The sequence below is a fragment of the Lissotriton vulgaris genome, chromosome 8 (genome assembly GCF_964263255.1).
Source record: "Lissotriton vulgaris chromosome 8, aLisVul1.2, whole genome shotgun sequence".
Taxonomy (NCBI): Eukaryota; Metazoa; Chordata; class Amphibia; order Caudata; family Salamandridae; genus Lissotriton; species Lissotriton vulgaris.
This window is the reverse complement of record NC_141696.1, coordinates 1,553,630,125-1,553,843,832: the sequence shown is the minus strand read 5'-3', so window position 1 is coordinate 1,553,843,832 and position 213,708 is coordinate 1,553,630,125. Positions and strand designations below refer to the sequence as shown.

General features: G+C 46.7%; 1 protein-coding gene across 1 annotated transcript; it reads left to right on the top strand.

The window, feature by feature from the left end:
* Positions 1 to 74,815: 74,815 nt before the first annotated feature.
* Positions 74,816 to 201,365, top strand: LOC147700373 (uncharacterized). Its single transcript, XM_086935728.1, has 3 exons — positions 74,816 to 74,979; positions 87,457 to 87,525; positions 194,983 to 201,365. The coding sequence occupies exon 3, from the start codon at positions 196,063 to 196,065 to the stop codon at positions 198,001 to 198,003; it is 1,941 nt and encodes a 646-aa protein (XP_086791854.1). The 5' UTR covers positions 74,816 to 74,979; positions 87,457 to 87,525; positions 194,983 to 196,062; the 3' UTR covers positions 198,004 to 201,365.
* The last annotated feature ends 12,343 nt before the right edge of the window (positions 201,366 to 213,708 follow it).

The window sequence follows — 213,708 nt, the reverse complement described above, 5'->3', positions numbered from 1 at the left end:
CTATTTCTGATAAATATCAGGAGAAGCAGTGTTGCATCCCAGGTTCAAAATATTAGACTGTAGCATACACACGTGGGATGGGGGAAGTAAATAAAGCTTATTTTTAGAAAAGCAGAACATACTACGGAAAGGTGTTGATAAATTATACCACTTCCTAAGGGGAAACATCCTTTACAACGCAGCTTTTACCACGCAGTGCCTTTACGACGCAACTTTTACAACGCAAACCATTACAACGCATTGCGCTGGGGGGCGCTCAAGGATAGGGAATAGGTTTAATTTACTATCCAACACCTTCCCTACTATCCATGGGGACTGGAGTTGGAATAGTAAATTAAACTATTTACTATCCAGCGCCCCAAAGCACTATGCGTTGTAAAGGCATGCGTTGTAAAAATCGCGTTGTAAAGGCATGCGTGGTAAAAGCATGCGTTGTAACGTCATACATCCCTTCCTAAGCATTCTCCTTTGTTTGAAAAACGCTAAACTAAATATGAAGTATCCATCATTCGCACCATGAACTTCCATGCTAACTTGATACAGTCTACTCTCAGTTGACATTGACTTGTATGCCCTAAATGATGGTCCAGTATGGAGATCTTGCTAACTGTCTGCCTCAATGGCGAGCTTTACTCTCTCTGGAAGGTGGCTCTGTGGAAGGCCCAAAATAATGTACAAATACTTTCTTTTTGTTTCATTGAATTTGTTTGACTAAAAAGAGGATTATATGGCTAATATTTCATGGTGAGGAGGCTTTTCATTTACTAAATTATGGCTTTTGACTAATGCTAAAAGTTAAATAGTCCTAGTATTGTAATTAATAAAACCGAATGTATGTTGATGCACAGACTGTAACTTGTGTATGTTGGAAGGGGTGTGAAATTCGAGTTGGGAAATCTTTAGTTAGTCATCTATTAGCAAAGTTCATAAGCAGCAATTTACACTCAGCAGCTTTGCATTGTATGATTTGTCATGCTGTATTCTTGTGGATTAGTTATTGGCAAAACTATTTAGCCATAACCAAAGCACAAGGGGTTGCAGTGGGGGTTGCAGGGAGCTGCTGCCCACTCTGCAATAAGCTTCTATGGCTAGTGTCTTAAATCCACCTCGATCCTACAGCTGATATGCTGAAAAATGCCAAAAATTGCATAACTAAATAGCGTGAGGCCAGGAAGGGTACTTGGTGTGACCGTGGAGCTGAGCAGAATATGTGATGCTTGTAGCCAGTCCTGCTGCGGTCGCTCATTCCAGCTGTGAGGTCTAAAGGTGTGAAGAGGACCTTTCACTAACTCCATTTGGCAGCAATACACCTCCATGTGGGTTTCAGCAGAGGAGGGGCCATTATCGAGTGGCCCGGCAGAAGAGAACTGTGCTGGTGACAGCCTAATTCGCACTGTAAGAGCTCATGGATGGACTGCACTGGCCTCCTGGGCAGTGGCAAGGCCACCACCATCATCTGGCCTGCATTAATGTGCCCAGTTGATGATGGGAGGCAAAACGCATAAGAACACAGCTATAAAAAGACAACGAGGGAGGACTATGTTATCGCTCGGGCCAACTGTGTCCAAGTAAGGTGTGGTGTAACCCATTTATAAAGGCATGATTACGCACTAGTTAGAATCATGAGTGAAAAGCTATGTAACATATCCGATAATTATCAGATGTGTTGAATACCTCCAAGCTTCATTAAATTTCAGCAGGTCAAACCTGCTGAAATTTAACCGTGGAAATATACATGTTATTTACCGCACTATGTGGATTTTGGTGTTTTAAACACCAAAAGCTGCATATTATTCTACAAAAACTCTTAATATGTGTATTTATTGCACTCAATAGATAACGTACCCTATGGTATCTTTATTTATCATGTGTGCTAAATAGCACCTACACTCGTAATCAGGGCCTATGAATATTAACACAGATCTACACATTCACCATCATAATGGCGTGGGTCTCCATGATCACCATGATCACGAATGGGCACCGGCTTAGTTGAACAGTACAACCAGAATCTGAGGACCTGGGAGCCCTACTACTCAAACCTGCTAGTCACACGAAAATGTCTACCACACCCCTCGAAGATGGGGGATAGCAGAGTTTCATTTGATCTGACGCTGAAGCCAGTGGATACTCTTGAGACTAAACATGGGTCACTGGCAATCCAAACTGTCCTACAAGCAAAAGGGTGTGATGAAAGAGGAAAACACAGATGTGGGGGTTACAGCCCTCAATGGCAAGCTGGACTCAGTCGGTAACAAATTTCGTCTACTAGACCTGAAAAATGTCCTGTCCATAATAGATGGAAAAAAATTACTAATTGACTGTGCACTTAGACCCACTAAAGGAGAGAATGGCCAAAGAGGCAGAGAAAATTGATATGGTGGAATGAGGGATAACTGACTGGGAGGGCCAAGTCGTGGTACATGACATCCAACAAACCAACCGTAGTAAAGAACTGGCTGAAATCAAAACAAAAAACGAAGATTTGGAAGTCTGCACAAGAAGAAACAACCTACTGGCACTGTGCATCCCCAAAATCATGACTACGGGCAAAATTGAAAATTTCATGGAGATGATACTTGCAGAATTATTAATCAAATCTTTTTTTAAGAGGTGGAACATACGCATTGATCGCTTATGCAGCGCCCCCCCCCCCCCCGGCACTCCATGTGTCATTATTGTGCGCTTTTTAAACTATAGTGGCAGGGACACTGCACTTCATATGGCTCAAGTAGGAAGGATCTGCTATGCCAGAACTACCCAGAATTGTTGTTTATTGATTTCACTCTTTCCACAGGTCCTAATATGCAAGATTGCAGCTGTGTGTATGATCACATGTGGCAGAGGCAATGGGATAGTTTTGATATAATGATGAGCTGCAATTATTTGTTAGCTGTTGTTGGAAGCTGGAGTTCCCGTCCCGCACCACTGTCACCAAATGCGAGACCCGGGACTCCTCACTCAACGTTAGGCCAAGGACACCGGTTGAGATAGCCCTGCTCACTCTAGTAGCTTGGCACCAGCAGCCGGACCTATATCCAAGGCACGAGTGTACAGTCTGTGCAACTTCGCTCACAGCAACGCTCTTGTGACACCACAAATAAACTCCACACGAGTTTTATAAAACGAGTATAAACTTTACTTAAAAAGATATATGATCAGACCACACAATACAAAAGCCAAAATATAATAACGGGTAATATTTGTTCCGGCTGGCTGGTAGGTTCAAATCCCAAACACCGCTTTCCAAACGCTATGCTGGTCATAATGCTAGAATCACACACGTTGCAATGCACAAACAATAGTGCTCTGCGTAACGATACAATCCTGTGCTGAGCAAAGGAGAAATAATACAATGCTTAACGATACATCCTGGTACCTTGCAATAGGAGAAATAATGCAATGCGTACCGCTACAATCATGTACTGAGCAATGAAGGAATAAGGCAATGCGTCCCACCCCAATCACGTACTTTGCAATGAAGAAATAATGCAATGCACACTGCTGCAATCATGTACTTTGCAAATAAGGAATAATGCAATGCAAAGCTACAATCGTACTTTGCAATGAAGGAATAATGCAATGCGGGCCGCTACAATTCTGTACTTGGCAATGGAGATATAATGCCATGTGTAGCCCTACAATTGTGTACTTCGTTATGCAGAAATAATGTCAGGCATCATAAGACAGTCTGGGAGTTCGTTAGCAGCAATATTGGCAATGTGTATTACGGCAATCAGTCCCTTTGATAACAGTTGCCCCCCCACACGTATCAACAATGACAGAAAGTACAACTTCTCAATCCGGGCCCCAGTACTGCCCCTCCTTTGGTCAATCTGAGCCGAAGCCAAGGCTCACGTCACCAGCAAGAATGAGAGGCCGAGAGGTTGTCCTTCCGAGCCGGCACCCCGCCCTGGTAGTGATCCACGTTACCTGGGGGCGCTACCCCACTCCTCTCCTCCGTCAGCGAACTGGGCCTTCCATGTAGAACTTTCTCAATGGGCCTCAGCGGCTCGGCAGCTCAGCTCCTCCGGGGCTGCCGGTTCGGGCCGCGACTGTTAGGAAGGTCTCAACGCCACAGGGTACACGTACCTTACGTCTCTGAGTTTATGTTACTCCAGGTACACGTTCACCACAGCACCCTTTGGGTCTCCTCTGGCACGAAGCCACACACACAAAGCTGATGGGACTTAACGTCGACTCTGAGTGCATGTTCACCAGGCACTCCATCCTGCGGTCTCAGTTGGCACCAAGACACGCACACTGCGCTGCAGAGACTCACTTTTTTCCGGTGCACACGATGATCAGCTGATCACCTCCAAAGTCCCAGGATGCACCAAAGCACACCCACTGCTTCACTGAGATTTACTTCAACTCTGGAGCCCCGATATCCAGGCGCTTTTCACCAACACCTTCGGCTACACCCTGACACGCTCGGTGTCCGAGCCTCAGTTTTCCTCCGATGCCCTCGATGACAAGGCGCTCTTCACCATTGCCTCTGTTGCACGCCCACAAACACCCTGCGCGTCCGAGACACTCTCCACTTCCGATGCACACGCTGACCAGGCAATCTTCACCAGCGCCTGCAGTGCACCACAGCACACACCCTGCGAGTCAGAGTCTCACTTCACCTCCGATGCGCACACCGACCAGGCGCTCTTCACCAACACGCCCTGTGCACCACGACACGCGCCCAGCGCGCCCGAGACTTGATTCACCTCCGATGCACACGTTGACCAAGTGCTCTTCACCAACACCTCCTGTGCACCCCGACATGCATCCAGCGCATCCAAGTCTCACTCCTCTTCCGTGTTTCCAAGATCACATGGCAACCCTTCCAAGGGTCTCAAGCTGCCACAACACGCGCCCACTGCGTTGCTTGAAACTTCTCCGTAAACTTTTATGTTTCTGTGTTTCCAAACAGGGAGCCAGCTCACCAAAGTCCTTCCCCTCTCCTTGGCAGCAAAGCAACAGGAGGGCAGTGCAGCAGAGCAGCAGCAAGACACAGAACAAAGCACAGTCTTCTTCAAGCAGGGGAACCCAGCGCACACAGCACAGTCCCAACTGCCTCTTGCTTGGTTAAAACAGCAAACTGCAGACCAGACCCAGATCACGAAGCAAGGGTTGGTCCTTCCCAGCAGTCTCTTCAGTTGTTCCTTCCTTAGCAGAGTTTCCTCTAGGCAGCGAAATGGGTCTAAGCATTTTCAGACTCAATCCATCTCTATTCCAACGTTCAGGGGCCCCAGCTCTCATAGGTATACTCCTAAATGTCTTTGAAGTTCGATGTGCTCAGGGGTCCCCAACCCCTGCCTAATCAGTTCTGGGCATCTCCCACCCAGTGTCACCTTTCTCCCTTTGATAATGTGGGTCTGGATCCTTAATCACTCAGCAGGAGGGGGGTCAATTGTTTCATAGCAGCAACCCAGGCCTCTTCACCTCCCGGGGCTTCTCCAGCGCCTACTCTGCAGATGCCGGTTGTTAGAACTGGGGGTCTCTAGTTGGCAGAGGTAGGCACCACTGTCCAAATAGGGACCCTTGCTTCTAGTCAGGGTAAGGAGGAAACCCTCTGAGATAACCCCTGCTCACCCCCTTGGTAGCTTGGCACGAGCAGTCAAGGCTTATCAAAGGCAATGTGTAAAGTATTTGTACCAACACTCACAGCTACACAGTGAAAACACCACAAACTTGGCGCTTAAACTTAGTGCGCCATGGGTGTTGGGAGGGGGGTGGTAGCAATTGGCACACCGCCCTGAATGCTAGGCACCCGCTTGATACCTGCAAAGCCCTAGATTGCCCGACCCCGAAGAACTATTTGCAGGTACCAAGCAGGTGCCTAGCATTCAGGGCGGTGTGTCAATTGCTACCACCCCCCTCCCGAGACCCATGGCGCTCTTAGTTTAAGCGCCCCCCAATAAACTCAGTTCCACTCTAACTTTTTGGAATCCTATACAAAATTGTATGTATTTTTCACATATTTGACCTCAGGCTAGGGTGGGCCTTAACGCGCCCATACCACCGGGGTCTTGATACACAAACAAGCACATCCTTATTTTAAATTCACTGGTCCTGACGAATGCCTGATATAACATTTCACATAGGCAGAAACATGTTGACCGACCTCACGCTATGATAACAATGGAATTTGATCCGTTATCCTGCATAATTATTTTTTATCCCTGACAAATTGGAGAAACTAATAAAATCCCTTTTTTTTACTCAATTGTCCATTTTATCTTTCACTTCACAATCACAAAAACCAGCTTCGCAGTAATCTGGCGTTGCAGCACACCAGGGTGGCACTCGGCCACTCACGGTGGAGCCTGATGATGAAGCATGTCACCGACCCGGTCGGTGAGTGAGGGCTTTCAAACAAACCAACTGAGTTTTTTTCGCAAGCAATTAAGACTATATGCCAGACTACTAGTTTGCTTCATTTTGTAGTCATTTCTCAGTAGTGATGCTCCTACATTGTTATTTTGGAGCTTATAAGTTACCCCACACTCCTCCTACAGAGACTTCATGTACCTTGAGATGAAGTTGGTACCCTGGTCGGAGACCACCTCTCTGGGGAACCCCACACAGGAAAAGATCCCCATCAATGCACAGCCCACCAATGGTGCTGTGATTGTCCTCAGAGGGACTGCTTCCGGGTACAGGGTGGCATGGTCCACCAAGACCAGGATGAGCCTGATGCCTAAGGCTGTATTGGGGTCCAGGGGTCCCACGATGTTGATGCCCACCTGCTCGTAAGGGGTGCTCACCACAGGAAAGAGTTGGAGGGGTGCCTTGCACTTCCCTCCGCTCTTGCCACTGGCCTGACTTGTTTGGCAAGATCTACAAAAGGTACCAATGTGCTTCTTCATCTGGGGCCAGTAGATGTGGGTGACAAGCCTTTGGAAGGTCTTGTCTTGCCCCATATGTCCTGCAAGAGGCACGTCATGAGCCAGGCCCATTAGGAAGTTACTTAAGTGCTCGGGTACCACCAGCACACAGGCTGCACCGGGCTCAGCAAACTTAGGCTCACTATACAACAACTCATCCTCCCAGTAAATGAGATGATCTTTGGACGCTCCACCTGCTGCCTGGTCTGCAGCCTGTTGCCGCACACCAATGAGGGAAGGGCACTCTTTCTGCGCCTTGCAGAATTCCACCTTCTTGCTGCCAAAGGGTCAGCTCACGTAGGTCGCCCAGTTTGGCCACCTGTTCCCCTGTAGGTTCCAGGGCATCCACCTCAGGTCTGCTCCTTCCTGGACCGTGGGAATGGCTGGGGCTGGTTTCCCACACACCCTGCCTCTTCCTCTCCTGGCTTGTCTCTGGGTCACTGTTTCAGGCTCCAGTTCTGCTGAATCACCCTTACTGGCTGCCATAGCACGCGTGGTAACACAGATCCACGCAGGCAAACCCAACATCTCCAGATGAGCTTGGTGCTCCACATCCTTCCATGGAGAACTCTTCAGGTCATTACCTAGCAGACAGTCTCCAAGCAAGGCTTCACTGACAACAACTTCCAAGAGACCAGAGACCCCCCTCCACTCAAAGGGAACACGCGCCACTTTGCAGAGGCGCACTGAGCTGTCAGCTGCAACTACTGGGCGGAGCACATTGGGAATGACACCCACTGACACCTCACAGATGTCACGCTGGCTTCTGTGTCTCTCTGAACCTCTATCTCTCTCCTATTGATGGTTACCTTCTGCCCGTATTTCTTAGTGTTAGGGGGCAATAAGGTTTCCTGGACCATCTCTTGGTCTCCTAAAGAGACAAGGGTTATAACTGCTAGTCCCTCCTCCTCTCCACTAGAAATCAAAACCCCTCCCAAAGCTACACTTGCTAACCCTGGGGCTGGAGCACCAGTGGATGCTGGAGGTTTCTTGGGACATTTAGGAGCAAAGTGGCCCACCTCATTACAGTGATAGCAGGTAGGGGGACCCCTGTGGTTCCTGTTGTCCCGCCTGCCCCTAGGGGGCCATGGCTGTCTAGGTCCGGGGGGTCGGATTCCTTTCCCTGGGAACTATTTTGGGGCCCTTGAGAGAACTCCTTTTGGTTACCCATGTCCCCATCCACTCTTCTGCTGGGGACCCTGGCCACCTTTGGCTGTGGTACCCACAATTCCTCTGTGGACCCTGGTACTGGTCCAGCGGTCTGCCTCCATTGCAAGCTCAATGGGGTCTGTCAGCTTGCTGTCTAAAAGATGCTGGCACAGCTCTGGAACACAAAGACTACTCAAGTGCTCCCAACTAATTAAATGCAACAACCCCTTGTAATCAGTTACTTTACTGCCCTTCATCCTACCTTCCTGTGCACACGAGTATAAATTCACACACACCATCCAAGTCTCAGACTCTCTCCTCTTAGAGTTTCTAAACTGCAGTCTGTACTGCTCTGGAGTAAGTCCATACCTGAGACATAAGGCCTCCTTCATATTGGGGTAGGTCATGGTACCTGCTAACTCTAAGGGCTCTAGAGCACTCCTCCCAGAAGCCTCAAAATGTTTCCACAGGCCCGCCTCCTAATGTTGCTCAGGCACACCATTCATTCTTAATGCAATTTCATAAGTAAACCAGGCATAGATATCCTCACTCCTATGGTAATTCTGTACCAGATCCTTGGGAATATATACTTTACCCCCCTGCACTGGCTGTGCGCTGCCACCATTTGAACTGGAGTCCACCTGCTTAGCCTTTAGATCCAGTTCTCTCATGCCCAGTCGTGAGCCAGAAGCAATTTCTCTTCCTCCGGGCATTTTTGCTCTCCTCCGCCGCCCTTTCTCTCTCCTTCGCCGCCCTTTCTTTCTCCTGTTCCATTTCCAATTGCTTCATTTTCATCCTCATGACTTCCAAGTCATATTCTCTCGCTCTCTGATTCTCCTCTAACTCTTCTGGAGTGAAACCGCTACTGGAATGGTTGCTGCCAGGCCTTGAGCCTGGTCTGCTCACAGGCAGATCTGCGGGTTGAAAAGCATTCCTTCATTTGCATCATTTCCCTCTTGGGCCTCCCACCAGGCCTTCAAGATGCTCTGCAGGTCCTCCTTCCTGAGGCTGCTCTTTATGGGGCACTCAGACTTGTTGCAGAATTCTTTAAGCTGTGTAACTTTGTAGGAATTCAAATCCTCAATAACAAACTCCAATTCTGCCTCCACACTGGGTGCCTTTCGATTCACAGACATGATGCTTTGAAGAGTTCCTCAACAATAGAACCAACCAAAAAAAACAGTAGTATGCGGTGGCGTAGTGGTATGCACTCACTAGTGATGTACACCAATCACTGTGGGTCTAGTACAAATACAAGTTCAAATCTCATTGTTGCCACCAATGTTAGAACTGGGGGTCTCTAGTTGGCAGAGGTAGGCACCACTGTCCAAATAGGGATCCTTGCTTCTAGTCAGAGTAAGGAGGAAACCCTCTGAGATAACCCCTGCTCACCCCCTTGGTATCTTGGCACGAGCAGTCAAGGCTTATCAAAGGCAGTGTGTAAAGTATTTGTACCAACGTGAAAACACCACCAACTGACTCCTCAACAGTTTAGAAAAATAAAGGTATTTAATCTAAACTACACAAGACCAAAACAACAAAAATCCAACATACACAGTTCAAGAATATGGTTGCAAAAGAGTTCTTAATGTTAGTGTTGAAATAATCTACAGTTGAGTAGAAATAGTTCACAGTTGCGTCACGTTTAGCCAACAGTCCTTTAGTTGCGACAAAGTTGGTGCGGTGGAAAACAAGCGATGTGTCACTCCTGAGACCTTGGGGAGGCGATGCGACGCGACAACCCCGCTGGATGTAGCAGGCGCGTTGCAACAAATCCAGTCTGTATGGGGAGGGAGGCTATACCTTGTATGGATTCTGGTGCAGAGGTTCCGTAGGAAAATGCTCGCAAAGGCACGATGCGAGGATCTTTATAGACTGCAATGATCTCCGGGGCGACGATGTGCGGCTCAGCGGCGATCTTTCTCTCACAGACCCTCAATGGGATGGCTCTGCCACGATTCTCGCAGCGACGTGATGCAGTGATCTCACCCAGCGGCGACAGGCTCTGCGATGATGTTCGCAGCGATGGAAATCTTCCCACAAACGAAGGATGCAACGTCTTCAGGCAGCGACGACAGGCGCTGCGACGTTCTCCGTCTTCGTATTGGCAGGAATTTTCTCGCTTTGCCGGATGCGATAAAACTTGCAGAAAGTTCTTTAAAAGCTTGGGGTCCAGCTCCCCAACACAGGTACAACTTGCACCATAACTGGCCCAAGCGCTCTAGGAAGGACAGAACTCTCTCAGCAGAGTTCAGGGAAGCTGGGGGTGAAGTCCTTTAGTTCCTGGGACTTCTTAACAGGGAGCCAGCTTTCAGGCCCTTGGAGATCTCTTCAAGCAAGGGGACACAGCACAAAGCAAAGTCCTTCCCCTCTCCTTGGCAGCAATGCAACAGCAGGTCAGTCCAGCAGAGCAGCAGCAGGACAGTCTTCCTTCTTCAGTTTGAGCTTTCTCCTTGGCAGAGGTTCCTTCTTGGTTCCAGGATGATCTAATTTTCTGTAGTCAGGGGTCCTGTACTTATACCCCTAAAAGTCTTTGTTCCCTTTGTGCAGGAGGGCTCTGAGCCCGATCTGAACCAGTTCTGAGTGTTCCTTGAGCACTTTGTTTTCCTGGCTTCTCCTTTCCTTTCAGAGTGAGGGGCAGGGTCGTCAGCCGCCCAGCAGGATGTGGAGCCAGCATTGTGGAAGGCAGGCACAGCCCTATTCAGGACATCAACTCATAGGAGTCTTAGGGGGAATAGAGGAACAGGCCGCCCCCCATTCAAAATGTATCAAAACAAAGAAGGCCTGTCCCCCAAGACACTTCTATTGGTTAGGCTGTAGTTACTCCACGGGTGTGCTAATAACCTTATCACCACCCCTTCCCTTCTAAATCAAGGCTCTTTGGTTCCTGCGCAAGTGTCACTCTTTGATGCAGTGCAAACAAGGTAAGGTCAAAAATTGACAAGATACCATGCCGCTCACATACCTGACTACTGCCAACAAAGGAGCTCTCTGCTGCTTCTGAACGAAGGGCGTCTTCTGTGCGAACTTTGCCCAGCTGTGTCCAGACTCCATCGAGGTCGCGCCGCTGGTGGGAGCTCTTCCGTGGTCGACGGAGTGCCTACCAGCTCCCAGCGAGCGCTTGACCCCATCACCATTGGCTGCCTGCACCGGGGGACTGCGAGGACCAGAAGCCTTTGCTTCTTCCACCTGGTGCCTCTTCCCCCGGCGGTAACGCCCCCGTGCATAAACCTCCCCTTAAATTGAACCGCATCACACGCAACGCGGGACGCGCGCGAGGAGAAGCGCGAGGCGAAGCCCGGGCCAAGGGCGGGCCCGTTTCAGCCCGTTCCAGACTGTGAGAGACTGGACTGGGCCACGGTATTTGTGTTTTTTCTACTCATTTGTAGACTTGTTCTGATAAAAACTGTGGGGTCTTACATCCTAGTCAACAGTCAACAGTGAGACCTGTCTGTTTTTGCCCTATCGTTTTTATCCTATCATTTTTGTGTAGTCTGAGACGCATAGCGTCCGATCATGACTAGAGCCACTAGAAGTAAAAAGACAGATAAAACTACTGATATAACTGGACCCATTGACTTATTTTTAAACAAGGCCAATGCAGTTATCGATAATACCATCCAATTGATAGATCGACGGGTCTCACATGAACTGGAGATTGCCAGAAAAAGATCGTCAATGGGCCCCTTGGCTTTAGCACAAACTCCAAATCACAAGGGTCCGATCATTCCCCTGTTGAATCAAGCAAGTGCACTAGTTCACACAGTCCCAAATACTGTGGACCTGTCAGCAACACAATTGTCATTAGGATCTGATTCTGTGGAGGATCTTGAAAAAACACCGGACTTACAACTCCTACATAATCAAGACATGGCATTAGAACCTAACTCCACGGGGGAAAGGGAGGGTGCCATACCTAAGAGGTTAAGCAAGGGGTTGATTACACAGGAGATCACATCGGCTCCACCTAACTGTGTGAACCCTTGCAACCTGAATAAGAATAGTAATAATATTGTAGTGCTGCAAACCCCACCACCCACCAATAGAGTGGTCCCTAACATGCCCCCACAGAACACTGCGTCACTGGGGAACTTAGATGCACTAGGTGCAGTAGGTGGTATACACAAACCATGCACCACATGTGTGACACTACATGACTTTCTTACAAATAGCATGGGGGAATTGTTAAAATACCATCTGAAACCCTTGGAAAAAAGTATAAGGATAATTGAAAAACAACTTGCTAAATTAAATACTCCTGCATTTACTCAGAAGTCATTGAGCACCCTAGATACGGGGGAGGGGAAAACCAAACAGCCAAGTAAACCGGCTAAACCGGCTCAACCACTTACCTTACCAGCTGCGTGTCCAAAGCCCCGTGCACAAGATAAAGAAGTAAACACCCAGACTACTAAAAGTGTCAAACCAAACTCACAAAATACCCCTAAACCCCTAATTGTAGAGGGGAAGGGCCAATCCGATATCACCAGCGATAATGCGCAACCCACCCCAGCCCTTGTGGCTTTAAACACTCAGCTAGCCAATCTAAAGGAGACTTCACACAAATCACAAAAAACCCAGTCCCTCCAATCTCAGGGAAAACAGAGGACGGGCACTAGGTTCAGGCGGCCGTTTCATCTCCCACCTGAGGCTACCCCTAACCCCGTACACTGTCGTCCTAACAGGGGTGTCAGAACTGCCAGATGGCTCGGATGAGCCCCCGTGGTCACTAAGGAACAAAGTTCTGCAATGGCTAAGTCAAAACAGACCTATACAGCCATCGCATCTTAGCAGAATAAATTCAGTCAGAAGAGTGTTTTGGATCGGGGACACGAAAAAAAGCTTACAGGGTGACTGTGTGATAGTCAATTGTGACGATCCTGCCATGGTTGACTATATCTCTTCTTGGCCAGCGCTCGAAAAAAGGGGGGGGGGTGGACGTACAGCGTCTTTCCTTCTTTTATCCACCGTTAAATATTCCCAATTATGGGAATACAACCGGTTGGGATGAAGTCCAAGACTGGCCTTGGACACAGGTGGGGTACACCAATAGAAGTAGAAACAGGAACAGCAATAATTACTGGAACAGAGGCTGGGATTCTCGCCCCTGGTACCACAGCAGAGGTAACCCAAATCCTGATTATTGGGGGGGGGGTTCCCACAAGGAATAGATACAACTGCTTAGACTTGGTCGATTGACCAATAAAGGTCACTACAGGGGTATCAGAAGTCCCAGCCCCCCAACTAAAGATCCATGATGTCTCTCCCCAGGTAGAAAACACTAATCCCGTGATGACAGAGATTACATCAGAGCATGACACGGGTGGTGGAAATTTGTTAGGCCAGCATCTAATAGAAAAACCTAGTAAGCCATTGAAGGAGAGCGGACTTGAGTCCACAACCGAAACCACCAGCATGCATTTACATCTGAGCACAGTAGACAAGATTAAGACTCAAATCAATAATGAGATTGGAGCCCTGCCCGTGGGCATTGTCCCACTAACTAGTCAGGAAGAATCCAGTCCAACCAATGAGGGGAAATGTTCGTTAAAAATAACATCATGGAATATTGCTGGGCTGGCTAAAAAAGTGCGGGACCAGTTATTCCTAACTTTTATGGAAAGGCAGGACATAATCTGCCTACAGGAGTGCTGGGACTTAGATGAGACCCACATCGAGGGTTTCAGCACTTTTTATGTTCCCTCGATCCAGGGCAACCGAGGCAGAGGCTCTGGGGGACTGTGTATTTTCACTTCTAACCTCTGTGATATAGAACAGAGTATGCATGAGGCAAGCGGACCAAAAGCAGGTGCAGGGAGCTTATTACAAGGCCTGTTTATTAAATCAAATGGGCGCTCCTTTTTCCTGATCAACCTTTATAATAACGCGCCAAAAGTTGAGGTTAAAACCTTAATAGCGGAATTGGACTCACTGTTATAGAGAGGTGGGCAGGCGGCAGACTGCTTACTTATAGCAGGGGATTTTAATTGTCACCTATGCCCCTATAGTCAAACAAAAAACTGTGGCATTTTTGACTTAAAAGGGGATCCTACTACGCACTTCGAACACTCCATAGGGGGCAACCTATTAAATCAACTCATGCATGAGTGGGATTTGGCCTTTGCAAATGAACTTTGTCAGCCACCCGTAGCGTTTCAGACAACTTTTTTTGGCCATGGGGCAGGCACTGTAATTGACTTTATTTTAGTCTCTAACAGGAATCAAGGCTGGGTGGGGGGTTTTGATACGGAGGATCTAGCAATAAGCGACCATTTTCCTATCAGCACCTCCCTTAGTCTAGGGAAATCGGGGACCCAAAAAATAAGTACTATGAATATACTGCATGGTCGTTCAGTGGCGCTGGCCAGAAAAAATGGCTACGCCATTAAATGGGCAAAAATTGAACCCACAAACTTTCTGAAAGACCTGGTACAGAAAGAATCTAGACAATTTGCCACCTGTTTGGAACCAAGTACCAACCCCGAGCTAATAATACAGGCGTATGAAGGGATTAAAGCCACAATAAACGCCAAGTTAACTAAAAAATTAAAGGTGGGGGAAGACACAAGATTACATGGCTGGTTCAATCGAGCCTGTACTAAAGCACACAAAGTCCTTTTACAGGCCTTAAAGACCGTCCCTAGGGATAGCGGCCGAGTTAAGGAGGCTAGACAAGCTTACAAGCAGACCCTCCTAACCAGAAAGAAAGAACTCAAAAACGCAGCCTGGGAAGCCCTGATAAAGGCAAGCGCCCTAAGGGACAACACGTCGTTCTGGAAAGAAATTAATGCCCCCTTCTTTCTGGATAGGAAGGCAGACTCCCTGGAAATAGGCATATCAGAAGATGTCTGGGTCAATTATTTTACCTCCCTCTATAAGAAAGAATCACTTGCTTTGATCCCACAAGATGAGATGGATGCGGGGCGAGGGGTTCTTTCACCGTTTCAGGGAAATTTCCCACTAAAAGTAATGTTTACCCCTGCAGACGTGGAACAAGCGATTTGCCAGAGCGCTAGTTTAAAGGCCCCGGGACCTGATGGAGTCCCCATTGATTTGTTTAAAGGGAACGTAGATCTTTGGGCCCCCTTACTAGCAAATGTACTGAACGCTTACACTAAACTAGGTTTTCCCAATACATGGAATGAAGCAATAGTCATCCCAATATTTAAAAAAGGGGACAGACAAGACCCAAAATGTTACCGCCCCATCTCCCTGTTAGATAACCTAATGAAAGTAGCAGGCAGGGTGTTGCTAACCAAATTACAAACCTGGTCCAAGAGCAATGGGATACTTTCAAAATTCCAATATGGTTTTAAGTCGGGTTTGGGAACCATAGAGCAGGGTCTAAACCTGTCCCTCATAATGAACAAATACATTGGAACAAAAAAAGGGAACCTGTTCCTAACATTCGTTGATTTAACCTCGGCGTTTGATTGTTTGGATCATGGAATGCTGTGGAAAACCCTGACCACAATGGGGATAGATAAAAACATCTTAAGTTTTATCCAGGAGTTGTATAGAGATGCAGGCGCCACGGTGAGATTTGGCAAAAATGGCGAGCAAACTAGAAAATTTCCCATAGCAAAGGGTGTTCGCCAAGGCTGCATACTTGCGCCATTTTTATTCAACCTGTATATCAACGAGGTAGCAGCTTTCTTGAATGATCTGGAGGTGGACTACCCCAAGATAAATGGTCTCGCAGTCCCACTATTGTTATACGCTGATGATGCGGTGATCATGGCCCGCACCCAGCGGGGACTCCAAAAGGCACTAATGGGCTTTGCAACCTTCATGAGCTCTAGAGGCCTAAAAATAAACGTGGGGAAAACTTTCACGATGTCATGTACCACCAGTAAAAAAGTTCCTGACTGCAAAACCTTTGTTAATGATTCAAAGATAGCAATGTCTAAAACTTTTTCTTATTTGGGTATTATTTTTAACAATAGGGGGACATGGTCCACAGCGATTACCTCCCGGAACTTGGCCTTTGCCCGCTCAATAGGGGCGGTCAAGCAATTTGCTAAAAAACTCGGCGGGAAACCGGTAGACACACTACTTAAGATTTATGCAGCAAAATGTGTGTCTACAGCTGTCTATGGGGCGGGGATCTGGGGACTTGCAGATAGCTCTGAAATCCAAAGGGTGGAGAATGCTTTCCTGAGGTATCTTTTAGGAGTCCCGCGTTCCACATCTACTACCATATGCCACAATGAACTTGACAGATCCCATATTAGTGATCTGATAAAGATAGCGCCAGTCATGCTGTGGTACAAGATCTGGACATGCGAGGACACGACCTTCAATAGGGAAGTAATTTATGATTGCCTGAAGCAAGCAAAAGGCGCTAAACAGACATGGCTGGCCTATGTTAAAAAAAATTTGAATTCCATCGGCCAACCAGAATTCTTTTCAAACCCAACCTCATGTGCCCAAATGTCAAAAAAAGTATTAAAAGAGACATGCCTTGGTCTACTGGAGGAGAGGAGATATTATCTAGATGGGAATAAGTCTACCATCATAGCCCATCGCCAGATCCTCCATGATCATGGCCTTCATCCTTATTTGGCGCCACATTTTTCATGTTATCACAGAATGCTTTTAGCACGATTGAGGACGGATTCTTTTTTCAGGCTAATAACGTTCCCTGTTCCAAATGATTGGTCTGGGAAATTGATAAAATGCCCGTGTGATGGAGTAGCCACCCAGTCTAATATACATTGTATCCTTTTCTGCAAGTATTATCAGTGGGGGAGGAAAAAACACCTGTTACCACTATTAAAGCTGTGGGGTTTGAGAAGTTGTAAAACTGCCCTCCATAGATTGTATTTGCTCCAAGATGAGCTTACTATTGTAGTGGTGATAACATTTTTGTCGTTCATTATAAAATGTAGAGGAACCATGAGAAGCGATTAGAAGGCTGAGGGTTTGCAGGAGTATTATTCTGTGCCTAATAACACCACATAATACATAAATATGTTATATTTACCTCAACCGTTTTATCAACCCAATGAATTCATTTTTGTACCAAACGTATTTTATGAAAAGATTTTATGGCTTTTAAGACTAGATTAATTGATTGACAAGTGTAACGAAGTGTATTTGTTGCAGTGATTTCTTTTTAATACCCAAGTGTCTAATGTTGTGTTTTTGATTGTATTTTGTAGTGTTTGCTTATATGGTGTTTGCTAAATACCGAATAAAGCTATCTTTGAATTGAATTGAATTGAATTGACAAGATACCATCACCACCACACAAACAAAAAAAATTGTGAAATTGTGGAGAAAGAGAGTGAGCACCTCACGGTAGAACCACCAATGGGGTTATCTGGCTAGCAAATGCCAGTGTACCCGCTTATCATCATTGGTTGCTCACTCTCGTGTAAGTGGAAAGAAAAAGAAGGACACATGGAAGGAAAGGACACACAACATATACTCGTCCTATTCCTCCTAGACAAATAAATCAAGATCGATTCCGTGCCCCAGCGAATAAAGAATCGCAATCGCTGTATTAAGTGTACCTAATCACCATTACCCCTGGGAGACAAAGAAAAAGTGCATCCCACACATTAAAATTGCAGAACTCACTGACCACTCCTGTATTTATTCTGGGTTGTGAGCGCTTCAAATTAAAACGCCCCACATTGAACCAACTTTCATGTGAGACTATATCCTCACCACCGCCTGCAGTGCACCACGGCACACGCCCTGCGAGTCCGAGTCTCACTTCACCTCCGATGCACACACCGACCAGGCGCTCTTCACCAACGCCTCCTGTGCACCACGACATACATCCAGCGCGTCCAAGTCTCACTCCTCTTCCGTGTTTCCAAGATCACATGACAACCCTTCCGAGGGTTTTAAGCTGCCACAACACGTGCCCACCGCGTCGCTTGAAACTTCTCCGGAAACATTTATGTTCCTGTATTTCCAAACAGGAAGCCAGCTCACCTTGGGGTAGCAAGACAAAGCACAGTCTTCTTCAAGCAGGGGGACCCAGCACACACAGCACAGTTCCAACTGCCTCTTCCTTGGTTAAAACAGCAAATTGCAGACCAGCCCCAGATCACGTAGCAAGGGTTGGTCCTTCCCAGCAGTCTCTTCAGTTGTTCCTTCCTTAGCAGAGGTTCCTCTTGACTGCGAAATGGGTCTAAGCCTTTTCAGTCTCAATCCATTTCTATCCCAACGATCAGGGGTCCCAGCTCTCATAGTTATACCCCTAAATGTCTTTGAAGTTCGATGTGCTCAGAGGTCCCTAACCCCTGCCTAAATCAGTTCTGGGTATCTCCCACCCAGTGTCACCTTTCTCCCTTTGATACTGTGGGTCTGGATCCTTAATCACTCAGCAGGTAGAGGGCTCACTTGTTTCATAGCAGCATCCCAGGCCTCTTCACCTCCCGGGGCTTCCCCAGCACCTACTCTCCAGATGCCGGTCAGCCTGGTGCCATCTCTGCCGCTCCCTGGGTCAAAACCTCCCCCAGCTCCTCTCACCTCTCAGATCCAGACAGTCAATCCACATATTCAGCAGAGACACACAGAAATGCTTAAAGCACAAAACTCAGCTACTTTCTAAAAGAGTGGTTTCTGAACGCACAGTGACAAAACCACTTTCTTAGAAAAATGTGTTATGACACTGTGAGTTCATACATACTAAACTTCACCTCTCTATTTTAAACCTATGGGAAGCTAGGCTACCAAACACAATACCCAGCCTCCCCCATTCTGTTCTACGGGCAGGATGGCCTTTCACCAGTGAAAATGATATGGGGTGCTTTTCACTGCACTGTCAGGACATAGCACACACCTATGTATATGTACTACCTGAAAGTTCTAGCTAACCGCGATGAAGCGTGGATCAGATACAGAAGCCATGCCAGTCCTGCTGAAAATAGTACCATTCCGGAGGATTCGTCGTCTGCAAAACCACAATACGTCTATTCGGATTCCGCATTGTCGCCGAGTCCCTTAGTGATGAATGCAATGCTTCGATGTCAAGCCTCACAGTTGAAACTCGTGTTGTCTTCGAACCCCTTACAATGAAGGCAATGAGTCATTAAACCTCACAGCCGGGTCCCGCTTCAATGTCGAGTTGCGCAGGTATGTCCATGAAGCGGTGCTGTGTTGACGTTAAAGGAAATGTGTCTGTTCGGATCAATGCAAAGTTGACGATGGACTCTTAGTTGGCAGAGTTCATCAGTTCAAAGAAGTCTTTGATGGTCTTGAGGCTTCAAAACAGGAGTCAAACCCTTGGATCACTTAAGTTCTCCCAGCCAAAACCTTCACAACAGGAAGTTCTTAAACCCCCTTGATCCCCCAATGGTTCCTACTTTCTTTTATAACTTATTAATATTCAGATTACATGTATATTACTTTTTATCTTTTATACTGTTGAGTCTGATTTGTTTAATTGCAAATATGTTTATTCTGGATTTTTTGATATGAGGCTCTTAATATGTACTCTTTTCTGCCACCCTTATATTTATCAATAACATTTCTGGAGACTGTAGGGAATCCGGTCCAGTCCTTATCACTCCCAGGCAAGAAGCAGCAGGCCAACAAAGCAAAGCAGTTACAGCAAGTGGCTATCCCTCGTGGCAGCACAGCAGTCCTTCTTCTTGGTAGAATGTCTTCCATTCCAGAAGTGGTCTGAAGTCATAATGCCATAGGTCCATTACTTGTATTCATTTTGTCCTTTGAAGTAGGGAGACATCAAAGAGATGCTCTGAAGTGCACAAGACCCTGCCTTTCCTGCCAAGGTTGTGTATTAGCCCCACTTCTTTTTAATTTGTTCATATCCTTCCTTTCCCCAATACTCAACAGCTTAAACTGCCATCCCCCTCAACTAGATGGGACCCGCATTACCAACCTGTTGTATGCCAATGACCTGGTGCTGTAAAGCCACACAAAGTGGGTCTCCAGCGGCTATTGGATTAACTGCTACCATACACAACAAGAAATTGCCTCAAACTGAACCTGTCGAAAACCAAAACAATATCTTTTGAGAAGCAAAAAAAGTCAACAGAAAGGTGGCACTACAACGACACAAAGCTCGCATCAACCCCCAGTTACAAATACTTGGGCATCTTTTTTGAACCAAGAGGCACTTTTACCAAGCACATAGAAACATTGAAAACCAAAGCCTTGTTGTTAGAAGCGGCCGCTGCAAAATTGGAAAAACAGTTACTAGGTCCCAGCCTAACCCCCATGCTGCAAGTGATGAAGGATAAGGTAATTAATTTCTTGACGTATGGGCATGAAGTTACTAAGGGCACAACCAGCGTGTTAATTACCAAACTAATAAGCAAAATTTTGAAAAGAGCTTTTTGGTTGTCAAGATCTGCCTCGCCAGCCCAAGTGAGACTTTAACTGGGATTACAAGACCACCATGGAGTGGAGGCAGGCGCATTTATTAAACTATGTCATAGACTGCGCCGTGCCCGGGAGGGTTCCTTGGAGGCCCGACTATGGCAGGAAATATGGAAAAACCAGACCAGCCAAAAGCATTGGCAATGCTTGGACCACAGTTTACAGTTACTAGGAGCAAAGGACCTCTGGGAAGCAAACCCCTTCCATCTGGTGCTAAAGACCGCCATTAAAAAAACTGTAAGATTGTGGTCCTTTCACTCGGACAGAGCAACGCTGTCAAAGAGGAAACATTCCTGGCAGTGATCTCCAATTTCAAAGTGGGTGCTCAGCCACTCTATCTTTCAAACACATACGCACTTTATTGGAAAAATAAGTTTTTAGCACTGAGGATGGGCGACTGGCCCTTTTTGAAGAACCTCCCCGAATGGCACCGGCCAAGTAGCAGTACTGAATGCAGGCTGTGTGGTTCCCATTCAGAAAGAATGGAACACATCGTCTGTGCATGCCCTGCACTGATCATGATTCAGAAAAGGGGGTGGTGATGGACAGAGTATCTGAATTAAACAGAACACTCATACCCAGTCAACAGATCAGGGCTTGATCCATCACCGTTTTTTAGCTCACTGCACCATCCCAGCTCAGAACCTGGCTATATGCAAATTAGTCTGTCCCTGGCCCAGTGTATCATGGGAACAGGGCAGACCAAACTACCAAGCCAATTCTTTTACTGGGAAGGAAACAAGCTTCCGGGGACCGGTTTCTGGCATTACAGCCGTCTTCGGCCCGGCTTGCTTGAATCCTGATGGTGCAATGAGCAAGGGACTCACATTTGAGTATACCCTTCAACGCTTATGGTGGACAAAACGATTCAGAAAAGGGGGTGGTGATGGACAGAGTATCTGAATTAAACAGAACACTCATACCCAGTCAACAGATCAGGGCTTGATCCGTCACAGTTTTTTAGCTCACTGCACCATCCCAGCTCAGAACCTGGCTATATGCAAATTAGTCTGTCCCTGGCCCAGTGCATCATGGGAACAGGACAGACCAAACTACCAAGCCAATTCTTTTACTGGGAAGGAAACAAGCTTCCAGGGACCGGTTTCTGGTATTACAGCCGTCTTCGGCCCGGCTTGCTTGAATCCTGATGGTGCAATGAGCAAGGGACTCACATCTGAGTATACCCTTCCACGCTTATGGTAGACAAAACGATTCAGAAAAGGGGGTGGTGATGGACAGAGTATCTGAATTAAACAGAACACTCATACCCAGTCAACAGATCAGGGCTTGATCCATCACCGTTTTTTAGCTCACTGCACCATCCCAGCTCAGAACCTGGCTATATACAAATTAGTCTGTCCCTGGCCCAGTGCATCATGGGAACAGGGCAGACCAAACTACCAAGCCAATTCTTTTACTGGGAAGGAAACAAGCTTCCGGGGACCGGTTTCTGGCATTACAGCAGTCTTCGGCCCGGCTTGCTTGAATCCTGATGGTGCAATGAGCAAGGGACTCACATCTGAGTATACCCTTCCACGCTTATTGTAGACAAAACGATTCAGAAAAGGGGGTGGTGATGGACAGAGTATCTGAATTAAACAGAACACTCATACCCAGTCAACTGATCAGGGCTTGATCCATCACCGTTTTTTAGCTCACTGCACCATCCCAGCTCAGAACCTGGCTATATGCAAATTAGTCTGTCCCTGGCCCAGTGCATCATGGGAACAAGGCAGACCAAACTACCAAGCCAATTATTTTACTGGGAAGGAAACAAGCTTCCGGGGACCGGTTTCTGGCATTACAGCCGTCTTCGGCCCGGCTTGCTTGAATCCTGATGGTGCAATGAGCAAGGGACTCACATCTGAGTATACCCTTCCACGCTTATGGTGGACAAAACGATTCAGAAAAGGGGGTGGTGATGGACAGAGTATCTGAATTAAACAGAACACTCATACCCAGTCAACAGATCAGGGCTTGATCCATCACCGATTTTTAGCTCACTGCACCATCCCAGCTCAGAACCTGGCTATATGCAAATTAGTCTGTCCCTGGCCCAGTGCATCATGGGAACAGGGCAGACCAAACTACCAAGCCAATTCTTTTACTGGGAAGGAAACAAGCTTCCGGGGACCGGTTTCTGGCAGTACAGCCGTCTTCAGCCCGGCTTGCTTGAATCCTGATGGTGCAATGAGCAAGGGACTCACATCTGAGTATACCCTTCCACGCTTATGGTGGACAAAACGATTCAGAAAAGGGGGTGGTGATGGACAGAGTATCTGAATAAAACAGAACATTCATACCCAGTCAACAGATCAGGGCTTGATCCATCACCGTTTTTTAGCTCACTGCACCATCCCAGCTCAGAACCTGGCTATATGCAAAACCAGACCAGCCAAAAGCATTGGCAATGCTTGAACCACAGTTTGCAGTTACTAGGAGCAAAGGACCTCTGGGAATTAAACCCCTTCCATCTGGTGCTAAAGACCGCCATTAAAAAAACTGTAAGTTTGTGGTCCTTTCACTCGGACAGAGCAACGCTGTCAAAGAGGAAACATGCCTGGCAGTGATCTCCAATTTCAAAGTGGGTGCTCAGCCACTCTATCTTTCAAACACATGCGCACTTTATTGGAAAAATACGTTTTTAGCACTGAGGATGGGCGACTGGTCCTTTTTGAAGAACCTCCCCGATTGGCACCGGCCAAGTAGAAGTACTGAATGCAGGCTGTGTGGTTCCCATTCAGAAACAATGGAACACATCGTCTGTGCATGCCCTGCACTGATCATGGCCAGACAGTCACAGCTGGTAGGACAATGTATCATGTTGGGAGTTCGATCTTGCCGCCAAGCAATAATGACAGCTCTTAGCCCTGACAACACTAAGCTATATATTGGGCTTATAAAATTCGTCCATAAAGCGTCAAAACAAATGGAAGCCATATCCACATCTAAACCCTCCCCATCTTAGTACAGCAGTCGAGTTAACAGACTCATTAATCAAATTGGAGTCTAGACCATCGGAAAGCTAGAGCGACGTCTTCCAGCAGAACATAATTATCCAAATTTTTAGTAATTTTAAATTCACAGTTTTTAACATTTACTACTGTCATTTGATTGTTCGATTTAGCCATGTTTTACATTGTAAATGGTTTGCTAAACCAATCAATAAAGAGTTAATAACAGTTACATTCCCCTCAAACAGATCCTTCTTAGCACGGTATATGTGCACAGCTAGGTATCTAAAGGGGTTATCACACCACGTCACCACATCATACGCACGCCTTCCATGAAATACCCAGGGAGAGCGGGATGTCGTGGAAGTCTTGTACGTACAGCAGTAAGGTTTCTGCATATAGCGAAATAGCGTGCGACCCGTCCCCCAGTGTAAATCCCATGTCCATGTGCGCGCGGATGTGCGGATCCACTGACAGCACAAAAAGGAGGGGGGGCATGGGCATTCCTGTCTGGTTCCGACGCCGTATGTGGATAGGATTTGATAAGTAGCGGTCCTTCGAATCCCGACGGATGGACGCCTATGCAGCAGCTGAACCATACTGAGGAAATAAGGCCCTATACCGTATCGGGCTTGGGAGGCGAAAAGGAAATTCCAGTCAAGCGAATCAAATGCCTTCTCAAAGTCTAACACCAGGCAGCCCGATCGAGGCCATTTGAGGGGAGCGTACTCGGCTACCCAAAAGTACGGCCAAATCTTTAGAGCCGTGTTTCGTTGGGGCACGAACCCGTTCTAATCAGGGTGGACCAAGGCAGGAACAAGGGGCACTAGGCGATTGGATAAAACTTTGGCCAAACTTTTATAGTCGACGTTTAGTATCGGTTTCGGTCTATATGATCCGGGAAAGTTTGGATCTTTACCCGGCTTCAAAAGGGAAACCACATTAACCGTGCACGTGGAGGGTGGTAAAGCCTGGTGATTAATTGCAGAGGCATACAAGGAGTGCAGATGAGGCACCAGAGTCTCCGCGTATGTTTTAAAAAATTCAGTGTGAAGTCCGTTAGGCCCCGGCGTCTTTCCAGATGCCAGGGACTGCAGTGCTTACTGAATTTCGTCTTCTGTCAGGGGGGACTTCAGAGCGAGGAAGCGGTCTAGCGTCAGTGTCGGCAGTTCCACAGTGGAGAGGAATAACTCAATGTGAGGGCTATTCCCAGTCAGTTGAGCCGAATATAACCCAGTTTAGTTACTGCATGAATGTCTCTCTGTGTACATCTCCTATGGCCCAATTCGTTCACTAAGAGCTGTATGGGGCATTGGGGGTGTTCTTGTCTGATTAGGTAAGCCAGCAGCATGCCCACCCAATCCCCTGTAACCTGAGACCGAGCGCGCCATGAAATTGTGACAACGTAGTTTTTCTAATAGCTCTTCCTGCTCAGCATGGGCGTCATCAAGTTGCTTTTGCCTATCCGGCCGATCGATGGCCTGCGCTTCTGACTGGAGTAATTGACCCCTTGTCACTATTTTAAATGCCTTTATTCCGTCAATACTGAGTCCACAGAGTCTGCGTTGAGATCAAAGTATCCAATCACTGCAGACTCCAGAGAGCTCCGGAACTGCGGGTCCTCCATCGCGGCCAACTGTAGACGCCAAGCTGGAACCAGGGGTGCCTCGGCCTCCCACCCCATATGCATTGTATGTGGATTGTGATCGGAGTGCGTCCAACCCAAATACTCTATGGACTGAATTAGGGGGGCCAGGGCCGCCGAGACCATAATGCAGTCCAGCCGGACGTGCAGCTTGTGAATAAGCGAGAAAAAGAAATACACCCATTTGCGCAAGTACATAGGGACTGGGCGTTCGAAGAGGATGTGGTTCTATTCAAAGGTGGAGAGAAACGTACAGCACAGAGTTAAAATCCCCTCCAAGCAACAACGGAACCTCCCTCCATCTAGGGAGTAATGTTGTTAGGGTGCAGAGGAATGCTCCCTGGTCAGTGTTATGGGCGTAGATGGAACCCAACAAAATAGGTTGGCCAGTTAACCTACCCTTAAGGAACACATATCGTCCAGCTGGATCCACCACCATCTCCTCCTCCTCCCATGAGACCCCGGCCTTTACCCAGATATGTGTCCCTCTGGCCATTGCTGAGTAGTTGGTGCTATAGATCTGACCCCACCAGCAACAGCGCAGTCGAACGGCCTCTGGCTGTCTTAGGTGTGTCTCTTGTAAGAGAGTGATGCTAACCACCATATCCTGTAGGCAAGTATATATGGAGTACCGCCTGGCAGGTGTATGAATACCTCTAACATTCCATTTAATATTATTTAGGTTAGTCATGGAGATTCTGTAAATCTGTTGGTTTGCCTTCTTTGAGTGAACACCCTCGGGAAGGGTATGCGTGACGGCAGCAGGTCTCGAGGTAGGGCGACTCTTCTAGGGGAAAAATAAAATGTATGCATCCAAGGATACATGAAACATTATGAGAGCGGACCCTCAACAGGGAAGTTGACCCAAACTTTTACGTCTTTTTTTATGACAACTAATTAAACGCTGTTGTTTGACTTCGGGGTTAAACACAGTTTTAAAGAAGGAAAGGAAAGATTACTTGCATGATGTTCAATCCCCCTTACTTGCCCCTCTGTAGAAGGAAGTAGAGTACTGGGGTATGTGAGATAATATGAATAGACCCAGAATTACAGCTTAGAACAGTGAGGACATGTGTGCGTGCGAGCGCTCCTAGTAGTGTCTGTTTCTTGTGAAGTTGAGGCGTCCGGGGGCTGGGCGATCTGGCTGGTCGAAGGGCAGCCGCATCCTGCAGAGCTTCTTGATGCTCCAATCTGATCTGCTCTGGATCCATTGCTGCGACAGGTAACCATCCGTCTTTGTCTTTCTCCCAGCGGCGACCACGGCGGGGTCTCTTGTGCAGCTGGGGGTCGTCAGTAGGTCTAGGAGCCGTTGTCAGTCCGTTTTCCTCAAGCCAGTCCCATGCATCTGCAGGAGAATCAAAATATTGAGTGTTGCCACCTAGGAAAACTCGGAGGTGAGCGGGACATCGCTATATTGTATTGTATTGTACGGTGGAATTATGTAGTGCGAAACTTTAACCCAAGGGGTATCCTGGTGCTGCAACTTGCCAAGTTGTCCATAGGCAGAACAGATATCCTATTCGCTGATTTGGGGAGCTCATGTTACTGAACCCGAGGGAAGAGCCATGTCTTTAAGCTCTTTCTAAATGGGAGCAGTGATTTAATCTGTCTAATATGCAGGGGGAGGGTATTCCAAATTCGTGAGGCTACTATATTGTATTGTATGGTGACATATCCTCTGTCGGTGAAGTACAAATTTCCTCCCTAAAGACATTCCACCGCCCCATTTCCTGTCCTACTTCTTGGGGCAGCCCCTTAGTTGTAGACCTACTTCTCCACTATCATGCATCTATCCATCTCCGCCACCCATCCAACCATCAAAGGCTGTTTATTGGATCCCCAGAGCATCGCTATAGCCCTTTTCACCAGTAGGTATCCCAGTGCCACCCATTGTTGCTCTATTTCCGTCAGGTGTGGGGTCTCTCATATATTTAGAATCCCCAACCGCGGTGACAATTGGAGCTGCTTACCCAACGTGTCCCTCATTTTTTTGTTGCATTGCTCCGCAGAGGACGTATCTCAGGACAGTGCCACAAAATATGATCAAAGGTGCTGTCTTGGCTGCAGCCTCTAAGGCACAATGCAGCTCTACGGCTGCGTATTTGGGCCAGGAGCACCCCGGTAAGATAGGACCTGTGTAGAACTTTTAGTTGTGTGAGGCGAAAGCAATGGTTTATCGCCGTTTCCCTGGGGGACATTAGTGCTGCCTGCGAGTCTTCGTCATATTGTGGCCCTATGTCCGTCGGCCTGCGGTTCCGAAGAGTCCGAATGGAGTAAGGTAAGTTGTTACAGAGTTTACGATAGGTGCAGGAGATAGCCTTAGTCAAGAGCAGTTCAAGCAGGCAGGCCTCTAAAGGGGAGGAGTCTGGTAAGGAGGGTAGGTCTGGAATATTTGTGAGAAGAGCGTGTCTGATCTGCAAATATCAAAAAACCTCCCCTTGTGCAAGAGCATATTTGATTTGCAGCTCTTTGAATGTGAGAAGTCTGCAGATTAGATCTCCTATGTTTGTTATGCCAATGGTGTCCCATTTATCGAACCCTGTGCCTGAGTGGTGGCAGAGCAGTCCCAGCTGGTGAGAGGACCACAGTGATGTAGCTTTTGTAAGTTTATCACCCCATCCCAGGCGCTTGGTGGCCTTATGCCAAATGGCCACAGTTTGTGACATTGTAGTGTAGTTCCTATATTCCCAATAGGCTCTGAGCATTGGAATAGTGTATCCTGTAGTTTAGACGTAGGACTGAAGTCGACTAGGTCTCTACCGAATATACTAGACTTAATTATGGGTGTGTCAGCTAGCTCAGAGGTCACTAGAAACTTTCTCGAATGAACAAGAAGGAATTAGTTTCTGACAAACGCTTTAAACATGACAACTTTGTTTCCCAAGAATAAGAAATCAATATCTAGAGTCGCGGAAACAATAGATAGTTATTTCTCTCAGTCAATCTTGCATGCTTCGTTTCATCAGAGGTGCAGAGAAATAGAGAGACGGGCGTTTTCAATAAAAGGTTTTTACTGAACAGTCTTCTTTCTCAAGCATAAGAAATGAACTGCTGCAATCGTAATACTTGTGGTAAAGTTCAAAGCGTACAGTACGAAGAGTAGTATAAAATAATATTGTAAAAGCATGATATGGTTTCTAAGCCATAAAATACCTAAGATGCATAAAATACATACAGTGATAAATAATGACTAAAAATGCTCAACTGGTGCTTTTAAAATACACCTACCCCGGTGTACCTAACCTAGGTCTAGTACAAGGGAAGAAGTGGAATGGAATGGAATGGAATGGAAATAGATTTATTGAGCGCGATTGCTGCCCAGGGGCGTCCAAGCGCTAGGGTAAGAATCGGAGGGACAAGCGACGTGACACATTAGAGCTCCGAGGCTTGGGTAAATAATAAGGTCTTCAGCTTTTTACGGAATGACAGCAGGTCCGGGTTGGAACGGAGTGAGAGGGGGAGGGTGTTCCAAAGTTTGGCGGTATTCAATGAGAACAGCCTACCCCCGGATCTGGCTCTCTTCACTCTCGGAACCACTGCCAGGAAGGCCTCAGAGGAGCGGAGATTCCTATTTGGGTAGTAGGGAGTGACAAGCTTGCTGTTAATAGCGGGTCCTGTTTTCCAAAATGCCCGGTGTGCGATGCACAACGCCTTGAATGACACTCTGTGTTTTACTGGCAGCCAGTGAAGACTTTTCAGTGCAGGTCTGGCTGACTGGGCTCATGGAATCTGTAACAGGGTGCGTGCTGCGCAGTTTTGCACTACCTGGAGTTTCCGGAGAGTCATCTCGGGAGCCCCCACATATAGAGATGTAAGTGAGGTGTAGCTTAAGTTTAGTATTCTGTTATGTTATGTTAAAAAATTTGTACCGCGCGCGTACACCGAGACGGTTTCTTGGCGCTCATAACAGACATGGCGAGCTGAGGCAGGGAGCATTACTCAAAGGCCAACTTAAAAAGGTGAGTTTTCAGGGTTTTTCGGAACAATTCGTAGGTGGGGCAGTGACGAAAGGAAGCAGGGAGGGAATTCCAAAAAGTGGGGCCTAGAAAAGAGAACCGGAGGCCACCGTGTTTTTTTCGGCGGATCAGTGGAATGCATAGGAGATTGTCGGCAGAAGATCGAAGGTTGCGGGATGGAAGGTATCGCTTGAGTTTGGAAGAAATGAACTCAGGGGCGTGGTTGTGAAGGGATTTGAATAAGGTGCAACCGAGTTTAAAAGAGCACCGTTTGGCCACAGGGAGCCAATGAAGGCTCTTCAGAAGAGGGGAAACATGCTGATGTTTGGGTTGACGAAACACCAGGCGAGCAGCCTGGTTCTGAAATAGCTGGAGTTTTTGAAGCTGGTAGGCGGGAATCCCCGCATACAGGATGTTAGAGAAGTCAACCCTGGAGATGACCAAAGCCAAGATGGTTAGAATAAGTGCCTCTCTGGTTAAGAATCTGCAGATCTTGCGAATCCTGCGCAGCTGGAAAAAGCAGGATGATGTGACTGCAGAGATCTGAGGTTTCATAGATAAATCCTCCGAGATGATCACTCCTAGACTTTTCACGGTACTGACTGGGCGAGGGGGGGTGCCAAGGGAAGATGGCCAGAAGTTATCATCCCAAGGGTTGGAGGGGCCGCCCACCAGGACGAGTTCCGTTTTGGACGGATTCAACTTGAGTTGGCTATGAGCCATCCAGTCAGAAATAAGTAGCATTGTGGTTTGGATGTTAAGACGGGAGGTGGGGGAAGTGTCCAGGGGAAAAATCAGTTGCAGATCATCTGCATAGTTGTATATGGTGGCTGGGGAGTGACGAAGGGATGCCAGGAGTGGTTGCATATATAAATTGAAAAGAAGCGGGGAAAGGGCTGAGCCTTGGGGAACACCACAGGTGAGGGGGGAGAAAGGGGCGGAGAAAGTGGAGAGGTGGACAGCCTGAGAGCGGCCTTGTAAGAAGGATCGAACCCAATCAAGGGCGACCCCACGGATCCCGGCGTTGTTGACACGGTCGATCAAGATGGTATGGTCGACCGTGTCAAAAGCCGCCGACAAATCTAACAAGACAAGAGCCTGAGGGATGTTATTGTCGGCGCCGGTTCTGAGAGTGTCCATTACTGCCGCAATCACCGTTTCTGTGGAATGTAGTGGGCGGAAGCCAGCCTGATGAGGGTCCAGGAAAGAGGAAGTTTCCATAAAGGAGCTAAGGCACTTGGTTACATAAGTCTCCAAGATCTTTCCCAGAAAGGGGAGGAGAGAGATGGGTCTATAATTACTCATCACAAGAGGGTCTGCGCTAGGCTTCTTCAAAATGGGTAACACAATGGCCTGCTTAAAAGCCTCAGGAACAACCCCTGATGTCAACGAGGAGTTGAGAAGGGCCAGGGCAGGATCGGGGCAGAGCCTAAAGATTTCTTTAAAGATGTGAGGAGGGCAGCAGTCCCTAGGGGAGCCAGAGCTAACTTTATGGAGAAGACTGTGAAACTCAGTAATAGAAATAGGAGGGAAGGTGTGGAAGTTCTGGGCATTTTCAGGAGGGAGGGGGAAGGAATTAGAGGAAGAGGGTGGGGAGATATTGTTTTTGATTGTGGAGATCTTGTCTTGGAAAAAGGAGTTGAGCTCGTCACACAGAGCCTGCCAAGAATCTATTCCAAGAATTCTCTTAGGGTCTAATCAGCTCCGTACCTTGGTTTAGAATGAAGGAGGTCTTGTATCTCTCTCTCAGGACTCGATTTCCCAGCAACCCGCAACGGTAGCCTGGAAACACTGGAGCTGGATTTCTTGGCTGGAGAAAGTACAGCGTCTCTCAGTGCGTCAGCTGGAGGGTCGGCTTCCTTCGGCATTTGCTGCAGCAGGGCGTCGGGCAAGTAGATAGTGGAACTGCTCCAAACCACAGTGTGTTTGTTTGGACAAGTGTGGGCATATTTATACCTTGAAGGTGCCGAGTTTGACGTAAGATTGGACATAATAACGTCATTAGAGACTTGATTCTCTGAAAACTCCATGAGTTCTTGGATAAATTAATATTCATGCAGGGAGAAGTCCCTGACTGCTGAAGGTGGGTTTTTCCAAGAAATCGTTGTAGATTTTTGGAACTAGTGGAAGTAGCCAAGCCATATTAGGACTACTTGAGCTATGTCTTAATATGGTTATGCCTATATTAGGATATGATATTTTATACCTATATAAGGGCATGAATCTGGAAAATTACACTAGGGTCCGAAAAAGCTATACAAAACCCACTCCACATATTATGTCTAATATTACTCAATCAATAAGCATAAAAACATAACTAAAGCATGTGTTCATAGTCCCACCCAAAATACATGAAATGCATTAAACATGGTTCATACACATACATGAGTATCTGTCCTGCACAAATTTTACAAGCAATAGCTGTTATTAAAAACGCTATCTAAACAAAACATAAAATGATAGTTATGAAATGGCTCTAAATTTACAGAACAAAAAGGTCGAAACCATTCCATAGCATGATATATAAAATGTTATAGTTTTCATGAGATAATGCCAAATATTTGTCTATAGGAAGTGTCAAATGAATTTCTTGTTCTCTAAGAATAGTTCTACTTTAAGCAGATTACTTCGTGCCAAGGGGAAAAGGTACTATTCTGAAAAAGGAAAAAAGAGAAAAAATTCAAATGTAGATTGCCAAAACATACAGTTCCCAAATTAGAGGGTTTGTTTTGAAAAACCGAAGGCTGAATTTCAGAGTTCATGGAAAGTTGTGTGCACTTTCAAAAGTTATTCTCGGTGTCAGGAGAAAACATCAAATCATCTAAGCTGGCAAAGAAGCCGTCTACCACAGTTGGTGAAAGTGGAACTACTTCTTCAAGTAGATCAAATGTGCATAGATGTGAAGCATCGCAGTCAGCGTCATTCGCATTAGCAATGTTCGATGTTGATGGTACCTGTGTGCCTGTTGTTCAACGTACCTCACCAATAGCTGGATTCGCTAGTGAGAGCTCAGGATTGGCAGCCGTTGGAGGCAACACGATGTGTGAGTCATTACAGGACCCAGCAAGGTGTCAACATCCGTTGGCAGTGCTGATGGAAGTGTAAGACAGATGTCCAACATGCATTCTTCTCCGCAAAGCATGCATCGCAGAACAGGTAAGATGCAATCTTGCCAGATTGGTCTGAATGAAAGGAACCAAGTGGTGTTCATATCTATTAAACGAGCCAAGCCAAGAATCTATGTAATTCTTTCACGATACCGCATGGCTAGGAGGGCTTGTTCCATGGTAGTTTGGGTATCGTTGGTGATTGGACTTGCCAAATCAGAGCAGAAGGAACAAAAATAGAATTCCTGCTACGAGTCCCAAAATGAGAGGCAATAAAATAGCAATGCTCTCGCACACACCATGCACGGTATATCACTAATAGTTATGTAACAGTTCAAAGTTATAGACATATAGCCAATGAATTGACAGATGCGAAATCTTGTGTATAATCCAAACGAAGGGTAGATTAATGAGTCCACAACCAGCCGACACTTGTTTCATCGTGTGGGAACAACTCACAACGACTCTTCAGGGCTGGCAAAAAAACACATAAAGGAATGCGTATAGAATATTACTTTGTATACAGCGCATATTAAGAAAGACAGATTGTCTAATCAATAACATGCACTGGTGACTCAAGGTGGAGTAATACATACACCACTGGTGTAACTCCTGACCCCACTTAAAATAAGAAAAATTCATGTGATTGTGTGAGAATAAAGTGATGGTTTAGGAGAAAAGAGTTTCTCTCAGATAGGGCGCCTCCACGTTAATCCCCACTATCTTAACCAATCCAATTGCATTACACACAAACTCCTGTTTCAATTGACCCATGGATAGAGCCAAGGCAGCTGCAGATCTTTTTGAGAACCTAGCTAAAGGTATGCCTACTCACCAGGCATCAGCAAATACAGGTCCACCACGTATAGAAGGTCTTAGAGATAAATTTATTAAGCTTGAGAAACTGAAGAAACAAGAAAACTCCCGATGGTGGGATGGGACCACCTTAAAACAATATATACAGCTCAAACTGATACCTAGGGGACTGCGTTCCCAAATCTTCCCTACATACGATGACCTTGATCTGGATCTTATGACTAAATGGGAGGATTCTCTTAACCACAATTCCCTGGTACTAATGTATATTCTCATTGAAAGTGCGGACCGAAAGACAGGCAAATTACAAACTGAGATTTCCATCTTAAAACAGGAGATAAAAGATCTCAATTTACGCGAGGCCACTGTGAAGAATTACATCTTACTTGACCAGATCCTGTTAAAACATCAAGCAGAGATTAAAAATAGAAAAGCACGCCAAATCAAAAGGGACGAGGCTGATTACAGGGACGGTAGGGTCTTCACCTATGCTCGCAAATACGATTCCATGATCCCTGGTAACAAACAAGGATCACAGACGGGCAGATCCACCACCAATAGCTCCACTACATCCAGCAAATAAACGTAGGGAGGGTCAAATAGGGCTATATTTAACGACCAGAACCACTCATGCCCTAAGAGAAACTATCAACAAACAAAAGAGAGGCCTGGTCAGAAACCTGTATGTGTGCCGCAACTGAACTAGTGTCCCAAAACCATTAGTAGCACTAGAAGTGATAGCCCGGGCCTGTTAGAAAAATTCCCATCAGCCCACCCATGTGGTGGAATGTCGTCATGTGGGAGAAGTCACCAATCCAATTCGCAAACAGTGCACCTAATCATGGCGCCGAGATGGATGGATTAACATGGTGTAAATACAGACAACTGGACTTCACTGGTGATGCTAATGGGGTGCAGTGCAAAAAATAAAAGTGATAAACGTGAAGGTAAAATTGACTCCAAGGGCCAAAATCAATTTTAATCAGTATGGCGCTCGGGTCAAGATTAAAATTCTGCCAAAATAGTTTGAAATAATAACTATATGTGGGCAGAGTAGGTGAAGGTCGACATGTTTCAGCTGTACTGACTATTGGTCTTAGCTTTCTTCAGGACCATTAGGGAAACTGCGACTGCCAATCAAAAATTAAAAGATCAGTGATGCACGCTAATGTACATTGGATAAGTCCTACCAGTTCCTCTGAGCCCAGATGAATACTGTAGGAAGTCCAGAACTTTATGTATCTCCTAAAGAAGAGACATAAGCGTGAATCAGAAACCATATAGTGCACAACAGATTTCAGGAAAACAAGCACAAGATACTGAGCACACAAACAGGGCGATGGAGACAGTCTCTCCCCGCTAGACTATGTTTCAATCAGTGTATAAAAAATCACATCAATGAGAATATGTGTGGTAACTTACCCAGCATTATGTGGGAGTACGCCTCACCTCACCCGGAACCCTCTCGGGAAAAAGGGAGGCCCCGCTCTAGTTAAGGAGGGAAATGGACAGGAAAGTACCTTTGAAAAATAGCAGAGGGACTAACAACAATAATAGCTGCCATTTCAAAATTGAACTTAACAAAACCTAGCTTTAACCAAAAAAGAGACTCAACCAAGTATAAGAAAATCTACTATGGGACTCTACAGGAAGTTAGTCAACCACAATTGGAGGGCTGTGTCTAGCGATAGAATGACTACAAGAGGCTGCCAGTAACCTTGGAGAACTGTGTCTAGCGAAAAAATAACTACAAAAGGCTATCAGTGGCCAAGTACTGGGCAAATGACTGAAGACTTAAGGCGGATAGAGCCACTCCTTAAGGGAACTCTCACTAGTATTCAAGTGGCTCGCCCTATTGAGATAGCAAGGGGAAGGTCTGGTACCCTACCTGTCCGTCGGTACCTCGATGCCGGCGTCCGAGAAGGAACGGAGGTACCGACGCACAGCGCGCATGTGTATATATACCCTCGTTGATTGGGTACCTGGCTGCAGCTGTTACTGCTTGTTAACGCGTCCGCTTAGTTAATCGGATGCCCGCGCTCAAATACGCATGCGCTAGGCATCCCGATAGTGCGGCGCGTGAGTAGCGAACCTCGGACGCGCATGCGCACGGCGCATAGGCCGCAAAACGCATGCGCGGGCTCTGAGCCATGCGCTTTGAACAGCGCATGTGCCAGAGTATACCGCGCATGCGCTGGTGTTTAGACACATCCAATGGCGATCATTCTGCCGATGTGTGCCACCGCAAGGGAAAACAGAGCATTACTAGCGTCTACAAGACAGGCTGCCATCTCAAAGGCACTGAGATAGAATCAATTAAGAGATGTGCTTATTTACAATCCCTAATACCAATCTGGGAAAAAGTAGGTATATATGCATAGAATGGGCCATAGCATATATGTATATACAGTACATGGATTGAGCCATGGTGGAAGTAGCTGTACATATACTCCTGATGACAATAAGTATTGACAATGTGTACTGAGAATAAGCAATTGCATATATGGAATAGTGTATCAGGCTCAAATTGGCTAGATATGGTCTGGGATGGAGTCTTGAATGACCTCAGGATGAGTAAACTTAGAAAACAGATGCCAAAGACTCTGGACTAGTTGAATTTACAGCGATGTCCACGGTATGTCATCATTCAAACCTTGCATGTGGCTTTTCAAAAGAAAAATCAATTTCTGCTCCTTCCTGAAAAGAAATTTGGCTATATCACTGATGTGTGACGGAATGAATGGCCTTTCTAAAATGACCCATTTCATTTCTTCAGCAGTGTGTCCTTGAAATTTTGAAATGGCAGCTATTATTGTTGTTAGTCCCTCTGCTATTTTTCAAAGGTACTTTCCTGTCCATTTCCCTCCTTAACTAGAGCGGGGCCTCCCTTTTTCCCGAGAGGGTTCCGGGTGAGGTGAGGCGTACTCCCACATAATGCTGGGTAAGTTACCACACATATTCTCATTGATGTGATTTTTTATACACTGATTGAAACATAGTCTAGCGGGGAGAGACTGTCTCCATCGCCCTGTTTGTGTGCTCAGTATCTTGTGCTTGTTTTCCTGAAATCTGTTGTGCACTATATGGTTTCTGATTCACGCTTATGTCTCTTCTTTAGGAGATACATAAAGTTCTGGACTTCCTACAGTATTCATCTGGGCTCAGAGGAACTGGTAGGACTTATCCAATGTACATTAGCGTGCATCACTGATCTTTTAATTTTTGATTGGCAGTCGCAGTTTCCCTAATGGTCCTGAAGAAAGCTAAGACCAATAGTCAGTACAGCTGAAACATGTCGACCTTCACCTACTCTGCCCACATATAGTTATTATTTCAAACTATTTTGGCAGAATTTTAATCTTGACCCGAGCGCCATACTGATTAAAATTGATTTTGGCCCTTGGAGTCAATTTTACCTTCACGTTTATCACTTTTATTTTTTGCACTGCACCCCATTAGCATCACCAGTGAAGTCCAGTGGTCTGTATTTACACCATGTTAATCCATCCATCTCGGCGCCATGATTAGGTGCACTGTTTGCGAATTGGATTGGTGACATCTCCCACATGACGACATTCCACCACATGGGTGGGCTGATGGGAATTTTTCTAACAGGCCCGGGCTATCACTTCTAGTGCTACTAATGGTTTTGGGACACTAGTTCAGTTGCGGCACACATACAGGTTTCTGACCAGGCCTCTCTTTTGTTTGTTGATACCACTACATCCAGCACCACATCGCTTAGCACGTCAGGACTTAGTGAACCAGAGACCGAAACAACAGAGAACATTGCCACCACACGCTAAGCTTTTTTATTAGAAATTCAGCGCATAAGGAAAGGCAACAGAGTATTACCTCCAAGGGGCGCACAAGACCCAAAACCCACAGGGGCCGGCGCAGGAACAAACGAAGATTATCACAAGAAATTGAGATCAGGAACGGTGAGGAATTAACTACCGCTAGCCAAGATGTACAGGTTATCAATCTTTCCTCTTATCCATTAACCTCCGATATGATTTCCCTCCTCAGTAAGGGTCTTAGTTTCAACCCCCATGCAACAGGTGACATGTGCCAAACAAAAATAGATGTTTTTAAATTTGTGCGCAATTTAAAACTAAAAAAACATTTTGCTGGGCAAAAAGACACCATGAGACAATCAAAGAATATTCCTAATGCTTATGACGATGAATTACTGACAATAAAAGATGTACAAGCAACACACTTGCTTCTTTCTTTAACAGATTTAGAAGAGAGTCCCTATGACATGGAAAGACTTTTGGAAGAGCTTGATGTGGAAATTGACTATGGGCAGACCAGTGGTTTAAAATGTAAATCAAAATGGACCCCTACACTACCAGGGGGCAACGCAATAGATAACTTTCATAGACATGTTCTTGAAGGTCTTAACAGAACAAACACTAAAACTCTAGACATGACATTTAAATACAAAGACAACTTGAACAAAGGTGAATGGTTAGCACTTTCAACTTTGAGCAATAACCCCAACATCATCATTAGAGAAGCAGACAAAGGGGGCAACATAGTGGTGATGAATCTTGTCGATTACAATGATGAGATTTTGAACCAATTGAGAGATGACTCATGCTATGAGCAATTAGCTCAGAACCCTATGGGTCCTTTGACATTGTTAATCAATGATAAGTTACTAAATTGGAAACAATCTGGTCTTTTGAATAATGACGAGTATCTTTATCTTAAGGTATCCAGACCTACGTTCCCCTGGTTATACACATTACCAAAGATACACAAAGATCTCCCCTTCCCCCCGGGCAGACCAATAGTGTCAGGAATAGGGGGTCCTACGGAAAGGCTGGCTGAATATGTGGACCTTTTCCTGGGACCACTTGTAAGAAATGTACCCTCACACATACAAGATTCTAAACACATATTGAGCATCATGACAGATATGGAGTGGTAACAAGGCACCACATTGGTGACAATGGATGTGGTGTCTCTGTACACCAGCATCAATCCTAAATTAGGTATGGAAGCAATGAACAAGATATTATCTAACAGACCTGCCTCATTGTGGGCCCACACCAATATGCTACTAGCCATGATGGACTTAATCCTTGGCAAAACTTTTTCTTGTTCGATCGTAAATGGTATCGACAAAAGAAGGGAGTAGCGATGGGGTCGAAATTTTCCCCCTCTTTTGCTAATCTCTTTATGGCAGCACTAGAGTCTGATCTAATCTGGGGCACGAAGGAATAACAATATATCGACTCCATCATATATTGGGGTCGGTATAGTGATGACTGTTTTTTACTTTGGTCTGGCTCTGACGAATCACTGCATTCCTTTTTTGAATATCTTAACAATAACACATGGGAGATCAGTTTCACGATGCAACACAGCAAAAGTATTATGGAATTCCTAGACCTGGAATTCTATGTTAAACACGGCACACTACACACAGCAAACTCTACAGGAAACCAACTTCTTGTAACTCTATACTCCACGCATCTAGTTCACACCCTCAGCACCAAATACGGTCAATACCATATGGAGAATATCTCAGGGCCAGGCGCAATTGCAGTGAACAAACAGAATTCGATACCTGTATCATTAACATGAATGACACATTTTTGAGAAGAGGATACCCTAAGGAAGTCATAAAGAAGGCAGAAAAAAGAGCAAGACAGACTACAAGATCGGATTGTCTCAAGAAACGCATGGAGCCTAAGTCCTCCAACAATCAAGTGAGACTAATCACAGAATACAACGCACTACACCAGACTGTTAGGAAGAGCTTCAACAAGCATTGGAGCCTCCTTACAGCAGATTCCACTCTTAAAGAATGGATACCTAACAAACCGCAAATTACCTACAAAAAAAGGACAAACACTTAGGAATAAACTCAGTCCCACTGTTCCCCTCAACACTACAGCCCTCAACTGGTTGCCCAAACGTAGCACAGGCTTCTACAAATGTGGTTTCTGTTCTATGTGCAGATGGGGGAAACATGGGACCAGAACCTTTAAAGGAGTTGACAAAACTGTGTATAATATCAAACAGAATATCACATGTCTGACCAAGTTTGTTGTCTACATTATAGAATGCCAATGTGGCAAATATTATATAGGCAGGACCATCAGGGCTCTGAAAGATAGATTGGCAGAACATATGAGAGTGATACAAAGAAGGGATCCCAAATATCCAGTGGTTTACACATTGCGGAATGCCAACCGATGGAGGACGACATCAAAGTGCGCTTCTATGGCATTGAGGTGATTCCACTGAATATCAGAGGTGGCAACCGGGAACTCACACTGAGACGGAAGGAATCCATGTGGATCAAGCGCTTACAGTGCGTGGAACACGGGCTTAATTTCGACTCAGAACTACAATTCTTCTTGGGTGATTAAATCTAATCACCCAAGAACCAAAAGGGGCCACACAACAACCTTACAGATTGAGAATAACTGAAGTTAAGCAGTGCAACAAATTGTAATATGTGTGATTTTTATTTCAAGATCAATATATGTAATTATACTGTTGTAATTGATGTAACAATACCAAGGAAATCGCATTTTGTATTTTATCAAGACCAGATAGGTCCTTTGAGGATAACAGTTTGATGAAGACTTGTACCTTTCATGGAATTATATTACGTTGTAAATATTTATAATGTATCAAGTCACTAAACCCACTAGGGGGTGGGTTTAAATTTCACTTCGCCGAATACTACATTGAACAACTTTAAGAAACGTCCAATCACTCACTCACACGCGGTCACCATGGAGTGCACTCCCACTATTCGAACCCTACTATGCCGATATTTTCACAAACAACAAACGTATACAAAAATAATATAATTCACGGAACTGTGAATTTAATCTGACGTTAAATTACATCCTTCTTCAATTTTTGTACATCCGTGTTTCTGTGTATACTCCGCATAGTATCTCTTTTATTGAAAACAATACACTGTTTATCAACAAGAAACCCACACTTATAATTTAACGAAAGCTTGTATCATTTTGCCACTATAGTTGTTAAAGAGAATTAGGATCTCCAATATGGCTGCAAACATATTGTTATGTACGTTCTAGTTCTCCTGAGGCGCACTCCTTAAATTCTTCTCTTCCTTCCGGTCACGTGTCCATCACTAGAAAACGGCGACCGGGAAATTAAGGAGGAGGGATGCCACGAAGTTGGTAAGTACCGCGCATAATAACGCTTTTTGTTCACCACACAAGAAATACGATCATTTAGACTATGATCTACGAAGTACAAGGACAGCACTAACCGCGGCTGCCATCGTTCTTGCCCCTTTCTGTTATTTACTAGATATTTTCTCAAGTACAGCCATACCCGCGGGACCTGGAATAAGACTGTGGATCCCCTCCCGGTGATGTGCTTAATATATACACATATTAGGGTACCATTTCAAAGTTCTTTTAAGAGAGAGAGATACTTACGCAGCATTATTATTTAACTTTCTTGGCGAATTCAAAAACACCATAACACTCAGTTTTCTTTACTCCAGTGTGAATAAACAGCACTCATTGACCTAATGTGCTTATGAATATCAGGACAGAGATATATAAACTTACACGGCAACTCGACTACATAGACAGACAACCAAACCAGTGTCACTTTGATTAAGGGTAAGTCGTGACTTCAAGTATAGGTGTACTAATAGGTATACTCGCCCTATAGTCATCAGGTATATACACTATTATAATGATGGGCACTAATATAGATATCGTAAATGTTTCAATTAAGAACCTCAGTAATTTTAACGTAATCACTGAAGTGTGCGGGTACTGTATATCCTCTCTCTGCCGCAATGGCTTTGTCAAACTAATATTGCCCCTTTATATGTTTCTCTTCCCCCATCCCAGATTCAAAGCAGGTCGTGCCACAAGGTAGGCACTCTCCTTCAGACACCTATATAATTTTCTCTCTTTGATAAACACGCACTCGAGGCCTGCATGATATCACTTATTGAATGAGCTTGTATAATCAAATACCCTACAAAAAAACACGTGCTCAAATGAGACCTTTGGTGATGGATTTGTTTTCAAACACAGCACGTAAATTATGTTCTGAAGACATTGTTTCTCCTTTGTTCCCACATTAAAATAGACTGACCATCATATCATACAGGAGAAATTGTATAACTCTTTCAAGTATCTTCGTCTTGCAACCGGTTCTCTTTTCTCCTAAACCATCACTTTATTGTCACACAATCACATGAATTTTTCTTATGGTTAGTGGGGTCAGGCGTTACACCAGTGGTGTATGTATTACTCCACCTTGAGTCACCAGTGCATGTTATTGATTAGACAATCTGTCTTTCTTAATATGCGCTGTATACAAAGTAATATTCTATACGCATTCCTTTATGTGTTTTTTTGCCAGCCCTGAAGAGTCGTTGTGATTTGTTCCCACACAACGAAACAGGTGTCGGATGGTTGTGGACTCATTTAACTTCCCTTCGTTTGGATTATACACAAGATTTCACATCTGTCAATTCATTGGCTATATGTCTATAATTTTGAACTGTTACATAACTATTAGTGATATACCGTGCATGGTGTGTGCGAGAGCATTGCTGTTTTATTGCTGTGAAGGTCTATTCAGATTTTCTGTTGAGCGGTTAAGGGGTCCTTCCGTCCGCTCTTACGCACCACCCCAATATTAGTCATCATTAAATACTGAACGTTCACACTAGGTAAAGCGCCTTCCTCACTGAGTACTCAAAAAAAAACATCAGCTTATGTTACCAAAATGAGAGGCTGGCCGCCGTACACAGAGTGCACGAAATTTGGAAAAATGCAGAGGAGCGTTTCAAATGGTGTTAACAGTCCTGAAAAGATCGTCTTATAAACATGTGCGATGCCACTGGTATCAGACATGTTTAAGATTTGATCTAACATTTCTGCGAAATGTACTGGGCAGTTTGTTGATAATAATGCATGTATCTCTGCAGAAGTCCTTGCAACTTGCAGATCATACGTTTCTCTAGACGAGGTCAGTGACACAGTTTTTTGCAAAAGAATGGCTTTCATTCTGCTTAAAGTATCAATTCATATAGAAGAGATATTTAGTGAAGGCCATAACGTTGACTCCTTGTCTGTATTACTTTTTGGATACAATACTTGCATACAACAATTGACCCTGGCCGACACACTAACCAGATAGGGTTTTCCTGGCAACATGCCACAACAGCTGTGATCAGTGAGCATAACGTAGCTCCCATTGGAAAGCTGCCTGAAAATCGGGTCTATCACGGCCGCTGGAGTACTGTGCATGTGGCAATAAAGGTTATGTAAAGAACCTTCGCAGGCTCCATGTAAATTAATACCTTCACATAAATGTGTACCTCTTAGTGAGTTTTTATATTTTTTTGTACTAAGAAATTCCTCCTTTCCCCCACTCCACTTTACCACTGTGTATGGTAAAGTCCAGGTTGACTTAATGTATCCTTTACCCAACCTTTCATACAGGACTGCTGGTATATGGTGTAGACAATACTGAAATTGGAAAATCGTCACTGGTATCGCGATGGTGCCATGTATTATCCATTCAATGACAGGCTTCTCAGAAACAGTTTATAGTAATCTTTCCAGTTTTTCAATGCTCAGCACCGTATTGTCAAGGTTAGCGGCAGATAAACAACACAAGAGAAGAAAACACAGGCCACTAACCTTTAGGGGTCTAGCCAGCAGGGACCACGGAGAGAAGATAGTCTTCCCTATACCCGATAACACTGACCCTCTCCGGTGGAGGTACACACCGGAGACAGGTAGTCCTCCAGGTAAAGGGAAGGGTAGTTGCGCCGGGAAGGTTGTTGTGAAGGCACCCCTCAAGATCTGGTCTATGGCAACGGAGGACTTCAAGGCACAACAATGTGTGGAAATGCAAGAACACGGGTTAGTAGTGCTCTGAGGATAAGGGATACAAGCAAACATATACAATAATAAACAAGGGATTCACTTACGGTTGATAACCGCTTGATTTGTCCCCAAAGTCGGGAAATGACGAAGACTCAGATTCAAGCGGTAAACGGGTTCTGTTTGAGTCACAGTTAGCTACACAAATGGTGTAGACAGGTGATTTCCCCGACCCCGACCCAGACGCTATGTGATTCTCTTAACGTCTATTTCATCGATAAAATACAGGACATTAAAGCCAGCATCCCTCGACCAGTGTGTCTTCTCACCTCTGGCATGTCAATTAAACCCAGCCACCATATTCTGAGCAGTTTCCCACCCATCACCCAGGACCAATTTCAAGAATTTTTATCCAGAGTAAAATCTGGCGCTCCTTCAGATAGCTGCCCGCCCCACATTTTAAAAGAGTGCTTCCTGGCCCACCCAACTCCTGCCCTTACAATTTTGAATAACTCCTTGACTCTTGGCTTAGTTCCGACAGCCTTCAAAGAAGCCATAGTCATTCCTCTTCTAAAAAAACCGGGGGCTGACCCAGCCTGCAAGGCCAACTTTCGCCCGATCTCACTGTTGCCCTACCTGGCAAAAGTCCTTGAGGCACATGTGGCCAAATGTCTGTCCAATTTCCTCGAGGAATCCTCCTGCTTCAACCCCCATCAGGCAGGCTTTCGGCCGGCCCACTCAACCGAAGCAGTAGTCACGACAGTCCTGGACACCTTACGCGACTGTACGGACAGACGCTCTCCACAAGCCCTGGTGCTACTAGACCTCTCGGCCGCCTTCGACACGGTCGACCACAACATCTTGGTCGACCGTGTCGAACAAGCCGGCGTCAGGGATCTTGCAGCCGGTTGGCTGAGATCCTTCTTGACTGGCCGCAACCAAACTCTACGCCTTGGCGACTTAATGGGCACCAAACAGGATATCACCTGCGGAGTGCCACAGGGCTCCTCCCTATCTCCTCACCTATTCAACCTGTATATACTCCCTCTGATCCAGACCTTGAGAGACAATCAGGTGAGAGTCTTCAACTACGCAGACGACTTACAGCTGCTGTTTACCATCGATAACACCGAAGACTCTATACGGCACTTCCAGTCCACAATGAATTTCATTAAAACCTGGATGGACCAAAACCAGCTTAAATTAAATCCGGGCAAAACGGAATTAGTCCTGACCGGCGAGAGCAGTAAGTTCTGGGGCCCGCATTACTGGCCTCCCGAACTAGGCCAAGCCCCAACACCCTCTCTGTCAGCCAAAACACTAGGAGTCACTGTGGACCGTGACCTATCCCTCAAAACCCAAGTTGGTCAAGTGGTCTCCAAGTGTTTCTTCCAACTGAAGAAAATTCGGAAAGTACGCCGCCTGCTTACATCTGAGGCACTCACCCAAGTGGTGATCGCTACTGTATTGTCCCACCTGGATTACGCTAACTCCATCTACCTAGGTCTTCCCAACTACCTAGTGAAGCGACTCCAGATGGCACAGAATCATGCAGCAAGGTTAATTTTGAATCAACCTAGGCGCCAGGCAGCCACTCCCCTCCTTAAGAAACTACATTGGCTCCCTGTGGCCCAGCGATGTGCCTTCAAAACCGGCTGTATAATCTTCAAGTCCTTATACCACAAAAGTCCACTATTCATCAACAACCTGATTTCCAAATACACCCCATCCCGCAACCTTCGCTCACTCCACCAGAACCTCCTGCAGCCACCTTCTTTCAACTTAAAACGCGCAGGAGGCCGCAGGTTTGCCACCCTTGCCCCCCGTCTGTGGAACTCTCTCCCGTCGGAGACCCGGAACTGTCAGGATCTTCTCTCCTTCCGGAAAGCCTTGAAGACCTGGCTGTTCAGACAAGCATTCCAATAATCCTCTTTCCTCCATGTTCATGTTATCACTGATCATAGCGCCAAGCAACCAATTGGTGATAGTGCGCTCTAGAAATATTTTTATAACATAACATAACATTTCCTCTTCGAGTAGTTATAGTCACTATCGAAAAGGATATCGTTCGGAAGAGTGAGTTGTTGTGAGATGCACCAGAAAATACTCGTTGGCATCAAATACCTACTCTCAGAAAGCACGGCCGTGCTAAATAATAAGGAGACCAGATCTCTACTTACTAGAATATCCAAAAGTATCTCGGCGTCCAAAGCGGGAAGGCAAGCGTCCGCGCACCCGTTGCTCTCGGCGTCCAAAAGCGGGAAGGCAAGCGTCCGCGCATTCACAGTTCTCAGAAGGCTAGGTCCATACACGATCAGGTAACCGGAAGGATTGACAAGCAACTTGGAATTGTGACGGAAGTGTTTTTATACTCTCTCAGGGGGCGGAGACTGTTTCGTCTCGCCCCGGAGCTTTCTGGGAGATGTAGTGCTGCAGCGGTATTTCTTTACTCGAGCTTTCCAGCTCGTCACAATCACGACAGAACCCCCTCTCGAGGATCGCCGCCCCGGCGGTCGACCCGGCTTCCCTGGATACAGCTGATGAAATTGAGAGACTAAGTCGGGGCAGTGCAAATTCTGCTCTGGTTCCCATGTTCTCTCCTCTACCCCAAATCCTTTCCAGCCCACCAGATACTGCACCCTACCCCTATGGATCCGGGAATCCAACAACTCATCCACCTCATACTCCTCCAGTCCTTCTACCAATACTGGTGCAGGATGGACGGGCAATCTAGTGTCTAGATGACAGGGTAGGAGTAGAGAGACGTGAAATACCGGATGAATTCTCCAGTTCTGGGGAATGGATAGTTTTAAGGCCACAGGGTTGATGACCTCCTCAACACTATAGGGACCTATATATCTAGGTTTGAGTTTGTTAATTCCCCGGAGATGAATGTTTTTTGTGGAAAGCCATACCTTATCCCCCACCTGGTAGACCGGTTCAGGAGTGCGTTTCTTGTCGGCATAACGCTTCTGTGTCGCTTGAGCTTCAGCCAAGTGATGTTTTGCGTCTATTTGAATGGCCTGGAGATGAGCATGATGTTCCTGGATACTGGGTAGATTGGTCGTCACAGGCCATTCGAAGGGGAGAATGTTCGGATGGTACCCAAGCAGACAAAAGAAGGGAGAACATCCCAGTGTAGTGTGGTCAGAGTTATTGTAGGTGAATTCTGCTAACCACAAGAGGGTGACCCAATCCGTCGAGTTCTGCAATGTAAAGCAACGTAGATATTGTTCGAGGGTGTGGTTGAGCCTCTCTGTTTTGCCATCTGTCTGAGGGTGGTAACTCGTGGAGAGCCTTGCATCTATGGCCAAGGAATCGCAAAGGGCCTTCCAAAAACGTGAAGTAAACTGTGACCCTCTGTCGGTGATGAATACTCTGGGGATGCCATGGGCTCTGATGAGGTGCTGCAATATAATCATGGCCAGTTCGGCGGAAGTAGGCAGACCCTCCAGCGGTACAAAGTGTCCCATTTTAGTCAAGTGATCGACTATCACCAGTACAGTAGTTTTTCCCTGACATAAAGGCATCTCGACTATAAAATCCATTGAGACCGTATGCCAGGGTGCAGGAGGAATGGGAATGGAGCGTAACAGCCCCGAAGGTTTGTTGTGTTTTGCTTTTCCTTGAGTGCATACTGAACAGTTCCGTATGTATTTTTTAACATCGTCTCGTAAGGTCGGCCACCAAAATGAACGTTCTATGGTAGCTATAGTTTTATACACTCCCCAATGTCCCCCCAACACAGAGTCATGTGCCCAATTGAGTACCTGCATTTGCAACCCAGGGTCCGGCACATATAAGGCATGTCGGTAGTACAGGAGGTCGTCTTTTTGTGTTCTCATTTGAGGATCTTCTTTTAACCAAGCCTGGACATCGATCTCTGTTACTGCCACTCTGGTATCCTCGAGGAAATCACTGGATGTGAGCAAGGCGATGGTGTTTTCTGGGAAAGATTTCTCAGGAAGGATGGTTGTCGGTTCCACAGGAATGTCTGAAAGGGGTTCTTGCGTGTCTTGATTCCTGGAGAGGGCATCGGCTTTTCCGTTTTGTGGGCCTGGCCGATATTTGATAATGAAATCATAATCTGAGAAGAATAGAGTCCATCTCAACTGCCTGGGGGTCAGCGCTTTTGCAGTCTTTAAGAACAGTAAGTTCCGATGGTCCGTGTAGATCTCAATGGTATGTCGTGCCCCCAGTAGGTAATGTCTCCATTCCTCACACCCTCTCTTAATGGCCAGCAACTCTTTGTCAGTGATCGAATAGTTGATTTCGCTTGGACTAAGTTTTTTGGAGTAGAATGCCACTGGATGGATTTGTCCAGTTTCCGGGTGGCGTTGCGAAAGTACCCCTCCCAATGCGTACTGTGAAGCGTCTGTTTCTAAGATGAAAGGAAGTTGTGCATCTGGATGTCTCAAGATAGGGGCCTTGGTAAAGCTGTCCTTTAGAATGCAGAAGGAGTGTTCTGCCTCCTCTCCCCACTTGAAGGGAACGTTTTTCTTTAACAGATGGGAAATGGGGTGGCTGATTTTAGAAAAGTCTTTGATAAAACGCCGGTAATAATTTGCAAAACCAAGGAAGCTTTGCACCGATTTCACGTCTTGAGGAGTTTTCCAGCTTGTGATGGCTTCCACCTTTCCACTCTCCATCTGAAACCCATTGGCGTTTATCACATACCCCAAAAATGAGACTTCTGTGGCATGGAAGAGGCATTTTTCTAGTTTTGCAAACAACTGGTGTTGGTGTAGACGACTCAACACTTCTTTGACATGGTGTTCGTGTTCCTGGAGAGTACTGGAATATACCAGGATATCGTCTATGTATACCATACATATGGTATCCAGTAGACCCCTGAGTACCTCGTCCATAAAGAATTGGAAGGCCGCAGGAGCGTTGCATAACCCGAAGGGCATTACATTATACTCGAATAGGCCGAACTTCGTACGGAACGCGGTCTTCCATTCATCCCCCTTTTTCACTCTCACCAGATGGTAGGCCCCTCTCAGATCTAATTTGGTGAAGTAACGAGCTCCCTTTATTTGGTCCATCATGACAGGAATCAGAGGAAGGGGATATCTATTTTTCACTGTGATGTTGTTCAAGGCTCTGTAGTCGATGCAGGGACGTAATTCTGCGCAGTCTTTCTTCGGGATAAAGAAGAGGGGAGACGAAGCAGGTGAAGTGGAATGACTGATGAATCCCGTAGCAAGATTCTCCTCAATGTAGTTCTGTAAATAGAGGTTCTCATGTTCCGTCAGGGCATACACCCTGCTACAAGGAACAGAGGCACCGGGGAGGAGTTCGATGCAACAATCATATACCCTGTGCGGGGGCAACCCGGTGGCCTTTTGTTTGTCGAACAGAGAACGATATTCGTTATATATTTCTGGTAGTTTTGACGTACTACAGAGAGGTGTTTCTGAGCAAGCCACAGCCAAGTGTCTAAGACTGGGTCGTTCTTCATGGTCTTCTTCTTCGACAGGGTTATAGCAATGTTCCAAGCAATAGGGGGAGTTTAAGGTGACTGTACGAGCTGACCAACACACTACTGGATCATGTAACGTAAGCCAGGGCATGCCTAGGATCATACGAAACTGAGGAGCGGCTATCAAATCGAATTGTATAAACTCCATATGTTCTCCGTGCTGCATTCTCAAAGGGAGCGTATGTTTAACCACCGGCCCGGAAGACAAAATGGATCCATCCACGGCTTTTACTTGTTCAGGTTCTGTCTTCTCTTCCCATGGTATCCCCAAGGAATCGGCGTAGTCAATATCCATGTAGTTTCCTGTGGCCCCCGAATCCAACAATGCATCCATCCGAGTGTAGTTATCTCGGGTAGTCCACAGAGAGATAGGCAAATTCATGTGTGCCACAGCAGGCATCATCGTATTGGCGAGTAAGTTGGAGATCCTTGTTGGTTGTTGGTCCATCCCTGAGATCTCAGTCGGGGTTGGACGTTCTAGTTTTCCGCCGTCTCACGGGATCCAAGGGCTGCAGTAGTCTTTGGTCCCGGGGTTTTGTCCGTAAGTGGGGTCCGGGCTCGACATTCGCGTACGAAATGGCCCCCTTTCCCACAATACATACAGAGTTTCATCTTTCTCCGTCGCTCTCTTTCCTCAGACGTCAGAGGACCTCGAATACCCCCAATCTGCATGGGTTCCACGTTATCGGAGCTTTTGGTGTGATCTTCGGATGGGAGCTTGAATCTCGGATACCATCCGCGTCCATCACCTCTGTTTCGATCTCCTTTCCTCTCCAGGAGCCGATGGTCCAATTGTACAGTGAGGTCGATGAGTTCCTCGCATGTAGCGGGTAATTGGACTACCTGTGACAGGACATCTTTCAGTTCGCTCCGAAGGCCCTGGTAGAACAACGAGGTCCTTTTTTCTTGTGGCCAGTCAGTTTCGGCTAAGAGTCGATTAAATGAGGTGATGTAAGCAAGTAAATCTTGTGACCCTTGTCGCAACGTCAGGAGTTCCTTGTCTAATGACAACATATGTGTCTTGCGATCGAAGAGTTTCCTTAAGGCTGTACAAAAGTCTGGGAATCGATGTAGAACGGGATCGTTCTTTTCCATCAACGGAATAGTCCAGCTCGCCGCATTCCCTCCCATATAAGACATCATAAATGCGGTCTTTGCGGCATCATCTTGAAACACTGCAGGTTTGCATAAGAAGTGGAGACGACACTGGTTTAAAAAGGTCTCAAACTTCTTAGGATCTCCGTAAAACCTCTCTGGGGCAGCCAAAGGTATTCCTGTATTCTGGATGACGTGCACTGTAGGAGTGTGGTCTGTGGAGGATGAAGGTACGGCATTGGGGTTAAAGAACCCCCCCCCTGAAGCTATTGGGGTTGATGGCTGGGATAGGGTTTGTCCAGGAGGAGGAAGCGTAGCTTCTCTAATATAGGACCCACCCCCGGGATTTCTGCGGGACATACCAGCGACTTCTCTACGCATGGTATTCATGTCTTTTCTGAGCTCTTGATTTTCCACTCGAGAAGCATGTACTTCTTGTTGGAGTACACTAAATCCCTCAAGCAACGAGGTCAAGGCAGCATTAGTATCCATGGCCCAGGCTGGTCTTTTTCCTTGGGCTTGTCAATCTGTCAAGGTTAGCGGCAGATAAACAACACAACAGAAGAAAACACAGGCCACTAACCTTTAGGGGTCTAGCCAGCAGGGACCACGGAGAGAAGATAGTCTTCCCTATACCCGATAACACTGACCCTCTCCGGTGGAGGTACACACCGGAGACAGGTAGTCCTCCAGGTAAAGGGAAGGGTAGTTGCGCCGGGAAGGTTGTTGTGAAGGCACCCCTCAAGATCTGGTCTATGGCAACGGAGGACTTCAAGGCACAACAATGTCTGGAAATACAAGAACACGGGTTAGTAGTGCTCTGAGGATAAGGGATACAAGCAAACATATACAATAATAAACAAGGGATTCACTTACGGTTGATAACCGCTTGATTTGTCCCCAAAGTCGGGAAATGACGAAGACTCGGATTCAAGCGGTAAACGGGTTCTGTTTGAGTCACAGTTAGCTACACAAACGGTGTAGACAGGTGATTTCCTCTTCGAGTAGTTATAGTCACTATCGAAAAGGATATCGTTCGGAAGAGTGAGGTGTTGTGAGATGTACCAGAAAATACTCGTTGGCATCAAATACCTACTCTCAGAAAGCACGGCCGTGCTAAATAATAAGGAGACCAGATCTCTACTTACTAGAATATCCAAAAGTATCTCGGCGTCCAAAGCGGGAAAGAAAGCGTCCGCGCACCGGTTGCTCTCGGCGTCCAAAGCGGGAAGGCAAGCGTCCGCGCACCCGTTGCTCTTGGCGTCCAAAGCGGGAAGGCAAGCGTCCGCGCAACCGTTGCTCTCGGGGTCCAAAAGCGGGAAGGCAAGCATCCGCGCATTCACAGTTCTCAGAAGGCTAGGTCCATACACGATCAGGTAACCGGAAGGATTGACAAGCAACTTGGAATTGTGACGGAAGTGTTTTTATACTCTCTCAGGGGGCGGAGACTGTTTCGTCTCGCCCCGGAGCTTTCTGGGAGATGTAGTGCTGCAGCGGTATTTCTTTACTCGAGCTTTCCAGCTCGTCACAATCACGACACGTATAGTCTGGTCCTCTTTGTGATAAAGAGATTTGTTTATCTGTAAGGTTAAAGACAGTAAACATTGACGTGGTATTGATTAGACGTCATGGCACGTAGCCTGAACGGAGATTTTGTAACGTCCAGCCTAGCAGCATTATAGAAAGTAATTGAGACTGGCCATGTTGTAACATGAGCAAGTCCTGCTCTATTATGTCAATGGCAGATGATACAATGCTGTCCAAAGAATAAATTCTGGAGGACAGAGTCGTTAACGCATTGTCAACTACCGAGAGTGCTTTCTCTGAATTAATACGATCAATTTCTCGTATTTTTTCAGCAGTTTCTATATGCGTTATTTTCCAAGCTTCGTTGTACGCAGCGTATATACTGGCGTATATGAAACATTTTTGACATTGTTTACAAGGCCCAAGTAAGAAGTCTAGTAAGTCAACGCCTTCTTTAAGTAAAGATAAGTGTTGTTTAATTTCTAGAAATGTGGATTTCTGTAGTCAATCAAAGCATATTTTTCCTACACTGTATGTGGTGACTATCCCTGGATGTTGTCTCTGGGAGTATCTTGGATCTGGCCTATTCATTTTGAACCCTTCTGTTTTGTTCATGAATCTAGCTTGACAGTTATTCGTGTCTATGGGCCAGATTAACCATTGTTTCCAAATAGGATCGATTCTGTTGTGTTTTAAAATCTGATTTACGTCTACCTCCTCATCCGAAGTGTTATTACTGTCAGGCGTGGGCTTAGGTATGGACGGTTTGTTTAAATCTTTTATCTTAGCTAAGCTAAGACAGGATGTTTGTTGAACTGCGTCATTCAGAAACATAATTTGTTCTGGTACAATGCAGGCTCTGAACAAGGCTTCTAAACCCTGCACCTGCCATTCTTTTGTGCCCCAGACAGTTTTTGTCTCAATGTTGTCTTTCCAAAAGTTATACCCTAATGTAGACAGTTGAGCATAACATTTTGCAGAATAAATTTGTTTAGTGTTGGTCAACATTGTTTTCATTCCTGTCTCATTCACATTTTTTAAATAAAACGTTTCTGGGTTTGATATATTAAAACCTGTAAAGTATGGAAATTTGTCATAAAATGTCTTAGAGCTCCCTTTTGGCGGCGTTGGACAATGTTCCAATTGATTGTAAGAAAAAACATTTCTAGGATTTACAGATTTGTACAAATAATGGTGACCAAAATGATTATAACAATACAGTTCTTCATAACTTGTTGAACCTTCTAGGGCTTCATGTTTTTGAAATTTTGCTGACATTTCTAAGTCGGACATCATATTATTAACAGTTTCAAAGTCCCAATCATCAGAAAATGTGCTGGGCAAGACAAAGTCACTCAAAGAAACCTTAAACTGGTGTGGAATCTTTAACAGTTCCACTGGGCCATAAATGTCATATTCAGTTGTGTCCTATGCTATACCACCAGGTAAAGTAACGGCTGTGATGTTCACTGATGACAAGTCTCTTCGTTCACGATGAGATGATTTGTAAGGTTGCAGGAGTAAATTGATGTTCTGACTTGCTGTGTCCATTGTACAGTATTTTCCATCTATCATTCTTCCCAAACTTAAAACAAGAATGAGCCAGATGAGGAGAAAAAGTACACCTAACACAATCCAAAATTCAACCCATGGTGAAACCAGATACGTTTTTTCAAGTTGATGAAAGAGTTCTGTTATTTTTTCTTTCAAAGTTGTATTTACTGGCGTAGTCTCAGGTTCACTGGGATCCTCAAAACAGTTATTGAAGTTGATAAAATAGCTAGAGGCAGTTCTGCTAATAGTTGGTATTGCATGTGGATTTTTTTAGATCACTGTAGTAGCTTCCTCCTTTGACGTGTTTGTATAGTCAGATTCTACATCTTTGTAGACAGGAGTTTGTTGAAGAACTGATATTTGGGTATCAAGAGGGACGAGTTCCATGGCTGTGTTGCAAAGTCCTTCTTTTCTTACTGCAGGTTTATCAAAGGTGATAAGTCTTTCAGTTTGAACCTCTTGAATAGTAGCTAGATGTGGTCGTCTGCTACTTCTTGGGAGTCCACTGGGCCTACTACTTATTATCGGCTACATGATGTGGTTTTACCAGCTCAATAGATACTGTTCTGTTCTCCCTTTTTCCAGCAAGCGGCGGTATTAATAATGATCTTGTTCCAAGAACCGCTAAGACAGGTACAGCTTTTCCATAAGAAGGCCCAAATTCCTTCTTTACCGCGATCTTTTCCCTGACTAGATCCCCAATTTTTGGAATCCAGACAGGTCTTGCTGGGACAGGTGGTTTTTCTTCAGTGGTCGTTGGGCTTTGTGTTGTGTTACTCAGACTTCTTCTTGTTTCATTTAAGTCCTGTAAAACAGCCAAATGGTCTTTGCTATCAAAGGATTTCTGTTCCACCACTGAAGTTTGACAATCAAGGTCCTGGATAAGCATTCCAGTACCAAATAATAGTTCATATGGAGTGATTCCCCCAGAGAATTTCTTGGCAGATTGTTAAGACTACGTTGAATACTATTTAGATGTCTGACCCATCCGTCACCCGAACCTAATACCTTTGCTGTTATAGATTGCTTTATGTCATATTTTTTTCTTTCCACTACCGCATTTCCCTCAGGATGGAAGGGACTCGAAAACCGCAATGCAATGCCCAAGCTAGCCATGGCCTCCTTTGAAGCTTTGGAGCTAAACGCAGGACCCTGGTCAGAATGTAGCGTGCCAATTGCGTATGTGCTGATAAAGACTCGCAAATCTTTTATAACAGTTCTGGCGTCAGCCAAACGCTGGGGCCACATCCAAATGAATCTTGTGCAGGAATCCACTGCGACCATGATATATTTATAGTTACCATCCCTCTGTAAGGGACTACAGTGGTCCAGGTAAACACATGCTAATTGTTTGCATCAGTTATATATGAGTACTTGTTGGAACTGGCCCTTTTTGCAGGGTTATCCCCAAACTTTTTGCTTCTTTCTCCCTTATTTTTCCTGACCTGTGGCTGTTGGCAATAGGACTCTGCCCACTTTACCACTGCTGATCAGTGCTAAAGTGCATATGCTCTCTGTGTAAATTGTTATTGTGATTGGATATACATGATTGTCATATTTGTATCACCACAAAGTCACTAATAAAGTGCACTGGGTGTGCCAGGGCTGATGATGACAAATGCTACTAGTGGGCCTGCAGCACTGATTATGCCACCCACATGTCTAGCCCTAAAATGGTGTCTCAGGCCTGCCACCGCAGTGCCTGTATGCAGTCTGTGAACTGCCATGTCCTCCTGGTCCGTGTACCCACTGACCAGGCCTAACCCTTCCCTTTTTGTGCGCATGGGTCACCCCTATGGAAGGCCCAAGGTACCCCCTGGGCAGGGTGCAGTGTATGTGAAAGGTAGGGCATGTACTGGTGCTGGTGACATGCTCTGGTAGTGAATTACAGCCATTTTCGTTGTTCACTATTGTAAGGCTATCTTGCTCCAATAGGTTAACATGGGGGATGCTGGCTACAGTGGCTACCAGCATTTCTTCCCATAGGAACAAGATAGGACATAAGAGTCTAGTATCCCTGAACTCAGAATTTAATACCACATCTTTTGGGAAAGGTTGTTTTTAAATCCTGTGTTTGAGAACAGCACTTTTATAAAGTTGCTTTTCTCTTGTCTGACCCTTCTGGGTGCTTTGGCCTGTTTGTGTATTGACTGTCTGGTTTGAGAGTGACAGGGGCTGGAGATTCCCCGGGAGGCTGGCTGAGTCAGCCCTAGGCTGAATGACTGCATTTGCAACTTGAGTGGTGGGAGGAGATAGCACCTGGGCCTGAATAGGGCTGCGCCTGCCTTCCACAATGTTGGCTCCACCTTCTGCTGGGCGGCTGACGACCCTGCCCCTCACTCTGAAAGGAAAGGAGAAGCCAGGAAAACAAAGTGCTCAAGGAACACCCAGAACTGGTTCAGTCCGGGCTCAGAGCCCTCCTGCACAAAGGGATCAAAGACTTTTTGGGGTATAACTACAGGACCCCTGACAACAGGAAATCAGCTCATCCTGGAATCAAAAAGGAACCTCTGCCAAGGAGAAAGCTGAAACTGAAGAAGGAAGATTGTCCAGCTGTTGCTCTGCTGGATTGCCCTGCTGTTGCTTTGCTGTCCAGGAGAGGGGAAGGACTTTGCTGTGTGCTGTGTCCCCTTGCTTGAAGGAATCTCCAAGAGCCTGAGAAGAGCTGGCTCCCTGTTCTGAAGTCCCAGGAACAAAAGGACCTCACCCCCAGCTTCCCCTGAGCTCTACTGAGAGAGTTCTGTCCTTCCTGGAGTGCTTGGCCCATGTGTGGTGCCTCTGGAAGTTGTACCTGTGTTGGGAAGCTGGAAACTAAGCTTGAGAGACTTTGCTAAAGAAAGGTTATCGCACCGCTTGCTGCGGAGCGCATCCCCAACAGTGCGAGAACATTCCCGCCGCTACGAAGGTCGAGATCCTCGCAGAGTCTGTCAGAGCCGTTGCATCCTTTGTTTGCGGGACGCACCCGATCAGTGTGGGAAATCTAGCATCGCTGCGAGTGTCGTCGCAGAGCCTGTCGTCGCTGGGTGTGATGGCTGCACCGCCTGCTTGCGTACTGCATCACATCGCTGCGAGAGCCATCGCCGAAGCCAACGCATCGAGGAGCTGCGAGAGAGAAGGTCACCGCTGGTCCGCGCATCGTCGCCCCGGAGATCGTCGCACCTCCAAAGATCGTTGCATCATGCCTTTGCGAGAACAAACTTCCTACGGAACCTGCGCACCGGAATCCATACAAGTGGCCTTCCTCCCCATACAGACCGGATTCGTCGCAACACGCCCACTGCTGCAGCGGGGCTGTCGCAAACGCCTCCCCAGGGTCTCAGGAGCAACGCATCGCTTGTTTTCCACCGCACCAGCTTCTGCTTTTGGAACTTTTGTCGCAACTAAAGGTACTTTGAGCTAAACGTGACGCAACTGTGAACTTTTCACGTAACTGTGGATTATTTTATCGCAACCTAAAGAATTTTATCGCAACCTAAAGAATTTTATGGCAACCTTAAAAACTCTTTTGAAACCATATTCTTGAACTGTGTATGTTGGATTTTTGTCGTTTTGGCCTTGTGTAGTTTAGATTAAATACCTTTATTTTTCTAAACTGTTGTGGAGTCAGTTTGTGGTGTTTTCACTGTGTTACTGTGAGTGTTGGTACAAATACTTTACACATTGCCTCTGGTTAGCCTAGACTGCTCGTGCCAAGCTACCTGGAGGGTGAGCAGGGGTTATCTCAGAGGGTTTCCTCCTTACCCTGACTAGAAGCAAGTGTCCCTATTTGGACAGTGGTACCTAACCCTGCCAACTAGAGACCCCCAGATTTAACAGTACTTTACTGGAAAGCCTTTCGGGAGTGTCTTACCGCTGTCTTTTACTGAAGCAGTGACAGCTTGCATTATTTTGCTGTCTATTTTCATTTTTGAACGAGTGATTGCAGCTACGGCAGCCGTTTGCACAGCTGCCTTTGCGGCTTCATCAGCCAATGAATTCCCTTCAACGTGAACGCCATCACGCTGATGACTCAGTGTATGAATCACGTAAGTCTTTTGTAGTTCTTTTTGCAAAAGAACTACTTGTTCCCATAGCAGTTTATGCTTAATTGTGCCCCCTTTAGCGTCTTTGAAGCCACTCTGAACCCAGTTCTGCAAGTATTCGTTGTAAGACTGGACGCAGTAATACGAATCGCACACTATAAGTGTGGGGAATTCGCGATCACTATTTTGAAGCGCCATCTTGAAAGCCTGTAGTTCAGCTCTCTGAGCTGTACAGTCTCCGAGTGATTGAGTTTTAGTGACTATAGGTCTGAATTTACCTTCATGCCAGCGAACTTTAACAATCACGCACGAAGCACTATACGCTTGTTTACCCCCAATTGCTGGTTGTGCAGATTCGTCTGTATATATTATATAATACAGCTGTAATGTTCAAGTGGCAGAATTTCAGTCGGCAGAGGACATTCTAATTCGTATTGTAGGAATTCTTGTAATTTTAATTACGGGTCAAAAACGTATTCAACACCTGTTGCAGCAAGAGAATTGACCCATTGTATCCATCTTGGATGTAGCGCTTTTGCATTTGGAATGCTTGCTTTTGTCACTGTCTCTAAGGCAGGTACAGGTGTAAAAATTTTAATGGGTTTACCCTGTGCAAGGGCTCCTTCTTTTGCTGCTGCAGTCTGAACCGCTGTCAGTATTTTTTCTGTTGAAGTGAATTTCATTTCAGCTTGTTTGTACAAGTGTGATTTGAATGCTATAGGTACCGTTTCTCCTTTATTAAAGGTTAGGTATGTGAATCCGCATCTTCCTGGAATGATTCGGATTACGAGATTGAGCACGTTGTCTCGTGTTTGTAACTGTGTTTTTGCTAACATGTCTGTTTGCACTGAACGCAAAATTTCTGTGTGTTTTTGTGTCCAATTAGTAGGTTTAAAATCAGGTTTGATTAGTTCGTAGAGCGGTTTAATCCTTTCTGCCTAGTTTAGAACATAAGTTCTTCCAAAATTCAGGAAACCTAGAATTGACTGTAAGTTTTTCAGCGTTTTTGGAGGTTGGAGCAGCATACATTTCTCCAAGAAGTTTGCTGCCAGGCTTTTGCCTTCACTTGATAACTCATATCTCAAAAATAGGACATTGAGGTGGGCAATTCGGGATTTCTTCAAATTGAATTTGTACCCTTCAGAGGCGAACCCAAGTATTATGGTGTTCACTCTTTTCAAGTGCACGTCCAAATCATCATCAGTAAGATGGATGTCATCGACATAGGATAATGCCTCATCATCGTACATTTGTAGTAACTCCATTACTCTGGCTGAAAATAACCCTGGACTATTCTTGAATCCCTGGGGGAGGCGGCAAAATTGTCGCTGTGCCCCCATTATGGAAAAAGCGGTCAAATACCTGCTTTCTGGTGCAATGTTTTGACAAAAGAAACCATTTGAGATATTTAATGTAGTTTTAAATTTTTTGCGCACTTTGTTATTCATCAGTGCTGCACTATGTGCATTTTGTACTGCAAATGTTTTGCAACAAGAGATTAGATGTCTGTAATCCAAAACTAGACTATATGAATTGTCTGGTTTGGAGACAGGTAACAAAGGATTGTTCATTCATGAGGTGCATGTTTCAATTAACCCTTGGTATTCAAGTTGATTTAAAATCTCACTGACCTGTTTTTTAGCTTCCTGTTTTACAGGATATTGCCTTTGCATTGTTGGTTGAGTTTTCAACTGGATTTTTTGGTGAGGGGAATCCTCATCGTATCCTACATGATTTTTGTATAATGCTGGGGCCTTGGCCACAGCCCATTTCCTGGCATATGTGTATTTTTTATGCATTGGAATGTGATTTGAGAAGGCTGGCATAATTATATCTTCTCCAATCGAAAACCTTACGCAGTGTAAAGTTAAGATCCCGAATTCTCCCTGTGTGATAAAAGATCGCAGTGTCAATGGTAATCAAGTAGTCAAAAGTTGTGGGTCGATGAAAAAACAATTTATTTTAAGCTCGTTTCCATATCAAATTCCATCATATGTTGGGTCAATCACAATATTTTAATTTTAATTCGAACAATAATTGTATCAAAAGATAGTGAAAAGTAATTCCAAACGAATTATGAAATCCGGTAACTTAGTAACAGATGCATCCCCAATGCATTTCGAGTGGCTGCTCTTCTTCAGGGGAAATTTCTGTAAGGGAAAACAAAATGGTGGCTGTAGTTTCAATCGCTAAGGTAGGAGCTGTGAAATATCTACGAAGTAAAATGTGACTGTGAGTAACTATACACAGTAAAAAGTGAAAAATAAATGGATAGGAAAACCCTGTACCTGAATGTGCGAACATCTGATATGTGAAATTGTGGAAAAAACAACGAAAAAACGTGTGGAAAGATAAAAAAGGAAACCAACGATAGTGTAGGATAAACGTGGTGCAACTAGGCATGCAAGTGGTCAGAGCATGAAGGGGTACACCAAACGAAAATGGGGCCAGTGGAGCTGGGTAATACGTACTCAAAGAACGCGTGGTAAACAACCCCGGGAAGCAGAAATAAAGGGCACTGTCAGAGACGGCAGATCTCAAACAAAAATCTTACTGCAACTGTTAGCATAAGTGAAACAATCTCCGTGCAAGAAATGCGCGAGTGATGTGAGTGAACGCCTTCGGCTGGGCGGCGTTATATGAGATAAAAAGAAACGGTAGTGAAAAGAGGACTGGTGTTGATGCGAGCAACGGAACGTCAATAAAGCTATATTGAGTTTTGAGTCACTTCAAAAGGATGAGGGGGCAAAATACAATATACAATTATAGTGTTTGAACAAACCTAAAACCAGAAAGTAACAAAGTGAACATAAACGAAACAGAAGAAAGTAGGCAAGTAAGTGAAAAGAAAGGAAAAAATGTAAGGAGCGCGGTAGTGGTAACCGAATGTGAAGAATACCAGACAAAGTGTAATGCGGAAGGAACAAACATATGGAGAAAGATAAATACTGAGAAATAAAAAGCTCATATGAAGAAATGGAAATTGAAAAATGAAAGGGAACGTGAAGAAAGTGTAACATGGGGGTAGAACAGATAGGAACCTAAGGACAAAGCACACGGAATCAAAAAGAAACAAAAAACTGGTTACAGAACAACAACAGTAAAAGACATCTGTAAGTGGTGAAAGCAGGAAAGATTAAACACATAAGGGTGTAGAAAAAAGGGGTTGAATGGAGAAAGAGAGAATAAAAGGAAAAAAGAACGAGTGAATGAATGTGAAAAAAAAGTACCAGAGAAAACGATAGAAAGTGACAAATAGAATGAGGAAAGAAATAGGCAACCAAGGGGTCACAACTGGTAACGGTGAATAGCAGAGCACAAAAGGTATTTCATAAGTGACAACTGTATTCCAGTCTCTCATTGAGCCCTTTCGGGTGTATTGAGTTTAATTTGTGCATCCAATAAAGTTCTCGTTGTAGTAGAAATTTTCTGTTCTCTCTTCCCACTTCTTTGTGCACTACTTCCAAAATCAAGAACCTTAATTGGCTGACATTGTGCGAGTGGGTATTAAAATGTGCTGCAACACAAGATTTTAAGTTCTTAGTACGAAAATTGCTACGATGTTCCGTGAGTCGTGTTTTTATCTTTCTTTCAGTCTTTCCCACATAGGGAAAACCACAGGGGCATTTCAACAAGTAAACCACATTGGTGTTGTCACATGTGGCATTGACCTTAAGATTGATGGGCGTAACTTGGGTCGGATGCTGTATAACTGAACCCTTGATTATGCTGTTGCAATTGCCACAGTTGTGGCAAAGTATTGTCCCCTTATATGTGGTATCTGCAGGATGTTGTCAAGGTTTAAGCATTTGCTGGATGTTTTTCGATTGCTGATAGGCAAAGGTCAGAGGGCTTTGAAAAATGTTATTGAAATCCAATTCCAATTGGAGGAGTGACCAATGTCTTTTAATGGATGCTTTGATCTTGGCACTGGCGGTAGAGTACTTAGAAACAAAGAGATTGAACGGGTATCCAAAGGTTTTGTGGGAGCTTTCGCTTTCAGTAGTTGTGAACGATCTATTGTTTGTACACGATTCTCTCACAATTGGGTAATACTGGTGGAGTAACCTCTTTTGTGGAATTTATCAAAGATCGTGATCTTGTCGTTATCAAACAGTTGTGGGGTGATGCAATGCGTTTAGCCCTCAGCAGTTGTTGCAGTAAGGAAGATGTTGTTTGAGACTCAATTGATGAAAACTTCTGAAGTGTAGATAGTTGTTACAATCTGTAGGCTTGGTGTAAATAGAAGTTTCCAATTGATTGTTCCTGATTCTAATACATCCAAAAATTATATATGAGTTTGGCTTGTGGTGTGTGTGAATTGAATCCTGGTGTCTACTGAGTTAAGATGGTTAATAGCTGTCAAAAGTTCTGTTTCTATAATTATATCTTCGCCATGTGGGCACTCCCTGACAAATTCAGGTGGCCAGTCTTTTTCAGCTAGAAGGATGTCATAACCCTTAGAGAGCTTCTCCCAAAAGCGTGCTCTAATTTTTCTTGGTTTGTCCTCCTCCATCCGGAGTGTTACTTCATATAACTTATGTGGTACACTAAAACTGGCATCTGCAGTTTCAACTTGGGTACTTTCATTCAAGTCCACTGTCTCCAGATGATCCTTCAGGATCTTGCAAGCTATGGTTACCTCTGCTGTGCTGTCTAGCATTGTTTGGGCCCAAGATCCTCGGCATATCTGATTTTTAGACTTGCTACCTTCTTTTTGGTGAATTGAGTTTTCTTATTTTTTGGAACGTGTTGTTCGTCTTTGGACTTTACTCGTTCTTCTTTTTGTTCTGAACGTCCTCTTCTTTCGGATTTCTGCGAGGAAGTCTGAAAGGTACGAGAGGAACGTATATCAATATCTTGATATCTATTAAGTTTTCTCAAATTATCCCTATTAAGGTTGTATCTTTTTTCAGAGGGCTTCTGTTGAGGAGACCTTCCTCTTGACTCGGAATGCTTCTCTCTAGGAAGTGTCTGTTTGCTGTTTTCCCACTTTTTCTTTGTAGTAGTGAGATTATTTTTTGATAAGAGATTCGGTTAGTTGGGGTTTTACTGGTTTCCCACCCAAACTATCTCTACCTAGTTCTTCATAAACATTTTCAATAATTCTGGCAAGCTCATACGGTTGCTCAGTAATATCTGTTTCTTTTAGTTTTTGGCGGATTGCCACTGATGCTGCTTCACCTTTGATGTTTGCTAATAATATAGCTGGGACCTGTTTGAAATCTTTCAATAATTTCATACCCAGATTTAAGGCCGGTTCTGGACCGTATTCATTTTGAATCCGTTTTTGTGTAGATTGAAGCAAAGACTGTACCCCAAGTGTCACAATCCTCTACGTGTGGTGCAATCCCCATTGGTAAACAGATTGTTAGAATCCTGTGCTTCTCATGAGGTGTACTATCAGGAAATACTGCCTCTATTTGAGTAATTTTTTGTGCTAACAGAACGGAATTTGTTCTCGTTTTGCTGGTAATTTACCAATGACTGACTGTATAGTCTGTTGTGTAATTTTGTTTCTGTTCCCTTGGTGTGGAATGTGCTGTGGAATTCTTACAGCTGGTTGGACCGCTAAAGTCCTCATGACATATTGAACCAACTGTGTATGTGTTTTAATCAGCTGTTTTAGCAGAGCTAACAGTTCAGGACCTGTCATTGTTTCAATGTCCGGATGTGGTGTATAGCTGGCTAATACCGGCCATGTTGCTCCTGGTCTACCTAGTGGATACCTACGGGTTTTAGTCGCGCATTATAAATTTTATTTCATTCATTCATTCAGTGGACCAAGCCTGGTAATGTGATTTTGATGTTGTAGGGCGCCATTAAACCAGCGCTGATGCTCTTGGTAAGTTAGTGGAATTTCAACAACCTCGAAAGGAACGTATTCCGCTGGTGGTTCCTCTAATTTATAGTAGTGGAACTTGTGTGTTGCTGCATTTGCTGCAGGAAACAGAAGCCATGAATAGAATACCTCTGTCTGCCGATATTCATGTGCCTCTATAACAAATATTACTTTACCACCTCTTGGTGATACTCCATTTTCTATAATAATAATAATAATAAATTCTTTATTCAGATTTTTGAAATTTGAAATCCATAAAAGTAATGTTGATACATAGTAAAAAATTTTAACATGAAAATTTTAAAAATGCGATATAGTTTCACATACAATAATGGGTTTCGCATCTGACTTACATAACTATGAGTTTAAGGAAGTTACTTTACAGGTTTTTTCTGTGTCTGTATATGCATTTCAGAAAATTAAGAACGTGATAGCAGGTAGTTTCAGTGTCCAAAAGCTGTAGGCACAACATGGCAGGACGACACTGCCTGAGTCCCCAAGATTTTAACAGAGTCAGTAACCAGACTTTGCGATGTTCATGATAAAATTTGCAAAACAAGACTGTATGTAAAGTGGTTTGTACTGACTTTTCGTCACAGGGGCACAGGGGTAGGATCGGATCCCAAACGTTTGCTACTGGGAAAGCTACTAGCCTGTGAAACAAGTTTAGTCTGAATCTTATCAGAAGAAAACGGTCGAAAATACCAATTTTAAGATTTAGATAGGGCTGAATTGAGAGAGTGGATTGAACCATTACAGCATGTTGAACAGACGGTTTGCCTGCTTCAGATTGTAATCTCAAGTTTTCCAAATGTCCCTGGGCTAGTGTTTTTAATTGTTTTTTTGAGAGTTCACTGATTTTTTCAGGAGTTGAATAGTATTGTTCTGCCCCAAGGTCAATAAAAAAGTTCCTGATGTAGGCTAGCCATTTTATTTTTAGGGCGTGGTCTAGTGTCATAGCATCTGCCACTATCATCTTGGTAAAGGCGTTTTTTTCTGAGGTCCAGATACGGCGCCATAAAAGTAAGGGTTGTATTTTTGCCAGGTCCTCAATGTATGGGATGCCTAGTTCAACATCACATGCTTACGTTGAGGATCGCTTTGGGGCCATCAGAAGGAACCTCAAAAAATTGTTTTCTGCAATTTGCAGAGAAGAAACATCCATATGACCCCATAGACTAGCTCCATATAGTGCTGTTGATTGGCATTTGGCTCTGTAGATGGCTAGCAGTTCCACGGGCGGTCGTTTTCCCAATTTTTGTGAAAAAGACACCAAAGCCGCTATCGCTCTCTTAAAGCAATGTTTCCTTGCTTCCACTGCCATTTTCCAGGACAATTTGTCATCTATTGTGATGCCCAAGTAGCAGTATTCAGTTGCAAAGTCTATTTTTTGATTATTGAGGGTAATGTCTTTCAGATGTTTTCTCCCAGCACCTGCTGTCATCACAAAGGTCTTTTTCACGTTTATGTGGAGGTCTAAAGTGCCCATAAACTGGGAGTATCTGTTAAGTGTCTTTTGAAGTGCGCAGGGGGTCCGTGCCAGGAGGACACGGTCGTCCGCATAGAGTAGAGCGGGAATTGGGCGTTGTTTTGCCTGTGGGAGGTCCCGGGCGCCTTTTAGAAGCTCAACCTCCAAGTTGTTGGTATAGAGGGAGAAAAGGAAAGGCGCCAGGACACATCCTTGTCTGACTCCACGTTCCACTCTGAAGGACGTTGTCAGCTCTCCCTTTGTGCCAAAGCGGACTCTAGCAGAGGGTTTGGAGTACATTTCCCTTAAAAAGTTCAGAAGTGGCAGATCTACCCCCATTTGTGTCAAGAGGGACCATAATTTGGCGTGAGAAACACAGTCAGACGCGGCGGACAAGTCCACGTAGATCATATAGAGTTTGTCCTTTTTTGCGTGTATGTATTTTCCGATGATAATGGAAAGGTTTAGGGCTTGTTCGACGGTTCCAAAACCCTCCCGGAAACCTAATTGTAGCTCAGACAGGATGCCTCTCTCCTCCACCTAATTCTGTAGTCGCTCCAGGATCACCCTGCCTGCTATCTTTACCAGTGAGTCCAACAAAGATATTGGGCGGTAGCAGGCGGGGTCCTGGCGATTGCCCTTCTTAAAAATTGGAACCATCACGGACCTTGTCCAGGACTCCCGAATTCCTTTCTTTGCCGCTGCCGTGCATACCCTGGTGATGATAGGGGCCCAGAGATCTGTATTGTGCTTGAAAAAGTCTACCGGGACTCCGTCCGGTCCTGGAGCTTTTCCGTTTTTGCTTGATTTCAGGGCCAGAAGATCCTCGGAGATTTCAAAATCTATTTGGATCGGGTAGGATGGAACTACTACATTTCTATCTTCAGTTTCTTGTTCTGTTGGTTGTTTTTGGAAGATTTTTGAGAAATGTAATACCCATTCTGATTCATCTATAGCAACTTCGATTTTTGGATTTGTATCGTCAGCCAAAAAGTTTCGTGTTTTTGGTCCGTCAGCTCTGGAACACCGGTCAGTATAGCAACAAAAGGGCTCGCTTCTGGTGGAAGGGTTACTGGTCGTGTTTCGCCCTGTTGTTGTCTTTCCCTCTCTCGATATATTTGCGGTTGTTTGGTTTGAGGTTGTTTATTTTTCATGGCTGTAGTAGTGGTGTTGCAGGGGGTACTATTTTTTTCAGGTAAGATATTTGAGGGTAGAGTATCTGCTACTTTTTTCTTAGACGCTATCGTGGTTGTGGGCTTTGGCGCTACTGTGGGTACAGAGGTCGAGCTTTTAGCTTGGGCCACGGGGATTGAATTTATCGGCTTAGCCGCTCCGGGCTTTTGTACTTTTTGTGACTCTTGTATACGGTTAGGGTTATGATTAGCTTTCACCAGAGCTGAAAGTTCGACTACGGCTTTTTCTAAGTTTGTCAATGTATCTTGTATGGGTGTAAAAGTTTTCTGTAGGAGGTTTCCAATTTTTACTAGTAAGTCTGCATTGTAATTATGGTCAGGTTCATTTGTTGGGGAATCCTCAGATGCTATCACTAGATTTGTGGAAAGTGAGGCATCATGTGTATGATGTATCATCGTGGTGTGCCTACTCTGGTTTTCCAGCAGAGGGGAACTAAGTGTATTTCCTATTTCTTCTGTTGTAGGTGGAGTTTGCTTACTCATTGGTGCTTTGCTTGTCACTACGTGATTCTTCTTCTTCTTTATGGCTCCCTCTCTCCTCCCTCTTGCCTGTCTTACCTCTTCAGGGGTGGGGTGTGGGACTAAGTCTGGAGTTTTTTCTAGGTCAAAATCAGTTGTTAATTGGGATTCTGAGAGTTGTGATAGTTGTGATACCGATAGGTCAACTGTGTCTGGGAGGCTCTGTCTCATGTTGTTCCCACCCTCGCTCTGTCTTTGATCCTTGCTGTGGACCGGCGTTCTGGCAGTTGCCAGGTGACCCATGGAGGATCGTCTGGCCTCTAAGAGGTCTTGGGATACTCTCCGTTCTATGAGTGAGATACTCTGATCTATGAAGGTATTAGCCTTTGTTATGAAACTGTCTATTGGGCCAGTTAGTTGTCCTTTCTTTTCCGCGGTCTTACTCCTGGTTCCCCTGGGAGACATGTTTTTACCAATGGGGGTATTGTATGTTTTTGAGCTAGGAGTTAGGGGGGTGGCCCAGCCCGGCTCTATCCGGCCTCTAATGGCCTAAAACGACCCGCTCTTTGCCCGGTCTTCGCCCCGGGATACGACCCGTGCGCGTCCCGCGATGCGCGTTGCTGGGCTTACTTAAATTAGCTTTGGCAGAGAGGAGGCGTGGCTCTGGGAGGGGGGGGCGCGGCTCAGGCGGGAAGAGGACCCAGCTGTTGGTGGTGAATGCTGGTCCTCGCAGTCCCGGGGGCCGCGACTCTCACCTCCTCTGCGGCCACGCAGTTGTTCTTCTCCTCACTCTCGGGTCAGTGGCAGATGAACTGGGTAGAAAGCTACTCCTGTAGCAACGGGCAATAGGCAGTGGTTCAGAATCCTCAACACGAGCGGCTCCCACGAAGCGGGGGCCGCGAGAGGTTATCAGCAGACCAAGGGGAGGCGTGGCACTGGGAGGGGGCGCGGCTCAGGCGGGAAGAGGACCCAGCTGTTGGTGGTGAATGATGGTCCTCGCAGTCCCGGGGGCCGCTCCTCTCACCTCCTCTGCGGCCACGCAGTTGTTCTTCTCCTCACTCTCGGGTCAGTGGCAGATGAACTGGGTAGAAAGCTACTCCTGTAGCAACGGGCAATAGGCAGTGGTTCAGAATACTCATCACGAGCGGCACCCATTTTCTATAAGTTTTATAGATATGGTTATGTTATGTTAAAAAATTTGCACCGCGCACGTACACCGAGACGGTTTCTTGGCGCTCATAACAGACATAACGAACCGGGGCAGATAGTATTACTCAAAGGCTGACTTAAAGAGGTGAGTTTTCAAGGTTTTTCGGAACAGTTCGTAGGTGGGACAGTGGCGAAAGGAAGAAGGGAGGGAATTCCAGAAGGTGGGGCCTAAAAAAGAAAAACGAAGGCCGCCGTGTTTTTTGCGGCGGTTCAATGGAATGCATAAAAGATTATCGGCAGAGGATCGAAGGTTGCGGGATGGGAGGTATCGCTTGAGTTTAGAGGAAATGAACTCGGGGGCGTGATTGTGAAGGGATTTGAATAAGGTGCAACCAAGTTTGAAGGAGCACCGTTTAGCCACCGGGAGCCAATGAAGGCTCCTCAGGAGGGGGGAAACATGCTGGTGTTTGGGTTGATGAAACACCAGGCGGGCAGCCTGGTTCTGAATTAGCTGAAGTTTTTGTAGCTGGTAGGCAGGGATCCCCGCATACAAGATGTTAGAGAAGTCAACCCTGGAGATGACCAAAGCCAATATGGCTAGTATGAGTGCCTCTCTGGTTAGAAATCTACAGATCTTGCGGATCCTGCGCAGCTGGAAAAAGCAGGATGATGTTACTGCAGAGATCTGAGGTTTCATAGATAGGTCCTCAGAGATGATCACTCCTCGGCTTTTCACAGTGCTGACCGGGCGAGGGGGGGAGCCAAGGGAAGGGGGCCAAAAGTTGTCATCCCAAGGGTTGGTAGGGCCGCCCACCAGAACAAGTTCCGTTTTAGACGGATTCAACTTGAGTTGGCTGTGAGCCATCCAATTGGAGATGAGTAGCATTGTGGTTTGGATGTTGAGACGAGAGGAGGGTGAGGTGTCCAGAGGGAAAATCAATTGCAAATCGTCTGCATAATTGTATATAGTAGCTGGGGAGTGACGAAGGGATGCCATGAGTGGTTGCATATATAAGTTGAAGAGGAGGGGGGAAAGAGCTGAACCCTGGGGAACACCACAAGTGAGGGGGGTAAAAGTGGCAGAGAAGGTGGAGAGGTGGACTGCCTGGGAACGGCCTTGCAAGAAGGATCGAACCCAATCAAGGGCGACGCCGCGGATGCCGGCGTTGCTGACACGGTCGATCAAGATGGTATGATCGACCGTGTCAAAAGCCGCCGACAGATCTAACAGTACAAGGGCTTGGGGAATATTATTGTCGGCACCAGTTCTGAGTGTGTCCATTACTGCCGCAATCACCATCTCTGTGGAATGAAGTGGGCAAAAGCCAGCCTGATGAGGGCCAAGGAAAGAGGAAGTTTCCATAAAGGAACTCAGACACTTGGCTACATATGTCTCCAAGATCTTTCCTAAAAAAGGGAGGAGAGAGATGGGTCTGTAATTACTCATCACAAGAGGATCTGCGCTGGGCTTTTTCAAGATGGGTAGCACTATGGCCTGCTTAAAAGCCTCTGGAACAACTCCTGATGTCAAGGAGGAGTTGAGGAGGGCCAGGGCGGGGTCGGGGCAGAGCCTAAAGATTTCTTTGAAGATATGTGGGGGGCGGCAGTCCCTAGGGGAGCCAGAACTGACTTTATAGAGAAGGCTGTGAAATTCAGTGATAGAAATGGGAGGGAAGGTGTGGAATTTATGGACATTTTCAGAAGGGAGGGGAAATGATTTGGAGGGAGAGGGTGGAGAGATATTGTTTTTAATTGTGGAAATCTTGTCCTGAAAAAAGGCATTGAGCTCATCACACAAAGCCTGAGTGGGAACGGGCGGGAGAGTAATACGATCGGGGAGGGAGAGCTCATTGACTATTGAAAAAATGTCCTTGGCTTTTGAAGCCGACTCCAGGATTTTGCGTGAAAAGTAGGAAGTCTTAGCCTCTAGAATGGAAGATTTATATTTACGTAGTAAGGTCGTAAATTCAATCTTGAGTACAGGATCCTACTTCTGGCGCCAGCGACGTTCAGCCTGGCGGAGGGCTAGCTTATCAAGTTTCAGCTGGTCAGTAAACCATCGTTGGGCGCCATGGGGGCGTGAGATTTTAATAGTCTTTAGAGGAGCTACAACGTCGGCAGCTGCCTTCAGCCAAAGCTCAAGAGTGGAGGCTTGGTGAGAAACAGATTCAGAAGCTGGAGGGATTGAGGCTGTCAGAAGAGAATGAAGAGTAGTCATATTGGCGTTTTTCCAGCTGCGGGCCGAGATGCCAGCAGGGCGCGGAGGGCGGTGAAAGCTGGGAAGGTCGACAGAGAGGGAGATAAGGTAGTGGTCTGACCAGGTACAAGGGGTGATCAGTGGAGGCGAAAAGTCAAGATTGGCCACCCAGACCTGGTCAAGTATATGACCCTTACAGTGAGTGGAAGTAGAAATCAGTTGCTGACAGTTCAAGCTAGTAAGGGTTTCAGTGAACAGTTCAGACAGTCGGCTTTCTTGGGGGTCGGAGGGCCCCCAAGAAAGCTGGTTTTCCTTATATTCCCCGCAATTATTATTGCATCTGGGTCATTTTGTTGGAGATTTGTTTCATCTAAGACTGCTTGAGATGCTGCTGCAGCTCTCTCCCTCTCGTCGTCACTATCCGTCATTCTGTTATGGTTATGATTCCTATGCCTATATTAGGATATGAAATTTATATAAGGTAAGGAGAAGCAAGGTCCAGTGAAGGTGATAGGACTGAGAAGCAAGGCCCAGGAAGGCACAAGGAGAACATGCACTGCGCACACACCCCAGTGGCTGTCTGACGTCACCGCCAGCGAGGGCAATGTGTCACACGCCTCGAGTGGCAAACAGCCCCCACTACAAGTAAACCCAAACACAAGCAGCAACGACAACAACCGCTACCACCAGCAAAGATAAAAGGTTCACAAAATGCCAACTTCTAACGGTGGCTATCCCTAAAAAAAGGAAAAGAAAAGACTGGTGCAGAGCACGCACCACACATGGCTGCCAAATGCCAGCACCGGAGAAGAGATCGCACTACCCTCTCCAACTGGTGAACAGGCACAACCACAAGCGGCACCACCGGCACCCCAAGTGACAGAAAAAAAGCATCCAGAAGAAGACGGATCACACGGCTCTAGATACGTGCAGAAGGCAGCGTCAGTGGACTGGGCACACGAGCGAGCACCCAGGAGATAGACATCGCCACAATACAGCACTTCTGAACGCAGGTAGGAGAGCTTCCACGTCTCCACCACCCCAGCGAAACCCCGCAGTGGGCCAAAGGCATCCCAGAGTGTCCTCCCTGCACTGCCTCAAGACGGAGTCGGCGGTGACCCACGACAGGCAAGAGAGGAGTCGCACACCCCACGTGGGAGGCCGTCACAGCAACAGATACTCCAACAGCACAGCCACACGTGACCAGACGTCACAGCGCACAGCAAGCAAGGAGCCCTTCACACAGAGTGAACATTCCGAACGAGCGCACCGGAAGACAGAAAGGAGCAGCCACCAAGACGGAGCAAGCCCGAAGCTCCTCGAGCGAAGAGAAGAGGGACCCTGCGAAATCCCTGAGGAGGAGATGGTGACACGGGAAGTTCCCAAGAGGTACACGCAAGTCCTACCAACAGGGCAGGCCTGCAGTGGGACGCAACAGAAAAGGAAGACCGTCACAAGAGAGACGCGACCAGTGAAATGTCCATGTGGAGCAACATGAGACAGGTGGCAGGACGCCACATCCAAAGAAGAGCCTGGTAGGAAGAAGGAGAAGAGCGTGGCACAATGCCATTCCGCAAAGGAAGAAAGAAGAGTGGCATGACACCACAGGGCAGACAACCGACACAGGTGCGCACGATGGAACAGAGAAGAGCGACAGGACCAAGGACTCGCATCAGTACTGAGGAAGGTGTTCATCCACACAAGCCAGCCATTTAGGTGCAGAGACGTCACTGGAGACAGCTCTGCGGGAGGACCTACTGTAAGCCGCTAGCAGCACAGTCTGCATCCCAGCTCCACGCTCCTTCTCACTCCCTCAAATCACCCCGACAGAAGATCACCGCCTGTCTGCCTACTGAAGAAAACTACCATCTTGTTACCACCGTCCAGGTGCATCACCACCAAGGAGCATCACATCACTCGAGTAAATCCACACACCCAGAACAACCGGAGCTCAGAGAGGCGAATCACCCAGGAACAGTCTGTGTACCCCACTACACCCAAAGCCTGCCGAAGTCGAGCACACCCGGCCATTGGGAGATCCGCCCTTGGGGACTACACAAGACTTGACCTTGGCCTTGTCAAGAGTTCCACAGCAACCCTAAGCGTGGCCTGCGCAACATCCCGCACAGCCCACGCAGTCACTAGGCAGTCCAGGGGACAAGCACCTCGACGGAGTCCCTGTGCGAAAGGGGTCCGAGTAGGAGAGATGTGTCGGCCACCGCTGCATGTCAGGCGCAGGAAGCACGAAGGTTACGGCTGAAGACTGGTCACCCACAAGATCGGCAGAGGAAGACGCAGCACCCGAGTCCAGACGGTGAAGACGTCCAGACAATGACACCACCGTCGGAGGCTACATGAGCGACTTGGCCGTGAGTCCGTTTGCAGTTCCTCAGCGACACCTTTGCGCTGCTCCTGCAAAGCCCCGCACGGTCCACACGGTCCCATCTCAGCCAGCAGGGAAAGCCCTCCAAGAGGCTCCAGTGGCAGTGAAGTCCAGGCAAGAGAGGCAAGTCGAACGTCGCTCAGCCGTCAGGAGCAGGGGAGTCACCAAGAGCGACACCCCGCAGGAAGGCCTCACTCACCGAGATCGTCTCCAACACCGAAGTCGATTTCACCCCAGCTCCAGATGCATCAACACAAGATTTGTACAGATGAACTTCACCACTGCGAGACCAGGCCGGTCTACAAAACGTCGCCTAGGCGAAAAAGGCATCCTGACGATGCTGTCCAGAACTCTCACACTGCCCAGCAGACGGCCCGAAGAGACTCATTTGGTGGTGATTTTTGCTTAGTTGTTTTTCTTACAGGTTGGACTTTTGTTTGTTTCGCTTCATTAAAATTCGGGAGGGATGTAGTATCCAGCTGGATACATTCTAGTGGTCTGCCCGTGATGTCACACACTTTACACACTCCCACCACAGGCGTCACCAGTCAGGTGACCCTGTTAATGAAAGGGGCTGGAGTGCACGTGCTCCAGGCCAGTGACCAGCACCCCACTCCTGTGTTCGTGTGTGTTATTTTCAAGTATGTGGACCTAGCGCCAGCAACTTTACACTATCGACAAGGCCAGGAGGACATTTCTTGCCCCCACCCTCGTTTTGCGAATATCATTCAAAGGGCTGTGCACGCTTTCAAAATAATCGTTTTTACTGTTCCTTTTGCCATTTCTATTCCCTGAATGATAAGCTTGGGCGACATATCAATGCCTGTTACCGCTAGGGTGACCAACCGTCCGTAAATTTCGCGGACAGTCCGTAATTTTGGCTGTCTGTCCGTTGTCCGTGATGGATTCTTTAACGGACGCCATTTGTCCGTAATTTTAACCGGGCACAGCTTGCCCCCACCTCTCTTATTGACTCCGATGCTGTATGAAAGCTCAGACCCCCAGCAGCACTGTAGAGGCACAGCGGGATGGCAACCCTCACACCTCCAGCCCTTGATGAGCTGTTAAGAGGTGCTCGAAGGTGACAGAGGGAGGGGCTGCAGCTTCAGGAGCAGTGGCATCCATTCACATGCAAACAACCCTGAATACGTCTTAAATCTGCTATTTAGAGGGGGGCTCACACATTCCATTTCTACCCAGGGCCCTTCACCGAGCTTAATTACTGTCACTAATTTGTAAGCAAACCTCGGTTCTTCAAACATCCATAAGGTAATACAATAAAGAAATGGCACCATCGCACCCACACTGATTAACAAAGTATGGAGGACAAGCAGTTCTCTCGGAGTATCTCCTGTAAGTACTGTATATCACAGTGGGGGATGGCATTTTGGACAGAGAGCCTGTCTTCTCGTTGTCTTGTGCAGGAGGGGGCGAGAATCCCAAGATGATACTAGAATACTGCATGCCCACCCCTGTGCCCACCCTGGTGGATCACGTTCCCTCTCCTGTGATGACTCCTGCTCCTGTCCCCCCATGTGGTTGCTCCAGTCCACCCTCCCCCCCCCCCCCCCCCCCCGGCTGTGATGGCTCCTGTCCCCCATGTTGTGGCTCCAGTCCACCCCCGCCTGTGATGGCTCTTGTCCCCCCCTGTGGTGGATTCTGTCTCCTCCCTGGGTGGCTTCCGTCCCAGTCCTGGAACGGCCCCTGCAGCGAGGGTGAAGTTCTTGATGGGCCTCTTCTCAAAAGGGGTCAGCTCAAAATTAATATGGAAAGGTCGGCGTGTAAGTAAGTGAAGGGATGTGTGAATGGCTGGATGAATTAGTGAAAGGGTGAATGGATGAATAAACGATTGAATAAATGGATAATAAGAGAGGATGGATGGATTGATGAGTGAGGGGAAGGATGGAGAGAAAATGTAAATAGCTGGATGTATGGGTGGAAGGGTAGCTGGATGATGGATGAGGGGAAAGATGGATGAGGGGAAGGATGATAAATGGAGGGGAAGGATGGATGGATGGATGAGGGGAAGGATAAATGGATGAGGGGATGGATGGATGGATGGATGGATGGATGGATGGAGGGGAAGGATGGATGGATGAGGGGCAGGATAAATGGATGGGATGGATGGATGGGTGAGGGGAAGGGGAAGGATGGATGAAAGGAAGGATGGATGGATGACGGGAAAGGATGGATGATGAGGGGAAGGATGGATGGATGGATGATGAGGGGGTGGGTGAAAGGATGAATGATGAGGGAATGGATGGATGATGAGGGGGTGGGTGAAAGGATGGATGGATGATGAGGGGATGGATGGATGGATGATGAGGGGAAGGATGGATGGATGGATGGATGATGAGGGGAACGGATGGATGGGTGATGAGGGAAAAGGATGGGGCGATGATGAGGGGAAGGATGGATGGATGATGAGGGGAAGGACAGATGGGTGGATGGATGGATGATGAGGGAAAAGGATGGATGGATGATGAGGGAAAAGGATGGATGGATGATGAGGGGAAGGATGGATGGATGGATGATGAGGGGATGGATGGATGGATGATGAGGGGAAGGACAGATGGATGGATGGATGGAAGATGGGTGGGTGAAAGGATGGATGGATGGATGGATAGGTGGGTGAAACGATGGATGGATGGATGATGAGTGGGTGGGTGAAAGGATGGATGGATGGATGATGAGTGGGTGGGTGAAAGGATGGATGGATGAGTGGGTGGGTGGATGGTGTTTGAGTGAAAGGATGGATCAGTGGATTGGATGGTGGGTGGGTGAAAGGATGGATGAGTGGGTGGGTGGATGGTGGGTGGGAGGATGATGGGGGTAGGTGGATGAGTGAAATGATGGATGGATTGATAAGTGCAAGGGTGAATGAATGGACATATGAGTGAAACGGTGGGTGTAAGGATGGATGAGTGAGTGAAAGGGAGGGTAGATGGACAAAAGGATGAATAGATGTGTAAAGGAGTGAAATGATATATGGATGAGTGATAGGGGCAATGGATGGATTCATGAGTGGATGAGTAGATGGATGGATGGGTGGGTGGATGGATGGATGGAAGGAAGGATGGCTAAGTGAAAGGGTCGATGGAGAGAGAAAGGGAGGATGGATGGATGACTAAAAGAGTGGATGGGTGGAAGGATTATTAAGTGAAAGGATGGCTGGATTGGTGAAAGGGTAAATGGCTGAATGGATGAGTGAATGGATGGATGGGATGAAGAGTGGATGGATAAGTGTACAGATGGATAGGGTGATGGATGGATAATGGAGGATGAGTGAAAGGATGGATGAGGGGATGGATGAAGGGATGGATGAGTGAAATGATAGATGGAAGGATACATGATGGATAGGTTTGCAAATGGTTGAATATGTTTGGAAATGGCTGGGCTTACTTATATACTATTGCGCGACCTCTGATGTGTCTGTAAAACGTACCTATTGTCCTGAAGTTTTGTCCTGAATTTTGACCTCCTGTCCTGAATTTGTGTCCTGAATTTTGACCCTTTGTCCTGAATTTTTACACTCACCGTCCTGAATTTGCACCAATGCCAGTTGGTCACCCTAGTTACCGCTATCATTAGATACTGTGGCTCTATCAGAGCACATGTAGCGCTGTGTTCACTAGGCGCATTGATTCGACACGTTAGGAACTCGACGAGGGGCGGATGGATATTGTAGTCCTAATGTGTATATCAGGAAGAGGAAGCTGCATTGACACGCGAGGCGCGAGGACCGGGACCTGGCCTGGGCTCACTGAGGCCGCTGATTCGTTTTGAGGCGCTAGAAAAAAACTCTTGCGGAAGGAACCCGCGTCCATCAGGCCTCAGAGCGAGAACACGGCGGATGGAAGAAGGGCAGGTATGTTGAGAGGCCCGGGGACTTCATTGCCTCGAGGCGCTACAATGGAACATATTAGTTTTGAACGAGGATCACGGGTGAGCTGCCTCCCGGAGCCGGGATTTCCGCTCCCTGTACTTTTAAAAGTACTTTAACCGCGCATTTGCTCTCACTCGGGAGAACGGGCTTCTTTATTTATATATAAAGAACGAGCAGGGGCGCCCCCCCCCCCCCGGGGGCGGAGTCATGACACGGGACGCTTCCGCTATTCATACTCGAGTGGAAACACATTCCGAGCGAATACACTTCAAATATAAAACTACGGTCAGGGCTTCTTACAAACGAGAGGCTCTGTTAACCTGGGGAGAAGGCCGATTTATTATAATAATATATATATATATACTTATTTATATATTATAATAGTTTTTTGTGTTCTCACCCTTATACCCCCACATTTCTCACAGGCCTAATTGATCTCAAATAATCGCACCTGACAGATTTTAAAATTGAAGCCAAGGACGATCGATTTGACAGTAATGATGCCAGTCGCACTTGCAGTGACTATATTGATTTAAGGCAGTTGTTCTAAAGTAGTGTAATTAAACAGTAATTATTCAGCGCCCGCCCCATTGAAGCTGCAACTGGTTTAATGTTCTAATGAAATTAATGCCGCTCTTTGTGAAATTGTTGTTCTCGATGAGCTAAATTGTACAGCGCAGGGCGTGTAGTGCTTGCTTATTTCCTGTACTGGCCGGATGTAGATACATGGTCTCACAATAGTACTTTTTGTGGAAGAAATCTCCCCACCCGAGCCAAACCTTCCTTTTGAGGTTGTAATGTTTTGTTTGCGTTCTCACTGCATTTCTACTTGTTTTTTTCTGTCCTTATTTTCGAATTTCACCAGCTACCACTGATCTGCGAAATGACTCAGGGCTACTGTGAGTTGTAGGAGTAAAGCTGCTTTTTCTCTTTTTCCTTGTCTGTGGTCTATCGCCTGTCTGTGTATGAGGCCGCGTGGTTTTCTACCCGCTGATAGAGAGAAAATACTACGCAAGACACTTATAGCGACCGTTTCGCGTTTCACTCCAACCAAGATGTTCGTTTTGCCTAGTTCGCTCAGACTCCATAGATCAAATATTGTGCTAGGTGCAACTAAAATGTAACAAGCATCAGTGATTGGAGACTGCGGGGGCAAACAAACTGCAGGAGGCGGGCTGTGCAAGCAACAACAGGCAAGCAACGACAACAAGGAAGCAACAAAAACAGGATGGAGCAAGGATTTAAAAAAAAGTACCTGAATCCAGTGCTTAATTTGAGCAGGTGCTTTCAGGTGCTCAGCACCAACACTTCTTTCACAGGGCCGGGGCTACAATTTCTGATCCTGCAGGTGGTGGTCTCAATATTAATTGTTCAAATTCAAAATAAAAAGGATAACATACATTGCAGAGTGATTGGCTGGTAAATGTTCACAGACAGGCCAACATATTCCTGTCCAGGCAGGCATGATTGTGTATCACCACAATAGTGATGATGTCATCAAGCCGATCACAAATCCAAGACGTCATTGACAAACTATGGCTTGCATTCTATTCCCCTAATCTGCTGGCCCCTGCCACTGCCTGAGCCTAAGCCTCTCAATGGATAATTGTAGCGGGGGGCTGGCTTATGACGGAGTTGAGGCAAGGAAGCTGCGATAGCGCATTTGGAACTTGGGAGAGAGGTTTCACGAGGAAGTATACATTAAACTAATTGTGGACTTTCCACTTGCTGCGTAGCCTGAGTAGCATATCTTGCAGCCCTGCATTGCTGCTATCCTCAACGTGCTCTATGCGGCTGTGGCCCAACATAACTTTTGTGCGCCATGGCGTCACCTGTAGAATCTGTGAGCTGCACCCCAGCACGGTAATTGCTGAGCGTGCGTGAGTCCAGTAGGCACCAAAGCCATACTAACTGTTATCGGCAACATTAAGGCTGGGGACAATGCCTGTGCTGTAGCAGGCAGGGTCACAGCAAGCTGAGCAGTGGATGCCGATGCCGACACCATCCCTGGACCCAATAATTACAGGCAGCACTAGCAGTGACATGACCTGCTGTGCTCGAGCAGTGTCTGTTCCGCAATAAACCCAGTCATACCACACTGATTAATATATGCAAAAAAGCATTTTCAGTTGGTGTACATTTTGTTTTTGCACTCGGTGTAGGTAAGAAAGTAAAACACGTCATCTTCCACTTCTTTAGGAATGACAAAAGGAAAACGCAGAGTTCAAAATATCAGGGACATGTACAGACTGACGACAGGGGTCACAGGCAGCAGCAGTGTTATAGATGAGAGACAGCAAGAGTGAAGAGGATAAGAAACAACAAGAGAGGAGAGAGATAAGACGGAGCAAAGTAGAAGAAAAGGAGGAGAGCAAATCAGATACAAAGAGAAAGCAGCCATGATGTGAAGAAGAAAGCATTAAGAAGAGAGAAGATAGAATGAAAGGATTTAGAGGTCAGGAAGAGGAAATAAAGCAGACAAATGATAAAACGGAGACACAGCTAATCACTGCTAGAAGAGTGACAGTAAAGAGCCAATATTGAGGGGAGAGAGAGCAGAGCATGGGTAAAAGTGAAGAGGAAAAGGGCAGGGCTAGAATGAATAGAGAGCAAATCAGAAATACAGGGAATAAGGTAACACACCAGGTGTGACAAAGATGATAGAAAACAAATAGAGAGTTAAGAGGCTAAACTCTTAGAGCAAAGACTTAGGGGACAGATAATAGATCAAGGTTAGAAGATAGAGACTGATGCAGTGAGAGTATCGAAAGTGGGGCTCACCGGAGGAAGAAGTGAGCTGTGGCCTCCTTGGCAAAATTCTCAGCACCTGGACTTCTTTTTTTACAAATTAAGCACTGCCTTAATCCGAGCTTCAGCCATGGCAGACACCAATAAAGCAATTAATCAGTACTTTGTCCATGCTCCATGGAAGGGACAAACATACAAGGAAGAAAGTGAAACCAACTGGTGCTGACTAATGAGAAGCAAGGAAAGGAATAAACAAAAGATCCCGCTAGCGAATCACAGGAGAAACTTAAATATGACAAAGAGAAGCAGCTTAAGACATGATGGAGATGCACATGGATGGATGTAGGCCACAAACACCCCTTTCATCAAAAATATCAAACACCAATACTTGCCTCCAGACCAAAGCCTAGACTGCTCTTATCTTAGCATCCCCAGGGGTCTGAGATAAATACAGAGACTGACAGACTAGGCCAGGTGCAAAGACAAAGCAAACACAAGGAGATGATGGACTGAGCGCTGAAACTTTTCAGACACTCACCCCCAGTAACTATTAGGTGTCACTTATGGGCTCTGCGCCAGCCTCTATGCCCGTACTCTCGATGACCTGTACCTTCCCTGTGCTACAGCTGTCAGGCACCTGGTCAGTCAAGGTCCTCCCAAGAACCATGGTGGCACCATAGCATTTCCAGGTGAGAGCCAGCTCCCGTCCGTGTCGTTTGTCTGTATTTTGAGGTCGAACTCTTGTCTGTGAGGTTCTCCTCCCTCCAACAGAGCTCCTTGGCTTTCATGCAGCAGGGTATCCTCTTCCGAGAGTTGACTCCTCGTTGGTGTTCCTCCGCTTCCCAGGTCTTGGGATCAAAGATTGTTAGAATGAGAGAACTTTTATGGACGTTTGCTAGTTTTCTCTCTCCGAGTCTTTCTTTTCTATTGCTCTTTTTATTTTCTATTTTCTCCCTCTTTCCCTGTTTGTCAGTCTTTCTTCTCTTTCTAAGTTTCCCTCTGTTTTTCCTTTGCAGATCCTGGGCCACACTACTAGCTGGACTTAATTAAGACCACATGCTGAAAAAGAAGCACGTATTCAACCCACAAGCTGAAGGCTAGTTTTGCATTTGTTTTACTCTTGACACACAAATAATATGAAACAAATATTGCATTAACACTGAGACTGGTGACTACATATTTCAGACCCTGAGGAGACAACAAATGGTATACATTGCCTAGATGCATCTACTTTTTTTCCGGCAAGGCTGTGCCAAGAGTTATTTGACAACAAATGACTGCACATAGCTAAGAAGCCCTCTGGTGGACTCCCAAATATTTACCTTTATAAATTACAATATTGTCCTTTATGCAGACACTCCCTCCTTCTCTCCCCTGGATATTGCCGCACGGAGTGGCAAATTTTAAAACACCATAAGTATGGCACAAAACGATGTGTTTTGTGGCATTTTACCGGCGCTTTGATGATCCATACCTGGTTGTCCTGTGCCCCAGAAACACTGAGTAGCCAGTTATTCCACTTAATGTTTTTGCTTGCCCCACCTACTTTCTGTGTCAGTGTTGCTTGCCCCCGCCTACCCTCCCTCCTTTCTGTGTCAGTGTTGCTTGCCCCATCTACCCTCCCTCCTTTCTGTGTCAGTGTTGCTTGCAGCCCCACCTGCCCTCCCTCCTTTCTGTGTCAGTGTTGCTTGCCCCCGCCTACCCTCCCTCCTTTCTGTGTCAGTGTTGCTTGCAGCCCCACCTACCCTCCCTCCTTTCTGTTTCAGTGTTGCTTGCAGCCCCCAACTCCCCTCCCTCCTTTATGTGTCAGTGTTGCTTGCCCCCACCTCCCCTCCCTCCTTTCTGTGTTAGTGTTGCTTGCCCCATCTACCCTCCCTCCTTTCTGTGTCAGTGTTGCTTGCCCCATCTACCCTCCCTCTTTTCTCTGTCAGTGTTGCTTGCAGCCCCACCTGCCCTCCCACCTTATGTTGTCCTTGTTTCTACCCCCAGTTCTCTGTTATCCTTGATAGCCTCCCACCATCTGTTGTCCGTGTTGCCCCACTCACCTGTCCACCCTCTTTCCCAAGTATCATATCGTATGTGTTATGTCATTATGTGACCTCAGCGTCATTATGACGAGTCATTCCCTCCTCCTTTCCCTGTAAGCGCCTTGTCTAGACCGGGTCTCTGCAATTGCAGCACCGCCCACCCGTGAAGCATCACTGCAAGCAGCCATTAGGAAGCATTGACCGGTAGGACAACCACACCACTGTCCTGATCATTTCTACATATGCAATGCACTGGTGACTTATAGCACTGCTTTTTCATTGCATTTATCACTCCTCGGGTCCTGCCCCCGCCACCCCTACTTCACTGTCCACAGCCCACAATCATTCCAATCCCAATTGTGCAGTCCATCCGGGAGGGTGCTGGCCCCATGCAAGAGTGAGGGGTCAGGAGGTCATTGGTGACAGTGGGTATTATTTCCATATATCAGATGGCCCCTTGAACCAGGTACAAATACTGCCCTCTACCCCTCCCCCGCACTGGTCAGCGGCTGACCCCTGATGCTCTCCAGCTCCTCTATAAAAGGAGGCAGTGTGCAGGGATTGAAGGACTCTGGGCCAGCATCAGCTTGTTAATGAGCTGCCTTACATTATATTTCATGATCTTAATGCGACCCTTTTAAGCAGTGAGTTACCTTTGGCACGGGCTGTCTCTAGTTACTATCAGGAAAGTCTGTTTGTTGTGCTTGATCTCATTAAAATGGAAAACGTTGAGTGTGGTGCTTGCTGGCTTTGAGAAAGGAATGAGGGTTGTGAATGAATTTAGTTCTCTGTTCGTATTAGTTTTTTTTGCTCAATATCGATTCTTCCTAAATCTAAACATTTGGGTGGAACCAAGGCTCCCCCTTTTAATTGCTGCAGAGCCCCAGGTATCACACATCTTCAAGTGTTAGTAGTTGAACTGTGGTTATTGAAGGTGGATAAGAAGACGTCTTTTCGAAATAAAACCCTGCCCCACCTTGCATTGCCAAGGGATTTGTCACCATTCTGTGGCCCTGAAGTGTTCTGGAGGCATATTTTTATTTAACATTTCGGACCATAGTGTTTTTTATTGAAAGAGCAAACTCACAATGAAATGCAGTCCAAGCTTTGTAAAACAGAGCAGATAAAGGCATCACACACAGTGAAATCAGAGGTGAAAGCGCAAGGTCTACAGTACAAGATGCAACACTAATATATATAACAGAATATGTTAATTAGTTCAGTGTTGTATTGGTGATGACCATTTTGTCATTGGCAATGAGTAGTTTGAGACTCGTCACACAAAAGAATTGAAGTGCACACAGACACACCCAGAAAACATAGGAATATCACATGTAAGGAAAATGAAAACCTGACAGCCACGCTGACCCGGACGGTGCACAGAAACTCCCCTCACAGAGGGACCCTGCTGCTGTGTGGAGCACGGGGTGCAGACAGGTCAGGGTCTGATCTGTCCCAGGGTGGTAGTGTAGTAGCACATGTATATCGCTTGATAACCCTGACTAGGTGCCAACGCGTGTTTTCAAAGGACGTAGCACACTTCCCCTGTGGGTGTGCTATGGATTGAACTTAATCTGGTGTATATAGGTAGTGTTTTCATGCACTTGAGGACCGGAGTTGTATTTTTATCTTGCTTGTCATAGCAACTATGCATGGATTCGATGCGAAAATGGGTGAGGAATAAGACACTCTTGCCTTGGGTGCCAGCGTTGGATGGGTACAAACTGTGTGAGTGAAGTATAGTTACGAGGCAATTGTTTTGGTGTTTTACCTGAACGCAGAGTCTGCACAGACCACCAGAGCAAGTGTGCAGCTTTATCTGTGCACCAGTGTAGGGGGAAAGTGAGAAAAAAGATACGCTCATGCCTGCAAGTGGATGCCAGCTTTGGCTTGGTCTCTGTTGGATATGGGCATAGGAAGTGCCCACACACGAGTAATACCGCTTCTGGGGCGGGTACAATCTTTCATTATCCACAGCACGGGTGCTCATAACATTTTTCGGAGGAGACAAAATAATTGTCTGCGGCAGTCGCAGCTTCTGCATAAGGGTGTTGGGACTCCACGCTTCTGATTTTGAGTTCTGGATTTTTTTCAGAATCTTGGTCTCACATTAGAAACTTTTGTGGCAGATTTCTCCCTACCCCAGGTAATCCTTCTTATTGGAGTCAGGGGTTGGATGTTTTGTTTGCTTACCCCCTGCATTTCACCTAGGTTATTTATGTCCCGCCATTTTGAAATTGCACCCGCTACCACTGGTCTGCAGTGTGATTCGGGGCTACAGTGACATGGGAGTAAAGTCACCTTTCCTGTACTGCTTTTCTCGGGTCTATCACCTGTATGTACAGGAGATCACATGCTTTTCTGCACAAAAACAGCAAATAATATAATAATATGCATGGCCCTTAGATCTGACCATTTTGCTTTTCAATACAACCAAGATGATAGGCTTGCTTAGTTTGCTCATGCTTAGTTTAAATAAAATGCTAGGTGCAACCAAAATGTAAGAAGCAATGACAACTGGAGACGGTAGAGGGCAAACAAAAACAGCAGGAGGTGGCCGTCCAAGCAACAATGGGCAGGCAACGACGACAACAAGGCAATGATGACAGGAGAGCTCAAGAATTTCAAAAAGTACCTGAATCCCACCCTGAATAGTGGAAGGACACCTATAAAGTAATTAATCAGTTCTTTGTCCATGCTCCTTCGAAGGGACAAACACCTGAGGAAGAAAGTGATACTGACAGGCGCTGACCAATGAGATCCAAGGAAAGAAACAAACAAAAGATCTCACTAGGGGATCTTTGGCAAAACCAAAAAATGACACAGGGGAGCGGCATAAGACGTGATGGAGAAGGGTTCCCATATTTGGATAGTTCGCCTAATCGTTGGTTCACATGTGAATTATTAAAATTAAGAATTAGTATTAATCCATGGACAATAAATGAGAGAATAAAAATGGAAATGATGAAATATGATGGGAAATGTACATGTATGTTAACCCTATTACTTGCCTCCAGTCCAAAGCCTAGAGTGCTCTTGTCTTAACAGCCCCAGGGGTCTGAGATAGATGCAGAAACAGATAGACTAAGCCTGATTCGAAGACAGACAGGCACACACACACAGAAGCACAGACACTCTTAAACACATTCTCTCTCTCTCCACACAGACAGTGCATGTAACAGAGGATTTTTTGGCAAAAAGAGGGTGTGAAATGTGAGTTGTCATCCGGGAAGGAATCCAGGTGCTTGGGCACGTGTGTAGTTTGTGTCCTCAAAGTTCTTCTTATACAAAGAGCCAGGTTTTCAGCTCAAGATTGAGGTGGAGGCTCTGATGTGTCGAGTGAGGTTGTTCCATGTCTTGGGTGCAATGTAGGAGAATGAGCAACCTCCAGTTTTGCTTTTGCTAATGCTGAGAAGTGTGAGAGTGAGGCAGAACGGAGGTGTCTGGGTGGTTGGTGAAAGAGTTGTGGGTGTTCTGGTATTCCGGTCCGATGTTGTGTAGGGCTTTGTGTGCATGAAGTCTAAATTGACTGCGCTTGGGAATGGGGAGCCAGTGAAGCTTCCTAAGGTTAGGTGTGGTGTGATGTGGGTGCAGGGTGGGAGCTCAAATAGGAGTCTTGCAGCTGTATTTTGGAGGATCTGGAGTTTTTGTTGCAGTTGTTGGGAGATTCTGGTGTAGAGTGTTGCAGTAGTCCAGCCTACGGGGGATGAGTACTTTCATGACGATCCATCTGGGGCCGTATTATGCATTGTGATTGTTTGCGCCCGGTGCACCTTTTAAAAGGTGCGCAAGGCGCAAACAATCACAATGCACCCTATTATGTTGTATGCGCTGGCCTGGGGGCATCACATTCGTGTGTAAACACGAAGCAGCTGCTCCGTGTTTTCACAGTGCAGGCGGCACCTGTGTGCACTTTAACAGGCGAATAGAGATCCCCTTCCAAGCGGCTGCAGTCAGTGACGGCACCCGCCTGCAAGGGAATGTCTGGGGTGTCCATGGGAACCCTTTTAGCCGCCGCTGAGGGCTGCTGTCAGTGCGCCGCCTTTTAAATGGCACACTGTCAGTGAACCTCCTGAGGGCTCCTTTGACTCTGCGCCCGTTTCGGTAATATGGCGCAGGCTCAGTCAAAGGAATTCCCTCATTTGCATAGGGTAAGCGCCTATGCAATGAGGAAACACCCTCTGAAGGTAGCGCTGGCGCTTTAAGTGCTCCAGCACTATCAGTATTATAGAAGGGGACATACGAGCGTCTGCACCCCCTTCTATAATACCAAAGTGCCCCGGGGCGCGCAAAGCGGGTGCAAATGCCCGTTGCGAACCCGGGGCACTTATTGTAATACTGCCCCATGTGCTCTGAGGCATCCATTTGAAGATTTTTTCGCAACATGAATAGGAAGTGGAAGCATTGTTTTGTTTAGCGCGAACAAGACCCTCGCGTGTATCAGAGCACTTTACAAGGCACATAACGGTGATTGACAAATACATAAGAGTACGATGGGTTAAGCGAGTACATACGTGGTAAAAGTTAGCGACTAGCACATATCAACAAAAATATATAAGAAGGTTCAGGTGAATCTAGATAAGAGGATCGCTTTCACTTCTTTTTTGAAGAAAGCAGCGGACGGATTCAATCTTGTTTCTGGGGCAAGGCGTTCCAAATCCTGGTGGCCATTCCTGAAAAGGTACGATTGTACGTTTTTTTTCTTGGCGAAACGTTCTGGTTTTAGTAGAAAATTATCAGAGCTCCTAGTAGTTCTGCTACCACCCGATAGTACTAGTTTCTCGGCAAGGTATCTCAGTGTTTTTTGGTGCAATGCCTTATGAGTCATGCATGCGATTTTCAAATGGATTCTGGCCTCAAAAGGTAACCAGTTGAGGGCACGGAGGTCGGGGGAAATGTGGCAGTTTCTTCTGGAGCCTGTGATGAGTCTAGCAGTTGTATTGATTGAGGCTCTTAGCGGAGCGGTTGTTGATTTGGGAAGGCTGCATAGAGCGACACTCGCGTAATCCACTCTGGAAATTATTAGGGTTTGGACTGCCTGTTTAAAGTCATTTGCGGGTATGAATGGTTTCAGTCTTCTCAGTGTGTTCATCTGAAAATTGGCTGCTTTAGTTGCCGCGCTGATGTGTTTCTGCATGTTTAGATTGTTATCCAGAGTTATTCCTAGGGATTTCGCAGACTCAATAATGCGAAGTTCACCATCGAGTGCAGTTAGGTGCTGCATCCATTCGCGGATCGTGTCTGTTTGTTTGGGGGGAGCGATAAGGAGGAATTCAGTTTTTTGTGTGTTAAGTTTTAAATTGTTGTTTGCCAGCCAGATCTGTGTTTTTGGAGCGTTGAGTTAAGGGACTTGATATCTTCGAGAGAATCGACCTTAATGTAGAGATGTGTCATCGGCGTACATGTGATATTGCATGTATGAGGAGTTGAGAAGCTCAGTGAGTGGTTCCATAAACAGATTGAAGAGTGTAGGGGAGAGGGAGGATCCCTGGGATACTCCCAAGGTGACTGGGGTGTGGTTGGATAAAGATTGGTTGATCTTGAATCTTTTCGTTCTGTCTTGGAGGACAGAAGTGAACCAGTTTAACACTGTTCCAGATAGACCCATTCTATGTTTCAAGAGGTCTAGTAGATTGCTGTGTTTGACTGTATCGAAGGCTGAGGATAAGTATAGTAGGATTAACAAACAGGCTTTGTTTTGATCCAGTATTTGTAGGGCGTCATCTATGATGTGGGTCATGGCTGATTCAGTACTATGCCCCGATCGAAAGCCTGATTGGAATTGATCTAACAGATTGAAGTAGTCGATGTGGCTACTAAGCTGCATGTGGACACATTTTTCGAGCAATTTGGCCAGGGTCGAAATGTTGGATATAGGACGATAGTTATTCAAGTCTGACGGGGCAGCTGATACCTTCTTTTGAATGGGGGATACCTGACCAGGATGTCGGGGATGGTTCCTTGAGGAAGAGAGGTGTTTATAATCCTGGTCCATAGGGTCACTAGCTGTGGCAGGAAGGTCTTTAAGTGGGTTGCAGGGAGAGGATCTGTGTAATGGTTAGAGGGATTCAAGGCCATGAGCATATTTAAGATAGTTACTTCACTGTAGAAGTTGAAGGTGGACTAGGAAGCGTATTTCTTGAGGTCGAGCTTTGAAGAACAATTAGGCCGGGTCATTGGTATGGTCAGCGTGGTAATAGTGTTTGTGTGGATGTGGGATAGTAGGTCATTACGTAGGTCTGTCTTTAAATTTTCAGTCTTTGTGTTGAAAAAGGCGGCAAGCTCCTCACAATTGGGGAGTGTTTCTGGACTAGCTTGGGGGGAGTGGAAGACAACCTTTGATTTTTGATTCTTTCAAATAGTTTTTAGGGGCAGTTCTTAGCTTGGTCTAATTGTTTACATATAAAGTCCGCTTTTGAACTTCTAATCTTTCTGTAAAAGGAGTTTCTGGTACTTCTTAGTAGTTTGAGGTGGCAGCAGATAGAGTGGATCTCCATTGCCTTTCAATTGCTCTCAGGGATCTTCTGTCATCGTTTAGCCTACCATTGTACCAAGGGTTTGAGTCCTTTGTGGTGACTCTTTTCAATTGTAGGGGTGCTAGGTTGTAGAGTATCGTGTTCATGCAGTTGAAGTAGTGATTGGTCAAGTCCTGTACATCCTCTAAGCCATCCAGTGGTGGTGTGAAGATGTGGCTGGTGGTTGCGAGTGTGGTAGGATTGAGGTTATCTAGGTTCATCCTCCAGATTTTTGTTCTCTTAGGCTGGATAGAGATTAATTTAACTACTTCTTTGATATGGAATGTGATTATGTCAGACCAGTCGCAAGGAAGAATCGATTCAAGCTGAATAGAGTCTACTTTGGAGATCACTAGATCAAGGGTTGAGCCCTTATCGTGGGTGGGACTATCGCAAATTTGGGACAGGTTGAGGTCGGACAGGAAAGCTTTGAGGCTATTGACCTCTGGGTCGTTTAGATCGTTCCAGTGGAGGTTGAAGTCTCCCAGGAAGATCTGGGTATCTGTTGACCGACATTTGTTGCTAAAATATCCACGATGTGCTCAATGAAGGTATGGTTGTTGCCTGGAGGATGGTAGAAAGAGTGAAGTGAGCATATTGGTTTGTTATTGCTCAAGATGTCTAGGCAGAGGTATTCACATGAAGAGAATACCGGGGAGTTAGAGCGGTCCTGAGCCGCCATGCTGAGTTTGTTATTTTGGGTGATCTCTAGATTACTTGCGTGGCCTGTGGGTGCAGGGTTTGGTCTTATATTCAATGGCCACCAGGTGGAGTTCATTGAGGAGGTCTTGTTGTCAAAGACCAGTACCAGCTGCAGGCAGTTGGTTCACACCCAGTCTGCTATCAAGGTCATGCAGTTTGTGAAGTTGGTTCTGGCGGTGGTTGTTTTGTCCGTTCGGGAGAAGATGACTTGTGTATGATTGGAGTAGGAAATGACGATGATGATGTTGGCGAGTAGTGTCATGTACATGTTGAAAAGGGTGAGGCTGAGGAACTCTGCATATTCATTTCTCGGTCTCTGTTTTGTTTGTTTTAATACAGTAACCTGGGTCAATTACAAGGCTTTCTGAGTAATTAAGTGTTGTATTGTTCTTCATTCATCATACAGGCTCAAATTCTTCAAAAAGTCTGTAAAGATCTCATAGGATTCGTTCTTCTACTTTCCTTAGGATTTGGCCCTGCAGACTCCAGAGAGCGACTGAGGCTCCACCTCCAATGTCCTCATATTAAAGGTAAAGGTAAGTGTCATTATAACACAGGTCAAATAAATAAAAATCTCAATTATTGTAGAGCCGATGGATCGATTGCTGTTCTTCCCAACTATATCTTTTCCAGCCTCTTCTGCTTTCCATGGTCTGCTTGAATTTCTTTCTGTTTGTTTCTCCTGTTTTATCCTTTCTTCTATGTTACTTAGCCCTTCACACTTTCTTACCCATCAGAAAAAAGGCACTTAGTTTGGCCATCAAGACTTGCTTCTAGAAGAAAAGAAACCCAGGAGACTTCAGGGTCATATGCACGATTGTCATGGTTTTGACCCCAGTTGTCATCCTTGGACTCCGCACCAGCCTCTATGCCTGTACTCTTCCCTACCTGTTCCTTCCCCGAACTACCTCATTTGCGCACCTGGTCAGCCACAGTCCTCCTCAGAACCATGGTGGGGCCACAGTGTTTTCAGGTGGCGTGCAGGCTTCCATCTCTGTAATTTGCCTGTATTTCGAGGTCTGCCTCTTTGCCCCATGGTGCTCCTCCCTCTAACAGAGCTCCTCAGCTTTGATTCCTCCTGGCTGACATATGTGCTGGAGCTCCTCATCGTGTTCCCTGTGCAGCAGGGTATCCTCCTCCGTGAGTCGACTCCTCGTTGGTGGTCCTCCGCTTCCCAGGTCTGGGGGTCAAAGATTTCCAGCATGAGAGAACCTTTTATTGCCCTTTGTTGGTTTTTCCTCACCATGTCATCCCTCTGTATTGTTTTTTCTGTCTTCTAATGTTTCCTTCTCTCCCTGTTTGTCAGTGTTTATGCTGGTTCTATATTTTCCTCTCTTCTTCCTATGCAAGTCTTCGTCTACTTTCAGCATTGTTGAGACTCCTCCTCCTTAGGTAAGTACTCCCATCCAGCTTATTTTTTCGTAAAGTCCAAAACTGCTAAATCATACATTGGTCTGTTAGCTCTCTGTAACCAAAAATACAAAAAAGATGAGGTTTTGTGTAGACTACAGTGGTCTCTCTTGTCCTTCGCACAATCAGCCCCCTACTACTCCGAATCCAGAAGGTGAACCCGTAAAGTAGACTGTACCGTACTTCATTGCATTTATGACTTTTCCTCCCATAGGACTGCATTGTGCTTAAAGGCGCACAAGTTTGAACTGTTTAATTTTATGATTTTGTCGAAGAAAAACAACAACACACAAACACATGGTATCATACTGGCAAGGGTCATAGGAGGGGGGGAAAGGGGAAAAGGAATAAGTGTATAAAGGAACGCATCTGGCAAGGGGGGGCGAGCATGAAGGAAGAAAGAACACAGATAATATGGAAAACAGGAAACGGAACGTCAATCATGGGGAGGAGGGGAGAGGAGCCTCGTAGTCAAGTGGAGGGGAGCAAATATCTCCGCGGTACGAATTCCACTGAGCCCAGACCCTGGACCATTTCTTGGGACGCCCCCGTGCCTCATACACCGTTTTTTCTCGAAACATGCACCAGTCCATGTTCTCCTTCCAGGCACTGAGCAGCGGTGGTCTGGCTGAGCCCCAGAGCTGAGCTATATCCCTCTTCGCAACCATGTTGCCCAGAGTGACCCAAAGAGTCTGAGCAGCAGTACAGTCCGAAGGCTCCCACACATTAAGCAGGCAACGTCGTGCTTCAGGAAGGAGAGGGACTCCAGTAACACGTCCCATCACATTGTGCACTCTAGACCAGAAGGCCGAGACCATCGGACATTCCCACAAAACATGGAGAAAAGTACCATCCATACCGCACCCACGCCTACATCGTCCATCCGTTACTAATCCCATGCGCACCAGGTGCATACCAGTCACATACACACGGTGGAGGATCTTCAGCTGGACAAAACGTAGTCGAGCCGGAATAGCCACCTCCTTCGGGGAGGGCACAGCGGATTGCCAGTCCTCATCGTCTAGTTCAAGCCCGTCAGCTGTCCAAGAAGCACAAAGTTTCTCCAGCTGGTCAGCCCTGTTGTTAATGAGCTTCTTATATATTAAGGAAATCGTGCTATCGGGGACAGGGCCGTCTAGGACACGGTCCTCCAGAGGGGAGGATTGCGGAATATCAGTACCGGGGGGAAAGACGGAGGACAAGGCATGTCGAACCTGCATATATCGAAAGTGCTCCTTGTCATCAAGCCGGTATTCCAGTTTCAGGACTGCAAAGGACTTCACAGCGCCCCGTGCCCAAAGATCCTCCACCTTACTTATCCCAATCAAGTCCCACTTATCAAACCCTTTCGTCTTCCAAAGGTTGCCCAATCGATCCGAATCATACAGTGGCGTCATACGCGTCAGCTTGCCACGCCAACCCGTAGCCACAGTTGCATCCCTCCAGGCCCGCACTGCACACTTCGTAGGACCCGTAAGGAGACGGATTGGTGACTACGAGTACAAGCCCTATTGAAGTTGCCACCGGGCAATAAAAATTTATCCAAGGCAAAGGCGGGAGCGGGTTCCGATGAGTACGTTGCATGATTAATAGCACTCAGGTGCGAGGCCCAATAATAGCGTCTGATATCTGGCAAAGCAATACCACCATCGTACCAGGAAAGGGTGAGCTTGGACAACGCAATACGGGCACGACCATCCCAGATTAGTTGTCGCTTTAGACTCTCGACCTCGCGAAAGTAGCGAGCAGGAACTGGGTCAGCGACATCATTTTAAAAAGCGCCGCTCGGCCCAATGGGGATAAGGGCAGTTCACGCCACCGTCTCACATCTTGTTTGAGTCGGCGGAGCGGAACGTACAAGTTTCGCTCATAGCGGGCTGAAGAGACCATAGAGACATAGATCCCCAAATACTTGAAGCCGTCTGCAGCCACCAAAATTGGGAACCTGCGAGGCAAAGGCGGTAGAACCCCAGCTATGACATAAACACAGGACTTGGTCCAGTTGATGACCAATCCAGAGTTCTTACCGAAGGATGTAAGAACGTCGAAGAGGATGTTCAAGGACTTTTGAGGGGAAGTGAAATAAAGAAGGATATCGTCGGCATACAATGAGACGCGATCCTCTAGATCTGGCGCCCACCGGATCCCTTTAATCGAGGGTTCCCACCGGAGCCACGCCGGAAGGGGTTCAAGCGCCAGCGCGAATAAGAGCGGGGAAAGCGGACAGCCCTGACGGGTGCCGCGGCCTAACGGGAAGGGGCCAGAGCATCTACCATTTACCACAACCTGAGCCAGTGGTTGTTCATAGAGGAGCTTGACCCAGGCAATAAAGTTAGGACCAAAGCCAAACTTGGAGAGGGCCGCCCATAGATAGGGCCATTCGATGGTGTCGAAAGCCATAGTAGTGTCTAGAGAGGCCACCACCGCAGGCTCCGTGAGAGTTGCCGGATGGATCAAGTCACAAATCACCTTCAACAACCGATTGGCCAGAACCTTGGCCAGGATTTTAGGTTCCGCGTTTAGCAGGGAAATGGGGCGGTAGGAGGTGCAGCGATCACGAGGCTTGCCATCCTTATAAATGACCACTATAGCAGCTAGGCGCTGGAAGGATCCCAGCCTCGGACGCATCAAGAAACATGCTGCGCAGATGGGCGGCCATCTTGTCCGGGCAAAGTTTGTAGAGTTCGATGGGCAAACCATTCGGGCCCATCGCCTTACCTGAACGTAAAGATCGGATAGCAAGGGCAATCTCATCCACCGTAAAGGGAGCCTCCAGAGCAAGGCCCTCTTCTTCCGAGACAGAAGGAAGAGCTATATCACGCAACAACAGCCTGGAATCAGCCTCATTACGATCACTCACTGGGGTATAAACCTTCCGGAAGTGGTCAACAAAGCAATCAACAATCTCGCCGGGATAAGACACACTCTCACCAGATTCGCGAACAATAACAGGCACAACACGACTCGCTCTTTCAGCCTTATCCAGCCATGCCAGGAGTTTGCTGGCCTTGTCACCCACATCATACAGCCGGCCCAATTGATTCGCTCACATCAACTTAGCAGCATCGGTAACACAAGCCTTGTAATCTGCCTGTTTCAGTTCCAGAGTGTGTAACAGCGCAGGCGTGCCGTCCCCACCCAGCTCTCTTTCAAGCGCCGTGATTTCAGTCTCAAGGGCCAGAACGGCCTCCCTCTTAGCCCTCCGCTCAGCAGCAATGAGAGATAGTGCAGATCCCCGAATAACAGTTTTAAAGGCCTCCCAGAGAACCGTAGGGGAGGTGACCGAACCCACATTTTCATCAAAGTAACAGTCAATAGCCTTCACCATATCTGAGCGGAGCCGGGGGTTCCGGAAGTGCCAGGGGGGGAACAGGGGGAACTCTGTTACCAAGCAGACCACCCACAGAAATCCTAATCATCAAGGGGGAATGGTCCGAGATGCCCCGGGGGAGATGGCGAACCTCCCGGACCAAGGATAGAGTAGAAGCCAGCATAAAGAAGTAATCTATACGAGAGAGGCTGCCATGTGCACCAGAGTGGAAGGTATACTGCATCAGGGCAGGGTGTAGCGAACGCCAAACATCCACCAGACCAAAAGTCTCAGCCATCTCATAGAGCCACATCTGGGATTGCGGCAAAACTCTAGGGGGCAGCCGATCACATTCGCCAGACATAACAGAGTTAAAGTCTCCACTCATGACCAGCAGACCATCAGGGAGACCAAGAAGAGTCTTGCCAAGATCGGCGTAAGTGGTAGCCTGCAGCCCCGGGGGAATATACACAACCACTAATACAATTGGTTTACCCTCCCATCTCCTGGAGACAGCAGCATATCGCCCCCGACCAGGATAACATCATCAATCTCAAGGGCAAGGGAGGATTTCACCATTATACCCACTCCCCGGGACCCGGAGGTGAAACCAGTGTGGGCGACCAGTCGATAGCCCCGACGGTCAAGAGCCTTACAGGCATTACCGATCAAGTGCGTCTCCTGAAGGAACACAACATCAGGGGCATGGCGCCTCAGAAACTGTAACACAATGCCACGTTTAATTCTGTCACCCAAACCGTTGACGTTCCAAGAAAGAACCTGCATCTCACCCCCCCATCCCAGAAAAAGCGACCCGATCCAATCCCCCCCCCCCACAACCACGAATACAGAATATTTGCAATCAGTGACATACCATGAAAAAGGGAAAATAACAAAAAACATGAAACACAACCAAGTCCCCAAAAACCACCCCCCAACCAAGAACCCGTTACAACGCCCCCCACCCTGCACCCCTGCTGACTAAAAAGCCACCCCAAACTGCAGTGTGCCTGTCGCCCCATCTGATCTACACAAAGAACCCCCCGAGGAGGAAGGGAGAAATCACCCGCACCCGCACCACCACCGGCATAATCATAAAGCATACAATAAAGTTACTCTGTAGAGTTCATAGTCTCAAGTCGGACCTCTGGGGGCCCACGTTAATCCTGGGCCGTTGCACCACCTTCCGCACCACCAGGGCCTCCGCTCTCAGTGTCATCTCTCGGCAACGAGTCCAACCAGTCACTAGCACGGTCCGGCTGATCGAAAAAATAAGCTCGTTCTCTGAACTCAATCCGCAAGCGAGCTGGAAACAGCATGGCGTATTTCAGTCCCAGATCTCTCAGACGACGCTTCACTCCGAGGAACCCAGATCGTTGTCGTTGCACTTGGGGAGTGAAGTCAGGATAGATAGAGACAGAGTTATTATCGTACTTCAACGGGCCGTGTTTACGAGCGGCCTGTAGGATAGCGTTTCTGTCCCGATAGTGAAACAGTCTAGCGATGATAGGCCTCGGCGGGCCTCCCGGCTTCACCTGACCCCCTGGGAAGCAATAGGCGCGCTCTACGGCAAAGAACTTGCTGAGTCCTGCAGGAGCGAGTTTAGCGACAATAAGTTCCTCGACCAGTAGATCGATCGAGGCAGCATCATTGCTTTCCGGCACTCCGACCAAGCGTATGTTGTTCCGCCTGGCCCTATTATCATAGTCTTCCATGCGTTTAAGCAAGAGGTCGTGTGAGGAACGCAGATTTCCTATCTCGGATTGCGCCTCCGCCATGTCCGTCACCAAACTCGATGCCTTGAAGTCCAATGCCTTCACCCTCTCGTTCGTCTTGGCCAGGTCGGCTCGAATAAGAGTAACATCCACCGCCACCGTGTCTATCTTGGACACGATGGCTTCGTATTTCTGACTCATATCGGCCTTGAGTCCAGAAATGGCGGCCAAAAGGTCTTGAAGAGACACTTCAGAGGAAGACGACATGTCGGTCCTCGGGTCTTCCAAGCCAACACTGGTGACACTGGGGGAGCCTCTCGGCTGGGTGTAGCGCTCGATCATATTGGACTGGATCGACCCCCCCCCGAGTAACAGTCTTCCTGCGTTTCTCCGCCTCAGGTTTTGTCGCCATGTTGCATTCAGCGGCGGCCGGAGACACCCAAGTGCAGCGGGACGGTGACAAGTCCCAAAACGCAAAAGTGTAGTTTTACGAGAGGATGCAACGGGCCTCCTTGCCAGCCCAGAGAAGGAAAGGGTTCACCGTGAGAGTGGCAGGCCAAGACGAAGTAGGAGGTCCCAAGGAGTCAGAGACGAGAGGGCCGGAAACCGAAAGTGAAAGTGGCACACCACCGGTGGGCCAGATGCCAGACAGCCGTTGTTGTTGCATTACAGCTCGGCCATAATAGGCAGTTGAGACCCCGGTTGCGTCTGGGGTTAGGCCAGAAAGTTGGAGACGATAGAAAAATGGTCCCCGAGGTCCGATTTCGACCAAAAAAGGATCGACAGCATCAGTGAGAGTAGCACTCCAAAAGCCCGTCGAAGTGACCAGGATATCTGCAGGATAGATAAAGAAGGGCGGCGCGGGTCTCGGGAGCTCTCTGCTCACGCGACCATCTTGGATGCCCGCGTAGCTCCACCTCCCAAGTTTGAACTGTTTGCCTACTTGTAAATAAAGATATTGAAGAATGAACGAAGTTCTTGGTTTCAAAACCTATATAAGAAGAAGTGTTATTTTTCAAATTTGGTCTGAGATTTATTTTTTGAGTGTGTCTCATTTATTGCCTCTATGAGTACAACAAATGCTTGTGCTACCCTCCGGATGAGTCTAACTGCTCGCCCACACTGCCACAAAAGAGAGCGTTCGCATTATCTACTTTAGCCTCTGAAAAACAATTGTGTGAACTCTGCACAGTGCACTTCTTTTTAGTACACTATATAGAGAGACAGCTTCCTACAGTGATTGATTCCTTTAAATCTACGGGGGCTCAGGCATCTATTGTGCAGCAAACCAAGCTCAATGTGTTGGTGAAAGACCATTTAATCCTAAAGACTAGAGGGACCCAGGAGCTTCTCTAGAAGATATACAATTAGGGTTCTCTGGATGTATGTTTGCGTTAAGTATTTCCTCCACGTGCTCCCTTTTATAATATTTTGCTTCTAGCAGGGCCAACATTTAGCAAGATGTGGTATGTTTTTTGCTGGTGGCAATGGGTATCTTCTGATTTGATCGAAGCTGAATTTGAGCGATGGCTGGATTTGGCGCAAGACTTTGTAAGAAGCTTTTTCCCCATTTTTGGCAAGCTGTCAGCATAGCTCCCATTAAACCGAGTGTTTAATTTAACCTTTTGCGGCTCTTTCTTCAAATGGGTTTCTGCAACTGTGTCTGATATATATATATATATATATATATATATATATATATATACATATATATATATAGATAGATAGATAGATAGATAGATAGATAGATAGATAGATAGATAGATAGATAGATAGATATTCACTGAAAAAACCATAGGGTTTAGGCCTTATATAGTTAGGAATTAACATATAAAAAACCATTGAAATTCCTCCTATATAGTTAGCTGGACATTTTATTGATATAAAACCAATGAAATTCCACATATAGTTAGTTGCACTAACTATATTTCGCGCATCCGCAATCCAATGCTGATGATGTCACATATTACATCATTCATGACATGGTCAGTGACATCACTGATGACATCACTGATGACATCTCAAATGACATCACTGATGACATCATCCAGTGTCTGTATGTTTTTGTAAAGTTTAAATATGTTTTACATATTGAAGAATGAGTGGATGTATAAGAGTATGGATGAAGGATTTGATTGTATAAGTGAGTAAGTATGTGTTAGTATATCTGTGAAAATGTAAGCTGTTCTGTGTTTAACTGTATAGATGAAGAAATCAAAGTGTGATTGATTCTTTACAGGACTGAGTAGGTGTGTGAGTAACTCCATGGATGAGTGGCTGTGTGTGAGTGTCTGCATAGGTGTATGAGTGCATATGATAGTGTTGTAATGATGAGTGACTGTATGTACGAGTGACCTTATGGGTGAATGAATGAATGTGAATGTAGACGTAGGAATCAGTGAGTGCGTATGTAGTAAATGGTATTGGTGTGTCAATAGTTTCAAAAATGATACTCTGTATTTTACACTAGGTGTAACAGAGGTTATATTAGAGTGTAAGGAGGTGCATTGTATTATTACATGAAGTATATCATCAGTGGTGTGATCATTGATGTTAAATGAGCTGTCATCAGTGATGTCATCAGTGATGTCACTGACCATGTCATGAATGATGTAATATGTGACATCATCAGCATTGGATTGCGGATGCGCGAAATATATAGTTAGTGCAACTAACTATATGTGGAATTTCATTGGTTTTATATCAATAAAATGTCCAGCTAACTATATAGGAGGAATTTCAATGGTTTTTATATGTTAATTCCTAACTATATAAGGCCTAAAACCTATGGTTTTTTCAGTGAATTTCCAAGGTTTTTTAAAGGCTAATTCCTAACTATATATAGTCTATAACCTATGGTTTCTTCAGTGAATTTCATTGGTTTTTTAAAAGCTAATATATATATATATATACTCACAGTGAAGTTATCCAATGGATATAAACACGGATTAAGCCAGGACCCCCTGCCAAGGAGAGCAGGGTCAGCTGGTTCTCAGGGTGGCACCTTTAGGTTCTTGACACCATTGCTTGAAATCAAGTTATACACTGTTGACTTCATGAGTGGGTTCAAGAGAAATGATTACACTTAGAACGCTCCATTTGTTAATATTACACCCCAATGGTTGTGGAATAAATCAGTGGACTGAAGCAAGGGAAGTTTATGGTCAAGGCAAACATGGGATTTCCAATAATGCTTCTGAGTATGGCCTGCAATTCCGTAGCAGTGATGGGCATCCAAAGATATTTTCACCGGGTGGCTGGCATTTCTAAGGAGAGCCTAGAGGAAAAAAGTTACTAGCAACTGGGGCCGCTTAGGGGGAGGTTGCACCGGCGGGGTGCGTGGCCTCACTCTACCACCCCAAGCCAGCTTTCACTCACCGGCTTTCTCCTCCAGACCTCGGGACCTTGCTGGCGGCGGGCGGGGCTCTCTTCACACAGGAGGAGCTACGCTCTGCTCCCGGTCGTGCTGCGGCGGCTCTTGGGCTCCGGGGCTCTCCCTTGGTCCCCCCCCCACTCACCGGATCCCGGGGTCGGCTCCCGGCAGCTTCCGGCTTCGCTTTCACTCACCGGCTTTCTGCTCCGGACCTCGGGACCTTGCTGGCGGCGGGCGGGGCTCTCTTCACACAGGGGGAGCTACGCTCTGCTCCCGGTCGTGCTGCGGTGGCTCTTGGGCTCCGGGGCTCTCCCTTGGTCCCTCCTCACCAGGGGCGTAACTACAGCTTGTGGCGCTCGGGGCTATCCCTCCGATTGCCACCCCTGGAGAGGGGGGAGGGGTGCTGGAGAAAAAGGAGGCCAGCACTTGAAAGAGGCCAGCGAGACACGTAGTATTGCCGCTATTAGTTACCTCGATCAAGGCAAGTCACATGCAAATTCATGACACGGTCCAAGGCTACACAGTTGAATACATCGGTGACTGGCAGAGTGATGAAGAGAATGAGGAGGGTGTGGGGGAGAGAGGCCGGGGAGTGATGAAGAGGATGAGGAGGGCCAGTGTGAGGGAGAGAGGCCAGGGAGTGATGAAAAGAATCAGGAGGGCCGGTGTGAGGGAGAGAAACCATGGAGTGATGAAAAGAATCATGAGGGCCGGTGTGAGGGAGAGAGGCCAGGGGGTGATGAAAAGAATGATGAAGGCAGGTGTGATGGAGAGAGGCCAGGGAGAGATGAAAAGAATGAAGAGGGCCGGTGTGAGGGAGAAAGACCAGGGAGTGATGAAAAGAATGAGGAGGGTCGGTATGAGGGAGAAAAGCTAGGGAGTGATCAAAAGGATAAGGAGGGTGTGAGGGAGAGAGGCCAGGGTGTGATAAAAAGAATGAAGAAGGCCAGTGTGCAAGAGAGCGATCAGGGAGTGGTGAAAAGAATGAGGAGGGCCGGTGTGAGGGATAGAGCCCAGGGAGTGATGAAAAGAATGAGGAGGGTCGGTATGAGGGAGAGAAGCCAGAGAGTGATAAAGAGAATGAGGAGGGCCAGGTTGAGGGAGAAAAGGCAGGGAGTGATGAAAAGAATGAGGAGGGTGTGAGGAAGAGAGGTTAGGGACTAAGGAATAGGATGAAGAGTTGCGGCGGTGAGCATGACATGTTTACAAAAGAAAAACAATTTAGTGCCATGAGGCGACTCAGTTCTTGGTTGTGAGCACTAAAGCTTTTCTAACAAAACACAAGGTAGCATAGGACACTGTGAGCATAGCACAGGTTGGGGAAGAAAGGCATCCCAAGAGCAGGATGGGGTGAGTACAGTAGAGAGAAATGGCTGCACCCTGTGCTTCTGCATGCCCCCTGTGACCCACCGCAAGATGTCTCGGGTTACAGAAAACTGCAAGGAGCTCGGCAAACCGGAGAGAGGGCTTCATTTTCCTAATGGGCTGGAAGTGCAGCCAATGGTGGGGAGCTGAGAGCCGCCTGTGGGCTGAGCCTTTAACCGATACCCCCAAGTCTACCCAGGGCACGGGAAGGGAGCCGGGAGTCACTGCAGAGACTCGAGACCCGGGCTGGGATGCAGCGGCAGGGCAGGGCTGCCGATAATCCCTCTGCCCCTATGCATTCATCTATCCATCTGGCCCTGCACCTGAATCCAGCAATAACGGCAGGCATGCGTCCACCCACCCACTTACAGTGCAAACACACACACTCATCTCTCTGTCCACCAAACCACTCCTCCATCCATCTATTCACCCATTTCCATGCATCTATCCACAAATCTATACCAATTATTCCATTCACCCATTGATACTGATGCATTCCTTTTATCTATTCATTGCTCCATATCCAAGTTTTCTAACAGCACAATTAAGCATAAACCCATACACCGAACTACAGCTTTGTAATTATCTTTCTATACACCCATACCAGTCAGTCTATACAGTCATACCTGTATGCAACGATTAATCTTTGTAACCACTCAGGTGTGTATCCATTGATGCATCACCATGTGCATTCAGGAATGTATGCAGTATGTCTGTGGCCCTGTGTGTGCTTGCATTGGTGTTATTTGTGACTGTCTTGTAGTGTGCCTGTGCATGCGTGCGTGTGATCATACACATTTTAAAAGCCATACATATTGACTTTGCCAGCGTGTTTTTTAGGAGCTACCCAGCCCTGATTTCGGTGAGCGTTCTCTGTAAAACAAAAGTTTCAATGTCACTCTTTTAAAGTAATTCTGTACCGTACGAGTCATCGCTAGGCAGAGCAGCAGATTAGAGTGGGTGACGTCAGAGCAAAGGACTGCCTCCTGGCAAAGTTCTCAGGCACAACGTCGGATTTTATTATACCCTTGATCAGTGTCACTCATGCCTACCCAGGGTGCGGATGTTAACTATGCATCACTTCAAGTATAATAGCTGTTTATCTTTTACTGATAAGTTGCCAAACTTCCTATCCCGCCCAGAGCCGCATATCTGATCGTCTGGTTTCGCGTTTATTTATTTATTTATTTGTGTTTTTTTTATAGCGCAGACTTTACGCAAAGGCGTCAGAGCGCTTCACAATAGAAACAGTAATGATACATGAGGAGAAAATTACAAAAGCAGACGTTAAGTTACATGAGGTAATTGTGAGCAAAGCAAACAAAATACGTGAGGTAGCAAACAGTACATTGCAGGAAGAAAAATTGACAAGTGTGCAGGTTACAAGAGAAAAAAAGTACAATTAGAGTATTAGTGTGCCATTCTTACTGAAGTCTCGACGTGGTTCTCTACTTCAGCTTCCTCCTGTGAGGTGCTCCTCTCCCTATTCCCGCTCGATGAGTTCTTGCCTATTCAGCTTGGAAGCCGTCATCAATAAATAATCTCCCTGAACTCTGAGTGAGGCTGGGAGGGAGGGGGGGGCAACAACGGTCGGAGGAGCGACTGGACGTGACGTCACTAACGCGGCGGGTGGGACTTAGGCCGCGTTGCACTGCAGCCTGCACTCCTGATCAGCGGTAACTGCAGCAGGCAGGCACAGCCGCACAGTGCAAACGCGGGACTTTCATTTAAATTACCAAAACTAAGTCCCGCGTTTGTGTGCACTGTGCATGCAGCCGCGGCAGCCTGCAGTTGCAGAAGCTGAAGCAGGCCACCCGGTCTCAGAACTGCGGCCGCAACAGGCCTCAGTGCCGGCCCGCGCGGCTGCTGCCGCCTCAAAATTGGTGCTGCCGCCTCAAAATTGGTGCTGCCTGGGGCGGACCGCCCCCCACGCCCCCCCCCCCCCCTAGCTACGCGGCTGCTCCTCACTCACCGGATCCCGGGGTCGGCTCCCGGCAGCTTCCGGCTTCCTCTGTCCTGTCCCGGGCCGGCAGCCAATCAGAGCGCGGCCCAGGGAATAAGGTCACGTGATGATCCGCAGTTCCGACCCCGGCCTTCCTGACTTCCTGGTCGCGGCCGGGCGGCAACAGCGGGGACAGCGGGGACAATTTCAGCGGGCAATGCCGGGTGGGCACCGTCCTGAAAGATACATAAAGCGTAAAGCGCTCCCAAAGCGCTAGTGGCAGAGTACAGCGCAAAATCGCGGGGTGCCAACACTTCTTGGATGAACTGCTGACAGCCAATCAGATCTCACGATGAGATGCTGACAGCCAATCAGATCTCACGATCAGAGATATGTGGTTAGGCTCCGCCCAGATATATAATTTGATTCTCTTCTAATTTTCTCAGGAACTACTGGAGGGATTTACACTATTTAACCAAAAGCGTGATCTGCGTACCAGACACTACCATTTTGACAAGTTTGGTGTAATTCCCTTCAGCGGTTCAAGCTGTAGCCGTGTCTAAAGGTCCTATGGAAATTAACATGGGGGAAACACGTTTTGGGACCCCCCTTTTATCTTGGCCCCCGCTTGACGAATCCCCCCAAACTTTCAGGGAAGGAGAGGAGCCGAATGAGCCATCTTCTTTGAGAAATTTGCGAAGATTCATCAACCAGTGCCAAAGTTATTCCCAATAGAATGTTAGGGATTTCCTATGGAAACTAGGTCCTAACTATATATACCTACTGGCTACCGCCAGTAGGTTATATATATATATATATATATATATATATATATATATATATATATATATATATATATATATATATATATATATATATATACATGTATATTTCCCATTCCATGTTAGCTTCTCACAAACAGATAAAGATGGGAGGTGGAATGTTATCTGTGTTACCCCTAAACCGTTTTTCTCCAGGATGCTTGTCTCCGGTCCAGGGAAAACCTAACTTGGCAGTTCGGGCTGGACTATTCCGATGAGGCACAGGGTCAAGACTAATTTGCATATAGCTGGGTCTGAACTGAGGTGGCGAAGTGAGCTGAAGAACAATTCAACCCAGATCTGTGACTGGGGGTGAGTGTCTGAAAAGTTTCAGTGCTCCATCCATCATCTCCTTGTGTTTGCAGTGTAACAATAGCCACAGTCAATGCTCCAATTTTAGACGATCCAGCCTGTTAGAAATGGGGGTCTCTAGTTGGCAGTGGCTGGCGTCAATGTCCAAATAGTAATCCTTATTCCTAAGTCATCGTAAGGGGGCTACACCCTTTCATAATCCCTGCTTAACCCTGTGGTAACGTAGCACGAGCAGACAGGCCTATCTCAGAGGCAGTGTGTGAAGCATTTATGACCATACACCATTTATGACCATACACAATACCACAGTGAAGACACTACAAAGGGAGAAAAATAAGTATCTTTATGTAGGCTTAACACAAGGCTCAAAAAGCGGTCAAGAAGCCACAATGCACGTAAATATAGATTCACTCAAAAAGGAATAAAAGCACTCAAAAGCGGGTGAAACTAACTTAGTTTAAGGCCAGGGTCTACGTGACCCAGGGATGCACAATGTACCTGAGGTTTAAAGGGAGCACGGCACGCAGCTTCTTGAGGAAGCCAGGATGGTGACAGGCGGACTCGCAGCGGCCACATCTCCCAGGTGCAGCGGTCTGCGGCGTGCACTCCCGATGATCCTGGGACGGTGTTTAAAGGTAGCCACCCAACATTATGTTATGTTATGTTATGTTATGTTATGTTATGTTATGTTATGTTATGTTATGTTATGATATGTTATCTCATCTTCTATAGCGCACAGCTGCCCCAGCAAAGGGGCGTCCCGGCGCTTTGACTGGCAGAAGGAATACACATACAGAACAGAAGAAAAAGCAGAGAGAAGTAGCAGCGGGGCAGTATATTAGGGTCCAGGGGGGAAAAGATAGGTTTTAATAGCCCTCCTGAACGTAAGCAAATCATCTAGGGCGCGAATGTGAGCTGGTAATGAGTTCCAAAGCCTAGCCGCTAGATAGCGGAAGGAAGGCCCTCCCGCTCTGCAGCATTTGAACCGTGGAACTGTAGCCAGATTTTGACCCAATGACCTCAAAGACCGAGAGGGGACATTGGGGGTGAGAAGATGCTCTAGGATCTGGGGAGAGGACAACGTCAACGGTGTTCGGTGGCGGTGGCCCCTGCAGGTGATAACAAAGATCCTCGATGTGGTGACCAGTGTGGGCACTCTTCGGCACAGCTCCTCAGCTGCAGCGGCCCACAGTAGCGATAGCGATGATTGTCATAGCACACACAGATGCGGGCTCTCAGCGGCCAGTGTTCCTCAGCTGCAGTGGCCCACAATAGCGAAACCGATGGTTCTCATAGCACAGACAAATGCGGGCTCTCAGCTGCAACAGCTCTTCAGCTGCAGGGGCCCACAATAGCGATCGCGATGATTCTCGCAGCACAGACAAATGCGGGCTCTCAGCGGCAACAGCTTCTCAGCTGCAGCGGCCCTCAATAGCGATGATTCTTGTAGCACAGACAAACGTGGGCTCTCTGTGGCAACAGCTCCTCCGCTGCAGCGCCCCACAATAGCGATAGCGATGTTTCTCTTAGCGCAGACAAATGCGGGCTCTCAGCGGCAACAGCTCCTCAGCTGCAGCGGCCCACAATAACAATGATTCTCAGCCAGTGTTCCCCACAGTAGACCCAGAGGCTCTGGAATTCTCTACAGAAGCTTCACCTGCGAGTAGAATCCCCCTCAATAGAAATTCAGAAGGCTGATGGGTGAAGTCTAATGTCCCTGAGACTTCAGCAGGAGGCAAGCTCAAATCAGGCCCTTGGGTAGTTGCTTCAGCAAGATGGATGAAAGTTTCAAAGTCCTTTCCCTCTAGTTACACGGACAGAGGTTTGTCTTGACATCCAGAAGTAACACACCGTGTAGGGGTTTTAGCACAGATATTTATACCCCAGAAGTCTTTGTTCTCAAAAGTCACACGCCACTGAACCCAGCAAGAACCAGTTTGGTGTCTTCCTGGAGCACTTTGTTTACAAGGATGCATCCTGCCTTCCAGGAAGAGGGGGTCTGCCATCATACGCACAGTGGGAGGTGGAGCCATCATTCACCTTACCAGGCACAGCCCTGTTCAGATCAAAGGGTCCCTCTCCCCATACTCCAACTGCAGTTCTCTCTATTCAATCCAGGTCGGGCTCAGCCTGCCCTGTCCCTCCAAAACCAGACAGCCAATACACATAACAGCAAAGCACACTGGAAGGCGTAGGCAAGAAAATACCTACTTTCTAAAAGTGGTATTTTCAAACACAGAACATAAAAATAGTCTTCACTAAAAGATGCACTTTAATATTCTGAGCTCAGGCATACTAAATTCGACTTTCCTATCCTATTGCTTGGGCAAATTAGGATTATAAAATGTAATAATCAAACTGCCCATCCTGGGCTAAGGGAACAGATAGCCTTGCAATAGTGAAAAACGAAATTGAGTGTAATTCACTATCAGGACATGCTACACAGACCAAGGCATGTCCTACCTTTCACATACAATGCACCCTGCCATAGGGGTGACTTACATGATGCCTAGGGAAGATTTAGGGACTGGGAAGTGGGTCCACTTCACAGTCAGCACAGCAGTTCTGGACTGCACACAGACTCTGCAATGGCAGGTCTGGGACACACTTTACAAGCTGCTTCTGTGGGTGGCGCAATCAGCGCTGCAGGCCCACCAGCAGTATTCGGTCTACCAGCCCTGGGCACGCACGGTGCACTATACTAGGGACTAACAGGTAAACCAAATGAGCCAATTATGGGAATACCAATTCATGCAGTCAATTTACAATAGGGAACATTCGCGCAGTGGAACTGAATGGCAGTGGCACATCGTGCAGAGCATCTAATACCAGCAAACACAGAGGAGACAAAAGTTAAAAATTGAAGGGAGACCCACGCCAATGGTGCCAGGTCCAACACAGCCCCACTGGTATAGCACTATCCGATATTGTTGAGAAATCCAGAGAAATTGATTAGGGTGGTATTTCAATATTTTCTTATGAATCTGGAACTAGGCCATCGCTTACTCATAAACAGAATAAGCTGCGTATGTCCAGAGTCATGTCAGACTATATTAAGAGTCTGAACTTTGTATATCTATGGCGACAAAGGTACCTGGATAATTATAAATACTTTTATAATTCAAAAAGGCATAAATCTGCAGGAAAGCTAGACTATTTTTTTTCTTCACGCGTTTGGGGTCTAATTAGCTATACACATGTTGTAAATTGCTTTTCAGATCACCCGTTGATAGATACTTTTCACTCTTTTTATATAACTGTTAGCCGAAGCTGGTTGGAGCAATATGAGTATAAAGCCGCTAATAAGTGGTATGACTAACATCAAGCTATACGCCAACGATATAGCTCTATTTTTAAACCCGGATTTAGAAAATCATAAGAGGGTTTTTAAAATTTTCCAAAATTATTATCAAGCACTTGCTGGATATAAGATTAACGTGCTGAAAACTGAGATATATTTTTTTTTTCTTTTTTTGAAAAACTTTATTCAAAAAAGAAGGAGATACATGCGCAGGCCCACAACCATCATGGCCGGCCGCAAAGACAGTCAATAAAAACAGGAGAAACTTAGGCCAATCAGCAATCAGGATATGGTAAGGTACACCAGACGTGATTGTGGGGCTCGCGACACAGGATATGAGGTTTTCATTTTTAAATTTTAGAAAAAGAGTAGGGGCTGCAACAACAAGGACATCACACCTTACAGGAGAGAAACACAAAGGAGACAATGGGGACGTACCCCAATTACAGTCGGAGATAGGCTATGACTACAGCAACTATACAATCTAGGGAGCCGCGGCGATAATACTGGACAATAGACAATATTACAATAAACAACGTTTCTAAATATCACCCCCAGAGAGCCCACCCTCCAAGAACAGAGAAACAGAGGCTTGTTGAGAAGCCGGAAAAAGAAAAAAGGTGCAAGACCAAGAGACAGCCAACCCTACTAAAGAGGAAAGAACCCTCCCAAAGCCGGAAAAGAGCGATAGAGACCATAGAACAAAACAAACTAAAATAACAAACCCCCCCGCACCCGCCACCCTGCACCCCTGTAATGGCTACGGCCTAACCCACTAACAGCGTGCCTGTCGCCCCGGAGCTGCCCCACAGAAGGGAAAAATATAAGAAGAATATAAGAAGTGGAGGAGGAGAAAAACAGAAAAGCCCCCGGACACCCGGTACCCCCCGCCGGCGGTGACCCCCCCCCAAAACACAGTCATCATCAAGCAAAGCAAACATTTGGCATTATCACGGGGAGGACAGTCACCAGGAACTCCCCCCCCCCCCCCCATCCCACCCCCGGCCCGGTGAGGTACTCGGTGCAGTCCCGGCAAAAGTAAACTGAGCAAGCCCAGAAAAATAGAAGCCAACCCTGCAAGCTTCATGAGGAGATCTATCGCCAAAGTCAGAACAATTGCAAACAAAGGGAGCGTCTCAGGTGGTCCAAAGCAGTGGCAAGGAGCAAGAATAACTCAAAGTCAAAGTCAGCCTTGACCAGTACGAATCCGTTCCGGAGCACATTCCGACCAAGCCACATCCGACCAGAGGCAGACAAAGCGTCCATGGCAGACAGAGGCATTGAAGGTGGAGCAAAGTCCGGACACAAAATGGCGGCCTCCGTTATACAGACGGTCCGGAACGAAGAAAAATGGCAGTCCCCTTCGACAAGACCCCGAGACTCGGCAGTGAAGAACAGGACATCCAACGACGATACACCATCGGATAGGAGACGTGGAGGGAAGACCAGGCACTGTAGCAGATGAAGGAGAAGTGAGGCCGACTCTCAAAGGAGCAAAGTCGGGCTGCCGTCCGGGCTCCTTAAAAGAGCGGGTCAAATCGCTCGACTGGACCGCAAACTGCTGTTCAGGTGTTGCAGCGTCAGTGGCCGGTCGCGAGCAGACATCCTCCAGTTTTGCCGCCAGGGAGACACATGCGATGGTGAATTGCGAGCGGAGCGCCCCAATCGCCGCCATTACGGAGCTCAATGAAAGTGCGTTATCCATCCCCTCCATCCCGGGGTCCAAGGGACGGAGGGGGACACAATCTCCAGCCCACATCGCCGGGCTCCGGGCACACATTTGGCGATCTCAACAACAAGGGCGCCCCGAACTGGCACACTCAACGCCGACACCGGCCGTGGGTGCAGCCCGTCGGCCCCCGGACCGGGAAACGAGGGTCAGGCACACAACCCACAGCCACGGTGCAGGAGGATCGCAGCACGTCACAGTGTCTCTTCTCCGGCACCATCCATCAACGAGGTCACAAGTCAAAAGCGGAAAGAATTATTCAAACCTGGAAGACCGGCCACAATCTCGGTCTCACAGCCGATGTTGATCGGGTCCCGCTCAGATGTTTCAAAAATCGAGGTCCCGGCGGCAGCCCGGGAGTAGGCCGAAAATGGGACACAACATAACTCCGTCGCTGAATAAGGTAGGAAAACCGGGACAGCACCGTTGGCATCAGGCAATCTTCAGACATCCAGGCACAGGGCGTGGGTAGAGGATAAACAACAGGATAGACGGGCCGCCGGCGGAGGTCGGCGGAGCCGGGAGCTTATGCGGCCATCTTGGTTCGCGGCGTAGCTCCTCCCCCGAAAACTGAGATATTATTATGTAACTGTGCAGTTGACACTTTACTTAAAGAATTCCATTCTCTTGTTAATTCTAGGCTTAAGCGTTATTTTGGAATATATGTTACTGAGAACAATAATGATCTATATGAACTGAATGACTCCCCTCAAATTAGTCAAATAAAGATGCCATTCACAAGATGGGCCAACCTACCCTTATCGATAATGGACAGTGTTGATTTCATTCAGAAGTCGGTTTTACATGTGTGCAATTTCCTTTTTGCTGCAATCCCCTGCACTCTTCAGTTGATGTTTAGGTCGAGCTTGCTCGACTTTTAGTAAAAGGGGATCTTAAAAGTGCAACCCAGCCTTTGCTTGCTGGCTACAAGCTTGAGTGCACGTGCGAGTGCACACGCGGCCATCTGCCTTTCCTTTGTCTTGGGTAATTAAGCGCCTTTCTCTGGGCACCCTTTCATGTCCGGCGAGCAGGCCAATGCCCCCCTGCTGTTGCAACAACAGGCTCACTTTTCACCCGGCCCTCGAACCACTACAGAGACACAACTTAACTTTTCCAGAGTCACCATCAGTGTAAGTGCAGGAAATCATGTCACAGCTATCTTTTAAAATAAGACTTATTAAATATGCTGTTTGTGTGTGTGCATTTGTTTCCTGTTTTTCTTCTGCTTGTGTAACAGGAATTTAGCAAATGATATTCACTCCTGGGCAAAGCACAAGCTGCTTCAGTTTATATAATAATAAAAAATATAATTAATATGCAATGAGGCCAAACTTTTTTTTTAATGCACCAGTGGAAATATTCTATTATGTATCCCGTAGTTGACCTTTGCCTGATGACATTTTACCAGCCTTTTATTTTTAACTAGCAGCCCATCCCGACGTTGTCCGGGTATGAATTGCTGCTGGCCAGTAGTATATTGTTTTGTAGGATTTCGTTTTGATAGCATTTCTTATCTGCGACAGGCCTGTGAAACGCTCCGATTCACAGTGCACTGCTGATGCACTTAAGAGCGCGTTCAGTAGTGTGTGAACTAGAGTTTCCCTACTTTATATACCCTTACAATATTATATAGCGCAAACCCAAAAACATGGCATGAGCACAATTTACATTACAGAAGAACACATTAATTTGTGGTAGGGACGGGGAGACAAAGCGATTTGCCTGGAATCACAGGATGTTGAGCTGATGCAGAGATTCGAACGTAGCTCCCCAGCTCTAAAGTTCGCAATTCTAGAACTTGTGGCGGGAGGTGTGTCTAAAAGTATATGTCGGTGCTGGCCATCAATCAGAGAGACCTGTGCATTTTTCAAATGGGTGGTGAAAAAATATGAGTATGTTGCTGGAGATGTGGGCCGCCGTACCACCAATGTACTTACCGGGGGAGGGTAAACACCCATTATTCCGCAACTTTCTTTCCGCATACCATCACTCCGCATACTTTTTCATTACGAAAGAATCATGACTCCAAAATGCCATTATAACACATGGCATTACATTTTATATGCTTTTTTCCCACGCATGCATTTACAACGAAATTCGTTGTAAATGCATGAATGGTAAAAGCATGTTTTTTTTTTAATGTTTGGATAAGGTTAGTATGGTAATAGGGGTATATGTTTTGGGGTACTGAGGTATATGTTTTGGGGTGTTTGGGTATGTTAAGGGTTCAGATATAATTTGGGGTTATGGGGTACAAGGGTAGTTTTAGGGTTCAGGGCTAGGTTTGGGTTTTGGGGTACAGGGGTATTTTCAGGGTTCAGGGGTAGTTTTGGGGTACAGGGGTATTTTAAGGGTTCAGGACTAGGTTTGGATTTTGGGGTACAGGGGTATTTAAGGGTTCAGGGCTAGGTTTGGGTTTTGGGGTACAGGGTTATTTTTAGGGTTCAGGGCTAGGTTTGGGTTTTGGGGTACAGGGGTATTGTTAAGGGTTCAGGGGTAGGTTTGGGTTTTGGGGTACAGGGGTATTTTAAGGGTTCAGGGCCAGGTTTGGGTTTTGGGGTACAGGGGTATTTTAGGGTTCAGGGCTAGGTTTGGGTTTTGGAGTACAGGGGTATTTATAGTGTTCAGGGCTAGGTTTGGGTTTTGGGTACAGGGGTATTTTTAGGGGTATTTTTAGGGTTTAGGGATAGGTTTGGGTTTTGGGGTACAGGGTATTTTTATAAGGTTAAGATGGGTTAGTGTTTAAGGGTGTTGGGGTATTTTAAGGAGTAAGGCTGGGCTATGATTATGGGGTGCAGGGGTATTTAAAGGGAGCAGGGTGGGATTAGCCCACGATATGAGACATGGCATGAAGGGCGGAACGTACCACACGCCCCCAGCGTTTGTCACGCCCCCAGCACACGCCCACAGCACAACGCAGACACGCCCACAAGGGACTACTTTGCTGGCACGGTTCTTTTACCTTTTAAATGTATATGGTTGGCGTCTGCATAGCCTAAGTCCTTCTGCTGCAACTGCCCTTTCCAACGCTGTATTGGGTGTTGTGATTGGTGCTGTGGTTCCTGAGATTACCCGCCTCAAAGGTTTGGGCTCTTTCTTTATTATATTAGTATGGATTTAAAGTGAGAACAGTCAGTATCTACAGCTTGTGCGCAGATCATGATACCTCGTTGCATTTCCGCCTGTGCTATAAACGGCTAACGCCACCCCCCGCTCTGTGGGCTCATGAACTTTTCATCCCACTGAAAGCACTAATGCTTAGGACTGCCAAAGGGACTCTTTTCTTCAGACCCGGTGCTTTGACAGCACCAGTGCTTGTGCTATAAAATCTATGCATAAGTTTCAAAGCTAGTATTTTGTGTTTTGTCATGTCAGCTGATGCATTTGAAATCATTAGTTGGTGGAGCTACTGTGTTTTCTATTTCTCATAACACTTTACTTTAAAAGTTCGGAACAGGCTCTTGTGACTTGGGGCCAAGCATAGTTGTTTGTATAGGGGTCCGTAAAAAATTGATTGTGACAGGCCTAGTGCTGCTAGACGCTCATGGTCTGCCTTGCACCCTTCTACCCCTCTGCCTTGCACCCTTCTCCATGTCTGACTTGCACCCTTCTCCCCCTAAGCCTTGCACCCTTCTCCCCCTAAGCCTTGCACCCTTCTCCCCCTCCGCCTTGCACCCTTCTCCCCTTTCACCTTGCACCCTTCTCCCCTTCCACCTTGTACCCTTCTCCACCTTGCACCCTTCTCACCCTCCACCTTGCACCCTTCTCCCCTCAACCTTGCACCCTTCTCCCCTCCCACATTCTACCCTGCTCCACTTCCACCTTGCACCCTTCGCCACCTTGCACCATTCTCCCCCTCTGCCTTACACCCTTCACCACCTTGCACCCTTTTCCCCCTCTGCCTTGCACCCATCTCCCCCTCTGCCTTGCACCCTTCTCTGCCTTGCACCCTTCTCACCCTCTGCCTTGCACCCTTCTCACCCTCTGCTTTGCACCCTTCTCCCTCTCCGCCTTGCACCCTTCTCCCCTTCTCCCCTTCACCTTGCACTCTTCTCCCCCTCCACCTTGCACTCTTCTCCCCCTCCACCTTGCACCCTACTCCCCCTCCACCTTTCACCCTTCTCCCCTCCGCCTTGCACCCTTCTCTGCCTCCACCCTGCACACTTCTCCACCTTGCACCCTTCTCCTCTTCCGCCTTCCACCCTTCTCCCCTTCCACCTTGCACCCTTCTCCCCTTCCACCTTGCATCCTTCCACCTCGCACCTTTCTCCCCTTCCACCTTGCACCCATCTCCCCCTCTGCCTTGCACCCTTCTCCCCCTTCTCCCCCTTCCCCTTGCACCCTTCTCCCCCTCCGACTTGCACACTTCTCTACCTTGCACCCTTCTCCCCTCCGCCTTGCATCCTTCTTCCCTTTGCCTTGCACCCTTTTCCGCCGCCGCCTTGTACCCTTCTCCCCCTCCACCTTGTACCCTTCTGCACCCCCGCCTTGCAACCTTCTCTACCTTGCACCCTTCTCCCCTCTGCCTTGCACCCTTCTGCCCTCTGCCTTGCACCCCTCTGCCCTCCGCCTCGCACCCTTCTCCCCTCCGCCTTGCATCGAAGCATTGGCATAGCCAATAGGTCTCGCTTTTGGGACCTTATAAGTATTTAGTTATGCAGCACAATATCCTTGGTGCAACAACACCAACTGTTGCATGGCTAAACACTTATAAGGTTCCAAAGGCGAGACCTATTGGCTATGGCAATGCTTGTTTTTGTTTGAAATCTGTTTTTTTGTTCTACAATAGAACACAGGTCTAGATATACACAGCGTCAGGCCCACAACCCTATTAAGGCCAGCCGCGTACTGTAAGAGGGTCTCCAAGAGTATGGAGAAGCATTAGCGAAGCAGCTTGAACACAGCATGTCGCCTACAACCTCTGTTGGGCCGGCCGTGTGACATATTATATATTGCAATATTGATCTATTGTGGGAAGTCTCAGGACCCTTTAAAAACCACAACACTGAGAACACTGGCAAGAGGCCCATATAAAGTGAGTAGTGATGAGTGGACAGAAAGGTGTCGAAAAGAGAAGAGGCAGTAGGAAAGATAGGTAGATAGCAGCAAAAGAGGCCGTGCAGACGGACGGGGGGAAGGGTTCAGCGGTTCATGTTATTGAGATTGAAAATCCTAATACTTGTCGGAGGGGTTTACTCGCAGAGTTGATCTGATTGCAGGAGTAGTCTGTTGGGTTCAGGCGGGAGTATAACATCTTCAAAGAGTCTTAGAGCTCTAAGCTTTGAGGGTAGGTAGCGTGAATGTTCTATTTTACAAAGGTAGTTGACTAAGGGTTGCCAGACAGCATTGAAGCGGTGTCACGTGATTGCAGTTGCGCTGTAAATAGTTCCATGGTTAATACATGCCATAAGAGCACAAACCAAGCGGCAATTGGGGTGTCTCCGCTTTCTTCCAATATAATGCTATAAGTTGTTTAGCAGCCCCAAGAATGTGAAGTGCTATAATCCAATCGCTGCGGGTAAGTGCCTTTAGGTTGTTAGGCTTGAGGCCTAAAAGGATCGTGGTTGTGGACTCAGGCAGGGGGAAGCCCAATACCTCCTTAATATGACTAAGGACTTCTTTCCAGAGCAGGGTCAGGAGCGGGCACGCCCACCAAATATGAATGAAGTCTCCAGATGCAGTTGAGCACCTCCAGCACAAAGGGGATGTGGCAGGGAACATTTTGTGCAGTTGAGTGGGCGTGTAATACCATTGTGCCATAATTTTGTATGCATTTTCCCGCTGCGAGATGCTACAAAAGACCTTAGAAATGTCATGCCATAGGCGATTCCACTGTGTGTGTGTGTGATTTCCGTGGAGGACGTCAGTTGCCATTGGCGTTGATATGGATGGGTAGTTATTACCGGGGGATGCTGCAGGATCTGGTATGTCTGAGAGACAAGGCCCTTCGATTCATCGAAGGAACGGATCAGCCGCTTAAAGGGGTGAATGGTCGGACGGCTGCCTGTTGCATCTCCGGTGAGGACACCCAGTGCCGCAACTATTTGTATTGTAGTCCTGCTCTCAGTGGAAGATGAGAATCCTCTCTGCACTGGGCAAACGTCTTAAGTGTTCCCCCTTCGTACGGATCACCTATCACTCTGCATCCCCCCTGCAACCATTTGGTGAATGTTTGTGGGTGAAGGGCCGGAGGGAAAAGTGGGTTACCTGCAATGGAAGTATTGGGGAGGGAAAGGTTGTGAGTCCCTTACAAACGGACACCTTGTCCCATACATTTAGGACTGTTTTTGTGGGCACAGCAATATAGGCGCTCTGGAGCGTGCAGTACGGTGGAGCCACGTAGGATCCCAGATGGTACGCCCAGTTACCATCCTGTCCATATGGAACCAGATCTTTTCACTTTCAGTGGTTGTCTACTCCGAGACAAAGCGAAGATGAGAGGCCCAATAGTATTCCAGGAGGTTGGGGCATTCTAGCCCTCCCCTGTCTTGCAGGAGCATGAGGATCTTGTGGGAGAATCGTGGTCTACACCTGCCCCATATGAAGCTGGTGAGGTCTCGCTGAAGGCCCTGTACCTGGTGCTGCGGGATAAGGGTGGGAAGGCATTGGAATAAATACAGGATTTTAAGGAGCATCGACATTTTAACGGCGTTAAGTCTGCCCAGCCAGGACAGAGTCAGAGATTTCCACCCTCTCAAGTCCTCCAAAACAGTTCTCCTGCATTCCCGCCAGTTTACTTGGGTCCACGTGTCAATGGAGGGAGTCAGTTGAAGCCCTAAATACCAGATGTGATCCGTGGCCCATTGATAAGGAGCGAGCTTTTTCAAGACTGGTATCTCCTCCTCAGGGATTGTAAGGTTCAGAGCCCAGATTTTGCCATGATTAAATTTAAGGCCTGAGGCCCGCTCAAAGGACTGTAGCAGGGAGTGAAGCGCCGGGAGGGATATATACGGACGCGCTAATGTGAGGATTATATAATCTACGAAGAGCGCTACCTTGATCTGCCGACCTCCAAGGGAGAGGCCATGTATGTCTGCAGTCTGCCTGATCATCTCCGCTAGAGGTTCTACCACAAGGGCAAACAGCAGAGCAGACAGGGGGCAGCCCTGCAGTGTACCCCTATGAATGGAAAAGATATCTGTAAGCTGCCCATTGACCCGTACTCTAGCTTGTGGGGAAAGGTAAAGGCCAGGCTTATAGAGATCATGCTCCGGCCCAGTCCGGTTTCCTGCAACACCGCCTGGAGGAAGGTCTAATCCACCCTGTCAAACGCTTGCCGGTATGTTCCAGTGGTGCGCTTTCCCCACCAGGTGTGCGATTCTACGCACATTATCCGCCCCTTGTCGGTTGCGGATGAAGCCAACTTGGTCCGGCTCCACAAAGCCAGGCATGTGAGGATCTAGGCATTTAGCAAGTATTTTAGTGTAGACTTTAAGGTCCGTGTTCAACAAAGCTATGGGGCGATAGGATGCACATAACGTGGGGTCTTTTCCCAGTTTGGGGATAAGGGCTATTTCTGCCATACCCACGGAGGGCGTCGGCCCTTCCGTGTCCGAAAAATAATTATATAGTCGCAAGAGGTGGGGCTGGAGTTGCACCAGAAACATGCGGTAAAAGGCCAGTGGTAGGCCATCCGGGCCCGGTGTCTTCCCAATAGGGAGGTCTTTTAACACTGCCGTCAGCTCCTCCGCAGTAAGAGGACCTTCCAGTTGTTTGGCATGGTGGGGATGTATTGGGGTCCAGGGGCACTGGTTCAGAACGTTGTTGATGTGATGCTGGAATTGTGCTTCTGCCGTGTAAAGGGCACCATAATAGGGCCTAAAGGCCTCGCATTTGGCCCGTTCCCTGGTGACCCTTTCTCCATCCGGCAGTTGGATTTTAGCTATATGGGCCTTCACTGCTCGCGCTCGCAGGTGTTTCGCCAGCAATCTGCCCACTTTGTCTCCCCTTCAAAGTATTGTTGTTTTAAGGCTAGCAGGGATCGCTCAGCTTTATTGATACGCAGGGAGCGGAGTTATCCCCGAAGGTTTGCGAGCTGCCGCAGACATGCGAGCGAGGGGTGTTCCTGATCTTGTGTCTCTAATTGTTTTATGTCCTTGGAGAGGTTAACCTCCAGGTGTCGGGCTTGGCGCGCCCGCGCAATCGAAAGGGATGTGATGTGGCCGTGGATTGTAGCCTTGAAGGCATCTCACACCACAGGGAAGGGTGTTTCGGGTATATAATTACTCGTGAAGTAAGAGTCAATGGCCACCCGAATGCTTTTCACGTCGGCTGGGTTCCACAGGCAGGTGATGTTTTAAAGAAAATTGAGGTAATGTTCTCAGCCTTCATATGGCTAATGAAATGCCTAGATTGGCACTAGATAAATTATATAGGCCAGTTAAAAAAGGTGGCCTCCCCCTTCAAGTTTTAAAAGAATACTACTTTGTGAGTTTTGCACATTGCTGTTATAGGTACTTTAACCCGTTGGGTGCGCCCGTCGGCCAGCGGAATTTGCGCTTTGGTTAAGGAGTTAAATTTCCCGGATTAATTTGAACAGAACAACTGTTAAAGCTTTGTGGTATTTCCCGCAGTCGTTGGAGTTACCCTCTAGGTGGATGTACAGATTGGGTATCAACCTTTATTAGATTAAGTTTCTAATTCTAGACTCCTAGAAAGATTGGACTGAGTTGAACCTACTATTAGCCTCCATAAAGTAATGATTTAATGGCCCTTTATTCAGATAAGATTTTTTTTGCATAAACTGGATCCTAGAAGAATTTTGACAGATTTGGATGTGATTAGAGATCTAACAGGGACTAAAACATGCGAATCCATTAGCTGCTGGGTCACTATCTTGAGACAAAAACAGGGTAATGAGGTATTCGTGAAGGCTCCGGATAAGTGGCAGTCCAAAGAGGGCCTCCAGATGTCTGTAGAAACCTGAAACAAGATCAATTTGTTCAATTTTCCTTTAATGAAGGGGATGAATTTCCATCGAATGCAATTCTATACAAAATGGTTGCTCTATAGAACCCCAGCTTATTTGCACACAATTAACCCCCAGATATCAGAATGTTTTATGCGCTTAATGGCGGGGCAAATCGGGTGGGGGGGAGGGCACAGTGCACATGTTCTCTGGGGCTGCCCAAAAATAAATCTGGTTTGGGTTGAGATTCAGGAGTGTGGCCACCACACATTAGAGACTGAACATCCAATGGATGCCCAGACAGCGGTTTTGGGGTATTCCCCCAACGTCAAAATATAACCACTGCTCAAGAAACAATTATTTATAACCGCCTTAATAGCTAGGTGATTCATTCTTCAATATTGGCGGTCGGAAGTGATTCCTACTTTCAAACAATGGCGGTCGAAAATGTTAAAAATGAATGGTCTCGAATATCGCTGTGCTTTAAGGTCTGGAACTCCTAACACATTTCCGAGACTATGAGGGGCTTTGGGATAGGTGGGGTGATCAGCTGAGGGGCAAAGAAATATTGGGGACAAAGTGCAATATAAGGTACTCCATTGGCTGTAATATGTCGTGTTTTTGCCGTATGTGTTATTAGTTTGTTTCTTCTTTTTATGTATCCGATTACAATATAATGTGGCTTGTTGGCAGTATGAACTCTTTCAATAATTTTTTTAAGTCTGTAAATAAAGGACATCGTTTATAACCACAAAACCATAGTTTTCATTGACAAAAAACATGTTTCTGCTGGTCCTGTCTAGACGCAGAATGGCCATAAATTGGATGGGGCAGAGAAGCTCAGAAATAGCAGCATGGCTTATGATGTTAGGGAATAGGCACTAGCCGAAGAAACACATGAAATTAACAGGCAAAGATGATGGGTTACAGGCAGACCTCACGGAATGGCGAGAGTTTTGCATCTCTTTTCACATCAGGTGAGGGGGAGGGGGAGAGAGAGCTGAGCGATTCCACGTCTAGCGGGAGTGAAACCTGCTAAGCCGAAAACCTGGGAGAGGAAGGTGAGGGGGGATTGATGAAATGACTGCTTATCTCAATGTTTACTATCCGCTCGCCTGAACTGTATGATGTATCCCTCATTGTTAACTATATTATCGATTCCAGGATTTCCAAGGCTGGCCTCTGCATCATAGCGGTTGTGTGTAAAGTACCTATGAACAATTGTATGCTGTAATGTTGGTTAATTCTTGCATACAAAATGGAAAAATAAAGTTAAAAAAATATATACATTGTGTCTTGTAAAAGGTACGGAATATTATGTGGGGTCCTAAAAAAACGAATTCACATACTGTATTCTCACATACATAATATCTAGAGATCACTGGGGATGCATTCATTTATCCATGAAGGACAATATATCTTTCACATTTTACTCCCAAAATGGTAAGCAAAACACCCAAAATCTCAACCTTTATGCTACACCTTACAGACAAGATATCTAGAGATCATTGTAGGGGGCATTATGCAGCTATGAAAACCGGTATGTCTGTCCCACTATATTTGTGGAGCCCAACACCGCATGTGCAACACCACTTAGTACATAAAACTGTACAGTTCGAGAGAGAGCAGTCTATCCCAGCCTATACAATCCAAAGCATTAAGTGCAAAATTGCTTAGTGCAGGGGTCTCCAAACCGGTCCTGGAGGGCCGGATCCATGCCAGATTTTTAAAATTACTACATGTATCTCAATGGGGATATCCCAAAAATCTGGCATGGATCCGGCCCTCCAGGACCAGTTTGGGGACCCCTGGTTAGTGCTTCCCATTATAGAGTTCAGAAGGGAGTGGGTCACATCCACTTACCCATTTCCAATTAAAATAAATCCCACTATACGGCCTACTCTCCACCTTCGTCGCAGGCACCATCTTCAATCCTCTTCAATACTCCCGATTTATGTGTTCACAACTGTAGAGAGAGGACTTGCCTTCCCCCTGCAAGCACCATCTTCGATTCCATTTTGCCATTCAGAGAGTCCTATTTAAGTCTAATGTGTCCATTTACACAAGGAAAAATAGAAACCCAAGCAACAAAGCTTCTGATATGATGGGGGTACCATTATTCCCCTATAAACACTGGTATTCCGCTTACCTGCAGCGCTATCTGTAGATACCCCATTACTTCCCTTTTAATATTCTGGGTTAGATATTCGGCTTGTTCTTGGGTTTAGAAAGATGAGTTTCACTCCTGCATACCCCATGGGTGCCATATTCAATCCTCTTTCTACTTCAAAACTTAATATTGAGACTCAGTATATTGATAAACATAATTGAAGGATCCCTATGTTGTCATTTTATCCATAATCCCATTTCATAGTATCATACACCAACTCCGTCATTGCTGGGAAAAAGCTGTACTCATAAATCCAATATGATATGATTACATCTGAAGGTCACATCCAGTCTGCAGAAAGTGATGCATTTCCTTGTTGGTATCATGTCGATATTCCACACTTCTAATTCTTGTTATCCATTTCGCTTCAGCTTTCCTCAACATGACTTCTCTGTCCCCCCTCTCATTATCTTCAACTTGTTCTAATCCAAAAAACACACTGTGACACCTCCAAGATGCTTTTGTTTGTAATGTAGTGGCGACTGGGTTGCCCATATTTTTACTCCTGATGGCTCTCACATGTTCTTAGATGTGCCATTTGGGAGGACAGATGCTATTCCACACCTCAATCATTCCACAAGTGCAGCCAAGAACACGTACCGTGTGTACTGTTTTGCAATTTATGAAACTGTTGATCATATATCTCATTTTGTTATAACAAAAATCCTGAGTCTTGTTCCTTCCAAACTGACAAACATTACATCTTCTTTATTATCTTTTTATTGATTGTGATGAACAAACAAACAGTCGGCAAGTATTTGAGATATGGCATGATTGTGTACAATATTTCACATGGGACAAAAAGCCAATACAGTAAACGATATCTATGATGGACCAAATACTCAGGGAAACAGGGTTTCATTGTCAAGGGGGGCAGCTGGTGTGACACAAATATCACCTCTATAACAGTTCCACCTAGCTCAAACTCGGGACCATTTTTGGGGGCACCCTCTTGTAACAGACCATTTCCGCACAAAACATGCACCAGTCAACATTTCTCTTCCAAGCTATGACAGTAGGGGGTACCCGTCGTCCCCATAGTTGAGCTATGTCTCTTTTGGCAACCGCAGCCTCCCGTGTGACCCACAGCTTCTCCACCCCTCCCAAATCAGTGGGTCCCCACGCATTAAGGAGACATTGTTTGGCCTCCGGCTGACAGATTTGTGCAGAACTACACTCATGATCACATGTATCCCTCTCCAATACCTTTGAATTTTCTCCACCTCTAAAAGAATGTGAATAAAAGTTGTGACTTGTCCACAACCCTTCCTGCAGTATGAGTTGTCACCGTGCCCCAACGGACCATCTGTGGTCCTTTGATGTAGACCTTGTGCAGAATTTTCAATTGTATCAAACGGAGGCTTGCAGAGATCGCTCCCTCCCTGAGGGAGGCCACTGCTTCCCTCCACTCCTCGTCATCTAATAGGAGACCATCCGCCTCCCATGACTCCTGCAGCCTGGCCAGGGGTTCTGGCATGTTGTTTACAAGTTTTCTGTAGGTCAATGAGATTGCCTTCTGTGGAAGCAGTCCATCCAATAGTCTATTCTCTAAGGGGGGCGGAGTCAGGGAGGGGTGGGAGTCCTCAGTAATTGCAGTGGTTAGCGTGTGGCAGATTTGTAAGTAACGAAAAAACTCTGAATCTGCGAGTTCATATTGCTGTTTGAACTGGCTGAAACGGAGCATCTACCTTTCACCCAAAGGTCGCCTACCTGGGAAATACCTATGAGGTCCCATTTATAAAATCCCTTGGCGCCATCTAGATTACCAAGTAGCTCTGAGTCCCACAGGGGTGTAGCTAGGGTAAGTCTCCGATCCCAACCTAAGCTCTTGTTGACTGCGTGCCACGCTTGGACCAAGTGAGAAGTGGGCCCAGTATGGAGGAGCTTCCTGGGTTTAGCATAAAGGGCTCTATTGTACATCCCATCCGGCAGCAGCCATCTGTCCATGGCATAGCCTGGGTCTTCTGGAGCAGGGTACGTAACCTGGTTAATGGCAGCGAGATAGGCCACCCAATAGTATTTCTTTATGTCTGGAAGACTGATGCCGTTGTCGTACCAGTTAAGGGTTAGTTTGAGAAGCGCTATTCTCGGTCTTCCGTCCCAAAGTAGTTGCCGCTGTAGGTCTTCGATCTGTTTAAAATATTAAAATATCACGCTGGGACCGGGACAGGGTAGTTGTGCAAGGCATAAAGGAAACTGGGAAGTTACCTCATCTTAAAGAGCACTGCTCGGCCAAGCAGTGAGGGAGGGAGCGCCCTCCAGTGTGCAACGTCGCGTCGCAGACTCTCCAAGGGCGGGAGCAGGTCTTTTTCATAGTGGAGCCCGGGGTCTGCCCGGGGTCTGCGTGACAAAAATCCCCAAATATCGGAATCCATCAGACACCACCTGTATCGGACACTCCCTGGGGAGAGACGGATTTACACCGACAGTGTGTATAGGAGCGATTTATTCCAATTGATAGAGTAGCCCGAGAATCTACCGAAGGATGTGAAGATGTCTAAGACACATCTGAGTTACTTTGCGGGAGAGGTCAAATAGAGGAGGATGTCGTCCGCGTAGAGTGAGATAAGGTCTTCCCACTCTGCTGACCACAGCATGCCACGCATGACCAGGTCGCACCGGATCCAGGCGGCCAGGGGCTCCAAAAACAGGGCGTAAAGTAGGGGCAACAGCGGACACCCCTGTCTGGTGCCCCGACCGAGAGGAAAGGGCTCGGATCTTTTGTTGTCAGCGCGAGAGGAGCAGAGTAGAGGAGCCAAACCCAATATATAAATTGCGGGCCAAATCCCAACTTGAGAAGTACTGCAAACAGGTAGGGGCATACGAGAGTATCGAATGCCATGGATGCATCTAAAGACACGATTACTGCACTTTCTTGAATCGTTTCTGCCCGCTCCATCACTCCGTGAACTCGTCAGAAGTTCAGAACAGTATTATGGTGGAGCATGAAGCCAGATTGGTCTGGGTGCACCAGGGAACTAATCACTCGCGTCAGTCAGGTGGCTAGGAGTTAGGCGGGTATTTTTGGTTCAGCATTAATTAAGGAGATGGGTCTATAGAGATACACCTGTCTTTTGGCTTACCTTCTTTAGGGATGACCACTATGGACGCCAACCTCTGGTCAGGTGGCAGCTCTCCCACCCTTCTGCTGTCCTCAAACATGGCCTTCAGGTGCGGGCCAGTTTGTCTGTATAGAGCTCAATGGGCAGTCCATTGGGCCCCATCGCCTTCCCTGGCTTAAGGGCCCTGAACGCTTGTGCAATCTCATCACTAGTGATATCACTCTCCAAGTAGCTCTGGTCTTTCTCAGAGAGGACCGGGAGTTTGATATCCCTGAGGAGGTCGGCCGAGTCCGCCTCCAACAGTGATGTGTGTTTCCAATACATATTGGTGTAGTGCGCGGCAAACTCTCTGGAAATGTGAACTGGATCTGTAATCTTTGCCCCCGAGTCGGAAGTAAGTTCCAGCACCAGGCGGTTAGCTTTCTCATTTCTGTCCAGCCAGGCAATACGTTTCCCAGCCTTGTCCCCCATTCATACACTCTACCGTCTCTTTCACTCCCCCAGGACTTGGCATGATCTGTGACAATGGCTTTGTACTCGTCTGTTTTCAGTCGTAAAAGGTGGGCTGCTTCCGGGGTACCTCCCAATGTCTGCCTCTAGGCGCAGGACCTCCCTCTTGACTTCCTCGACTTCCCTGGAGTTCTCTTTCCTGACTCCCGCTATGAGTGAGAGAGCTATCCCTCTAACAATAGATTTGAATGCTTCCCAGAGCGTCTGAGGTGAGTCCACTGAGCCGAGGTTCTCCTGAAAATAACAGTCAATTGCTTTCTGCAGGTCCGCGCGGACCGAGAGACGTCGGAGATACCATGGATTAATGGGTGCTACCATGTCAATCTGTTGATCCCGCAGCACGAACCTGGTCCATAGAGGAGAATGATCAGAGATACCGCGTTCCAGGTGGCGGACCTCTTGCAAATGGAGTAGGTGAGAGGACAGCAGGAATAAATAGTTGATGCGAGAGGAGCCATGGTGGGCGCCAGAGAAAAAGGTGTACTGCAAGTCCCCGGGGTGGAATGCCCTCCAGGCGTCCGAAAGGCCAAAAACCTCAATGAAGTCGGGAATCCAACTATCACAGCGCCTTGTGGCACAGGGGGGCTTGCGGTCCAATATACCCGATGAGACCGCATTAAAATCCCCTCTCACGAGTAGTAGGCCCACTGGGAGGGAGAGGGGTCGAGTGCCAAGGTCAGTGAATGTTTGTGCCTGCAGCCCCTGTGGGACATACACCGACACCATGATCAAGGTCCTACCTTCCCACTGCCCAGTGAGAGCCACATACCTCCGCTGCTATCTGTGTGTGTAGACTGAACTGAAAAGGGGAAGGCATGTTTGGCCATGATCCCAACTCCCCTAGACCCGCTTGTGAAACCCGAGTGTGCCAGGAGCCTGCATCCCCATCTGTGTAGGGCTTTAGACATGATCCCGACCAAGTGTGGTTCCTGCAAGAGGACCACTTCCGGGTAATGCCTCCTTATATACTGTAGCACTGTGGTGTGTTTCACCCTGTCCCCCAATCCATTAATGTTCCAATTTATTAACGTGAAGCTTTTGTCCCAATGTAACCCCATAGTAGAATAATAAATATGGATTCATACCTCAATGCCACATTAGAAGGTGATAATACACCCAGATTAACGGAAATCAGTGAAGCCGACATCACAACAAAGAACAATCCCACCCCTCCAACTCCCTTACTAACTCCCCCCTCCCTTCCTCCCTGCACCTCGAGCGAAAAACAGCCCATTAAACTAACTGCTCAGAGTGCCTGTCGCCCCAAAAATACAAATACAAATTAAAGGTGGGGATGAAACGCCTACCCTCCCCAACCACACCCCTCCGCCAAAAAGAAAGGGAAAAAAAGAACATGATTGACTCGTCCCGGAGTAGGAGGCTGCCAGAGACCGGCAATCCCTGGTATTGAGCCGTCAGTGGCCGCAGGTACAGTTCGACAGTGCAGCACCACCCACTGGGTTGGGCATGTGAATGGTAGAGTCTACAAGGGCCCGAAGTCTGTTCAGAAAACCTCCAGTCCAACACAAACAGAAGTGGCAACATTCCTACCAGTTCAACGTGAATTGTGCTCCCTGGCATCTCTCCAGCCCTCCAGCCAGTCCGCTTCTGGCCAATCGAAGAACCAAGTTTTTCTGTTTGCTTCTATTCTCAGTTTAGCAGGGAAAAGCATAGCATATTTTATCCCTTTATCTCGCAAGGTCTTTTTAACGGCCAAGAATGACCTCTGTTGCCTCTGCACTGCCTGTGTGAAGTCCGGGAAGAAGGTCACAATTCAGTTTCGTACCTGAGAGGTGGTGAGCTCCTGGCATGTTGCAGTATTACTCTCTAAAGTTTAGTAGTCTCGCTAACATAGTGTTGTAGAGTATTTTGGGTCCCTAGTGTAATTTTCCCGATTCATGCCCTTATATAGGTATAATTCACCCTATCCTTATATAGGCATAGAAATCATAACCATATTTAGACATATCTCATGCAGTCTTTATACGGCATGGCTACTTCCACTAGTTCTGAAAATTCACAACGATTTCTTGGAAAAACTAGCCTTCAGCAGTCAGGGACTTCCCCCTGCTTGAATATTAATTTCTCCAAGAACTCATGGAGTTTTCAAAGAACTGAGAGTCTTTGGCATTATTATGTCCAACCTTACATCAAACAAAGCACCTTCAAGGTATAAATATGCTCACACTTGCCTTAGGTGGTTTGGAGCAGTATGACTATTTACTTGCCCTACGCTGCTCACTACAGCAAGTGCCGAAGGAAGCCGACCCTCCAGCTGACGCACTGAGAGAGACACTGTCTTTTCTCCTGCCAAGAAATCCAGCTCCAGTATTTCCAAGCTCCCCTTGCGGGTTGTTGGGAAATCGAGTGCTGAGAGAGAGATACCAGACCTCCTACATTCTAAACCAAGGTAAAGAGCTGATTAGACCCTTAGAGAAATCTTGGATAGATTCTTGGCAAAAGAATACTAAAATTTAAGCTACACCACACTTACTTCTTCCCTCGTACTAGACCTAGGTTAGGTACATTGGGGTAGGCTTATTTTGGAAGCACCAGTTGAGTACTTTTAGTCTTTATTTATTAATGTATGTATTTTATGTAGTTTATGGCTTAGGAACCATATCATGCTTTTACAGTATTATTTCATAATACTCTTCATACTGTACACATTATACTTTGAAACCAGTATTACGATTGTAGCAGTTAATTTCTTCTGCATGAGAAAGAAGACTGTTCAATAAATACATTTATTGAAAACGCCCGTCTCTCTATTTCTCTGCACCTCTGGTGAAACGAAGCATGCACGATTGACTGAGTGAAATAACTATCTATTGTTTCCACGACTCTAGAGATATATTTCTTATTCGTGGGAAAAAAAGTTGTCATGTTTATGCGGTTGTCAGAAACGAATCCCTTCTTGTTTATTCGAGAACGTTTTCAGTGCCCTCTGAGCTAGCTGGCACTCACTATTAAGTCTAATATATTCGATAGAGACCTAGTCGATCTAAGTCCTACGTCAATTCTATAGTATATATTATTCCAATGCGCAGAGCCCATTGGGAATATAGTAACTACACTACAATAGGACGGGATGGGGCTCCTGGTTTCGGGGATCCACTCTGACTTGGTGCGCCCTTTCAACTACGAAGAACTTTGAGAGGCCCTTTAGCTTGAGATGATTGAGTACTAGGTCTTCCACAAACAGGTCCGGCGCATCTCCTTCTGATCTTTCTGGAATACCTATAATGGGTACGTTATTCTTCCGGGAGCGCCCCTTATAGTCCTCTAGCTTCTCTTCAGCGAACCTCTTGAAGGTGTAGAGAGCTTGGACTTTGGTCTGAAGCTGCGTGACATAATCTATGAGACTCTTGGTCGTGATCTCCAGCTGTCTGCCCTTCTCATGGGTTTTGGCAAGGCCCGCCCTAATCAGAGTCACCTCCACCGTGATGGCATCCATGCATTGCTCCATGGCGGCGCGCACCCCTGCAATTGCCTCCATTGCGTCCTTAAGCGATACCTCAGGGGTCTCGGTCCCCAATCCACCAGCGTGGTCCGTCTGGACTGCATGTTCCGGAACCGGGCCCTTGGGGCAGGTGTACTTATAGAGTTTGCTTTGCTGCGTCGCTTTTGGCCCCCTGCCACTCGCCATCGCCACTATTACTGGGGGTCTCGACGGCACAGTCCGTTGCCCAGCTGCGACGGCCCCCACAAAGTCACTTTCTGGAAAGTTTCCCAGGGGGTTTAGGCGAGCCTCCAGTCCCTCACCAGTAGCACTCTGTGTCCACACACTGGTCCACCACCACCAAAAGTTAACTCTGGGTCCCTCCGGGCCCCAGACTCACCTCAGCGGGCCGTCGCGGGCGGCAGACACCCTAGACTACCCTGGAGTTAGAGGGGGAGGGCGACAGTCACCCTCACCCTCTAACTCCAGGGTAGTTTCAATCAGTCAGCTGTTGCGTGTGAGTCTCGATAGAGCTGCAGCAGGGGGTTAACGAATGTGCAGCACCTTAGGCCAAAAGCCTCGCTTCCCTTTTCCGCGGCGAGATCGTCTCTCGAGGCCCTCCTGGGAATCCGGCGTCTTCCGCAATTCGCGGACCGGACCGCAAGCCACGACGTCAATTAGCAGCGCACCTGTCCTTAGGCACGAGCGCGTCAGCACCAGGAATCACTGCAGCATGCTGCTGTCGCTTCGGGGAGGCCTCAGATCGCTGCCGGCCTGTCTCTGTCTGTATGAGCTCAACGGAGCCCGGAAGCAAAGCAGATGGATTGCGTTCACTTAACGTAGCCCTTCCCCACTTCGGGATGCGGATCTGTGTAGCGGATGATGGGGTTTTCGGTCAGAGAGAGCGGAGCCCCTTCAAAACACGGCCATCACGCTGCCGCGCGTAACCATGCCCCCCAACTCCCATTTTTAAGTATAGTATTACTACTTTTTATATAGGTCAGGCATACCTGGGCCTTAATGGGCAGTATATAATCCATCGTCTGGATGAAACGACTCTCTCCTGTAGCTGCATGCCCTGAAGGATATGCCAGTGTTGCCGTAAATTCAGTATTAGGGAAACCCCTAGCACCAGGAAATGAGAAACTGCCAAACTGAAAGAAGACAGACGTGCAGGGTCACAAGAAGCAAGAACATAAGATCTAGCAACTCACTTGGTGCCAAACCTGCCACCCTGTCTGCTGTTTTTGACGATTGCAGCAAAGGATGACTTGTCCAGCAGCTGCTGTGTCTCCAAAACCTGGGAGAACCGCCAGTACTTCGCCCAAGAACCAGGAACTCCCGTGGAACAGCGGAGCTGCACCCCTGCACCCTGCAGGTACCAAGAAAGACCTGTGAGGCTCCAAGACCGTGAAAACCCGACTCCTGAAAGCACAACTGCTCCCGAGCCATCTAGCCCGAGCTGAAGTGGCCAATGGTGCCAACATGGTCCCTCGACCCTCCAGACTGGAAGCTCACCTTGGGTTTCCCCGCTGTGGACCTCACTACGCCACCTGCAGCCCCTGTTTGTATTTTCTTTCCCTCCCATAGTATAATATTGCAACCTGGTTGCATTATGCAAACCTGGCACAAGGCATTTTAGTGGTATTTACTTTCTAAAGCAAATCAGGATTTTTATTGAAAAGTTGATCAAAGTGATGAAAAGTAGCACTATGCGCTACTTCGCTTCAAGTGGTTTTTCCATGAGTGGTAACTGGGAGGTTTCATGCAACCACCTTTGGGCTTTGACTCACAATCAACTCTGTGAGAAGTTGGCCTGATATATGATGCTCACTAGTTCTAGTGATCACCTTGTATCAGTCCAAACAACCCTCATGGTGATTGGTTGTAAGTCAACCTTATAGACCAGCTATCCTAGTAGCGTGGACAAAAGCAGTCTTTAGGCTAAACACTGTTTGGCATGTGAAGCCAGCTGTTTTACCACATATAACCCCTTGAATACCACATGAAAGGACACCACACAGGTTGTTATGAAACTAAAAGGATATTTATTAACTAACATACACCTCTGAACTCTTTATGAGGTCAGAGGGCTAAGCACATGACAATACTACAAAAGAAATACGAGTTCGCACAATATTTACAAGAGTGCCTTAGGGGCACGACAAACCATATACTCAAAACAATGGAATGCGAGGAAAGAAAATACTGTAAGGAGATCCAGAGGCTGGAGGATCGCTGGGCCTACGCTACCAACTAGGTAAGTTAGGAGCAGGAGGCCCAGGGGACTCACGTGCAGAGTGGAAACTCTCACGCGGGATGCGTACCAACGTCTATGGATGCTACAGTTTACAAAGTTACGGATTCCGGACGAACCCGGCTGGATGGAGGGAAAACAACAGTGGACCTGAACACTAGGATAGTGAACACAGACTTCAGCACCTAGAAGCTTTAGTTACCTAACCCACAGGCTGCGGGTGCATAGGGCTGAAGTAGTGTCGGGTTTGCTGCGTTGATCCCGGTGATGCCTGAAACAAGGAGTTGCTGGCAGGAAGCCAGATGGAGGAGTCCGGTGGTTCCAAGGATGGAACGAGGAAGAAGAAGTCCTGAAAGGGAAGGGGACAGAGTCTCGGTCACTAGCCAGTGGCGGTGCTGGAACCAGGAGGGAACCAGATGCTTTTGCAGCGTTCAGGTGGAAGAAGGGTCGCTTCTCTCTGTAGCTGCGCGGACCAGGAGCTGTTCTTCATGACCAGGCTGGAGGCACGAGCTGTCCCACGTAGTCTGCTGCTGTTGGCGGTGTTGGATCGTCGATCTGGATAACAGGCCTTGGCAAGTGCAAGCCACGCAGTGGAACAAAGATGGCGTCTGGTGCGGACCAGGAGGGTCCGGGGTGCTCCTCTTTTACAAGGGAGCAAGGGCCAGTCTGGGGGACCAGACTAGCAGTGTTGGATTCTTTCGGTCGTCATCTCAGAGGTCACCAGCCAGCCGGCAAGTGACCAGACAACAGGAAAAGCAGCAACCAGGCAAAAGGGCCCCACGCAGATCTCGTGGATGCTGGGGGGCTGGTCTTTGGTGCAGGAGCTGCGTCGGTGTGGGGCTTCTCAGACCCCGGTGCACTCACTCGAGGATCCCTCGGCGGTCGTGCTGAAAGCGCTGTGCAGGTTTCTTCAAGATGGCCATCTCCAAGTTCCTCGTCGCACCCACGGGTCCCAGCTGTGCTGTGGATGTGGATAGAGGTCAGAGGAGTCTGGAGGTCCGGGTCTTGTTGAGCTGGGACATCGGGTTCCGGGATGGAAGGACTTGCAGCAAACCGCACAGGAGCTTGATGGTGCCTGCAAAGCAGGATGGTCACTCCCTGACCATAGGGGAGATTCTTCAGTCTTCTGATGTTCAGGACTAGAAGGTCAAGAGTTCTTCGTGGAAGTTGTCAAGATTAATCTGTTTTGGAATGGGACCAGCTCCTACCTTTATTCAGCTAAAGGGGGCTGCACTACAACTAGGTCCCTCCTCTGGGTGGGACCAGGAAGGGGGGTGGTTCACCGACCGACCCCTGCCCTCACCACGTCTTCAACAAGGCCGACGCTGTCATCGCACCCCACCTGCGAGACATCATCAACACCTCCTTCGACACCGCCATCTTCCCTGAAAGCTGGAAACACGCCGAACTCAGCGCTCTACTCAAGAAACCAACAGCGGACCCCACCGACCTCAAAAATTACCGCCCCATCTCGCTTCTCCCGTTTCCAGCCAAAGTCATCGAGAAGACCGTCAACAAGCAGATGGCCGCCTTCCTCGAGACGAACGGATCCCTCGACCCCTCACAGTCCGGCTTCCGAGCCAAACACAGCACCGAGACCGCCCTCATCGCCGCCACCGATGACATCCGAGCCCTGATGGACAATGGAGAAACAGCGGCCCTCATCCTCCTAGACCTCTCCGCGGCATTCGACACGGTCTGCCACCGCACCCTAGTACGGCGCCTCAGCAACATCGGAATCCAGGACAAGGCGCTGGAATGGATCATCTCCTTCCTCGACGGAAGAACACAGCGAGTCCGCCTACCACCGTACAAGTCAGAGGCCTCCGAAGTCATCTGCGGCGTCCCCCAAGGATCATCCCTGAGCCCCACCCTCTTCAACGTCTACATGAGCCCCCTCGCGGCCATCGTACGCAAACACCACCTCAACATAATCTCCTACGCCGACGACACCCAGCTGATCCTCTCCCTGACCAACGACCCCGCCGCCGCCAGAGCCAACCTGCACGAAGGGATGAAAGAGGTAGCCGAGTGGATGACGACCAGCCGCCTGAAACTGAACTCGGACAAGACGGAGGTCCTCATCCTGGGCTCCTCACCCTCCGCCTGGGACGACTCCTGGTGGCCTCCCGCCCTGGGCACCGCACCCAAACCGACAGACCATGCACGAAACCTGGGCTTCATCCTGGACTCCTCCCTCTCCATGACCAGGCAAGTAAACAGCGTCTCCTCGGCGTGCTTCAACATCCTACGCATGCTACGGAAGATCTTCTGGTGGATCCCCACAGAGACCAGGAAGACCGTCACCCAGGCCCTCGTCACCAGCCGACTGGACTACGGCAACGCCCTCTACGCCGGGACCACCGCCAAGCTCCAGAAGAGACTCCAGCGGATCCAAAACGCCTCAGCCAGACTCATCCTCGACATCCCACGATTCAGCCACATCTCCGGACATCTGAGAGACCTTCACTGGCTCCCCGTCAACAAGAGAATCACCTTCCGCCTCCTCACCCACGCACACAAAGCCCTACACGACCAAGGCCCGAGCTACCTCAACAGCCGAGTCAACTTCTACGCTCCCAAACGCCACCTCCGATCAGCCAACCACGCCCTCGCCGCCGTCCCCCGCATCCAAAGAGCGACTACAGGAGGAAGGTCCTTCTCCTACCTGGCCGCCAAGACCTGGAACTCCCTCCCGTCCGACCTGCGTCTGACCCAAGACCACCTCTCCTTCAGGAAGAAGCTGAAGACCTGGCTGTTCGAGCAGTAGCGGCCCCCCCCCCCCCCCCAGCGCCTTGAGACCCTACGGGTATGTAGCGCGCTTTATAAGTGTCACTGATTGATTGATTGATTGATTGGTTACACCCCCTTTCCTTTGTCCGGTCTTGCGCCAGCTCTGGGGCTAGAGTGCCCCAGGAACTGGTTCCGACCGGTGTATGCACAGGACACCTTGTGTGCCCCAGGCATGTCTCATTCCTTTCAGCCCTGGCCTACCTATTACACACAATCCTGTCTGGGGTGGTGCTAGCACCTCCCAAGGCAGGAAACCCTTTGTCCGAGCCTCTCTCGCTGGAAGGACTCCCAGCCTGCAGGAGGTCAGACTTGTGTCTGTGGTGGCAGCATCCATTTTGTGATGCTGAGGCTCGAGTTAACTTTAACCGAGGTTCACAGTTACATACATGTCGTGTCCCTCTAGAAGGGTGGAATGCTACCCCCGTCGCCAGAATTGGCTAGGGGGTAGTATTCCAATTCGTATGACACCTTACTCGACATGTTTTGATAATGCTATACCAAAGTTAGCATTTGACCGCAAGGTTCATAATGCACTTAAGAGTATATGGTATAGCGTTATCATGGAACAGCTATTAGGACTTGGTTCCGCAAGCTGCAAATGGGCCCAGCTCATGCCGGAGCACCATCTCACATAATTCCAAGCACTCTGCCTTCAGGATTGATAAGGCCTGCCATAGGAGTGACTGATAGGAATATATGTGTCCATTTTAGGGTTAGATATAGGGATACTATATCTAAAGCAAAGGGTGATTACACCACCTTGCCCCAGCCGATTGATCAGCCAGTTGTGTCAGATTTGGATGGCCAGCCAGGGGTGGCATAATACATGCTGCAGCCCCTGGTAGGCCCTGGGTGCACCTATGCCCTGGGTACCTAAGGTACACTGTACAGGGGCTGATAAGGTGACTCAGTATCCAATTAGATATGTACCTAAGGTACATGGAGTCCATTTTACAGAGAGAGCAGGAAGCCTGGGGTCCTGGATGGCAGGATCCCAGGCCAACTGAGTCGAAAACCAGCAAAACACCAGGCAAAAAGTTGGGGGCAACCATAGTCAGATATCCACCTTCCTACAAACTCTATTAGCAGTTTTAGAGAAATATTTACACCAAAACATAATACTTCCTTGAGGTAGGCTTAACAGAGGAGAATCATTTTAATTTATCCATATTTTTCAAACTTTCCATGTGTGTGGTGTTATACAGCCCACATACAAAGTGGTAAAAATGTGAAAAAGCTCACTTTTTTAACTGGATAGCTCTCTTATCAGTATAAAACTCTCAACACTGCTTTAAATGTAAAGGGATGGAGCTTGTAAAATAGGTTTAGTTTGAACTTTTCATGATAATCAGCACCCATCCACAAGACAGTCCTGATTCAGTTGACTGAAGTTGCTAATTTCACACCCATCACAATGGTCACACCCTGCCTTTAGGCACATTTTTGTGGTTGTTGCTAGCACAATCTGAAGAGTGCAAGACACCATTTTACGACTGCATCTGTTTAATTACAGCTACTGTTCTATGACATATGGAATGTTTTTCTGTCTTGAGTAGAAGAAGTTTGATAATCTTGGCAATGGGTGTAGATCTTTCATAGTCGTGGGAGCTGCTTCATCCACCCATGGTACCTGTCTTTGCGGAGAAAAACAGACATCAACCTTCTCATACATACCCTCCTCATCACCATTGATTTAAATGCCCCTAAATGTACAAGATTGAAATATACTTACTTTTTGTATTCTAGGTTCACACTGTCCTTCTGAAGTACCGGGTTTTTATGGACCCGACAGTGCCATGGGACACACCTGAAAACTTCGAGTTCTTCCTGTTTTGGACCACAGAAACACGAGTCTTCTAGGTGAAGTCAAAGATCGAATTTATTGGCTGCAACCAAGTAACAAGCGTCCTAGAAGTACAGCAAAACGGTGTGTATATTCTCAGGAGACTGCTCAAAGATACAAAGCCAGCCTTCTTATTTATACGGAATATTGTGCTTCAGGCTCAAATTCCCTATTTTACAATCGGTTATTCACATACTTTATTACAAAGAAGGAACGGAGTTATGATGACAAGCCCACATTCTGATGATTCCAACCCATGATCAATTACTCGGCGAGGTCCAGTATTTCCATCAGAAATCGGCGGACCCCCAATAAAACAGGGAACCTTCTCCTCGCAAAGCCAGCCATAAAGCAAAAAGCAGGGACAGGTGTGTGTAAGATTAGGCGTGGTTTGCGTGTGATGAAATATTTATGATATGTTGTGTCTTGATATGAATCTAGCTCGGCCACTGGGAAAGGACCTGGCCGAACAGGTTTGGCTTCGGGCAGTGGAGTCAGCTTGCCCAGGTCATGGAGGAGTCAGCTACGGTGTACGTGTCCTTCGGACTGGGTTTTGGCTTCTAGTCGTTTGACTATGTGAGGGCAATCACAAGATGGACGCTGTTCACAAAATGGAACCCGAGGGTTCGGAACGGAAATGCTGATTTCGAGGTGATTTCGTCCTTTGATTGTGACAGAAATGCTTGTGCATAGTATACTCATCATTTCCGGTCTTTTGATACCAAAATTGTTTTGGAACGATGAGGTTTATGACACGGGTCCAGAATTTCAGTACCACAGACCCTCCTTCTGCCCTTACATAGGCAAACAACCAACACTCATGCTAATCTGAGTCTAGGTCTATGTCCACAAAGTCATTGAGATGTTGCTGTAGCATCATCCTATTACTGAGCTCGTTTCTTGATACAGTTTTTCTTACACATGATGTGGCACAGTGGCCAAATATTGCAGGAGCACACTGTACATATAGGCCGAGCAGAAAATGAATGGCTAAGGCCATCCCAATGACTATCAGGAGTTTCCATCCCCAGGCCGATATCAGTTCCCAGAAACACCCCATCAGTGACCAGTCTCCCTTGTCCACATTAATTGATTCAGAGATTTTGTGTAGCTTTGAGATGGCCTGGTATACTGTCGGAGCGTTATCTGGGATGAAAATGCAGCAACTTGATTGGATCACTTTACATACCCCACCTCGGTCTGCAAGTATGACGTCCAACGCGACCCTGTTCTGAAGGGTCATAAGGCGGTCCGACTGGAGCTCTGCAGTTAAGTTACTAAGGGAACCGGTAGTTTCAATTATCTCAGATTCAACTACCCTCGTCAATTGGCGAATGTTCCTGCTGTTCACCATGGGCCCCCAAAACGGCAGAAAACCTTTTACGAAGTCGCCAAACTCTTGACCCGTAGTGTCGTCTTTACTCACGACACCTCTAACTATCCTTGTCCTATGGTAATCTGCCTTGGCGTGTAGGTGGGTGGCAGCAAGAACGAGACAAAACCCGTGCCCGAAAAGTCAGGGGGCAACCAGGTGTATGCTCTATCATTGCAAACGAAATACGTACCCTTAGTTTCTAAGAGTGGAGGAGAGGTCTGGGATGAGAAGACGTAAGTTTCAGTACAGACACTCTTCCCTAACTGAGCTCTGGGATTCTTGCCATTTCCTTGCAGACATAGGTGACCCTGATGGGGTACGATCCAGATCGGAGAGGATCCCTTCGCTAGCATGTTTTCACTTAAGGCAACTTCATACCCCAATTTGTTCCATCTACTGTAAGCCTTCAACTCATCCCTCGGAATCGTCCTATATGTATCAATATTTCTGCTCATGTTTGTGATTCCTACCACTAATGCCTTATTGCTTGAATTGCTTCTCGTGGAACGTGAGGGATATGGTTTGATGGCAAACAGGAACATTGTCTGAAATGCCCATAAAGAACCGTAGTAGCTGAATGGCAGGACAATATATGGGATACCTTTATCTGTAGTATGCGGCATAAGACCACACACCCAACAATTTGTCGTGTTCATTATCAACTGGTGTTGGTGTAGGAGCTGAACTAAGGAATTATTTACGAACTCCAATCTTCTGGCAGTTTCGTGCTCAGGCAGAGGGTGAAAGGAATGAGGTGAAACAAGAGGAGGAGGAGTGGGCTGCGTAGTGTGTGAAAATGACACTCGGAAAGTGAATAAAGCATAGCCTATTAAAAACATCATTATACTACACAACATAAAAATGCATATTATCACAAATCGTGTTCTTGCCATCACTGTGCACATTTTTGTTTCAAAGTTCATTGATTTGGCAGGTCTCGCCGCCTTGAAAAACTCCATCCTCTAGAATTGCTGCCCGCGGAGGTTGGGTGTTTCTGCTAAAGGATGCTTCTTGTCAGTCCAGGGCAACTCCCTTAGACCAACCAGAACCGTTGACCTAACGTCTTCGGCTGCACCCCGAAGCCTTTGGGCAGCCGCGACCCTAGCAGCAGAACCCGGATGGCGGTTCGAAAAACAAAAATGAGCAAGTTCCTCAGAGGGGAGAGAGAGCTGCACCTTTAAAAATAGAAAAGAAGTACTTTTATTTGTTCATAGTCATAATTCTTGGCCTCAAGTTGTAAGAGGTTAGGAAAGAATTGTTTATCTGTTCATAGTCGTAGTTCTTGGCCTCAAATTGTAACGTGTTCCTCCAGGCGTTGTCTGGTCCTGGAACAGGAGTTCAGGCTCTGTAGTGTCCAATTGCATTGAGGGTGGCACAGATCCTTGTAGAATGTCGTCACTCTAGCGTGCAGAGCTTGTTCCTTTTATCTGTGCATCACTAGAAAGCAGGTAGCGAGGCAAGCTTTTGGTCTCAGAGTCAGCAATTCCCTCCTGGACCCATCCGTCGTGTTGCAAAGGTAGCGGGACCCGCTTACAGTGGATGCCGTGAACCCAACTCTTCTTGCCGCGCACTCGGACCGCGGTGCGGGTTGCCAGCAGCACTTGGTGGGGTCCCGTCCAGCGAGGCTGCTCGTTCTTGGTTCGCTGGAAGTTGCGAACCAGGACCCAGGTACCAGGTTCAATAGCGTGTCCTGGATCGTCAGAAGCTGGTGGTAGGGAACTCTGAACCTGTTGGTGTAAAACACGCAATTTAGTCGTCAATTCGTACAAATAGTCAAGCAGCACAGGGTGTTCTATCTCACTGAACTTCGTGGGCCTTGGCACTCCCCATATGTTGGCCGGGCGGCCGAACACGATCTCGTAGGGACTAAGTCCCATTCACGAATGTGCAGTCATTCGTGTTGATAGGAGTGCCAAGGGTAGAGCGTCAGGCCACTTAAGACCAGTGCTCGCTTGGATTTTGGCTAATTTTAGTTTCAGGGTGCCGTTATAGCACTCTACTAATCCAGCTGATTGGGGGTGATTTGCAGCATGGAATTTTTGATGGATGCCTAGCCCTTCACATACTCTCTTCATCACTCTCCCCACAAATTCACTCCCATTATCACTCCAGACCATTCTCGGCATTCCAAACCTAGGGAAGAATTCTTTGACAAGGGCTTTCGCTGTCGATAAGGCACTATTGTCTTTCACGGGGTACGCTTCTATCCATCTTGAAAAAGCACAAACAACAACGAGTACGTATTTCAGGTTGTTGCACCTTTCCATGTGGATGAAATCTAGCTGCAAAACCTCGAACGGATACGTAGGAGGAGCAAAATGACCAGCTGGAGTTGGGGTTCCCCTACCAGGATTGTATTTCAGACATACCATACAGTTTTTGACTATATTCTCTGCATATTTAGGGATTCTAGGATTCTGCCAGACTGGAGCCAACAACTTGCAAATCCCTTTCGCACTGACGTGTGCCATCCCATGCGCCATTGTAACCATTGCAGGCACATACGCATCGGGTAGCAACCAACGCTGATGTTCCGACAATTCAACCCAACAACCATTCGCATCCATTTTACCCATTCTTTCTCTCCACACCTTCAACTCTTTCTCTGTGACTTCATTTTGAATTGATTTCACACTTTCAATCGTACCTTCGCACATTCCTCTATCCGGAACCCATCTCGCCGGACCCATAACATACATTCGACTCATCACATCCCTCGCAGTTTCTTTCGGTACTCCATCCGCGAACGTATTTCCACGACCAACATCATCCGCAATCCTTTTGTGTGTGCTACACTTCACGATTGCCACTTGTAACAGCAAGGTCAGTGATTCCAGAAGCTCATTCACCAATTGACCGTGTTGAATCTTAGCACCGTGTGAAGTCAGAAAACCACGTTCACGCCACAATCGTCCAAAACTATGAGCCACTCCGAAGGCATACTGACTGTCGGTGTACACATTCACTCTTTCCCTTTCGCCAACACACATGCTCTCGTGAGTGCAATCAATTCTGCTGCTTGCGCTGAGTTATTTGGAATACGTGCGGTCTCGACAATGGTATGCAAAGTTGTAACAGCATATGCCGCAGTCGTATCACCTTTCGGCAACTTGAAACACGAACCATCAACCCACAAAGTACCATCACATTCTGTGAGAGGAGTGTCCCTAAGGTCCACTCTCCCTTTCGTTTCTTCTTCTGTCATAAAGAAACAGTCATGTTGCTTTTCAGCATCCTCTGTCTCAACTGGGGTTGGCAACAACGTGGCTGGGTTCAGAGTAGTGCATCTTTTAATGTGGACATGACTTGCTAGCAAGGTTAACTCATAACCTGACAATCGAGCACTAGTTAAGTGCTGGGTCCTAGTTCTATTCAACAGAGTGTCTACCGCATGCGGAACCATCACGACTAGCATATTTTTCATCACCAACCTAGCGGATTGTCGTATAGAAACAGCCGCTGCTGCTGTGGCTCTCAAACAACTTGGCAATGCCCTAGCTACCGGATCTAAGGTCGACGAGAAATACGCGCATGGACGTTGATTGTCTCCAAAAGAGTGTGTCAATACTGATAATGCACAACCTTACTTCTCGTGGACATATAGTGTAAAAGGCTTACTGTAATCGGAAGTACCCAACACAGGAGCCGAACATAATGCATCACGCAATTCAGAAAAACTTTTCTGACACTCTTCAGACCATAGAATGGGGTCTGGTGTATCTTTACGAGTCAATTCCACCAAAGGTTTGGCCAACAATGAGAAATTTGGTATCCATTGCCTACAATATGATGTAATGCCCAAGAAATACACGCACTTCTCTCTGTGTTGTTGGTACACTCAATTTCACAATTGCCTGAATACTCTCTGGAGTCAGTTTCCTTCCCTCCTTCGATAAGAGGTGACCTAAGTAGGTCACTTCTTGTCGACAATATTGTAGCTTAGAGAGAGAGACTTTGTGGTGGAAGTCGGACAAATTACGCAATAATGATAATGTAGCCTCCTTACAAATTTCCTCAGTATCTGCAGCTACAAGCAGATCGTCAACGTACTGAACAAGTGTAGCGCCATCGGGCAAAACAACCGTGTCAAGCTGTCTTTTCAAAGCCTGACTATATATTGATGGACTCTCACAGTAGCCTTGAGGAGCGCGCTTGAAGCGAAAACTTCGGCCTCCTAAACTGGAGCCAAAAATATCTCTGCTCTCCTCAGCAATCGGTATGCTGAAGAAAGCATTCTTCAAGTTAACCACCGAAAACCAGGTGGCGGAAGCTGGAATCATGGTCAATAGGGCAGTGATATCAGGGACAACCGGAAACTGTGTTACAACAACTTTATTCACCTCTCTAAGATCAATCACAAACCTGTAAACAGGTGGCTGGGAAGGATCAGTACACTTCAAAGCAGGCAGAACAGGACTATTACAAACATTGCCTCTTGTCTCTTCAATCACATCTTTTTCAATCAAGTCGTAAATGATCGCTAACGCCTTTTCACCTTCGCTAGAAATCTTGTATTGGGTAATGCGTGGCAGTCTGACATTTGCTTTTATTGTCACAACATATGGTGATATTTCCAAAAGACCCACATCATTAGGACCAGTAGCCCAAAGGGTGTCCGGAAGAGAATACAATTCTGTTGGAATTTTATCCCTTGATAAATACATTGGAGAGACCACTCTCTTACCTAGTGTGAGTTGTACTCCTGAAGGAGAACAGTACAAAGTCACATATAGTCTTTTTAACAGATCTAATCCCAACACATTTTCACCACAACTTGTTGTAAGAATGAGGGGTGCTTCGAGTTCACAAGGTCCAACAGAAAGAGACATAGGACTAGAAATTGGATTCCTAACCGGGGCGCCAGAAAAACCTACTGAAACAGTCATTTCGCCAGACAAAGGTGCGCCAGGGAATTTCGAGTGCATAATAGAACTCTTTGTAGCACCAGTATCCAACAGAAAAGGCTCTGACACACCTGATGTAATTACATCAACATAAGGTCCATTCTGATCTACTGGAACTGAAACAACTCCCTCTCTTTGTCCATGGCTGTCCTAGCAATCGTTGCCTACCATATTTTCATCCTCTGTATAGTAGTCATCAGCATAGTACTGAGTCGTCCTACCAGACGCGTTATTCTGTTGGTCAAAGCTGTTCATTGAATTCTGCGGTGGAATCGGACGTGTGTTCTGTGGGAACGCACCGCGTCCCCTACCTCTAGGCGCTTGTTGAAAACCACGACCTCGTACGCCAGTAGCACCATTAGTACAGTGTAACAAAACCGGGCAATTATTTTTAAAATGACCTTCCTCTTTACAATACGCACATTGATTGGGACCATAAGGTAAACGCTGTTGAGAAAACTCGTTTCTCTGCGAGTTCCTTGAATATTGATGAGGCTGCTGATAATCGCGTTGACTAGTAGTGCGGGGTGGATAGGCTTGCTGCAACAGAACTTTAGCCTTTAACTCTTTAGCCTTTTTATCCGCCCTCTCTAATTCATCTTTGTGCCTATTTTCGTAGTACTGGGCTGTAGCCAAGATCTGTGCTGATGTTGAGACAGCCCAAGCACTTTCGGAGTCCTTCAACTTAGCGCACAATTCCGGAAGTAAATTATGCACGAACTTATCGATGAACAACCTCTGGCCACCTTCAGTAGCCATATCCTGACCGCTATGATCTACAAACATTTCTTCAAATCGTGTGAAGAAATCGGACACCATTTCATCTTTCTTCTGCTTACATGCAGACTTGTACCAATTTACGCGCAATTCCGGCATTAACGTCTTCATGTAGGAAATTATTCTACCAGGGAGTTCTGCAATTAAAGGTTCGGGTTTAGCACCACCTATTTGTCTGTTATCTACAGCGGCAATATTAGCCCATGTGTCACCTAACTCCTGATCATGATCGGTGTGGCGAATCTTTCCCCATAGAGGCTGTTGAACCACGTTCCCAAACAACATGTCTATATCGGCCAAATTCATAATGCACGAGCTTGCTGTCTGTGACAATTCCTTATAATACCCTGCAGGATTTTTACGTGGATCAGGCAGTGTCTGTTTCAGGGCCAAAACTTCAGCTCTCTTCCACGGGACATGTACCCATACACGCTGAAAATGTGGTGGAACAGCTGGATTGGCATTTGCGTCCCCTTCCCTCCAAACTGGAGGAACCTCCCTCATAGGGTACTGTCACGCCTTTTTCCTCCCAGGTGTGTCATACTCAGAAGTTGCCCCTTTACTCCGATACGACAACAATATCTCAATTGCTCTTTCAACATCGGGACCTACGATCATGCCTTCTGAAAAATTGAACCGCACACGACACGACTCAGGTGGATGGCATTCTAGATCGTTTCCCTCCAAATCCTCCCAGAGATAAATACACATTTGTTCAAAAACATATCTCTGCTTCGGTGCTTCTCACTGTCGGAAGACTTCCATGACAGACTGTACATCATACTTTGCAGTGTCGAGAACCCAGTTGCACGCTAACCTATCCAGTAATTCCCTCTCTCGGCGGTCTGGTAGTTGGCTCCGCGACTGTCTTCGTTCTATGTTAGGGGTCGTATTAGGCGACCCGAAAAGAGGTGAGAGAATGTTAGCGACAGTGTTAACCACTCTCTGTCGAAACCGACGGAGAAACTGGTGGGAGAGCAGTAGGAGAACTAGATTGAGGAAAGGCTGGAGCAGAGGAAATAGCGGAGGAAGTGTTAGGGGAAATAGTCGGGATAGTAGGCAAAGTTATAGGAATCGGCGGACCTTGAGGAGGCCCCATCAGAGGAGTAGAAATCAGCGGAGAAGAGGCTGATTGTTGTGAAAGAACTTGGGTCTGTGTGGCGGGCGTGGTATGACAAAACGTTGCGGAGGTGCAGTAGCGTTTTGTGCATAAGGTGGTGGTGAACTCAATAAGTGGGACATTAAAGGGTCCCTTTCAGGGTCTTTCTTTGCTTCCTGTTCTTTATTTGGGAAAACTGGGTAGCACTTATCTACCGCTAACTTCCTTATTCTCAGCATTTGTTTGCTCTCCTGTTCTTCTTCATTATCCCTAAACGCAACGGCAGCTTGTACCATTGACATACCTTTTTTATTCTTCCTTGCTAATTTTATGTCTTTCTGTTTGGCTTCCTTGTGCCATATGTGAAAAGAGTCAAACATTGCCGGCCGGGCTTTCTTCTTAAAAAGTTTAACTTCTAAATTATCTAAAATCTCTGTATCAAAGCTACCATATTGAGGCCATTTTAAAACACCGTCTTTTCTGGTATAACGGGACCATACTTTATTATATGCGATAGGACCTACGCCATGTTTAACATACAGTTCACACGTTGGAGTTCCAATCGGAGGAACTGGACACGATTCTTTCAATCTGGAATCCTAATCACAACCAAGGCAAAACAAATTTCCAAGTCTGTTAAAACCAGGCATCTTCGCTCTCTAGTCTAGCTTCAAACCTCAAAGGATAATCGAATACGATAGTCTTGTGAATACACGAGTCCTTCGGTTTTGGCGCTTGCAAGTTCCAATACAAAAATAATCCCAAAGGATACCAAGAAATAAGAATCAAACTAAGGACTGGGAGACGCTCCAATTATACTTAACTGAGGTATCGATGGCGTCACTAGAAGACTCGTCTATCGTTTCGCTCTACAAATCATCGAGGGTCCAAAACAGGGCGATAGTCAGGGCAGCAGTCCTTCGTAGCCGTCGGTACGCGGGGAACCTCGCAGCAAAGACCTTCGGACCACGTTGACATACAGAGGTCGCTTAAGTGGCTGGCCGTCCTCCGGAATTTTCACACGAAGCTACTCACGAACCTCTGGCTTGGACCGGTACCGCTGATACCGCCCCGAGTTGGGCGCCAAACTGAAGTACCGGGTTTTTATGGACCCGGCGGTGCCAGGGGACACACCTGAAAACTTCGAGTTCTCCCTGTTTCGGACCACAGAAACACGAGTCTTCTAGGTGAAGTCAAAGATCAAATTTATTGGCTGCAACCAAGTAACAAGAGCTCTAGAAGTACAACAACACGGTGTGTATATTCTCAAGAGACTGCTCAAAGATACAAAGCCAGCCTTCTTATTTATACGGAATATTGTGCTTCACGCTCAAATTCCCTATTTTACAATCGGTTATTCACATACTTTATTACAAAGAAGGAACGGAGTTATGATGACAAGCCCACATTCTGATGATTCCAACCTATGATCAATTACTCGGCGAGGTCCAGTATTTCCATCAGATATCGGCGGACCCCCAATAAAACAGGGAACCTCCTCCTCCTAAAGCAAGCCATAAAGCAAAAAGCAGGGACAGCTGTGTGTAAGATTAGGCGTAGTTTGCGTATGATAAAAGGTTTATGATATGTTGTGTCTTGATACGAATCTAGCTCGGCCACTGGGAAAGGACCTGGCCGAACAGGTTTGGCTTCGGGCAGTGGAGTCAGCTTGCCCAGGTCTTGGAGGAGTCAGCTACGGTGTACGTGTCCTTCGGACTGGGTTTTGGCTTCTAGTCGTTTGACTATGCGAGGGCAATCACAAAATGGGGCGATCCCGCTGGTGAGTGAGTGGTGTGCGACCCCACCCCCTTTTTGAAATATTTAAGCGGGCTGACGAGTGAAAGCACTTCACTGGCTCCCTGTTAAGGAGCGGGTGAAATTCAAGGCGTTGTGTACGGCCCATAAAATTCTTCATGGCAAAGGCCCCCCCATCCTTTTTAATATGGCCCGTCCTTATAAACCTCCCCGCCTTTTGCGCTCAGACCAGCAACATCTTTTGCAATCTGCGAGAGTCAGGAGAGCTCGGACTGGGGGCAGGCGCTTCTCGGTACAGGTGGCATCTCTGTGGAATTCTCTGCCCCTTAAGATTCGCTCAGAGCACGAGATCCTAGTATTTAGGAAACTTCTGAAAACCTACTTGTTTCCACAGTAGTGAGCTATCGAGTTCCTCCCTCTTTGGTCTGTTGCGCCGGGATGCCCCCGGGTAAGCTGAGCGCATTACAAATTTCATATAATAATAATAATAATGGGACCCCGCACCCGCGCGCCCGTGTGGTACTAGACCTGGCAATATTTGGCAGCCACCGGCAACCACAGAAGATAAGAAGATGGCCTATTCCCTGCTGATGAGGGGTAAATACCCCGAAACACGTGTCCAGGGATGGCGAAGAAAGATACATCGCGGAATACAAAACTACACTGACCATAGTCCTTAGGGGCGATCCCGCTGGTGAGTGAGTGGTGTGCGACCCCACCCCCTTTTTGAAATATTTAAGCGGGCTGACGAGCCTGGGACCCCGCACCCGCGCGCCCGTGTGGTACTAGACCTGGCAATATTTGGCAGCCACCGGCAACCCCAGAAGATAAGAAGATGGCCTATTCCCTGCTGATGAGGGGTAAATACCCCGAAACACGTGTCCAGGGATGGCGAAGAAAGATACATCGCGGAATACAAAACTACACTGACCATAGTCCTTAGGGGCGATCCCGCTGGTGAGTGAGTGGTGTGCGACCCCACCCCCTTTTTGAAATATTTAAGCGGGCTGACGAGCCTGGGACCCCGCACCCGCGCGCCCGTGTGGTACTAGACCTGGCAATATTTGGCAGCCACCGGCAACCCCAGAAGATAAGAAGATGGCCTATTCCCTGCTGATGAGGGGTAAATACCCCGAAACATGTGTCCAGGGATGGCGAGGAAAGATACATCGCGGAATACAAAACTACACTGACCATAGTCCTTAGGGGCGATCCCGCTGGTGAGTGAGTGGTGTGCGACCCCACCCCCTTTTTACAAAATGGACGACGTTCACAAAATGGAACCCGAGGGTTCGGAACGGAAATGCTGATTTCAGGGTGATTTCGTCCTTTGATCGTGACGGAAATGCTTGTGCATAGTATACTCGTCATTTCCGGTCTTTTGATACCAAAATTGTTTTGGAACGATGAGGTTTATGACACGGGTCCAGAATTTCAGTACCACACTTCACAATACAGTGATTTCTATACGTCATGTACAAATTCTTCGCTAGAATCGGGATCCATACTATTACTAGAGTAATGCCTCCGACTCTTGCTGGTCAATGCATTAATAGTCGTTGTTCCACCTTCTTCTCTCATGGCCGCCTGTAGCATCAGCAGATTCTTTCTCCATTTTTGAGGCTCTGCTTGGAGATTCCATATCTGCGTCTGTCTATGGTGTGCATGAAATACATCATTTATGTTGGACCTGACCCTTTTTGCTGGGTTCTCCCTAAACTGTTTGCCTTCGTCCTCCTATTTTTTCTGACATGTTTTCATTGGCTTTAGGGCTCTGTGCACTTTACCACTGCTGATTAGTGCTAAAGTGAATATGCTCTCTGTATAAAATGTATTGTTGATTGTTTTGCCCTTGATTGGCATATTTGAGATACTAGTAAGTCCCTGGTAAAGTGCACCAGGTGTGTCCAGGGCCTATACTTCAAATGCTACTAGAGGGCCTGCAGCATTGATTGTGCCAACCACATAAGTAGCCCTGCAAACATGTCTCAGGCCTGCCACTGCTGTGTATGCGAGTGCAGTTTTAAACTGCCATGTCGTTGAAACCTTCCCTTTTACTTCATGTAAGGCACCCCTAAGGTAGGCCCAAGGCGGGGAGCAGTGTATGTAAATGGTAGGAGATGTTCTGATGTATTTTACATGTCCTGATAGTGAAATACTGCTAAATGTGTTTTTCACTATTGCAAGGACCATCTCTCCCATAGGTTACCATTGGAGCTGCTTGGTAACCTCTTACAAGTGTAACGTCCAATTGGAAAGAGAAAGAGATTTGGAGTTTGGGGTCCCTGATCTCGCAATTTAAAAATACGTCTTTTAGTGAAGTTGGTTTTTAAATTGCATATTTGAAAATGCCAGGTTTAGGAAGTGGGTATTTTCTTGCTTTACCATTCTGTGCCTCTGCCTGACTGTGGAATCTTCATCTGAGGGAGGGCGACAGTTGGGCTGCTAGTGCATTTACTATAGACAGTCACACCGGAGCAGAGGTGTACCCTTCATATACTGAGAAAGGACCAATGGCGGACCACAATAGCCGCTCCTTTCTGCTTAGTTCTTAGTAGGGTAGTTTTAAAGTGATTCAAGATGGTGTGCACATACAACTCCTGCACCTGCTGCTGCTGGATTCAAACTGCAAAGCAGATTAGGAACAGAGCGAAAAGTGGAGTGGTGCACTCCCAGAGAGTCCTTTCCAAACGGACTGCGGTACAGGTTCACACACCGGGTCCTTTATAAGGTGGCCTAGGCAGGACGCAGTGCTATTAGTTTAGCAGTCATCATTGCTCCATTGATGACATCACCAATACCGACGCATTGCATAATTTACCGTTCAACCTATACTTTGGTGTACTATTGATAGTGGATCTCCGATTAGCTTTCAACTACTAGGCGCCCTGATGATGAAAACGCGCTGGCTGGAGATCATGTTGTCTGATGACGTTTTAAATAAAGGATTGCCTTACAGAAAGGAATTGGTCAGTCCTTTTTATTTGGAAAGGACTCTCTGGGAGTGCACCTCTCTACTTTTCGCTCTGTGCCTGTCCTCCTCAGAGCTGTCTCCACCCCCTGTAGAGTGTCTGGAACCAGGTCGGGAAAAGGCAGGGTCATGTGCACTACAAAGACTTTCCTTTAAAGTTTGCCTACTTCAAACGCAGAAACTGGCATAAGTACTGGAGCTCTGACACTTTGACTTGAGAACACTTCTAGAATAAGTGGAGATTTTTCCAAGAAGAGCTGGATGCTGAAGAAGGCGATCTTCCACTCAGCTTGTTGCTTTGTTGTGCTGGCCTACTTCTTGCTGCTTCTGTTTTGGGCAGTGAAAGGACTGGAGTCTTGCTTTCAGCATTGGCCAAGGTTCTTCAAGTGCTTGTGCGAGCTTGCATCCTGGTAAGAAGTCTCAGGGCCATCAAAACTTCATCTTGTTGCATGTTTATCTATGTTCCTGACCGATACTGTGACCTTATGCCCCTATTCGGCTATAAAGCCCATTATTCCCTATATTGGCATAACCGTTCAAGTGCGATTTTCTGAAAAGTCATCTCTGGCCTCACACGAACAGAGCCACATTCCAGCATAGTTCCCTCTGCCACTTCCTTTGCGACCAATTAGTGCTATGACAGAGCAGTAGTCACTATCTGATATTCCTAGATAACACTCCGAGTTCTTCAACAAGATAAAAACTTAGCAAACATGGAAATCCCCGCTTGCTATGTTTTGATTAGTAATGGAACTCTAATGAGCAACTGATAACTATCACTTCTAGTGACATCTTTAATTGACGTCTTATGTCCAGCAAACTTGCGTCAAACCCGGCACCTGTCAGGTATAAATATTACCAACGTTGCCTTAAGCAATGTGAGCTGTTGTGAGCTGCGAGCTACTGATGCTGGCTGCCTGCATGACCCTGTGTTGGTAAATCTAGCACTCTGTCGCTGCAGCCTGCTATCCTGTGGTGGTGAAGCTGCTGATACCATTATCGCCGCTACAGCGCGAACTATGGTGCAGTACGCTTAAGGAGCTGAACAGACGTCCCTCTGAGAAGACATCCAGCAGATTCCAGCTGCCAGCGGACGCTGTCCCCCCTCCTTCCTCGACGCGCTGAAGAGAAGCCGCTGCCTTTCTCGTGCAGAGAAATCCAGTCCCGGCGCTTCCAGTTTACCCTCGCGGGTGACTGGGATATCGAGAGAGACCCCTGAAGGAGATACCAATCCTCCATCATTCTATTCAGAGGTATGGTGTTGACTAAACCCTTAGACGAGAATTCTTGAAACAAACCTTGGCAAAACCAACTTAACTTAAAGCTACTTACTTACTCCCCTTTCACGTGTTAGGCTTAGGTCAGGCACACTGGGGTAGGCTTAGTTAGAAGCACCAGTTGAGTATGTTAGCCTAATGTATATATGACTGTATATATGTTTTATTACTTTTAAACCATTGTATGGCTAAGAAACCATATCAATGCTTTTACAGTTCTATTTCGCAATACTTATCTTACTGTACGTACTTTTTATAATAACAATTATTGCAATTGTGGCAATACATTTCTCTTGTACGAGAAGAAAGACTGTTCAATAAATGTTAACCCTTTATTGATACACGCCCGTCTCTCTATTCTCTACATCTCGTGAAAGTAAACTGCACTAGACTGACTGAGTGAAATACATGTCTATTGTTTCACACGACCCTAGAGATCGACTCTTGATCTGAGGAGCAAAGTTGTCATGTTGCACGGTTGTTGGAAAACTGAATCCCTTCTTGTCTGTGCCAAGGAAGCTGATCACTTCCTATGCAGAGAAGAAAGTTTCCAGTGACCTCTGAGCTAGTTGGTAACACAACCCAATTAAGTTTAGCATAGTCAGTGGAGGCCTGGAATATAAGCAGTTCCACGTCGATACTACTGTTTATGTTATTCCAATGCGCAGGGCCTAGTGGGAAACTAGGAACTACACTACATGGCGCCCAACGTTTGGTAAGGCGATAAACTAACGCAAGACTTGTAGAGTAACTCAGTCGTGCATATTTCACACCCCTTTCTCCCGTAAATACTCCAATAGACGTCTGGAGTGGGTGAAAGGTTAAAATCCGCCCGACCTTAGTAGGAAGAGATTCCTATGTAAAGCTCTGGTTTATTCAACGTTGAAGGATACAGTGTTCCAAAATATTGTGCACCTAATCTTTGTCTCCTTGGAGACCTACTCTGCAAAGCCTGCATTTATAAAAAATGTCAGACAGTGAAGAAGAAAGGGAAACAGCTAGGCTGGCATCCATACTAATAGAGGAGGACTCGAGTCTCCTACAGACTGACCCGGATGCTATTATCATCCCGGTCCACTTAAGAAGATCTATAACTTTAAAACTTATAGAAAATGGACTGACACCTCTAGGTGGTACAGTCGTCTTCGTGATAGAGGCTCACGAGTATCGGCAGACAGAGGTATTCTATTCATGGGTAAACTTTCCAGCGGTAAACGCTAGAACAAAAGAGTTTCACTATTACAAAATAGAGGAACCTCCGGGAGAGTATGCTCCTTTCGAGGAGATTGAAATTCCACTTAAATTTCAAGAGCACCTGCTCTGGTTTAATGGCGCCCTAAAACACAATGATCACATAACTAGGCTCGGTCCGCTAGGTAGACCAGGAGCCACGTGGCCGGTTCTAGCCAGCTACACACCACATCCGGACATTGTAAAAATGTCTAGAGAAGAGCTGTTAGCACAGCTCAAAACACTAATTAAAATACATAGGCAATTAGTCCAATATGTACTGCGGACTGCAACAGTCCAACAAGCTGTTAATGTACCACAGCTGACCCCTCATCAGCGGAACACAAATAAAATTACACCACAGAACATACAGTCATGTCTTGGTAAAACACCCGTAAAACGGGAACAAATTCCTTTCTGGTTAGCACAGAAAATCACTCAAATAGAGGCAGTATTTCCTGATACTACCCCTATTGAGAAACACAGAATCTTGACCATCTGCCTTCCTATGGGAATCGCACCACACGTGGAGGACTGTGACACTTGGGGTACAGTCTTTGCTTCCATTTACACAAAAACACACGGTGTTCCGTCTATGGCGGTAATACCAGAAGTGCTAAAACAGATTCAAAATGAATTCGGTCCAGAGCCCGCTTTAAATCTAGGTATGAAATTACTAAAAGACTTCAAGCAGGTCTCGGCTATATTATTAGCCAACATTAGAGGAGAAGCAGCATCTGTGGCGATCCGCCAAAAGTTGAAGGAAACAGATATAAAAGATCCTGTTGAGCTTGCAAAAATCATAGAAAAATGCTATGAAGAATTAGGTAGAGACAGCTTGGGTGGAAAACCAGTTAAGCCCCAACTGCTCGAAAATCCTGAAAAATTATTTATTAAAAATAATTTAAATACTCCTAAAAAGAGCTGGGATGGAAATAAACAATCCACTCCCAAGGAAAAAGTTTTCCAGTCCAGAGGAAGGTCTCCTCGACGGAGGGAAAGAACTCCGACTCGAGAACGCCAGTCTCCCCAGAGGGAGCCCTCTGAGAAAAGATATAACCTTAGAAATAGGGATAATATAAAAAAACCTGATAGATATCAATGTATTGATACACGTCCCTCTCGATCTCTTCCACAGAATTCGGAAAGAAGAGGACGGTCAGACCCAGGAGAGCACACCAAGTCCAAAGACAAGGAACCTGCTCAAAATAAGAAATCTCAATTTCAGAAAAAGAAGGTAGCCAGTATTAGAGTAATCAACCATGCCGAGAATACTGAGGACACAGTTGAAAAACGGGGAGTGGGCATTGACAATGTTGGACAGTGCAGCAGAGATCAGTATAGCGCGCAAGATCTTGATGAGTCATCTGGAGACAGTGGACACGAATGAATACATTCAGGTTGAAACTGCCGACACCAGACTTAGCGAGCCCCATAAAATATACGAAATAACATTGCGTATAGAGGGTGATAAGACTAGGAAAATTAAGGGTCTATTTTGGGATAAGCTCTGAAAAGGCTATGATATTCTGTTAGCTGAAAAAGATTGGCCCCCGGAGTTTGTCAGGGAGTGCCCTCGTGGCGAAGAAGTGATTATGCCTGCCTTCTCGAATCACATTCCGATTCACAAAAGATACACATATGCAAGGAAATGGGCAGTAGCCCAGGCACCTGCATTGTATAAAAATCATGTAGGATGGGATGAGGATTCACCTCCTCACAAAATCCAACTAAAAAGTGAACCAACTGCCCAACGGCAGTATCCCATAAAGCAAGAAGCTAAAAAACAAGTCAGGGAGATCTTAGATCAACTTGAGTACCAGGGGGTGATTGAAACATGCACCTCTCAAATGAACAATCCTTTGTTTCCTGTCTCCAAGCCGGACAATTCATATCGTCTAGTTTTGGACTACAGACACCTTAATACATGTTGCAAAACTTTTGCAGTACAAAACTCGCATAGTGCAGCCCTAATGAATAATATAGTTAGGAAAAAATACAAAACGACATTAGACATTTCTAATGGTTTCTTTTGTCAAAACATTGCACCAGAAAGCAGATATTTGACCGCTTTCTCCGCATTTGAGTCGCAGAAAAAATTCTGTCGACTCCCACAGGGGTTCAAGAACAGCCCAGGACTATTCTCAGCTAGGGTAACAGAGTTACTACAAATCTATGATGATGAAGCATTGTCTTACATAGATGATATCTATCTCACAGATGACGACTTGGATACTCACTTGAAAAGAGTGAACACCATAATACTTGGGTTCGCAGCAGAGGGTTACAAATTCAACTTTAAAAAGTCCCGAATTGCCCATCTGACAGTACTGTTTTTAGGGTACGAATTATCAAGTGAAGGGAAAAGCCTAGCAGACAACTTCTTAGAGAAGTGCGCTGTACTCCAAGCTCCAAAAACGCTGAAGAATTTACAATCCATTCTAGGTTTTCTGAATTTCGGAAGAACTTACATCCTAAATTACGCAGAGAGGGTTAAACCTCTCTACGAACTAATAAAACCTGATTTTAAACAAATCAACTGGACTCAAAAACACACAAAAGTTTTGAGATCACTGCAAACAGACATGTTAGCAAAAACAAAATTAGATACACGTGACAACACGATCGATCTTGTAATCCGAGTCATCCCAGGAAGATGCGGATTCACGTACCTAACCTCTAATGAGGGAGAAAAGGTACCAATTTCAATTAAATCTCACTTGTACACACAAGCAGAAAAAACATTCAGTCACACAGAAAGAACTGTGAACGCAGTGCAAATCGCATTAGCAAATGAACGAGAACTAGCACACGGCAAACGGATTAATATCCTTACAGCGGAATCCGCCTTCGAAGCGCTATTCAGCCCAGTAAACCTGCCAACAGTGTCACTGGATCCGAAATAGATACAGTGTATAGATTCTCTAGGAGCGGAAGATGTGAAATACTATTTCGCCCCGCAATACGAAGAACTGAATGATTTAGAATATGAAGAAGAATATCCTCTGCCAATCGAAATTCTGCCTCTCCCACTGTACGCCTGTATAATCTATACAGATAGCTTTGTACAGCATTTCAACGTAGAGAAAAAATCCTACGATGCAGCATGTGCGATCATTAAAGGTCGTTGGCTGTGCGGTAAATTCAGACCGAAAGTAACAAAAACTGAATCTGTAAGAAACTGTTCGGTTCAGAGAACTGAAATCAGATCTTTAAAGATGGCGCTCGAAAATGCAGATCGCGAATTCCCGACACTTATAGTGTGCGATTCTCATTTTTGCATCAATTCTTACAACAATAAACTGCAGAGTTGGATCGAAAACGACTACAAAGATGACACAGGTGCCACAATAAAGCATAAAATGCTCTGGAAACAGGTAGCTCTTTTACACAAAGAACTACAAAAGACTCACGTGATTCACGCACAGAGTCTTCGACGTGATGGCGTTCACGTTGCAGGGAATTCATTGGCTAATACAGCCACCGCGAAAGCAACTAAACCGGCTTCCGTAGCCACAAAAAAGCGTACAGATAAGTACATAGACGGGGAAACCATGCTAGCAGTAAAAACGACCGTAAAAGGCGACTGTGCAGCACTACCCGTAAACTATCCACTCAATTATGCATACATCATCGATGCAAACTCCGTTCCTTTTGCTCGAATCCCTGGAGTGGGGGACAGAGTAATTCCAAACACGAACAGGAGAATATTTTTAATAGCAGACGCACATATGGGTTTGGGTCCTAGGCACAGAGAGATCAAGGAATCACTGACTGAATTACAATCAGTATTCTGGTGGCCGGGAATGAGTGTAGAACACCAAATATATGCAAACAACTGTGAAAAACTGCAATAGGGATCGCAGTAGCGAACCTTGCTGCCGGCTACCAATCAGAAAGAGCGTAACGCTGCCTACACCCCACCCTGCGTCCTATTAATAGTTAAGACGAAATACACTTAAATAATGAGGCCTCCAGCGCTCGGCTGACGCTAGAACGGTTATAAAAGATTAGCGAGTCCATATCGGCATATACGCAATTACCACGTTCCATTCTGACCAGGGTCCTGCTTTTAGCTCTCGAGCTTATAAGGAGGCCATGGCTAGCATGGGAATTGGGTTGCGGTATTCTTGTCCGTCATACCCCGGAAGGGAATAGTGTGATAGAAAGAAAAAACCGGGGCATAAAGCAATCTATAACAGCGAAGGTATTAGGTTCAGGCGCTGGGTGTGTCAAACATTTAATAAGTGTCCAGACTAGTCTTAACAACATGCCAAGAAATTCTCTAAAAGGTTTCAGCCCATACGAACTATTGTTCGGAATTAGAATGCGAGTTCAGGACCTCGATAGTCAGATGTCAGTGGTACAAGAAGAAACAACGCACTTTGATGTAAAGGATCGTTTGGCTGTTTTACAGGAACTGAATGAAACAAGAAAATCATTAAGCAACATAAAGTTAAAGCAACAGCCAAGTACCACTGACGAGGCACCACCCGCAACAGCCCCAGCAAGGCCTGTCTGGATTCCAAAGATTGGGGATCTAGTCAGAGAAAAGATCGCGGTGAAGAAGGAATTTGGGCCTTCTTACAGAAAAGCAGTACCTGTCTTAGCAGTCACCGGAACAAGATCAGTTGTGCTACCGCCCCTTGCTGGTAAAAAGGAGAACAGAGTCGTGTCCATCGATCTGGTAAAACCACAAGTATGTGGCCTATAATCAACAGTAGGCCCAGTGGACTCCCAAGAAACAACAGAATACCCAAACTTGCAACAATCCAAGAGGTTCAAACTGAAAGACTAATCACATTCGATCAGCCTGCAGTGCACAATGAAGGACTATGCAATAATGCCATGGAACTCGTGCCTCTTGAAACACAGATTGAAACAGTTCGTCAAGAAACAACACCAGTCTACAATGATGTGGCATCAGAAAGTGCTACCGAGAGACAGATTGAAAGAACAATCCCATCAATTGACAGAACTGCCTCTGGTTATTTCATCAACTTCGACAACTTCTCTGAAGATCAAAACGACCCCAAAGTGATGCCAGAAACAAAAAAGTCTTTTAAAGAAAAAGCAACGGAACTCTTTCATCAACTGAAGGAAATCTACCTTATTTCCCCTTGGCTAGATTTCTGGTTCGGTCTAGGTGTATTTTTCCTCCTGCTTTGGCTCATCATGGTACTGTGTTTGGGAAAATTCATTGAAGGAAAATATATTACAATGGACACAGCAAGTCAGAACATCAACCTAGTCCTGAAACCACACAGATCATCCCACGTGAAGAAAAGAGAACTGTCAACAGTAAATGTCACAGCAATTCCAATACCTGGTGGGGTAGGATGGGAGAAAACAGACTATGAGATCTATGGTCCGGTCGAAATCCTGAAGTATCCTCATCAACTAAAGGTTTCCTTAAGTGACTTTGTGACTCCTAGTACATTCTCTGATGATTGGGACTTTAACAGTATTAATGACATGATGTCTGATTTAGTAATGTCAGCTAGATTCACAGATCATGATTATTTACAAGGTTCATCTAGTTATGAGCAGTTATTCTGTTACACCCACTATGGGGATCATTACTTGCATAAATCTGCACAGCCTAGAAATGTTATTATGTATAATCAATGGGAACATTGTTCTACACCACCTAAAAGCAGTTCTAAAGCATTTTTTGAGAAATTCAAATACTTCTCAGGTTTTAACACAAGTAATGCAGAAACGTTTTATTATAAACTGTTAGATAAAACAGGAATGAAAACAATGCTGACAAATTCTAAATTGATATATTCAGAAGCATTTTATGACAAAATGATGACATTTGGTTTTGATTATTGGAAAAATAATATTGAAACAAAAACAATTTGGGGTACAAAAGATTGGCAGGTGCAAGGCATTGAAGCACTGTTTAGAACCTGCATGATACCAGAACAAATGTTATTTTTAAATGACACAGTACACCAAACATCTTGTCTTGGCCTAGCTAAGAACAAAGACCTTAAAACACCGTCTATACCAAAGCCAATAGCTGAGAATGCAACCACAGATATTGAGTTAGACGTGTCAAAAATTTTACATTTCAACAGAACACATCCTGGTTGGAAAAAGTGGTTAATCTGGCCTACAGACACAAATAGCTGTCAAGATCGATTCCTGAATAAAACACAGGGGTTAAAAATGACCAGATTAGACTCAAGATACTCCCAGAGACAGCATCCAGGGATTATAACAACATACAGTGTAGGGAAGCTCTGCCTTGAATGGCTAACAACATCCACACTGGCTGAAATTAAGCAACACGTGTCTTTATTAAAAGATGGTGCTGATTTGCGCAATTTCATTCTTGGACCACGCAAACAGCGTCAAAAGCGTTTCATAGCGACCAGCATCTATGCTGCTTACAACGAGGCTTGGAAAGTAAAGCAAATTGAAACTGCTGAAAAAATACGAGAAATTGATCGTATTAATTTGGAGAAATCACTTTCTGTAGTAGACAATGGGTTAATGACTCTGTCTTCCAGAATATATTCGTTGGACAATATTGTATCCTCTGCCTTTGATGTGATAGACAGAGATTTGCTAATGTTACAACATGGCCAGTCTCAATTACGCTCTATTATAGAATTAGGCTGGACGCTGCAAAATCTTCGTTCAGGCTATGTGCCTTGGCGTTTAATCAACACAACGTCATTATTTTCCAGTTTTAACCTTACTGATAAACAGATCAGTTTGGCGCAGAAAGGAGCAGACTATACAATCCTGAACATCGAAAAACTCGAGAGATTACCATTGACAGTGTCAGAGAGTCCTGTCATTGAATGAATAATACACGGAATTATCACAATTCCGATAACAACTTTCCGATTTAAAAAGTGCCTTGAATACATACCTGCTGGCCAGTATGAACAATTGGGTAAAGGATATGTAAAATCTATATGGAAATTACCATACACTCATTCTTGCTATAGTGACAGCGACAAAAATGTATTTCTTAGTGGTGAGAACTGTAAACATTCACTAAGCGGTATACTTTTGTGTCAGGATATTAATTTACACGGAGCATGTGATGGAAATTCAAACAACCTTTCATGCCACCAGCTAGTCACACCTGCAACTCAGATAGAGCCCTTCTTTATGCAACTCGCAAACGGGAGTTACATTCTTAGAACGGATCACAGATGTTGTGGCCTGACGCCAGGGAAAAGTTATCTAGTACAAGTTACGTCCATGGTCAAATGTTGTATGCAAGCATTGTTCCCGAGTGGGCCTCCAGACATAGTGACTCCCATCTGGCCTCGTCTGAATCTCTATTCTATACGAATTGATACATTAAGCAAAATGAAATCTGTACTTTTACAGACAACAGTGCCTATAACGTCATCTAAAGAGACGTATGATCGTCTAGTCGCAAGGACGGCTACTGAGGTTCATGACCTTTTATCAACAAATTGCCCCGTGCATTTCGTAGAAATGTTCAGACAAATCCTTAACATGTCTAGTGCAACAAGCATCCCAGGCATATTTAAGACAGTCTTTACGGGACTGCTAACACCCTTCCAGGCAATTTTGGGAATCTTTCCTAATTTTGTGCACTTCATTTTTGGCGGCATACCATTATTTTTGGGACTCGTCGCAGGGATTCTATTTTTGACCCTCCTGCTACGTTATGGCAAGCCTCTGCTCAGACATAGCTCCCATGGGAATGGAAGAGACAATCCTAGCAATGCGCTACCGGGACAGGATAACTAACGTCCTTGGATTGGCCAGGCTGAGAGATCTAAACATGACCTGGTTCCTTTCATTCAGACCGATATGGCAAAATTGCATTTTACCTGTGCTACGGTGTATGCTTTGCGGCGATGAATGCGTGTTGGACATCTGTCTTTCACTTCCATCAGCAGTACCAATGGACGTCGATACTTTGCTCAGTCCAATAACGGCTCACGCATTGTGTTGTCCCCAGCGGCTACCAATCCTGATGACGGCATTCGTGGAGACTCCTGTACTACAGCCAAGTGGTAACAGTGGAGCGAGTGACAAAAGCAACATCATCCAGGTACAACGTTCTGTGAGCATTGCTGGTCCTGCCTTCGATGACAGCAATCATTCTCACACCTGCCAAGTTACAGCGCTATCTAATTTGGTTGAACTATCACCTGAATTTGTAGACCAATTCTTTGAGAGCCTGTCTGATACGATGTTCTCACCCGTAGAGAAACAATAACTTTTAGAAGCTTTTCCGACTCACAGTGTTCCCATGAACTCTGAATTCGGCCTTCAGTTTTGATCAACAAAAAACTGCCAAGAGCTTTGGAAATCTATTTTCTTTGAATTGGACAATTTTTTTAATATTGACCCTTTTTGGCACGAACAATTCTTTGCTTAACGTAAAAACTATTCTTAGAGAACAGAAGCTTCACACTTCTATTTCTAAAACACATCTAGAGACATAACAACATAACACCAGCCTCTAGCACACATGTTATTACAATGCATTTTTATGTGATGATTTATCTCGCTTTTCTTCTGTCAGAGATACTTCATGTGTGATTCCTTTTGCATAATCGTTCATTGATTTCATATGCAATAATTTTTTGAATGATTTCTATGCTTTAAAAAACGTACAGTACCTAAATTCCATGTATTACAAGTACGCCTATTTCGAATGCATTTATGTATTTTGGGGTGGGCAATGTTACACATGCATCTAATTGCTTAGTTTTAGTAATTTTGATGGACATTAACCCGTGGAGTGGGTGTTGCGTGTTTATCTAGGTTCCTGATCGATACTGTGACCTTATGCCCCTATTCGGCTATAAAGCCCTTTATTCCCTATATTGGCATAACCGTTCAAGTGCGATTTTCTGAAAAGTCATCTCTGGCCTCACACGAACAGAGCCACATTCCAGCATAGTTCCCTCTGCCACTTCCTTTGCGACCAATTAGTGCAATGACAGAGCAGTAGTCACTATCTGATATTCCTAGATAACACTCCGAGTTCTTCAACAAGATAAAAACTTAGCAAACCTGGAAATCCCCGCTTGCTATGTTTTGATTAGTAATGGAACTCTAATGAGCAACTGATAACTATCACTTCTAGTGACATCTTTAATTGACGTCTTATGTCCAGCAAACTTGCGTCAAACCCGGCACCTGTCAGGTATAAATATTACCAACGTTGCCTTAAGCAATGTGAGCTGTTGTGAGCTGCGAGCTACTGATGCTGGCTGCCTGCATGACCCTGTGTTGGTAAATCTAGCACTCTGTCGCTGCAGCCTGCTATCCTGTGGTGGTGAAGCTGCTGATACCATTATCGCCGCTACAGCGCGAACTATGGTGCAGTACGCTTAAGGAGCTGAACAGACGTCCCTCTGCGAAGACATCCAGCAGATTCCAGCTGCCCGCGGACGCTGTCCCCCCTCCTTCCTCGACGCGCTGAAGAGAAGCCGCTGCCTTTCTCGTGCAGAGAAATCCAGTCCCGGCGCTTCCGGTTTACCCTCGCGGGTGACTGGGATATCGAGAGAGACCCCTGAAGGAGATACCAATCCTCCATCATTCTATTCAGAGGTATGGTGTTGACTAAACCCTTAGACGAGAATTCTTGAAACAAACCTTGGCAAAACCAACTTAACTTAAAGCTACTTACTTACTCCCCTTTCACGTGTTAGGCTTAGGTCAGGCACACTGGGGTAGGCTTAGTTAGAAGCACCAGTTGAGTATGTTAGCCTAATGTTTATATGACTGTATATATGTTTTATTACTTTTAAACCATTGTATGGCTAAGAAATCATATCAATGCTTTTACAGTTCTATTTCGCAATACTTATCTTACTGTACGTACTTTTTATAATAACAATTATTGCAATTGTGGCAATACATTTCTCTTGTACGAGAAGAAAGACTGTTCAATAAATGTTAACCCTTTATTGATACACGCCCGTCTCTCTATTCTCTACATCTCGTGAAAGTAAACTGCACTAGACTGACTGAGTGAAATACATGTCTATTGTTTCACACGACCCTAGAGATCGACTCTTGATCTGAGGAGCAAAGTTGTCATGTTGCACGGTTGTTTGAAAACTGAATCCCTTCTTGTCTGTGCCAAGGAAGCTGATCACTTCCTATGCAGAGAAGAAACTTTCCAGTGACCTCTGAGCTAGTTGGTAACACAACCCAATTAAGTTTAGCATAGTCAGTGGAGGCCTGGAATATAAGCAGTTCCACGTCGATACTACTGTTTATGTTATTCCAATGCGCAGGGCCTAGTGGGAATCTAGGAACTACACTACAATCTGCTGCCCCTGAACTCCATTTCTGGGAGTTCTAACCTGCAAAGTGGTGCCAAATCCAGTTCTTGGCCCTTAGAGGTGGTTTTGCTGTGAAGTGCTGAAGAAAATCCGCGCATTGAGCTTCAGCGGATGCTTTAACTGACACAGTATTCTGTTCTCTTCCTGAGTTCTTGTATAGCGCATGGCCACGCAAAAGCCTTCCAGCACTGCTATAAACACTGAAGGGAATGGGATAAAACTGTTAAGGAAGATCAACTGCTCTATCGAAACCACAACCACCACCTTCCCCGACGACTGGAAACACGCCAAGATCAACCCCCTGTTGAGGAAAGCGTCTACGACAGACCTCAGGAACTTCAAACTGATCACCCTCTTCGCCTTCCCAGCCAAGGTCATCGAGAAGGCCATCAACGTCCAGCTATCCAAGTTCATCAATGCGCTATAAAAGAAGACATAACATAACCGACTAAATCTAGTCTCCTTTGCCGACGACACCCAGCTGATCAGCTCCCTCACCAACGAACCCACAGCCGCCAGAATCCACCTTCTTGGGATCCACCCCCTCAGCCTGAGATGACTCCTGGTGGCCTGCCGCACTAGGAACCCCTCCGAGCCCCACGCAACATACGGGACTCCTCGCTTTCAATAAACTGCCAAATCAATGCAGTTTCCTCACGCCCCCATTCAGATGGCTCCCCACAGAATCCAGACAGACGGTTTGCCACACGCTCCTCACCAGCAGACTTGGCTATGGCAATGCACTGTATGCCGGCATCACCGAGAAATAGCTCAGGGAGCTACAGAACGTCCAAAATACCACAGCCAAACTGGTCCTCGACATCCCCGCCACAGCCACTTGGCACATCACCTCAGACAGGTCCACTGGCTCCCTATCAGCAAGAGAATCACCTTCAAGCTCCTCACTCATGCCTACAAGGCCCTCCACGACGCAGGACCCGATTATCCCAACCACCACCTCGCTTTCCACACACTCGCCAGACAACTCCCTACCCCTCCACTTCAGGCAGTCCCCATTGTTGACCCAGTACAGGGAGGACCTCAAGACCTGGCGCTTACATTGAACCAATAACTAACAAGCGACACTGGTACTTTCCAGTGCCTTTTTGGGGGGTAAAAGAGGACCAACGACTTGGAGTATATCCTCCCTGCAAATCAATATCACTAGAAATACTCCAAAGATGACACACCAATAGCGGATGCAGTGGTGTGTACCCTATATTATAAAATCCAATACAGGGTCCTATTTAAGAGGACCCTAAAAGTACAGTGAACCTCTCAAGGGTGAATGTTTACTGTTCAGAACTGTGGATGGTTATTCTAAACATAACCATGTGTAGGGGGAAGACACTTCTTGTTATTAAATTACCCTCACACACCCTAGTGGTGTCATGCCTCATTATTGGGTCACCCTGACTCCTAAAGGTCGGGGTGGGATTAAATTACCCTCACAAACCCTAGTGGTGTCATGCTTCATCATTGGTTGATGCAAATGTATCCTGCTGTTTTTCACCCTACAGATGGAGCCTGGCAACATGCAGACATAATAACATTTGCATATTACCCGAGGAGAAGCTACTCTTCCCTCGCCTCATGGTAAGGATAGGGACTTCCCATCCTGTTATTCCCCACACATATAGGGGGGTTTCTGATCTTGCCCTGAAGAAAGTCCTGGACCTTTACGGCCACCAATGGACTGAAACATGTCGGCACTAGGGTCTTAGGAGCATAATAATCCAGTAAGACCAGCTTTTACATTTTTATTTAACCCAGCCAGACCCAGAATAAAGGGAAATCAGGGGTTTGACTGAGGTTTTTTATCTTTAAGACCCCCTCTTCATCTATTCAAAGAGCTACCCAACACTGTGGTTGAGCCCACCCCGACCTTTAGGAGTCGGTGTGACCCAATGATGAAGCATGACACCGCTAGGGTGTGTGAGGGTAATTGAATCACAAGAAGTGTCTTCCCCTACACATGATTATGTTTAGCTTACATTGAACCTCCACACCCATACAAATCATCAGCCCCCCCTTCAGTGCCTTGAGACCCTGACAGGTGAGTAGCAGCGTTATACAAACCCCGATTGATTGATTGATTGATTTATTGATTGATTCATTGAAGATCAGTCACAGAAAAGCCAGGTCTTTAAGGCCAGTTCCAGTGGTAGACTTTGCCAAAGTCTGGGGCCAGAAAGGAAGTGGATCTTCGGGAGGTGGGCTGATGAAGATCTGAGGGCTCCCAGGGAGATAAGGAGAGGGTAATGATCTCAACAAGGAAGGGCCTTTTATAAGGGGAGAAGTGTGGCTCAATGGTTAGAGCGGCAGACCCTGATGCAGAGGTCTAGCCCGGGACCAGGGTTCAATTCCCGCCTCGGCGGGTCTTGGGCTCAAATTCCCCGGGCCTAATAATTCTCGCCTCGGTGCCTATTCTAATCATGGAGTCCCACTCTGCAACTCTGGGCAAAAGCTTGCTTAATCTCCACAACGGCCCCCACAACGCTAGGATGCCTGGCTTCACCTTGGGGGTGCCCAGGAGTGGGCACTTCACAGGGAAACGCCAGGAAGGGTTCCTCAGCGGTATTCGTACAAGCGCCGAGATGCCGCATGGGTGATTGGTGCGCTATACAAGTACCACTACATTTACATTTACATATGAATTGTCCTTTGCATGATGCAGAGAGTCTTAAACTACTCACATCATTCCTCTGGAAGCCAGTGTAGATCTCTCATAGCCTTGGTGGCATACTGCAGTCTTCTGGCGACATAGAGGGGTGAGCCCAAAGTCCGAGCATTCCTGTAGTCGAGTCAGGAAAGCACAATGGCCTAAATGATCACTCTTCTGGTGGTGGAAGACAGTAGGTTAAAGACCGTCCACCATAGTCTCAGGATGCCGTAGCAGTGTGCATCAAGTATTTTGGACCTGATGGTCCACGGTAAGAGCAGAGTCAAGTCAAATCCCAAGGTTCTTTATTGAGTTTTTGTGAGTGGACAGTTTGCTCAGACAGTGTGGGAGGGGGCTCAGAGCAAAGTTGCTGAGATTGTTACCCAGCTACATTACATCTGTTTAGTCTTCCCTGTGTTTTTAATTTACAATCAGCCATCCAGCTGGCTACTTCCTTTAGACAAGGAGTCTGAGACAGCTGGCCTGAGCCAGAGTCAGGGGAGATTGACACAACCAACCCGGTGTCTCTGGCATAAGAAACCAACGACAACCCCTAGGAGTGCACAATGTCAGCAAGAGGACGCAGCTAGAGACGGAACAGAGTAGGTCTCGCGTAGGAGCCCTGATAATCTCCAGAGCTGGACAGGAGACAGGTCGAAAGGCAGGACTGATCCTGCACCTGAATGGTACAATTCTTCAAGAAGGAGGAGAGCCAATTGAATGCTCTGTCCATGAATCCTCTACAAGAGAGTGGGATGGTCCACAGTATCGAACGCAGCACTGAAGTCTAGCAGAACGATGGCTGTGGATTCTCCTTGAGCCAGGAGCTACCTGAGTTTCTCGACCCCCGCCAACAGCGCTGATTCCGTGCTTTGTAGAAGGCAGAAGCCCATCTGGATGGCAGGCACCCTAACTTTGACTTATAAGTCACTGCCAAAAAATCGGGAGGGACCATTATTCAGCCCAATGATTTCGGTAACAGCAGCCAAAACACTTCCAACTCTAACATATGTTAGTGCTGTCCTTTACGGGAAAGATTCAGTTCTCATTAATGTTACAGCCAGCATTTTCAAAAAGGTTTTTCACCTTCCTCAACCTGCTTCGCCGGCACAAATCCGCCTGGAATTTTGCCTAATTAATGAAACCATGGGTAGACTCTATACATCAATAAAGGTTTGGTACCGCATAAAATAAAACATGGAGAACTCTAGCCTTAATCAGGCACTTTGGTCTGAGCTCGAGAAAGACAAAAAATCACTATATAATCATTTTCTGTACAATGCACTTCAATCAACATGTACTTCTGATCTCTAGAATAAAAATATTCACTTTTCTGCCTTTAAGCTATCAATAAACAAAGCTGTAAAATTTAATTCTCTGTTATTGGAAAAAAGTAATTTTAGCCTACGATCCCACTCCTGGACAGTGATCAACATCTAGAAAGTTCTCAAACCAGCGGCTTACCTAGACCATACCTTTTCGGTCTATTTAAAAAAAACAACTAATGGCACTGCAGTTTGGAAGGTACCCCTCACTCTCTGATGCTCCAAGGTGGAAAAACATTGACTCAAAAATCTGTCGCCTCTACCGCAGTCAAAAAGATCTCATCCATCTGATATGTATTTGTCAGAAACTGCAACCAGCACGTGCCACCTTATTATGGAGAGCCTTCCTGGTCGAGGAATACGATCCTGCAGGGCTGCCATCTTTAAAGGGCTAGACCCATCTGACCCCAGATGAATTGCAAACTGGCTAAGTTCCTTCGTAGACATGATCAGGCTGTGAAATATAAGCCCCTCTAAGGGTTTCCGCTCACTGAAGGAGCGACCCCAATAGTAATTTGATCTGTATAATTACCATTTTAAGAAATAGGAGAGCATGCATCCCATTGGTACCAACTCCAGGTAGCAAATACACAAGACTCGCATAGGGTCACTGGCTGTTTAGTCCAGTAGGTAAGGGACTTCGAGATTTTCATATTTCATTAAAATCATTTCTGGCTGGAAATGAAACTAACAACTTTGCTGCCTGCTAATTGATATTTTTATAATTGTGTGCACTAAACTAAAAAAAAATAGGATAATTGATGTCTTATAATATTGTGTGATAACTATATTTTGATACATTGGATTTGATGAATTGGTTTTAAATTTCATTTTTTTAACTAAATTTAATCAATGCAGTAAAATTATTATGGTTTTCATCCACTAAACAATAAACTTTACTTAACCATCTGGATGTAATGGAGTTCCTTCTGTTCGAGTTAGGCGGAAAGGTTTTTATTAACATGTTTTTCTAGCAGCTTTGCAACTACGGGTAACTGGGAGATATGCCTGTAATTACTGCGATTGGAGGAGTCAAGGTTGGAGTGGTCTGCCAAACGCATGCTTCCACCGGAGAGGGACCCGCCCACAGGCCAGAGAAAGATTTAATAGTTTGTCAGTAAAAGGACGACATTATCAAACCCTTGACAGACGATGTGGGGGCGGGGCAGGATCCAAAGGTGAACCAGATTTAACAGTGTTTAGGAGCTGCTTTACCAAACACATGGTAAGGTCAGGAAAACCCAAAAGGGAGCGTTCTTGAGCATCCTGAGGACAAATACTGGGGCAAAGGTCCAGAGATGTCCTGAAACACTGAGTAAACGTCCATGAGAAATAAAACACCAATTCATCACAGTGCTCAACCAATACGACCGAAGTAGGGCTGACTGCCATGGGTGTCGTTATGTCTTTGAAAATATAAAAAATCTCCTTAGGGACTTTGGAATAGTTAGTGATTTTTGTGGAGTAGAAGGCGGCTTGCGAATATTTAATCTCTGCATGATGAGGCCTGAGGGAGTTCCTATATTCCGCTTTACTGATCATCACATCACGTCATCCATCTTCTTTCTAGACGTCTGAATTCTGTCTTCCAAGACATTAGCTGAGCCATGAACCAGGGGGACTTGTGAGATCGCTGGACGTCTTTATGCCAACTCTTGGGAAGACCTCATCTAATGAGTTGACCAGCCACTCATTAAACTTGTGAGTTGCTAGATTGTTACCCAAGGGATCGAGTTTAGAGGTTTCTAAGGCCTTCAGCCAATTCTCCAAATTAAGTTTGGCCCAAGGACGTTTCAGCCATTTAGCCAGGGGAGGAGGGTTGGAGAGTAGGATAAGGGGGAATGATAAGGGGGGGGATAAGAAATGAGTCTGACCAAGATAGGGGAAGAGGGGTGTGGTCCTTAAGATTCCAGGGATTGCGAAACACCAGGTCAGTAGTATGACCTTTTATTATTAGACGGTCCCACTCCCTACATTTAATGAAGCAGTTGTAGGGAGGCCATATCATTCAATATCATTTTAGAGGCACTACCATGCAGGTCATCCATGTGGAGATTAAAATCTCTGAATAAAGAGAAATTAGGCCTACCCACACCTAGCCCAGCAACTACCTCCTGGAGAGTTTGAAGGAATTTGGTAGCGGGGTCAATATATGAGGATTCGGCAAAAGTGAAGGTAGGACCTAAGGTTAGAGAAAAAGCTAAGACCTTACAATTAGAGATGGTGGACAAAGATGAAGTGCAATTAAGTGACTCCCCATAGACAGTAGCGATTCCACAGCCAACTTTTCCCTGTCTATGCAGCCTTATAATGTGGTACCCTGGGCGAAGAGCTTGAGTGGCATCGGGCCCAGAGTCCTCTGACAGCCAAGTCTCCACGATAAACATTGTGTCCAGACTAGGCTCAGATAGAAGATCGAATATGTCTAGTTTGTGGGCAGCAAATGAGCGACAGTTGTATAGCTAGAAATTCCCAACTACTGCGGAGGTTATGTGAGATCACTGGGGATGATTCAATCCAGGCTGTGCTAACCAACCGTAGTAGTTGCAAGACCGTGATGGAAAATTAAGGTCAAAGGCATGCATATAGGAAGCAGATTATTGAGTATGAAGTGCTTGTAATTGGCCACGTGTTTAAGTTACCTTATCTGATGGGGTAAGGGCAGCATTCCTGGTCCCGCAGGGCACAGCCCGGCTTGCCTTAGGCATGCCTGTGCTGCACCAGTGGCTATTCCGTGCCTCATCCCTCATTTGACAGGCAACCAGCTACAGTGCACAAAAACGGCAGCTCTGATGGCACAATGCAGAGGAGGAAAATCCTCACTTCCCTTGGCCCCACCCTCTGACAACTTCCAGTAATTCTCCACAGCAAAATTCAAGCAGCCACATTTTTAAAAAGAGGATCGGCAATAAAATTCCCGGCCCCCTTGCCCCCGTATCCCCGCAGCAGATTTCAAAACAAGCAGGTATTTTAAAAATGATGTCCCTTCCAGATGCCCGCCTGCCGGTAATATTTGGGAATTCACCCAGTTTATCTCAAGACTGGAGAAGTGCCCATAAATATTGAAGATCTCACTTTTCCACAAAAAATACGTTTTGTCTGTGTGGGCTAGGTACAATAGAATATCATCTGCATAGAGGGATAGCATTTCCTCCTATGTACTATCCCATCTCCAGCCCCAAGATTTGGTCGTCGACCCGAATCCATGCCACCAGCGCTCCTATCGCCAGGACTAATAGCAATGGTGAGAGGGGGCAGCCCTGCCTCATGCCCCTCTCTAATGGGGAATTCCAGAGAGAGGACACCATTGGCTTTGAGCTGCGCCCCAAGGTTATTATAGAGCAACCTAACCCATTACAAGAAGCTGGGACCAAATCCCATCTTGCTCATAATGCCGAATAAGAAGGGCCATTCCACTGAATCGAACGCCTAATTGGTGTTCAGTGAGGCTACTGCCAACGGAGATCTAATTCCTTCTGCTGTGGCAATGTTCAATGTGATCGATCTATGTGGCATAAACTCATTCTGGTCTGGGTGTTTCACATCCAAGATTACTCCTCTCAATCGGTTTGCCAGTAATTTAGTGTCCGCATTAAACAGAGATATCAGCCCGTAGGAGTCCCACCTGTTTTCATTTGAAAAATGGGGACCCCTATAAATCTTATAGACTTGCTATACATAGGGAAATTAGCTAGTTTAATTAAAGGTCTATAGCTAAGTCAGTCAGACATTTGACAAAAAGCACTTAAAATTCTAGGTTGAAAAATTAATAATTTAAGTCATTATGTCCCACATTGATCAAACTTTTCATACAAAAGTGATAGAAAATATATTCATTTTATTTATTGGCAATTATTTTTGAGTTATATAATTATTATGGGTCATAAATCTCTGTGCTGACCTCATACTGTGCAAATATATACAAATTAGCCCTCAGAAATCGATTTTTGTTATAAACATTCATATAAACATCTCGAAGAAGTAAATACAACAGGATAACCATAGGGACGTTTAAATGGAGGCAATGCGGTAGATGGGAACTACGCGCGTTTCGGCATGCGAGGCTTTATCAGGTTACCATCTATTGCATTAGAAATGTATGTGGGCATAAATGATTCCACGTGATTAGAGATGGTCCCCAGGGCAGAGTAATAAAAATACCAGCGAAAAATTATATAGCCCTCAACATAGGTGTGCGAACACAATGTAAACAATCGATTCTCGTTTGGCTATGGGAAACCCTAGAAATGGGCTGTATGGTACTTCGTATTCCTCATAAAGTGATACCTGATAATGGGTGAAAAAGACATAGTACAAGAAATTGTGTTGGCATACGCTTCGGGATGAAGTTTAAAACAGCGGTATACGCTACGTGGAGTGATACCTGAATGCCCGTGAAACATACAGTGTGATAGACGTTCACCTCAGGATAGATTCAATAAAGACGTTGTATATCAGGTAGAATAGCACCTTAGTAATGATGACAAAGCACAGTAGCGGGGGTTCGGTCAGCTTGGACCTCGAGGCTGGTGTTCGGGTGACCGCCTGTCTGCAGGCTTCCCAACCTTGGGTATACGGACAATGGTTGCTGTGCACATACGGTCAAGGAGTGCCCCTCTCTGTTGATGCAGGTGCTGTTAATTACATAATTTTCAGAGCAGCTTGTCTGATTAAATAGGCCTCATCTTGCTTTGTGTACAGTGATTACTAAGCTACCTGAAATTACCTATTATACAGCATTTATGTTGTGTTAGTATGTTTTGTGCAAACAAGAATAATACCACTTTCTATTAACAAATATTTGAATTGAGCATTGTTGCATATAATTTGTGCTAGTTTTATAAAAAAAAATAGAAATGCATTAATGCATTGTTTTGCTCAAATATATAATTAATTTAGGAAGTAGATTTGAAAAGTGAAATTTTTTAAAGGACAGGCAGATTTCACTAGCATTTTGCCCTTTGGGTGTTTTTTTTGCTTAAATAACTCCACACACCAGCAGTTTGATGCAGTGTTTGGACACATCTTGATAATGACTGCTGTATGACCAGGATCAGGGAATTCTGGGCATATCATAACAGAGGCTAGCACATGGTGGGTATGATAAGTTTTGAAGTATTTGTGTAGTGTGACATAAAACAATTAAACTGCCTTTTAATGCACAGTATAATGAATGTACCGTTGCATTGTTTCCCAGTTGAGGGATCTTGTATCCTAACCTTAAAACAGCGTCTGCCACTCGATGCTCATTGCAATACTGCTGTTCTTACTTTTCCTGTTTGTGTTTCTGGCCTAAAGTTATTGTGACCCTAAAGCACTGTCTCTTACCATCTGAGCTGTTGTAATTTATCACCTACAAGTCTTGGATGGTTGCATCTTGAACCTTACATGAGGCTCCGCCCACCCGCGCACTTGGCCTTAAATGGCGACCGTGCGACGCAGGTGAGTGTGACCCACTTGTGGGACACCCCCGCGCCGCACGGCCACCAGCTGCTGCGTGTGCCCCCTGCCGCCCTCTGCCTCGCTGCTGCCTCGTTTGCCGGCTGCCGCCGCTGCGAGTGGTTTTTCTTGTTTTGACGGTTATTTGTGCTTGTCTGGGATAAACTTGTTTTTTCCCTGTTTTTGACGTTCATTTTTGCCTGTTTGTACTGTATTGTAATTTTTCTTCCGTGTTGCCCTCCTTCCTTGTTGTCCGCCTACCTCGACGCCCCCCGCCCTCCCTTCCCGCCACCGCCGCTTGTCCCCGCCCCTTTTTGCCTTCTGTAACCCTCCCCGCTCCCGCCTCCCAGCTGCTCCGCCCACCCGCGCACTTGGCCTTAAATGGCGACCGTGCAAACGCGCAGCGGTCACGCGCAGCGGTCACGCGCAGCGGGCACGCCGTTTGTGCGCCGAAGGCGCGCCAAAGGTAAGCCCGTCTACGCCCGTCCGCGCCTGGACCGCGCCCAGTGCCAGGACCCCTGGCCCACGAAGACCCCGACCGACCCGCCTGACGTACTCAGCCGCCACCCTCATCGCGCTCAACACCGGCCGACTCCCAGAATGCCACCAAGCCACTCCAAGACGCACCCACGGACCTTTCAGCTGCCACGCCTGCAAGTTCTCCTGCAACCGGACCAGCCCCGCACCAGCACCCGCCAAGTCGAACTCCAGCAGCACCCACCTCAAGTGCATCCTGCTCAACACCCGCTCCGTCCACAGACACGCCATCGAACTCTGGAACCTCCTAGACGCCACAGCCCCTGACGTTGCCTTCCTCACGGAGACCTGGATGAACGCCTCTTCAGCTCCCGACATCGCCATCGCTATCCCAGAGGGCTACAAGATCGTCCGGAGGGACCGAAACGCCAACCAGATGGGAGGAGGCATCGCCATCATCCACAGGAACACCATCCGTCTCACGACCAGCACCGACAACACCCTGACCAGCGCCGAACACCTGCATTTCCAGATCCACACCAACCCGAACACCACCCTCAGAGGCACCCTGATCTACCGACCCCCTGGACCACGCACGCAATTCAGCGAGGACATCGCCGACTTCGTCAGCCCGCATGCCCTCCCCTCCGCTGACTACATCCTCCTGGGAGACCTCAACTTCCATCTGGAGAACAACAACGACCACAACACCAGCACCCTGCTCGACAACCTCGCCAACCTGGGACTCAAGCAACTGGTGTCCACCCCCACCCACCTCGCCGGACACACACTCGACGCAGTCTTCTCTTCCAGCACAGACATCGCCTTCAGCCACGCCACAGAGCTTCAATGGACGGACCACAGCTGCGTCCACTTCACCTTCAAGAGAACGACGACCCACCAACACCAGCAACAGACCGCCCGCAGAAGCTGGAACAAGATCACAGCAGACCAGCTCGCCACCTCCCTGAGCCATCACCCTCCTGCCAGCTCAGCGAACCCCAGCCAGGCCGCCGACAACCTCACGAAGTGGATCAGCAACTGCGCGGACGAACTCGCCCCGCTGAGGACCCCGCCTAGCAGACCCGGCAGCAAGAAGGCCCCATGGTTCACCGACGAACTCAAGAGCTCCAAGAAGAACTGCCGAGCCCTCGAGAAAGTCTGGAAAAGGGAACCGACACCGGACAACAGGACCTCCTACAAACTTGCCACCCGGAAACACCACCAGCTGATCCGCGCCGCCAAGAAAACAGCATTCAAGGACCGGTTGGACAACAACGCACACAACTGCAAAGAACTCTTCAACATCGTGAAAGAGCTTTCCAACCCCAGCGCAGGAAACAACGACATCACCCCATCGCAAGACCTCTGCAACTCCCTCGCCTCATACTTCCACAACAAGATCACGGACATACACAGCAGCTTCAACAACCAACCACCGCACACCACGACCTGAGGTTCCGTGACAATTGTAAGTGGTGTTTTCGACTCACACGAATATGGTCGAGTCTAGTATCTATGAACCGCAAATGACGAGTTTAGCAAGTGTGCGCAGTTTCGCTGTGCTAACTTAAACCGTTCGTTTGTTATGTGGGTTTGTCATCTGTACCCACGGGTTCCATCTTAGATACGGCATCCATTTTGTCTCTTGCCCTCAAGTAGCCAGCGAACGGACGCTGTCCGCTTCGCGACCCTGGGACTCCCAAGATATTTGCGGAAGACACATGTTCTTTGAAAGTGTCTTTATGACGAGGGGGATGCTACTGTAAGGCAGATGGCGCCGCTCGAGGCTCATCTTGCCGCACGGGCTTATTGTCTCAGCCGTGCATCTCATTAGGCACGTCCCTTTGATGCCTGTATCTCGTGCTTCTCGACACTCCCCTTTTACACCCTTTCCGATCTCCCCACTGTTTCCGTCTTCCTCTGCACCTGTCTTCGTTCCTGTTTCGATCTACTTTACTGCTGATTGGAATTTGCTAATGGTGGGAAGATGGGTTTTTACAGTTGGGAACCGCCAAATGTTTCCGCACTTATGTTCCGGATCTTGTGTGTTTCAAAGTGATCTAAGCGACCCCTCTGAGAGCGACTTGTGGGAACCAGGTTGTAAACTATTGTGTATCGTGTTATCCTATTGGTAGAAACTGTATAAAAGGAGCGATCCACAAATACAATTTGAAGCAGTCTCCCCGAACTACACTCGATGTACTTCCTGTGACTTCTGTGTTCCCTGCAGTAAATAAACCTTGACTCTTTGACGCCGAAGGAAGTGTCCCGTGTCTCTGTGATTTGTACGCCGGAGCAGGTTACCCACGAAGGTTTCAGGTGTTGTGCCCTGGCACCGCTGGGTCCAAAGAACCCAGTCCTTCAGTTGGCGCCCAACGTGGGGCTGCATCAGTGGTACCGGTCCAAGCCTGACGATCGTGAGGAACTTCGTGTGAAATCTCCGAGGGAAGGTGCACCCCGCTTCATCGATCCTGTTGTCGAAATAAGTGGCCCGAAGACTTTTCCCGCGAAGATTCCCGCCTCCTAACGGCTGCGACGGACTGCTGCCCTGACTGTAGACCTGTTTTGGCGCCTGGCGTAGACCTTGGTATAGCGAGACGATAGACGGGCCTTCCTGAGGACGCCATTGATCTTTGAGTTAAGTATTTGTGGGTCGCTCCCAGAGTTCTTTGTTGTAAACACTTTAGCGAGTGTTTTTGTTGTAGACACTTTAGCGGGTGTCTTTGTTGTACACGCTGTGTGAGTGTTTTTGTCGGTGACACTTTGCTAGCGTACTTTGTTGTTGTTGTATTTGTTTGACGACTGCAGCCGCCAAAGACCGAGGGTTTAGTTCTTTGCTGGGACTTGGTAAATCCCGAAATCCCGTAACCCTTGAAGTTTGTGAAACTCGGCTAGTGTGCAAGATGCCTGGTCGCAGTACTTTGTTCAGTTGCTTTAGACCTTGTGGTGCGGATTCCCTGCTGGAGGACTCATGTCCGATACCTCCGGTTGGAACTCCTACTTATGACCTATATAGCAAACATGGGCTAGGCCCGATTGCTTTTAACGATTATTGGATCAAATATACAAAGAAAGACGGCGATCTTCGTTGGCCACCTCACGGTAGTTTCGAAGCGTCGATCTTAGATAATTTAGAAATAAAGTTGTTCGAACGTAAATCAAGGCCGGCCATGTTTGATGCCTTTCGGTTCTGGCGCAAAGAAGCCCGACAGAAAGAGATCAGACAAAATAAACGTAGTCAGCGAGATACTGTTGCTACTATAGTGAAGAAAGCTGAGCAGTTTCAGCGTGATAAGGAGGATAAGGATAAGGAAGTGTTTGAGAGATTACAGCGTATGTCCATAGACAAATGCTATCCTGCTTTGCCTACGGAGTCGGATAAGAAGGAAGAGGCAGTTGAGGATTCTTTAATGTCCTATCTTATGAAGTCGCCGCCTCCGTACGTACAGGGTACCGCAGCTCCTGTGGTCCCTGCCGTACCTGTTCCACCAGTTCCTCAACCTGCACTTGCTCTTCCGACTGTTCCTGCTCCTTTGCCTGTGTCTATTCCTACTGCTCCTCCGCTTCCACATACTCCTGTTCCCGCTACTGCTCACGCTACTGCTCCTGTGTTGTTAACCCCTGTCGTTGCTAATGTCTCTACTCCTTCTCTTGTTAGTCCTGTGTCTTACTCTTCTCCCTCTACTCGTAATCGTGATTCTCCCATTGCGGCTAGCTTCTTTCAGTCGCTCGGACCTGTTTTTGGGTCTGCAGGTTCTGATGGTCCACAGAGACGTAGCCAGCTTCCTGGTAATAGAGAACGTGTTGCGCTATACAATATGGCGATGGGTTGGATGATAAACCCTGTTAGAAATCCACCTCGTGTTGTCCTCGAAACGTTTGATCAATTCAACATACCTACTCAGAGATATGTGTTTGATGAAATGTGCAAGTTCTTACATGATCAGATAGCGGCTGTTGCGCCTGACGAGGTGCTGACCGCCCTGTCTAATCTTCGGCTTCAGTTCGCAACTGGACTGATAGTCGATACTAATGTCCGACGTGCTATTGAACGGTTGCTATCTCTTCGTCCCGCTCCTATTCCTCATGCATTGTTCGTTGAGGACATTGAACAACGAGATGGGTCTGGCCAATATCCTATGCGAGAAGTTCCGCCAGTTTGGGTACCCGCTGATAATACTAATGCTAATGCTCCAATACCAGCACATTTCCAGAGAGTGTGGATACACCTCCCTTGGAAACGATCGGAAGTGCTTCAGGTGAAACAAACTTTGCCTGATCCTCGCAAAAATCCTGCGGGGTATTACAAAGAATTATCGCAGCTCGTAGACGCTACGATAATGAATCTGGCCGATATCGACATGTTGTTTGGCAATGTCGTACCGCAACCGGTATGGGCCAAGATTCGTCACCAAGATCACGCGAATGAATTAGGTGGTGATTGGGCTGCCATTACAGCGGCAGACGCTGGACAAGTGGCTGCTACTAAACCAGATCAGTTGATTGAACTTCTTCCCCAGCGAATCATTACGTTAATGAAAACGCTTATGCCAGCTATGAGGGTAAATTGGGACAAGTTGTCAGCCTGTAAGCAGAAGAAAGATGAGAGTGTTTCAGACTTCTTTACGAGGTTCGAGGAAACATTCGTCGATCATAGTGGGCAGGATATGGGTACTGAGGGTGGACAAAGGCTGTTTGTGGATAAATTTGTATCGAACTTATTGCCCGACTTGTGCAATAAATTGAAGAATTCAGAAAGTGCGTGGGCCGTTTCTACCTCAGCTCAGATATTGGCTACGGCACAATATTACGAAAATAGAGAAAAAGAGGAAAATGACCGTGCCGATAAAAAAACGAAAGAGCTGAAAACTAAAGTGTTGTTACAACAAGCATATCCGCCGCGTTCTAATCAGAATGCGCCTCAGCAGAATAGATCGCAGTCGCAATCGAATCGATTGCAGTCGCGTAATGATTCATCTTTTCAGAGATCTTCGTTGGGGTACAACCAATGTGCTTATTGTAGACAGGAGGGACACATTAAATTCAATTGTCCTGCTTTAAATGACCGTAGTGGTGGTAATTCGTCTAGAGGAGGTCGTGGTGGTGCACAGCACGCATCACGTGGTAGAGGTCGTGGTGCTCAGAACGACTGTTCTGATAACTCGTCAAATTCTAATAATTGTTTCGACCAACGTGGATCATCGCAAGGACGATCTGCGCAGTACAATGTAGACGGTTATTACGTCGATCAGGGAACTGACGATAGTAATTACTAGGACAGCCAAAGACAAGGAGAGGGTGTGGTATCAGTTCCGGTTGATCAGAGAGGGCCTTACGTCGCAGTTGCTACATCGGGCGTCGTTGAGCCTTTTCTGTTGGACACTGGTGCAGCGAAAAGTTCTATCATGCATTCGAAACTCCCTGGCGCACCTTTGTCTGGCTTAACAAATGTATCCGTTGGATTCTCTGGCGCCCCCGTTAGCAATCCAGTTTCGCGCCCTTTGCCCCTTAAAATTGGGCCTCGTGAGCTCGAAGCTCCGTTGGTTTTAACCACTGGTTGTGGTGAAAATCTTTTGGGTCTGGATTTGCTTAAACGCTTGTATGCGACTTTGTATTGTTCTCCTGCGGGTGTAAAGCTTACGTTCGGAGAGAAAGTAGTCTCTCCCATGTACTTGTCCCTCGATAAGCTTCCACCGGAATTGAGTTCTCTTCCTGCATCTTTGTGGGCGACGGGTCCAAACGACGTGGGCCTACTTGATATCTCCCCTTATGTTGTTCGGTTGAAATCGAATGTGCGATTGCCACGTATTCCCCAATATCGTATCTCCCTGGATGGTGAACGAGCTTTGTTAGCGATCATCTATGATTTGATCGAGAAAGATGTCATTGAAGAAACTCGGGGAAACGTGTGCAATAGTCCTGTACTGCCCATTCTTAAACGTACTGATCCTACCAAACCGCCTGTTTATCGTTTTGTTATCGATTTACGGGAGGTGAATAAAATTGTGGTTCCTCAATTCCCTGTTGTGCCTGACATTACGGCGCTACTGACTCTGATTCCAGCTACGGCTTCATGGTTTTCGGTGATTGATTTGAAAAATGCGTTTTTCAGCATCCCGATTGCCGAAGAAAGCAGGGACCTTTTCGGTTTCTCTCTTGGTGGACGTAGCTTCCGGTTCAAACGCGCTCCTCAGGGCTACTGTGAAAGTCCATCGATTTACAGTCAAGCTTTGAAGGGTCAACTAGATGCGTTTAGGTTGCCGGTTGGTGCGGCTTTAATCCAATACGTCGACGACTTATTGGTGGCTGCTGATACTCAGGACATTTGCAAAATTGCTACAGTGTCGTTGCTGCAACATCTCTGTGAGTTAAATCACAAGGTGTCACCTTCTAAACTCCAATATTGTTGTCAAGAAGTAACCTATCTAGGTCACTTATTGTCAAAGGAGGGAAGGAGATTGACCCCAGAGAGAATTGCAGCGATTGCGCGCATGGCTGTGCCACAAACCCAAAGAGATGTGCGTGCCTTTCTAGGTATCACATCGTACTGCAGGCAGTGGATTCCTAATTTTTCATTGCTAGCGAAACCATTGGTGGCTCTTACGTGCAAGGATGTTTCGACTCCTTTACCATGGACGGAAGAATGTCAGAAAAGTTTTTCTGAATTACGTGATTCATTGTGTTCGGCCCCTGTGTTAGGTACCCCTGATTACAGTAAACCGTTCACGTTATATGTTCACGAGAGGGAAGGTTGTGCTTTAAGCGTCTTAACGCAACCTTTTGGTGGTAAGCAACGTCCATGTGCATATTTTTCCTCGACCTTAGACCCAGTAGCTAGAGCATTGCCGAGTTGTTTGAGAGCAACTGCGGCAGCTGCGGTCTCCATCCGACAATCAGCAGGATTGGTCATGGATAATATGCTTACGGTGATGGTTCCGCATGCAGTCGATACTCTTTTGAACCGTACGAAAACTCAGCACTTGACGAGTGCGAGGTTATCTGGGTACGAATTGACGCTCTTGGCAAGCCACATTCAGATAAAACGTTGTAATGTCCTAAATCCGGCAACTTTGTTACCAATTAGTGCAGAGTCAGATGTAGTAGCAGAACATGACTGCTACTTGCGTACAGAGGAGGAAACAAAAGGTCGTGTGGACCTTAAAAACACCCCATTGGAAGACCCGGATGGCACCCTGTATGTGGATGGGTCATGTTTTAAATTGCCGAATGGTGATGTGACTACTGCTTATGCTGTGGTGACATTGAATACTGTTGTTGAGACTGCGAGATTGAGTCAGAATTCTGCCCAAGCTGCAGAGCTGATCGCTCTTACTAGAGCATGTGTATTAGCAAAAGGTAAACGTGTGAATGTGTACACCGATAGTCAGTATGCTTTCGGTGTAGCGCATAGTTTCGGACGATTGTGGCGAGAACGTGGTTTCTTGACGTCACATGGCACGAAAATACAGCATGGCCAGCTTGTGAACGATCTTTTGGATGCATTGACTTTGCCTGCTCAAGTTGCAATTGTTAAATGTAGTGCGCATCGTAAGGTGACGGATGATGTTGGTCGTGGTAATGCGTTTGCAGATGAGATTGCTAAGGAGACTGCCCGGAACCTTAGCACTCGAATGTATGTGACGAATTCGGTTAGGTGGCCTACAGAATCAAGTATGTGTGAGAATACTATAGAGAGTGTGAAAGCAATTCAGAATGAGGCCACCGACACTGAAAAGATGAAGTGGAAAGAAAGTACGGGAAGGTTGGATGTGAATGGTTGCTGGATTGATTTGTCAGATCAGAAAAGATGGATGTTGCCTGATGCGTATGTACTGGCCGTTGTGCAAATGGCACATGGGTTAGCACATATTAGCGCGAAAGGTATTTGCAAGTTGTTGGCTGATGTGTGGAAGAATGATGGAATTACTAAGTGTGCTGAACGTTTGGTGAAGAATTGTATGGTGTGTATAATGTACAATCCTGGCAAAGGAACCCCAACTCCCCCTGGCAGTTTTGCTCCTCCTTCGTATCCCTTTGAGGTGATCCAATTGGACTTCATCCATATGGAGCGATGCAATAACCTGAAATACGTTTTGGTTGTGGTTTGCGCATTCTCCCGATGGATCGAGGCCTATCCCCTCAAAGATAATACTGCCTTGTCTACTGCGAAAATCCTACTGAAGGAATACTTTCCTCGGTATGGAATGCCTAGAGTCGTGTGGTCAGATAACGGAAGTGAGTTTGTTGGAAGTGTGATGAAGAGTGTGTGTAAGGGCCTTGGAATTAATCAGAAATTCCATAGCGCCAATCATCCCCAGTCAGCTGGATTGGTTGAAGGGTACAATGGCACCCTTAAACTGAAATTAGCGAAGATCCAGGCTACGACTGGACTTTCGTGGCCTGACGCTTTGCCTCTAGCATTACTATCAACTAGGGCGACTGTACACTCCCGAATAGGGCTTAGTCCCTATGAAATAGTGTTCGGCCGTCCTGCGAATGTGTGGGGGGTTCCTAGGCCAGGTATGTTTGTTGATCTTGAGTACCCGATGTTGATTGACTACTTACATGACTTGACTGCTAAACTGAGGTTAATTCATCAACAGGTTTACGACGCCTTGCCGACGCAGACGGAGGGTCCAGGCCACCAGCTCCAGCCTGGTGATTGGGTTGTCACCCGAAATTTTTCGCGCAAGAAGAATCTGGACCCCCGCTTTGTTGGACCTCACCAGGTGCTTTTGGCCACGAGGACTGCCGTTCGTCTTGAGGGACGGAAGAACTGGGTACATGCTACCCATTGTAAGCGAGTCCCTATTCCTTTGCCGGCAGACCCGTGGGTGAGGAAAGGCATTGCGTCAACAGAAGCAGCGACATTGCCGGCGTTTGTACCTTTCAGTGACGCACAACTTGTTGGTGAACACTCAGCGCAGCAGAAAGCCATTGTTGGAACATTGTCAGCAAGAGACTCAAGACCAGACCAACGAACTGATCAGCAGGACGCTGTCTCTTCGACAGATCCTTTGTTTGACGAGCAGACACGTCCCGGGAAACATCGATATTCTTTGCGTTCTCATACTAAGGACAAATAAATTTTTTGCTTGCTTTGCTGAAATTGATAACTGCAATATCTTCGTTTCCCCTGATCAACTGTGAACAATTCGTATCACTGAAAATTGTTTTGTACATATATCAAGCGTCTTCCTTGTATCTTTTTCCTTCCACAGCTGAATTATTTGTGCTAAATCAAATACATTGTGTATTGAGGGCCGTAGGGCCGCGCGCGTACTTCCTTCTGGACAGTAGGTCTTGACGCTAGGTTAAAGGCCGTCGGTTCCTAGGAACTCCTGGGAATTGACTATTGCTGCACAGAACGAAGTGCGTCAAGAAACGTTGCGGACGGTCGTAGGGAAATGGCATTTTTAAAGCTGAACGATTTGGAAGGAACGCAGGCGTATAGAGTCAAACTGCAGAAACTTAGTCGTACTAAATGTTTTGTATCCCAATTGTTTGTACTGTTTTTAACTGCTTCTGCATTTTTGGCGGGTGGGGTGTATTACACTATGTCTTACTTCTTACTTCCTACCCCTACTCCTACTCCTTACCCTAACATTACTTCTACTGCTTCTCCTCATTCCTTTCATATGTTACCAGAACACGAACAGGCTAGACGTGTAGAATTCCGCAACAATTCCTTTATCCAGCTCCTCCATCAGCATCAGTTAGTGGTTAACACTACTAATTGTTGGGTGTGTGGGTTGATGCCACATACTACGGGTAAGGGAATTCCATATCTGGTGTTACCGTATAGTTCCCAAGGGTCAGCTCGAGCATACCAAACAATGCTTCGAAGCGCACTAGGTTTCCACCCCTCTCCAGAACGTTCCCCCAAACCGGGTCCTACCTCATGGCAGTGGGTGGTATCGATGATAATACAGGATTTGGAAGATGAGATCTATGATGCTTATCTCATCCCTAAGGCAGAGGTACAAGCCTATAGGGCACCGGATAGAGGGGAATATAGTACGTTCACTAATGAAAAGCAGCTTAAAAGCTCGTCTCCAATATGGGTCGTACCCCACACTGGTAATTTTTGTCTTGTGGGTCGTGGCTCGCAAGCCTCACTTGGAGTAAGTGCTTGCACTGAAAGTTACGTTCTGTCAATGTCCCCGATCCCTGTGCTTCTGGCTGCCAAGGGTACGTACTTCATCTGTCATGATCGTGCATACACATGGTTGCCCGCAGACTTCATGGGCTCATGTTTTGTTGCAAATCTGTTGCCTCCGACGTTTACTGTAGATGCCGATTATCACAAGACTAGAGTTGTACGAGGCGTAATTAGTGAAGAGGATACTGCCGGTCAAGAGGCAGGAGACTTTTTCAAGGGTTTCCTCCCGTTTTGGGGACCTATGGTTAATAGTAGGAACCTGAGACATTTGACTCGAGTGGTAGAATCGACAGCTAACATTACTGCCAGTGCCCTTGGTAATATCACCACAGAACTTCAGGCGGAGAGACTTATGACATTACAAAACCGAATGGTTTTAGATGTTGTCTTAGCAGATCGCGGTGGGGTATGTAAAGTGATCCATTCGAGCTGTTGCATTTTCATTCCAGATAATGCTCCTACTGTCTATCAAGCCATCTCGAAGTTGCACAAGATCTCCGAATCCATACACGTGGATGTAGGGGATTGGACGCTACTTGGTTGGTTTTGGGGCCTGGTGTCGACTTGGGGTTGGAAGATTCTGACGATCATCGGGGTTGTGGTAGTGTTCCTGTTCACGTGTTGCCTTTGTGTGCAGTGTGGTCCGGCCTTATGTGGCCTCTGTGCTACAACGTGTATGAGACAACCATCTGTTACCAAGGGGACTCGGTTGGACAGAGCTATGCTACAACGACATCTTGATGGTCTGATGAATATCGAGTATGATTCCGACTAGTGCTTGCCTACATGAGGGCAAAAGGAGCGTCTGAGGTTCCGTGACAATTGTAAGTGGTGTTTTCGACTCACACGAATATGGTCGAGTCTAGTATCTATGAACCGCAAATGACGAGTTTAGCAAGTGTGCGCAGTTTCGCTGTGCTAACTTAAACCGTTCGTTTGTTATGTGGGTTTGTCATCTGTACCCACGGGTTCCATCTTAGATACGGCATCCATTTTGTCTCTTGCCCTCAAGTAGCCAGCGAACGGACGCTGTCCGCTTCGCGACCCTGGGACTCCCAAGATATTTGCGGAAGACACATGTTCTTTGAAAGTGTCTTTATGACGAGGGGGATGCTACTGTAAGGCAGATGGCGCCGCTCGAGGCTCATCTTGCCGCACGGGCTTATTGTCTCAGCCGTGCATCTCATTAGGCACGTCCCTTTGATGCCTGTATCTCGTGCTTCTCGACACTCCCCTTTTACACCCTTTCCGATCTCCCCACTGTTTCCGTCTTCCTCTGCACCTGTCTTCGTTCCTGTTTCGATCTACTTTACTGCTGATTGGAATTTGCTAATGGTGGGAAGATGGGTTTTTACAGTTGGGAACCGCCAAATGTTTCCGCACTTATGTTCCGGATCTTGTGTGTTTCAAAGTGATCTAAGCGACCCCTCTGAGAGCGACTTGTGGGAACCAGGTTGTAAACTATTGTGTATCGTGTTATCCTATTGGTAGAAACTGTATAAAAGGAGCGATCCACAAATACAATTTGAAGCAGTCTCCCCGAACTACACTCGATGTACTTCCTGTGACTTCTGTGTTCCCTGCAGTAAATAAACCTTGACTCTTTGACGCCGAAGGAAGTGTCCCGTGTCTCTGTGATTTGTACGCCGGAGCAGGTTACCCACGAAGGTTTCAGGTGTTGTGCCCTGGCACCGCTGGGTCCAAAGAACCCAGTCCTTCAGACCGACCAGCCACCCCCCCCCCACCACCACCCTCCATGCCTGGACCCCGACCAGCACCGAAGACACCATCCGCACGATGAACTCCATCCACTCCGGATCACCGACCGACCCCTGCCCTCACCACGTCTTCAACAAGGCCGACGCTGTCATCGCACCCCACCTGCGAGACATCATCAACACCTCCTTCGACACCGCCATCTTCCCTGAAAGCTGGAAACACGCCGAGCTCAGCGCTCTTCTCAAGAAACCAACAGCGGACCCCACCGACCTCAAGAATTACCGCCCCATCTCGCTTCTCCCGTTTCCAGCCAAAGTCATCGAGAAGACCGTCAACAAGCAGATGGCCGCCTTCCTCGAGACGAACAGATCCCTCGACCCCTCACAGTCCGGATTCCGAGCCAAACACAGCACCGAGACCGCCCTCATCGCCGCCACCGATGACATCCGAGCCCTGATGGACAATGGAGAAACAGCGGCCCTCATCCTCCTAGACCTCTCCGCGGCATTCGACACGGTCTGCCACCGCACTCTAGTACGGCGCCTCAGCAACATCGGAATCCAGGACAAGGCGCTGGAATGGATCATCTCCTTCCTCGACGGAAGAACACAGAGAGTCCGCCTACCACCGTACAAGTCAGAGGCCTCCGAAGTCATCTGCGGCGTCCCCCAAGGATCATCCCTGAGCCCCACCCTCTTCAACGTCTACATGAGCCCCCTCGTGGCCATCGTACGCAAACACCACCTCAGCATAATCTCCTATGCCGACGACACCCAGCTGATCCTCTCCCTGACCAACGACCCCGCCGCCGCCAGAGCCAACCTGCACGAAGGGATGAAAGAGGTAGCCGAGTGGATGACGACCAGCCGCCTGAAACTGAACTCGGACAAGACGGAGGTCCTCATCCTGGGCTCCGCACCCTCCGCCTGGGACGACTCCTGGTGGCCTCCCGCCCTGGGCACCGCACCCAAACCGACAGACCATGCACGAAACCTGGGCTTCATCCTGGACTCCTCCCTCTCCATGACCAGGCAAGTCAACAGCGTCTCCTCGGCGTGCTTCAACATCCTACGCATGCTACAGAAGATCTTCTGGTGGATCCCCACAGAGACCAGGAAGACCGTCACCCAGGCCCTCGTCACCAGCCGACTGGACTACGGCAACGCCCTCTACGCCGGGACCACCGTCAAGCTCCAGAAGAGACTCCAGCGGATCCAAAACGCCTCAGCAAGACTCATCCTCGACATCCCACGATCCAGCCACATCTCCGGACATCTAAGAGACCTTCACTGGCTCCCCGTCAACAAGAGAATCACCTTCCGCCTCCTCACCCACGCACACAAAGCCCTACACGACCAAGGCCCGAGCTACCTCAACAGCCGTGTCAACTTCTACGCTCCCAAACGCCACCTCCGATCAGCCAACCACGCCCTCGCCGCCGTCCCCCGCATCCGAAGAGCGACTACAGGAGGAAGGTCCTTCTCCTACCTGGCCGCCAAGACCTGGAACTCCCTCCCGTCCGACCTGCGCCTGACCCAAGACCACCTCTCCTTCAGGAAGAAGCTGAAGACCTGGCTGTTCGAGCAGTAGCGGCACCCCCCCCCCCCCCCCAAGCGCCTTGAGACCCTACGGGTATGTAGCGCGCTTTATAAGTGTCACTGATTGATTGATTGATAGGATATATTTGGTTTGTGGTTGGAGATGGTTGTGTCTGTGCTGCTGGGTCTGCAGGTTGCCATTCCATTGTAGTATGCGTCCCTTTGGTCTTGTATGGTGCTCCGTGTCTGTGGTTTCATTGTTGTTAGTGGTTTCGTAGATTCATACCTTCTCTCTGTGATGCTGTTTTTGTGAGTAGTTGTAGGTTGGGTTGAGAGAAGTCTGTAGTTTGCAATACATTTTCTAGGTGATAGTTTTACTTGCACTGAATGCACCAGTTAGAAGGTGCTCGGTTCTCTTAAAGTACTAGACATTTCTGTAAGTATTTTGAGTGTTGTTTGATGATCTCTAAGCTCCCATTTTCTGGTGCATTGACAAATTTTTTTGTATTGTGTTTTAATAATCTTTAAATACACGCATCGGACATAGTATCAAGTGGGTGATCTACCAAACCAGCAAGTCATCAATTACAGCCTAATGCATACTTACGAAGTGTAATGGTATTAAATCAGTTACACTAACTGTTTAAAAGGGTACTCTAAAGAAAGACTGTCAGGTATAAACATAGGCTGTGTTGTTCTTCAGAAAGGCAACATTTCTTAGACATACAGCACCTAAGACAGTATTTTGTATCTTCTCCCCTGGTGCTCATTAAGTTTAGGGTCATTTCCTGTGAGCTGCATGTGAATATTTTCAGCAACACTCCAGTGACCAGCAGCTTTACGCCACTTGATGAGCCTGATCAGTCTAAACCTATCTCATGTAGCTACTTGGGAGCCGAGTATACTCTGTGTCATTTTAAATCTGGCACTTCACGAACTTGTTTTAACTTGTGCATAAGTCTTGTTCAGGTCAGCTTCTTTTAGTCTTACACTTCTTACTTGGATCTGATTAGCAGATCTGGTTGCTTCCTGGTTTATCTGTGCATCATATGTATCACATTGAAATCTAATGCCACCATATACAGTTTGTTTGAGATTGTGGACAGTGTTGAAAGAAATTTGCCATTTCAAATTAATTACTCATGGTAAGGTTGCAAACACTAAGAACGGCCCTCCCTCTAAACTGTTTGTGCTGAACCTAATAAACCCACCATTATTTTTTTGTTTTGGAATGTATGTATTTGCATTTTCTTAATCACATTGCAAAACCACATCAGATATACAAAGCATTTTATTTCTATGTTCATTACAGGTACAGTGAGGTCAAAGAATATTAGTACATAAATAATCAACAACGGATATTGGCTGTCAACGGGATCCCTCTTCATCCGTCCCCTACGCCCCGGTATCCCCTTTTCCCCCGATCTACTGTGAATCCGTGATTGTCAGGCCATAATAGGTTAGCCATGGCTTCCATATTTTCCAAAAATTTTTTGGGCACCCCTTGCTTTGTATGTTGTTTTCTCCCCCAACATATACATGTCAGGGGGTGGAGCTTGCCGACACTGATGGCCGCCGCATAATCTCTGAGCTCCACGCCGCCTGTTAAAATCCTTAATGTATCCTGTTTCTGCTGTGTTTCCTGTAGCATTTTTACACCCGCTGGCGCTGATTCCACCCTGGGAGGCATCGGAGACTGAATCGCGGACCCAACTACTGACGCGCGCTCCGGGCCGTGAACCAGGCCCCAGACCACGGGCTCGAGTGTGCTGGATGCCGGGGAACGTGCTGCGACGTGCGGCCGAAGGAGATTGCCCAGGCCTGACTAACACCAAGCTCCTTACTTCTGGGGAGTAGACAGTGGCGATCTCGATGGAGGTGAGGCCCTAGTCACTTGGGACTGCCCCGGTGGCCCTGCTGGTCTCCTGCGTGCCCTCCCTCCACCCCCCCTAGACCTGGGGCCACACGGCATACTGGAGACGACGCCGACAGGCAATATGGAACGATTCATTGAGAAGCTCTTGGTCACACTACTGGGGGATGACGCCTTTTCACCAGTGTTCATTGTGGAGAGGGCGCACCGCTCGCTGGGCCCTCGCCCGCGCCCGGGAACCCCGCCACGACCCATCATAGCCAAACTCTTAAATTACAGGGGCAGAGACACAGCCCTCAGACTAGTCCGCGACAAGAAGAGCCTGCAATACGAGGGGTCTGCAATCTCCTTATATCCGGACTTCACTGCCAGGGTGCAGGAGGAGCGCAGGCACAGGCAAGTTCCCGAAGAAACAGTTTCGGGAACTTGGGCCGGACTAAGCCATGTTATACCCTGCAAAGCTCAGAATCAACCGACAAGGACACTCCCATTTTTTCACAGATCCTAAATCTCTACAGCAGGCCTTAAAAGGGTGGGCCAAGGAGCATCGGAGGGATAACGGCGACCGTGCGGAAGCTGAGGTCAGTGGGAGTCAGCTTGACGAGCAAGACTGAAGCGGTCTGATGGACACCCAGTGGAGATCAATGATAGACTCTCCACTTTGTTTGGATGAGTCGTGCCGGGCACGGGACTGATGATAGAACTGGCGCCCCACTTGCTCCTGCCCTGGCACACCGCGGGCCGGCTAGGCCCGAGGCCGGGCTGCCACCCTTGCAGATTTATGGTGAGACTGTTCTGATTCATTAAAAATTTATTTCACTTTCACCAATTTTAACCTCACAAAAGCCATCCAGGCTTACCTGTGCCAAAGCGCCGATTCCTAGCGCCAGCCAGAGCTCAGACTCGAGCAAACGCCCTCACCGCCAGCGCGGCAAAGGTGTAGCCACGCCCCCTGCGAGGCCACGCCCACCAATTACTTCGAGTACATAAACGCTTGACAGCGCAACGATTCCTCATTGACCTGAACTCCTCTGAGGCGGAAAGCCGGAGGTATTTTGTAATTGCTACGCTCTGTTTTAAAAATTTATTTCACTTTCACCAATTTTAACCTCACAAAAGCCATCCAGGCTTACCTGTGCCAAAGCGCCGATTCCTAGCGCCAGCCAGAGCTCAGACTCGAGCAAACGCCCTCACCGCCAGCGCGGCAAAGGTGTAGCCACGCCCCCTGCGAGGCCACGCCCACCAATTACTTCGAGTACATAAACGCTTGACAGCGCAACGATTCCTCATTGACCTGAACTCCTCTGAGGCGGAAAGCCGGAGGTATTTTGTAATTGCTACGCTCTGTTTTAAAAATTTATTTCACTTTCACCAATTTTAACCTCACAAAAGCCATCCAGGCTTACCTGTGCCAAAGCGCCGATTCCTAGCGCCAGCCAGAGCTCAGACTCGAGCAAACGCCCTCACCGCCAGCGCGGCAAAGGTGTAGCCACGCCCCCTGCGAGGCCACGCCCACCAATTACTTCGAGTACATAAACGCTTGACAGCGCAACGATTCCTCATTGACCTGAACTCCTCTGAGGCGGAAAGCCGGAGGTATTTTGTAATTGCTACGCTCTGTTTTAAAAATTTATTTCACTTTCACCAATTTTAACCTCACAAAAGCCATCCAGGCTTACCTGTGCCAAAGCGCCGATTCCTAGCGCCAGCCAGAGCTCAGACTCGAGCAAACGCCCTCACCGCCAGCGCGGCAAAGGTGTAGCCACGCCCCCTGCGAGGCCATGCCCTCTACAACCAGCACAAATGTGCCGACCTCCCCAGCGCAGCGGACGAGCGCAGCGGGAGCGCCGTTTGCGCGCCGAAGGCGCGCCTAAGGCAAGCCCGTCTGCGCCCGTCCGCGCACGACCGGGCCCAGGGCCAGAACCTCTGCCCGATTCCCATAACCCGACCATAAGGTACTCCCGTAGAGATCTACTGAGCCTCAGACCCCCCCCCCACCTTCCTGTGGCTACATTCATAATCTTAAGGGACCCTTCACTCGCTGCTCCCTATGCAAACCAGTCCAGCTCACCCTTCCCACTAGACCTAGCAAACCCGCCACCCTCAACCTTGCCTCTCTAAACTGTCGTTCACTCCCAAAACATGCGACTCAGATTGCCGATATCATAGAAGATCATGGGATCGATATACTCTTCCTCACGGAGACATGGCTCGGTCCCCACTCACAAGCAGACATGGCACTAGCCACACCACAGGGCTATTGTATTCAATCCCTACCCCGTCCTCTAGGTAGAGGAGGCGGTGTAGCTATTATCCATCGAGAACACCTTCACTGCAAAATCCACGACGCACAGATTACCGATGCTGAAAGTTTGCATTTTACCATCACGCTCAATCCAACCACTTCTCTAACAGGACTCCTCATTTACCGCCCCCCCGGCATCCCAGGCCCCTTCACCTGCTCTCTTTTGGACCTAGTCACAACTCAGGCCCACTCCTTATCGAACTATTTAATAGTTGGGGATCTGAACATTCACCTAGAAGACCCGGCCGACTCGGCAGCCTATGATCTGATTCAAGACCTAGCGGCCTTCGATATCCGTTTATTAAACTCCGGAGCCACCCATAGCAAGGGCCATTTATTAGACCCTGTATTTACCAGCTCGCTCTCAATGCTGGCAAAGGAGGCTCTTCCCCTCCCTTGGACAGACCACTTCTTGGTCTCTTTCCAAATACCTGGAACTTTCACGAAAAACCGAACACCCCCCACCTTTAGCAAGGACAGGACCTGGCCCAGACTCTCCACAGACGATTGGACTCTGACCCTCGAAAAAAACATCCCTGCTCACGCTGATGATCCAAATACGGCAGACAGAAGATTCAGGGACTGGATCACCGCTTCCCTAGACCTAGTACTCCCACTCAGAAATAGGGAAAATAAAAACGGCAAACATGGCTCAGCACCATGGTACTCTGCAGAACTAAGAACACTTCGCAAAAACTGCAAAAAGGCCGAACGACTTTGGAGAAAGACCTGGCAATCTGCCAGCAAAGAAGCCTACCAAGCCACGGTCAAACTTTACAAAGAGGCCATTAAATCAGCCAAAGCTTCTTACTATAACACACGAATACAAGAAGCATCCAATTCAGCCCGAGAATCCTTTTTAATCGTCAAAGAGCTGACCAAGGTCCCAACCACCTCCCCCTCCAACACCCCCAAAGTTGATAGAAGTAACGAACTAGCCAACTTCTCCAACGAGAAAATTACCCGCATCCTGGCCTCCCTCCCACCCCCCATCCCCCCTAACTCCACGGAAAGTAGCACTTCCCTCGAGCAGACTGAAAGCATCTGTCGTCCATCACTTCAGACCTTTCGACCTGTCACCCCCGCAGAGGTTGAGCGAACCTTAGCAAAAATGAAAAGTGGATCCCCTCTGGACCCAGCCCCTATAAGGTTCCTCAAGACCGTAGCATCAGTAATTGTGCCTATCATTACGGACCTTATCAACTGCTCACTCACCCATGGAACCGTCCCTGACAGTTGGAAGAGTGCTGTGGTCAAAGCACTCTTAAAAAAGCCCCAGCTAGATCCATCAGACCTGTCCAATTATAGACCAATATCGCTACTCCCGGGCATTAGCAAAGTCACCGAGAAACTGGTAAACATCCAACTGTCCCAGTTCCTTGAAACAAATAATCTGCTCCGACAATCCCAAACGGGATTCCGCCCAGGCCATGGAACAGATACCGCACTCCTCGCAGTCATTGAAGAGGCAAGGAGCTTACTGGATTCAGGAGGATCAGTGGCAGTGATCCTCCTGGATCTAAGTGCAGCTTTTGACACGGTTAACCACCGTGTCCTTCTGCATAGACTGGCGAATGCAGGACTTACCGGAACAGCCATCAAATGGATCGAATCCTTTCTTACAGGACGCACCTTTCAAGTGTGGGACGACAGCCATCATTCATCCACCCTCCCACTCACTAGCGGCGTTCCCCAGGGCTCCTCCCTAAGCCCGACGCTTTTTAATGTCTATATGGCCCCCCTCGAGGACGTGGTAACACCATTCAACATCAAAATGGTGAGTTACGCTGACGACACCCAACTAGTCGTCTCCTTGTCCCAGCTGACTGACCACCCTGAAAATCTAACTAACTGCCTCATAGACATCCACGGCTGGATGAACTCCTCTTCACTGAAACTGAATGGGACTAAGACAGAGGTAATGCTACTCGGCAAGCAATGGACAACTATCCCGCCTACAATATGGCCCGATGTGTTCGGAGAAATTCCCCCCCCTAAATCTGAAATCAAGACTCTCGGGGTGTGGCTTGAGCCACAGCTTACGATGAAAACCCAGGCAACCAAGACCTCGGGCACATGTTTTGGACTCATGCGCACGACCCGTAAAATCCTGCCATTACTCCCACCTATGTCAAGAAAGCTCCTTATCCAGGGTCTAGTGTTGTCCCGTCTGGACTACAGCAATCTGGTCTATCTGGGAGCCCCCGAGGCGACCTTCACGAAACTCCAGCGGACTCAGAACGCGGCAGCACGCCTGATTACCAACACCCCTTCCAGATTATCCGCCAAGCCAGCCCTCAAAACCCTGCATTGGCTCCCCGTGCGCCAAAGGGTGCATTTTAAGGCAATGTGTACAACACACAAGCTGTACAACGGATCTGGTCCAGCGATCCTAAGTAAAATGATCACACCCTATACAGCAACCAGATCATTACGATCTCAAAAGGAGAACCTAGTCTGCATCCCCAGATTCAAAAAAGCCCGCACAGGAGGCAGACAATTCTCCGTTCAGGCGGCCAAGGGCTGGAATGCACTACCTCGTGCCCTCAGACTGGAATCCAACTACCTTGCCTTCCGTAAAAATCTTAAGACCCATCTGTTTCCCAAATAACACCCTTCGATCTCCTTCCCCCTCAATAGGATTTCAAGTTGTATAGCGCGGGGATGCCCTTGGGTCACCAGGCGCTTTAGAAATCGCTTATAAATAAAAAAATAAATAAAAATAAATTCATATGTACTTCTGTATTGGGCTTTGGGGGGTCTGTTGTTTGTTTGTATTCTTATTCTTGTTAGGTGCGCACAGCACATTTGGGAGCGGCTGCTCTCGCTGCATACCCTTCGCATGCGCCCTTGGTGGTTATTTGGTGCTGGACTGATACTCACAGCTGATATTAGACCTCATGGCGGCGGCGCTCGGGGCCGGCCTCAGGCGGATAGTGTACTCAGTTGGTTTACTGACTGCCTGGCAACCTTGGCCCCCATGCTGTATGCACATTCTGCCCTCTAGAGGGGCTTTTCTTGTTTAGTAACGGGGTTGGGAGGGGGGTACTGAGGGTGTAGCCATGCAAGGCCGTATTGGGGTTGGTCTGCTGTGGGTGGGGGGCCGAGTTAGTTGGGGATGGGACTGTTTAGTTCTTCTGGGGAATGTGAACTTATGACATTGCGAATGTATCGGACACTGACGTAGATTCACTCCATTGGTGCCTAGCGGTATCCTCGTATGGCTGACTTGAACATAGAGAGCGATTCCTCCCACGTACCCAGACTTAAAGCTCTCACATGGAATGTCCGAGGCCTGAATGACCACTGGAAAGTTAGGAAAGTCCTCCGTTATCTGCAGTGACAACACATAGACATCGCCCTGCTCCAGGAGACCCATCTCCCCACACACAGTCACATGCTACGTTGTAGGGGACTCGAGGTTAACATCTCTGCAGCGGGCTTTAACTCTAATGCCAGGGGTGTTCTGACTTGGGTTAACCCGAAATCTAAACTACAAGTGCAGACCCTAGTTGCTGACGCTGAGGGCAGATTTGTTATATCCAAATGTAACGGCCCCTCCCTAGAATTCATCATTATTAATACATATGGCCCCAACTTTGACTCACCTGAATTTTACCAGGCCCTGCTGCCAGGGCCAAACTTTATGACTCGAAATGCGTGTTGTGGGGGGAGACCTCAACCTCGTCCTGAACCCTGCCCTCGATAGGTCGGCGGGTCCTAGTCGTAGGCCTTCGGCTGCCGCTTTTGAGTTGCAGAGTGCGATGATTTGCTTGGGATAAGAGGATGTGTGGCGCACGCGTAATCCGCAACAGGGGGGATACACACACTACTCCGCTTATCACAACATACATACTAGGATAGACTATTGGCTTGTTCCCGCTGCTCGCTTAGGACAAATCAGAGACTGCAGAGTGCTGCAGTGATCCGACAGGGGTAGCACAGGTGAGCTGCCCCTGTCGGATCACTCGCCTGTGCTACTGGAGCTGCGTATCCCGGGAAAGTCTATTCCTCCATTTACTTGGAGATTCCCGCCTAGTCACCATACTGAAACCAGGAAAACCCTGCGATGCGTGTAGCTCATATAGGCCTCTATCCCTGCTGAATGTTGACACTAAACTGTTTGCCAAAGTCCTGGCCACTCGCTTGGCGCTCCTAGCACCACGACTGGTAGCCCTGGAGCAGGCTGGATTTATCCCTGGCAGAAATCTAGTATACAATATTCTGACGGTTCTGGGCACAATACAACATGTGCAGCAGGACAGGAAGGCGTTGGCTGTTTTTCTCGACATGGAAAAAGCCTTTGACTCGGTGGAGTGGCCCTTATGCGTATGGTATTGCAGCGCATGGGCTTAGGTCAACCCTTCCTACAGATGGTGGGAGCACTATATCATCTTCCGCGAGCTCGGCTCTGTATGGGTGACCTGGTCACCGACTCCTTCCCCGTCAGTAGAGGCACCAGGCAGGGTTGCCCGCTCTAGCCCCTCCTCTACGCCCTGGTGGCTGAACCGCTGGCATGCGCCCTTCAAGAATACCTTGGAAACGAGGGCATAGTCTTTCCGGGTTATAAGATTATAGTGTCAATGTACGAGAATGACACTCTACTGTATATTCGTGACCCTGATAATAACTTATCTTCGGTACTTAGAGAGGTGGTTCGCTTTGGCGCACTTTCTGGTTTAAAGGTCAATTGGTCCAAATCACTTGCTTTCCCCTTGACTCCTATCACACAACTCACTCCTATGGAGTACCCACTCCAGTGGACCACTGACACGGTCAGATATCTGGAGTTCCAGCTCCACACAGACGCTGAGATCCTCTTCAGAGCTAACTACGGCACTGCCTTTAGCAAGCTGGAGGATGATGTAACGGCCTGGTGTAAGCTCCTGCTGTCATTAATGGGCCGCATATCCATAATGAAAATGGTTGTGCTCCCCAGGTTCTTGTTTCTGTTTATGACTATCCCAATGGTCCTCCCCAGTTCTTTCTTTTCACGGCTACGACAACAAATGATTAAATTAGCCTGGGCGGGTGGACAGCCGCGCCCTAAATGGTCGCTTCTCACTTTACCCTACTCCATGGGGGGGCTTAGCGCTCCGGATCCAGAACGGTATTACCGAGTGGCCCAGGCAGCGCATTTGCATACTTGGCTCCATGGAGACCGGGACATTCCACATGTGCGTATGGAGACTCTCTTTGTCAACCTTCTTCCACTCCCACATACGATCTTCCAGCCGGTGGATCGCAGAACGGGAATACTGGACTCTGTCACGGCACCGAACCATGCATGGCATAGCCTCTTGCAGGCGCAAGATGGTGCGCTGCTGTATTCACCCGTGATGCGGGTAGACTGGGCCAGATGGCTGCCCCCGCTGCAGGAGAAAGGGGTGGCTATTGCCTTACAGAAATTGAATATAAAGGTTGCGGGCGACTTATTCTGCAACGGGGTTGCGAAGACATGGGAGCATGGGTGAAAGCCCCCACTCATGAAGGAGGCCATACTCTGGATGGCATTTTTTCCAACTTAAACGATCTCCAGGTCTCTGCCATTTTCCCCACCATATGGTCAGATCACTTTGTTATAACGGCCACCCTAACCAGCTATGCCTTAGGAACAGCCATGGAAAATGGTAATCACCGTCAGACCTTCCTGGATTGGAAAAATATTAACAGCAATAGCTTACAATCACTTCTGATTAAAACCAGTCCGCCTCGATCACATGATCCTAATCTCGCTATTACCCAATATAATGATTGGGTTGCATCCGCAGCCACTTCCTTGGTCCAGTTAAAACAAAGCTCCCGAAACAGATCATCCCCGTCTGCCCCATGGTTCTCGGAAACACTAAGGACACAGAAGCAGCTGTGTCGGAGGAATGAAAGGAACTGGCGCAGACACTATTCCGAAGAGGCCAAAATAATATACAAGCACTCGGTTACCATATACAAAAATATGATCCTAGATGCTAAAAAGAAGTTCTTCTCGGAAAAAATCGAGCTCTCCAAAAATTCAAACAAAGCCTTGTTTGAGACCACTAAACAAAACTAAACCAATCTACAACCCCCCTCCTCCCAATTATTTTGTGATGCATTGGCCAACTATTTTTACAATGTCAATGACATTTATGCTGTCTTCGCAAACTGCGTAAAAATGCCATTAAATACTGCTCTTGAGAAAGCGAGTCCCTCCATAGCTGGTCCTTCTCTCTCTCAGTTTGAGGAGGTCTCTATCCCTCAGGTCAGGGATTTTTTGTTACTCATTAAATCAGGCTCTGCCCTTGATCCTTGCCCTTTTAAAGTATTGCAACCAGTTTTGGAAGTCCTGATCCCAGCTATCACTACTATCTGTAACACTCTGATCAACACAGGAGTTTATCCCTCTGATCTAAAAAAGACATTACTTAAGCCGCTGCTGAAAAAACCAAACCTAGATAGGAACGAGCTCAAAAATTACCGACCGATTACCAATTTGCCTATTTTGGCTAAAGTTGTCGAGAAGGTTTTAAATGTCCAACTCTCAGCCTTTATAGAATCCCATCATCTATTGGATGATTCTCAGTTTGGTTTTCGCCAACATCATGGGACAGAGACGGCCCTGATCAAGGCCACAGAAGACATCAGAATCATTCGTGATGCCGGTGGCACAGCAGTCTTGATACTGCTGGACCTGTCAGCAGCGTTCGACACGGTCGATCATGCTATTTTGATCGACCGTGTCGAAGATCTGGGGATCAAGCACAAGGCCAAGACTCTCCTGGCATCCTTTCTTGCCGAAAGGACTCAGGTGGTCACCATAGGGCCTTTTCAATCCACCACCCTGTCCCTGCCGTGCGGAGTACCCCAAGGCTCATCCCTGAGTCCGACACTCTTTAATATATACGTGTCGGGCCTTGCCAATACCATCAGAGCTCACAGGATGAGCCTTACATCCTACGCTGACGACACCCAGTTGGTCTTGGCCATCAGAAATGAAGGCCAAAAAATGGCCGATAATTTCAATCTGGGCATGCAGGCCATAGGGAATTGGATGGCCTCCAATTGCCTTAAATTGAACTCGGATAAGTCCGAGGTGGTCATCTTTGGAAACTTGTCCCCAGACTGGTCTTCCCGCTGATGGCCACAGTCCATGGGTTCACCCCCCACTCCGGTCAGCAAAGTGAGGAACTTAGGTGTCATGTTTGATGACCGTCTCACTTTTCTCCCCCACGCAAATCAGATTGGCTCCTCCGCATTCTACAAATTACGAATCATTAAAAAAAATCCTCCCTTTCCTTCCTACTTCAGCTGGCAAAATCCTGATTACGTCCTTGGTCTTATCCACCTTGGACTACTGCAACGCTCTATTCCTGAATTCCCAAGAGAAAGTCCTCAATAAGCTGCAAACCATTCAAAATGCTGCTGCCCGACTGCTGGGTGACATCCCCAAATTTCAATCAGTCTCAGGCACCATCAGAGAATTGCACTGGCTCTCCATCAGGAACAGAACTAAGTTCAAGGCTCTGTGCATTGTCTATAAGGCGTTGCACAACCAGGGACCAGCCTTTCTCACTCAACAACTTGTTCCCTATCGGCCTACTAGGTCCCTGCGGTCTTCTGATCTCCTCCAGCTGGAAGTACCCCGTACCAAACTGGTTTCATGGGGTGACAGAAGATTCCTAGTTTCAGCACCCAAGCTCTGGAATTCCTTGCCACTATTCATAAAGAACAGCCCCTCCTTATGGTCCTTTCGAAAACAACTCAAAACGTGGTTATTTGACCAATAATCACATCCTCCTGTAGGGCTGAATTTGGCGGATACTAGCGCCGAGATGCCCAAGGGCCTTCGTAGCGCTTTACAAATGTTTAAATAAATAAATAAATAAAGCCTTGGGAGCCAGCGATGTACCTCCTCTCCTGACGCGATTCCAGTTTCATAGAGCACGCCGAGCCCTCAGCGACTTACTGGGTGGAGACATGGCGGAACCCCCTGAAGTTCCGGAGCTCACTTATGTCCTCAAGACGGCTTCTCCCCAAAAACTGCTGTCTAAACTGTATAAAATTTCACAGACACACAAAGAACACACATACACTAAGGCGCGACTAGCGTGGCAGACTGACCTGAGTATAGCACTTGACGATGAAATGTGGCGATACTGCTGTTCCAACACTAGGAAAATTTCCCTCAATGGCCGGCATAGGCTGGTACACTTTAAATGTATCAATCGGGTATACTACACCCTGGCGAGGTTATATCGATCTGGCCTGAGAGAATCCGCGAATTGCGAGAAGTGTCATGCCCCTGATGCAGACTTTTTGCACCTCGCCGGGCGGTGTCCCGGTGTCTAGGACTACTGGGAGAGAATATTCACAGATATTAGCAAATTGACGGGGGTCGCCATCACGCCTGACTCCTTGGTAGCCCTACTAGGATACACCAAAAGACTCCTGAGGGCGATAAGGAGATTGGTTGACGTGGGCCTGCTCATAGCCCAAAGTGTGGTTGCTTGCTGCTGGATGAGCGGCCCTTTGCCCACTCCCAAGCATTGGGCGCACTACATGCTTTACTGCTGCACGCAGTCGGAGAACTATAGCGAGCTCCAACCCCCCCACTAGCAGACCTAAAAATTTCTGGGGACTGTATCAGACTTACTTGGGTAATAAAGCAGAAGCCTGCTCTACTGCAGAGTCATAGCGACATGGTGTTTACATGGTGAAGAGGGAGACCTGGCTGGGATGCTGAGAGCCGTTCTTGTCTTGCTTTTATGTACTACACGCACTATCTTCTATTAATGTTCGTTTTGCAGTGTGCCGCTGAGCGCCGCCTGCCCAGGTTTGGGTTGTTGGCTAAATGGCTGTGTATAAACTTGAGTGAAGGAAGCAATGCAATTGTCAGACCAGTGATGTCAGCAAAAGTCAGATTGGCGGGAGGGGGGTTCTTCCTTTTATTTTGAATTGAATTACTGTTTATATACTGTTGTCCTCATGGAAAACGCAATAAATAAATTTAAAAAATGTTTTAAAAAACATATTCATGTCCATCCCTCTCCGCCATTCCTCCAGTGTTGGATTAGTAGCCGCTCCCCAAGCCCTCGCCATGTCTGTTTTGGCTACTACCAGACCCAGCTGGAGCAGCATCAGCTTTACTTTGGGGAGATCAGTCTCCGTGGGTATACCCAGCAGAATGAACACAGGATCTGGGGGCATTGATTCATGCAATATAAGCTCCAATTCCTTCAGAAGTGTGCCCCAGTATAACTGTGCATGTGTGCATCCCCAAATAGTGTGAAAGAAGATCCCTTCCATGGTTTTACATTACAGGCAATTGGGGTACTTCGCTCTACCCATCTATGCAGTCGGCCTCTGTCATAACACATTCTGTGCAGGTCCTTAAACTGAATCAATTGCAGCCGTGATCAAATGGCCACCTCCCTCGGGTGCATCAGGGCCATTTCCCAATCTAGATCTTCTATGTCTCCCAGGTCCGCCTCCCAGTGTAATCTCAGTTTCCGCATTGGGTCTGGTGTATTATTTATGATTGTCCTATAAGTCCACGACACTGCTTTCTCTCCAAAGTCTCCCATCAAAAGTCGCCCTTCTAACAGGCCATACTCTGGGAGGCCCTCCATATCAATGTGTTGCACCCGCCAGGTATGCCTCAGTTGCAGATACTTTAAACCCACCATTATTGAACACATGGCTAATCTCTGTGCATGCAGCAGGAAGCAGTAATACACTGAAAGGTGGCAGCCCCTCTAATCGCGCTTTGAGATCATGAAAACATTGCTTGGCCGCTGTCTTTGTCAGTGAACATAATGACATCATATACTTTGACATGCCACCCAATTCTCATTTTCCCTCTAGGATTTGTTTTTTGTCCTGAAAATTATTCTGTTGTATTTTTATTTTTATTATAACATTATTTCCTAAGCTATCAACATGATAAAGTGAAATGTATTAATTAATTAACTTGTTGTGGCATAGGACTTAAGCCACAACTCACTGACCAAGGTCAACAGCATTATGTGGTGTTGCATATGTGAATATTCAAATGAATGTGGACTCTGGTATATATATATATGTTTCTTAGTGTTTTATATAGCGCAGACTAGACCCGAAGATATCAGGTATCCGAGCTCTTTACATGAGCACCAGTTTCGTTACGGATGGACATTTTAATTTTTGTTGGGCACAAGGAGATTATGTGATTTTCCTAGAATCACAGGATGTTGAGCGTTGCTGCTGAGACACTAACCCGGTTCCCCAGCTTTGAGGTCGACCCCTCTAGCCGTAAGGCTACATCCTCTCTCCAAATTGGGCTGTTCTTATTTTATTGCAGCAAGATCAATGAATGCTGATTTCCATAAGAATGATTATTGTCGATAGTGGTATAGTGAGCTAAAAAGATGTACTGCATTGCAACCTAGAGTAATTACCGGTGGCTGAAATTTATTCAAGTGTTAGAATTCTTTTTCTTTTTTTACATTTCTTCAGAGACATAGTGTACACTTTGCTGCTTATAGTTTTTGACATTACAGGTATTTTTGTATCCACAGAGAGGAGATTCCTGAACTTGTAATAAGATGAAGAGTATTGAAGAAAACATGACAATACTGGAAAGCTATCTGATGCTCGAGAAGAACCAGAAATGATGACAAACAGTAATGCGAAATAGAACAACTCAGTAGGAGACAGAGAATCTCGTACATGAACAGACGTATCCTACAGGAACATCAAGTGCAATCCGGCGGCTTCAAGAGGCTGAGTGCATCTATGCTGCTGGTCCCAAAACATCCAAATAAATTAAAATCATAAAAATTACATTGGCAGAACACATTCAAAATTTAAACTTGCTAGATACCACCCTTTATCTTCGATAATGATCAGGTAGTTCTAAAAAGTGCTCCCCTCTCTAATATGACAATATCAATCCTATGGTGTAAACGCTGTTTTGGCTGGACCTTACCATCGTAGAAAGAGGTATACAAAACATAGGTATACAAAACATGAATCGTGAAGCAGACATCTGAAAGTTAAAAGAAAGAAGTGATTGGCTACTTGCAATGCAGAATACTATTCTATAGCATAATGACTTGGTATTGAGTTTTGTTCTTTGTGTGTACTTCATAAATATTGTCCAGGAAACAGACTATTTAGATAAGCTGTGAGGTTTAAGTTGAAAACACAGCTCCTGATAGGAAGATAATACATATGTTATCAGCCATGCAAGAACAGATACACTGCAAATACCTAGTGAAGATTAAAATATAGTTAGTGATTCAGGAACCACAATGATCAGTCAGCAAACACATTAACATAATTTATGCCAAAATATAACTGATGCTTAGACTCTAAACTCCAAAGAAAAAACCACACACAACGTAAGACGAGCTTTGGCTTCTCCTCATTACTGAAGTAGCATCACCAACCATGCACAGGGGAAAACGCATGAGGATATGTTGAATGTGGCAATAGGGTTCATCAGCAATCACAACTAAGAGTTCATTAACTAACAAAAACTAAATAAATAACATAAAGGTTCTTTGTTTGTTAGAAGAGTTTTAATAACTTCTAATCCCTACACTGCCACCACTAACTGCCAACCAGAAAACTTATTTAGGTGTAATAAATGTAAGATGACTTTTAATGAGTCATGGGCTCTGTGTGGCAAATATCAAACGCATACAGCAGAACACACAGACACAGGCAGCGAAAATGGAAAGAGCTTTACTCTCTCAGCAAACCTAAAGCTCCATCAACAAATGCACACAAAAAAAACTTACACCTGCAGTGAATGTGGAAAGAGGTTTACTTTCTCAGGAAAATTAAAGATCCATCAGCAATCATACACCGGGGATAATGCATATGCTTGCAGGGAATGTAGCAAACACTTTACTGATTTACCAAAACTAAAGTTCCATCAGGGAAAACAAATGGGAGTAAAACCGTACACATGCAGTGAATGTAAAAAGAGCTTTACTAAAGCATTAGATTTAACTATTCATCTGCGACAGCATACAGGAGAAAATCCATACAGATCCCAAGAATGTGGAAAGAGCTTTAGTACGTCCTCAAATCTAAAGAGCCACCACCTAACACATACAGAAGAAAAGCCTTATACTTGCAGTGAATGTGGAAAGCGCTTTACTCGTTTATCAACTGTAAAGAGTCACCAGCGTATGCATACAGGGGAAACACCTTATACTTGTAGTGAATGTGGAAAGAGCTTTATTTGCGCATCAGCACTAACCATCCATCTGCGCAGGCATACAGGAGAAAAACCATACACATGCAGTGAATGTGGAAAGAGCTTTACTACTGCATCAGACCTAACAATCCATCTGCGAAGGCATACAGGAGAAAAACCATACACATGCAGTGAATGTGGAAAGAGCTTTTGTATATCTGCAACTCTAAAGAGACACCATCTGACACACACAGGGGAAAAACCATACACATGCAGTGAATGTGGAAAGAGCTTTGGGATAGCTGCGACTCTAAAGAGCCACCAGCTAACACACACCGGGAAAAAACCATGCACCTGCAGCGAATGTGGAAAGAGCTTTACTTGTTTATCATCTGTAAAGAGGCACCAGCGTATACACAAAGGGGAAAAACCATACACATGCAGTGAATGTGGAAAGAGCTTTACTGACTCATCAGGCCTGGGCTTCCATCTGCGATGGCATACAGAAGAAAATCCATACACATGCAGTGAATGTGGAAAGCGCTTTAGTGCAGCTACGCAACTAAAGAGACACCATCTGACACACATGGTTGAAAATCCATACACATGCAGTGAATGTGGAAAGAGCTTTACACAAGCAGCATACCTAACCTACCATCTGCGAAGACATACAGGAGAAAAACCATACACATGTAGTGAATGTGGAAAGAGCTTTTATGAAGCATCAGGCCTAACCTGCCATCTGCGTTGGCATACAGGAGAAAAACCATATACTTGCTGTGAATGTGGAAAGAGCTTTACCCAAGCAACACACCTAACCACCCATATGCGATGGCATTCAGGAGACAAGCCACATACATGCAGTGAATGTGGAAAGAGCTTTAGTAGAGCTACACATCTGAGGAGCCACCAGCGAACACACACAGGGGAAAAACCATACATATGCAGTGAATGTGGAAAGAGTTTTACTGCCTCATCGGGCCTGACCGTCCATTTGCGATTGCATACAGGAGAAAAACCATACACATGCAGTGAATGTGGAAAGAGCTATACTGACTCATCGGGCCTGACCTCCCATCTGCGAGGGCATACAGGAGAAAAGCCATACATATGCAGTGAATGTGGAAAGAGCTATTCTACCTCATCGGGCCTAACCTTCCATCTGCGAGGGCATACAGGAGAAAAGCCATACATATGCAGTGAATGTGGAAAGAGCTATACTGACTCATCGGGCCTGACCGTCCATCTGCGAGGGCATACAGGAGAAAAGCCATACACATGCAGTGAATGTGGAATGAGCTTTGCTCATTTAGCAACTTCAAAGAGCCACCAGCGCATGCACACAGGTAAAACAATACACATGGATGAATGTGGAAATTTCTACACATAAGCATCAATCCTAAGCATCCATCTGTAAATGCATGTAGCAGAGAAACCCTACACTTGAAGTAAATGTGGAAAAGCTTTAGTAAATCCACGCATCCAAAGAGCGACCATCTGACACACGGGGGAAAAACTTTAATCAGAGAATGTGAAAGAGCTTTACTCAAGCATCAGGTCTAACTATCCATCTGCAATTGCATACAGAAGAAAAAACATGCAAATGCAGTGAATGTTGAAAAAGCTTTAGTAAATCCATGTGTCTAAAGGGTGAGCAGCTAATACAAAAATTGAAAAAACTACACATGCAGTGGATGTGGAAAGAGATTTACTCAAGCATCAGTTCTAACCATCCATGTGTGAAGGCATACGGAAGACAAATCATACCAATGCAGTGAAGGTGGAATGGGCTTTGCTAGCTCAACATACCTAAAATGCCACCAGCAATCACACATAGGAAAAACAACAAAAAATATCTAGGCTGTTTCAGTCATTCATAAACTGTAAGATACCTCCTGCAAATGTAAATAAGGGAATGGCTTTTATGATTTTTTACGCAAAGTGGTCAGTTAGTGAACACACAAAGAGGAAATAACATCTGGATGATTGTGAGAAGGGGTTCCATGCTTTTTTGCAACTACATGTGCATGAGCATATATACACACAGAAAAACTCATACATAAGCATCAAATACGATGTGTTTCAGGCTGTCTTGAAATTATAAGTTGTTTTCACAACATATCCAGGAAAAAAAATGTTGCTACAGTAAATGTGGGAGGGCATCTTTCACCATTCAGCATGCAGAGTTATACGGTTTATGAAGAAACAGTGTCTAGACCAGGAGAATGTCAGGTATGTTTCAATAATTGTGCTTTCTAGCTTTTGGAAAAACACAATATTATGTTGAAATCACTCTCCCGCTGTGGAAGTTGCCTTGTGCATGCTGTAAGGAGAGATAGCTCTTTGATCCTATTACTCGGTATGTTGGTAACCTTAAACTTTGTTGACCATGGGGCGCATTTTTCTAACCCATTCGTGTACATGGGGATGTTGGAAGCCTTAATGAATTATGTAAACATTAAGGCCCAGGTGTATTTCAATGCACATTTTCATCATGGGGTTCTGATGATGTTATAAACAACAAGGCCAAAGGCGATGTGGTTTGTATATATGAGCAGATCCCTTAGATTGGAATGTATGGTCATGTCATAAATGTTAGTTTCTATTTTTTATATTATATATTTTATATTACATGATTATTTTATGGCAGTTGGTTTGAATAGGGTATCGTTTTTCAAATGGGAATGTTTATTAAAAACTAAGTGAAATCTGTATAAAGGTGAATTTTTATCAACAGAGTATTAAATCAAGAAAACCCAATAGTAACGCTCTGCAGACTGGTTTGAGGCTATTCACTTGTTGATGAAACCCATATTTCATAGAGACCCATGAATGCCTCCAGAACCCCATCCATATTACTGGATTAGCTCCTATGTGATTTTCCTCTATTAAGGTATGATCTTATGTCATTGCTCAGATCTGGCAAATATGCATGCTTGTAAATGGAAGAGTATAGTGTGTTAAGGATAGGCTACATCAATCTTTTTTTTTTTAAATATGTTTTTATTAATAGAAAAAAACAAGAGAAATAGTACACATATCTGGTATCATACAATTGAGCACATTACAATGGTGAACAGGCAAATAGACTAATGAGGTACAGATCAATTAAAGGAGTTTGAGACATCGACATTAGCAGGTACGGCAGGAGAAAGGATATCACATTCAGCAACCCGCTAAGCTGAAGCCTTCAGAGCCTGTCCACCCACAAATCAGGATTATTAAGACCAGAGTAGACACCCGGATATGACAAAAAGATGAGCTCAGGATAAGCAACCCGCCTCTCGTATAAGAAAGAAAGGAAAGAAAAAAGGCCATAGAAACTTAATAAAGACAAAACAAACACCCCCCATCCCTCCTCCCTGCACCCCTGCAGATGGCTACGGCCTGACCCCACTAGCAGCGTGCCTGTCGCCCCACTAACTAAGTCCTAAAAGTAGGAAAAGAGTGGAGGAGGAGATGTCATACAGGCTCCCGGTCTCCCCTCCCCCCCCCCGCCAGAAGCAAACGACCCCTACCTACAATCAAAACATTGTAAAAAGTAGAAATTACTAGCCAAACAAATCGGGGAAGTTATAAAAACCGCCCGACTCCCGCATCGGTATAGGCAGCAAGTCCCGTATGCAATGAAGTCTTTATAGCGATGCCCCAGGGTGATGTGAGCGCTCTATAAACCCTTAACATAGCAAACCCATACAGTCCAGCTCATCCCTGGCCCTTCCGATGTTTTGTGCGAGCGAGCTCCGCTAGAACCACCATATTGACAGGAGAGTCAAAACGTTCAAGAAAGTCAAAACCATTATATTCGGAGCGCGTCCAAAGTTTTAGTACCCGAAGTCCACCAATCAAACGGAGATACCTTCCACCAACAGTAAGCCTCGAGAACGTAGTAAAACCAAATGTGGGAAGAAAAATGGGAAATCAATCCGATAAATACTGAAAGCGTGCTCCTGGAGTGAAAGATCGGCTGTGACCATCATGGGCGGTATCACTATTGAATATGTTGAGTTTTCAGTAGTTCCGAGCTCGCAAGCTGTTGTTCGTGAGCTGACAAAAGACACCAGTTGTGGTTTCCGCACGGGGCCCTCTTTCTCAGGTGAAACCTGCTTTGCGGGTAACACAACGTGTTTCAGGTCTGGCAAAGGGTCGGAATCCGGTCTCAAACACACAGTCTCAATTGTTACGACCATTTTGTGGATGATGGCGTTGACTTGCGTATGAAGCGCCCCGATGGCGGCCATTACGGACTCAGCGACGGCGTACACTCCGCCCGCTCCATCTTCTCTCGCTCAACGACAGATCATGTTGCGTGTTTATCTAGGTTCCTGATCGATACTGTGACCTTATGCCCCTATTCGGCTATAAATCCATTTATTCCCTATATTGGCATAACCGTTCAAGTGCGATTTTCAGAAAGTCATCTCTGGCCTCACACGAACAGAGCCACATTCCAGCATAGTTCTCTGCCACTTCCTTTGCAACCAATTAGTGCAATGACAGAGCAGAAGTCACTATCTGATATTCCTAGATTAACACTCCGAGTTCTTCAACAAGATAAAAACTCAGCAAACCTGGAAATCCCCGCTTGCTGTGTTTTGATTAGTAATGGAACTCTAATGAGCAACTGATAGCTATCACTTCCTAGTGACATCTTTAATTGACGTCTTATGTCCAGCAAACTTGCGTCAAACCCGGCACCTGTCAGGTATAAATATTACCAACGTTGCCTTAAGCAATAAGCTGTCGTGCTGTTGTATGCTGCCGTGCACCCTGTTGTGCATCCCATTGCTGCTGCAGGCAGTATGCTGCTGCTGCTGTCCCTTGGTGGTGAAGCTACTGATACCATTATCGCTGCTAAAGCGCGAACGATGGTGCGGTACGCTTAGAAGCTGAACAGCCGTCCCTCTGCGAAGAGCACAGCAGATTCCAGCTGCCGCGGACGCTGTCCCCCCTCCTCCTCCTGACGCGCTGAGAAGAGAGCCGCTGCCTTTCTCCTGCAGAGAAATCCAACTCCAGCGTTTCCGGTCTGCCCTCGCGGGTGACTGGGATATTGAGTGCCCCCTGAAGGAAATACCAGACTTCCATCATTCTATTCAGAGGTATGGTGTTGACTAAACCCTTAGACGAGAATTCTTGAAGCAAACCTTGGCAAAACCAACTTAACTTAAAGCTACTTACTTACTCCCCTTCCACGTGTTAGGCTTAGGTCAGGCACACTGGGGTAGGCTTAGTTAGAAGCACCAGTTGAGTATGTTAGCCTAATGTATATAAGAATGTATATATGTTTTATTACTTTTAAACCATTGTATGGCTAAGAAACCATATCAATGCTTTTACAGTTCTATTTCGCAATACTTATCTTACTGTACGTATTTTTTATAATAACAAGCCTTGCAATTGTGGCAATACATTTCTCTTGTACGAGAAGAAAGACTGTTCAATAAATGTTAACCTTTTTGTTGTAATCTCCTTTTCACTGTTTGTCTATAATGGTATGTTCCAACACCCCTCCCCTTCCCGTGTTATCAGAGCTCTGGAATGTTAGCAAGGCGTCTGTGATAGAACGTTGCGGTGAGGCGCAGGAGTGCGAGAGACCAAGACGTGATTAAACCAGCTCTTCCTCAACTACTGCTTGCTGTGTTTTATTCTAACAAATTGGCGACGGGGCTGCGCGGGGGGCAGGTCCTGGTCTTACCCCGTTTATTCAGCACTGCCGTGAGCCACTACACCAGCCTGAGAAGTAACCGTGAGTCATCCTTAAAGTGTGCGCAGTGTATCATTGTGAGCGGAGGACAGATTGCGGTGAACGGCGCGCTAATTAGACTGTCCCGCATATCAGAGTTATTGATTCCTTGAGGTGTTACATATGACATTTACGGAAGGAGTATTATAATTGAGGCCAGTGCTTAACTTATTGTTGCGGAGGGCCTCGCTCCGTGAACTGTCAAAGAGGTGACGCTTCACTAGTAACTGCCGCCACTGGGAGACTTTTGAACGGAGCGGCGATTTAGCCTAAGTTATCTCGGATGCCTACTAATTAATTGTCACGGTGCCTGAGTAATTGTGCAGCCGTCTCACTTCTCCTTATGTAGAGTCGTGTGAGAGACTTTGCGGAGAAGCCTTCAGAGGAGAACTGTCAGCTGCTGATATATACAGCTTTGACGCCACCTACTGTATTCCAGCTAATCCTGCAGTTTAGCGCTCCGTCATTTCTCAGCTGTAGAGCCAAGCTGTGTGTCTTTGGAGCTTCAGGTCATGAGAGGGCATCCTGAGAGTGAACATAAGCGCAGGAGCGACGCTGTGCACCTGGTTTGATGGCAGTTTCCTCAATAAAGGAGCATAAGCTTTGTTTGAAGCCAATGCAAAGCCGATGTTAAGCCTATGGGAATGAAGCGCAGATTAAGCTATTCTTCGCTGACAAGCACAGCTTTCATCTAAAGCTTGTCAGAGGTCGCTGTTGCGCTGTTAAATATTCCCAACGCTTCAAGGCACTTTATTCACGAGCCTGTTGAGCGTTCACGCTGACAGGCACAGCATTCAGCTTTCACCTTAAAGCTGGTCGGAGGTTGCTGTTGCGCTGTTTAATATTTTCAACGTTACTAGGCACTTTATCCAGGAGCCTGTTGAGCGTTCACGCTGACTGGCACAGCATTCATCTCCTTACTATTGGTGCGTGTCACGCTGATGGGCACAGCTTATTGAGACTGAAACTTTTCTTTGACATTGTTCATACCAATTACGTCACGTATTGCCTAGAGCTATTTAAAAGTGTTTTGCAATTTTAAATCTCACTGGGGGTATTGAGTGTATTAGATCCTAATGGCTACTGCAATGTCGATGTCACAACCCCCTCCATTTCTCAATGATGATGGAGAACCTCTCACTCCATGGAAGAATTGGGAGAAGGTATTTGAGTCTTATTTAATAGCTATAGGAGGTAACAGGTTTTCATCAGAAAGGAAATTGCACATATTGTTACACAATTTGGGTAAGCATGCTAGAGAAATGTATGATAATTTACCTGAAGTTGAGTTGGAAAATAGAGGTGGAGAAGGAGATGGGGATGTTCCACCAGATGTTTACCGTATTGCTTTGAAAAAATTGGAAGTCCAGTTTGGAAAAAAGATTAATGTGGTATTGGAGCGACACAAATTTTTTTCAAGGGTTCAAGGGAAACAAGAAAGGGTGGTGAATTACATAGCTGTCCTTAGAGGGTTGTCTTCCACCTGTGACTTTGGAAATCTCACAGATTCACTTATAAGAGACCAATTGGTCAGGTGCACTTCTGATAGGAAAATAAAGGAAAAGTTACTGGCTGATGCCCCTGAATTAAAGCAAGCTATTGACATAGCCAAAAGCATTGAGCACACAGCATTCTGTATGAATGAGATGAAAGAGGCGGTTGAGGTGAAACAAGTATGTGAGGATGAAATCCTTAAGGTGTCCAACAAATATGACAAGAGCAAATTGTCACAGAAGAGTAGCACTGTCTTAAAAGAAGAGTCTCAAAAGATGAAATGTTTCCGTTGTGGTAATCCTAATCACCTGGCGAATAGTATAAAATGTCCAGCAAGGGGTGCCATATGCAGGAAATGCAACAAGAGGGGACACTTCACCAAGGTGTGCCATGATATTAAGAAAGAAATGACCCATATGATTTGGAATGATGAGGAACCAAGGGAGGATATTGTGTTTATGGTTAATGAATTGTTGGAAAATACTGGATGTAGCTATCCAGAATGTGAAATATTGCTTGATGGTGTGGTGTATAAAGTTTATGCGGATTCTTGTTCACCGTACACCCTTATAGATGAAACCACATTCAAGACCAAATCTGCTGACAAGGTTTATGAAGTCTTACCCACTGACATCAACCCTGGTGGTTATAACCATGATACCATACCTGTGGTAGGAATGATAGTTATGCACATCAGATTTAAAGATAGAGCTACTGTGGGTAAAGTGTATCTAACCAAGAAAGGTTCGTGCTTACTGGGATGGAGACATCAAAAGGACCTAGGCATAAGATTAGACCCCAACGCCTCAGAACCTGTCTATTTGATTGAGCAACCCAATATCGGTAATGAGGTGTGTGAGGAGTTCCCTGAAGTATTCTCCAGTGAGTTAGGTTTGTTAAAGGGATTCCTTCATAAAATAAAACTTAAAAAACATTGCAAGCCCACGGTACACAAAGCCAGGTCAGTGCCATTGGTGGTGAGAGATTCCCTGAAAAAAGAGTTGGAGAAATTGGAGTCCTTGGGGGTGATTGAAAAAATTGAGAGTTCTGAGTGGTTAGCCCCCATTGTGGTCGCTTCCAAAGGTGGTGGCAAAGGGATTCGTTTATGTGTGGATCTTAGGGATCTCAACGCCAACATCTGGGTAGAGAGGCATCCTCTCCCTAGAATAAATGAGATGCTCAGTGTCATAAAGGGTGCCAAATTTTTCAGTGTATTGGATCTCTCGGCGGCATACCACCAGGTTGCCCTCCATCCGGAGTCCAAGAACCTTACCTCTTTCATTACGCCATTCGGAGCATACCAGTATAATCGTATGCCTTTCGGGTTGGCGTCCGCGGCGGCGGTTTTCCAACGCATAATGCAACACATCCTGGAAGACCTCAGTAAGGTTCTGTGTTTCCAGGACGACATATTGATTTATGGGGACTCTGAGTGCGAGCATAACTCTATCTTAAGAGTAGTTTTATGTAAATTGAGTAAAGCTGGTTTTACTACACAAAAGGACAAATGTAAGATAGGAGTCAAAACTGTGACCTACCTTGGGCATACCATATCCGGGGAAGGGATAAAACCTAAAACCAGTTTGGTAGATGCTGTATCCCTTGCTCCCTCTCCGTCTACTAAAGAGGAGGTCAGATCCTTCCTGGGTTTGGTCGAGTACATGAGCAAGTTTGTGGAGAATTTCTCTAGTCACACAAGTATCATGAGAGAACTCCTAAAGAAAAATTGCAGTTTTAAGTGGTGTGAGGAGTGCGAGAAGGAATTTAAGTACATTAAAGCAGCCATCGCAAGAGCACCCACTTTGGGGATGTTCGATCCCAATGAAAAGACCACTCTCACTACAGATGCTAGCAGCAAGGGCCTAGGGGCGTCCCTCACCCAAACCAATGGTGGATGCGAAAGGGTCATTGCGTTCGCTTCCAGAACACTTAAGGACCCTGAATCTAATTACTCCACCATTGAGAGGGAAGCCTTAGCGTGTTACTGGGCTATAATCCACTTCAGATTCTTCCTGTGGGGTATCCCTTTCACATTAAGGTCTGACCATAAACCATTGATTCCCCTATTCTCTACTAAGAATTTGGAGAGAGCCACTCCACGTATCGCCAAATGGGTACTGGCATTACAAGGGTACAATTTCACAATGTGTTACGTGGCTGGTGAGAAGAATACCATTGCAGATTGTATGTCTAGGTTGCCCATAAAAGGTGAAGACAATGTAAGTGAACCACCAGATGAAACTATACTTGCGGTGGAACTTCCAGCCATTGGTAAAGAGGAATGGAAGAATGATTTCCAAAATGACCCAGAATTAAAGGATCTTATGAAATGTGTTGAGAAAGGGTGGCCTGAGCACAATAGAGAGTTAGCTGAGAACCTCAGACCTTATTGGTCTGTGAAGGATGAAATATCCAGCATGAATGGTCAGCTGTGGAGAGGGAACAAGGTCATTCCCCCGGTGGGAATGAGAAACAGGATCATTGTGCTTGCACATGAGGGTCATCCAGGAAGAAGTATGACAAAGAGTAAAGTGAGACAACACTATTGGTTCCCAGGTATGGATGGGTTGGTAGAAAGCATGGTCAAGGATTGTGAAGCGTGTGGCAGGAGTGACAAATCTAAAATTGTACACAAAGCCCCCCTTATTCCTGTAGAGGTTCCCAGTAAACCGTGGGACAAGTTGGGACTTGACATAATTGGGCCCATGAATTTCCTCAGAGCCAACCAGAGATTCATGTTTGTGATTATAGACTACCATTCACATTGGATCAGCACCAAGTTTGTCCACTCTATAACCACTCAGGATATGATAGAATTCCTGAAGGAATTATTTGCTACTGAAGGTATCCCCAGTTCCCTAGTGACAGACAATGGGGTCCAATTTACGTCAGAAGTCATGAAAAAGTTTTTGTCTGACTTAGCCATCTCACACATAAGAACACCCCTTTACTGTCCCAAGGCTAACGGTATGGTGGAGAGGGCAAACAGGATGGTAAAGAGTTCTATTCAAATGGCTGTTACTATGTGTGAACCAGTAGAGGAGGCAGTGAGGAAAACTCTGTGGTCTTATCATTCTGCCCCTAATGCAGTGACAGGGGTGTCTCCATTTGTGTCCCTCAAAGGGAGAAACCCTGGGTCCAAGCTTAACCCTAATTGGTTGAATGGGAACAGTCCTGTATGGGTGGACAGGCAGTCTGTGAAAGACAAGGTGGAACTACACCAAAAGGAGTACAAAACCAGATACGACCAGAAATGGGGAACATCATCCAAGAAGTTCTATGTGGGCCAGTGGGTGGTGGTCAAAAGACCTCCTGTGGGTCGAGCTAAAGTGTCCTCCTTCTCTAAACCTGCAAGGATACAGAAGGTGAATAACAACTCCTTAGTGCTGGAGGATGGAAGTACATGGAGTATAGACAATGTGTGTGCTTGCCCAGATGTGTGCGTACCAACAGCTGTTGGTGAGCAAACCCCAGACGATGATTCATTGGACACGCAGGGAACCAGAGTGACCAGGATGCGTCAGCCACCTAGTTGGCAAAAGGACTATGTAACCTAAGCGATGTAACCTTTCCTCTCTGAGGACCTTTCACTTGAGTTGTCCATTGTTCTTAGTAGATATACTAATGGTAGGATGTAGTAGCTTCTCTTCCAAAGAGAAATGGTTGTAAACTGTTATTATTTCCGTACAGAGGGAGATGTGTTGTAATCTCCTTTTCACTGTTTGTCTATAATGGTATGTTCCAACACCCCTCCCCTTCCCGTGTTATCAGAGCTCTGGAATGTTAGCAAGGCGTCTGTGATAGAACGTTGCGGTGAGGCGCAGGAGTGCGAGAGACCAAGACGTGATTAAACCAGCTCTTCCTCAACTACTGCTTGCTGTGTTTTATTCTAACACTTTTATTGACAAACGCCCGTCTCTCTATTCTCTACATATCGTGAAAGTAAACTGCACTAAACTGACTGAGTGAAATACCTGTCTATTGTTTCACACGACCCTAGAGATTGACTCTTGATCTGAGGAGCAAAGTTGTCATGTTGCACGGTTGTTGGAAAGCTGAATCCCTTCTTGTCTGTGCCAGGGAAGCTGATCACTTCCCATGCAGAGAAGAAAGTTTCCAGTGACCTCTGAGCTAGTTGGTAACACACAGGGCACAAGTCCTAAATAAAGAAGTGGGGGGACGCTCACAGACAGGAAGTGACGTCACGACCGGAAGTGACGTCACGAAAGGCAAAAACCTAGACGTGGGGGGGGGGGGCGCTCAAATACGTGAGGTGACATCACGACCGGAAGTGACGTCACGAAAAGGAAAAAACTGTTAAAATAGGTATGTAAATGTAAATGTAAATTGGATTGGCAAACTCCGATGGCAGTGTAAGGGCAAGTGGAAAGTTTGTTGAGGACTTTGGCTAGAGAGCATACACTGGGAGGGGGCACGAACAGGAAGCCCCTGGTCAGTTAGTGGTAGGAGAAGCGTGTGAAAGATATTTTAATGGAGTGTGGGTCGGAAGGAGCGTTGTGCTAGGGTGCAGAGGAAGTAAGCGGAGGCAAGGGCATAGAATGTGTGAGCAGAGAAAAAATCCGAACATGGGGCACGGTGTTCAGGGCAGTCTTTGCATTGGGGCGACTAAAGGTAGGAGGTCCCTGCAGTTTAGTGGCAGAAAGCACTCTAAGAACGCCGGCAGTTTGAAGAAGGCAGAGATGTGCACGCTGGGTTAGGTCCCGAAGGGCTGGTAAACAGACAGTGGTGGGAGCTGACTGGGGTAGTGTACAAGGCTCGTTTCCGGCTGTGCAGTTGCATACTAACGGTGCGATTACTTCATGTAGCTTGGCTTCCGGGCTCTGCTCTTACCTACGCGAGTGACTCCGCATCTGTACCGCCTCCATCCTTCCGAGCGTCCTTTCAGCCCCCGGGGGGGACGGCGTTTAGATTGTGCAGGGTAGACGGCGTCCACCCTGGAAAACCCTCAAAAATAAGTGGGGGGATGCCGTCCACCCGCGTGGTACCCCGACTCGTGCCCTGGTAACACACCCAATTAAGTTTAGCATAGTCAGTGGAGGCCTGGAATATCCGCAGTTCCACGTCGATACTACTGTTTATGTTATTCCAATGCGCAGGGCCTAGTGGGAAACTAGGAACTACACTACATGGCGCCCAAACGTTTGGTAAGGCGAGAAACTAACGCAAGACGTTAGAGTAACTCAGTCGTGCATATTTCACACCCTTTTCTCCCGTAAATACTCCAATAGACGTCTGGAGTGGGTGAAAGGTTAAAATCCGCCCGACCTTAGTAGGAAGAGATTCCTATGTAAAGCTCTGGTTTATTCAACGTTGAAGGATACAGTGTTCCAAAATATTGTGCACCTAATCTTTGTCTCCTTGGAGACCTACTCTGCAAACCTTGCATTTTTACAATGCCAGGAGAAAACGGAACCACTGGGGCCGCAGTAAATGCGACTCAGCAGGATTCCGACGATATGGTACCGGGTGCAATAATCATCCCGGTCCACTTAAGAAGATCTATAACATTAAAACTTATAGAGAACGGACTGACACCTCAAGGTGGTACAGTAATTTTTGTGATAGAGGCTCACGAGTATCGGCAGACAGAGGTATTCTATTCATGGATAAACTTTCCAGCGGTAAACGCTATAACAAAAGAGTTTCACTATTACAAAATAGAGAAACCTCCGGAAGAGTACGCTCCTTTCGAGGAGATTGAAATTCCACTTAAATTTCAAGAGCACCTGCTCTGGTTTAATGGCGCCCTAAAACACAATGATCACATAACTAGGCTTGGTCCACTAGGTAGACCAGGAGCAACGTGGCCGGTTCTAGCCAGCTACACACCACATCCTGACATGGCAAAAATGTCAAAAGAAGAACTCTTATTTAGCATAGGAGAATTAACAAAAGCTTATAGAGAGTTAGTAAAATTATTTATTAAAAATAACTCGAACACTCCTAAAAAGAGCTGGGATGAAAATAAACAATCCACTCCCAAGGAAAATGTTTTCCAGTCCAGAGGAAGGTCTCCTCGACGGAGGGAAAGAACTCCGACTCAAGAACGCCAGTCTCCCCAGAGGGAGCCCTCTGAGAAAAGATATAACCTTAGAAATAGGGATAATCTGAAAAAACCTGATAGATATCAAAGTATTGATACACGTCCCTCTCGATCTTTTCCACAGAATTCGGAAAGAAGAGGACGGTCAGACCCAGGAGAGCACACCAAGTCCAAAGACAAGGAACCTGCTCAGAGTAAAAAATCTCAATTTCAGAAAAAGAAGGTAGCCAGTATTAGAGTAATCAACCATGCTGAGAATACTGAGGACACAGTTGAAAAACGGGGAGTGGGCATTGACAATGTTGGACAGTGCAGCAGAAATCAGTATAGCGCGCAAGATCTTGATGAGTCATCTGGAGACAGTGGACACAAATGAATACATTCAGGTTGAAACTGCCGACACCAGACTTAGCAAGCCCCATAAAATATACGAAATTACATTGCGTATAGAGGGTGATAAGACTAGGAAAATAAAGGGTCTATTTTGGGATAAGCTCTCAAAAGGGTATGATATTCTGTTAGCTGAAAAAGATTGGCCCCCAGAGTTTGTCAGGGAGTGCCCTCGTGGCGAAGAAGTGATTATGCCTGCCTTCTCGAATCACATTCCGATTCATAAAAAATATACATATGCAAGGAAATAGGCAGTAGCCCAGGCACCTGCATTGTATAAAAATCATGTAGGATGGGATGAGGACTCTCCTCCTCACAAAATCCAACTAAAAAGTGAACCAACTGCCCAACGGCAGTATCCCATAAAGCAAGAAGCTAAAAAACAAGTCAGGGAGATCTTAGATCAACTTGAATACCAGGGGGTGATTGAAACATGCACCTCTCAAATGAACAATCCTTTGTTTCCTGTCTCCAAGCCAGACCATTCATATCGTCTAGTTTTGGACTACAGACATCTTAATACATGTTGCAAAACATTTGCAGTACAAAACTCGCATAGTGCAGCCCTAATGAATAACATAGTTAGGAAAAAATATAAAACGACATTGGACATATCTAATGGTTTCTTTTGTCAAAACATCGCACCAGAAAGCAGATATTTGACCGCTTTCTCTGCATTTGGGTCACAGAAAAAATTCTGTCGACTCCCACAGGGGTTCAAGAACAGCCCAGGACTATTCTCAGCTAGGGTAACAGAGTTACTACAAATATATGATGATGAGGCATTATCTTACGTAAATGATATCTATCTCACAGATGACGACTTGGATACTCACTTGAAAAGAGTGAACACCATTATACTTGGGTTCGCAGCAGAGGGTTACAAATTCAACTTTAAAAAGTCTCGAATTGCCCATCTGACAGTACTGTTCTTAGGGTACGAATTATCAAGTGAAGGGAAAAGCCTAGCGGACAACTTCTTAGAGAAGTGCGCTGTACTCCAAGCTCCAAAAACGCTGAAGAATTTACAATCCATACTAGGTTTTCTGAATTTCGGAAGAACTTACATCCTAAATTACGCAGAGAGGGTTAAACCTCTCTACGAACTAATAAAACCTGATTTTAAACAAATCAATTGGACTCAAAAACACACAGAAATTTTGAGATCACTGCAAACAGACATGTTAGCAAAAACAAAATTAGATACACGTGACAACACGATCGATCTTGTAATCCGAGTCATCCCAGGAAGATGCGGATTCACGTACCTGACCTCTAATGAGGGAGAAAAGGTACCTATTTCAATTAAATCTCACTTGTACACACAAGCTGAAAAAACATTCAGTCACACAGAAAAAACTGTGAAAGCAGTGCAAATCGCATTAGCAAATGAACGAGAACTAGCACACGGCAAACGGATTAATATCCTTACAGCGGAATCCGCCTTCGATGCGCTATTCAGCCCAGTAAACCTGCCTACAGTGTCACTGGATCCGAAATGGATACAGTGTATAGATTCTCTAGGAGCGGAAGACGTGAAATACTATTTCGCCCTGCAATTCGAAGAACTGAATGATTTAGAATATGAAGAAGAATATCCTCTGCCAATCGAAATTCTACCTCTCCCACAATACGCCTGTATAATCTATACAGATAGCTTTGTACAGCATTTCAACGTAGAGAGAAAATCCTACGATGCAGCATGTGCGATCATTAAAGGTCGTTGGCTGTGCGGTAAATTCAGACCGAAAGTAACAAAAACTGAATCTGTAAGAAACTGTTCGGTTCAGAGAACTGAAATCAGATCTTTAAAGATGGCGCTCGAAAATGCAGAACGTGAATTCCCGACACTTATCGTGTGCGATTCTCATTTTTGCGTCAACTCTTACAACAATAAACTGCAGAGTTGGATTGAAAACGACTACAAAGATGACACAGGTGCCACAATAAAGCATAAATTGCTCTGGAAACAGGTAGCTCTTTTACACAAAGAACTACAAAAGACTCACGTGATTCACGCACAAAGTCTTCAACGTGATGGTGTTCACGTTGCAGGGAATTCATTGGCTAATACAGCCACAGCGGAAGCAACTAACCCGGCTTCCGTAGCCACAAAAAAGCGTACAGATAAATACATAGACGGGGAAACCATGCTGGCAGTAAAAACGACCGTAAAAGGCGACTGTGCAGCACTACCCGTGAACTATCCACTCAATTATGCATACATAATCGATGCAAACTCCGTTCCTTTTGCTCGAATCCCTGGAGTGGGGGACAGACTAATTCCAAACACGAACAGGAGAATATTTTTAATAGCAGACGCACATATGGGTTTGGGTCCTAGGCACAGAGAGATCAAGGAATCACTGACTGAATTACAATCAGTATTCTGGTGGCCGGGAATGAGTGTAGAACACCAAATATATGCAAACAACTGTGAAAACTGCAATAGGGATCGCAGTAGTGAACAATGCTACCGGCTACCAATCAGAAAGAGCGTAACGCTGCCTACACCCCATCCTGCGTCCTATTAAACAGTTAAGGCTAAACACACTTAAAAAATGAGGCTTCCTGCGCTCGGCTGACGCTAGAACGGTTATAAAAGATTTGCGAGTCTTTATCGGCACATACGCAATTACCACGTTCCATTCTGACCAGGGTCCTGCTTTCAGCTCTCGAGCTTATAGGGAGGCCATGGCCAGCATGGGAATTGGGTTGCGGTATTCTTGTCCGTCGCACCCCGAAGGGAACAGTGTGGTAGAAAGAAAAAACCGGGACATAAAGCAATCTATAACAGCGAAGGTATTAGGTTCAGGCGCTGGGTGGGTCAAACATTTAATAAGTGTCCAGACTAGTCTTAATAACATAGTAAGCAACAGCAGTTGTACAGAGTTCCCCGGAGTAAGCCCACTAAATGACTAAAACTAACCTCTCTCTCATTGAGTTTGACAGGAAAAGTGAATGTTGTGAACCCTTTGCGGAATTAAGGATACCTCACACAAGTCACCGGTTGAACGACTTTTGTCATCCCACCCGATGATCGTCCAGCGTCATCATCGGTTTCCTGCTCCTGCGACAGGCTAGCGGTGCAATGCCTGTCGGGCAGCACAGGATGCTGCACTTTGGCGGAGTTCTTTTATTCCTTTGCCAATGGGTGTGTGAGTGTGAGGGGCCTAAAAAAGTGCAATAGTGAGCGTGAGTGTAGTTTAAAAAAAGTCAGTAGAGTCCATTGGGCGAAGTTTTAATAGCATGGCTCACTGCTTTATTAAAAGGAAAGTTAAGGGGTATTGAGGCGAGACGGGTTAGGTAATCAAGCCTCATTCAACCCTTAGTGGAAGTGTGGTCGACATGTTTCTTGCCTCTAAGGCAATTCATCAGGACCAAGAGTGCTCATATAATTGCTG

Excerpts from the sequence above, each read along its gene's own strand:
- LOC147700373 (XM_086935728.1), top strand. The coding sequence starts at position 196,063 with ATGACTTTTAATGAGTCATGGGCTCTGTGTGGCAAATATCAAACGCAT.